Source organism: Pezoporus flaviventris, unplaced genomic scaffold (assembly GCF_033815535.1).
Source record: "Pezoporus flaviventris isolate CSIRO_AGI_PZ_B2104156 unplaced genomic scaffold, CSIRO_AGI_Pfla_v1 ptg000025l, whole genome shotgun sequence".
Taxonomy (NCBI): Eukaryota; Metazoa; Chordata; class Aves; order Psittaciformes; family Psittacidae; genus Pezoporus; species Pezoporus flaviventris.
The window spans coordinates 19,643,833-19,932,190 of NW_026892573.1; the positions used below are offsets into that span (position 1 = coordinate 19,643,833).

A 288,358-nucleotide genomic window follows, 5' to 3' on the forward strand; every position below is an offset into this window, starting at 1 on the left:
CTGGGTGCTCTGAATATCTAATTATTTTTCCTTTGCTTCTGCTGATCTGATGTCCCTGCTAATTTTGGGACCTTAAGTTTTGTTTTATGCTTCAGTAAGCCTCAAAGGATATGCTGATGGTAATGTAAATGACATATGAACTGTCCATCAGACTCTCCTGATTTGCATAGCCAGTTTTTACACAGCAATAATACATGGCATCTCTAGGCAAGGACACCATGCACTGCAGGCTCTGGAAGATGAAAAGCTCTATTCCTTGCTTTGAGGAAGGAACACAACAGGGCCAACCCATTTAGCTTTCAAAATACAAGGCTAGACATCTTAACTTAAAGGGGAGGCTAAAATCACCAATGTCTGAGTGGACTGTACTGTCTCTGCAGCTGCAGAAAAGGTAGCTGGCTCTCAGGTACCTTCAGGAGAGTTGCAGAGTCTCCTTTGGAGACATTCAAAACCCACCTGGATGTGTTCCTGTGTAACCTGCTCCAGGTGGCCCTCCTTTGGTAGGGGTGGTGGACTAGATGATCTCCAGAGGTTCCTTCCAACCCAGACCATTCTGTGATTCTGTGAAATGATGACAGCATTTAAGACTTGTTTTGACCTGTTGTATCCTCTATCAGCTAATTCAAGCAACTGCCTACTCATCCCGTGGCTGGTGTCAATCCTGTTCATGAGAACTCAGGTAGGTTCGTATGCTAAAAATATAGACCTCTGCCATCTGGCCAAATCCAGCCTTCCTAGCTTCCAAAGCTACCTTTGGGGGAAGTCAGTATGATCTGTGGTGTTTAGGGATGCTGTCCCAACAGTAGATATCTGCAATAGCAGATGATTTGCATGTATTAAGTGCCTGGGTTTCCCTCACTAACTCTTTTGAGGGAGCCTATGCTGTCTGGTTCTGTGGGAGGTTCTGTGCTGTAGTCATGCAGCCATTGTGCTAAGAGCTATGGGCCTCACACCTCCCTGGCATGTACAATCCTGGTATGGACAATGTGGCAATATTCAAGCTCCTTTGTACATCTTCAGCTTTTTGTGGAGTGATTGTGCCTGGTTAGGTGATGATGTCTGTTCAGAAGTCCTGTAGATCATCACATTTAAGATCTGTTGAGCAGGCTTAAGTGATGTTTGTCTTCAGTTCCCATGGAGACACACAGTAGTTATGTGTGAAATACATGTTGTGATTACAAGTACAGTATGTTGCTGCAAATTTGTGTTCATACAGATAAGACATCACTGCTTCAAGTGGGTCTTCTAAGAAGATACTTGTGATTACACTAGAGAGCAGGTGCCAACTTAAAAATTAGCCAATTCTTAGCAAATTTGAAAACTACATGTACTGCACTTGCTTAGTGTGAAAGATAATGATGAGAGCAAAAATGAACATAGGCTGCTCCAATTATGTAAGAATGGCTTTGGAGGATTATGTGCTACTTGATTAGTAGGCTGGGAAGAACTTGAGATAGTCACAGCAACTTTAAATATAGACTGGAGCCTTAAGTTTGAGTATGCGAGGCATGAAGAGGGAGATTTGGCACGGGCCACTTGAAAGCTGAGAACATCCAGATCTCTCAGAAAAAGAAGAAAAAATAAAAGTGCCAATGAGAAAAATATTCTGCATGGTATCTGAACCTCTGGGTTAGCATTTCAAGTGGAACCATTGCATTTGTTCTCTTTCTCTTCTTTCTGCTTTCCTAATCAGAATTAAATCATTTGGTTAAATAAACCACCCTTTTAAAGATAAGACCTTTAGTGTCTTTGGGCTCTTTGTTCATAAACAGCAGGAGTATGTGTTTTTGGAGTGGGGCAGAAGTTTCAGCTCCTGGCAACGGCATACTCTAATCTATGGTGTTTTGAGTTCAGAAGTTCGGGCACATTCCACGGCTCAGGCATGCTTGTTGGACCTCTGTTCAGTGCTAAGTCCTTTCTTTCCCCACAAGTCCTTGTGTGTCCATGCAGACATATATATGTCTGTAAAAATATATAGGAGCGTTCTGTTAGATGACATCAAAAGTAAATGTAACATAATTTGGCTCTTCTGAAGTTGCTAAGAACTAGCTTTGTAAATCAAAAAGTGATTTTTAACTAGTTGGTCTCAGTTCCAGCAAATGAGCTGCCTTCAAATTGCTGGTAAGTTGGGGAAAGTTTCTTCTATGCCATATGGAATGTTTGAATTTGGTATTTCATTTTTGCAATGCTGAAGGTATGTAGGATGTTGTGTAGAGAAGCTCAACTATGAACCGGTTGCTTGGTGTAAAGCTATTCACAATATGAGCCATCACAGCTACAGGAGCAGACTCTTGTGTTGAGGGGACACTGACAGTGGGAGCAAGAGGAAGTCATAAACCCAACACTGTTTGTAGTCCCAATCTAGCAGTTCCAGTAGGCTGCATCCCAGAAGTATGAGGATACCCGGGCAAAGATCATACTACATTAACTGTTTCTATATGCTTTCCCCAGATTTCCCTACCAGTCAGTATGCTGGGTTAGACGAATCTTTGTTCTTGTCCCCTAATGAATTCTTGTGAACCCTGTGTGCTCTTCCATGGTCTCCTGTATGATCCTCAGCACAAAAAAATGAAGGAGGCATCTGTGCATGTAGAAAAGAGTTAGGGTGTTTGCCATGTGTGCTGGTTAATGTCATGTCCAGCACTGTTTCCCTTCTTTGAAGAAGGGAAGTTTTCTAACTGTCATGGACAAAGTGCAAGAAGGACGTAAGCTGGGACAGAGAAGGAAGGGGCTCCCCATTAGTGTGGAAGTGCAGATAGAGGCCTGGGGACCAGACCTGTGGGGTTCCCGTTAAAGAAAAACATTTTTTGAGTGTTCTATTGGCAGAGAGTAAAATAAACCTCAAGATCACCAAGATGCATAGACCAGGAGAGTATTTGGGCACTGATGTGCAACATTTAGTAATTAAGATCAATGGCACTCAGATGTTTCCTGGTGGATATTAATGTGATTCAAGGTGAAGTAGATTAGCCATTGCATGAGAAATCCTTAGATTTCTGCTTCAGAATATGCCAGGGAAGGGAATAGCCGAGGTCAGGTTCACGGCAGACATACACCTGTCTTCCCTCTGGCTGAGGGGAGAACTTTGAATCTGGATTTCCCAACCCCCCTTTAAGTGTGGGACAGGTTTGCTCAAGTTTTCCTTGAGAGGACAGGCTTTGGTGGCACAGCCAGCAGAGTATGAATTACAATAAGAGCCTGCAAACCTACTTAGGCATCTGAATGAGGCATGGGTTAAGCCTTCACTCTTTCATTAGTATATTTTAGCACAGGACTCCCACACAGCATGTTGGCTTTTGTGAATGTGCTGCTGATGCCCAGGAGGGCAGTGACAAGGCAGACAAGCCAATGAAAGGGAAGATTTCTCTGGTTCTGGTCCCCCTCCTACCTCCAGTGGTTACACTGGGAGACTATTTAGGGAGATCATCCAGGCAGAACATCCCTTCCCTCCGCCCCCCTAGTTACCCACAGCTATTTGTTTTGTTTTTCATCGGGTTGGTTTCCAGCCCGCCTTCCTCACTGGGGACATCACACTGAGATGAGAGTGCTGGTGCAAAGGGAGAAACGTGGGAGCTGATGGAGGGGAACTGTCACAGCAAGCTAGGATACTCTGAGCTGTGGTACCTCCCAGCATGCCCGAATGTAAATGTACAAAAGGCATCAGAATAAGTAAACAATCTTCATGCTATGCATCATGCAGTGTTTGGCAGGAGAATAAGGCCAGCGTTGTGGATAACCTTACACACTTAAACCTGATCAGGATCCTCATGTTAATCTGGCAGCGCTGCGTTGCAGGAGTGACCCCTCTGACTTCAGTGGAAATACTTGCATCAGGCACCTGAAGCAAAGGCTCTGAGTGGGGGAAACCCACAGCAGCACAAGGCTGGCAGAGTCTGCTCCCGGTTCAGTCCAGCCTGCCCTCCCAGCACTCTCTTTCAGCTGTAGTGATTAAAAGGAAACAAAAAGCCATTTCTTTTTATTCCCATACATAGCAAGTTCTAGCAGTGCCTTGGGCTAAGATAAGGCAATGTGGGGGTTACAGCTATCTAGGCCACAGAGCAGTGAGCTTTCTGTGAAGAAATGCTGCAGGGTGGCAGAAACACTTCTCTGTATGCTCAGACAGATGGAGCATTAACATCAGCTTTGAAAACCGATGGGAGAAGAGCATGCAGGCAAGTCAGTGGCTCTTTAAAGCCATGGACTGTGCTTTTCCTCCTAGTCCCAAACTTTTCTATCCAGCAAATGATCCTGGATTTCAGTAGTCTATATTCAAATGCCAAGAATATTTTGCTCCTATTCACTTTATTTTAAATGCATATGAACTCCGGAAGCTGTGGTATATAGGTATGTAGGATCAAAAGCTGTGCTGTGCTTATGAAGATAAATATATAGACAGATCTCCATACCCCAGCAATGATCTTAAGGATCCTGAATTGTGCGCACAGACTTCTGTAAGTGACTCTTCCCTTTTTTGGCACTGGGGAAAACACCAAGCAAAAAAAATTCTCTGTCAAGTCCCATTGACTCCCAAGCACTGCCCACTGCTCTGCTCTAAGCCCAGCACCACCTCAGAAGAGCTAAGAGAGGTGAATCGGCTCACAGAGCCCCTGCATGAACAGCCCATACCAAATCCCACAGCCCAGCTTAGCCCTTTTAAAATGTTTTGGGGGTGATGTCAGCACCTGGGTTGCCAATGCACTTGTTGGTCTCCTCCCTCAGTCTACTTCAGTTCCCACTCAGGGACTGGGCATCCAGACAGAGTGGGAGATAGGCAGAAGCCTGGAGGGGAATAATACCTGCAGTCACCCAAAGTCCAGAGGCAGAACCACTGGGCTCCATTTACCTCCTCAAGGTAAAGAAAGTTTGGCTTACTTACTAGGTCAGATTTTCTCTTGTCCAGGGACATACAAGGCTGGCAAAACAACCTGGGAATGTAGGAATTTGTTAACTGCATGCACTGAGCTTCTAATATCTAACCTGCAGACTAAGGCATTTTATATTCAAAGTGTCTGTCTTCATGCTGGTACAGTCTCGGGGATTCGCTTGTTTGCACTATAGATATTACAGTCTAATCTGGCTTCTCTGCTGAAATTTTGGTTGTTTGGCTGAAATTCTTTGTCTAGAGTTCATTTTTTTGGAGGTTTCTATTCTATTTGCATGTCATACAGATGGGATTAGTGCATGACAGTCATGATAAAGTGTTCTCATTTCTCTGCATGAACTCCAAAACCATACAAAATTCAAAATGTGCTGCGATAAAGTAAATAAAACCAATAACCACAAGAAAGATTTTTGAACACAACTTGAATGGGATTTCTGAAGTAAGAGACCTATAGCAGCTTGAAAGTGCAGGGAAGTCAGAAGTTTCTTGAGAGAGTTCTGTTTAATTTGTAGGATTAACTTACAAAATTTATGAAGTTCTTCAGAAATGAAAATACCTAACCTGAGGTTCTCCTGGTACTTTCAGTGGTAACATAAATAATTCAGATTCATCAGTCTTTGTAATAGTTTGCACCCATTTTTTTTTTTTTTTAATGTAAACATGCAAAGAAATATAGGAATTTAAAGAGCTCTAAACAGTGCTGCAGGTACAACATGGATCTATTGGAAGTAATAAACGTGGCTTGGGCATAATTTATTTGAAAATGCTTGCACAAAGCAGCACTAATTTCCCCCCCCCCCTTTGGTGTATTTGGGGTGACACTGAGGAATGCTGGAAATCAAAGAAGGTGATAAGCTGCCAGACGTAGCTTTTAGTTTTTACTGTCCCCTGTGCCTCCTAACTCCTTGCTGCTGAAACAAACATTTATTTACAGCAATATAAATAGCTCTGCTGAACCTGCCACCTCCGTGCATCTGTTCTTCACATATTTTTCTTTTTCCCTTAGAAGAGCCTGTGACCAGAAGGTTGAGCTCCAGGACGCTCCTGGGCAATCTACTGAAGTTTTCCCTTTGCTCTACCTGCTGACCTCTTCTCTCTCCCGATTATTCCCAAAAAATGGAACGATCCACACAAGAAATTTTCCTCAACTTCATGATTGTCCTGATTACCGTATTGCTCATGTGGCTCCTCGTGAAGTCTTACCAGGAATAAAAGGCAATCAGAAACTGTGGGAGGTGATTTAAGTGTGTGTCTGCGGAGATAAGTAGCACCCACAACACACCGCTGTGATTAGCTTTCAGTCAGTCAAGGATGTTGTGAATCTCTTTTTTACTCTCTTGTATCTGTTGCCTGTGCTAATGTTTGTGATGGGTCTGTGATGGTGTAAGTATTTTATTCTTCAGTGATCCACTGTGAAATGTAAAATGCAAGATCCTTAGGAGCTGTTTGACTTGGCTGTCTCCTCCAGTAGTTACTGCGACTGCTGTAGCCCCTGCCCACCATGCCAGCTTGTTTGATGTCAGTGTTAGGTACTCAAGGGTATAAAACTGCAGTACGAAATGTAACCGTCTGTATTAACCAATATGAGAGGCACAAACTCGCTTAGCAGAAGGGAATGTGAAACCTCTACTTTCACATGCTCATTTCACTTCAATAAAGAACATGTAAACTCATTTTTTGTATCATTCCTTATCCTTCTCCCATCCTGACTGCTGTTCACTGCAAGACCTGCTGATAAACACGGTATAGTGTGATGTGCGAGTCTGGTGGTTTGCTTGCTCCTCCCACCTGCATTTTTATTTGTATCATTTAAAAATTGCTGTGGAGTGGAAACGCTGCAGCTTAACACCTGCGTACTCACAAGAATGGGCTGTTCAGGTCACTTTTCTGTCCAGAGTGACTTATGCCGTTGGTGCCTGTGGACGTGGGCTTCAAATAGAACCTCTGTCCCAGCGAGACATCGTCAATAATTGCATTTGCTGAAGCTGGATTTCAGGCAGGGATTCCCAGGACCCTATTTTTGGCCAGGTTATGTTTGGAGCAGTGCCTGGAGGGACAAGCCCAAGTCAGCTGGCGCCCCAGCCCTGCTGCGAGCCCTGTGCAGAGCAGCAGTCCCTCGGGGTCTATTGCAGCATGCCAAGTGCCATGGCACAGCCGCTCTCAGCTTTGGTAGAACAAGGCGTGAGTGTGTCAGGGTTGCTGTGATGGTGTTGTCGCCTGCTAAAAAATCTTGAGCCCACAGCCCCTGTGTTTGTGAAATCAGCAGTGTAACTCCTCCCAGGCATTCCACATCTGTTATTTTAATGGCTTCAGAGAATCAGCATCTTCTGCAAAATGCAGCTTTCTGCAGGAAGGCAGTTAGAGATGTGCCGTGCTGCTGATACAGGTCTCCTTCCCCTCCAGGGACCTGCAAGGAGCAGGCAGCAATGCAGGGCTGTGCTGAGGTACCTGAGGCTGGTCTCAATATGCTTAGGTGGAGAGATGCTGGCTGTGACAGCTGGCTCTCATGCCTGAGCTTAGAGGAAAGACAAGCAAACGTTGTAGTAGCACCACTTGCTAAGTGTGTGTGTTGCTTAAAGATTGCTAGTAAGTGATCCATTGCCCTGTATCATCAGCACTGGGTTTTGCAGTCACCCTTGCTGCAGCATGTGTGGTGCACAAGACATGAATGCAACACAATATCTGATCATGGAGAAGATGATTGCCAAGGTGACATAATGCTTACCCTGCTGCTTCTCCCATCCCGCATACTTTGCTAAAGGCACTCTGTGTAGAGTTCACAGGAACTGCCAACAAGTAAAACAGTAGTTGCTCATGACTTTCACCTGACCCCAACAAGGCAATTTTCACTCTAAGTATAGATAGATGAATTAGCCTCACCCAGAACCAGAAGTTCAGTGGTATCCTTTCTGTTTGCTTTCCTGGGCCATGGATCAGACTGTAGCCACCTAATTTTAGATGTTCAGATTTCAAAAGATTGGCTCCCGGACAGGTAATTTGGAATTGCCAAGCACTCAGCACTTCACTCAACACAAACAGGATGTTCAACGTGCTTTTGGAAAAATCAGACCACTAGTTTGCGTGCATGGATACCAACCTCGAAACCAAATTTTAGGCACCAAGGTTTGCAGCTTTGGCTAAACATTAGAAAATTATTCATTGGGGGTTATCAAAATGCTTGTATCAAGCATCAGTGGTTGCAGTTGCAATCAGTTTTTATATATATAGATATATTTGTTTTTCCCCAAGAAAAGTGTTTTTATCAAGGAAAACTGAGATTTATCAAAGACAAACACTATGCTTGAAAACCAACTGTGTCTATTTTGCTTCTGAATGATGTCTGGCTGCTGTAGACTGTATGGCTTGTGCCCCCTTTCTCCTTTCTTGCCCAGGTGCCAGGTCTGGCAGGTTCTCTATCCTGCGTGACGTATCCAAGCATTCCTGTGATGTGTTACCTCCAAGTCACAGGGTAGGAAACTGCTGTGCAGCGAGAGAAAGATGAGAATGGGGAAGTGTGATTGAGACTGAGGAACTGCATGTGCTGCATTTCTAAGTGGGTTGATTACAAACTATTTCCTGCTGACATTTTTCATTTTGCAAAGATTCACTCAAGATTCAGTTTCATGGGGAAAAAATTGCACACTGTGTAAACTGTGTATGTGTGTGTTGTATGTATGTGCTCAGTAGATGACAGAAACAGAAAGAAAAGCAAAAAGTGTGGTTCTCACCCTTATCAAGACAGCATTCCTGTATTTGCATTGAAGTTTTCCCTGGATCAAACCAAGAAAATGCGAAGCACATATAATTTCCTTACTACACAGCAAGTCCAGTGTGGTTCTATTTTTACAACTGCATTTGGAAGTGTCCCAAAGGCAATAGATGCCCTTGCAATTCAAGAAGAACTTTGCACAATACTCATCTATATTTTGTTGGTGCAGTGAGCTAGAAGGGATCAAGAAGACTGACATTTGCTGATGGGGTTGCCATTGCTGGGGCTCCTAAATCATTCTTCACCTACACAGCTGAGCTGGTTCGCCCCCTGTACGTGGGGTTTACCCACAGATTAGTGTCTCGGGTCTGAGCTGGAAAAGCCTCTGGCTTGTTTCCCAGGGCTGTATACAGCTGGTGCTCAAGCCAATCAACTCTGACCTCTTAGCTTAACAGTTCAGCTGTCAGCTTCTAAAGAGAGATGACAGCATTTTCAAGCAGGCTCCATTATGCTTATCATCTAATGCTAATCTCTGCTCACACTGGGCTGATCTGTGAGGAAGTGTAAAGAAGCATAAATTCATGCAAAATGAATGGAGACGGTCAGTTTGTGCTGGTGTGTATGCTGTACTGCACTTGTACTTGCTAGTTCTTTGCTGCAGTAGGTGGATGATGGAGATGAGTAATAATTTGGTTTTGGCAGCAGTTGTTAGCTAAATGTAAGTCTATGCTTCCTTATACTACAGCTTGCACAGCAGGATCCAGAAGGGCATTTATATGGTGCACGGATGTGCCTTGATCCGTTGTCTTTGCCTCTTTGTGTACCCAGAAGAGCAGTCAGAGCTGTGCCTCTCTTCTGAATGGCTGTTGTCTTCTTGCTTCACCTCTTCCATTTTTGGGAGGCAGGCAGTGGCTTTTGCTCTCGACTACATGGCCAGGGCGGTATGCTGTCTACAGCAACAGTGTCGTGTCCTGTTCATGTCTGCTCTGCGCTGCTGTTCCTGCCCATGTATATGAAAGCCTGGAATGACTGCGGCTCAGGTGACCTGAAGATCAAATTGATGGGGTCAGGGTATTCACAGTGACTCAGATATCTAACAGTTTCTTAGGAAGGACTTAATCACTTGTAGAGATATACCTTTCTACATGCACTTTGCATAACTTTGGTCTTGCACATTACTGTGACAGCCTGGCCTAGATGCATTCTCCAAAAGCTCTAGTGTGAGTGACCCAATTCCTAACCAAAATTATCAACACTGAGCAATAAATAATCTAGAATGGATGTTTCATGTACCTCTTTTCCCTGCAGTATTCAACCATTTTCCTGTTCAGTTTCTTGTCCACAGACATCTGTTGGCATATCTGAAAGCAGGAACATGATTTTTTTTGCAACCAGGTTAGGAAGGACCTGTGAAAGCGGTGAGACACTGGCAGAGGCTGCCCAGAGAAGTTGTGGATGATCCAATCCTGGCAGTGATCAAGGCCAGGTTGGACAGGGGTTTTGATCAACCTGGTCTCCTGGAAGGTGTCCCTGCCCATGGCAGGGGGTTGGAACTAGAAGATCTTTAAGGTCTGTACAACTACTCTGTAATTCTGTGACCTGCTGCTGCATACTGCAAGCCATTTCCCCAGTGGACCCAGTGGACCTGGGCCTGGTTACATGAGGCAGTAATCGGCCCTTTTGTGTTTCCCTGGTTCTGATCTAATCCCTACAAAAGTCTGTTTCAGGATCGCATGGAAAAGATATGCCACAAGTAGCTTTAGAGCTTTCACTTAAACCTACTTTTGAACAGAAGAATTTCACTATAAGAAATCTTACATCCTGTATTAAGTTCTATTAACTAACACTTATGAACATATGATCTGGAAACACGAAGTTCCACACATTAAATCCATACCTGTGAATATATGTTAAATCCAAATGTTACTAATTACAAACAAATTTGGGTGGACTGGAACATCTGATTGTTATTCAGAACTGGCCTGTAAGAGAGGTGGTGGCTGGAAGACAACCAGTGGGACACAGGGATAATGCAAACATCAGAAAGACAAGAAGACGATGTCAATAAGGAAGGTGCAGCACACATTAAAGAAAGCTTTAGTAAAAATAAACTAGCAGTTCAATAAAATAATGTAGCAGCCCTCTAGTCTGACATTTCAAAAGCAGGAGAACTGAAACTGGGACTAAAGTGTCCACCAGAATATGACATGCTACAGGACACCAGAGAGGCTGTAAGGCAGAAAGCACAGTGATCACGGAAAGCTTCAGACTGCCTCCACAAAGTGGGAAATGTCAGACTGGGCTCTAATTCATGCTACATTTTTTAACAACATAAATTATTGGTTTACATGCAGTCAGACATCGCAGAAGGAGAAACCATGCAGCCATAAACAGCACACAGGGGCAGGATCAAATGTCACCTTTAAAATGATGGTGTGATAGTGACCACAATGTGCACGAGCAAAACATTCTTTTGGGAGTGGGAAGGTCAGAGGAAGAATATACAAAGCCCAGGAAGTAATCATAAATGAAATACTACCATTCAAAACACAGAAAATACATCCAAATTGGAAAAAACAAAGCCAACTCAGATGTGTTAAGTAAAAAATCATAAGGATGGCAAGGAAAAAATGTTGAGTAACACCAGACCAGATGCATTAATAATAAACCACCTCAGAAACAGCAAACCTGTCATGAAGACTACACAGCATGCAGGCGATAGATGCAGGAATGCTCAGAGAATATAAGCTTGGTACAGTGCTCACTGTGGAGGATTTCCACACTAGAACTTTTATCTGCAGGTGATGAGTTGGAGAAATGGTCTCAACCAAAGGGCCAGAAGTCAATAGAATGAACAGTGATATATCAGAAGGACCAGACAGTGTTCACACAGTGATTTTAAAGCAGCTCAGATATGAAATTGCCTGAGTAGTTACTGTGGAGTGTAACTTACTGCTCATGTCAGACTGGTACCAGAGGAACAGAGGGTGGCAGATGAAGTACCACTTCTTAAGAGGGCTGCAGAGAACAGCTGGGCAGTTATGGATGTGGAAGTTTCATTTCCACATTGGAAAAAAAAAGCCACAAGACAACAAAAAACAACAGAAAAGCAAGCAGAATTCAAAGGCACATAAGTGGGGAAAAAATCAGCAAGGTTTCTGCAAAGGGAAACCCTGCTTTTTTTTATCTATTACAACTCTGAAAGAGCCAGTGAACACATCAGTGAAAGTGAGCTGATGGATACACTTAGGCAACCCTAAACTGTCATGGAATAGAAAGGGATGTTCTCCCTCTAATGGTTGAAAGAGAAAGGAGGTGGCATCAAACAGTGAAATTGCATAATAAAAAGAGGTGCGGAAGAGACTGCATAGCTTAACATGCTTTCAGGAAAAACAGGAGGATTGCAAAATTTTCTGGTGGTACAAATGTCATAGATGAAGAGTTGTAGACTGTCATCTCTGCCAAATGATAAGTGATAAAATGGTAGATGACATTAAAGGTTGACAACTGTGAAGCAGAACACACTGGGAGGAAAATCAGTCCAACACACAAATGATGAGCACAGCAGACACTGGCACACAGGAAAGATCTAGCAGTAACTGCATAGAGTTCCGTGAACACATCAGCAACATGGTCAGTGTTGGACAAATTGCGGAGAGGAGCAATAAAATGATGAAAACCATTGTGACAACTTCAGCTTGAGAAGAAATGAAGCAGTCTAGATCTCTTTGAATTGGAAAAAAAAAAAAACCCAAACAGTGACTGAAGAAAGAATATGAGTAGTGACAAATAAGGGCACATGGACTGGCTATTTACACTTTCTCAGTTCATCAAATAAATAGCAAACGTAATAGTGACATGTGAAATGAAGAAAGGCATTTCACAGAGAAAAATGGAACTGTAAAACTCAGATGTACAAGATGTCCTGAAAGAAAACAGGACAGACAGGTTTAAAAATGTTCAGATAAATCTGTGGAAGGAAAAAAACCCCAGAACATTAAGATCTGTTAAATATGAAGATAGCTTCCTGGCTCCATAGGAAGCTTAACCAAGGACTGCTAATTCAGAAGATATTCTGAGGAGTTATTACTCCTTGTTTTACCTATCATCAGGGCAGTGCAGGAGCTGGGGGCTCCCCATAGTGGCAGGCAGGGCCTGTTCCACCACCCCAGGTCAGACCAGGGGTGACCAGTGGCAGACCCAGCAGCAGACATCAGACACCTCCCTGGGAATGGGAATGGGCCAAGTAAGAGAAAAGATGACTGTCAACAGCTTTCATATATATATAACATGGCAACAAAGAAGAAAGCAAAGAACTGTTTTCCTTGCACACAAAGTAATGGGCTTGAATGTTAGCAAAGGAGATTTCAGAGCATTTTTCTTAATCTAATGACTAGCGGGTAGAGTTGAGTACTATGCTACACTGTTGAGAGGTGAGGGGCTATCAATACTGAGAGATGTTGTCAGCAGTTTTTAAGAATGGGTTCAAACATCCATCAGGAATACTTTGTAACAGCTTGGAGAGGGATACTATCTCCTAGGGAGCTTCCATGAGAGCAAATACCAAAGGTTACCCTTTTTTTTGAGAGGCCTCAGCCTCCGCAGCCTGGCTCAATGAAGATATTTTAAAATGGAGAAAAATGCTAATAGAAAGTTGCTGCAATTTGCTTACAGGAACTAACAATGAGTATGTGAATAGGTCAATCTGCGCTTTTCTTGAAGGAATTTTGAAAATGTTTAGGTGACTTAAAGCCGTGCTTCCAGTGCGGAAAATATTTGCCTCAGGGAAGATGGGTGCTATAGGAATTTTATATTCTCCAGGATGCTGCAGCCTCTTTGGAATCTCTCAGACCTGGAGTTCAGGATCTTTTGACAGTCTTTCTCCAAGGTAAGGGCATTCACAACAGCTGACTCCTATCCAGGCACAGAATATCTCAAGTTGCAAGGGACCCATGAAGATCATTGAGTCTAACTCCCTGTTCATGGCAAGACTGCCTAAAATAAAAAAATACGACTAAGAGCATTGTCCAGATGCTTCCTGAACTCTGTCAGGCAAACTGAGTTAAAACCTCTCACATAGAGTTCCAAACCCCGGGAGGGGCACAGCCTCGAAGTGATTGCCCAGCTCTGAATTCCACCAGAAACTCAAGTATAATTAACTAATTTGATTAACAGTTTTCTTGGAGATAGTTAAGAAGCATCCACAGTACTATTGCTCCAGCAGTCAGCTCAGGGGCAGCTGCAGGAACGAGCAGGAGCCGGCACACAGCGGTGCTTTTCCCGGGGGGCGAGGAGCGCCGGGCTCCCGGAAGGACCTGCCCTACTGGCGCTGTCCAGGGTGCTGCACCGGCACCTCCGGCCTGGCAGCAGGGGAAAGTGGTGGTCCAAACCCTCTGGGGTTTGTTTTGCGCAAGATGAGAAAGCTCTTGCTTTTACCCCCAGATGTTCCTTGGTTATAATTCAGAGCGTCAACCAGAAGGCAGTTAATGTGAGGGTGCTCTTAAAGATATCTGTGCTCATGGCTTTGAAATTGTATTTTGTGTTTTCTCTCTTATGACCTCAAATTCATTGCATAGTCAGAAATCAATGCTGAAGACTAGATTATGGGTGTCTTGCAAGAAGAAAAGTTTTGAAGATTGACTGAGACTTTGGTTGCAGCAGGTAAGAATGCAGGTGAAAGGATTAGGTAAGGAGACCTATTCTCCTTACCTCTCTCTTCCAATTCAAAGGCAATTCTCCCTCTGGGAGGAAGTGAATCCCATCATTCAGATGTCTAGGAGCTATCATCGCTGTGCCTGAAAAATAATGGAATAGAACTGTGGCATAGAAGTTAATTACCATTATGTATGAGATTCGTAGGCAGTGATTGTAAGTATCCATAATAAATTCAGGAGGATCACAAAAAATACTGTTGCTAGACAGTGATGTTAAATTTGCACTTACAGGTGCAAAGTAAGAGTATAGAATAAAATGTTGAAGTGCCAGCATCTCTCTCTATGACTTGCAGTTCAGACAGCTCCAAAATGACTTGAAGAGCTGCAGGTTCCCAAATGCACTTCACAATCTCTTCATAGCTTTTGGATCTCTGTTGGAATTAGATATGAGTTTAATGCTCCAAAACCACTGATATTTCTATATGATAAGAAAGTCACTGTCTGGCTTTTCAAATAGTCTCCAAGGATATGAATGCTTAGTCTAGCTTTTAATACAAGGGCACTCATACCATTCATCAAGGAAGACTTTCTGACCCACTCAGTAGATAGCTGTTGTTCACATCTCTCTCAGACCTGTGTTTTTATGCAGCAAATGAAGGAGAGCACCATGCTGTGGTTATAACTCCTTTCTGGGGCTCAGGGTGCCCTGTTTGCTGTTGCTGTATTCATCTCTTCTGGACAGATTTGGAGCCAGTGTACATTTGCACAGCTTCACAACAGACTAACTGAGGCCTGTCTCAGGCATGGACAAAAAGTAAAATAAATTCTATTCTGCAAGACAGAGTCAGATGATTCTCTCTGGAGAGAGCCTGGTAGGAGTTTGAGAAGGCTTTAGGGGCAGAAGAACCCTATGCACTAAATTAGCAGCTAAGAAGAGCTAGAGAAGCTTTTTATTCCACATGCAGCCACATGCTCATGTCCCTTTCCACTGCCCTCGTGAAAGGTGCAAAGCAGCTGGAGGCAGCAGCCTTGAGATGGCCAAGCTTAGAGAAACCTTCCTAAAGCTGGTGCCACCATGGCCGCCCACAGGCTGGGCCAGGGCAGGATCAGAGGAGAGGGCTCATCAGGTCAGCTGGTGCCTGCTCAGATCCCTGCTCCCACCATTGTTTCTTGGCTCTTTTTTGGACCACAGAGCTATGGAGAGGTGACACCCACATCCTCTGCAAAATGGCTCTGTCAAATGCATGTGACAAAGGGTGAAAGGGAGAGAAGGTGAAGGTGCAGTGAGCGCAGAGACATGAGAATGAGGCAGAGCGTATGTCTGTTGGCTTAAATTCAAATCAACCAACCAATGTGATTGGAAAACTGGGAGAAAGTGAAGAGGCAGATGGAGGAGTGAGGAGGAGATGATGGCTTAGTCACAACAGCTTAAAGCAACACGTGAGAAGATCCAGAGCCAAGTCTTGCTCCCTTCCCTCGTTTCAGACTGTAAGCTCTTTGGGGAGTACACCACCTTCAAATACATGTTTTTACAGCCACAGTACAGTGGAGCCCAGGTCATGGAACACAGCAACACAAGTAACAAACCCTCTGCCCTTCAGCATAGTTCATTTTGATCTAAGCTGCTGTACCCAATACTTGCTTGGAGGTTTTAGAGAGAAATCTCTTTTTCTAATTATAGTTTTATAGAGAGAACAGTTTCCTTTAGTAGAATAAGTAATGACCTGATTTTTATGTGTGCTGCTCAGAGGGGAAAGCACAAAGCCAGTCCTGCTATATTCCTATGTGATCTTGTGGGAAGGCTCCAGCCTAATATTTGGCAAGCCTTACAGAAAACCCGCACTGCCGCAAACTAAGGAAAGCAATGAATAATTAATTTTCTGATCTGTTTCAGGATTGTTTTCTCCAAAATATCTATTTTAATAATTCATGTGATTTTTAGCTGCAACATGCTGCAGACGCAAGGGTACAGAAGAGAGCCGTACTGCTTTTCTGAGTGCAGCCTGGAGGATTCATCAGTACAAAATTCCAGCTCACATTGGACCAATTCAAAGTGAGGAATGAGAGGTAAAGATGGGTGGTTAGCAAGATTCAAAGTAGAACGTTCTCAAAAAATCACAGGTTATGAGAGCCATTCACAAAGGAGTCTTCCTATGATGCCAAAATGGTCATGTTGAAGGTGTCAAGCTTGTCAAGAGCCAACTGGGGACAGAGGAAAGTACATACAGAGTTCCCCTACTTCCCAACAGGACCTCTGGAGTGCCTGAATTTAGCATTTATAGAACTGCCCAGGTTTACTATTTCAGGCTGTAACTGATTCCTACTTCAGTCAGATACATCTATGTGGCATAGCTGTGGATTGGTTTCCTCTAGAGCTCGTGCAGGAATGACTCCAATCTACAAGACCGCACTAGTGGGGAACCCTGCAGTGCTGGCTGCCCCTGTGGAAGGGTCAAAAACCTCAGGGCACATTATGACAAAAATGGACAAGTCAGCAAATGAAATGTTAAAAGCTAACCACAGCCCATGAAGGGCAGGATAAGGGAAATTATGATTCCAACTGCAAAAGGAAACCAATATGTGCATGATGAAACCGGTGATTCTCTAGGTCAGTAGCAGCAGATCTGGGTACATTAACCTGAGCATTGGCGCTCTGTTCACATGCATCCTGCTCCAACTAACGCCACTTACTTCAACTAGCCACATGCTGAAAATCCTCTGCTTGCAGCAAAGTGCTCCAGTCAGCACCGCTAAGCCACTGGCACCCAGCTGTGCCCCACAGGGCACACAGTACAGATGCAGCTGCTGTTAAAGATTGGTCTTCCATTAGCAAGGACAATGGATTAATCCTCTTTACCTTCTACACGACAGGAAATTTTCCAGTCCAGCTTAAGTGCTGCTGCAAGAAACAGCAGGAGTTACAATTCTCCAAGACAAACTGCATAAATAAGATGGACTTTGATTGCCTTTAAAAATAGTACCTAGAAATGCCACGAGCATTTCAAAAAATACCTTCCTAAAGAGCCAGTAAGAACCTCAGAAAAAATAATTCTCCCTTCTCCAAAGGCAAAAAAAGCTACAAGCCAAGAAATGACAGAAAGCTGGAGCAGCACTCACTCTCCTCCCTGCTGTAATCAAAACCCGGGGCACAGATCCTGCCGGTGCTCACCACCCCAGCTTCACAGATGCTGGTGCAGCAGTGAGGTTACTGAAGACAAATCAGGGCCCACCTATGTTGCTGAAGGAGCCCTAGCAACAACTTAAATTCACATTAGCTGGCATAAATAGTGCTGTGCTATGGAAAGCGACACAGAGAATCTGTAATGTAGGGAAATACAGGCCACCCTTGTATAATTTTGCATATAGAACTAAAGAACCACAACACTATGTGGTCCTCTTTTCTGGCTTTAAGCAGACAAAGGTAAACATTTCCACAGTTTAAATCACATGCAAAGGTTTTTATCAACTATATTTTTACCTGTCTGCCCAAAGCAAGACATACTCTGTATAGCATCAGTACACTATCTTGTATTTTATAAACCAAAGAGCATCTTAGACTAACAACTTGGCTGGGCTTTTTTAAAAACACCTGTGTTGAATGCCACTGTCAGCATAAATTATTTGCCTAAGAAAAGTACCTGTTAAAAAACAAAGGGTCTGAAGAGCTCCACAGATTGGGCAGGCAGCACTGGTGGCCATGCAGGGCCAGGGATGATGCTTTCCCAGCAGCAAGCACCTGGGTGGCTTCATAGGAGCCTCCAGGAGAGGAGATATCAGGTGAAGTGCAGCAATCATCACTTTGTGGAAAGCTTTTCAGAAGATCCAACCTAAGTCTCCTCTACTCTTAGACAAACCAATACCTGGACCCTGCAGTGAGTATAAATCTTGATTCTACTTTCTTGAAACACATTTTTCACTTTTTTCTTCCTTCTGTTTCTCTCATTTTCTCCTCCCTAAGGAAACCAGCATCCAGCTCCTCACAGGTCAGCTTGGAGGTTATCTTTTTTTAATGAAAGTTCAGGTTTGCATTGTGGTAAGGGGCCATTATTGAGGACGAGGGGAGTCAGTGCCAGGCAGACATTCTCCCTCGGTAGAGCACAGCCAGTTTGGCAGGTACCAGGGACACTCTGCCCCAGGTTTGACAGGGGTTTTGAGAGCAAGGATGTCACAGGCCACATAGCTGAAGCATGAGTGGGCAGGAGGATAAGATCTGTAGGCACCGGCATGCAGAGGCTCCACAGGAGAGGGAATTTCACACTTAGCTTCATCAAAACCATCTCCCCGCAAGACAGGAAAAACGATCACCCAAAGCAGTGACACTACAGTGACACGATCTGACACTGAGACAGATGACATGTTCTGATTTTATTTCAAGTTGACACCTTGGGACACGGTGTAACAATTGAGAGGATCACAGCAGTAAGGAGGTAGCAGGGACCTTAATGCCTCCCTCCCTGCCAACTCCATGAGCTCCAGTGCAGAGAATCAAAAATAAACCAGCATAGCCTAACAAACTGCAGAAGATATTGAAGTCAGAGTGGGGCAGGCAAAGAAAGTGAGAGTCTAAGATTTGAAACAATGAAAAACTGTTGCTAGAAACTGATTTTAGAAGTTTCAAGAGTGATGCAAAGTCATCCTTGATTCTGCTGATTATCAATAACCAGTTTCCAAAATCAATGGTAGTTAAGTTCAACATGCAGTTTTTATTTCTTGTGTTTAATGCAAAATATGCAATAGTTAAAACTTCCATATTTCCAAATTAGTCAGAAAAGACTAATTATCACAACACCCCGAGAGTTTTGCTCATTAACTCCACGAGTGCAAGTTTCTAGCCCTGCAGAGAAGCCCTTATGCCCATCTTACATTTTAGCAAACAAATGAGAGGGCTTGAATGCAAGGAGCTTCCCAAGAACTTTAACTGTCCCCCATTGATTTACTTTTCACTCATAAAGTGATGGCCCAAGCCACAGCTAGAAATTGTATAAAGAACATGATCTGAGGAAGTTCAGATCACTCTTCGGATCAGGGAAATATCACAAAGCTGTTATAACCCCTTTTATCTCATCCGTTAAAGTAAGCCACTTTTCACCTGTATTAGTGCATATCTCAAAAACAAAACCCACAATGCTTCAGTTTAGAATGACATATAATTTATTAATATAATTCACAAGTAGTTGGGCACTACCCAATCTCCATATGCAAGTGATTTACACAAACATATAATACTAAAATTGATTGCTTAGAAGGTAAAAAATACCATGGGTATGAAATGCCATGGTAGATGCTGTTCAATATACTACACAATCTTCATGTCAGACACTTTTACTCATTTTTTAGAAAAAAAGGCAGTTTGCCATTTTTAATTCTTTTCATAAGTAGTCTGGGAAACTCAAGTGGTTTTTCTCTAAACCTTCTAATCAATTATTTCTCCCAGTTCTTAGGAACTGAATGGACAACCAAAGCAACATTCTCAAAAATCCAAAACCCCCACCCAAGAAAAACAAACCGAAAAAATCCACACCAAAAATAAAACAGATTTTTGCTGAATTCACCAAGCATAAGGTGACCAAATCATGTTGCCTTCCAACATGCAACACAAAATACTAACCCCTGTATGTTCAAAGGAATGTGCAGGAATTTAGACCATGCTTCACCATGGTGGTGTTGGTGACAACAGCCTGATGACAGAATTTTTGGCCCCTGCCAGTATCCAGTGGTTGTGAGTGTGTTTGCAGTTCACTGTGGATGCATTAGCATTGCCAGATCATTTGGTATTCATGCAGATGTGGAGTCTGATTACAATTCTGCATAAACTCTTCTCACTGAAACTTGTGTCTCATAAGCCTCATTAATTCTGCATTAAGCATATAATGGCTGCACAGAGAAAACTGGACTTTAATGTGTTTGCCTGCATCAATTAAGTTACGCACACTATCTTCTAGATGAGGTCCAAACAAATATTTTGCTTGAAATGCCAGTAGTTACCTTAAAACATACCAAGAAGTTAAAAAGCTTTCACAATACAAGATCCAGCTACTTAATCCACATATACAAAAACACAGCTAGAGAAATACAATTCAATTGTCAATGCTGAATTATGAGGAAAGTCTAAAAAAATAGAAAACCTCTGATATCCAGACATCAATTCAGAATGTGACACTGCATAATGTGGTAATATGAGCACCCATTTAAAATGAGAAATCCCCAACGAGAGAAGCAGAAGGGGATCTAGTACGTGTGACAAAAAAAAAAGATGAATATTGCACCAAAAACATGCATACAATTGCCATGTCATTCAGTATGCTAGTGATGGTCCAAGTCGTGATCTAACACAAGAGTGAGACAGTATTTCCAAATGAAATTGAATGAGTAACTACATATTGATTAAACTTTCTGATGCAGCAAAGTGAGGGCACAGAGCCATTTCTGGGTTCTGGAGCTGTTTCAAGATTTGCTTGTGAAATTTCTCTCTGACACGATTGAACTCCATTATATCCAGCGGATCCTCTTCAATCCAGAATTTGTGGAATTCATGCATTAAGTAGCCTACAAAATAATAAAAAAGCAGAGTATGTAAAGATCACACACAAAATTATGAAGATCAAATCCTGGTCACTAAGGTCTGACACATCACAACAGTATGCAGGGACAAGACTAAACCCGTTCTGGACAAACCCCAAATGTGATGAGTATCACACATTGGCAGAACTTCTCACAACAAACACAAGAAGTCACTAGCTGTCTTGACACACAGATACGTGAACTAAAATATTAAACTAATGAGTATAAAAGCAGGGAAAGATGCTGCTGATGCTGCTCCACCAGCCTTTTGTTTATATGTAAGTTCTGCCTCACAGACATTTCCTCACAGGTACATTGCTTACCCTTCACTAAAATAGAGAACATACTCATAGGTAATGTAACTGTCATAGGTAATATAACATCATGTCTTTCTGTATTAACACTTCCTCCTCATGCATAATTTTACCTTGTGTGTGCATGACCTTGCTGGAAATGTTGTTTAACATTTATGTCTATGATCCTGGAAAGATGAGTGATAAGGTGATATACAGAACCACTTTGGTAAGACATTCCTGTTACAGGAAATGTGACACTCCATGGCAGCCTTGGATGCAGCGACCACAAGATGGTTGAATTTGAGATCCTCAGGACAGTAAGAAGAGTGTGCAGCAAGCTCACTGCCCTGGACTTCAAGAGAGCAGACTTTGGCCTCTTCAGGAACCTGCTTAGTAAGGTTCCATGAGATATAGCCCTAGAGGGCAGGGGGGCCCAAGACTCTCGGTTGATATTCAAGGATCACCTGCTACAAGCTCAGGAGTGTTGCATCCCAACTAGAAGTAAGTGCAGCAGGAGGGCCAGGAGACCTCCTTGGATGGATAAGGAGTTGCTGAGGAAAATTCAAATGAAAAAAGAGGCTTATAAAAGGTGGAAGCAAGGACAGGCGGCCTGGGAAGAGTACAGGGATGTTGTCCAGGAAGCTAGGGACCAGGTTAGGACAGCCAAGGCCCAGTTACAATTAAACTTGGCTAGGGATATTAAGGATAACAGGAAGGGATTCTACAGGTACATAGCAAATAAAAAACAGACTAGGGACAATGTAGGCCCCTCTGGAAGCTCTTGGGAGAACTGGCTACACAGGATTTGGAGAAGGCTGAGGTTCTGAATGACTTCTTTGCCTCAGTCTTCACTGGCAAAGGCTCTGACCACACCACCCAAGTCTTGGAAGGCAGATGCAGGGACTGTGAGAATGAAGACCTTGGGCCCACTGTAGGAGAGGATCTGGTTTGAGACCATCTTAAAAATCTGAACATGCACAAGTCCATGGGTCCTGATGAAAGCCATCCGCAGGTCCTGAAGGAGCTGGAAAATGAAGTTGCTAAGCCACTGTGCATCATATTTGAGAAATCATGGCAGTCAGGTGAAGTTCCCGATGACTGGAAAAAGGGAAATATAGCCCCCATTTTCAAGAAGGGGAAATGGATCACCCAGGGAATTACAGACCAGTCAGTCTCACCTCTGTGCCTGGCAAAATGTCAGAGCAGATCCTCCTGGAAGGCATGCTAAGGCACATGAAAAACAACAAGGTGCTTGGTGACAGCCAGCATGGCTTCACTAAGGGGAAATCCTGCCTGACCAATTTGGTGGCCTTCTATGATGGGGCTACAGAACTGATGGACAGGGGTAGAGCAGTTGATGTCATCTACCTGGACTTGTGCAAAGCATTTGACACTGTCCCACATGACATCCTTGTCTCTAAATTGGAGACATCAATTTGACGGATGGACCACTCAGTGGATAAAGAACTGGCTGGATGGCCGCATGCAAAGAGTTGTGGTCAATGGCTCAATGTCCGGCTGGAGACCAGTAACGAGTGGTGTCCCTCAGGGATCAGTGTTGGGACCGGTCTTGTTTAACATCTTGGTTGCTGACATGGACAGTGGGATTGAGTGTGCCCTCAGCAAGCTTGCCGATGACACCAAGCTGTGTGGTTCATTTGATACCCTGGAGGGAAGGAATGCCATCCAGAGGGACCTTGCCACACTTGTGAGGTGGGCTAATGCCAACCTCATGAAGTTTAACCATGACAAGTGCAAGGTCCTACACCTGGGTCAGAGCAATCCCAGGCACAGCTACAGGTTGGGCAGAGAAGAGATTCAGAGCAGCCCTGCCGAGAAGGACTTGGGGGTGCTGGTCGATGAGGAAATAAACATGAGCCGGCTTCAGTGTGTGCTTGCAGTCCAGAAAGCCAACCGTATCCTGGGCTGCATCAAAAGGAGCATGACCAGCAGGTCAAAGGAGGTGATCCTGCTCCTCTACTCTGCTCTTGTGAGAACTCACCTGGAGTATTGTGTGCAGTTCTGGTGTCCTCAACATAAAAAGGACATGGAACTGTTGGAACAAGTCCAGAGAAGGGCCACGAGGATGATCAGGGGACTGGAGCACCTCCTGTATGAAGACAGGCTGAGGAAGTTGGGGCTGTTCAGCCTGGAGAAGAGAAGGCTGCGTGGAGACCTCATAGCAGCCTTCCAGTATCTGAAGGGGGCCTATAGGGCTGCTGGGGAGGGACTCTTCTTTAGGGACTGTAGTGACAGGACAAGGGGTAATGGGTTAAAACTTAAATAGGGGAAGTTTAGATTTCATGTAAGGAGGAAATTCTTTCCTGTTAAAGTGGTGAGGCACTGGAATGGGTTGCCCAGGGAGGCTGTGAATGCTCCACCCCTGGCGGTGTTCAAGACCAGGTTGGACGAAGCCTTGAGTGATATGGTTTAGTGTGAGGTGTCCCTGCCCATGGCAGGCGGGTTGGAACTAGATGATCTTAAGGTCCTTTCCAACCCTAACCGTTCTATGATTCTACCCTTAGTTTCTTGCTATTTAAAAGCACTCTAAGATGACAGGAAGATCACTTGTTCAGGTACTTGGCAGGGGTTTCTTGAGTTATTTGTTGGGATTGTTTTGGGTTTTTTTTTTTTTACCCCTTAGTTTGGTAGTGGAATCAATCACAACCCAGAACTTAATTCAGTCATCCTAAAGACAGAAAAAGACCGGAATGACAGTCCCTGTGCTGTGTCAGGAGATTCTGATAGTATGGGTAGTACAAAAGTGTTACCAGTAGTACAGTTTATGTATTTCCCACACCCCTCCCCAGACACTTACAGAATGTCTGCTGAAAGTGCGTTAGTGTTGGTGCTTCTGGAGCAACATTGTAGAAGTGGGTCTTCAGAGCTCCACTCACAAGCAGGTTGTATGCGAGGTCTGTTATGTTAATGCCCACGATAGCGAAAGAATAGCTGTGAGATAAAAAAGCAGCAACATTTGTTGAACGTTTGTCTTATTTCATTACTCTGTAAGAAACACTGATGACTGAAACTGCAGATCTTGTGTGCTACTGAGGTGTATTAATTTTCTCCTTTGTGAGCTTCCAATGTGAGGCGGCTGGAAAACACCACATATTTATCCTGTCTGCTTTGTACACTCTAATGGCAGTGTTTCCATTGTGAAACCTATGGTCACAGCGAAAAACAGGCGTTTCTTCACTGTGCCAGCATTTTCAGTGGAGCAGCACTGATTCATTCCTATGGAATAAGAACAAGCCCAGGCATCCCTCTGCTCACCTCTGACACAGGACAAGCACTCCACACAGTGTTTATTCTGCAGGGTGACCCATCATTTGCTATTTTAACCCATCTGCCCCGCTGGAATTCATTGCCCACAGTTAGAAACATCTGGCTTCAACAATCAGTCCTACAAAGACATGGCTAGAGAGCCTGTAAAAGAGATCCAGCTGAGTCACCTCCAATGTCTTCCTAAGAGAGAACTAGAAACACAGGCCAGAAAACAGGCAGAAACCTAAATCAGAGCATGCTGGAAACAGAAATAACAAAATCAAACTCATGAAGCAAACTCCTGTCCTGCTAAAAGATATCAACAAGGAAAGTACATTTTAGCAAAATGCAACTCAGAAACTAGACGTTATTTCTTGATTTGTAAGCCTGTTGCATAAAGAGCTTGATGTTCCTGGCAGCGACTATTTCCCAAGAAAATGTACAATGTCCCACGCCGACATTTAGCGATAAAAGCAAACTTGTTTAGTTATTTAATGATTCCTCCCCTCCTCTAAACACAGCTGTCTTCTGCAGACTGTCCTGGGTATTTTTTCCAGTTTTCTCTATCAAGCAAACCAAATATGTTCCTTTTCTTTAACCTTTGATACATTTCAGAAGGAAAAAATAATAAAAGTCCAGAAGTTAACTGCAACATGGGGCCTAATGGCAAGTTTCACAGAGAAAGTAAATATGGGCATTAAAATGTTGTATTACAGATTTTCAGATACGCTCAGAAAGAACAACCAGTTCCATACTCATGAATAATGCAGCTGTACCAAACCTACTGCTTAAGAAGAAAGAAACCTAACTAATATTTCTTCCCTATTATGCCTTCTTGAAAGCAGATCAGAACCTGGCTCTGACAGTAAGAAGTGAGACTTGATCACATTACACTTTAAGAAGAGTTAAACAGGTATTCATCACTGCACTATTCATAGCATACAGAGAAAGCTTCTCCTTTTTGGTTATTTTTCCTAATTCTTACTTTAAACTGCTTTTCCTGTAATCTTTGATGAAGGTCAAGGTGCGGTTAAGACAATACATGTCAGTATATACACCAAAATTTCCTTTAAAATGTAACCAGGAAACACCTTTTTCCCCTCAAATATACAGCAGCATTGTTAACTGTTGGTGTGTGGCAACTTGAAAAGGACTTTTAAACTTACCCAATTGCTTTATCAAACTTTTTCTTCTCCCATTCAGCTTTGCTCAGCTGGCTAAGGGGGGGGGGGGGGGAGGGAGAGAAAAACGATTAAAATCTGGCACTTGCCATGCAACACTGAGTGATAAATATTTTCTTTCAATTTCTTTGATATCATAACATAGACTGAACGTGGTATTCTACCTCCATTGAGATAATCACATTTAACTCTGCTTTTGACGGAATGGACTGGTATGAAAAGACTCAAAATGAGTAACTGTCTTTATGGCATTGCTGATAAACTTGTTTAATCTTTATCAAGTATGCATCTATGGCAATGCTCTCAGCAAAAGCCAGTTATTTTCTATAGTGCCCACAAAGATAATCCATTTAGATTAAGTCTGAGCTATACAGAAGTTGAAAAAATTACATTTCTTTTAACTCAAAAGATTTTTTCAGCCTTTGGTGTTTTCAAAGATATACATGGCTCTCATCATTGGAGGCATGATTCACCTGAAGCAGCAAACATGAAAAATGCTCCTCTGACAGAAAGTATTTGTGTCCACCCAAATCAGAAGCCACTCAAGAGTCAAAAATAAGGATTAGTATTTCTTATTATTTGGCACAATAATGCAGAGCTTTTCAAGGACACAGAGGGTCCCTCCCATAAAATTGGTTAGAAAACAGACTGATTTTAGACTAAATTTCTGCCGTTCAACATTTTCATTTATAGAGTTGTGTGAAGCAACCAGTCAGCTGATATCCCACTAACCAGGTTTTAATCTACTCTCATGGAGCAAGCTTAGCAGAAATCATTGCCTACATTTATCACCAGCTAAAAGCAGGCATGGAACCAACCTTAGACATGCCTGGGGGAGTTTTGCCTTGGTAAAGCAGATCAGATTTTGCAAGCTTTAGATCCGAAATTACAGATACCATTGTGTTCTTGGACTATACTTGAGCTACAATTAGTATATATTACACTAAAAACAATACCCTGACCTTCATGTAAATACAGTATTTTAGAATTCTTGCTATTAAGTACCGAGGTTCATACCCATTCTGACCTGAGTGTCACCAGGTGGCATGAGTGAAGACAAAACATCACCTCCTAAATGGCTTAGCATACAAGAATACATCAGTCTTCACTCATTTCTCTAAAATCTTAACTGCCTTTGTAGGCTGTGCCATAACATCAGTTAAAAAAAACCAAGCAAGCCCTGAATAATAAAGGTGTAATGTAGGATGTGGACAAGCAATACAATTCAACAGACATAGAAATTACATGGATCATGATCTCATCAGAAACTAGCATGGCTGCTAAGCAACCACACCAGGAAGAACACCACAGGCACCACCAGCAGTATCTATCTTCTACTGAATTCCCTTTCAAGGGCTAGAAATTGCACATGCTCACACAGCGCTCTAAGACAGTCCTTGGTAATCAAACATGTAAATGAAGAGCACTTGTGTGTTCCAAATGCTTTTTTTCACAGAATCAGCATTGAGAACTCAACCACAAAATACTGAGGAGATTAAAGGCTTCACAGGATTCAGATGTGGACCTTCTATAGGGAAATCTAACATTACTAGCAGAAGAAAGATGCCTTTTAAGGCAAATGATTACTATGCAACTGGCTAAGAGGCATCTCCACCCCCAGTAATTAGAGAATAAGTCTCCTATTCACAAATCATTCTCAACACAAAATTTATGCCACTTGAAGGTACCGGATTTCTCAACAGTCAGGAGAACAGGCTGGCCAGATTAGACCCACCACTTGTCAGGGTAGACAGAGTATGTGACTATAAATAAAGGGGCTCTTCAGCTGTCCTAATAAATCCTTGGCCTAGACTACTTTTGATTACCAAGTGAGTCACAGTGGCATGGCTTAGACTTTTTTTCCTACATGTAGAAGTCCCCCACATTTGTTCCTTAAGCCTGGTACTAAGTAAGTCTAAACCACAATGCTTTAGCTGCATCAAGCAAGGTTGATTTCATTCTTTATATATATAAGTATTTCCTAAATATAAGCTCAGATGTTGCACCATCAGCTATGTTTGAGTTAACTTTAGAGAAACGAATACGGATCTCTCCATGTTGCAACAAAGACTTTCAGTTTATAACACGCCAAATTTGCTGTATGGTTTCATCTTTATTTGCATGTTGGGTCTCGTAAAAATAAGAGAAAAGAAAAAAAAAATACCTTAGTTCCTTCTTAGTGACTTCCCTTCATTATGAAAAGATAAAAGAATTAAAAGAAAGGTAAATAAAAATACAAAATCACTTGAAATTATAAGTATAAATGAAAACATTTAATACTAAGTTTAACTATTTCTAAAGGTTCAGTATATAAGTTTGCCTCTTGGACTTGATCAGTTATCATGGATGGATCATGATCATGATCAATTCAGTACTTGAAAACAGATAGCGTGTGGCAAGACCCAAGCATATGCCCAACAAAAAACACCTCCCCCCTCCTGCCCCAAATTCCAGCCAGGACAGTGCTCTTTCAAGTTATTTTTTTACTGGTTTCAGACATTACCTGTATTTAGGATGAAGAGAATCAGAGAGAACTTGCTGAGCTATCTCAGTGTCCCATTCAGCAAAATACCTGCAGATATACACGTTTAGGGTGAATCGCGTACGAAATACAATGAAAAAAGCGTCTTAACTTATACTGAGCTGTCCACGGTAGGACACTACATGTGTTGTGCAGTATGAGTAGCATTTAATGTGTTAAATTTATTAAGCTACTACTTAGACCCCAAAATGAAAGTGCAACCCCATGAGTGCTCAGTGAATGTGCATTACCAGAGTCCCCTTTCTATCCATCCTACAAAAAAAAAGAAAATCAGTTGCTTATTACTAGAGCATGCTGGCTTTTGAGCTCAAGAGAAAGCAGTTCAGGCTTCTGGATGTGGCAGATTCATTACGCAAGATAAGAGTCATCACAGGAGACTAAGAACTGAAATACATAGTAGTGATTCATCTCAGTTGGAAGTTCAAAGCCAGAGTCAAGAGTCCAGCTCCTCCACTGAGCTTCCCTAAACAGTGACGTACAGACAGTGGATGATTTATGTCCTTCAATCTGTAAAAGCAGAAAATATTTCTTTTTCCCCTCACAGGGGGAGGTTATTTTCCTAAATGTTTCAAAGTTATGTACAACCTGCAGTAGATAAAAGGGCTGGAGGAAATAACAGTCATTGATTGATTCCCAAATTACCAACCACACATGGTACCAACACCTGGTGTGCATGAGGCAGAAGGGAAAAGTCATGTAAACTCACTGCTTAATTTTGAGTATAGACAGAAACAGAAGCAGCAGTCTAACTACAGAAGTCTGCCATCAAGATCACATTTCAAGTGTTTTGGCCAAGAATTCAGCATGAAATTCACAAACAAGAAAGCTGAGCAGTAACATAACCCTCCCGCCTATTCACATGCAGGGCATTTTGTTTAATGAGATCTAGACATTTGGTGAAAATATACTTTACAGTTTCTTTCTTGTGGGAATAGAATGTTAAATTACTGTGTCACAGAGAAACTAAGATTAAAAAAGGGTTTAGCAAGTGGTGCTCCTGAGTTGAATCAGGAATACCAAACCAAAGGAGACCCCTTCAAGAACAGAAACCCTCCAAAAACTGGGCTAGCAAACAAATTCTGTCAGTTTTTTATCAAGTCCCTAACACTTTTATATGTTATTCCCACAGACTTGCTAAAAACCTGCAAGTAATGCTGCTTTCATGACTTCAGACACACATCGACAGAGGAACATACTTACACCAAGTTATATAAGCCCAGGAGACCCATCCCTCTAAAGTCTGTTTTAGGATCATCACCTTGGAAACCAATTTCACACCACTGCTTTGAAATCCGAGCTTTCAATGGCGAATTGGGCTTCAAGCATTTCCACAACTAGGAAAATTACAGGTAAAATGTAATGAAACTTCCGCACATTAGTAAGGTTTCTTCATTTTAAACCAAGCTATGTTCTTATGCAACATTACTATCCCAGCAACCCAGGCATCAGCTCAAATTAAATTCCTGGAGGTGAGGAAAGTGGGGAGAAATCCCAAACCGCTATTAAGCACTGCAGACATTTCAGCCCTACAAGGCCCTTCTGACCTTATTGGCAGCTGTTGTAATGTCTCTCAGAAGAGCTTGTTTTGTTCACACCTTATGCATCAAACTAGTGTCTGCCTCCATAAGCACAAAGACAGGAATGGGCTGCAATTTGGTTGTAAATCACTGTCAGAGCTGCAGGCAATCAGCCCTCAAGTCCCTGAGGCCCTGCAGTAATCTTTTCTCCAGCATCTTTTGCAAGTCTCCAGAAGGGTTATAAATCAAGAGTGCTGATTTGGCTACCACAGTGCTGAAGAGCAAATCAGAGAACATAAAACAAAAATCCATACAAGAACAGCATGTGCCACCTCCATACTTAACTAAGGGGGGAATCATTCATTGATCTTGCATAAAGAAGAAAAAAGACAAAGTGATTTAACAAGACAGATCCTCATCTGGAATAAATCCACTTAGCTGCACTGGTCCAACAACTTTAGTGCCTAAATAGCATGTTGCTAGGCACCTACAAGCAGCCTAAATTCACATATCTGATAAATACATAACTTTCTGCACATCTCATGTGCCATATCACAAACTCTCCCTTTCCAAAGTGTATTAAGAAATCAGGTGTTCTCCATAAGCTATGAGTAGGTAAGTAGGGCCTCAAGAACTACAAGACAAGGCTTTCCCAAGAGAAGGAACTATATGCATGTTTCCCAGATAAGAAAACCCCAGAAACTGTTGATTTTAGCAATTCTAACTGCACTAAAAATTAAGCGCCTTAGGAAGGTCAATAATTTCACTTTGTAATGACTGCATAAAGCATCATTGTTTAAACCATATTTGCTATCTTTCTCACTCATTCATTGACAATAAATGCAGTATTATTCATTAGTTCAATCACATTAACTTAATCTTTCTCTCATTCAAGTGCCCTCCTGGTAAACATGAATAAATGATAGACATTAGGAACTTGAATTACCCATTGCAGAGATCACTTAGCAGAACACCTAGAAGGAATGAAAAGCAACTGGCCTATTCTTCCCCCGCATGGGACAGAATTAAGCCCTTGGATATATTTCCATTTGACATGAGAATTTGCAAAAGCAAAACTCCTGCTGTAAAAAAGTGCTGACACACAGGTTACACTGAAGGCAGATAGCAAAACTGATACTTTCTTCAAAATGATGAATTTTACAGCATAAACTGTACTGCTTAATCTCCCCTCAGATAAATGCTCGGTTTCTATTCTGCTTTCATTCTCATGCAGTTATGTTGTTAAAGCACTTGAGTGACTACACATTATCAACTGACATGAATCTCAGGAGCATCCAAGAACCAGGACCTTGCCCTCACAGGACAAGGGTGGCCAGGGAGGAGACCACAGCCAGCTCCCCTGCGCTTCTCACCTGTGATTCTGCCCTCAGACCCAAATTCTTGTTCTCTGGGCAGTGTAGATGACCAGTTTATTTAGAGATGCTTTCCTGGAGTCAAAGGCCCTCATTAAACCTGCAGACAGGTACCTGGTATTTTCAGGTACCAATGCTACAGGCTGGCGCCCGGATCTCTCACCCCCAGGACACAGGCTTCCTCACTAGGTAAATCTGTGTGTCCTTATAGTTAAAAGCCTACTCTACCCCCAGAATTTTGTATGTTTGGCTGTACAAGGGCAGGACTTTAACAGGAGGATTCCATCTGACCCATCCTACCTGGTAGCTAGAAGCATTCCTTCAGGGGCAGCTCTGGATTTTCACTCCTAGTCGGTGAGACTCCCACCTCCCAGCAAGGAGCCAACTTTAAAGACAGCTTTCCAGATACCTACAAGAACTCTCTGACCATTTGAGGCATTTGATAGAAATAATTACTTACATCTGTATGTGTTTATATACAAGATGCCTACTGGGATTTCTGGAAGTTACTGGAAGCCCAAGTAATAAGGTAACATTTCTAGAAGCTCCCACTGTAATTTGTGTGAAGCATTATGCTGCAAACCAGAGTGTGGGAAACAGCTTCATCATAATGCCACCAAATAGGTGATATGTTTTATAAGCCCTCTGAAAATTCTGTAAAAAGCCATTTTCCTGCAGATTACTATTCTATGTTTCTTGCCATTTTTCTTTCACTAGCTATGATGAGAAAGAGGATCAGAAGAAATAATGGAACTTACTACTAGACTTCTACCCCTTTTATTCCTTTCTCAATTCTTTTCTAATACAAGAGCTCTCTAGCTCTCCCTCTGCTTATGGCTTCAAGACTGTCTTCCTGAAAAAATACTTTCATCATCTGTTCCAGTGCAAGGCTTTCCTGAAATCATGAAGTAAAACCTAACTGGCATGGTTGTCATCACTCTGCATACATTATCTAAAGAATGGTTTCATTTTGTTTTCATTTGAAAATAGACTTGGTAAATGTAAGTGCACAAGTCATCATCTCTCGCCCTTCCACCCTACGCAATGAAAGCTAGAGGGTTGCCATTGTGATACACAATATCTTCAAAGATGCAAGAAATTGAAGAAAAAAAAAATCCAGTTAAGAGAGAAAAATACCCTTCTCACATTGAAGAAAAGAGTACTGAAGTAGGACATCAGCCTACTTTTACAGGGTTCATAGCACAGAGCTGTTATCTGCAGTAAGAGCTGGGTATCCAGTGCCTTGATATAGTCCAGCCAAAGGACAGGCATTCATCAAGCTGCTTGCTTGGCAGGGTTTACACTTACACCCAAACCAGATTAATATGCTATATAACCTTGAAACAGGTACACGATGGAGAAGGCAACAATGCCTCTTGATGTTTCACAGAGAGGCTGTTTGCAGCTGACACACACAAAAAGGGATGCCCTTTAAGTACCTCTCAAGCACCTACCTTCAGAAGCATTTCCTCATGTTGTGGATTCTCTGAGTCATATGGCTCTCTGCGAAGCTTTTCAACCTCTGCAATCAGATTTCTGTACCCCACAATCTGCAGCAGGCATGCTTGAAGAGATACTCCCAACCTCAGCAGAGGGGGAAAAAAGTAACATAATCCAGCTCAATCATACGAACAGCACTACTAGGTACCTACCAGTTTAATTCATTAATGTACATGAGTAATATTACATCTATTAATTGATAGCCCAAGACTTTAATTACAACGGGAGTATTTCAGAGATCAATATTATATTAAACAAGGTTGTGAAATGCTTAGTGCCTTCCTTAGATGATAAAATTGGGGATTTTTTTTCTAAACATGCTTCCCTTTTTATACCCTACAGGTGTATAAAAAGGCTGCATTTTAAAGAAAGCTGAAAAGCCTGACAAGACTGCATGTGAAATGTTGTAGTGCCTCACTAAACCACAGATGTAATGTTTTTAACTACTCTATAAACTTGGAGTAGTTTAGAACAGAACGTGACAGGTCGTGGCAGAGCAGTTTTATCTTAAAAGAAAAAAAGTTGTATTTTTAAGTTCCAAGTTGCACAACACATACAAAGTAAGCCACATTTGCACTTTATCTAAAGCCAGTCAGATGTTCTATGCAACGTTATTCATGGCAGGGGAAAGTGGGTGGAATTAGTTTCCCCACTCTCCTTTTCGTTAAGGAATGCTGTCCTCCTTGCCAAATAGAGGAGGCAGGTGAGCTGCCGATGCCCCACGCCTCCTCCGTGCCATCCCTGCGCTGGCAGTGTCAGCTCTCAGAGAACAGGAGCAGCCTGCCTGGTCTTGCGTTCAGCTCCAGGTGCTCCACCAGACAGAGGAGAGTCCAAAAACTGGGAGTATTTCAAGGACTGCCTGCACAGTTTGTGTAGGCTGCACATGTCACCTGGTTATTCTACCTACTTCATTCCACCACTAAATATACACACACATCTGCGAGACATTGATAAAGGGAAATTACTGGGGGTCTCCTCTTCAGGTCACAGCGGCCCACAGCCTTCAAGAACAGCTCAGTGCAAACACCCCTAGGATGCTAGTTCAGCTCTGCAAATACGCTACATTAACCAAAAAAAATAAAAAAAAAAAAATCCGTGCATTTAGATTTGCAGAAACACAAACAGCATGACACACCTCCCCGTCTTTACCACAAGAGATTTCAAGTCGCTGCTATGCAAGAGAAGGCCAGAGCTTCTGAACAAGACAGACTGGATGCAGGTTTTCTTATGTTCAAGAGTGGGCAAGTCGATGAATTTTCCTTAATCCTGACTGAAGAAATACTGACCTGCTTTTGCTGAAATTTCTCCAGAGAACTTTAGTGTAAAATAAATGGCTCACAAGCAAAACTGCAGGGCAGATGCTTCAAGTTTAGCAGAATTATGATTAATTTAATATAAAGAACAATTTAGTGGCAAGGTGCGTTTCTGTGTATGTGGCACCACCTTGCATACCCCAGGCCCCCATTCCCCACTGCAGATGCTGCTGACCACTTAAAGAAAAGCAGCAGTCAATGTATGGGTACTCATTTTGGATTATGTATATCAATTTCAAGTTTAGAAAGAAGAGTGAACCTCAGACTTATCACCTGAATAATGTAACACTCTACCACAAATTCCTGACCTACACCATCTTGTGCCATATGCTAAGGGCTGAGAAATAATGCATCACAAAAGTGGTTACGCTTGCAATACACACTTGTAAATTTAATGGTTTGCTGTCAATCTCTTTAATCTCATATCAGCTACGTTGTATCATTAAAACTTGAGCTTGGATAATTAAAGGCAGTTTTAAAATTTAAAAGAGTATACTATTTATATCAGTTACAACAGAGTGATTTCTTCCCTTCTCAAAAGGCCATGTACAGCCTTACTAAGAAGCATCACAGGCACTGCCAGCACTACCTGCCTTGGTGGTATTTTATCCCTGTGGAAGTGGTCCCCATAAATCAATGCATCAACAATACACTAAGACAGCATGATTCAGGAAATCAGATAGAGACTCAGGACTTGCCTGTTACAGTCACCATAAAAGATCATTCATTTTTTCCATCAGCTTTTTGACAAAGCTTAAGATGGAGTTTCATGCTGAGAGATGAAATTCATCTTCAAATTGTGTGCCACAACAGCTACAGAGAACTAGTTCTCCATGGACCTAGGCACTGAAGAAATCAGTAATTGCCATTTGTTTTGTAAGGAAACCATAAACTTACTGTGGATTTATATCTGGATTAATCCTTTTCAGCTCCATGATGTCATCTATCGTTTTTTCAATAGCATCAGGGTGAACACTTACTGAAGTTTGCAGCCGCTAAAAAGATTTTAAACACATGTTAATTCTTACGGAAGCTATTATCCAATAGAAGTTAACAATGGTAAATTTGATACCCAAAAGCTTCTAGATTAAGAGCCCAGAAGACTCAACATAAATACACAAACCTTTCCACCCTATTCAACCTTACTAACTAGTTTCAGGCATTAGCCCTATAAGAACTCAAGTTACTTCCCATGCCCTTGTAGTCAATCGCATTTCTGTGGTGGCTGCTAGTGAAGGTGATCTGCACAGAGGCCTATGATCAAGAAGCAAAGATCATCTCCCTGACTACACTGGAACTGCTAGCCTTCCTTTGACAGCTCTCCCAACACACTACAGTAGGACAGCAAAACATTCTTCCTTTTTCTTGCATGTCACTGCGCTTTGTAGAGATGTCCCTGGAAGTTCAGTATTCAAAAACCAACATTAAAAAATTAAAAGGTTGAACCTTCTGGTGCTTTGTCTCAAAACTACACAATTGCCTAAATGGAAGCTTTTAAATAAGATTCTGCCTTTCTGTTTGTGCTACAAATATATTTGGAAGCATTATGCTGAACTATGAGCTATGCGACAGTGGTTTTGCTAATGCTGAGGTAAACTTTTCAGCATCACTGATTCTCATGCCAATGAGAAAAGAACAGCTGAATGATGCTTTGTGAGAATTTAGGATAACATACCCAATGCTACACTAAAAGGATGAAGCAAAAGAGGCTCCTCTCCATTAACATATTTAAAATGAAAGCAAAGACAGGTGTCTCAGTTATCTAAGAGCTCCTGCCCTCAGCCTCTTTTATCCCTGCTTTCCACACAAAAACCCTGAGGTGTAAAGTGTGTAAGTGGGTGACTGCAGATTACAAAAATTCTAAGACAGGATGAGGAATCAAGCTAAGAAGCCCCAAAGTATAATCACATCATCTCCACCACGGCTTGCTGCCCCCTTGAGTCATCAGTGCCATGGTGTGCCTGTCCCTGGAGCACAGGACACTCTCCCTGAGTTTGCAAGATCACCTGCTGTTGTGGACACAAGACCCTCTTCAGTAGAAGATGGTTTTAACAGAAAATCATATCAAGCCTTAAAGTGGTTTTTTTGGGCAGCAGACTGAACAAACCAAATGCACAGGACACAACAGAGAAAGGTCAATGACGAGATCTTCCACTCACCTTACTTTTTGAACCTTTCAGTGATGCCTCTGTAGGAGAACAATATTTGAAAGCATCATGTCAGACAAGCTAAGTTTATATTTGATTCATTGAACAATTATTTATTTATAAGAACAAAGTCATATTGTTTTTAGAAGAGGCAGAAATGTACAAAGGCATGCAGAAGTATTTTGCAGTTACCTATTTTCATAGTTCTGGCAGCTCCAGGTTTAGTATTGTAGCAAATCCTTTGCAATTCACATTGACCAGTTAGTTTCCTGACCACAAATTTCAGGCAGCGCCACAAGCACTTGCAGTAGAAGTACAGGCATACCTGGACAAACATCCTGGCAAAAGAAGAAGCCTTGATAAGAGTTTTGAGCGGAGTTTGCTTCAACAAGGTCACCACTCAAGCAGAAGGTACTTACTCAGGCCAAATTCCCATTGCCTAAGAACATTTTTAAAGCAAAAGCAGCTTTCACACTGCAAACAGTTATTCTGGCAAGTGTTAAAAATGGTTTTTACTCTTGGCATGCACGAAGTGCCAGAACTGGAAGCACAGAGTAAGTCAGCACCAGAGTTCTCAAAAAGGTGTTTCTGGAAACTCTCTGTTCCCTTAGAATAAAAGGCCAGTTCCAACTAGTTCCTAGGTCCTACTAACACTTTGGAGAAACAGGACTACATGAGAAGGAAGCACAGCTCACCCTGTTACGGCTGCTGAGGATCCAAGCAGCCACTACATCCTGGCTTAGCTTTGGCTCTTCATGCAGCTGCTCCAAGCTGAGCTGTTATCCTGATGAACAGGAATCAACGCTCAGGTGTGCAAAAGTCAAGAGTGACATTAAGGAGACCAAAGCTCCCCTCACCTCCAGGAGAGAAGGTGTTTAAGAGCCTGTCCTGAGGATTGCCAGTTCTCCCCAAGCCAACTGTATCCTGGGCTGCATCAAAAGGAGTGTGACCAGCAGGTCGAAGGAGGTGATCCTGTCCCTTTACTCTGCTCTTGTGAGACCTCACCTGCAGTATTGTGTGCAGTTCTGGGGTCCTCAACATAAAAAGGACATGGAACTGTTGGAACAAGTCCAGAGAAGGGCCACGAGGATGATCAGGGGACTGGAGCACCTCCTGTATGAAGACAGGCTGAGAAAGTTGGGGCTGTTCATCCTGGAGAAGAGAAGGCTGCGTGGAGACCTCACAGCAGCCTTCCAGTATCTGAAGGGGGCCTATAGGGATGCTGGGGAGGGACTCTTCATGAGGGACTGTAGTGACAGGACAAGGGGTAACGGGTTAAAACTTGAACAGGGGAAGTTTAGATTGGATATAAGGAAGTAATTCTTTACTGTTAGGGTGGTGAGGCACTGGAATGGGTTGCCCAGGGAGGTTGTGAATGCTCCATCGCTGGCAGTGTTCAAGGCCAGGTTGGACAGAGCCTTGGGTGAGACGGTTTAGTGTGAGGTGTCCCTGCCCATGGCAGGGGGGTTGGAACTCGATGATCTTAAGGTCCTTCCCAACTCTAACTATTCTATGATTCTATAAGTTCCAAGCATCCCAGTCTGACCTCAGAACTGACCTGCTGTGAGCAGAAGGTTGGACCACAGACCTGCTGATGTCCCTCCTAGACTGAACTGTCCTGTGACCCTACAAAAGCCTCAAAGAGGCTGTGTACATGAGAAATGCTCTAAAGTTTGTTAGCATTGCAGCTGCTACCAAAGCCCACATACTGCTACCACAATTACATAACACACCCCAAAAGCAGATTTCATGGGCTATAACTTATTTAGACACAGTTTTGCTTCCTCATTTCTACAGCTATGAAGGCACAGATCGTGCCACGTTATCCAACACATCAACCCCTATGGGGTGTACCAGGACTTGAGGTGTGTGTGTGGGATCTACCCAGGGTCATTGGATTCAGCACATTTCAGGAAGGCAAGTTGTAAAGGCCTGACAACTTGAACATCACCATCTGGACATGGTCCTGGGCAACTAGCTCTAGGTGGCCCTGCCATAGCAAGGGGAGTGGACTAGATGGCCCCCAGAGCTCCTTTCCAACTTCAAACTCTCTGTGATTATAGTCTACGATTATATTATGGGAAAACATCAATACAGCTTTGATATGTTAGCTTGCCAGTAAACAGTCAAAAATAATTTGGTCTCGAAGCCCGTGTGTATGCATATTCATCATTAGCTCATTATTTTTTCCACATAATGTTGATGTTTTCAAAGGACAGTTATTTGTTAGGAGACTCTGTATTATTCTTTTCAATGGAATGCAGTGGTTACTCTGAAATACTGAATTCCAGATAGCTTTAATAAAGTTTGAAGACTCCATCCCTTCCTAAAAACATCTTGAAGGGCATGGTGTAGAAGCACATTCAGGGAAGGGAAGATAAGTTAACTCTTGTTTATGTCCACATAGGATTTTAATCTGCTTTATGTTCACTTTAGCTTAATTGTCTTTGAAGGAAGATTAAGCTAAGAGAACTAAAGTAATTTTATGTTTAAATAGAGTATCCACACAACTATTCAACATGCTTTAAAAGCATCCACTTTATCTTCACACTTTAAGTTACTTCACTTAACACTCCCAAACGCCTGCATGCAGGCAACCCCCTTGTCTTTATGCATCAGGAAGCTCTACTTTATATACAAAGTGAAACATAAAGAATGTAGAATCACTCCTACACTGGAATCAAGTTTTAGACAAGCAAAAAAGTTTCAGCTCCTGACACTGAAATATTTGGTCTGTCCCTGCAATATGTGCCAGAACACACTACTGAGAGGAGTTTGTATGTGCTTCACAGCAGGTCATGACCTTCAGTATTAAGAACAAGACCAGTTACAGGAGGCAAGTCTGTCATCAGCTGAGCAGCCATTCTTAGTTAAGTTTCCAACAGTCAAAAGTGTAAGTCAGTCTCATATAAGGTCAACTAATGCCTTCAAACTGAAACCTTTAACAGTGGCTTGAAAAAAAACACAGGCTAACATTTGGCATTTTGGTTTTCCAACAGACATTTGCTATTGACCTTCACAGATTTGACTAGTCCACCATCCCTGAATAATCCAAACACAACCTACAGCCATTCCCCAGCCTCCTCAGAGCAACCCAGGTCTGTAGTCAGGCTGAAGGTCCAGAGAAATGAATACAAGAGATTAATGCCAAACTCCACACAAAAGGTAGAGTGTGGCAAAACAAAGTTATGGGTTTTCACCATACATCTGTAATAGAAATTACAGTTGCTTTCTTTTGGCCTGCTTTATTTTCAAAGGTTAGGCCTCTATTAGTGTAACTGTCTGGGTAGAGAGCTCTTTTATACAAAAGAGGGGAGGAAAGACCCATGTCATGTTAACAGCCCATGTAAGAAGATTTCCTTTTAATGAAGAAGTCTGTTCCCATAAAAAACACACAAAGTTCATGACTACAGGACTAAAATATCACAACCCATTTGATTACTCAAAGCTTTGTTTCTTACTGTATTATGTGATGTGTTTAAGTTTTGGAGTGTGTGGGGAGGTATTAGGTGCATTTAAATGATATGTTGCTGCCTTCAGACTCAATGACAGATTCGCAAATCAAAGGAAAAAAACTCTAATGGGACAGACCTGTGACCACATGGTTGCAACCACCTTCCCACTAAAGTTTTGCTTCAGCTGTGGTTTGCACAAAGATTAACTAATAAAAATGCATCTACTAAAAACATGTCACTAAAGCACCCAAACACTACATCTGTGATTCACTAAAATATGCTAATAAAGCAACAAACGCTAGTTTTCTACTAGGTAGCTTATAGAAGAAAGTTAGCCTTTGTCGATACCTCAATTTTCTACTACTCATCCATCTCAAGCTTACAACAGTGGAAATCTTCCATTTGCAACATGAACAGCAGGAAAAATAACACAAGCTGGTTTTCAAAGGGTTGTTCTTTATAAAATGGAATTCTTGCTTGCAGAAGTCCTGTAATAAAAGCACACTAGTGATTATAAAACTTGGCTTACATGCTAGCAGCTATGCACTTCAGTTCATGTAAGCAAAGTGGAGATGCTAGCAGCTATAAAACAAAACATAGTGTACCACGAACATGAACCCACGTGGAAGTGAAGCATGAGCCACATGTCTGACTACTGTACAGTGGCAGGAACTTCTGGTTTGTTTCAGAGTCCAGTTCCAAGCCTCCTCTCCACTTAATCTGTTCTATGTCTTTATTTGTTCTGCTTGACTTTGCTATTTTCCTTAGCACAGGAGAATGTGCTTCATCAGCAGTTTGCATGGTCATATACAGCAATACTTCAGATCCTGAGGTGAGCTTTAAGAACAGAAGTATTATAGAAATGGAAGTGTTCCTGAAACTTGCACTCTATTCTTCCCCATCCCAATACAAGTTCTTCCTCCTGAATTTCTTGCAGCTGCACAGCCCTACAGATTTGTGTTTGTACATGCAAAGTGCATTAAAGGAGTTCATACAAACCTTTATTCAGGTACAACAAAGAAAAAAAACTCATAATAAGCTGCTGATGTGCACATCATTGTTTGCCAATCAACAGGCAGTTCCCTTGACAAGGATGCCGTATGAGTGGATACACATGCAGTCATCCTCCCACAAGAAGTCAGGATTACTCATTCCCAGTTGTTGATGCCAAACACTTGGGCATCAGTGCTACCCATTTGCTCCTTAGCAGTATCAATACAACTCAGTGTACTTCTCCCAGTCTGGCCCACGGAAAGGGTCACTGAGCTCTGAGATCAATACTACAGAAAATTGTACTTCTTACCTGGGTTCCAAGAAAAAAAAATTAATATCAAACAAACACAATGTTCTGAAATGAGTAAGTATTGCCTTATGGACTTGTGGAACACTACCCAGTGCTTAGAGCTACCATCACAGCTACGGAAAGGTAAAGTTTTCTTCCATGTAACTAGCAAACATCAGTTAGGGGCTGGTATATGCATTTATTTCACCTCTCCTTCCCTGCTCCTCTCTGTTTAAGCCTTTTATATCTTCTCTGCTGTATGTCACTATTTCTGAGCTCTGATTTTCTACTAAGAACAGCTTTAACAGAAAAAAAATAGAAAGAACAGTATTAGGCAGTCAGTACCCTGCAAGGACTATCAGGAATGCTGCAAAAGCAAACAAAAACCCCATCTCTATCAGCAATAATGTGGCTCAGCAGAGGTTCTGGCGAGCTTTCTTCCACAAGGGAGGGGGTGAAGAAAAGGGGTTCTACCATTGGTAGGATCCTTTCAAAACACAGAGAAATGTAAAGCCAAAAAGAGCACAGAGTAACATTTCTGTTCCTTATGCCAGGCAGAGGAAGCACACAGCAGCAGTAAAGGTTTCCAATGTGGTCTAACATTTCTGTGAAGCTCTTTCCTGTGTAAGGTGTATTTGCCTAAACAGCAAGATGTATGCACAATGCAACATGCAGTGTTTCACTGACATGAAAGGGAGATTAACTCCTGTGCAATGTTTTGAAACTAATAAATTAGAAGGTGCTTATTCCCTCCCCCAGTAATTTCAGAACCATAGTATTTTCAGAGCTAGCAGCAAAAGGAAGAAGTACTTCGGGTAAAATGAAAACTTCAACTAGATACCCAATGCTAGTTGACTGCATTTAAAACTGAGGGGAAGGGAAGAAGCAAGTAAAACTAAAAAAAAAACAAACTGTAAATCCTCCAAAATCACTAGTTTAAAAATGAAATGAAAGTCACTGAGTCTCCTTATACACCATTTACTCTCCTACGTGTCCTGTTTTAGGTCCTATGGATAGGAAAGATTCTTACACAACTATTTTTCCTGAAGGACATACTGAGCTCAGAGAAGAAAGCATTACACATCAATATTTCCTTTCTGAAAATTCTAATTATGGCTTGAGAAGTCAAGGACACAGAAGATATGGATGACAAGCTGTCCAAATAGGTGAGTAAGCAAGTGACACTACCCTGTTAGGGGCTAATTAATTTGACTACCTCTGTTTATTTGTGCAACTTACAGCATGAACAGAAGGTCAACCAAGAAGCAATGTACTGATGAGTTTTTCTGCTAGACAAACCTGTTATCAGCTCCTTTAAAACACAAGAGATTCTTCTTCATTCTGTGCCTTTGCATGCTTGACAACTGAAATCCACCTTATTTCTCCATTTAGACATGAAAGCAAGTCAGTGTGGCAACTAAGGAAGACATAAGAGTAGTCTTTAACAGCAGCTTTCCACACTTCTCCACTTTTGGTTTTTTGTTAATTGATCTTCATTTTATCTGACGATTTTATCTGACTCCAGTAAGACAGAAATTACACTTCAAATATGATAGTGCTCATGCACTGATTTGCAGTAGATTAAGAGGTGTCAAGTTTTTAGGATTTATTGAAAAAAAAACCTAAGTATCTGCTACAGTTGGTTCTCCAAGTTGTTCTTATTTCAGATAAGTTACAGTAAAAGTGGAAGTATCACTGACAGAGTGTTTTGATTGTCTATGGCTTAATGATGGTAACGATAGGGTTCAGCATTTATGGATAACAGTCAGGAAGAAGGCCAATAAGGCAGATATGGTGGGAGTCTGTTAAAAGATAAAGAGGCAAACGAAATACTTCATAAGCATGTGGAAGAAGTCTCCCAGTCACTAGTCCTTGTTCTTATGGAGGACTTCAATTTTCCAGATGTCTGCTGGAAATTCAGTACAGCATATATGATGGGGGCAAGCTGTGACACCCTCTGTGATCCCAGCTGGGGGCTCTCATCCAACTCCCAGGATAGGAGAGTCCTATTTATGCAGGATTCATGGCCCAGACCCCATATGGTACCAATCTGTGACCATGGGCCAGGCTGCTGAGCAAGTCTACAGGGAGAAAGAAAGGTAAAAATTATAGTGGCAGGGCTGCTGAGATGAAAGTCATTAGCAGGATCTAAGAAGGAAGACTCCAACATGGAATGTTACAAAACTCTAAAGGGGAAAAGCACCACAGCGATGTTACCCAGGCTAGTGGTAAACCATTCAGTCACTGGACCAGTACCAGTGGAGTTTATGGAAGACTTGTGAGTATCCAGTCCCAAGATCTGGGCCTCAGAGCCCAGTCAATCCTTTCCCTCCTGATTGGTGCCTATCAGGGTGGTGAGCACACGAACACTTAGCCTAATGGCTCATTAAATCTTAGCTGTCTTTTGTGGGTGTGGGCAAATAAATATTTGTTGTATACATTTAACCTGTGTATTTACAGAGTCCTTTTTGCAGCTTGCTCAAGATACCTGAGAAAACTGACCCAAACACCCCACAGAAATGCTTAAGCCACAGCTGGCTCTGCAGTAAAGTCATTAGAGATGATCAACCTAGAGGTGATAATGCTGATACACAATTATTTACTATAAACAGCCTAAAGAGAGAGAAAAAATATAGTGACAGATGCTCTATATAGAAGCCTATGTTTCAACTCTCTTGAAAAGGTTTTTCCCATTCAGACAGAAAATTATTTCTTAGGTTTATACACAAATTATGTTCGTTATCTCTGTTAGTTTCTAGGAGTGCTCAACTCTTTGCTGACTATACAACAAAGAAATCATGGGCTTTCTGCACCTACAGCTGGTGCCTGCAAGTCTCTCATAGTACCTTGGTTTATAGAGAAAAAACTGCAAGTCATATAGGAGTAAGTAATAGACATTCCCCTTCAAATTGAGCAGAATTGGCTTCAAAAACATTTGCACATTTTTGTCAGCCATCTCCCCTTCTCTGCTTTCACAAATAACACTCCAAAAATACAGACAGCAGACTGCATTTTTGAATGGGAAGAATGGGAAAGAAAACCCAACCTTTTTCAAGAACTGTTGCAGGTTATGGTTTCTTCTGTTTTCCCCTGACATATCAGGCACTACTGATTTGACACATCACTGCTCCAATCCCACAAGACACCTCCCACATTATTTTCTTCTATAAAAACTGGAAATTTTAAATTAAAATAGCTTTAATTAAATAGCGAAATCTAGGTCAACAGAAAGCAATCTAGTATAAACTAGTTTACACCTTCTGTATTACTGCTAACAGCTAAAACTGTTAACTCACTGCAGCATAGAAGTAATTAGAATAATTTAACACTTGAAAAAATGCAGAACAGTTACCTCAGGAAGTGTTTCATGGTGACAGTTTGGTTTGTGTTGTTGGAGCCGTACTCTATTGATCGCTGATGACCTCTGCCTTGCAGGCGATATTAATGCTGTAAAAATATAATTGAGATGTATTTACTAAGAGAAGAACAAAGTGGTGTTTTAGTTTGCTAAACTGCTCTTGAAACAAACATCTATGGAAATACATGGGACGGATGCTAAGAAATCTCATGTCAATCAGAACAAAGTGAAAAATCCTGGTTTGTTCACACTGTTCAGCCTGAGCACATACTTCGACCACACTATACTACCCATGTCTTTTTTTTTCAGACAAGCAAAAAGTTTGAGTAGGCGTACAGAAATAAGCAAGAACGCTTGAAGAAAAATCTACAGTTTCAAACACTTTTTGTGTTCTTCAAAAACCTGCCTGGTTCACAGCAGCTTCCAGGTGGCAGTTTCAAGAGATGTTCATTTCACTCTGCTGTTAAAAGCCCTCTGTTCTCAGAATTTACAACACCATTTGGTCTAAAAGTAGCATGTAAGCAAAGAGCTACTGAGTCCTGATCTAGCTCACTATAGGAGATGTCAGGTAATCAATTTTTCTGGTGACCTGCTTTATTAAGTGAGGTCTCACAATAGACACGGTTGATCAGGTTGTCCATCTGTTCCGAAATCTGGGGTCCTACAATTAATTTTCACTGTGATTAACATTTAGTTCCAGTAGAGGAGGAGGAACAGGCATAATTCAGGAAAAAACATCATAAATATAGCCTTGCTCATGTACTACAGACACCAGTCACCACCTCTTTACTTCGGATTTCTAAAAGGGGGTATTCACATCCAAGTGGCATTTGAATAAGGGATGCAGACTTCTCAGATTGCTGTACTTCATATCCTGTAAAAGGCAATAAAACATCTTTATTTGCTGCCAGAAAATAGGCTACTGCTACACAACTTCTACTGGGACAGCTTAATCCAAGACTTGAAGAGAATAAGACCACACTTTCAAAGTGAACAGAAGGCCTGAAAAGCCTGAAAGCTGCATAGTTAAGAAATCATTTAAGAGACCAGTTTTTATTAGCAGTACATGCAGCATGCTCAACAGTACTTAAGGGCCTTAAAAAAAAAAAAAAAATCTGGCCTCTTTTGTCACAAGTTTGTAAGAACCTCAAATCTATTTTTCTTTTGCGGGACTTATCAGCACTGATGGGATAAAAATCATCTTACCCTACCTTCTTCTTATAGTCTTTCCCTTTTGTAACTTGCAAGTTTTATGTTATGCTGTTGCCTGCTGTCAGCAACAGAACAAGCATTTAAGTTCAGAAAAATGCAGCTATCTTGTTGGATTACATCACATATAGCTTGCTAAAAATACATAATCCCTGAACTGTGAAAGCTTCATTCATTCATATTGTTTTTGACTGGCTGAATCATGTTGCTGTCCCCTGAATACAGCTGTAATTGCTGCTGGCTGCAGTTACACCTGCTTGCAAGGGCATAGAGATACTAACATCAAACTCTTGTTCATTAATTAACACAGTAGGCAGGCTCCTAGCACTTCCTGCTACAGCTTTTGATAGGTCTTTGATGACAGCAAGCACAGGAAGCACAGGAGATGATAGGCAAAAACTGGAGGGGATGTAACTTGCTCCCCTTCTCCAGTCTAATAATTTGCTGTTTAAAACATACAGTTTGTGAAAGATTCTTGCAGCTGAGTCTCAGCTTTTTAACATCAATTCAAACAAAGCTTCACCACAGTATTTGACCTGTAAGGGCAGCAGTGTAAGGAACACACCAGAAGTGCCAGGAGCTGTCAAATCAACCCCTCTAAAAATGTGTGCTGGCCTCAACCTCTGAGGTCAGCTCCTTCTCGATTCTGATCAAGGTCCTTGCTGAAAGTGATGCTGCTTCTTTACTACTGCTATAAAGGGAAGAGAAGTTCCACTTGCCTGAACTCCAGAATTGGCTCATTCAAATGTGGCATGGTAAGAGCTTTGAATGCTCCCCCTTCAAGAACAGGTACCAGCTAGAGACAATTATAAATTTGTTTTGAATGCTTATTAAAAGTTAGGCTGTTTCAAAAACTGTATTTTTAAGAAGTCAACATTGCTGTTCATAAACTCCTGCTTTCTTACCAGAAAGCTAAACCCAAAGGTAGGTTGTTGGCTTTGGTTGCAAAGAAAAAGCATAACTGACAAAACAAGCATGACAAATGGTTAAAAGTGCCAATTTTGGATCTCTTTAAAACCCACCCTTGAAATTACAGGAATAATTCTCCTTGCTCTCTTTATTTTAATTAAAAGAGGGCAGGAGTGAAAGTCACCAGAAAAACTTTACAGCAGAAGTCCTGAAGAGACAGAAGTCAACATCAAAGCTGCCCAGCTTAGAGAGGAATAGTTCCTCCTGCAGGCTTCAACAGCTAGTGCCCTACAGCACAAGCACAGCCAATAACGAGATCCATAGAAAGGCTGCAGTCTCAAAAGCAGTTTCCTCCACTCAAGCACAAAGCAATCAAATTCCACCTGACTTTACCAAGAAGGTTTCAAGACCTAGGGGCAAGACTTCCAGCACAAATGAAAGCACAGACTACACTGCTGTCTTGGTTCATAAAATAAAGAAACTTTGCTTTAATGTCTGGCAGGCAGGCTTTGTAAATGCTGCCATCTGCTATGTACAGGGATAGAAATGAATGCCATGCTCTGCAATTCTTGCAAGAATCCACTTCTGTGGATTCACACACACACACAGCAGTAAGCTATTGACATCCAAGTTAGACTGGGAAGCCAAATCAGAAGGTCAGAATCTACAGTCATCTTCAAGCAAATAGGACTGGAGGTCAGCATTCCCCATTTCCATACATCTCCATAAGTGATCGTCTGGGGGAGCTTGGTAAAGATTCCCTGTGATGAAAAGTGTTAAAAGTCTTTAAAAATATTGTTACCACAATTCACAGCTAAGTTCAACTATTCATAAACCTGTAGAGCCACAAGACCTAATTTCTGCTAACCTTTTTTCCTCTCAAAGTATAACAGATTTCTTCTGAGGAGAGAAAAAACAACAACAAAAAAGAACAAAAAGAAAAAGAAAAAAGAAAAGAGAAAATTCCATACAAAATAAAGCGCCACTCTTACTCTTGGAAAAGCTGTTACAGCATCTCAGTGAACAAGAGCAGCTGTAGCTTTGGACAACACTTCAGTTTGTCAAAAACTTTCAGTCAGTTGTCATTAAGTGTGCTCAGAAAAAACAAACTAACAAACAAACCCCAAAACCAAACCAACCAACAAAAACCAACCAAACCAACCAACCAACCAAAAAAACCCACAATAAAAAAAACCAAGCTTTTTGGCCAGAGAGAGGGACTTGGTTTCCAGACTCCTGTTTTCTTAAGGAAAGAGTTTCCTCATTAAGTTGGATGTCTGCAGATCAGGAAGGCCTCCCAAGTCCACTTGTGGGAAAGGAAGACACGTGAGAAAATGGTTTCTACAAGTGACAGATAATCAGGGTACTGCACGTTTGTGGGCTTCCTGACAGAAAAAGTACAACAGTTACACGATCTAGTTGAGAATCTGGCAGCAGTTTCGGATTTGGGGAGACTCAAATACAAGTTTCTGAAGACTCCCGGCACTTAGGAAATACCACTTTGCCAGAAAGTGCCAGACTTGCAGCCGGACGGCCAGAGCCAGTGGGTACCGGATGGGGAGCAGCCCATTGGCCACAGCACTCACCCACCACCCTGAGGGCCTGAGTCTGCACTCCTACATGCTTTCATTCATGTGAACTTGCAGCTGGTTTTCTGCAGCCTAAAAAGAGTGTTCCAGCTTAAAGCTATACACACTCACATTGCCTCACTGAGGAACCTGCAAGGTACTCTTCCTGTTCTCCTTTTGTAGGTAACTTTTCAGCCTTTTTTTGATTAAGCCATGAAGCTGGGATAAGCCTAAAGACAAACACGTTTGCCTTCATTCACCAGCTTTCATTAATCCCCTAGAAGAACACAGATCCACCACTGAAAACCTCTCATCCCAATGTTTAAGGTTAGCTCTTTGGCATGAAAATACTCGTATTTTAAGGCTTCACATTGAGAATGATTGAGCAAGAATGCAGTTTGGATCTCCCATACACTCAAGTTTTTCAGCTTGCAGGATTTTATCCCATATCACACCACTTAGACAAGTCAACCGCCTTCAACACACCCACATACCCATTCACTGCCAATTGTTTCATCCAGTTTATCTTAAACCAGACAGGAACTTCCCCTCCTAAAACTAGCTGCAGCTTTTCTTGAAAGAGCAGCTGTACTACTATAGTCACATAGAACAGCAAAACCATTGCAAGATCTGTCTCAAAATACAAATTAAGCTTTCCTTAAACATTAACTGTTCTAATCCTTGTGACTATGCTCTTTTAAGTTGTATAGCAAAACATGCACCAATCTGAAAGGTTAACAGTTGCTGAAGGCTGAAAATAGTCAAGAGTAAGCCTTAAAAGTCACCTCTACTGAAGCAGAGGGTTTGCTTTATTGTCTTCAAGAAAGCTGCAGATACAGCTGAGCAAAAAAATTGTATTATCAAATATAAATCACCGTATTTGCAGAGTAAAATATAAAAACAAGGTATTTGACCCCCCCCCCCCCCAATGTTTGTCTTGCAAACTAATGATTCACCTGGCATACTGCAAACATTTTTAGAAGGTTTATATTCTAATTATGGTGAAAGAATAGCCCTGCTGAAGAGACAAACCATCAACCATTAAGATAAGCAGAATATAGGACTTTGTTTATGTGGATCACTAGATTACAGTTCATCCAAACTTTCCTCCTCGCAAAAAAACCGACATACATTTGAAATAGAAAGCAGTAATTACATCAATCATCTTGAGTGTAGAGGAGGAAAAAAATCATTTATTTTTTAGGTTTAGTTGTTAAGAGTTCCAAAGTAGGTTCTTCTAAACTACCTTGATGCTGACTTCAGGTTGCAACCTTTCTTAGTAGCATCCTGGCTTGTAATCTATCCCTTATTCACCTCAAAAGTCCATGTGCATGTATTTGTGAGGGTTAACAATATTTAGCCTTACATCACCAAAAGTGCTTTGCTACTACACATTCCTTTTTTGTTGTTGTTGATGGGACAGTTAATGCTTCTCTAGCCTGAATACCAACCTGCAGTAACTAGAATTAGAAAGGGAAAGAACAGCTATACACATTGCGAATTGTCCCCTGAGGTCCTGGTGGATAGCATGCTGGCCACAGGCCAGCAGTATGCACAGACAGCAGCATGCTAGGCTGCATAAATACAAGCAAAGCCAGTAAGCAGATTGAAGGAAAGGACTATCTTCCTCTGCTCAGCACTTTGGATCGCATTTATACACTGTCTACTTTTGGGCCCAGGAATACCCAAAGGATACCAATAAACTGGACAGTGGTAAGCAGAGGCTACTGAGATGGTGGGGGAGAGGCTGGGGGAGATAGGCTTGTTCAGCCCAGGGCAGAGACAGCTTTGGGGGGACCTAACAGCACCTCCAGTGACTTTGGGAAGGCCATCAAGAAGTCTTAGATGGACTCTTCACAGCAGTGCAGGAAGGTGAAAACCAGCAAACATAAACTTAAATATGAAAGGTTCAGCCTGGATACAAGGTGAAAATGTTTCCCTAAGAGAACAGCCAGGCAGTGGCACAGGCTGCCCAGACAGGCTGTGCAGTCTCTATGCTTTGAGGTTTCAAGCCCCAGCTTGAAAAGTCCCAAGAAGCCTGAACTCAGAGCTGATGCTGCTGTGAGCAGGAGGTTGGGCTTGAGACCCTTTGAGGTCCCTTCCCACCTTTGATTCCCTGCTTCCCCCCGGTCACTCTTATGAGATCTCAGATACCTTGAGTTATACCCAAGTACTCTATGCAACACACAGCGTGCCCAAGTCCTTGCTATTTTACTAGTATAAGAGCTACCAACATCTCACTAAAATCCCATATAATTTGCAGTGTTTGCCATGAAAAAAAGCTTAGCTTGAAGATGGACTAAGATTACTCTCTTAACCTCATCTCTCCCCACCTCTCCCACCTGAAAGCCTCCTCAATTTGACCATACAATTTAAGAACAGGAGTTTCTAAGAGTCCTGCCAGTATCGGTGTAACACACAAAACCCCCAGATACAAATAACTCCCCAACAGCTTTAGGACCCCAATTTGGTCAGGCGTATTCTCAACAAGTACTGTTTATCATAGAATCATAGAATAGTTCAGGTTGGACCTTAAGATCATCAAGTTCCAACCCCCCTGCCATGGGCAGGGACACCTCACACTAAACCATGTCACCCAAGGCTCTGCCCAACCTGGCCTTGAACACTGCCAGGGATGGAACATTTACAGTTTTCTTGGGCAACCCATTCCAGTGCCTCACCACTCTTACAGTAAAGAACTTCCTCCTTATATCTAAACTTACCCTGCTTAAGTTTGAACCTGTCACCCCTTGTCCTACAAGGATTACAGCCCTAAGCAGGCTGTTCCATGGAACAGACACATACCTACTTGCATCTTCCAACTTGTATTCAAGTCCAAAGGTGGCATAAAAGTCACTAAAGGATATATTTAGAACCCAGCATAGTAATTTAAAGGTCTTCAAATCTTATTGCAAGAGCAGTACTTAGACCTCTCCAACTCAGAAAACATTGTGGGAGACACCTCACTCTATTGACAGAAGGCTATCAGGAACAGGTTGCCTCGAAATGGTTTATGTGCACTTAGAAGTGGCTTCACCTAACACCAAAAGCTGCAGCCACTGGCAGGACCTACTTCAAGGAAAGATCATCAGCGGATGCCTGTTTTGTGTGAGCTCGGCTCCTCATCTCACTACAGAAGGGTATTTTCATTTCCATGTGCTTAAGACGAAGCTATATTCAACTTCAAGCATTCTATAGAAGAAAGTCTTGGAACAAAATGTCACACTTGATTGATGCAGCTAATAAGCAAGACTTGACTTCAGTCACACTGTCACAGGTAATAAGATTTTTTCCCTTCCTAATCTCCATCACACATTGACATTTTATGTTTCTGTATTTCACTAGGAGAGTGATGGAAAGACTAGGCATGAAAGCAAACTCTCTGAATTTTAGTTCTGTGTAAAAGAGCCTGTGAGCATGAGCATACACAGCACAATTAAGTAACACAAAGACAAAGCTCCGAATAAAAGCTTAAAATCACAGCAGAGTTGGAGGGTGAGAAAGCATAAATCCCCACACTTCTCCCAAGCCACAGAACAGTGTTCTAGGAGCCCCTAATTCTACAGTCCTAATTTAGCACTTCAGTCCATTACTGCCTCTTTAAAGTGGCAAATACTTCACAGATACAAGACAAACACAGAAGCATCAAGAGGGTCATAGACAGTCACACAGGACTGCATGTGGGTTCAAGAAAACTTACTTGTCAAACCTCACATGGCAGGTTACTTCTAATACCATCCAGTTAAGACTATGCACTGCAATTTCTCAGTAGACTTTTGTTCAGTGACAACCCAAAGGCTGATGAAGATAACATCAGCCCAAAACTCAGCATTTGTAGAAGCATATCCACAGTTCCTTGTTGATCTCTGCCCTTTAAAAGAAAACGGCTATGGTTCTGTGTCTGATTGTTTAAAGCAAACTAAATTCTAGATATGCAATAAAGGAGATGTACATGCATACAGGTATATTTTGACTTCAGAACTGGGCAATAATCTACTTTGACCAATTTCTATTAGCTCTGCTCCATTATAATGTCGAAAGATATTGAGGATAAAATTATATGAAGTCAATTCAGGTCACCAGTGAAGACTTCACTGGGTACATTCTATTTCTAATACTAAATGTGAAATTAAAAAGCAGAGGAAGCTTTCCACACCCCAAAGTATTGTAAGCCTCTAGAAATGTAATTAGATGCTTAACTTCAAAAGGAATTAGAGCATACAAGTGTTGTCTCAGTCTATAATGTTTCCATCCTTAACAAGTTTACTCTGCTTATTGAAGAAAGTGTATTTTATCCAGAAGAGGCCCAAATAGATGATATATCAGCTAAAACCAAAGACTTGTGCTTGCAAAGAGCCTTCAACCCATAGCAACTTCTCCCCCCACCCCTGCATGCATTATGAAGAGGCATAATTTTTAGCCACTTCTCAAGAGCCACTTCTCACTTGACCACTGAATAGTTCACCCAGGAGAACAGCAGCATCATCTGGGTGGTTCATGTGTGCCTACATGGTTTTCAATGCAATGTTTCTGGCCTACTTGCTCTGTTTTCAGACACACCATACAATAGCTTGCACTGCAAGAAAATCTGTTCTAAATAAAACATCACACTTTGTAGCAACATTCCTTCAAGCTTAGAATAAATCCTACAAAACTGGATGCGTAAAATCCAAAGAGGCTGCCTGATTAGCTCCCAGAATAATTACTGCAGAAGCTTCCTGGAGAAAAAACAAAGTGACTATTTCTAAAAGTGAATGACTCATGCTCTTTTCCATTCTCTTCGTAGTTTCCACCTCATTGCCTAGGTGAGAGGAGTTTAGAAGGTAAAAGGCAAAGATGAAGTAGTCGCCACCAAAATTAACCTAAGTCTAGATTTGCTTTAGAGCCCTACCAATTCCTAACACGTAGTAATTTGTGAGGAAGAAACATCATTCTATGAGTGGGTCACATGCAGATCTGCAGTGTCAATAAAATGACATCAGAGATGCTTGCTCTGTCCTTTGCTTTACCTTTCTAACAGCCGTTATGTTTGCTTGGACCATGCAGTTAATTCAGCCATCAAACCAATACAACCACACACCAGGCATCAGCCAGAAAGCATGTAGAAATAAGGACTTTCATATTTATTTTGTTAACTGTCAAACAAAAAGACAAGGACAGTAGACATGTCAGGAGAAAGGCCAGACAAAGCTTGCAGGCTAGAGAAGCATAAAGCAATTTATTTACCCAGAAACTTGGTGAAGATCAGACAAAATTCATACTCATCTAACAGAAAACTGCTGTGGTGCCCAGTTTCCCCCTCACTGCATCCAGATTACTTTGGCATGCAAGCATCAACTTTATCTCCAAGACAGACATGCAAGAGTAGGGTACATGAGAGTTTCTTCATGTCCTACTGTAATTTTACAGACACACTGTTCCCTAAGCCAGGAGTCAATAATAATGATCTCTGATGATGCTGGATGATGTTAGATGAAGCATCACATCTGTGAAACTGTGAGCATCCTATAACAAGTGTTATGCACCAGCTCTCTGCTACCTGCAGTCCTGCAACCTACAGAGGGACCACAATAAATGAAACTTTTTATTTAATCTGCAGACAAGAGGACTAAAAATCCCATGGCAGGTTTTTCGCAAGCTTTGTGGCCTAGTATTTAATCTTCAATTTGCTGCTCAGTGAGATGTTCTGCAACCCAAGAGGCAGCAAATCAGGACAGCTCCAAGTACATGACCTTGATGGAAGTTCTGGTTATGCGCTTGCTGCCCAGAACAACATGCTCAGAGTAGATTGCTCGAATTTTACCAATGTCTGGGGTGAGAAGAAGTGGAAGAAACAGTCTGTTTTCCTGTGGAAAACAAAAAGTTTTCTTAAGTTTCTGCAGGAAATACTGGAAACTCCATGTTTTGGTTACACCTTCTTCAGTGTAAAATTTTGAATGGTAACACAGTCAAAAATAAAAATCACTTTAGGGGTATCTTCCCAAATCTGTTGCTCAGACAGGCCTATGTACCAGCAGCTTTCAGTCTTCAACTTGGAAGAGTCACAAGTATCTTACCAAATTTTAGTTTCCATTAACATGGGTTATGAACAACTGTAAAACTGCATCAAGACTCACTTCACCGTTCTTAGATTAAATTAGCTTAAGCTAACTACAGGCAACACTGTGTACAGAGCACTGCTCCATAAATAGTGGAGAAAGCAAGCTAGGATGGAGTTTAAGCCAGGGACATTCATAGCAAGGAGCAACACAAACACCCCTCTAACATGACAGAGCAAAAGGAAAACATGATGAAAAGCTGAAAAACAAAGATTAAAAGAATGGTTTGAAGGTCAATAAAGTTACACCAGGTGGCGAGCAAGACTTATGAAACACGCTTTCAGACATTGCCCAGGAACCATCCTTATGTGGTTATTGCACAAACTGGCTTTTTTTGACCAAATAGGAAAAAAGCCAGTGGCAAGAGAAACGTGAAGTGCCATGGTGCTCTCCTCCCCTCTGCCACTTCTTGCTCAATCCTACTGGGCATTTGCTTTCTTTTCATTACCTAGTCTCAGACAGAAAAGGATGCTGGCAAAGAATTGATAGCAGAAAAGTGGAGAGAGAGGAGAAGACAATGTGGGAAGAGAAGAGAAAGAGACATGAAGACCATGGGAAGCTGTTCCTATAACACCATTTCCAAGAGGGAAGAAGAGCAAAGCAGAGCAAGAATAATAAACTAGGACAGAATGACTGACAGCATTGTTGTAACACACTTATTCTTAACACAATGCAACAGTGAAAGTCTCCTTCCTTCAGCATCTCTTTCTACTTAGAATAGTGGGGCATTCATTTTTTAATGAGATAAAGGGTAGGACTATAAGTGTAAGAGTTAGAAAAACTTTTAAAAGAAACTAAATAAGACAAGTTGGCAGAATGCTTGCAGCAGATACAACCATAATTCATTAGCATGACCTGATCTCATCCTTGAGATAGTGCCGTATCATACAGGTTACCATGTGCACACTGAGATTTTCTCCAGATTCAGTGGGTTTGTTTTTTTCAGTAGGGTTTTTCTCTTGCTGTTTGTGGTTGGTTTTTATACTGAATGGTGACCATAACCATATCTTTCAAGCTTTAGATCTAGTCCCGAATTGTTTGGTTTGCTTATGATGTTAACTAGACGTTCAAGATGCACAGAAGCAAGAGGACTCCCTTGCTCATGCTGCATCACTCAACTTCCCCTCTGGAAGAATATGCCCCCAAGTTTCAAATAATCCCTACAACATGATAAATAAGGATGATGTGGGGGTAGCAAGAAAAGCCACTCTAGCTAAAACAGCCTATGGTATAAAAAAAAACACCAAAACACTTTTCCTTTTCACAGTGAAACCTCAATCTTGTTTGCACATAGGTGCCTAAAGACAGCAAAGATGCTGTATGAAAACAAGCCCTGAGCCAAAACATTTGTACTGTAGGTGGTCAGGACAAACAATGTTCAAAGAACATGATTATCTTAGATTCTTGGAGATGTTGTCCCCCACCAAATAGCTGGAGCAGACTGCATGGCCTTTTCTTAATCTGTGCCCAGGGTATGCCCCTTCTTCAGTATCTTCTGGGAGCATCATCACTCCTCTCCATCACTCCTCTCCCTTCCTCAAATGGTTCAGCCAGAACTCCTCTTTTCCTCCTTCAATCCATCTGTTCTCCACAGGCTGCCTTAACACTGACAGTGTGAAGGCCTAGCAAGCCCAAATTTAACAAACCCCACATTGATCTTACTGTTTCAGAGGCACAACCTGTTTGATGGCACGCATCCAAGCCAATGTTGATATGGATGTGGCTTTGTGAAAGCAGAGTGGGAGAGAGAATAAGAGATTTGCTCTTATAACTGCCTACCAGAGCGATGGAAGAAGACTACAGTTTCAATGACCACAGGACTGCTTTGTACCAAGGTGCCCAATTCTTACCATCTGCATGCCCACTGATTGTGCAAGTATTATCACTGCAGTAACAAATGGTTGCCACACCATGGGAAAAGTCTCAATACCCAAAGCATTTTGGAGGACAATGAAAGGTAGGGATGTTTGGTTTTAAATATATAAGGGGGGGGGGGGGGAGGGAGGGGAAATACCACATAGATAGTGGAAAAGAAAGTCTGTTTGTTTTTAAACAAAATACGCAATATAGATGCTGCAGTAACTGCAGCATTAGCAATATCAGGTTGCAGTTAATGTGCCCCCAGAACAGTTCCTCCCATTTATTCTCAGGTGCTCCAAGACAAAGTGAGGTAAAGAACAAAAAGGCAGGGACAACTGTGACATTTGCTTCAAAAACACACTCTGCCTCAGCTAAAACTTAGTGTAGACATCTGTACTAAGACTAAAAATGCTGTGAAGTAATTCTAGGTACAGTAGCACCAGAGAGGGAGCTCACAAGTATACACGGTTTCCTATTGACAGTCATGAAGACTACTGTATCCTGTACCTCCTAAATCTGCTCTAACAAGTTGTAATTTCACCTGCTCAGTCTGCTGATTGTTTTCAAATCCAGTCGTTGCACCTCCTGTATTTCTCCTATTCTCCAGGCTCCCTTGTCCATCTGTGACTGTAGCTGGCTGAACCAAAATGGAGTGCTCAGCCTGAGGATCTGCAAACAGATTAGGACATGTTAAAAACGCCATGCCCAACCACTTGGTTCCACTCAGGTACTAATCCTCCTATAAGTGCTAGAAAATATCTTCTTGAAGGATCTCTCAGCTGTAACAGATAGATTGAGAAATCTGGGGCTGTTCAGCCTGAAGAAGAGAAGGCTGTGTGGAGACCTCATAGCTGCCTTCCAGTATTGAAAGAGGGCCTACAAGGATGCTGGAGAGGGACTCATCATTAGGGACTGTAGTGATAGGACAAGGGGTAATGGGTTAAAACTTAAACAGGGGAAATTTAGGTTGGATATAAGGAAGAAGCTCTTTACTGTAAGGGTGGTGAGGCACTGGAATGGGTTGCTCAAGGAAGTTGTAAATGCTCCATCGTTGGCAGTGTCAAGGCCAGGCAGGACAGTCTTGGGTGACATGGTTTAGTGTGAGGTATTCCTCCCCATGGCAGGGGGGTTGGGACTAGATGATCTTAAGGTCCTTTCCAACCCTAACTATTCTATGATTTTTCAGGGGAGTGGGATGTAGCACTCCAGAATGAACTGCCAGAAGTGTTTGAAGATAACAAACTTGATGTGGGACTTTTCATTGGTTTCATGCTTAAGTGGATGAGAACTGCTCACTCGATTACAGCTGAGAGGTACTTTTAAGAAATCGGTCTCTTTCATGCAAGACTCAGTAATTGACTGGGAGTGCTCCCACAGCAGGACTCCTAGCTTAGTTTCATTGGGAGAGTTCAGGTGTCTTGCAGCGATGCTGCTCTGAGACCTGAACCAGCACAAGGCACTGGAGAAGGTCTCCAGAACATGTGGCTGATACTCAGACTGGACACTAGCCAAATTGCAAGTGTAAACATACCCATAATTTGTTTCAAGGCAGTCAGACAAGTCAGCTCACCACTAATATGCTTGCTCTGCTCTGAAAAGGAGTGCTCAGCAGTGCCATGTACCACTGAAAAGAGACTTGAGAAGCTGCTCTGCAGCCTCTGCTGTTAGATTACTCTCTCCACCACCTGGTATGAACAAGCACAAGCAGCGTTTCCACCCCAGACTCAGGCTTGGCAAGTCCTGTGGTGCAGCACGGCTCAGCAGGCAAGCTCAGTTACTGGCTGAGCTTAGATCACGTTATGTTGATGCTGAGGATGCTAAGCCTGAACCTCTGCCCTGCACTACCACAATCATTCTCCATGTCCCTCTATATCAGTCTCATTTTTTCATTTTATTTTGTCTTACTTTATCCTTGCTTCTTGACTGGAATCTCACCACCCGGCTTCCTTCCTAATATTACAGCAAACCCTACCCTGGGGTTTACTCTTTTTGCTTCCTTCCCAAAGCTTTCATTCAAGGAGGCTAACATTTGGACTACATCACCAAGCAAAAGAGTTCAGAAGAATGTCAAATAAAACAAGCTTTTCAACCAAGAAGACTGAGCAGATGCTCATAAAAAAAAAATTAAAAAATAGAGTCTCATGAGCCAGAGGGCATTTAATCCAACAAGATTTGATCTCCAGGCAGCCCAGGCTTGTTCTTATTGCAATTTTCTGCTAACACTTCAAATGACCCCTTGGGAAAAAGAAAGCTTGCCTGGCTCTGAATAGCACTTGCGCCCTGTCTGTATAGCTAACCAGAATTTTTGTTAACATTGGTTACAGCTGATCACAGCTTAGCTGTAAGTACAAGCTCTCCAGACAGCTTTAAAATACAGGAACACTTAAATACTAGCAGCAGTCTTGACAAACTAGCATTTATACACCAGCGTTTTCTCTGCTTCCATCACTGCAAGCAGCAGCAAAACTCTGTTGGTGCAGGGGAGATGACAGATGACAAAATAACCCCCTAATACAACATAGCCCTGAAGTTTCCCTGCTTAAGTATAGCTTAGCTCAAGGGGCTGCAATTCCTCGGCAAGAATGACAGATCTGTTTGATCAGAGGAAATTCTTGGATCCACAAGCATCAGAGCAGCTAATGTGATGCTGTCCCATGGCTAATAAAGCCCTGTCTCAAGAGCTGAGCAGGCAAGATTTGTAGACACCTTGTTTACATGCTTATCCCCAGTAGGTTTTTACACTAACAGAACATGTTCAGTGAAGCAGCAGGAACAGTGAACAGACACATTCTGTTAGATAATTTTCTATTGCTTAGTCCTTTCCTGGAAGTATTTTCTGCCGAGTTTCTTTGATTGATACATTCAGCATCTGATGCTGTCACATGATTTCACTCCTGAAAATCATAGGCTTCCTGCCTCTGAGCATCTACTCAGCTTGGTGATAAGTCAATTGCTACAGCAGTGTGGCTTTGCTTTGTTTCAGTGGAAATACTGCATAAAATGATATGAGTATTAAACAAGTCAAAAGATATTTCTAGATGTAACTCCACCTGTTTGGTTTGGAAATGCAGCAATCCATATCTTCTAAGATAGTCAGAGAAAAGCAGGCTCTCCTATCAGCAAGTCTGCTCTGACCTGCACTTTGCTAAATAAACATCAGTATGCAACACCTACCAAATTACTTCACATGACAGGTCTTTTGTTATTCTCATCTTAGGGAGACGAGATGTTCTTTCTTATACAAGCACATTCAACTGCTTCAACTATTCACATATCTACCAGTACAAAATAAGGTTCTTTTAAAATGCACAATGAAATGTTTGAAACAGAAGGCAACCAATACGTTTGCTGTAGTGCATGCGAATGATGCAGGATTTATGAGATGCCATTTCTTCTATTTACTTCATTTTAGGATTCATTAGGATGGGGGGAGTGGAGGGTGTCGACACGCACAACAGAGAAGAGTAAAAGCCTGAATTTACTAAAGCATGCAAGCTAAAAATTAATATTTTCAGTTTCTAAAATGGCTCCTTTGTTTCAAACGCCTTTGTCACAAAAAAAAAACCCAGCTTGTTGTGATTTGACTGTTGACTGAATTGGGACAAAGGTGTTGTCATCCCCATCGCCAATCCGTCCAGTCTCCTCCCCTCCCCTCTCCCCTCTCCCCCCCGCCTCCAACAATTTAGTTACTCTCTTTTTAGCCATCTTCATAGAAATGGTAAGAAAAGCAGAAACGGTGAGGACAAAGAGAAATATAGAGACCACAGACATCAATCCCAGAGTTAACTCAGGAGCAAGTGCAACTTCAACACACAATGACCGTGCAGGGGGATGAAGGGGAGGCAGAGAAGAGGAGACTGCCATGGAAAAAAAAACCAACCAAACCCAAACTCAAAACATCGCTATCATGCCCACACGCCGGTGTAACCGAGGTGCTCAGCCCTCAGGACAGCTCCCAGAGGCGGCGGGGAGAGACCAGCAGAGCCGGCGGCCCCCGGGGTAGAGCGGGCTGCCGGCGCAGGGCGTAGAGCCCGCTGCGGAGCCGCAGAGCCCAGCGCCCGCTCGCCGGCCCTGCCCGGTTACAGAGGATGGGGCGTTAAGCCCACAAACCAGCAAACTCCCTAACGGCACAAACCACCCAGCGCCCCCCAGTCTCCTCATGCCGCAAGGTCCAACCAGGCACAGCCCCGCGTTCAGAGGGGCAAAACTTCGCTCTCACCGCCGGGAGGAGGGGTGGAGGGGCTGCGCCGCGGTGCCCGCAGCCGCCTTCCGTCGCTCGGCGACCTGCGGGGCCGCGGGCAGGGCCCAACGCTGCTGCCGCCGCCGCGCACTCACCGCTCCCCGCCGTTACATCCTCGCGGTGCGGTGCGGTACGGCACAGCGCAGCCCCGCCGCCGTCCCGGGCCACCCCTTCTAGCCGGGCGGGTGCGGCGCTGCCGCCGCGATCTGGGTCACCCAGCGCCCGGCGAAGGTGAGGAGGAGGAGAGGAGGAGGAAGGCGGTGGCGGTGGCGGTGCCGCCTACCGGCGAGCGCGGGGGGAGGCTGCAGCGGGGCCCAAACCCGCCCCGCGGAGAGGGGAGGGGAAGGGGACGCGGCCGGCTCCCGCGGGCGCGTTGGCTCCTTGTCTCCGTGAGGGTCCCCTGCGCAGGATGCACCTTTCTGACCTTCCCCTGCCCCAAATGAAGCCGGACTTCCGAGGCCTTCCCTCAGGTCCTCCCCACGCCTGCAGGGGAAAGGCGATACCTGTGCGCTGGAGGGCAGTCCAGCCACAGTTCAGGTCCTGCGGGAGAGCAGGGAACGTCTCTTAGGGGTTAAGGTCCCGGCTAGCCAGGGTGATGTCCAGGCAGGGAGTCAGCATCCTGCCTTCTTGTCCCATCCCACCCTCCTGTCAAGGAGATCTGCATCCTTTCTTTCCCAGCAGTATACACTAAAGGCTTTTGATCTTCAAAGTTTAAAATCTGCTAATCAGGATCACAGGCAATGCCAATTTATCTATATGGTGCTGCTCTCCAAGATAATAACCAATGTTGTCTGAAGCATCCACAGAATAATTTAAAGTTGTTCGGTGCTGTAACTTCCACCAGTAGGCAAACAGTCTGTGTTGCTGTTCATCAGTACCATCTGTCCAGAGGTGCCTTTGAAGCTGTAAGCAGGCTGTCAGGCCACACTGGCAGCCCTGCATTGCCCAATAGTCTTGGGTTTTCAGATGTCCTTTGAAAATGCTAATTAACCTCGATTTCAAAGTGTTTTCTCTGCCTAACCTAAAAATAGTTTTCTGCGTGCTTGTTAAAGACACATGGTTTCATTTCTTCTGAACTCCTTTTTCAGTTATTCTGATCCTATAATCAGCGGTCACACTCAAGAAGTACGGTGAAAACACCAGGGTCACAAAGTTAAACATTTAATGACTAGACTGTTCATGTCTTACTCAAGGGAAAGCAGACTGGTACTTAATCCTCCTCCCAGCTAGAGCTATGTAGTCCTTCTTCCACTTCCTGACAGCAGCATGCCTGATGCACCTAGCTGGCAGATGCTGTCACCTGCGGAGCTGGTTGAATAGCAGGTATGGGTGGACAAGTCTCAGCAGCCTCCAGCATGGCCACACCATCTATCAGCAAACAAGGTCCAATGCTCAAAGAAACCCACCAAATGATGGGTATTGGACCACTGCTTTGCTACCTCATCTCTTATTTGTGTCATGCTTTGTACATTGAAGTAAGCTTTCAAGCTTAATTCCATGTACTGATGCAACTAGAAAAGCAGTCCTTCCTCCTGTCTCCAGCATTAGAGCAGTGTTTCCTATTACTATATCCCAATGATATCCACTCCCAAGACATAGATTCTTGCTTTCAGTTCCTGTTCCTGTCAGGAACTGCTCTAGCACAAGGAGCAGTCACCACGGGTTGCTACACTTCTGAACAGCCTAAATCCAGCATTTGGGAACTTCTCAGGTGTTTCAGGAGCATAATTCAGTTATGCTTCCCAAAATAAATTTGGGAACAGAGTTTTGTGAGACAATGCATTCTTAATGATGCAAGATGCAACCTCAGCATGAAAAGCCAGATCCATGTCATGGAGGTAGCCTTACCTTCCCAGATGTCATACTCCTCATAGAATCGTGGAATGGTTTGAGTTGGGACTGTAAAGTTCATTTAGTTCCAACCTCCCTGCTATGGGCAGGAATACCTCTTACTGTACCAGGTTGCTCAAACCTCCATCCAACCTGGCCTTGAACACTTACAGGAATGAGGCCATCCACAGCTTCTCTGGTAAACCTGTTCCACAGCCTCACTACCCTCACAGTAAAGATTTTTCCCTAATAAATAATTTCTCTTGCCCACAGACATGGAGGAATTTAAACTGTAAATTAGAAAGGCTCACTGACTCTACGTATGGCAAATTTAGGGGATCAGATCAAGGAGTCTGGAGTTTCCAAATGACCTCCTGCCCATTCTCCAGAATCATGCAGTTGTACATAGCTATCCTGGAGTCATGCAGTGCCATTTCAGACTTGACTGGATTTTTACAGTATCCTTATTATCAAATTGCAGTTTGATGTACGCATTCACTCAATGTCTGTGATGGCAGTTACCCAGATTACTATGCCTCTTATGCTCAGCATCATAGTTCTCATGGAAAGTTGAGGCAAACCAGCATTTGAAAGCTAACAGAGGCATGGATGAAAAAGCCCCCAGCTCTTTTGATTATAAGCAGTTACAGAACACTTTACTATGCTGTACTTTCCTTCTAACAGCATAATTATTTTTAATTTATAGTCAGCAGAAGAAACTGTGCATGACAGCAGATATATAGCCTGTACTTAGAAGTGGCAGTAAAAAACGCATTAGAAGAAATAGATACAGGACCCCACTAGTTGAGCAATGTCACACTTTTCCAGCAATAGCTCATACATCCTGCTATGCCTAATAAAAACCAGCAAGGTCACCTGCATGATTAATCTAGCACTGCAGAGAAGGTGACAGAAGCAGCAAAAAATCCCAGATAGCAGCCAACATACCTAGCTCAGATATTGGTTAAAACCCAACAGTTCAAGTCCCTTGTTATTTTGGATAGAAGCTCTTGTTGCACAATTTACTGATAGAGGCAAGATTGATAAAAAGTACATGTGCATTCTTTCCCTTGGGAAGAACCTGATGTGTTTTGACACCATTCAGCACATCTCTGAGAAGACATGCCATCCAAGCATTATTAAATACACCATAAGGGCTTACACTTTAGTTAAAGGTTTTATAGTATGTTATTTCTTTGTTTTAACAAATAGCATTTTTCTTGTTACAATGGCAGAAGCACTTCAGATATACTTGTATTTTTTTTTACTTAAAACAGACAAGAGAAAGAATATATTTCACTTAACAATCCTAGTACTGCCAAAATAGTCTTAAAATTTGCAATAAGCATAAAGAACTTCCTTACTTTTGTTCTGCAAAATCTCTTGTACATCCAGATTACCAACCTGTTTAGGTTTTACTCAAGATGAGATCAACTATGCTCAACATAGAAGAAAACCTTCTGCTTTCAACTTCCCTCACTCTCCTTGGGCATCAGGGCACCCTTTTGTCACCTGGGTGACAAAAGTAGGGTGTGATAAACCACTCCCTTGCCTTTAGTCTGCTAGCAATTTTCCTGATACCCATGGATGAGCTAAAAATTTTTATGTTTTATTTCTTAATGTTTGATCTTCCAGCTCTGTTAGCCCGAGTGTGATTTAGGAGACCATAATACATTAGGCAACTGGTGACAGTGCTGTGCATTTTAAAGAAAATTGCTGTAATGGCATCATACTGCTAAGTATAACGATACTTGTGATATCAAAGGAACAATAGTGGATTAAGTACTGCTAGACCAGCTGCTGTGTTTCTTTATTACTTTGATTGAACTGATCGAATGTTTTTGCTTATGGGGAAAAGCTTTGCATTAAAAAGGTTATGCCTTTCTCTTAGTTATCTATTGGAGCAAATGAAGTCTGATTTCGGTTTAAATAGCTATTTGCCCTAACTCCATAGGAGAAGGCATCTCGCCTCTTGTCATTCGGAAACCCATATGTTTATATGAAACTGTATAGGATCTTGGTGTTAGACCTCTGTAAGACACTGGTCATGTGGTGAAATGTATGTGGTGAAATGGAGACTTTCCAAAGCCAGTAGCAAGCAGATGACCAAAACAACGCTGCAATTAGTGAGTGTGATGGTAACTACAGCTTTTGTTCACAGAAGGATAAAGCTCAGATTACCTTAGGTGTAGAATGTCATCAAGCAAACCTCCAGCTATGTTTTCTGGAATGTGTTATATCAACCAGGTGAATGGGATGCTCACGTAAAGTTGCAGATGGGAAGACAACATTTATCTGAGCAAAGCTTGCGACTGTTCTGCACGTATGGAGTACCTTCTATATGAGAACAAGCTGAGAGAGTTGGCACCCTGGAGAAGGCTCAGGGGAGATCCTATAATAGTTTTCCAATACCTAAAGATGGTCTACAAGGAATCAGGAGATGGACGTTTTACAAGGGCATGTGGTGACAGGACAAGAGGGGATGTCTTTAAAATGAAAGAAGGAAAATATAGATGAGATATAAGGAAGAAGTTCTTCCCTGTGAGGCCTTGGCACAGGTGCCCAGAGGAACTGTGGCTGCCCTATACCTGGCAGTGTTCCAGGCCAGGTTGCATGCGGCTTTGAGAAACCTACTCTAGTGGAAGGTGTCCCTGCCCATGGCAGGGGATTTGAAACTACATGATTTTAAGGTCCCTTACAACCCAAACAATTCTGTGATTCTATTCATTTGTGGTGTAAGTTAGTTGCTGGAAAAAAACCCAACCCTTCATTGCCAGGGGAGGAATCTGGAGTCTTGAAGGCTGCCAGTGGGAGCAGGAATCATGAGAGGTATACTAACTATAGCAAGCTTTCTAGTGAAAGGTGTCTAAAGTAAATAAATTTCCAGCTGCTGGACTTGTCCAGCAGGTCCAGCAGAACCCAATACAGTTCTTACTCCTACATCAGCATGGCCAGAAACTTACATATATCTGCCTGGAGCTTTATAGTTTAATAAATAATTAAAAGAGTTAGAAGATTTGGAAACAGGCTGTCTGGGGGATCCATCAGAATCTAGACATGGGGTACTAAACATCTGATTTGCTTATATGTAAGAACTATCACACTTTTGAAGCCTTTCGTCTGAGGATACTCAAGTGCTAGCATGAATTAGCATCTCTGTTTGATATAGCACAACGTATGTAGGAGCCATATGTTTTTATCCTATATAATCATATCTATCCATAGTGAGAATGATCCTGAATGATGTGATTCAGTCATGGATTCCTCTCTTTAGTCTCCACACATGTTCAAGTGAGTCCTGTGCAATTGAGAGGTGAATGGGGACTTTCCTGCAGATATCCCCTCATAAAATGCATTTCTACAGTTGAGCTTCAGAATGCTGTAGAAGTGTGTCATTAAGAACCATCTTGCTGTGATAAAGAGAAGGATAGGGTGACAAAATATATTTCCAATCTCTAACTCTGTAATTTTGTTTGTTTAAGCAAACTTGTCCCCCAAAATTGATACTATTTGCCTGCTGTGTCTGAGTATCTGAAGTACCACAATGATTTCACAATCATTGTGATCTTTGAAATGGTTTCATAATCATTGTGATGCTTCAAATCTGTGTCCACACTCTACTTCAAAATATCAAACCACTGGTAATTCTTTGTTCCTAGATCAGGACAAGTATTAAATACAGAATTGTCCTAAGATAGGTATTACATGCTCTCCTGCACTGATATTATAGCAACTAAAGCAGTCTACACACAGGCTTTATGGTAATTTCTGAAACCTTTCTCCTAGTTATTTTGTTAATTTACAGTGCCACATTTTGTTTCACTTATATTCCTTTGACTGAAGATGCTGTAAAGTTTAGCAAGGGAGACAATAACAAAAGTATTTAGATGATGAGAACATGAGAGATGAAGTGTGTCAGGCTTACTCATATAGCCTTTAGAGAGTTGACAGCTAAGTGAAGCAGCCAGTATGCTCATTTAGCTTACCCATCTCTTGAAGCAAATAATTTTGCCAGAAAGGACTTTGTCTATGTATGAATTAAGAGTATTTAATGTTATAATGGTTTTCTTTAAATCCTTCTGTTTGATATTTCTATATAGAAGGAGTAAAATAAAGTGATGTAGACATGAATTTCAAGTACTATATCCTAACACCGCCTGCTTTTTTATCTTAATAAAAATGAAGAATATGAATATGCTGATTAACATCAGACTGTGTCCTAATCTTCTTCACTAAGATGTGTACCAACCATATTATGCCCATGTGAAAAGAGAAGATTTGCATTTGTAATAGAGTTTTGTTTTTTTTTTCCAAACCAGTTTTGAACAAGGGGGTGGGGGGGAAAGCAATGTTGTTAAGTTTTTAATCCATTTTTATTTTCATTTATCCTCTGCCATTAATCAGATCCATACTCTGAATGCATATGCTACGTTTCATTGAAAGATTACAAACTGTTACACAAACAATGATGCATAAAGATTCACAACCCTTGTGAGATGGATAAATATTTACGTAAATGTCATACAGATTGGCAAACTGAGTGATGGAGAAGTGCTTACAAAAAAAATCCACTAAGTTTTGATGCTTTACATTTTTTGCCTATTCAGTTGAAAAATATGCAACTCCTATTTTTCAGATGTGTTGAGTGTGCATGCAGAGCCAGGGAAGTCAATGAAAACTGGGTCTCAAGAGAGCAAGTGGGGTGACCCAGGTAAATGATCGTAGTTTTGTGTAGAAAATTTTAACTTACGGTTTCACAGCTCTTCTTCCAAAGAAGGTGAATCTATTGCATGGGCAACAGGTAATGAGGTCTCCTGAGATAATGCCTGAAAGGGAGGGAAAGGGTAAGGTCCCAGTCTAAGGAGTACTTTATAATATTCTCTTCAGTCTTACTGGAGGAATTGAGGATCTCATGATGGAAATGTAACATTTAGTTTTCTGTAAACAATACCATGCTCTTAAAAATTAACTTTGCAGATTGTGTCTGAACTGCAAGCACTTTATCCTTAAAAATGTATTGATTGATAGAGCAGACAAATTCACTGCCTGATATTCCATGATTGTCCTTATGACACACTTATACCTGAAGTTATAACTGTGAGAAATGATGGTTTCCGAGGATATGCAGGAAAGCAGACTGCCTGCCTAGTGTTGAGACCAGGGAGAATCCTTGGGTAGGGTTGCATTGCTTTCTGAATGCCTACCAAATCCTAACTGTCTGTGACAGAACTAAAGTTTTGCCAGGTTAGTGGAAGATTTTGACTGTAAGGCCAGAAAAGCGTAATATAGTTCAATCAGTAACTAAAAGAAAAATAAAATTCCTATCTTGGTGTGGAAAACAGGCATAAAGAGCAAGAAGAGAATGTAAAGTATGCGCAGGCTTTGAAGAGAATATGATAATTTTCAGCTTTTGTGCAGGGAAAACAGAAATATTTTCTTTGAATTTTTCTAACAAGATTGCCTTCAAGGCTAAACTAAACCTTGTGTTGATGGGTTCACTCTTTGGGAGGGAAATCAATATTTTGTACAGTTCAGTACTTGGTATTACTTTTCTGACACCCTGAGAAGTGTACTTGACTGGCACAAGAAGATTTCCCTAGACTTTGCCTGACTTGCAGAGAAAGAGTCATCTGGGTAGTGAAAGCAGAAGTTCCTGTTCAGGACAGAATTACCATGTGCTCTTCAAAGCGTGCATAGCTTTGGAAAGATTTAAAGGCCCAAGTCTTCAACATTGCTTATGGCCGGAGAAAATTTATAAAATTAAAACTGAGGGCAAAATAATTTTCTGCAATGTATGATTTGCTTAGTATTGGCGCATGTGGGACTTTGAAGGCTGGGGACCATTCACTGAGATATATGTGAGCAGAAAAAGCTGACAGGAGCTGCTTGGGGAGCTTTTAGTTGATCTTCATGGATATTACACTTTCCAGTAATTGTGCCCTGGGAATTTACACCTCTTAGATTCTTCCTTCATCAAATGAGGAAATTCTCTGTTGACATCTATGTGCATGTGTTGCAGGAACCTCACAAGTGTTGGTGGTACTAAAAGGTCTAAGTAATGAAAGGTCTTCAGACTTGCATCATAATTACAGTAATTTCTGTCTTGTGCCTGAGAGTTTACAGGAATATTCTGAGGAATCTCCAGGAAGGGATCAAAGATTTTGTGTTTATTGAAGCCTACAGAATTGTGCTCCTAGTTCTAGGCCAATATGGTGACCCAGCACTGCACACCCTTGCAGTGTGTCTGACGACAGACATTAAAGCTGTTCCTCCCTGCCTTTGATAACACAGGTTTGTGTTTTCATTAATAAAATCTCATGTCATAGCAGGAGTGCTCAATTTAACTAAGCTCTGCCTGATACTAAACATTCACTGACTGGATAACAAGACCTGTAGCTGTTCCAAACCCAGAACTGAAATCTGCCCTTTTTCCTTTCAGAAAGTTGTGTCATCATGCTAAAGAAACTTGTTTCACAAAAGAGTCTTACCTTGTAATGATGGACAGGAACCTGGCAATAATTCTGCATTTGTGCCACAGAAACAGTGTTGCCAGATCTTAGAATTTTATCATGATATCTATGCTATTTCATGTATTCCTTAAAGTTCCAGTACCCTGAGTCTAGAGATTTCAGGAAAACTTCTGCTTTTATTAAAGGAAAGGGGGGGGGGGGGAATGTATTCTGAAGTCTTATGTTCATGAAAAGAAAGAAGCACGGCAGTATGAACAGAGCCTAAAGTTTAGAAATCAGAAAACATACTGATACTACTTGATGCTTTACGACTCTTGAGAATAAGATTTTTGTTTGTTAGTATTTGAAAATCCCATTGATTTTACCAGGGTCTAGATTTCTCACATCTTTTTTTTTTTTTTCTCTTAAGCAATGGCTAAAAAAATCTTAAAGTTGCTTTTTGGCTGTTTTTCTTTTTTTTTTAGAAAGAAATATGAAATCTAACATTGAACAGCACAAATGCAGAATCAAAGTCACATGTAGCACAGAGCCAGTTCTGCTATCCTTTTGAAGAATATAAGCCTTTGGCATTGCAGAGGTTTGTTCGGGAGAATTTTACTATCACAAGCAACAGCAGCAGCACATTTTGAATTTAGGTCAACAGATATTTGAAAAGGTCCTTAACTATTACATGAATGCTATCCTAAAGCAGTCCATCTTGTGTCTCATCAGCTAAGAGGTTTCTTCTTATTTCTGTAACAAATTGCTATCCTGAAACATACCCTATTTGTCATGATTCTTAAACTGCAGTTTCTTAAATCAAGAGATTTGATACAGAAAATCCTACTATCTTCTTGTGATTTTCTTTTAACTGGGTTTGAAAGTGATGGAAATCCAGTGTGATTACAGTAGGCTAAAGCATGGCTTGGCTTGCTTTGGTATAAATAGGAGTAAGATTGTTTTTCCATGTATGGACCAGTAACCTCTAGTTTGTTGAAGAAAACTTATGAAGTTGATTCCCAGGGACTGATAAATACCTTGACTCTCCCTGGGAATAAAATAGCTATCAGGATAGTGGGTATTGTAATTTGCTCCTGGGAAAAGTCAGCAATCAGCAATATTTTATTTCTCACCCTTGAGTAAAGGGGAGGATGAGACTCTGCTTTAGATGACATTTTCTGGTTATCTATTTGAAAAAAACTCCCGAAACAATAGAAACAGAGCAAAAATTTTCTGATATAAACATTTTTTCCTGAAGAAAACTATAAAACCTTAATTTCATAGAATCATAGAATTGTTAGGGTTGGAAAGGACCTTAAGATCATCTAGTTCCAACCCCCCTGCCATGGGCAGGGACACCTCACACTAAACCATCTAGCGAAAGGCTTCATCCAGTCTGGTCTTGAACACTGCCAGGGACAGAGCATTCACAACCTCCCTGGGCAACCTATTCCAGGGCCTCACCACCCTAACAAGAAAGAACTTCTTCCTTATATCCAATCTAAACTTCCCCTGTTCAAGTTTTAACCTGTTACCCCTTGTCCTGTCACTACAGTCCTAATGAAGAGTCCCTCACCAGCATCCCTATAGGCCCCCTTCAGATACTGGAAGGCTGCTATGAGGTCTCCATGCAGCCTGCTCTTCTCCAGGCTGAACAGCCCCAACTTCCTCAGCTTGTCTTCATACAGGAGGTGCTCCAGTCCCCTGATCATCCTTGTGGCCCTCCTCTGGACTTGTTCCAACAGTTCCATGTCCTTTTTATGTTGAGGACACCAGAACTGCACACAATACTCCAGGTGAGGTCTCACAAGAGCAGAGTAGAGGGGCAGGATCACCTCCTTCGACCTGCTGGTCACGCTGCTTTTGATGCAGCCCAGGATATGGTTGGCTTTCTGAGCTGCGAGTGCACATTGAAGCTGGCTCATGTTCATTTTCTCATCAACCAACACCCCCAAGTCCTTCTCCGCAGGGCTGCTCTGAATCTCTTCTCTGCCCAACCTGTAGCTGTGCCTGGGATTGCTCCCACCCAGGTGTAGGACCTTGCACGTGGCATGGTTATACTTCATGAGGTTGGCATCAGCCCACCTCACAGGCGTGTCAAGTTCCCTCTGGATGGCATTCCTTCCCCCCAGCGTATCAACCGAACCACACAGCTTGGTGTCATCGGCAAACTTGCTGAGGGCGCACTCAATCCCACTGCCCATGTCAGCAACCAAGATGTTAAACAAGACCGGTCCCAACACTGATCCCTGAGGGACACCACTCGTTACTGGTCTCCAGCTGGACATTGAGCCACTGACCACAACTCTTTGTGTGCGGCCATCCAGCCAGTTCTTTATCCACTGAGTGGTCCATCCATCAAATTGATGTCTCTCCAATTTAGAGACAAGGATGTCATGTGGGACAGTGTCAAACGCTTTACACAAGTCCAGGTAGATGACATCAACTGCTCTACCCCTGTCCACCAGTTCTGTAGCCCCATCATAGAAGGCCACCAAATTGGTCAGGCAGGATTTCCCGTTAGCGAAGCCATGCTGGCTGTCACCAAGCACCTTGTTGTTTTTCATGTGCCTTAGCATGCCTTCCAGGAGGATCTGCTCTGACATTTTGCCAGGCACAGAGGTGAGACTGACTGGTCTGTAATTCCCCGGGTCATCCATTTTCCCCTTCTTGAAAATGGGGGTTATATTTCCCTTTTTCCAGTTGTCAGGAACTTCACCTGACTGCCATGATTTCTCAAATATAACGGGTAGTGGCTTAGCAACTTCATTTGCCAGCTCCTTCAGGACCCACAGATGGCTTTCATCGGGACCCATGGACTTGTGCACGTTCAGATTTTTAAGATGGTTTCGAACCAGATCCTCTCCTACAGTGGGTGCAAGGTCTTCATTCTCACAGTCCCTGCGTCTGCCTTCCAAGACTTGGGAATTTTAAAAACAAAATATTATCATTATAAAAATTGCATTTTTTTTTTTTCAGAAATATTGAGATTTCTGCCAAAGCACATTTAAGGAGAGATTATATTAGTATAAAATGTATATGAATCTCCACTTCTGTGAACTATTTAGCATGTTAGTCAGTGACAATTTTCTTAACCATAGGGTGATGTATTTTTACTTGTGGTCAATAAGCACTGTGGTGTCTCTGGAAGGAGTCTGTACCCATGCTATCTAGTATGAGAAGGGACTGCACAGTGCTTCAGGGCTTAAGTTATAAAGAGAATAACAGTTCTGGTTTGACCAAATAAGCTTGTGTTTAAAACCAATAACCAGCCTTTAACTGTTTTCTTTTTAATTGGTGGAATTTTCCTATATGAGAATGTTGTTTATAGAAGTAAAATCTTGCTTCATTTACAGAGGAAATGTTATTGCAATATGTATCACACATTCTTGACCATTGCTAATCCTACAGAGATATTTCAAGAAAAAAAATCCACATCTGTTCTCCCCCCTCCAAAAGCAGTTTTCAAAAAAACCCCCACAGAATAAACCCAAAAGTTGACTGGTGAGCACAGGGTCAGGCAGCTGCCAGAACATCGTGGTTTGTCCTCTGAGGTGTAATGTTCCGCTAAGCCTATGTTCTACTTCTCACCTACCAACAATGCATCCTAGTGGAATAAACCATACATGGACACCCAAGAAGAAGAAGAATGGAGAGCCCACACAATCAGGGCTTTGAACCAGAACATGGGCGCTTAACAGGAACAACCTTTGGGCAGGTATTCTCCCCTTGTCAGAACAAACTGGTAATGAATCACAAACTTATTTCATTAGGATCATCCTTTCAGTAGTTTTCAGGTTTGCTGGTTTCCAAGGCTGAGGGCCTCAGAGAATCTTTCAATAAAGAGAGCAACTGTGTACGTTGCATGGCTATTCCTTACATCCATTCTATTCTAACAAAAAGATGATGCTTAGTGTTTGCAAGGTTAACAAGATCCATGCTATACTCTGACTAGGTAGGCAGCTAACAGTCACACTTTACATATGAAAAAACTTAAGCAAAAGATCTGTGCTATCATAATACCTTGTCATCCCCCACATCGGTTAAACATGGAGAGTGATACAATGCCACAGGCTGTGGTAGACAGAAGCATGACCACCTTTCTGACCAAATACTACCTTCACAGACTGGTGGATGTGCCCCATCAGCCTCATATCCTTAGTGTGCTTGTACCTCCCACACCTGGGATATCTGTGACCCTGGCATAGGACATAGTATGTGCTCCAAGGGAAAGAGCAAGATACTTTTTCTTCTTGGTAAGCACAGCCTTACCTAACAGCACAGATAGACTTCTCCAGAATGTGGATTTGGGATGAATTTGAGGAGCTGGCTTCTGACTACAGGTTTAAAAGCTCATCAATCACCTCACATACCACCCACCTGAGAATCCCACATCTAATTGATCTGTAGGAAAGTTAAACACCCACAGGATGTTGGGGGATGGGGGTGTCATTTAAATAGAGGAGAAAAAAAAAAGATTAAGCTACAGTGAGAAACAGAATACTTGTCAGGTAAAGACAGAAGAAGTAGATAAACCTGAACTTCAGTGTTTTGGATAAAGGAGAAAAGGGGCATCATATATAGCTCAATTAGTCTATGATGGCAGAGAAAAATGAAGACTTATGTGCTCTGTCTCTGATTTAAGGGATCCCTCTCTCATGCAGGGAGCCAGTGAGTTGTGGAGATGCTGCCTTTCAGTAAGGAAGGTTGCTCAGTAGCATGGGTTTACTAAGCAGAGTTAGCAGGGTTGCTAGCAAGTTGAAGAGTGGCATGGGGAAATATATATGCACAACCAGAGAGCAGGTCTTTGTGTGGTCCTGGCCGAGTTGACATTGTTTTGTCTTCCTCTGTCCCTAGTGTGGGGCGTACCAAAGGTTATATATGGTCAGTGCTGGCTGTGAAGGTGGCATGTCTCAGTGATGGTGCTTGGGGTGAGCACCTCAGTCTGAAGCTGTCCTTAAACCACTGCATGGATGTGATTCCCTCTGATTGTTTTTGGATCTCCTGTGCTGGAGGAGGCTCTGCCCAAATTGCTCTCAGTGAACAAGTAGAACCTGTCGGGTGGGGTTGAAACATCGCTTTTCTTCTGTTGCAGGCTCAGAGGAAGGCTTTATTGGTGATAAGGAGGATGACAGGAGCTGGCTCTGCCTGGAGAGAAAAGGTGGCCGCGGAGGGCAGAGCAGCTGGGCAGCACAGAGCGAGCAGAGGTAAGGAGCTGGAGCACTTGCACTAAGTGTGTCCGAGGCAGAAAAGGCCGCTTTCACGCCTGGTCACCAGGAAACCGTGGCGCCGAGCACCGGTCGGTATCGGAGGCCTTTGTCTCCCTCCACCGTGAGACAACTGAGCAGACACATACAGACCCACCGGACCCACTGCTCGCCGGGGGTGCGGCGCCGCCATGACGGAGGGGCGGAGGCGAGCGGTGTGCCCGCCCCAACATGGCTGCCGCCAGTCAGGTAACGTGCAGCGGTGGCCGGGACTGGGGCTGCAGCGCCCGCCTAGACCGGCGCTCGGCTGGGGAGGGAGAGCAGGAGCAGGCGAGGGCGGAGGGAGCAAGGGCTTCTGTCCTCCCTGCCGCGCCGCCTCTGGGGGGAAGCTGAGTCCGCTGCGGCCTGGCCCCGGCCTTGTCTCTTGCCCTGTCGGGGCGACGTGGTGTGAAAGGGGAGAGGGCCAAGTCAGCCCCTGCGTCTTCCTCGCAGCTTTTGCAGCCTTCCTTCCCCCCCCCCCCCCCCCCCCCATTTACTCAGGGCAGAGCGTCACGCGCACATTCCTGTTGTTATTCCTATTACCGTGCGAACGCCCAGAGCCCGTGAGTTTGAGGAGTGTCGCTGGGAGGTTTCAGTGCTGGCTGAGCGGGGGTAGGGATGGCCGCAGGGGAGTACTGGAGCCTTGACCAGTGTTGGAACTCCTACATCTCCGTCAGGGCTTCTGGATTTCGTTTTCTCCCCTGAGTTTTGATGTCCGTGTGTATGCAGCGGCTGTGTACACTACTACTTACGTGCCTGCGGCACAACAGCAAGCCCAAACTGAGTTTTAAGCTGCCAAGCTTCATAGCTGGGCGCGGCGCTCCCTCTGCTGACAGCTGCCGGTTAGCTCCGATGCAGTTTCGTTTCGTGAGTGGCTTTTGCTGCAAATAAGGTTCTTATTGCATTAAAACTTTACATTAACAGTGGTTGTTTCAGGCCAGTTGTGTGACCTCCTGTACCCTGAGCTGCCATTGCAAGGGGAAATTCTTTCAGTGCGTTTTGAAGAGCTGTTTTGTTTGCAGTACTTGTGAAAGGGGACGATAGCAGTAGTGACTAATGTGCTCCTTCGTGCTCTTTCTTCTACAGGCATGTTGGCCTTTGTAATGGGGATGCGCGATGCTGCCACACAGTTTTGCACTTCTGTGCATCTGATTGTGATTCCTTAACTTGGAAATCAAGGTTTCTGTGCCTGCAGAATTGAGCCTCGTGTAATGGTGCAACAGACAAGGCAGAGAGTTTAGGCCTTGTTTAGATGGAAACTAAGGGAAGGTTCTGGTGTCTCAGCAATGCAAATAATGCTGTTTGAAATCCATTCAAGGGCTGAAGGCATCTGGGTAATGCTGGTAAGCATGACAGAGCATGTAGGGAAGATCTTGAGCTTCTTGAGCAGCAACTGAAAGGCCAGGCGCTGTGGGACAGGGCATCTCTGCCAGGTTTAAAGGCTGTTTAGGCAGCTGTTACACCTCATCTGTTGCTTGTTCTGTTTAGTTCAGAGGTTATGAAAAGATGGAAAGAAGTCTTTTCAGCTTCAGTTTCTGTGCTAATTTGCCAAATGCTTGGACATGACTTGTTTTTTTGATTTTGGTTTGGTTTTTTTTGGCTGCAGAATGTGAGATGTTGCAAGGATGTGACTAAAGGCCTGACTAAACTCAGAGCTCCTCCCCTGAGGTCAGATGTTATGGGAGTGGTCTGAGACTCAGTTCAATATCCTTTTTTCTGGCTGGGTCTGTTCTGTGGAGGCTGCCTGACCATGGTCTGACCAGTATGGGTGGTGTACATATACATAGCCTTCATGCTTTTCTATATGAACCAGATTTGTATGAGGAGTCTTTGGCAGCTCTTTTGGGAGGATTAGAATCTGTTATTTCCACAGGTGCTTTTCATATTCTGATTCCCTTTAAAGATTTTTCTCTTTTGGTGCAATTAATAGTTGTGCATGTTGGTGATGGTAATGCTGCAGCAGTCACAGGGAATATGTACTTACAGCTCCTGTGCAGCTCTTCAATATTTTTATAACAGTTTTACTAGCTTAATTACATTTGGCTAAAGGAAAACATTTGCTAAGTTGTTCAATACAAAGTTGCATCAAATAGTAACTTTTTTTTATACCTTTGCAATTTTCCAGTGGTACATTGTTATATTATTATGATGGTGTCTATAGGGTGGTTATTGGGAAGCAGCTGCATGGTCTTTCAAGCCAGAAGGTATGCAAGTGGGCAGCAAGTGGGCAGTCAGAGCAGTTGACACCTTTAAATAAATACACACAGTGGTGACTGGTGTAGGGTTTGTGTAGTGTTTGTTTTTTTTTTGTTCTTTGAAAAAAAACCAAAAATATTTATTTGGGAGAAGAGAAGGTGGAAGGATTGTTGTCAGATCAATGATTATAAAAGAATTGAAAAGGACAGACAACCACAGTTGGATTGTCTAGCTGTATTATTAGGAGGATTTTTTTGGGAAAGACAAGAAGAACCCCCTAAAATATGGGTAAGGGATTATGTTATAGTGAGACAAAAAGGGAAAGTCAGAGCTTAATCATGTTAGTGTCTGGGAGCTTTGTCAGTGTTACGTGAGGTCTGGACTCTTCCCTTGCATCTGAAGGAAGTTGGAAGGGAGGAAAAGAAAGGCTCAAAGAGGTGTAGGAAGGTGTTATATGATCTTAGTATAGTGGTAGACCAGAAGTGACAAAAGATGCAACAAAACCTGGAGAAGGCCAGTGACTTTTGAGTAACTCACTGGCAGGTAAATGCTGTGTTGCTACTAAATTTAGTAGTTAATATATGTGCAAAGTTTTCTGTTCCTCCTAATGACAGGAAGGTGATTTGCATTTGGCCTTTGGAGGTATGCTAAATGAGGTGGGGAGCATTCCTGGCTGCTAGTTCTTGAACATCTAATTATTGAACACATTTTTCTACTATCAAAAAAAGCAGTTTTTGCCAAATGTCATATTCACTTGAAAGTGGCAATTAGGAAAAAGGAGGCAAATGAGAACAATTAATTTTCAATTCAAGCATTTGGTGAGGCATGAATAACTTGGAAGATAAGATGGTACAAAGCTCATGGCAGTTCCATGTGTATTTTTTTCTCTCATTCTGCTCTGGAGAGACTGTAGAAAGAAGGAAATGAACTGCAACTACAATGTGAAAACAGGAGAGGCAGACAGGTTAAAACCTGCAAATGGATATAGTGATATTGTGAAGAAGAGAAAAACTAGAAAATGAAATCTAGCATCCTGCCAGTCTTTATAAAGCTTTATTTCTGGGAGGGATACTCTTAATAAGACAGTTTAATAATGCAGCCTCCGAGATGGGGAAAACTGCTGTTGACTGAGGAAGAACATATTTTGCAGACTTGGTTTTGTCAGCCCCAAGTAAGTCATAAAGTCTGTAATTTATCCAAAGTACTATTACTGTTCTAGAGGTGACATACAGGATGGGAAGACTGTTTTTCTAGAGCAGACTGAAATACTTGATTTTTCAAGCAGGACACTTACTATATGTTGTTACTTCTGCTTCCTAGATCACCAGCATGGAACTTATAACAAGCAAAGAGCATTTGAAAGTCCAGAAAATGAAGAAGAAGGTATTGAGGAAGCAGCTCAGAGCTCAGCACACATTGCTGAGACATGAGGGCATTGAGTGCTCCTCCCATGCCACACAGGTGACTGATACTTCTGATTTTGATGGTAGTATGAAAATACTGCTGATCTGTGTTCTATTCTCATGTATGCTTTGTCTAAAATGCAAGTTCCCATCTAAAATATGTTTCCTGATACTGAGGGTTTTCTGTGCCTCTGATTTCAAAGCAGAGCTGTACTTCAGCAGTTTAACATCTGTGGAGAGACTTTGTTGAAATTTTGGATAAGTTTTTTGATCTGAACCGGTAATTCCTTGAGTTGGGGAGTAGGAGGAAATGTGACAAATATTACCTTGTTGATGTAGATAAACTTCTATTCTCTTTCCCTGATTTCTTTGGCTTTTAGCTTTTGTATTTTTCTTTCCTCTGTATTCTCTATCAAGTGTAATTTGCCTCATCTAAACTCCCTGTTAAAAACATGTCTATCTTAGAAATCTTCTGTCCACATTGTTTTCTTCACCTAAATTGATTTAGGCTGTGGTTCTGTGGGAGTTGAACTGATTGACTGACTTGCAGCTGTTGAAAAGGGGCCAACATTCTCTTCCCTTGCACAAAAAGGGACAAGATGGAAAGAATTCTGCTTTCTTATGATGCTCAGTGAACTTTGACATAAGCCACTTTATTTGTTAATTAACAGAAAACTACTCAGCTTTTTGATTTGTTGTATTTGCTACAGTAAAGAGTTGCAGCAGATCAGAGGGTGACCTTGAGATACTGGTGTAGCAAAAAATGACAAACTTGCAGGCAGGAAGGGAAGAAGTCAGAGTATCATTTTCCTCCATGTGTGGGGAGATGTTACTGCTCTACAGTGTTTCAAGCCATTATCACTTCCTCTAGCCTTATTCACCTTCATCCTGTAAATTATCCTGCAAATTCTTCCCATTCAGATACAGAAACATCCATTAGATCTTTATACTTTTTTTTGTAACAAAATTAGGCATAGTGTTCACTCAGATTTCACACCACATAGACATACGCTAAAATAACACAGTAGTCTTGCTCCTCTTTGGAGCAGGGACCGTAATCCAGGACTTGTTCCCCTTGACAATGCCATAGATACCAAATTATCCATTTAATCTATCCAAAGAGTAATTTTGAGATATAGCAAGTTCCTCATCAATGATGGAACATTTGAATAAGCGATAAATGAAACAAAAATCGTAGTTCTAGTGATAAGCATGTGTCAAGAATACAGAAAATGCTTTCAGGCTTTGTGTAAGAGTGATTATGTTGAAATTATTCAGCTGGGAGAAGATGATCAGTTATTGTGGATGCTGCTGCTGTGTAGTTACAGTATTTGTAGGTGAAGTACCTACAGCCAGTGAAAGCACTAGTTTGGCTCTCTGCATTTCCTCTGCACACATGGGCCTCTCCATTAATAACAGTTTGGAAAATAACTAATTAATAATGTGGTCACCTTTGAAAAATGTGATCAGTAACAGCCAGCCTGATGCGGTACGAAGAACAAGGGTTAAAGGAGCCATTGCAATAGGTGTAGTCGTAGCAGTATTGTATTTTTTAAAATAATCCTTATCTTCAGTTTTAAACCTAATTTGCTGTATTTTAGAGAAGTGAAATTCTGTTATTTGAAACAATTGAACACTTTCCTAGCTGCCTTCAGAAAAGGTCATAGAACATTTTGAGGCTTTAAGGAAAAGATTACCTGAAAGCTTTATGGAAAGGTGTTACATGGGATCAGAGTAAATTGTTGCTGGTTGTTTGCAGTCCCCGGAGCTCATTCCAAGCTTTGACTGCATCCTTATTTGGCCTTAAACAGGGACTTAAACTTTTTTCAACCACCGTGATTAGATTGAACAGCCAATATAGCTTGAGTAGCCAATGTTGAATAGCCAATAGCATATAGCTATTTATATGTCAAAAGAACTCGCACCTTTATTTTGAAAAGGTCTGTGTATTAATCTAATGATATTTCTTGAATAATAGCCCTTAGAAACAATAAAACAGAACTTTTCAAATGTGACAAACCAGCAACAGTCCTCGCAAACTGCAGACTCCTTGATAATTTTGGACATAAATCACTATGATAGCATAGAATTAAGCAGTTGGGCCTTGTTCATGAAGTAATCTCTGTTAACCAAGGATGGGACATAAATTCATTTTTTTTTTAATAAAAATGAGAGAGCATTTTTGGTTGAGAGTCCTGGAGCAGAACTAGGTGCACTTTTTCTAGAGGCTTCTGCTTTTTTGTGGTGAGCCTGATGTATGGTGGACATGAGGTGGAACTGGGAATATCAGTCTCTGTGCTTGAAAAAGGTCAGAAAGTCTTTCTTAAAAAAAAAAATTAATCGGTCTTCAAAGGTTTTTTTGTTTGGTTTTGTTAGTGGTAACGGGTCTCCAGAAAAAATTCCATTGTAGAAACCTCAAAAATTGTATGTGCCAGTGTCACTGTTTGTCTGCAGTACACTTGAAGCACGTGTTCTGATTCGAAGCTGAAGTGCTTTTGTAATAATAACCACATGCATTAATTGAGGAGGTACCTCTAACAGAGGTTGCAAGCCTTTCTGCTAGAATATGTGCTGGGCTAACAAAGGTTGCCTTAGCCTCATATACCAAGCTCATGGAACTGTAAGTATGTTGTGTGGAATAAGAGTACTCATCAGCTTAAATTTTCTTTATAATGCTGCTCTCTTGGTGTAAAGTATTAGTTTTAAATAAACTGATATTCATCACTAATTCGCCATGTATTTTCTTTTTAAATTCCTCTTCAATTAGAGCCTGGTTATTGCCAATGCTGGTCTTGGTAATGGGATGAGTAGACACCAACTGCTTAGGATAGTAGAAGAATATGGATTGGTGGAAACAGTCTTAATGCCACCGAGTAAGCCATATTCATTTGTGAAATATGGGACAACAGAAGAAGCAAAGAAAGCCTTTGATGCCCTTAATGGAAAAGAAGTAACACTGGAAGGCTGTGGCCAAAATATTGTTCTATATATTAATTTTGTGGAAAAAGGTATACTTTTTTTTGCTGTCCTATATATCCAACTTCCTGTGTACTGTTTCCCTTTGATTTTATTTCTTAGGCTAGTAAATGTAGCTAAAAGTACACTTCGTAAGTAGACACAGAATGAAAAACAGAATTTAAGATTCAAGACATAAAATAATCTTTGCTCTTTGTATTTCTTGATAGGATACTCTAAACTGCTTTGCTTGGAGGCAAAAGGAAAAAGGATTTAGATAGTTTCCAGACCATTTGAAACTGCACATGAGGGTTTTGTTATTAAGGAGCTAAAATGGGGCCTGGGAGATATCTGGGCAGTTCATTGGATTTCTTGTGTGACCCTGATTTTGCAATCTCTATCTTGAATCCAAGAAGGAAAGTAGGTACAATAAGATTTCTGTCCTGGTTTATTTAGGCTTTCTTTAAGGCTGACTGTAAGCAATTTAGTACAAGAATCTTTGCCCTTTCTATGAGCTCTTATAATGTCTGCTGAAAAGGGTTTCCGATGTTGTCTGTACATTCTGCCAGTGAATAGCTTTTTTAAGCTATTATGATAGTAAACTGTCCCTAAATCACCAGCATTCTGTGTTCACCTAGGCATTGCAATATACTCCTCTGTATATGATTACAGATTACACTTCAGAGAAACAATCTGGTGATTTGGTAAATCAGTGAAGTTTTAGAAAACTAAAATGCAGGTAGAATCCTGAAGTGACTGGGAAATTCTTATTACTGTTATTTTGATAGGAAAATCACAAGTGGTTTTGTGTTTGAATGGCATGGACTCTTACTGGTCTCATGCAGTAAAATTTTTGAAGTCCCACATGACATACTTGTCTCTAAATTGGAGAGACATCAATTTGATGGATGGACCACTCGGTGGATAAAGAACTGGCTGGATGGCCGCACGCAAAGAGTTATGGTCAATGGCTCAATGTCTGGCTGGAGACCAGTAACGAGTGGTGTCCCTCAGGGATCGGTGTTGGGACCGGTCTTGTTTAACATCTTTGTCGCTGACATGGGCAGTGGGATTGAGTGCGCCCTCAGCAAGTTTGCCGATGACACCAAGCTGTGTGGTTCGGTTGATACGCTGGAGGGAAGGAATGCCATCCAAAGTGACCTTGACATGCTTATGAGGTGGGCTGATGCCAACCTCATGAAGTATAACCATGCCAAGTGCAAGGCCCTACACCTGGGTCAGAGCAATCCCAGGAACAGCTACAGGTTGGGCAGAGAAGAGATTCAGAGCAGCCCTGCGGAGAAGGACTTGGGGGTGTTGGTTGATGAGAAAATGAACTGAGCAGGCAGTGCCCGCTTGCAGCCCAGAAAGCCAACCGTATCCTGGGCTGCATCAAAAGGAGAGTGACCAGCAGGTCGAAGGAGGTGATCCTGTCCCTCTACTCTGCTCTTGTGAGACCTCACCTGCAGTATTGTGTGCAGTTCTGGTGTCCTCAACATAAAAAGACCATGGAACTGTTGGAACAAGTCCAGAGGAGGGCCACAAGGATGATCAGGGGACTGGAGCACCTCCCGTATGAAGACAGGCTGAGAAAGTTGGGGCTGTTCATCCTGGAGAAGAGAAGGCTGCGTGGAGACCTCATAGCAGCCTTCCAGTATCTGAAAGGGGCCTATAGGGATGCTGGTGAGGGACTCTTCATTAGGACTGTAGTGACAGGACAAGGGGTAACGGGTTAAAACTTCAACAGGGGAAGTTTAGATTGGATATAAGGAGGAAATTCTTTCCTGTTAGGGTGATGAGGCCCTGGAATAGGTTGCCTAGGGAGGTTGTGAATGCTCCATCCCTGGCAGGGTTCAAGACCAGATTGGATGAAGCCTTGCACTAGATGGTTTAGTGTGTGGTGTCCCTGCCCATGGCAGGGGTGTTGGAACTCGATGATCTTAAGGTCCTTTCCAACCCTAACTATTCTATGATTCTATGAAGTGGTTTGCATGGTGCAAAACTTGGGCCTTATCCTGTTTTGCCTTGCCCAAAAGGATCATTTATTTACCAAATAAGACCCTCATAAGGGTTCCATTGCATCATTAAAGTAAATACTTTTACAGCTATACTGCAGGAAACACATGGTTTTACTTTCTCAAACAGTAACAATATTTTATTTTTCTATACATCCTAGTTTTCTGGAATAATGCTGTTCCTACAAGCTTGCCTCCAGGCTTAATGGTCATTGAAAAGATTATTTCTCCAGAGGAAGAAAGGAGAATATTGGAAAGTATTGACTGGACAGGAGGTGAAGATACTCAAAATGGTGGGTAAAACCATAGGAATCCAGGATTTCCATACTTTCATGCTGTTTTTTCTTACAGTTTGATTTATAAGAAATCAATGTATTGGCAAATGTATTGCTTCAAATCATTGTGTATTTGTTCTTAGTATTTTAGAAATTAGGTCTTTATATTGGAATTGATTAAACTCCTGGGGCAAGTGGTCCAGACTGATACTCTGGTATGGATTTACTTGAATAATGTTCCTGCATCTAAAATCAACTAAAATACTGTTTTGGTGTCTTATGCCAAGTACAATGATGTTTTGTGAAGGTTATCCGTGTAATTTATGTTCAACTGAGCAGCTTTGTCTTTTCTTAAATCAAAAAATGTCAGGCACAAGCACATTCTGGATGCTTCTGTCCTTTCACTTTAACTTTGTGGAGTTAAATCTCCTTTAACTCTGTGGAGTTAAATCTCTCAAGTAATTTAAAAGAACAATTAATCAATAAAAAGTTTTGTTCCTTGGAACACCACAAAGAGTTATATTGGCCTTAGCTAACATGTAACTTGGTGATTAGTGAAAGTGAAGGATCCTGCTGTATCTGTAGTGTGATAATCAAGTGAAAGTTCAGAGATCAAGGCAAGAATAAAGATGGATTAAACATGGCTCAAGAAAATTGATTCCCTCTACTTCTTGCATATAGAAAAACACCATCAGTTTGACTTCAAACAGCAGTGAATGTGATGCCTGATGAAATATAAAAGGTAATAAGGCTTAAGAAGCATGTGCTGTGAAGGACAGTGGTCAGATAGAATAGGGAAGCTTAGCAAATTGCCTATACTGTTTTATGTAGTTTAAATTAAGCTTGTGTTTTTACAGCCCAGAAGACTTTAAAGCATAGAAGAGTAAAACATTTTGGCTATGAGTTTCGCTACGATAACAACAATGTCAATAAAGACAAACCTTTACCTGGAGGTGAGAATTTTCCTGTTAAACTCATTTTGCACTGATGTTTGAACCATTATATAAAGCCTTTAAGCCTTGCTGAGATGTCAGCTTCTCATTAAAGAAGAGGTGAAATTCTAATAAAAGGAGATCCTTCACTGTATTTTAAGCACACCCTGAACAGTGCTTTTGAATGAGAGGTATTTCAAATTACCTGAAGTGCTTGAAGCTTGTTTTCCAATCAGTTGCAGCGGGGGTTGCTGACCTTTGTTGAGGTCCAGTGTAATGAGGCTTTTGGGATTGTGTCATTCATTTTTATCTTTTGTTCCATAAAACAATTGTGTTACAAATTACGTACTCATTTGTTTGGGAGTTATGACGTATATTGCTCTGTATATTTATCTTGACTAACTTGAAGCTTGCTGGATGCACACCAAAAAAAAAATTTCCTTTTGGACTAAAAGCAATTTGAAGAAGTTTGAATAGCTCTTGTTTAGAGTTGAGAGCTGTGAGTCAGAGAAAAGCAACTGAGTCATTTTATAGTCTTAGATTTAAAATTAGTGAAATAGGGTAGTTAAATGCCTATAAAACTTGAAGGTGGTTAAGGTGTTGCATGTGTAATGGCATGGATGTAGCTTCCGAGAGGAGGATTCTGGTTACATTGTGGTTTTAACAGTAAAGCTATATAATCGTAAAACATTGATACTTAAGCTGTTTTCTAGTCTTACAGCTGGGCTATTTTATATGTGAGAAGTATAAACACTTGGGGACAAAAACCTGAAAATCAATAGCTTTATCTAAGGGCTTTGACTAACATGCTTGTGGGTGTTATCTCCAACAGAATTTTACAATGAAGTCCTCAGGTAAAATAGCAAACCAAAGATTCAGTGAAGGACTGCAGCTTTTATTCCTGTTTCAAGACCAGTTTAACCTCAGCAGATTTTCTTTTGTTGTGATATATGATCTAATTCAGTAACAGATTTTTAGGGGTAAGTTTTTAGAAAGCTCTCTGCACAGCTTCTTATTTCTGCATAATAATTTTGCTTCTTGCCTGCAACTTTTTAACTGTAGTTTATGGAAACTTTGATTTAATATGGCTTTATTTGCATAGGGATAGTGCAGTTTGCATTTGTAAGGAGTAATCTGCTTCTGAATGTGGAGGCCTTGGGGGAATAGCCTTTCTAATTGTGAGGTGTTACTAATATATGGGACTTGCAGATCAGGCCCCCAGTTCTGATGTGTGTGCATTACAGCAAATGCAAAATGATCATTATCAAAGATGGATTTATGTATCTATAGAGCTGTTTGTATGTATCTTGTCCAGTTAGTATTTATTGTAAAAAGAAAGGATAAATGTAAAAAAGCTATCCTGTCTTGCTTATAGTTTTGTTTCTGTAATTAGGTCTTCCTGAAATTTGTGACCCATTCTTGGAGAACTGCTTGAAGCAGGGATATATCAAACATAAACCTGATCAACTGACTGTAAATCAGTATGAACCTGGACAAGGTAAGTTAATTTGCCCTTCTAAAGTTTTGAGATCTTGACCTTACATTGTAATTTAACCCTGGTAGGCTGCTAAGCACCACACAGCCACTTGCTTGCTCCCCCTCATTGAGATAGGGGAGAAAATCGGAACGATAAAAGTGAGAAAACTCCTGAATTTTGATAAGCCCCCGGTTTTATTGCTGAGCATGCGATTACATGGTATGGAATACCCCTTTGGTTAGGTATCCAACCTGTGTCACCTCCTAACTTGGGCACTCCGGCTAACTGCTGGCAAGGATGCATGAGAACCAGAAAGGACCTTGATGGTCTGTAAGCACTGCTCAGCAACAACTAAAATATATCTGTATTATCAACACTGTTTTCATAATAAATCCAAAACATAGCCCATAAGCTATGTGAAGAAAATGAACTATCCCAGCCAAACCAGTACAACTTAGCTGAAGATGAGAAGAGCGTTACTAAATGTGACATGGCACAGGGACAGGATTTAAGCACGTGGTTAGTGTATTTCCTCTGTAATGAGAAATGCATTGAATAAAACCTGAAGTCTTCATACTGTTTTCTGAACCTGGGAACTTGTTTAGAAGTTTTTGATACCACTGTTATGGAAATCGATGGTGTTTCAGACTCCAAGGCCATAACATGGAAATTAACCATAAAAAGATATGGGAATAAATAGTCATATTTGGTTTTCTATTCAAGTGCATTTTTTCACTCTCAACTGTTCTTGTTCCTTGTACTGTGCATACAATCTCCAGAAAACATCTCTTGCTGTTAGTACATGTGATGTAATGTTAGTATATATGATATATGGGCTCTTAAAGCATGATGCAAGCAGTGTTCTGTATCTGAGGAATAAGGAATTAGTCTATTTCTGTAGACATCTGAAGAGAAACGTGCTTCTGATCACACCTCTGGGGAATGAATGATGTGCTGTTCTTTTTGTTTAGGTCAATCATCAAGGGTAAGTATCTGTCTGGCTTTTTAGAGTGGCTATCTCATTTGTTCTTAGGAAGAAGAGACAAGAGCTTTTCTTTCAGAGTTAATGCCTGACAGCTAATACAGTGTCTGCCAAAGAAGGATCTGAAAAGCTTATCCTATTTGTTTATCTATGACAGTCTCTTGATACAGTCATGTACTTCTGGCTGGGACACTAGAGATTTGTTAGAATTGTAGTTTTTCATCAAGAATAGAAGCAGGGTTGGTTTCCTTGTTTTTAAAACAAAAGCCCTGTAAAACCAAAGCAAAATGTTCTTCATTAAGTGCAAATTGTTACAATATGAACGAGCACAAAGTGCAGTCAGATTAATTCCTCTAATATCGGTGTTCTGAGCCAGATTGTCATTGGAAATTATACTTGAGATTTTAAAGATGTGACTGGGTAGTTAAGCTGTAGGGACCACAATTAAGACATATTAAATTAATTCCTATTTGAGGGTACTTGTTTTCTTTCAGGGTCAGCAATGTTTAAAGTTGTAGATTATACTTGAAAGTTACCTTCTGAATGCATAGGTGGTGTGTCTGTCTGCTTCATATATGGAATATAAACTGCAGATAGGTAGGTCAGTGGGATCTTGGTTGAATTCTCTTGGTAATGCTGAAGAGAGCAATCAGTGTTGCACAGTGAATTGCACTGACATGCGTGTGCATCTGAAGGCAGAGTTTGCTTTATTCTGAGGCAGAGATATGAGCAAACACAAACAGATAATGGCTTTGGTTTTCAAGTCTCACTGATTTTCTGTCAAATTAAATATTGACCTCATAAAATGCTTGTATTGCTCTCACTGAAACTAACGGAATAGTGAATATTTATATAGAGAGGTAAAATCTGGTGTACAATAAAGATACTTTATAGGGCTGATACTGTTAGGAAAAATTTTTTCAGCTCAGAAATTCGATAGTGTCCAAAATGAATGTGGCTAGGATTTTAATAAGCAAGTATGACTGTGCTGTTTTGGATCGCATAGAAGTTACTCGATCTGTCTGGGCCTGCTCTGGTGTCAAAGGAAGGTGTAGCTGCAGCTCTCCCAAGGCTCACGGCTGACTCCAGTTCCCCACCATGCGGTGAGATCTCGCTGCAGCATGCTCCCTCTTCAGCACCTAGTGTTGAGATGCGTGGCACGAGCTGCAGGGAATGGCATTTTCTTTCCAATGAGCAAATCTGAAAGAAAAATGAAAATAAAAAATTGCTGTCATTCTGGCAGTTCTCAGCTATGTGTTTACTCACACACCCAAACTGATGGGGTACCCAGGGGTTAGCTGAGCAATGGGGTGTAAAGTTCTGGGAGCTCCAAAGCAGCGACAGGGTTTAACCCTGGCAGTACCTGTGTTTGCAGTGGTGGTCCTGATTTTGAAGTCGAGAACCTTATGTCAATTATTTGCTTAGTAATAGAAGGAATATTTAGGATGACTTCTCTGTGGAGAGAATGAGGAGGAATAAATGATCATAAATAAACTAGGGCTCAAAATTACCTAACATAGCATAACATAGTGCTAAGTGCTATATTGCCTGCGAGGAGAACATCATGATTTGTAGCTGCTCTCTGCAGCAAGAAGAGCATTTTGAGTCTTTAGAGGGTGAGGCAGGCCTTTGGGTGCCCCAAACTATCGTCTAGATATTTCCACTGATGATACAGGACATTTGCGTTAACTGTGTACATCTGATCTGTAGCATGTACTTCAGTTAGTTGGCTTGATTTCTCTTGGAAGGCAACTCCCTTGTTCATGGTAGTTTTGTTTGTTCAGCCATTTGTTCATCCCAGTCTCCTATATGGACATCCATGAAAGCTAAGCTTGTCAGCAGAGATTGCACTCTATATCTATTATACTGACTTATTTTTTTCCTTATGCAGGAATTCCTCCTCATATTGATACACATTCCGCTTTTGAGGATGAAATAATCGCTCTCAGTTTAGGAGCTGAGGTAAGCTTAGTGTCTGTATGTGTTTTGATGATGCTTTGCTGAGAATTTTAATTTTTACATTGTTTAATCGTTGTGGTTTAAACCCAGCTGCCACGCAGTCTCGCTTGCTCCACTCCCCCCCTTCCTCCCCCCCTTCCCAGCTCCAGAGGGATGGGGAGGAGAATCGAAAGAATGTAACTCCCATGGGTTGAGATAAGAGCAGTCCAGTAACTAAGGTATAACACAAACCACTACTGCTGATACCACCAATAATAATAATGGAAATAACAAGGGAAGAGAATACAACTGGTCATCACCCACCAACCGATACACAGCCCGACCAAGCAGTGATCAAGCCCTTCCAGGTAACTGCCGCCAGTTTTACATCCTGGGCATGACATGCTGTGGTATGGAATACTTCTTTGGTTAGTTTGGGTCAGGTGTCCTGTCTCTGCTTCCTCCCGGCTTCCCCTCCTCCCTGGCAGAGCATGAGTTTCAGAAAGTCCTTGGTCAGAGTAAACATGACTTAGTAACAACTGAAAACATTGGTGTTATCAGTGCTGTTCCCAGGCTGAAAGTCAAAAACACAGCACTGCACCAGCTACTAAGAAGAAAAAAAAATGACTGCTACCGCTGAACCCAGGACATTAATACAAGTCAGTTTAATTTTTCCATGGTGTCTGTTCACACTCATCCGAATTTAATATAAAAGCATGTATGGTAATGTGATATGCTGATTAAATAAGTAACTGCAATGAGGTGTTGTCACTGAAAGATTTGCCAGTGGTATCGGTGATACCCTCTTTTTAACCAGTTCTCCACTGACCTTCTTTAATTTTGTATTTCTCTTGAAGTGCATCACTCCTGTTTATGTTTCTACTTAGATTTTACCTTGTGTCATCCCTTGTTCCCTCTGGTCTACAAAAGTTTCCTATTGTATATCCAATATACATATTACCTGTAGAAAGTCCAGTCAAAGTCTGAGCCTGCTGAGCTAGTTGTGGTGCAGGCAAAGGTAGGCTTCTATCTCATGAGCTTCTAACAAGCACAGATGATGTAGACAAAGTGTGAGAAAGGAAATGGAAGAACAGTGGACTAGCACAGAGTTTTGCACATGCTAACAGCAGGGCTGAGAACAGTCTATATATTGGTTCTTAGTGCGCTAAGTAGCATCTAATTAGGTGCGACCCATGGTGAGGCTCGCTGTGCCCCTGCAGCACATGAAGGTCCATGGTGGAACAAATATCCACCTGCAGTCAGGGGGATGCCCAAAGGAGGCTGTGACCATGAGGGAAGCCTGTGCTGGAGCAGGCTCCTGGCAGGACCTGTAACCCTGTGGGGGACCCACGCTGGAGCTGTCTGTTCCTGAAGGACTGCACCCCATGGGAGGGACCCACAGTGCAACAGTTTGTGAAGAAGAAACTGGGAAGGGAAGGATCCACTTTTTTCTGTGGAAGAGACAGCATGCTGGAGCTGGGAAACAGTGTGAGGAGTCCTCCCCTCAGGAAGGAGTAGCAGAAACAATGTGTAATGAACTGGACACAACTCACATTCTGTATCCCCTGTGTTGCTGGTAGGGAGGAGGTGGAGAATTTGGGAGTGAAGTTTTTTCTTCCCAAGAAGAAGGGAGGGGTGGGGGGGGGGGAGAGGAGGTGTTTCAGGATTTGTTTTTATTTCTCATTATGCTACTCTGATTTGATTGGCAATAAATCAAACTAATTTCTTCAAGTTAAGCCTGTTTTGCCTGTGATGGTAATTGCTGAGTGACCTCTCCCTGTCCTTATCTCAACCCATGAGCCTTTGGTTGTGTTTTCTCCCCTTTGTCCAGCTGGGGAGGGCAGTAACAGAGCAACACTGTCACTAGCACCTGGTGTCCAGCCAGAGTCAACCCACCACAGCTTCCTGTCTTCCTATCCATTTCTTGGCAGTGTTATGTACACATCTGCAGGGCTTGCTTTCATTGCTGTCTTGGGATTTTGTGATGGGGGTTACAGGTATTGCTGTGTATTCCCATGGAACTGAATAACTAGAAGCTTAACAAGGCTGACAACAAGTTACTGCAGTGGGCAATAAAGGTTTGACTTCTGAATCTTTCAGTAAAAAGCTATGAATTCTGTAAGAGAATGATCTAATCTGCTACTTGTTTTTTTCTGGCAGTGGTGTGTAGATGACAGACGTGTGTGTTCATGGAATTGCACCTGTATTACCAATATCATTCTTCTGCTACAAAACAACTTGATTATTGCTCTTGGTTTGTTTCACTCTTCAGGCAGAGAGAACAACATGGCTGGATATTCTGAGCATTGACAATTTTTGAATATTGAGTCTGGGGTTTGGCATCAGCTTCCTCTTTTTTGCAAGTTGTGTGGTGTATGTGGAGCTCCTGGGATTAGGGGTGAGCCTAAGAAAGAATAGCTTTTTCATTAACTTGTGGCAGTGGCACGTCTGTGTTCGTGGTCACTTGCAAATCAGGTGTCCGTGTTGCCAGTCTTTCAGCCTGACCGTGGACAAAAGCATCTATTCTAGAGTAGGAACATCTGGGATTAATTGTGGTGTACTCAGTGGCAGTAGAGTTCTTGCTACTTTTGTTTTGGAATCTCCTAACCTAGGGGCTACTTCCTCATGCGGCTTCTGTGCTTAACCTTGTCTCAGAGACAGTGTATTGTCCTCTGTTCAACTGCAGTGTTGTCTTTTAACAGTGCCAGCACCTCCATGCTAGGGAGCAGTTTCTCTATGAGAAAGTAATTGATCTTCTGTGGAACTTGCCCATCTTAACTTTATTTTTTCTAATACATGCTGAGCATTCAGAGCAGCACAGCAACAGTAGATGACCCCAACTTACAACTCTTCTATGCTGATCCTCTAAATAGTAAAAAAAGTTACTTTAATTTGTAAAAACTGTTGGTGCTGTGATTTCACATACTCTGCCTCAGTCTGCAGCCCAAAGCTTTCTCAGCCTTTCCATTTCAATTAAAGGGCTGAGTTTGGCCCAGATTCTCTAGTACCTCAGTGATAAGGCACTACAGGCAGTGCGTTTCTGGATGATTATATTACAGCACACCTTTGTGATAGTCTCAGAAATGGCCAAAAGCCAAGTGATTTTAATCACTTGAGAAATACAAACCTTTCTTGGAAGTGGAGTGCCTGGAGCATTATGAAACTGTTAAAAATTGGAATGTGTACATTTCAATCAGGAAAATAGCCAGAGTTGGGTAATTTCTGAATATTTTGGGCATAGGCATTGGGCACAGTCTGTTAGATAGCTCCCAAGTTTCAGTGCCTTTTCTGGTGGGCCATTAATACACTTTTCAGCTGCACAGAATTAATTCACAGATGTAGTAAAACAAGCCAGTGGCCCATGAAATACTGTATTAATGGATTTTCTTTCTGGTACATTTACAACTCTTTGATTTCTTTTAATATGTTTTGTGCACTTAGCGCTTCATCTGATTTTTAGAATATAAAACCATTTGCAGTAATATGCAAGTTAGCTGTTTTAGGAGTGAAGCCCTCAGTAAAGCTTACCATGTGCAAAATTTACACACTGGTAATAAATAATTTGAGATGCATATACATCAACAGACTCTGATATCTGTTTCTTCTCTCTGTACTGTGCCTTTTTTTATTTACCTGAATAAATTGGGCTGCAGTGTAGTGGAAAGCACAGATAAACAAAGTTATCCTATTTTTATTCTCCTCAACAGTAAATGCATGCACTGAAATAAGAAGTGCCATAAAGAAATAACCTTGCAACCCAACTGGTTCTGCACCCTATTTGGAACTTGGCTAACTGGACACTTCAGAGGATGAAAAGAAAGCACAATGCCTCATTAAGTTTATTTTTACACTAAGTTATAAAAAGAGCTTTTCTTTCAACTATTTGTATGTTTGTACTACCAGAATCTACAGACTCTGCTAACTAAAATGTTGCTCATCGTTTCTTGTCCTGTCGGTGGGCACTACTAGCAAGAGTCTGGTTCCCTGTTCCCTCCCATTAGGTGTTTATGCACATTGATAAGAGCCATCTTATTTGATGGCTTTTTTTGTTTTTTGTTTTTTGTTTTTTTGTTTTTTGTTTTTGTTTTGTTTTTTTTTTTCTCCTGCATTAGTACTTTGGTGGCTCATATACATCTTCTTGTTCACCAGGGCCCCCAAGGTCCTGGTAGGCAAAGCTGCTGTTTAGCTGATCAGTCCTCAGCATGCAGTGATGCCTGGGACTTTTCACGTCCATCTGTTGATCATCATGAGGTTCCTGTCCCATTTCTGTATTGCTGAGGGTGTGCTCTGCCCCATCATACAGGTAATTTAATGAAGATGTTAAAAAGCATTAGCCCCTGTATCAACTCCTATGGTACTCCACTGGTGGCATGTCTCCAGCTGCGGTTTGTGCCACTGTCATCTTCAACGATACCTTGCAAGCTAAATAACGTTATTAACAATCAGTCTTTTCCTCAGTGGTGAATGAGTTTATCCAGTAACAAAGCACTTTGTACTACTTTGCCAGAGGAATAAATCTAATTTGTTTCTCCAAACTTGATTTAATTTCAAAAGGAATAGTTATTATTATGTGGCATATGTGTTCATTTTAAATATGAACAAACAAGCTTGAGAAGAAAATAAGTGCCTGATTCTTCACAACACTGCATTTATCTTGCCATCAGAAAACCTACAGCAATCTGAATTCTTACACTTGTATAAAATGAGGTGGAAATGTAGGTGTGAGATTCTGAGATTCTCCTTATTTCAGACACATGGAACAGCTTTGTCAAGAGGCACAGGGAATCCAAGTGTCTCAATTTTATCCTAGTTGATGCAGTGCATTGTTTTTTGAGGTGTTTACGAGACAGATTAAACTTGATTTGAAGGAGAAAAATCTCACTATTACTTTGTACTTCTTCCTAGCTTATAAAACCCCCTAAATGGTTAGAGGGCAAAGCAGTGAGATGTCTTGCTAAGTGATGTCTTATCCCATAATACTTCAGGAAAAGTGAGGGTCTTGGGCTAATCTGTTCTTTGTTTTTTTTGACCCATTTCTTTGGCATCTCCTGGGAAACTGCAAAACAAAGTGAGACTTCCAGAGTGTCCTCTGAGCATGTAATGGCATTTTATAAATCTCCACATTTGCCCTTTATAGGCGCTGATACACTGAAAAATATTAAGGAATATCAGTTTCAGTGTTGTGCTATTGAATATGACTTTAATTCATAAGTTGTCATAATAGGATAAGAAAGACAATGGGATAAACTTAGTTCAGAGTGATTTTTATTAAGCTTAATGATAAACCCTATGTCCTCCATCCATAAATTTGAATAAAGTACTGCAAAACAGTGAACAGTTTGTTCTGTTGAGAACTTTCTCTGTTTTAGTTAGGTGTTATTTTCAGTGCTTCCATTTGGTGTCTCTAAAGATATATAGTTTTACAGAATTTCATTTTAGGAGCCTGGCCAAGCTTGCAGTTGTCTCCAAAAAGCCTGTGTCAAATTTTCTTTTGCAGCTTTGCAGCAGGAGCTTGATCAATATTGAGATTTCTGCTTTTCACTTTTCCTAATTTGCCATTTTACATGCTGTCATGTAAGCCTTGATTCATTAGTGGTTTAGAAATACAGAGGCAGCATTTCTCTAATGAGCTAAGTAGTGCTATGAGTGTGTCCAACCCATAAAACAATTTTCCCTTTCTGGATATAGACTTTACCCCCACTAAACAGCTAGTGACACACTGCAGTCTCTCCTTATCAGCTCTGCCCAGTTCCACAGCCCCATCGTAGAGGGTAAAGTGCAGTCATATTTTTCTTGAAGAGTGTGTTGTGTTGGCACCATAGTATGATTTATGTTGTTCTGTCCTATTTTCCTAATATCCAGCCCTGATCTGGAAGCTCCAAGCTTGTAATTCTCTCCTCTACAGCTTCTGCTTCTCCTCTTTGAGTGCCTCACTCTGGTTCCTACCCCTGTGCCTTGGCCTGGCAGAAGGCGGGTGTGAACGCTGAGAACTGCCGTGATGCTCAGACAAGGCCCCTGACTGAATGTCTGTGAAAGGGAAGCTGCAGGGTTTTGAGTCAGGTTTGTGGCTCAGGGTTAAACAGTGGGGCCATGTGTGGATTATCCTTGACTTCTGCCTAATTTCTGTTCCTCTGAACACATATTCATCATCCCTTAGCCTGCAGATATCAAGTGCCTTTATCTATAAAGGAAAGCTGTTACCCTCAAGCCTTGAAAGCCGAGTAGTGTTAAAATAAAAATCCACCAGACCTTTTGAAACGTGTCTGACTAGTGGTTGTCCTAGAACTGATAGAATGAGGTACGCTGCTATTGCTTGTCTCTCAGGCTGATAATTGACCGTTTTTTCTGGCACTTTTACTTCTTTTCTATTTTCAATCTTAGTTAGCAAACAAAAAGCTGTAGCTGCTATAGCAGCAGCTATTTCTGCAGTAGCTGCTTGAGAGATGTTTAAAAGTCTTTAGAAAGTCTAAATTGTACCCAGCCTTTTACATTAGCACTTCTTTCATGTCTTGTGTTAGCTCTAACAAGATAGGCAGGCACTGGATATAGTTTTGTTAACTTTGTCATTGCACTCTTATTTTGCTTACCTTAGTTGCTGATTCAGTTTAATTTACTTTCTACATTTACGGTGCTTTATTGTTCTTTTAAGGGAGGGCAGAAAGCATCTTATCTGTTTAAGGAATTACTCTGGCAGTGGCTATACCAAACTTTTTTCTGTGTCTATGCTAGAAGCATGATTGTAGTAGATGAAAAAGTAGTAACAACAATCAGTACTTAAAGAGATTGGGTTGGAAGAACCAGTAGAGCCAAACAGAAGACATTAATTTTAATGACTACAACCTAATGCTGAACTCGGAACTTTGTTCAAGTGAGTCTAGTGGGATTCTTGTAGCTCAATAGCGTTCCTTTCAGATATGTAAGACACATTTCCTGAGCTGTACCTTTCTGAAAGTCATGGATTTTGAGTTCTTGAAGAACAGTGATTGGCATGGTTTCTGTATCATTTAGTATGTGTATGCCGAATTTGGTTTGTGCCATTAAAAGTGGTATTTGTTTTTTGAGAACTACTGAAGAGCTTTCCCATGTGAAAGGTATCCCGAGTACCAAAATTTAAATGCATCAGGCTTCATAAATCTGTCCCTCCTGTTTGCATTTACTCTGTATAAATGTCCTGTGTGTTTCTTTCTCTGTCATACCTGTCATTGAGCTTGGATCGATACAAGACCCTGTTGATGTAATTGAGCATTGAATTGTGCCCTCGGAGATAAGCAGCGAAGCCCACAGGTCTTCATGGGGATATTTATAATAGTCTGTTTTTTTTTGGGGAAAGGTTAATATACTGTTCTGGGCTTTTATTTCTGTGCTGGATGTCTCTTCCCTCTTTGTGTGCAGGATTCTGTTCACATGTCAATGTGTCATATTGGTGTTTCCATGTGATCACTTATTTTAACCTTTGTAAGGATCTTGGGAGCTAGCTTGTCATGTAAATGTTCAGATGGAACCTGTCCTGCAGTACCTATTCACCTCCTTCCACAGTCTTGGTTGCTTATAGGGTAACTCCTATTTTAGCTGAAGATAACAGCAAGGCACCCACTGGGTGCAACAAATGCAGGTAAACATGTGTTTCTCAAGTGCTGTAGGAATCTGCTAAATAATCTTGATTTGCACTGAAATGCTACAAGAGCATTTGGATAGAACTACCCCAGAAGAATGATACATTATTTCTCTATGAGCTGTGTAGCAGTAACTTACTGAGAAACAAGCCAGCAACAAGGAGATCCTGCCTTCTCCACTACCTTCTCAGATATTTTTGAGGAACAAAATCAAAGCTAAGCTGTGACAGAGCCTCTATCTAATTTTTGTATGTAAATAATATTTTCTTCACACCTTTCGTATTAGTGAGACATTACATTTCACAGGTGCCTCTTTTGTGTGATTTGTACCTGTGGTGAGTCTCTGAAGCCTGGCATTTACTACTGGTGGGTCAACACTGGGCAAATAGCTCTGCAAAGCTTTGTCTCCTGCCCCCATTTTGTTGGATTCATACCAGCCTTTCTTCTTCACAGAAGAAAGAAACTTGTCGTCTCCTATACCTTTCCATAAAGCTATTACCCACTATGCAAGGCCTAGTAAGTCCTAAACAGGCTGGAATCCTACTTCAGTGCTGAGGAAGGAAGGTCAGCCTCTAGTTTGAGTGCTGAGGATCTCTGATTTGCAGAACATGCAGTGACTTCCTGAGGTATTTCTCCTGGGTCTGCTAGAGTGGGAAGTTGCCTCACTCCTTTCTGCACAGCAGATTTATGTTTCTTGCATGTGGTCCATTATTTTGGCTGTTGAGGTGGAAGGCGGAGCTGCAGCTCCTCGTGCTTTGTACCACTCTTCCCAGTCAGTTGGTTGCTCTTTAGCATTCTGTGTTTTCTTTGAGTTGTTGCTGTTGAGAAAGGAGTGTGGGAAGAATGTTCTCATTGTCTTCTCAACCTCCCTGGGCAGTTGCAGCAGCAGCACATCTGAGGTGAATATGGAAAGAGAGACAAAAGAAATTTCAATTAGGAGGAATTTGAAAGTGAAGTCTACTCAGTATCACATGGAAAAATACATAGGGTTGTTATGAAAAATGTCCTATAGGTCCAGTTAGTTTTCTCACGATCACACAGAAGTCCTGCAGTGAGTGATACATTCTAATGTGTTTAAAGCCTGCAGTAGGGCTTACAATTTTCTGGCTGTGGTCATAGCTGCTAAATAATGAAGGAAAACTCCTGCATAATTCCTTTACCAACTTGATTCTCTTTTAACAAAACTTACTGTCTCCAGCCTATGAGCTGTTTCTGTGGTGTGCTTACCTTGTATGCTGAGGCAGTGTCATTTCATTTCCAGTTCTCAGGCGTCTGGCTGTTATGGCTTTACTGTGACACACAAATACAGATACTGAATTTTTCAGTGGAAGCAAATGTATTCTCTGAAAAGGATCTTGCTATTGCTGGAGATTTCTAATTGGTTTTCATGTGGTAGGAAATACATGGATAAATAAAAATCTTAGAAAACGTTAGATCATAATGTACAGTATTGCTGTTTTTAAATGAAAACCTTTTTTTTCTCTTGTTCCATTTCACTTGCCCCATGTACCCTCTCACTATGGGTAATTAATTAAAATTAACAGTTTAAAGATGAAGTTGCTATTTATTCGTGTGTAAAACATAATCATTATAATAATAGAAAACTAACAGAGCATTTAAATTTTCATCTCAGTTAATTTTTCTTTTTTCTTTTTTCAGTAGAAAGCTCTGCATTATTGAGTAGCTACTAATTTTCTTTACTAATTTTTAAAAGAATTTTTGATTTCCACAACATGTTTATCAGTGGAAGTTATTTTTATTCCCCGTGTTATTTTTAGAAGATCAGTATTTGATGCATGAATCCTGGCGTTAACAGAAGCAGGCTGAACTCTGGGGCATTAAAAACTTGTTATCTTTAGCTGTTGCATTTCAGCTGAACTTCAGTTCTGGAATTCAATAAAGAAATCTGATTTCATTAGCTGGTGATGTCATCTCTGTTGTCTTAGGAGCCTATTTTAAGACTGTGGCAAATTTCATGTAGAAATGACAAGTCGTCATTCAATAATTATAATCACAAGTAATCTGTAAGCAAAGGAACAAGCTTAACTTGTTAAGCTCCTGCTGTCGTGTATTTTCTCTTAGCTTTCATCTGGATTTTATAATACCAGTAAGTGTAGCAAATGGGGTTTGAAATCTGTCTGCATTTGTATTATCTTTACAAATCTGAACGTTTTGCATACGGCTGTGTTTTATTTTTCTTTCCAGGTGTGTTGAGTTTTTCAAGGGGGGTTTCTGCACAGAGTTCCTGTTTCAGAAGAGTTGACTCTGGAAATTTTTATTGGGGAACTGGCAATTTAGAGCAGTTAAAAGCATGCTGGAGCCAGAGCTGTCAAATCTGCAATGCTGATGCACTTGACAGAAAGATTCTGATTCCAGGCAGGGGAAGAGGTATGCTCTCAGTGGAGAAGAAAGTAGGCAAGCAGCCTCTTGGTGTACTGCAGGGGCAATGCATGTGAAGCTCCAGTCTGCTGGGCAACAGAAGAATGGTTGGAAGGAACCAAGGGTAATGGTGCAGCTGAAAGCAGTGGAAATTAGACACTTCAGAGTTCCTTGTGAGTTCCTCCTCTGTTGCTGTGTGCATCTCTCTGCAGTTCATGCAAGCCATTGTAAATTTAGGGCCACATGCCAAGGCCCTGGTGGAGCCCTTTTGTATAACTTTTGGCTGCCTTATGTGAAGACACTCATTGTGCTAATGGAGCAGATGGAGGGAATGAGGGAATAAAGAGATGGTATTGCCTGTGATAAAAATCAGCAGTGTTGGAATACTGCCTAGCCAAACTTCAGAATGCGGTTTTCCTTTTTTGATTTTATTTTTCTTTATCTGCTTTAAAATAATACCTAGATGTCAGATACGTGGTACTTCTGTGGGGTGAAACATGGCAGTTGTGGGAATTGATAAAAGTTTTCTTCAAATGATTTTAAAGAAGTCTTTCTGTGTCATGCTCTTTTGAGTTGTACTTTATGACCCTAGGAGACATCATTAGCCGAGAAGATAACTTTTGTTCATTCTTTGTTACTCAATTGTGGTTTCTTTTTTTCCCTTCCTTTTTAATTTTTGAGAGAGTTATATGCTTTTGTCTGTTAAGGAATGATTTTTCTTTACGTATTTATGCTGTTTCTGCAAACTTGTGCCCAGATCTTTGTTCCTCAGCAGATTTCCTTTTTACAGTGAAAATGTAGAGGATTAAGAAACAGGCCATATGGTAGTTTCTATAGCAATAGATTAAAACCCGTGTTTTGTCAACTCTTGTGAGTTATGATGCAAGAATTAGTCTGGGAAGGCACAGTTTGCGTATCTTGTATTCTGGCAGTTCTCTGTCATAGCAATGGTTTCTGAGACAGTTGTTAGATGGAGTGGTGAGAAGGGCTTGTTGACCTTTTGTTTCAAACTCAGGCTGAGTAAACATGTAATTTCATTCTTTTGAATTACAGATATTCAACACTGGATTGTTTACATACTACTTTCTCAGTATGTTTAGGGCAAGATTATAGTGAAAATAGTGCAGGAAGAAGTTTTCATTAAGGCAGGACTGTTTCAAACAGAGTTGCAGCATCTGCTGAATCCATACTTGGGTGCCTTATTTCATAAATTACTGTCAGTGGTACTCTTCCAGGATTAAGACCCTGAAATTTTAGTGTTTACAAGTAGGTGTCTACATATGCACTGCATGCCTGAGCCCCTCTGTAATGAACGGGGATTGAGTCAGTGCAGCCAAAGGGGTGTTTCAGCTAGTGCTAAACTAGACTCTAGTGTCTGGTTTCACAGGTTTCAGTTCTCTAACAGGATTTTAAAAAATATGTGCCCAAATGTAGATGTCTTAATCTTGAACTGAATTGGCTATTCCCACCCTATGACTTATAGTTGGCTTGGATTCCTGTACTACAGCATTACAAGCAGAAAGCTGAGTCCTCCAGAGGAAAGTCTGATGAACAACCCTAATGCTTGTAAAGAGCGAGAGAAGACTGTTTTCCATTGTACAGGATAATGAGCATGCAGCATGTTTTACCCTTGCCTTGAAATACCCTCAACCTGTAAGGACTTGGGCTGTCATTCAACAGCTGCTGGGTCTGTGCCACCCAGAATCTTAAATGTTTCAGGTTCTCTTATGTTTCTTGTCTTCCTTTAAATGCCTGTCTCGTTGCCATATGTGTTTTATTCCATGTTTGTCAGTATTACTCAGCCAAGGCCTAGTTTGTCCTGTAACAGTTATTGTTTATGTTATGGAGGCCCTATTCAGTCCCTTACACTGTTTCTGTTATAGAAAAGTTGTAATTAAAGGTTATAACGGTTGATGACAGGATAAATAATGTTGAGGTAGGGTGTCATGGAAATATAATTATGGCTGAAGAGAGTCCTGCTACATGTACTTGCAACCTTGGTAACATGAAAATGGCTGATTATGGTGTGTGTTTCCACAGATATTTGTAAATGATCAGTGATTAAAAAAGGTGATATGCTCTTTTTGAACCCCAGAGTATTTATTGACAATAACTTGAGAACTTGCAAGTTTTTAATGTGCGAAAGAATTGCAGATATGCCACAGCACTAGACACCCAGATGTGCATACCAGAATCCTGTAAATGTCATCATGCTTACATAGAAAGTTGCACAACAGCTGTGTTTCTGTTGTAAGGGCTTGTTCAGTGGTTTCTTGGTAGACATTTGACACAGCATTAATTGTGTAAATAAGGATTATTTGCTTTCAAGACATAGAGTAATACAGTAAGTCCAAGTCCTAGGAGACGTATTTGAGGATGCAGAACTGCTTTCTTGTGACATCTGAGCATTATATGTTGAACAGATTAAGCCGTCTGGAGGCCGTTAAGATCAGGGTGTCTGAGCCTTCTTATGCTCTTCTACTGAACTGTACTCCATTAGACAGTAAGTGATACAAAATTTTGGCAATTTCCTTTTCTTTAGAGAGGAGAATGAGGTCTTTTGTACATTTGAGGTGTGTTGTGGCCCGGTGTGGGTGGATGCAATTGCCTTTATGTCAGTGTGGTAGCACCCATGGATGTAAGGGAAGACATGACTTGAAGAGTGGAAAGTACTGCAGAGGAGGCTAAGTTAATAAAATAAATGAAATAAAGACTAACAGCATTAGCCTTTCACTTTCTGTGTCCTAGAGGAGTTTGAGCTAAGAGCTAGGGAGGTAGTTTATTAAAGGATGAAAGTGGGATGTTAGTGAAATTGAATAAACTGGATGTTGTTAAGAACTACACTGAGTCTTTGGATTCACAAAAGGAGATCAAGGTCATATGCTGGGGTTGGATAGCATTTTATGGAAAGGAGAAATTTATACCTGTTTTGGCAGAGAGAGGGAAGCAGTGGTAATGCAACTATTGCCTTTCACTGTAGGAATTGGAAGTCATCTGTATAGGAATCTAATATTCAGCACTGAGTTTTAACACAGGTAATGATCTGGGAAGGTGCAAAGGCCTCAGGTAATGGCCTGACATACAAAAGAAATTCATTACTTTTTGAGTTAGTAAGATCTGCCATATTTGATGGGTAGTCTTTAATGAATTGGGTTTGTTGTGTACTTTTAGTCTGCTGTTCAATCAGCAAGATTAAACAAAGAGGCTTTTAAATCAAAGAGTCAGCTTGAGAAGATGTATGAGTGAAGCATAAAAATTTGTAGCAGCATGGAGAGACCTTGGAATAGAAACAGCAGCAGTCAGAAGTTGGTGTGATGCTGCCAGAGGTACCACCAGCATCCCAACCTCTGCCAAGGCTGGGCAGAGCAGCCACCACACTGGACACCATAAGGAGCCAGCATCCAAGGGGTGAGGTAACTAATAACTTCTAATACCTTGGTGAACCTCAAGAATTGCACCCCAGGGTACAGGAGAGTGGTGTATATTCCATCTAGCTGGCATGCAGAGGACTGGAAGCTCCTTCATCCAATAGGAGTTAGCTTGGAAACTGCAGTAGTTTTCCTCTTTTTGTTCAGTACCTGAATCTTGTAAGCAGCATACAGACAAGAGAATTTGTATCATCAAGTCCGTGGCATATATAATAGCTAGGAGAGATACTGGTATGCTGTTCAGTGGATACACTCTCCTCCCTGGGGTTATCAAGAAAATCTAACAAGGTGAGGCCTCAGAGAGAAAAGTGAAATGCTCTCTGTATGTTGTAATGTTTTTTACGCATTCTTATGCTAGACTTCAGTTAAAAGGAAGAAGTATAGATACTTCAAATGACACAGAAGATTTAGGAAGATAGTAATGCATTGCATGGATGGAAAATTTAGTATAACTTTTGAAGAAAGAAAACCTAGGAGTATATTAAACATCTCACAAGCATCACCATAGAGCCTACATAGATAAGCAGGCTTAGCAGGGCGTGGTATGTTTCTAATTCTGATATGGGGGAGGCTTGTGCATGCATTGAGAGTTGAGGTAGGCAGCACTGAAATATTTCATCATCAAGATTGTTAACTTTGCACTCGTCTTCTGAAGTATGGCTAAAGACCATGATATAGGATGTAAATATCAGCTAAGTTACGTAAGATAAATTTCCTTATTACATGGGTTATTTAGAAAAGACATTTCCATTCTCCTTTCCTGTAAAATTCAGCATTTTCTGAATTCTAAATGTTGGGATTTAGCATGGGGTTTTGTAGTGTCCTGTGTAAGCCAGCAGGCTCTTGTCTCCATGTAGAGCCCCACTGTGTTGGTCAAGCTCCATGTGTGGGCTGTAAACCTCTCAGCTATCTTTGAAGTAGACATTCTTTTTCATCTGTTTTACATGTGGGAAACTGCTGTGTAGGCTGATTATGTCTTTGCTCTCTGAAAATACAGTAAATAATGTCAGGAATACTTAATAAGCATTCCACATTGTTCTTTTTTTTTTTTTTTTCTTAGCGTTAGAGTATGTTTCGTCCAAGTCGGTCTATTAACAGCAAGCGAAAATTGCATCAGAGACAAAGTCTGATGAAACAATGCTGTCATTGCACGCTGTGGCAGCAAAATCGTTACTGACACTGTCCTGCCAGCCCCACTGCATTACTGCCATTTTGTCTTTGGATCGTTGCTTATTTGATAGACGAGTTCTTCATCTCCATCCTCCTGCTCTTTCATGAAGTGTAGTGCCATTGCACTGAAAGGTGATGCAGACTTCTCATTTCCTGAGGGAAAGCATACTTTCTTTCCTTTTCCTTTTAAACTGGATTCTTCCCTAGCTCTTGTGCTTCGCTGTATTTTATGCCAGTGTTCGGCATGTGGGTGTCCCTTTGCTTTGATGTTTAGCCATCCTTGAAAGCTGTTTACTGCTTCATGTGCTCCCTTGTCATGAACACTCTCTCTTAAATAACCTGGCATCATGACAAGTAATTTAAAACCACAAGTAGGTATTAGCTGTTTGTTTCTTTTATGGTTTTTTTTGGTATGTTTAGAGACACTCTTTTTCCACAGTACTGAGAAAGAAGGTAAAAGTTGTATAAGATAAAAGCATCCTCTATTTTTGTTTTTTGAATGCAATCCCTGGTGATGTGCCATGGGCTAGCTGGAGATTTGATCTTTATTGACTCTGCTATCTGAGAGGAAAAAGAAAATGGGTAAAACTGAAAATAGTAATTGGAAATATCTCCTATGGAGCAAAACTGTCATGAAGAGATTGATTCAGCAGTGGCAGAGTTGCTTTATTGATTGTGAGTCCTTAGTAAATTAAAAAGAGGACCAAATACGTTAAACTTTTTTTGTGTGTGTGTGACAATGACAATTTAGAATGTTCTGCCTCAAGCTGTGCCATGGGAGGATTAGATTGGATATTAGGAAAAATTTCTTCACAGAGGGTGCTCAGGAGTTGGAGCAGGCTGCCCAGGGCAGTGATGGAATCACTGTCCATAGAAGTGTTCACAAACTGCGTAGACGAGGCCTTTAGTGACATTGTTTAGTGGTGGACTTGGCAGTCCTGGAATAATGGTTGAACTTGATGATCTTAAAAGTCTTTTCCAACCTGGTTGATTCTTCTATGATTCTGTGATAAACACACATACAGGAGTGTGGGAACATTATCTGCTTCATTCAGTAATAGGCTTGTCAGAGATACGAACCGAGTTCTTCCAAACCCCTTCTGAGTTAAATGTTCTTTACTGTAAGCAAAGCATAGGAGAAGTACTCTTGCTTGGGTTTTTTTTAATCATTCAAGTGCACTTGATTTAGTCATTCAAGTTCCTAGGAAAAGGAACGAAGCACAGGAATTGCACTAATTGTCTTCAGATGTTCACAGTGGGTTTCTAAAATTTGATTCTCTGTCTGAATTGCAATATCAAATTTATTGCTAATACAAAAACTGTGAAATTTAGAATGATAGAATAGTTAGGGTTGGAAACGACCTTAAGATCATCTTATTCCAACCCCCTTGTCATGGCAGGGACACCTCACACTAAACCATGTCACCCAAGGCTCTGTCCAACCTGGCCTTGAACACTGGCAGGGATGGAGCATTCACAGCCTCCCTGGGCAACCCATTCCAGTGCCTCACCACCCTTACAGTAAAGAACTTTTTCCTCATATCCAATCTAAACTTCCCCTGTTTAAGTTTTAACCCATTACCCCTTGTCCTGTCACTTCAGATCCTAATGAAGAGTCCCTCGCCAGCACTCTTATAGACCCCTTTCAGATACTGGAAGGCTGCTATGAGGTCTCCATGCAACCTTCTCTTCTCCAGGCTGAACAGCCCCAACTTCCTCAGCCTGTCTTCCTACGGGAGGTGCTCCAGTCCCCTGATCATCCTTGTGGCCCTCCTCTGGACTTGTTCCAACAGTTCCATGTCCTTTTTATGTTGAGGACACCAGAACTGCACACAATACTCCAAATGAGGTCTCACAAGAGCAGAGTAAAGGGGCAGGATCACCTCCTTTGACCTGCTGGTCACGCTCCTTTTGATGCAGCCCAGGATACGGTTGGCTTTCTGGGCTGTGAGTGCACATCGAAGCTGGCTCATGTTCATTTTCTCATCAACCAACACCCCCAAGTCCTTCTCCGCAGGGCTGCTCTGAATCTCTTCTCTGCCCAACCTGTAGCTGTGCCTGGGATTGCTCTGACCCAGGTGTAGGACCTTGCACGTGGCATGGTTAAACTTCATAAGGTTGGCATCAGCCCACCTCACAAGCATGTCAAGGTCCCTCTGGATGGCATTCCTTCCCCCCAGCGTATCAACTGAACCACACAGCTTGGTGTCATCGGCAAACTTGCTGAGGGCGCACTCAATCCCACTGTCCATGTCAGCGACAAAGATGTTGAACAAGACCGGTCCCAACACTGATCACTGAGGAGCACCACGCATTACTGGTCTCTGATGTGCGGATAGACTCTGCAACTCGTTAAAGTTGTAAAGTAGGTATGCTTTATTCAGCACTGAGGCGCATGGGGAATAGCTCCTCCAAAGGCTTGTGCACCTCAGCGTTGTTTCTCCTTTACATTTATCCTCTAAAGTTATGCATATGCATGAGGTTGCACAACACGCCTATACATATTCATGTCCTATTCCTGCTTTGCATTATAATGAGCTAAGTCCTTTGTGCCTGTGCAGTGCCTCCTAGTGGTCATGAGTGAAGTTCTCAAGATGAAGTAAATGAGTCGTCCTCGAGCCTGAACTTTTCACCTCTGGTTATTACACATGCTCCCTGGAGGCTTGGTCTTTGTCCAAAGTGCAGAGCCAATTTCAGCTGGCCTAGGCATCCAAAAGACTGGAAACAAGTCACGGTCCCCACTTCTTAACAATAGCTATGTCTTTATATCTAGTTCTAGCATACACGAAGGCGTTCAAAGGATGGGAATCAAGACATGGTCCCTACTTCTTGACAATAGCTATGTCCTTATGTCTTGTCCTAGCATAATCATGAGTGAGCAATGATATTATTAAGCAAGTGTCCTGATCCGTTGTACGTTGCATGATAAGCATGAGCAAGCAGTAACATTGTTAAGTAAGCGGTTTGACCTATCCCCTTGTACATTGCAAATACCATGTACATAAGCATGAGCAAGCAGTAACACTGTAAAACAAGTGGCTCAACCCTAACCCCCCTGTACATTTGTTAACCTTTTGCATCAGTCTCCAGCCGGACATTGAGCCATTGACAACAGCTCTTTGCGTGCGGCCATCCAGCCAGTTCTTTATCCACTGAGTGGTCAGCCTATCAAATTGATGTCTCTGCAATTTAGAGACAAGGATGTCATGTTGGACAGTGTTGAATCCTTTCGATTTTTGACTGGTCTAATAACTGCTCATTACTTAATGTCATTGCCCATCTGCAAGTACATGAATCCTTTATTTATATTTTCCTCCCCAAAACATCAGTATTTGTCATAAGGATGAAGTTCATTTCGAGGGGGAGCAGCCACAATGTGAGATAATAGTGCAGAAGCTTTACCTCCACAGAAAAGCAGGGAGGAGCGACAGTGCTGGGATCCTGTGCTGGTGTGGATGAGACTTGCCAGATGTTACTTAAATAAAATTTATTATGGTGCAGAATTTGAGGTTGAAAAGCAGGAGATTATTTAGTGTATTTCTTGTTGGCTTAGTGCAGCTGAAATTCAGCCAGGAGGACATTTTTTTTTTTACTGTCTATTTTCCTGCCACTTTTGCCTGAAAATCCAACTACCAAGGATAGTTTTGTGGCCTCTCATTCCCAACATGCTACTTGTTACAGTGCACTCTGAACTTCTGCTGGTTTGGATACATGGTGTTAACAGGACAGGATTTGAGGAGCATCTTCTGTAAAGAGACTCTGAGGCCGTGCAGTTGATGGAGGAAAAGGAATTGGAGATGTGTGAGGTAAAGCTGCAGAGAAGGCAGGGGAGCTGGAGGAACTGTTTCCCACTGCTTCATGTAGCGTCCCCAGCCTGGCGTGCAGAAATGAAAGGGAGCAAGGTCCTCATGTGGGCACTGTGGGAAGGTGGGGACTGGAAGTGTAGGGAACCTCACAGAAGTCTCCTCAATGACTCTTTGAGAAAGTGCGGTTCCTGAGCAACATCTGCAAGAACAGAGCTTTGTAGCTACTACTGACCCAGAAAGAGGGACAGTAGGGTGACTGAGCTTCCAGGAAGGAATTGTTCAGTCTCATGTTCAGGTTATTCTGAAGAACCCAGTCTATATTGTCCCCTCACACTTGTCCCCTCACACTTGTCCCCCAACAGCAGTGAGCCGGGAAGGCAAAAGACAGGCTGAGATATCATCTCACCCATTTCATCCAACCTCTTCACTCCCCGCTTCTTTCCTTTTCATGCTTTTTCTTTCATTATGTTCTGGTGTTGATTGGTTACCTTCTAGTTTCTTTGCGTTGCCAGATAGCTACATCTTTTTACAGAGGCTTGCACTTAGTCGTGCCTTATGGGACAGCCTCTTCATCAGATCTGTGGAGCCACTGTATTTTCTCCTCCTTCACCCCATGCTTCTTGGAGAATACCTTGAAGAAATTATGAAGTGCAAGGGGAAGAGTATATTAGCAAGTGGCTGCCATTCATCTATTTATGTAACTATTGAAGTGTTTCATAATCATTAATCAGAGCTTATAGGTAGGCTTTATTCCTGTTTTCCCATCTCTCTTCCCCTTTCAGCCCCACTGTTTATCACCCTCGTCATTTCTTGCCTTAAATTTAGATAGCTCAACAGGAGAAGCTGTGTCACTCTGTGTGGGTGGTATTACAGGCGTAAATAGGGTTTGGTTTTTGTTGTTTTTTTTTCCCTAAAAATGTAAATGCCATTGTAGTTTGCTTCGGTGTGTACAGCATTAAATAGTGAATGTTGGAAGTGGTAATTTTTAGTGTTTAAAAGTCTTGCTTATTCAGTCTCTGTCTTGCTGGGTTTTTGTGCTGAATCATTACACCAATGCTTTGTCTTTGTTAAAAGCATCTGTATGCAGGAGCAGAGCTGCTTAATTTATTTCAGTCTGGCATAGTATAGTAAGTCTGTTTTTAAATTGTAAACTTAGTAGGTTACAAGTCAGGTGGCAGCACTTTCATGGTGTTGATTCTCCAGTGTAGCTGGAACTGCTGACTTGAATAGGTTTTGACTAGTTTTCTTTTATGGTAAGTCTTCTGTAACTTGCTTGGTGTGTTTATTATTTTCCACAGCAAGAGTTTCTCTCATTTGGGAAATGTGAAAGGATAACATTCCTAGCCCAAGCAGAAGCAAAATGTAGCACTGCCATCTGGGCTGTGAAATTGGAATAAAGCTGAAAGTGTTACCTTGGTATATTGCCATCACTAGAAGCTGGGTGGCAAATAATAAAAGGATGGTCTGGTAGTTGGCATCTTAGGATCTTGGGAGACTGCATGTGCTTGCTGTGCTGTAAACCTCCAAGAATGTAGGCAGGTTGGAAATTACTTCTCACACCCATTCCTGGTAATCTGAATGTTAAGCATCCACACTGGGTTAGTTGTCTGAGCTCAATCTGCTGTGAATGGATAGGCATTTCCAGAGGGCATAAGGGTCACTCCACTTCATTTAGCTCTACATTTTAGACTAGGATGAGTCACTGGGGAGATGCTTGTCTCTCTGCATAGACTTAACAAAAAGCAGCTGACTGCCTTAGCCCAGGTACCTACCTTTCAGGTGTCTGAGTTACAGCAAATGAACCCTTTTTTCCTTTGATGCAGTTGCCTTTAGCTGAGGGGTAGTAATCCTTTCCTCCCTCACAGGTATATGGTACACACAGAGGTTAAACGATGCTACTGTGTACTCACAAGGAAACTTATTACTGTAAAAAAAAAATTGAGAATTTTAATTACCTGTAGACATGTATTTGTGACTGTCTCAGATTTTTTAACACAGTGCTGAAAAGGAGAGATCTTATGCATAGAAACCTAGAGATTTTTGCATCCTTAGGAAATATGTATCTGTTTCACAGCAATATTCTGATGAACATGTTAAAGAGACAAAGCTAGGATTTGTGAATGCCTGGCATGTATATGAAGCTCTGTAGGTCATGCTTGTTCATGGTGGCTGGTTTTGTTTCTTTTTAGATTGTGATGGATTTCAAACACCCTGATGGCCATACAGTGGCAATTATGCTTCCCCGATGCAGCTTATTGGTGATGGCTGGAGAATCCCGATACCTGTGGACACATGGGTATGTGTAAGAGTCCTTGCATTGCTGATAGTAGAATAGTACATGTCCTTTGCTTTGTTAATGACACTGGTTTTTAAATTGCTCTGAAAGAAATCAAGTAAAATTTTATAATAAATGTACAAATTCATTCCTCTGCTCAGGTTAAACTGAGAAAATTGTGGATTTTAGGAAGTTAATTGTCAGTCCCTGAGATGCAGTTTTCTGCTGCTGTCACAAGTAAAGTTTTGCTCAGAAATTGCTCTCACATCTGCATTGTGAAAGTACTCAATGAGTCTGAGCTGGCAAAGAATTGATTGCAGTGCAATTAACTTTACCATTTCCTTTCTTTCTTTTCAGCCCACAGCTTTTGCTGTTGGATCAGGTATGCCAAAGGCTTTAGAGAAAGGCTGCTTTAGGGACGCTTTTAATTACTGATAAGGCTGTATTGTACTGAGCATGTTTGGGTTTTTTAAAATATGTCTTGAGGCTTTGCTTATTGTAGAGTTTAAATACATGCTTTTTAAATCATGCAGCACTGGGAGCTACCTACAGTAGGAGTGCTGACATTGGCAAAAAGGCTAAAACCTTGGCAAGCTCTGTGAGTGACAGCAGTGTACTTCAGGAGAGTATAGAAACCATCATGTTGGACACAAATGCCCATGGTAAATGTTTCTTCCTTTGTTTGACCCAAGCTGTCACTGAATGCAGCAGTCAATTGGAGACACTAATTACATTCTGTGTAAATGAAACACCAAATCCTTTTATTGGCAGAAGATTTTCTGCCTTTTAATTTTGCTGGTTAATTTGTATTGTGAAGAAGGGTGAATATGAAGGCTTATACCACCTGTATATTCCCTCATTAAATGAAATACCTGTAAAAAGCAAGTGGTCCTTGTGATGTGCGTTGTTATAGATGCACAAGGCAGTGAAGTCCTTTGTTTTTTGGTATACAAGACTGAACACTGATATCAGTGTTATAAGCTACTTATTTTGTCCTGTCAAATACTTTCAGTTGCCTTTTGGAAAGGTCATTTGCAACTCTGAGAACTTGGTGCAGTTTCCACCTCATTGCTGTTGCCAGGGAAGCTGGGGGCCAGTCCCCAGCCCTGGGCATCAGGCAGCTCTCTGGGGCCAGGCTGGGATGTCAGCCTGGAGGTGAGTGAGGCAGTGGCTGCGCACAGACAGAGCTGTGGTTGGGGGTGGCCCAGCAAGACAGCCTCTGTTTAAAAGCAGCTCAAGGGAAAGGAGGGGTGGCCGTTGCTTAAGGCCCCTGGCTGTCCTCACAAGAGCTTTCTCCAAGGCCACCAGGTCCGCTATTCCTAAGCTGGCCCTGGACAGCCAAACTTCCAGGAGAAGGAAAGATTCATGCAGAGCACTTGCAATACTTGCCAGCAGTTTTTCAAGTTGTGGTAGTATAACCTGCCTTCTAACAAATGGAATGAGATCATTACTTGTGCCTTCAAGTGGTAGTTGTCTTTTGAGAACCAGTGACATAAACTAGAGTTAAAATGATGATCCCAGATCTTTCTACTCGTGTAAGTTCCTGTCCCAGTGCTAATCAACCTTTCCTAAAAGTAGCTTTTCTGTATGTTTTTAAAAGCAATAATGTGTCAATATACTCAGCTGAAGTAAGCTTTCCATCATGCCGTGAGGCATCCTATTGTAATCCACAAGATTAATCATCCAGCGAGTACAATGAATTCACTTGCACACATAATGTCAGGATGTATTTAAGATCACTTGTGATGCCTTTTATCTGCTCCTCAGGAGTCCAGTTGGAGAACAAAAGATTCAGTTTTGGAATTATTCTGGAGAATAGGGAACCTGCAAACTCAGTATTTGAAGTTCTGTAGAGGGAGTTTTGGGCATCCTCAGCTGATTATTTCATCATAGCTTCATTATCTGCCATGAACAAGGCAATTCTTTATTAGATCCCATCCTTTCCATGGCTGACTTTGGGAGATTTCCATTCTTGGGGCTGCTCCATGTCTCCCTTTTGCACCATCTAGATGGAGCATCAATATGCTGCTCCCTGATTTCCAGACAGAAAAGACCTGCACACTTTCTCCCTGTGGCTGGGCTAGAGATCAGTTTCCCTGCAGTAGGAAAGACGGCTTACAGCAGAGTACAGGCATGCTGATCAGGCTGCAGGCTGCCTTTCAGCATTTGGATCTTTCTTTTTGGTTAAGTACAGCCACTGGAGAGCAGCTTCATGTGACCTGCAGAAAGGTTCCAGGAGAAATAAGAGAAATAAGTGCTCTGCTTTATTAAAAGATATAAAGACACTTTCACCATGCCCCAACTTCCCTTTTGGCTCAACCTATAAGGGTTAAACTTGGCTAACCAATGTGGAAGTCAGTTTTATAGTGAGAGCTTGTCCTGTTGGGGGTCAGGTACTTTGTACCACTGAGAGGCCGGTTCCTTTGAGATGTTTTTTCTTGAGGAAACTTCAGCATTAGTCTCCTTGATGACTTAAGTTCAAGAAGTGCTTCAGTGTGACAGTAACAGCTTTGAGGTGCTGTTTCCCTGATGAGTTTTCGTTTTGTTCCGACAGTATCTACTTTTTCCCATGTGCAAGTGATGAGAAGCTACATGTGGGTGCAGCTGTTTCTCTTCTCTCATGTTCTGTTTCACACTGTACTTTGTCTTTTCCGTTTTCTCAATTTTGAGATTCATTTGTAGAGCTATTAAAAATTCCTGGGTTTGGTACTTTTATGTAAAATTTTTAATAAAATTATTTGAAACTTTTGTCACCCCAGGAAAGTTCCAAATCACTTTTGTCCCGTGAATTTTGGCCCGCAAACTGCTTTTCTGTTCCATTAAGATCCATGCCACATCCCAAAGTAGCTTAAGCACCTCTGTTCCCAGTTTGCTTGATAGATTTTGGTCAAGAAATCACTACAGCAGAGTTTGTCTCTTTAGGCATTTCAGCAAATCTCCCAGAGTGCTGCATTCTTTGCATATTCTGTTGTCAGTAAATGGAAAAGGCATTCTGTTGCAAAGCAGAATTCACTGGAGAGGCCTATTTGCAACAAGGAACCTCAGTCTGCTAATGTAGAGCTCGGTCAGTTCTATGCTTCTATACCCACAGCCACCGTTTCTAGTAGTGTGTTTTATCTTTAGCAAGTACATATTTTTGTAGAAAACAAATATTAAAAAAAATAAGTTCTAGGAAAATAAACAGTCAAACTTTTATGGAAGGAAAGGAAGGGAGGGAGGGAAATGTAATTACTTGCAATCAAATAACACTTTAATTAACATCATTAGTTTCTGTCAGCTCCTCTTTTTTTTCATCTGAAATTGAAGAAGTTGAAAATTGAAAATCAGCCATACATTAAATAGTGTTATAATCACACATGTCACAGTGTGTAAGAATTGCTGCCTTATAATGATGGATTGGATTTTTTTTTTCCGGATGCAAATTGAATTATTCTTTTATTTTGTGTTACTTTGTTTTAGGATTACACCCCGAAAATATGATGTCATTCAAGCATCTGAGCTTGGGCAGAAAATTGGAACAATCACTGCTGATGCTGCAGATTTAACGCTGAATCGAAGGGAAACAAGGACATCATTTACATTCAGGAAAGTGAGGAGAAGCCCTTGCAATTGCAGTAAGTGTCTTGAGGTGATCTTCAAGTCAAAATTGTTATTTATTGCCAATATGTAAGCATTTTATTAGCCAACCGGTTTATCCCTTTGGGTAGCTTTGGCAGTCATGGTAGCCATTCCTGAACGGCTCGAGGTTAGGCATACTATATCATTGGAGTTGTTTGCATCTGTGTGATTGCTCTATACAGGAAGGCATTTGGCTTGCTCCAGAGCTGGGCAAGTAACCTGGTATCTTGCATTTCTGTGGGGACCTCAAGTTCTGCAATAATGCAACAGAATAGAAATAGCTACTATTCTTCATGTTCCAGTCAGTTTCAGTTGGTTTTATGTGAAGAGGACTTCAATTTTGGGAAATTAAGTACATTAAAGAAGGAGAAGCAGTCAGATCTGCAGTGATAGAGCCATGTAAGTGCTTTAGGGCAGGACAGAATGTAGGAGATAGGTCTCTCAATGATTACATGGAATTGAAGTCCATTTGTGCCCTCAGAAGAGAATTTCAGAGGCTGAATTGCAGCAATGTCATGATCTTTGTTATTACAGGCACCATACATAAACCTTGTTAATGTAGCGGGATGATTGATCACTGCAAATAGCCTGTGGTATATGTGGGCAGGCTGCTTGTTCTAAAGGAATCAAACACTTCTGCAGTTCAACCTGCATTTAAATTTTTAAAAGGTAAAGGAGGAATGAAGCATTTTTTGCATTTTAATGTTTCACTTTTAATTTTATTTTGCTAAATAAGTTTAATCAACAAGGAATCACTTTAACCAAGTATTTTTTTGTGTATCTGTTGCTATATCTAGTTTACCCATCTGTTTGTGACAGCCAGAAAGGACTGCAAAGCCAGGTACAACCTTCGTTTCCTCACAGTGAGATGGAGGCCTCTAAGCTGGAGCAAGAATATGTACACAAGGTGTATGAAGAGATAGCCACACACTTCAGCAGTACTAGGCATAGCCCGTGGCCCCAAATTGTAGAGTTTCTCAGGTCCCTACCAAAAGGCTCAATAGTGGCTGATGTTGGTTGTGGCAATGGGAAGTATCTAGGCATCAATGAGGACTTATACGTGGTAAGTAGTAGCTACTGTCCTTTGTTTACATTGGTACTAGTGTTTATTCCATCATGCATTTGTAGGATGTTGGAGCTTGTGGGAAGAGTGCCAGAACAGAAAGCTGTTTCCTAACCCAAGTCCAATTACCAGTTGTGTTAGGTTTTCGCATCCATTCACTATGTGCATTACCCTTCTTTTTTCAAAACCACTTTTGCTTTGCAGATCAAAGTATGTTAATTTAAAAAAAAAAAAAAGTAATGTGTGTTCTGGATTGAAAATTTGTAATGGATGCTTTAGCCTTTTATGTTGTTGTTATTTAAACTTATTACAAGGGAAAATGGATGAACAGTTTGAATGCTTCCAACTAGTTTTTCACTTGACTGGTGGGTGAGAAATGCAATGTACATGTCCCTGAAATCTCCAGAAGCACTACTTTTCATATATCCTCTTCAGTTGCCTTCTGTCTGGTGGTGAGGCATCTGTGAATGATGTTGTGTTTGGCTGTCCCACCTCTGACTCTGTGTGTAGGCCCAGTAAATACAACAACATAAAATTCATGGAGGATTCTCAACTTCAGCGTGGATTTGCGGCCTTTCTCTCACTTTCTTCACTTTTAGACAGTTCTAATGTCATTCTTGCTGATGTTGCTATCACATTCACTGCCTCAGTTTGTACTTAGAGCAGTTTTACTTCTTTCCTATCAGAGAGGTAGGAAGCACATGCAAATATGAACCAAGAGATAGTTTTTATTGCAAATATTTCAAAGAATTTTTTGCAAGGATCAAACTTCCCAATTTTTTTATTTTTTTATTTTTTTTTAATTTTTTTTTTTACCCAGAATACATCTGAGAGGTTTGCGTTATGGTATCTGCTCTCCCCAGTCTTTCACATTCTTGTACTGTGAAACACTTTGAAATCCACCAGGCTTGAAAACTTCTGTGTAAGGCAAAACTCATTATTAATAATAAAAGTCAGACTTGTTTGTCTGTCTCAGGAATTTCTGTCCTGCTGTTTATATTCCACTATAAACCATAAGTTTTATATGGCTAATACAGCCTTGTCTGTATTGGTAATGGATTTATTTCCATTACTCTTATAAGCTAGAACAAAATCAACTGATATTATAAGTAGGCATGCTGATGCCTGGCTGCTGTAGCCTGAGTATAATTATTAATGTTCAGTACATTCTTTCACTCATTTCTTCTGTAAGAAAAATCAGCAAACCTAACTAGAGAGGAGAAATGTTTATCACGGTACCATGAAGGTTACCAGGTCCTAGAATGAATTTAGTAAAATGCTGTTGTGTAGGTTTGTGGTGGGTTTTTAAGGTGAAATCTGCAAGATGTTGTGTTCAGAAATCACCAGCACCAGTCTGTTTTGGGAGCCCACTGTTAACCAGCTAAAGGAAAGAAAGACCTACTGGCAGTCAGAGGAAAAGCAGCTCCTCTCCTCTGTTACTTTAGGAGTTTACCTCATTTCATAGGTACCTGCAGGAGAAATCCAAAACGTGAAAAGTAACAGTGAAAGGGAGTAAACTTGAAGAAGCAGTTGAGGCAGTTTTAAAAACAGGATCTGGGAATAGCTTCATTCAGTTGGCCTTCCTTGATGTTTTATTTCCTGCTGGTGACAGTGAGTTGTTCTTAGTTGGAGCTAGAGTCTAGACGTTGCATTTGCTTGTTTTCATCTGCAAGCCAGCACCGAGTCTCAGGAGGATGGATGTGACTCCTTCTTTTTACTATATTTATTTTTATGTGTCAGCCAAAGCGTGGTTAAAGAAGAGTGCATCTGTATTGTTGTTACAGATATTTTAAGCTTTTGACAAGGTATCTCAAGAAGGGGACTGTGTTATTTCCATTTACTGTGGGCTGTGCATAGACCTGAGGGTGAGGGGTTACAGAACAAGCTTTGTATATTAGGTAAACTGATGGGATAAGAGTAGTTCTCCCTAGAAGCAGAGCGTTGGTTTCCTCCCTCATTTACTCCTCTTTACTTGGGGGCATAAAATCCAGGGAGAAATTTAAGTACTGCAGCCTTTCCCTCACAGCAGTTGCTGTGGCTCTTGGTAAGTTTTTATGCACAGTGCACTGGAGCTCTTAGCCTGGGCCCCGCTGGGAAAGAAGCAATAAAGCAGGGCTGTGAAATTAGGAGTTATTTAGGGGTGGGAAGAGCACTGTTGGTATAGCTATGTAGCTCTGTGTGTTTTGACTCAGAAATACTGAAAACTTGAGGCACGTACTTCCTGGAGGCAAGCAATGTGCTCTAAAGGCTACTATACTTTTTTAGATAGGATACTTTAAGCAGCAGCACTAATGATAGTAGATCAAAGCTAAGGTAGCTCGTTTGATGGTTTTCATCTTCAGGCAGTGTCTGAAAATGTCTCCACTGTGGCCTATACTATTGTATTTGCTTCAGTTTCTTTGGATGATTACACATAGCCTGATCTACTCGAGTATTGTTGTGTGACAATGAAATGCACGTTAAGTCCATCTATGCTCAATGAAAATGACAGCACTGTAATGGCTGCATTTATCTGACACAGTGAAAGAGCAGCAATTTCATGACAAATTCAGATTGAGTGAGGATGGTATCAAAGTCTGATGTAATTAGGACAAAGACTGGAGAAAGATTGAATTTAATAAAGTTTCAGATTACTTTTTCTTTTTTCTGTCATATCCAGCTGTTTTATTATTTGAGTGAATGCAAAAGAGAAAAATGGTTTTGTGGTTGCTTTTATACAATCCCATTCCCATCCAACCACATTTAGGAAATTGTTTTAACACTTTATTTAAGTTATTTTATACTTAAGTGAATTTAAGTGATTAATATTCATATCTATAAGCAAGGCTTTTACAGAATGCTAAGGTTCAGCCTTATCGATCCCCTCATCACCACAAGGGTTTCATTCCCAAGGCAGTTGATGTCATTGCAATATATCTCATCAATTTTTATGAGCTTTAGGTCTGTCTCCCAGTTTCCAGCCTTCAGGTAGGTGTGGTGATGTGTAAATCCCCACAGGAACATTCAGCACCCTTACAGAGCCAGGGTGTGAGTGAAGGACATTGAAGCTTTCCAGTTTTGTGGTTTACGTTTTTAATTGAACTTGTAGACTGGTGGGAAATCCAGTTACAACTTAAAATGCCATTGGGTAGGTATTTTTTCTTTATCTATATAAAGAAATTACTCTTTGTTGTCAGAGTACTGATGCTAGGAATAAAAGTGATGGCGTTGCAGGAACCAAAATGGTTTGCTTTAATACAGACATTTCTGTCTGTAATGTGTGTCATTTGATGGTAATCAGTAATGTAGCTTGTATTTCACATGACCTTGTAAGACACCCTTTTGCTGTGAGATATGCATCTTTGTTTTCTGCATTATTGTACTAAACTGGGATCCACTGGAACTGTGTGCAGGTTTGATTGTGTCAGGCTGTGGGGAAGAGGGAAGGTGAATATTTGCTATAGTATGGTTGCGCAGTGTTGGGGGTTTTAGTGTCACTGGGTCCCTGTTGACTGAGAGCAGATTCCTATCCAAACGAGTTAGTAGTAGTGAGTAAAAAGCAGGAAGGACAAAACTATTTGGTAAAGGTACACCTGGAGCAAGTTCACTTGCTCTTAGGGATCAGAGGGCAAAGCAGAACCTTTCCTGCCCTTTTCTCTCAATAAATTGGAGCTGTTAAAATGATGGAAGATGTGGAAAAATTGCTCAGAAGGAACTGGGCAACAGCAGCACAAAACCAGAATGAACACTGAATTGCTCAGCTTTGTTCTGATGCTTTATTATTGAGAAATGAACTTCAGGTTTTAGCCATAGCAGTTCCACAGGCGCCCTGACTGTATGCAATTGCAAAGCAAAACACTACGTGAAAGGAATGCTAAAGGCCTGACTCAGACCAACTGGAGCAAGCAGATTCGTTTGTCTTGCTGTGGCTGTGCTGGTGTCTCTTTTTCTACGTATATCTGTGTTTGCTGGAATGTAATTTGATTCCTTAAGGCTCTCATGCTATTAGTTATAGCTGAGGTGTTTCTCCAGGGAGCCACAGAATTCCATTTGGTGGCTGGATTTCAGAATTAAATGTCATTTTCTTCATCAGTTTCTAATGTGCTGAATCAATCAAGTTTCCAGATACTTAAATGAACTAATTCTACAAGGTAGAGTTAGTTATAATGAGATAATGTAGGGAAAAAAATATATCATGGTGGGCAGCACTGACCTTTTTAAGGTCTTTTATTTAATCTTGCAAAAGGATTTAGCTCTTGCAGATCTGCAGCACCATTACAAAGCAAACTATTTGGTGCCTTTTGCCCCCTAATGATCTATTCCAAACCACTGCATGAGAGAGATTATATGAAACTTAGTTTAGCTACTCCTGGATGAAATGGTGGAGGTGAAAGTGCCTGGGAATGCAAAGGAGCAGGATGGGGTATCTGCTTGCGTTATCCCATTCTCAGGAAGTCAGTATAGAGCTGCTACAAACTCAAACCACAGGTGCTATGTTTGTTTCTCCCTTCCCTTATCCTCTTTGTATCTTGGTCTTTTTTGATGCTTGTTAATCTAAAGGTTTGTGTTACCCACCACCCTAAGGAGGGAGTGCTGTATGCCAGGATGACGACATGCTTTTGCCTTTTCTATAAGTTTTGTGTTTGATGGGGTTATAGATGCAGAGTGACAGGCCTCCATACTAGTACAGATTTCCTGACTTAAAAGTTGATACAAGAGTTGGGTGTAGTAAGTGTTTACCCAGGTACATTTTTAACAGGGGTTTCAGGCACTGACTTTCATTGTAAGTGGATTTTGAGCCCCAGTACCAGTGGCCACTCTGGAGCTCCTGTAAGCCATTATCCACATCACAAAAAAGCAGCGAAGAGAGGGATGGAGGTACTCCCCAAAAAGGCAGGGATGTGGGAATGGCTGCCTGGAGTAAATGACAAGAAACATGGGAAGCCACCCCCCTTTGGGGAAATACTAAAAGGTATAGAGCAAGTTAATGGGGAGGTGGACCCGCTAAAAAAGTAGATTCAGCTGAATAGTAAACAGTGCTATTTGAGATACACGTAAGAAATCAGGGGGGTTGAACAAGGAATTTGATTTGGAAAACTGAGATAAGGAAAACAGGTATAATTATATATAATTTGGAAAATAGGTATAAGGAATGATTGAGAGGACTCACAGATAGTAAGAAACAGGGAACCTTAAAATGTATGGCTGACCAGGAGATGGTACTTGATTCTGTTGGTTTTGGACAATGAACTAACAAAAATTGTCTACCTTCCTCCACTCTTCAACACTATCCTGTGCTGAGCATCAACATCAGAGTTACAAACTGGCAAAAATTAAAGCATTTCAGTTGTATTTTGAGATTAAAAAAATAAAGTTTTGATTACATGTTTAATTAGATAAAAATAAGTCTGTTCTAAATTAAAAAAGTCCCTTGAACTGTTTTCTGTAAATGAAGCTTCATCACATCAGAGCTTCTGTGAGCTTCAGAATGCAGAAATCAGTAGCAGTTGTAAAAAGCTGAGTTTAGGGTCTATGCCCCAGTTTTGTGTACTCGTAAGAATCACAGGCTCATTTTCCAGCTGTAAGTTGGCACTGCACCACCAAAGTTAGCTGCTTTGTGCTAGTTTGTTTTCTAAGTGACTGAAACCAATGTATTTTGTGTTTTAATAAATGCATGTTTCTTGTAAACTAGAAAATACAGGAATGTGGTGATAATTCTTTTAAAATATTCAGAGATAATTCTAGTGAGGATGTTACATTTGCTTAGCTTCAGCACCAGGCAGATCTGCAGTGACTCCTTGTGTTTAGCACTTATGCATATATGCATAGCACCTATTATGATGTTTACATTAAAACTATGCTAAGTTTTAGCCTAATATGCCTATTTTAGAGCAGCTGAGTGTTCAAAGTAATCCATTTTAAGATCACCATTTTCATCATGAAACAGAATCTTTTTGCTTTGGATGCAGCATCACTTTAATAAGTCTGACAATACAAGTAAGCCTGACTTTGTAATTATTTGATATAATTCAGATGCAAATGAGGAGCTCACGTTCTGGCAGTCATGCCTTTGTTCTCATTCTCAGTTCACTGGATTTCATCAACATACAGTGTAGTCCTTTTCAAGGTCATTTTGGGAGGGGATAATTGAGTTCCCTTATCCAGCCTGCTTTTACTATAGATGCACAGGGCCAAAGCAATTCTTTGTGGGAAAGCTTGTTGTTAGCGGAAGTTGCAGGTATTCCTCTGCCTTGTGCCAGCAGTGATTTCGGTCCTTTGAGTTTTATTAAATACTGAATGCTAATGTCTTAATTGCTGAAGTAGTTGAAGGCACTGGTAATGAGGTGTGGAATCTCTACATGCAAGTTGTCACCTAAATCCCATTCCATGATGAGAGTAATTAAAAGATGCCTCAGTTGGCTTCCAGTGTGAAATGACATGGATTTATGTTTTCTTCCAAGTAAACAAGAGTATCCTTTTTTTAATTCATAAATGACACTACTTGCTCAGTGCTTCAGTAAACACAGAGAAGCCAAGGAATAAATGGGAAGAAGGCAATGCTAGGATTGATCTTACCAGGTGTGTTTAATGCTAATTGGCAGGACAATATGTGCATATTCATAGTACTGCTTTTGTGGAGGATTATCTTGGATTGTCAGGTTGGCATTTTCACAACTGTTTCATTTACTTTGGACCAGAAGTCAGGGACCTGACTAGAAAGCAGCTCACCTGGAAGGTTTCAGGAGATATGACTGGAACAGAATCCTGGTTCTCTTCAAAACTGTGATGGAAGACTAAAAGCTAAAATGATTTGGACTGGTAACATGAAAAGTTATAATGGAAAATAAACATATTTTCATTAATCATTGCAAACCAGAATTTTTATTTTAGTAGTACTGTTGTCCCTCCTGGCTTGATTTACCAGAGCAAGTTGGAATCATAGAACCATAGAATAGTTAGGGTTGGAAAGGACCTTGAGATCATCTAGTTCCAACCCCCCCTGCCATGGGCAGGGACACCTCACGCTAAACCATGTCACCCAAGGCTCTGTCCAACCTGGCCTTGAACACCGCCAGGGATGGAGCATTCACAACTTCCCTGAGCAAGCCATTCCAGTGCCTCACCACCCTTACAGTAAAGAATTTCTTCCTCATATCCAGTCTAAACTTCCCCCATTTTAAGTTTTAACCCATTACCCCTTGTCCTATCACTACAGTCCCTAATGAAGAGTCCCTCACAGCATCCTTGTAGGCCCCCTTCAGATACTGGAAGGATGTTATGAAGTTGTTTGCTATTCTTCTTGCATCAAGTATTCTTTCTGTGTCAAATGCAGTAAACATTGTCATCAGTAAATATTTAGGATTCTGAATCTGTTTTCTGCTGTCTGCCTGTTGCTGATCATTGAAAACAAAAATAAATTTAATATTCTCATGCAAGCTGAGTTCAGTATACATCTCGTTAGCAGGGCTTTCGTTTGAGTATTCATTGTGTATGACGGGAATGAAAATGAGGGTGGTATGTACCCCACTCTTTGTTCAGTTTGGATGTAGTGGATTTATGCAAACATGTAAAAAAACTTTCTCACCATCTTTGAACTGGACACTGTCCAGGTTCAAGGGGGGGGGGGGGGGGGGGGGGATGTTTTATGAGTTGTTCTGGAGAGGTTTCTAGGGGTCACTTGTCTGCGGCTGTACAGAACCTCAGAAAATGATACTGTGCTTATGTCTTTGTGGGTTGTGATATTGAGGCAAACAGGGCTGTACCTGAGCACTTCTTTACTTATACTGAAATGGTGAAACTGTGCCACATACTGCAGTGATGCCACCAAAGTCACCAGATTGTCCTCTGAAGTTGCACATACAGCTTTTGTGAATTCAGTATTTGGCTGTTTCAGATGTTGTCAGGTTACAAAGGGCAACTGGAAGGAAAAGAAAATGCTGAGTTTAGGTCACCTCTTGTTTTGCTGGTTTCAGGATACCTTAGGAGACAGCTTTGAGAAGTTGGGTTGAAACCTGTTTTGTCTTAAGCTGGTTCAAAATCAGGGTGCTACAATGAGCTAATACCCAGTCTGCCACCTTTGTTTTAAAGCATCAATGTTTAATTGCCCATACCTGGGAATTATATATGCCTCTTAAAGCCATTTTCTCACACTTGCTCTTGTTTTTATTTTAAACTGTGTTACCTCAGTAGGAGACTGTGATGACTCTATTACTGTAAGCATCAAGTGAAAATCATTTTCCAGTCTTGTAATTATCCTCTTACGAAAAGCCTAATGAAACGGTTTGTTATAGGTTGGCTGTGACCGCAGCAAAAACCTGGTGGATATTTGTGGAGAGAAAAATCTGGAGGCTTTTGTCTGTGATGCACTGTCGGTGCCAATGCGCAGTGGTTCTTGTGACGCCTGCATCTCGATTGCTGTAATCCACCATTTCTCAACAGCGGTAAGTCACTCCTCTCTGTGCTCTGTTGTACTGCTGTATGGCTGTACGCAGCTACTAATTCTACTAAAAACTGCTGGTTTGCGCTCATGAAAGCAAAAGGGAAGAACAAAATGAGGAGAAATCAAAGGTTTGCATTTGGTATAAGCAGTTGTCAGAGCAGAGTTACGCTGCTGTGCTGTGCTGCTGCTTCTTAAGACTTCACATTCTTCTTTTGCTTGGCAGATGCCCTTTGATCTAGGTGTTTGTGTTTTATTTTCATCTGTTCACAATTAATGTCACTAGAGAAGGGGGCTCTGCTTTGACAATCAGAGGTATGTTCTTCCCAGCTCAGATATTAAGCAGATCTCGTATGTGGTTTTTTTTTTTCTCTGCCTTCATTGCCCATCTTCAAACAAATGGGACAGTACTCACTAGTCTGCTATATCTCTGGGCTGTGTAAGCTTCTCCTGGCAGGAGCTGTTCCATTGTAACAAGCTTCTAGACTATGGAGTTCTAGTCTTGTGCTTAGGAAAATGGCCTGGCTTGCTCCTCATGATGGATTATGCTATGAATTAAAATCTACAGTGGAAAAAAGTTCCTCTAATTCTTATTATATCTTGGGGAGGACAGTAAGGAGAATTTGCTGTCATTCTGTTCTCCTGTCTTTTACATACTAGCTTCATACTTATGCTTTTCCTTTGTAGGAGAGGAGACTGGCTACTATCCGTGAACTAGCCCGGCTTCTGAGACCTGGTGGAACAGCACTGATTTATGTCTGGGCAATGGAACAAGAATACAAAAACCAGAAGTCTAAATACCTTAAGGAAAAGAATGGTAGTAAAGACAAAGAAGATGAAATTAACACTGGCAGGGCCCAGAGACCACTCAGTGATCAGCTCCCTGATAGCAGCAGTCAAGACTCAGTGTGTTCTGACCGACTCCTTAGTGACCTGAAGGACAAAGGCCATGATGCAAAGCCCATAGCAGACTCCACACTGCCCATTCACACTAATCGAACCTCCTTTCACTCTCAGGATTTGCTGGTTCCCTGGCACCTGAAAGGTGGCTCAAAAAAGAAAGGGGAAAGCGTGGATACAGGGTTGTTTCCAGTTGGCTCCAAGAAATCACAAGAACTCAGCCCTGTTTTCCACCGCTATTACCATGTGTTCTGTGAAGGAGAACTGGAAGCAGTGTGCAGATCCCTGGATTGTGTGAGGGTTCAAAGGAGTTACTATGATCAGGGAAACTGGTGTGTGGTTCTAGAAAAGTTGTAACCTAGAAAAGTGGTGTTTCTTCCACTCTATGTGGTGTTTTGTTTGGTTTTTACCACGCGAAAGGTATTTTTAATGCAGGCTGCAGCTATTACCTCTTTTAAAATAGCAGAATAAAGATTGTTTATTGACTTAATTACAGTAACTGGTACTATGTGCATGTTAAATAATGGCCGAACTCAGGTACCTCCTCTGCAGAGTATTTATTTTACTTACGTGAATTACAGTGAAGAGGATTAAGTGGGAAAATACCTGCAGTGGAAATCAATAGGGCCAGGGTTGAGCTTCTGAAAGACAGAGGGCCTGCCTTTCCCTTCTTTTGCTCCAGTTGAATGAATGAATGGCATGTGAAGCAGTTCAGCTGAAGAGTCAAAACGCTGCCTGAAGTTATATCCTGCCTGTTTTGGTGGGGGTCACAGCTCTCTTTCAGTTTGGAATTTACTCTTTTGGTTGTGGTAGTAGTGATTTCCACAAGGGGAACAGGAAAGTTGCTGGGGACACCAGAGCCCTTTTTCTCTTCTTTGACCTTGAAGCGCCCACAACTCATGCTGTCACTCCCCAGATTTCTCTAGCTCTTCACTGTAGTGTTGATACCTCCTTTGAGGTGTGAGGCTGCCCAGCTGAAACACCCTGACCAGCTCTGCTGAACACCTGCTCTCCTGTGAGTACAGGGCTCTCTGTGCCTGTAGCACCAGAGCTCATGGGATGCCAGGGGTGTCAGCACAGATGTCCCTGGAGAAAAACGGAAAAGATTAAAGTGAAGGCAATATTGATGCAAATTTTCTGCAGGGTAGTGTCAACCCTGGAATGTCGGCAGTGGAGCAAGTGGTATTTATTGTACTTCAGAAGAACAAAGAGCTGGAGTAGAGGGGAACTGATGCTGGGCTGGTTGACTCACAGTGGCCATTTTTGCCACTGCCTGCAATGACCAGCACAATTTAACACAGCTCCTGTGCTATCAAAGGAGTGTGCCCCCTTCAATGGATTTCCAGAATCAAAGTATAATGGACTGGCTTTGGTGCCTCTGGAACCCAGCACTGCTGGGCTATGCCCTCATTGCCTTTTTCATTGATAATTGCCCATAGTTACAGAAATATCTGTGGTATAGGCAGGTCACTGCTGCTGTAACTTATGGCATCTAAACAAGTCCCCATCCTGAATCATGTGAGGACTTGGAGGACAGCTGAATGCACTTGGCCTTCTGCCTGCCTCAGACTTGCAGGTTGGAGGCAGCTGTGCTGGCACATGGCTCCCAGTCACCATTCCTATTTCACCCTGTCCCAGGCAGCCCAGATGGATTTCAGCAGGTCCTGGTTCTGGAAGGAGGTTCTGGTATGGAGAACACCGTCTTTGGGCAATGTTGATGTGTGGGTTGAATTTGCGGTATGTAACTGAACCAAAAGGGGTTTTCCTTGCATTCCTAAGAGCTGTGAGCAAGGGACTGGTCCAGGAGTGTGTCAGCTCTGCAGAGACATTAGGAGAGTTTGAAAGAACTCTGACATTCTCCAAGGCCTGGAAATGTTATGAACTATTTCTTTGATTGAAGTCAAAGGATGCTCAGAGAGGAATCAAGTGGTGAAGCAGAAAATTACAAGGGAGGACAGAAGGTAGACGTTAACAAAATCTATTGCAGAGGTTTATTGAGGACCTCATTACAACACTGAATTACCTGCCACCACAGCTGCCCTCTGCAGTACTCATCCCTTTTACCTCCTGGAAGTGTAATGAGCTGAAACTCTTTAAGGTCAACAATTGGATTTAAATGTTACAGGTTTCACAGTGTGGTGGTTTTCGTCATAATTATGTTCCTTTTTGGCCTTACTTAAATAACAAATGTGCTTAAATGGTTATTCACTTGCAATATAGAAGATAAAGGGAAAGCAGAGTTCTGTGTGCCATTTCCTGTGCTATGAATGCCAGTGCCTCTCCTGTGCCAGTTTTCCTTGTGTCCCCATCATCCCCAAAGTGCCTTAGTGCACCCAGGATGGGGAGGTGGGAATTTTTGCTCTGGCCCAAATATGACCCATGGTTTAGTGCTGGACACATGCAGGCAAACATCTGATGGCGTGCCAGAGGTGGCTCTTTGGAGGTCACTGCCTCTAGATCCCAGCCTCCTATTCCAGGGACCACTACGCCACCCTACTTGACCCTCCATCAGACAGATGCATTGAATTGTCCTGCCCTGACAAAACAAGTGCTTCAGGGCATTTGTGGGCTTAAAGCCAGGTATAAACCAATGTGATTTGTTGTCCTGGGGGCAGGCAAAAAAATTAAACCTACAAAGCACCGAGGGCTTAACTTCATAGAGGTCCTTCAGGCTGACACTGGTGCAGCGTTGCCAGTGACAAAACTCCTGAGACCTCAGAGGGGTTGGATTTCCCTGAAAGTGCTCAAGTTCAGCTTAGCAGGGAGAGGCTTAGGACAGCAGATGGCGAGGGACAAAACAATGTGTTGCTTTGTTGAGTGAGAGCCTCGAAAAGCTGTGTGGAGACCACAGGCTCTCTTCAGAAAGCTTGGAGGACTGGTCTTGGAAGAGTGAGCAAAGATGAACTCTTGTACTGCTCCCCAAGGCTGTATGAAGTCACCATAGAGGAGAACGCAGTAGGAAAGGCAATATTCCCTGTTCTGGGAAGTCTGCAACAGTTTTAATATGATGGAAGAATTCTTGATAGATTTATATGTCAGTCCTAGATCAAAGCATCAGAATCTACTTAAGAACCTATTCCTGGTGAAGCTTCCAAGTGATCATTCCAAGTCTTTACCAAGCAACAGAAGTCTCAAGTTTGATCCTTGCCTAGTTTGTTTTTTTTTTCCTATTTAGTGTTTGTTTCTTTTTTTTTTTTTTTTTCCCAGAACTGTTTCTCTATTTTTAGTGGTTTTTTTTGAGATCTTTATGTGCACAACAACATCTGTGATGAAACATTTGTGTGTGTTTTTAGTGAAGTTCTGCATATGGAAAAAAGAAGTAATATCCATGTGCAAAAAACAATACAAAAAGCTTTAAACTTTCATTTTAAGTAAATTCTTTGTTTCATAGAATAGTTAAGGTTGGAAAGGACCTTAAGATCATCTAGTTCCAACCCCCCTGCCGTGGGCAGGGACACCTCACACTAAACCATGTCGCCAAAGGCTCTGTCCAACCTGGCTGTGAACACCACCAGGGATGGAGCATTCCCAGCTTCCTTGGGTAACCCATTCCAGTGCCTCAACAACCTCACAGTAAAGAACTTCTTCCTTGTATCCAACCTGAACTTCCCGTTTTAGTTTGATCCCATTACCCCTTGTCCTTGTCCTATATCTATAGGTTATCAAACATAAAAATAAAAAGGCAGTACAGAAAGATCCCATCCCAAGTACTGTCCCTTAAGGCAAGCCAAGCTTCATCCTCTGGACTGGCTGGTTAGTTTGGTTTTTCCCATTTTATGTGAATCTGGGAGGGGTCTCAATGTGCAGCCTGCAATTTTCCCATGTTACTGGGGTCCGTATTTCTGCAAATTCCAAAATGGATTAGGTTAACTCACCTGCCTTATATTCTGTATGCTTTAATAGTACATACTGTCTTGCCTCCTTACTTCTGCCCTTTGCAGTGATGCAATGAGTAGCTACTGCCTATCCCACAGCTGGATGACTCCTTGCTCCCCTCATATGTACCCATTTCCTTCTGCCTTATTTTGTACGTTTTCTGTGGCATGTGCTCTTCGTGTTTGTGTAGTGTGAGTGCAGCTGGCTGCTCCTCTCTGCTTGCATTTCACACACGGTTTGGTTCCTCAGGCGTGTTCCTCACTGGCGAAGGCAGACTGAGATGTGTCTTCTCTTAAGCCACAGATCTCTCTCTCAGCTATGCTGAAAACTCCATTTGAGATGTCTGCATGGGGAAAAATTCCATGAGACAGGTGGTTTGTAGGAGGAATGAGGTCTGAGAGAGATGAGACTGCCCAAGCTCAAGGTTCTTCCATGGATCCATGCAGATATGTACTGAGAGTCCACATAGCAGGAGGTGGTATCTGACCCCCTCCCAAGCTTTGCTTTGCCTAATCTCGCCATATTTTCTACAAGTATATTGGCATGTTTATAAGTTTTTTAAGAAGTGACAGCTGAATTATAAACCATCAAGATAGAGAATTCACACATTGCTGCATTAGCAAACAGCATTCCAGTTTCTTTCTTCTGGAAAAGCTATTGCATGGTGGGATGCAGGATGGTATGTATAGCAGGATGAAGACGTAGCAAGATGTGCAGTTCAGAAGAATCTTCCAGGTATTCAGCCTTTAATTCTGCAGACCATCAGCCTGCTTTTAGCAGAGAAAGCAATTAATCTGTTCAGGAGAAGCAGAATTTAGGTCAAGGTCTTTTATCCCTATTTATGGTCTCAGTGGTTTGAGAAGTACAGGAACAAACTGTCTAGAGCTGAGCAATTCATCCTCATCTCGGAGACATTGCATACCTATTTAGAGGGGCAGTATTTTAGTGAGGGTTTGACAAACAGATAGGTAGACTGATGCCAGTGCACAGAGAAGCCAGTGGTACTTCATGTTGAAAGTAATGGATCTCTTGGGAAGAGTGACACTATTTATACTGCACCTGCATAATGTGTCCAAATCGGGCCTGGCTACTGGTACAGGGTGCTCATCTGCAGCCTGAACAGAGCAAGGTATCTCACATCTGTTCGTGCTATGACTGGTTCATGATTTGATCAAGGTATCTCTGAGCCTCCAGGAGCTGAAAAAGCAGAGAGATTGTAAGAATATGTTATACAGAAGAACTTGGTGAATAGAAACTATGGCATGCTATCAGTAGAGCATGATGGCAGAGGGTGGAGACTAACAGTGATTGGTTAAATGGCATGATCCCAGTGGTAACAATTAAAGTAAATGTCTGTCAGAAATACTGAATATAGGTAAGAAAAACAGCATTTAGTCTGAGTGATAGGAAGCTGCTGGTGTGCGTACAGGATGAAGAGAACCTCTGAAAGTCAGCTATATAGGTAAATCTTTCCTTAGCAGAGCTCAGACATACGCTAGATAAATGGCAATAAGCATGTTTGGGGAGCTATGTGCCAGAAATTAATGTCATGCAGCTGTCACTGCATACAGAAAATGTTCTGATTTGTACAAAGTGTTCCCCTGATGGACGTGGAGCTGTTGGAGCAAGTCCAGAGGAAGCCACAAAGATGATCAGAGATTGGAGCATCTCTGCTATGAAGACAGGTTGAGAGAGATGGGCTTGTTTGGCCTGGAGAAGAGGTGGCTTCTGTACTTAAAGGGGCAGACAAGATCTGGAGAGGGACTTTTTACAAAGGCATGTAGTGACAGGACAAGGGGGATGGATTTAAACTGACAGAGGGAAGATTTACATTAGATATGAGGAAGAAATTCTTCCCTGTGAGGGTGGTGAGACACTAGCACAAGATGCCCAGAGAAGCTGTGGCTGCCCCATCCCTGGCAGTGTTCAAGGCCAGGTTGGACGGGGCTTGGAGCAACCTGGTCTAGTGAAAGGTGTCCCTGCCCATGGCAGGGGGCTAGAACTAGATGAGCTTTAGAGTTCCTTCCAACCCAAACCATTCTCTGATGGTAATCCATCCCAAGCATTATGAGAGATTTAAAGTAATATTTCCGTATGTTACAAGATTCTCAGATTTAACAGAATCTGGATGAGTTTCAGTCTCAGAATTCCAGTTCAGATATGTTATGCCTGTAAATATCACAGAAACAATTTCCATTTGCAAAGAAAAGAGTAAAGATTTGTCTAGAAATACTAAAGAAGATTAATAGTTACTGTCTCCAGTGTGCTTTGTTTTGTGCATACTTTTTGCTGCTGCAGTTGAGGATTTCTTGTCACTATCACTTTCTATGTGTCACTATAGTTTTCTATAATTTATTGGGGAGAAAAGAGGGAAAGACATTTCATTCATCATTGCAAATCTCTTTCATGTGTGCTAATGTGCTTTATATGAAGTGATTACACTGATGACAGCAGCATTTGGACCCTAATGTATTATGCAAATAACTTGCCCTGCATTAACTGATGTGTGTCCTCCTGGGGCAGAACTGGAATTGAATGGCTTTGTCCAAACTGTTCTGAAAGTGCACACCTGACATCTCACGTGTCCACAAATGAATGATGTTCCTTCTCTCGCTTGCTTCCTCACCAGATACTTGCTACAGAGATGCCTGTTGAATGCAGACAGCTTCTTCCAGTGCCTAATACTGCTCTCATTGACAAACTAGATACAGATTTCTAGACTAAGACATATCATCTAACTTGAAAAGTTATTGATGTTGAAGCCCACGTCTCAGGTCAGCAGCAAAATATTCAGTACATCTCCTATCAGACAGTTGCAAAATTAAGACTTATTCTTAGCCAAGGTTTTGAAGCCTCGTCTCCACTGACTTTCATTTTACCTTTGAGAATGTAATCTGTTCTTGTTTTGAAATCTTGTCCTCCCCTTGCTCCTGTGAAGCTTTTCCTCCCTGAGCTTCCTGCATTTCTAATCACTTTGTGTATGTCCTTGAGTGAGCCTGCCTTTCTGCTTGGCCTGCTCCCCTCCTTTTCCATCCCCTTCCCCACCTTTTTATCCCTCTTTCCCTTTTTGTCTCCTTTTTCCCTTCCCTCCTCCCAATATACTCCATAAGGTCTTCCATTGTTTCTCTCTTCTTAACTTGATGTAGTCTCATCCACAAATGCAAAACTAATTTCATTGGTATGCAGACAAGCTGCAGTCTTCTAACACAACAATCAATGATATCAATGTATTTATTCTTAGTTATGTCTTTGTCTGACATTCCTACTGAAATCTCAATTGAAAGGGGAACTACCGAACCAAAGCGTAAGACAGTAGAATAATTTAGTGTGAAATATATATTTTTGTAAATGATTTTGTGCTCTTCATGTGATGTCTTGTTCAGAATTTGGAACAAAATTGACATTGTGATTCTGAAGCCTAGACAGAGTTTAGAAATTATTAACATTAAAAACAGCTCATAGTCTGTTGCTGAGCCATCCTTTCTCCTCAGCTCATTCATCTTTGATGCCTTGTGCACAGCAGAAAATGGAGAGGTACGTTTCTCACCACACTGAACTGCTTACACATCAGATCTTAATGTTAGACTTCTCATACTCTTAGATGAGTTCAAAGTATAAACTTTCAGCCAAGGAACTGCTACAGCATTCATCTCAGGGAGACACAGTACTTTACAGTATGCTGCAGTTCTGGTCAGTGATCATTCAAGTTGCAATCTGACAACAACTAAAGCTTTGTTAGAACAATTACAGTGAATCCTGCACTCCTGCTATTGGAAGGCAAATCTTGCCTTCAGTTTTCCATTTTCTAAGCTCCTCAGCTTTTCACACTGCCTTATTCTTCTAGTTAAAGATGGCAATTATGAGAAATAGAGGTTGTTCATTCTTTTTTTTTTTTTGTCCTTGTCTCTTGCTTAGTTTCCAGAAGTGATTTGCACAGTGCATAGTCTTGGTGTGTTCTTTTGGTCTCTCTAAGCCTAGCAACGCAGAACTGCTATTTTTCTTTCTCTTTTTTTCCAAATCAATCTTCTGTGCACAACATCCTTTTCTGAGGCCTTGTTTGTGTGTGCTGTCCATCTTTGCACCTTCACGATTGCTTCCTCTCTCTGGCCTCATGCCCTCTAAACTCACCTGCATCGTATTTCCTGACATACCAACACTGAAATAATCCCTTGATTCACAAGTAATGCCATGCCTAAGTTCCTTGAAAATCCTAGCACTTTGTATTCCCCATTCAAATAGCCTCTTCAGATTATTTGCTCCTCCCTGCAGGACATGATATCTGTGCAGTCTTTTGCATACCTGCATCTTTTTACTTCTAACTATCTCCTTTTATAGAACTTCTTTAATCAAGCACTGGCTTTTAAAAGGATATTGGCCATCCTGGGAAGGGCTCTGTGTGAAGGAATTATGTGAGATGTGAACCCTGGGTCCTTGAAGGACAGGCCATCTTATCACCAGGTCTGCACTCCTCTGGGCAGTGGATTACTCACAAGCCTCAATACTGTCCAAATACTGCTCACTTTTTGGATGAGCCTTTGAACCCTCTCTCTGTCTTAAGTATCCACAGAGGAGCAAGCATGACCAAAGACCTGACTTCCACAGAACATAAAGGAATTACTCTATGAATTTAACAACTGAGCTTTAAGTCTACACAGATTTTCTGAGATCAATTCTTGGTTCCTGAAAAATAAGCTCTTTTTATGTATCTCAGGCTGGGAAATTTTGACATAAAGCCCTTTAGTAAATAGCCTGACTGGTAACTAACCTTATGCTGTTTTTAATTTACCAGAAAAGCTTGTTTCTAGCATGACCCTTTTCTTGAAGGGGTCTTGCCCTTCAAGAAAGTATAATTTATTTGAGGAATGCTCCCTATCTCATCTTTTTATTGCTACTCTGATGATTTTTGCTCAGGAAATTCACTTCACATCTCACTTTCCTTATTCTGCATCCCATATTCTGAGGAAGGATCAGAAGGTATTTTATTTGCAGCTCATCTCACCACACCACCAGAATGAGAGGATATATGTCACCTGAGCCAAATGTCTGGTTCCCTGTCTTCCTTCATATTGCTGCCTCTCAAATCTTGAAGTTAAATTACTGCAAAGACAGTGGAAACTAGTATCCATATTCAGAACACAGGAAGTATTTTTGAGTCCTCCAACCAGTCTGGTATTGTTTTTAATCAACAAGAAATGAATTAGACTCTCCTCCAGAATCAGCATTCTCTGCCCTGGCCTTTGTGAACTGGGATTTGCAGAGAGCTGCACACAGAGCAGTAAAAGGCATCTGGTTCTGGTAGGTGGTTTGGTTTAAGACCTCTGGCACTGGCAAGAGAGAGCTGTCACCTGCGAGAATCCTGCCCCTGGGCTAGACTTGGTGTCACATGTACCAGAGGAAAACTGTTACAGTATTTCGTGTTCTGCTTACTCACAAAGTAACATGATCTCCTTCTGGTCTAGATTAATTTAAGCCTCAGACAAAGAAACAACGTTTCTAAGGGAGTCAGAGCATCACATTGTCTGTATTTAATTAAAATTAAATGGAAAAAGACTGAAATGCATACTAAGATATTCCTAGCCCATATCACCTTATTCTGCATTGCAAACATGTTCAGTGAAAGCAGTGATTTAGCACGCCATTCATTAAAAGCGAAACTGGCCTCGCATGAATGGTTCTTATGTCAGTGAATAGGAGGCATATTTTTTGAGCATGGGCTTGAGTTTTGTTTCTTGGTCTTACAGAAAATATCTCTAACTCTTCTTTCTGAGGCAGTGCTGTTAACAATGCACTTAAAAAAAGCATGTTTATTTATTGTGCACATTTCTTGGGTCTCAGGCTGTATGTGGCAAGGATGTAAATTAGAAGCTGATCTGCAATGAAACACATTTGCACCAATCCCTTTTAATGAATCAGTGTTGATTATGAAAATTTATCTTATTTGTATGTTTTGAGTTAGAGGAATTACTGTGATTAGTCTCTTTCTGTTGCTATCTTGCAGGTTAAATAAACATAATTCTGCAGTCTATGGCACTGCTCCTGTTTGCTTGCATTTTGTGTTGCAAAACCTGAAAGACGTGGAGTCAAGCTTGCAGGCCACAGCTACGCTATTATACCTCACCTGTGGAGTCAAACGGGGACTGTTGCAGCAGCTTCCTTTAGTTTGCTGGATGCTGCCTATGTGAGTGTGCATTGGACTGAGCAACAGCAGGAGAAAAGGGCAAAAGACAGCCCCAAGGTCTCTGGAGCAGCCAAAGGCTGTGGTTTCTCTGTACAGAGTGTCTGTAATTTCATCTTAAGGTATTGCTGCTCTTGTAAATAATGGACTGATACAACCACCTGTGGGACTAGGCTACAACGTGGCTTCTGGAAGTGACCTACCTTTAAAAAGCAAAACTATGCTTTAATCTCACCAAAAGCAAACACTGCAAACATTAAAACCAAACGCAACATACTGCACTACATTGAAGCTCTGCGCAAGACTGTTTATTACTGCATTCATCTGATGCATAAGGACTGACAAACTAAAGCCCCAGAGTTTTAATTTTTGTTCCAGTCAGGATCTGAGTCAGTATTTATGTTTCATTTTGAAAGCAGCTGATTTGAAACTCCCTGACATGTGCACCTCTGGACCTCCCAGGGTGAGCAGGAACACATTTCCCTCAAAGAAATGATTTCTAAAATGGTGTGTTACCAGAACCATAGAATAGTTAGAGTTGGAAAGGACCTTAAGATCATCAAGTTCCAATCCCCCTGCCATGGACAGGGACACCTCGCACTAGACCATGTCACCCAAGACTCCATCCAGCCTGCCCCTGAACACTGCCAGAGATGGAGCATTCACAACTTCCTTGGGCAACCCATTCCAGAGCCTCACCAACCTCACAGTAAAGAACTTCTTCCTTATATCTATCGGGAAAATCAAGGACAGGATGGGTGTTATCCCTGCTGTCAGCTTCCTATCTGATGAAAGTCTTTGGTTTTGACTTCTCAAAGGAAACACAAAGCATGTAAAAGCCCCACAAGAAATGAACTGAATGAGTTGTCATTTCACATGTGGAACAGCCTCCTCACAAAACATTTATTAGTAGTATTTGTCACTGAAGAATGAGAGAGTCTCTTTAGTACAGTTCTGAAGCTGAGGTGGGGAGAAGGAAAATGGATGTTTCTAACCCCCATACCCCTGGCCTGCTGAACTACAGCTGAGGAGAGCACTCACTTTTAGAGTAGCTGAGCAAGTTAACAAAATAACCCTCTTAGGGGCAGACAACACATGACTTGCTATTGAACACGGAATAATGGGTGAATCATTCTTCGATCCAGCACTCTCATAATTTGTTTTCATTGCAAGCTGAACTCTCTCTTCCAAGGCAGGCTGTCAGGGTCCTCAATGTCATGGGGGCTTTTTATTGCTGCCAGGGCACTCTTTATGACAGACAGCAGAAAGTTGTTTTTTCAGCTCAGGTACTCACTGCACAATTCAGGCATGACCAACTAATAACCCAGATACTGTCATTGCATTGATTTTTGAGTAAGGTGTTCTACCATTTTATGGCACTAACTTCAGACACAGTGTTTTTTACTAAGGCTGCCGCAAGTGGGGTCCCTGGTGATCAATACTGGGCCCCATGCTGCTCAACATCTTTGTAAGTGATCTGGATGATGAGACTGAAATCAGCCTCACCAAGTCTGCTGATGACACCAAACTGGGTGGTAAGGTGGACATGTCAGAAGGGTGAGACATCTTATAAAGACATTGATAGAGGCTGGTCAAGTGTATTTGGTTACAGAATGCTGAAGGCAAGCAGTGAAGGTTAGCAGCAGGTTTGTAACACAGGTCAGCTGGAGAGTCACCAGCTTCTTTCAGAGGAAGTGTAAAATCTGCCATTAAATAGGAAACCATAACTGACTCTGCAAGGTCAGTGCCTCCCTGCTGGAGTTCAGCACAGATCAGTATCTCTGAAGCATGGCTGTTTTATTAGTATGTTTAATGTTGGCACTGACAATGAGATAACTGAACAGAGCTGCCCAGCTGACCATTAAAATTGGTATACCAAGGACTTGTTCTCTAGGCTCACTGGAGATTTCTAAGCATGTGAGGAACTCTCATACATAGTAAGATTTTGAACGGAATAAGACTAAACTTTCAGATCTGCCTGCTTCATCTGAGAAAATCCTCCTCTTGGAGGAGAGGAAATAGTATTAAATTCTGTCACCCTTTCCCTACTTACTGGCTTCAAAATCAAAGTCAGCTCTCAAAATCCCCAACAGCAGATGATCATGTTTATAAAATAGCATTCTGGGTTTTACTGTTCTTCATTTTTTGAGATTCTACAGTGTACCTGCATTATGGTTTATGTCCTAAAACCAGGAGTACTGGAAATGTGCTTTTAAATGAAAATTTACAGTACTGCCTTATTAGAGATGTGGAAGGTTACAAATATTAAGAATAACACCAAATGCTGCATATAGCTAAGGACAGCATAGCATTAGTCAGTCCTACTGGAATGTCTTTTATATCTGTTTGCTTTGTAAATGGCTCCCCAAAGGGGCTTCACGTGCTGCTTCTCCAACTGGTGCCTACAAAGCTCCACCAGTTATCATGCTCTACCTAGTGGTGATCTACAGAAGGTTTTTCTTGAGATGATAACTGTCATAGCATAAATTGATCAAAAATGCAAATGCAATTTACATATTTAATACCGCCATGGAAATGATGATCAAATTACCATTATCCCTTTGCAAACACATTGTCGTTGTTTGCATACTGTCCATGCAAACAGCTAACAAATTACCCAAGCACTTGCTAGACCTTTACGGGAATAATTTCTTGCCAACTGTGAACACATTTGGTGTCAGACAGATTAATAATGCTCTGATCTAATCCCAAAGAAACCATGTCTCAGATAAACATTCGCTTCACCCGAGATACAGCAGGTTTGTCAAAAACACTTGGCCAACTGCAACTTACAAGTGCTTAAAGGTGACTTTGAATTCCCCTCCTCCCCGCCCCGGGCACATCCCTGCAGATGCGTAGGGTACTAGGGTACACGGTACCTGCTGTGACCTTAACCTGCGAGGCCGTGATACCCTCCACAAGCTACCTTTGGTACTGAAGCTGTGAAGGAAGTTGGGGAAACTGTGCCATGGGACCGACAGCGCTGCCGAAGCCTGAGCGGCTGAGCGACGCGGCCTGCACGAGCAACGGCTCCGCCGCCTCAGCCGCTGCCGCCCCGCCGTTGTCCGGAACGCCGTTTACGACAGTTTTGCGGCTTCGCTGTACGGCGGGGTTGCTGCACGGCGGTTGGTTTCCGGTGTGGAGCAGCGATGGCGTCCGGGTGCGAGAGCGAGCAGAGCCCGGCGGCGCACAGGGAGCAGCGGGCAAAGGTGGGGGCACGGCACGACCCTTCCCCGGGTGCCACCTCCCCCAGGCCGGGGATGGGGCGGTCTCGGCTTGCGCAGGCCGCTGCCTTCCGCCCGCATCGGCAGCTGGCGGAGGGGACGCCCTGGGCAGAACCCCTTCTGCCCCACCGGAGCTGGGCTGCGATACCGCGGGCGGCAGAGAGCAACGGGAATTTAGTTTTGAGTTAACCCGAGTTAATGTGTTTTGCCACTTGTAGTGGTACTGATCCGCGTGGTGTTTTACTTACTGTGTGTTTCTGTGCTTACACCTTTGGAAAGAGCCAGGGTCGATCTTCCTTACACCCTCTCTTCAGATATTTGTATATATATTGAGGACACCATCCCCACTGCCCAGCCTTCTCTGCTGTAGGCTGAACAGCCCCAGCTCTCAGCCTTTCCTTAAACGAGGCATAAAAGGTAAATTGTCCTCCTTGTCGTCCAGGTCTGTCTTTTCTAAGGAGTCTGCATCCCTCCATTACAGCTCTTCAGTCATGGAGTAGTAGTAACTTGGAACAGAATTTGGACAGCTGGGTTTTGTGGAGCGGAATGTTGCTTGGTTATATGTTGCTGTAGAGTTAGACAAGAATTGGGAGGCCCTCTCTGAGAGGTGCTTTGTTGGTAGAGTTGTGGTGACTTGGAGACTTGTGTTAACCCTGGTGCATTGTATTTAAAATCTGACTATATGCCATGTTTGGTACTCATAGGTAAAATGAATGATAATATAGGAAATGGCACATCAGTTAGATGACGTGACTTGTTTTGAAGTTTAAGGAGTGGAACTATATGGTAAGAAAGTGTAAGAGAAGGACAGACTATGGAAAAAGTATGAGGTTTTGCTGATGGTGTTTTGAGTGAAGAAGGCCAAAGTAAGCAGCAACCAGATTTTACTGGGCAAAGATATTTTCAGAAAAAAAGCAATGGCAAAATGGCCTGAACAATCTGAGGCTTGCGTGGTAGTGGTGGCTTTTCTCAAGGCAACGCAGGAAGACAGAGAGAGGATTGCACAGTTGTAGAACCATTTCCTGACAATAGAACTTCCCTTCAGTGACTTCAGAAGTGTGGGGTGATCCTGCTGTACTGTGCTTCCCCCTTTTTGACAAGCAGATGAAGGGAAATTTCTCTAACTTAATGAATAATACTATCCTGCAGAAGTTTGTTGTTGTTGTTAAGATGTCTTTTGCTGTATGTGAACTGCTGTATGATACATTTAAGAGTGCTCCTTTGCTCAGTTCAATCTCTTGGATGTTCAGAGAATACTCTTAACTGGAAGCAAAAAGTATGTAGAATGCCATTGTCCTACTTAACCTTTTCTTCTCAGTTGGTGCCACTTGTACAGCAAGCTGTCTGGGGCATTGCAACTCTCTTAGAATCATAGAACAGCCCTGGTTGGAAGGACCTCTGAGGATCACTGGGTCCGACATGTTGTGGAAAGGGGACCCTTGATGAGATTATCTAGTGCTCTGTTCAGTTGCATCTTGAAAATCTCCAGTGATGGGATTTTAATCCTTCTGATCTTCATGTGTTTTCCTCCTTGTGAAGAGAGCCTCCTTCCTCCTTATAACTGCCTTTACGTACTGGAATACTGTGATGAGGTCCCCCTCTTAGATGCCTCTTCTCCAGGGAGAGAAGACCTACCTCTTTCAGCCTTTCCTCATAGGGCAGGTTCTCCAGCCCCTTGATGATCTTCATGGCTCTCCTTTGGACTCAAACCAGCCTGCCCAAGTCTTTCTTCAGTAGTGGGGACCAGCGCTGGACACAGTACTCCAGGCATGGCCTGACAAGTACTGACCAGAGTGGGAAGTTCACATCTCTTATCTCTGTTAGTGATGCCTCTGCAGATGCAGCTCAGGATTGGATTTTCCTTTATTGCTGCAATAGCATGCTGCTGACCCCTGTGCAGCTTGTAGTTCTCCTGGACCCCAAGCTACTTTCAGCAAGGCTGCTTCTCAGCCACACAGATCTGAACCTGGACTGTGCTCTTTGGTTATGTCATTCATGATGCAGGACCTTGCACTTGTCTTCGTTAAACTTTGTACTGTTCTTGATAGCCCATTCTTCAGCCTCTATCTATATGCCTATAAGATGTCTCGCCCTTTTGATGTGTCCACCTTGCCACCCAGTTCAGTGTCATTAGCAAACTTGGTGAGGCTGCTTTCAGTCCCATCATCCAGATCATTTATGAAGATGTTGAGCAGTGTGGGGCCCAGTATTGATCCTTTGGGATCCTACTTGTGACAGCCTGATTAAAAAACATTGATAAATGGTTGCTTTTTTAAAACCTTTTCACAGTGTCAGAAGTTGAGTAGTTTATTAAATAACCATTTTCCTCTTTTTTTGTTTGCTTCTATTTGCATGAACAGCTTAACATAAAACAAAAATGTTCATTGAGGATATTATTTAAAAATTTTGGTCTAACTTCCTCTTTACAAATATCTGTGGATTTTTTTTTCTTACTATCTCTAAAGTACTTTAATTTGCAATAAAAGATGTAGCATTAAACACTTTTGTGATGGTTTAATAGTAACTGGATTGTGGTATAAAATATGCTGCAATCTATGGAAAAGGCAATCAATTTGCATTTAACCTCTCATCGTGTTTAGGTAGGTCTCAATTTGGGGAGACAATAAACCTGAGAAAGGAGGTTTGGTGACAGTATGTTGGAGAAACACTGCAACAATGAGCCAGAGCTACTGTCATAGAGAAAAGGTTAAAGTTGGGGTTGAGAGCACTTATTCATGCAGAGGCTGTGCCAGGAAAAGGGTGAAGGTTGGTGTTGGCAGAGTTGAGTTGCTACTAGAAAGCATGGTATCTTGAGTGTGGGGGCTACACTTCTTCCTGTTAGGTTATGTTTCAAGAGCTCTTTGATGGTAATATGGCTTCATAGGTCCTAACTCTCAGTGTTAATACGTTTTTGCAGGTTTAGATGCTGCTTATCAGCCTTGTTAAAGAATATTTAAAAACTGGTTTGGAGGTGTTAGGATAAAACTAAGTCTGGTGTGGTGTGGTTTGTTTGCTTGTTTTTTTATCAATAGGATTTGCTTTATTACAATATATATATATGGGAGCTGTGTTGAATTTTGTGATTTTCTTTGAACAAGAAACAGACCATCATTGTATTGTTCGGCATATTTTTAAAATGCCGTGAATACAAATTACTCCCAGATGGAAATCTTAAAACCACATCTGCAACTTTTGTATGATACTAAATAAAACCAAATGCAGAAGCTTAATTTTCTGGAAGAAGGCAGCCCTAATTTTCTGTATATAGCAGTAGGCTCAGAGTTGACTTCTACCCCTCAAGGCTAAGACCTGGGGAGTAAATAGCTGCATAAGTGTGCTACGTCATTGCTCAGACAAAAGCTAATCAAGTGTTAGAAGTTACTGGGAAAGAAACAAAGAACAAAGGAAATGGTTACACAGATATATTACTGATTTTTGCATAATATCAAATAGCATATGCAGTCCATGTACCAGCATTGCAAGGAGAACACAGCAATCTTGAGAAGGTGGGAAGAAAGGTGCCAGAAATGATCTTGGTACAGACTGTCCTGGAAACTAAAGTTTTTAGGCTGGGGGAAAAATAGGCTGAAAAAAGTTAATATGAGTTGTGTAAAATCATAAGTATTACGGAGAAGGAATAGGGAGTTGCTCTCCGCTGTCTCTTTCAACACAAGAACTAGATCATAGTAAGGAATTTGCAGGTAGCCAGCTTGGAGCAGATGAAATAAGTGCACTTTCAGGTGATGCACAGTGAACTTGTCCGGCGTGTTGCAAATACTGACACTTCAGGTTTATACAAACAAGAATGAGCTAAAAGTTAAAAAATATATGTTAAAACTTACTGTTTGAAAAGCTGCTGAGCATCAAATTGCTGGAGGATACAGGCATATTTTGGAGATATCTCACTTCGGGTTTAACCCTGTATCCACTTTCATAAGCTTCTCTGAATATTACTAAACATTTTTGAGTTGGGATACTAATGTGTGAAGTTCTGAGAATGACAGAGCACTGAGAAATGCAATACAAGGAAGTGTGATGGAGTAAAATTTGTGAAATATCAGGTACTGTGGTTTTACAGGTGTGGTTTTTTTTTTTTTTTGTACAGTGTTGGAAAGGATCTTGAGGCAGTGACATGGTTTTCTATGGGATTTAATCATTAGAGGTGCTTTGTCCCTGTATCCTTATATCATATAATGGTTTGTGTTGGAAGGGACCTTAAAGCTCATCCAGTTCCAACCGCTTGCCATGTGCAGGGCCACCTTCCACTAGACCAAGTTGCTTAAAGCCCTATCTGACCTGGCCTTGAACACTACCAGGGATGGGTCAGCCACAGCTTCTCTGGGAAACTTGTGCCAGTGTCTCAGCACCCTCACAGAAAATAACTTAATTCTAGTATCTAATTTAATCTTCCCTCTGTCAGTTTAAATCCATTCCCCCTCATCCTATCTCTACTTGCTTTTATAAAAAGTTCCTCTCCAGCTTTCTTGTAAGTCTGCTTTAGTTACTGGAAGGCTGATCTGAGGTCTCCTTGGAGCCTTCTCCAGGCTGTACCACTCCAGCTCTCTCAGCCTGTCAGTGAGAAACTTACTCAGTATTACTTTTTAGCCTCTTACTGAAAGTGTGCACTCTATGAGTCTCTGTTACTTTTCCATAGTATTATCTTTCTACTTCTAAGCAACCTAAAGCTAAGTCAGACTCCATGACTTCCAGGGATTCTCTTGGGTGCATTGAGTAGCACTGAAAAGTGCTGTAAGGATCAGGGTTTTTTTTGTTGCTATTGCTCATGGAACTGTTGTCTTTATCATCATAGAATCATAGAATAGTTAAGGATGGAAAGGACCTTAAGATCATCAAGTTCCAACCCTGCCTGCCGTGGGCAGGGACACCTCACACCAAGCCATGTCACCCAAGGCTCTGTCCAACCTGGCCTTGAACACCACCAGGGATGAAGCATTCACAACTTCCCTGGGCAGCCCATTCCAGTGCCTCACCACCCTCACAGTAAAGAACTTCTTCCTTATATCCAATCTAAACTTCCCCTGTTTAAGTTCTAACCCATTACGCCTTGTCCTATCACTACAATCCCTAATGAAGAATCCCTCCCCAGCATCCCCTTTCAGATACTGGAAGGCTGCTATGAGGTTTTCACGCAGCCTTCTCCAGGCTGAACAGCCCCAACTTTCTCAGCCTGTCTTCATATGGGAGGTGCTCCAGTCCCCTGATCATCCTTGTGACCTCCTCTGGACTTCTTCCATCAGCTCCTTGTCCTTTTTATGTTGAGGACAGCAGAACTGCACACAATACTCCAAATGAGGTCTCACAAGAGCAGAGTAAAGGGGCAAGATCACCTCCTTCGACCTGCTGGTCACGCTCCTTTTGATGCAGCCCAGGATACGGTTGGCTTTCTGGGCTGTGAGTGCACATCGAAGCTGGCTCATGTTCATTTTCTCATCAACCAACACCCCCAAGTCCTTCTCGGCAGGGCTGCTCTGAATCTCTTCTCTGCCCAACCTGTAGCTGTGCCTGGGATTGCTCTGACCCAGGTGTAGGACCTTGCACTTGGCATGGTTAAACTTTATGAGGTTGGCATCAGCCCACCTCACAAGTGTGTCAAGGTCCCTCTGGATGGCATTCCTTCCCTCCAGGGTATCAACTGAACCACACAGCTTGGTGTCATAGGCAAACTTGCTGAGGGCACACTCAATCCCACTGTCCATGTCAGCAACAAAGATATTGAACAAGACCGGTCCCAACACTGATCCCTGAGGGACACCACTCGTTACTGGTCTCCAGCTGGACATTGAGCCATTGACCACAACTCTTTGCGTGCGGCCATCCAGCCAGTTCTTTATCCACCGAGTGGTCCATCCATCAAATTGATGTTTCTCCAATTTAGAGACAAGGATGTCGTGTGAGACAGTGTTGAACACTTTGCCCAAGTCCAGGTAGATGACATCAACCCCTGTCCATCAGTTCTGTAACCCCCTCATAGAAGGCCACCAAACTGGTCAGGCAGGATTTCCCCTTAGTGAAGCCATGCTGCTGTCACCAAGCACCTTGTTGTTTTTCATATGCCTTAGCATGCCTTCCAGAAGAATCTGCTCTGACATTTTGCCAGGCACAGAGGTGAGACTGACTGGTCTGTAATTCCCTGGGTCATCCATTTCTCAATCATATATGTGTTCTTCAACTGTTTCTTTTTCTTGCAGTAGGAACTGAAATTTGAAGTAAGGAAAGGACATGTTGAAGGTTGGTAGTTTCCCTCCTGCCCCCATTTCTGCACCGGAGTTTTAGAATGTGTTAGCAAAAGAGTGTATTAAGCACTACACGGACTATTTCAGTCCATGGGGGATAAAGGTGGCTATAGTGTTTCCTTTATCCCTATTTTGGCTGATAGAGAAATTTAGGTACAAAACTGTAAAATAAAAACATTTCCAAGGCTTCTTGTGTAGTTACTCTGTTATTTCTGTCAAAATCAGTTTAGAATTTTGTAGCATGGAAGCATAAGGATGTTGTAGTTGCCACATCTCTGCACTACAATACTCTGCTGTCAGCTCTTCAGAACTGGAGCTAACTTGCTGCCACCTTTTTGCTGATGGAATAACATTTCTGTCTTCCTTGAAGTTGAAAGACACTGTAACTTGCAAGGCCTAGAGATGAATATATATTTTTAGTATGTATAAATATATCGGGTATAGATATATATGTAATATGTACTAATAGTTCAGACATAGTACCATTTAAACCAGCTTTGATAAAGTGGTTAAATCTTCTGTATTTAGCTTAAGTAATTGATATCCCGGTTAAGTATCACGCAGTTAGCAATAGTCAGTACTTAGCTAAGTTTGAACTCCATTTTTGCTTTTTATGTTCTGAACACGAGCAGGCATGAAAATCTGTCTTTTCCTCTCTGCATTCAGAAAAAGAAGAAAGCAGTAAACAAATGCAAACAACCTCCCCTTGAGGGTACTCTGCTTGAACTGTTATGCAGGAGAAAACTTGCAAATGTATTGGTAGGGGGTTTTTCTTTCCTACTTCTTCCTGAAGAAGGAAAACCAGTCCTCATTTGAAGAAAATAGACTATTTCTAAAGTTTATGAACTCCTAAAGATGTTAATTTGTTCATTAAAATATGTATATTATTGATAACATCAGTAAGTGAGAATGGGTTAATGTCTTAAGTGTACTGTTTTTCTCTGCTTTGCTTAGGTTACTTTGATTATGATTAGACTGCCTGCTGCTATAGTGGTTAACAGAACTGGGAGAAAACTACTGCAAGGCTTTATCTCTGTGCCTTTTGATCGTCTTGCTTGCAAAGGCAAAAAAAGAGATGTGCAGGGACTTTTCATATGTGGCTAATGTCGCCAAGACACTTATTTGGGGCTTACAGTCTTGGAAGCTCCTGCTTTTTGCTTTGGGGGAGACGCTTGGGAAGCTGCATAGGTCTTTGCTTCTGATGATCCAAGAAGTTTGCAGAAATTACTGACTTTCGCACTTGTGTTTCTGGAAAGATCAAACAAAACAAAATCGCCTTAAGGGACCTTTTTATTATAAAATATTGGAAATTATTAGTCTGTCTTCTGTTCTATAGAGTGTATATTTGGGCATAAGATAAAAGGAAGCACTTTAACTCTGTCCTTGATACGTAGGACAGTGAGGAGTCTGAGAGAACCTTCACTATCTCTTCAGAAGTAATTCTTCCCCAGTCACCAACAGAAGAATTGGATTAGATCCCGCTTGCAGATTCCATACCCACAATAATCAAGAGATTAAATATATAGTAGATTTTGAAACAGTTATAGAAATAGATTTATTTAGCATCTTTTACCTTTAAAACAAGCTGAACGGAGTTGCTTCTTTTTGTTTTATTTACTAGTCATGTTTTTTACCAGTTATGATCTTCCACTTTTGAAGAACTAAAATACCCCCCAACTCATTTATTGAGATTTCTCTTTTACATTTTGGGAACATATTCTTTTATTTATATCCTCTGCCCTCCCAACTGCACTTGTAGAACCCAGCAGCTGGTAATGTTTATGATAATGATTAGTAATCAAATAATTAGGTGTTGATATGTAAATTGCCATTAAGCTCTAGAAATAGAGTCTTGTTTTGATGAGTGCAGTAGCTCATGACACTACTGTTTTAGTTTGCAAGTTTAGAACAAGAAAATAATTTGCTGGGTGTTTTGGGAAATGCACAGATGTGTGCTTTTCCTAGACATGAATGCTTTTAATTAAAAATAACCCCTTATAATTCAATTTTGAATTATTCTTGCATCTGTGCTATGATGTGGTACTTTTCTCCTTTGGTGTTGCTCTTCTGTTACTTGTTGGTTTTCTCATCGCTTTCACTCAAGTGTTTTCCACTTGAGATTTTTCACTCTTTGGCCTCTGAGGGTGATGTGATTTGACCATTGCTTGTGCAGCAGATCCAACCTTTATTTGTTAGGGATTACTGATAGATTACAAGTTTCTCCTGATTTAAAGAAGTACTTACTGATTTAAAGAAGAAAAAGCTGAGTGTAGGTAGATAAGACCTCACTCAGTATTTCAAATGAATAAAATATATTCTTGAAACAATGTAAATGAAATGTATCTTGGAACAGGATCACTGCACAAATAAGAAACTGTGTGTTTAGTTTTACTTATTTAGGTTTCTGAAAAAAATTGATTAGAGATCTGCAAGCCCATTATTTTTTGAAACATCTTGTTTGATGCCTTTGACTTAGACCTTTTCCTTTATTGTTGGTTTACATGTTTTGATTTATTTTCTTTGAAAATACAACATAAAATAAAAAAAACCCAAACAACAAAGTGTATCAATATCACTGAGTTCACTGTATTTGAACTCTAAACAAGCTGTGAAGTCAGCAAGTTTTCCTGGTGAAGTACTTGTCAGGTATTTCCTTGTAAAAGCCTAACCATTGGGTTGATGCAGTGATCAGTTTTGCCTAGGTGATGGAATGCTTTGTCAGTATTTTACACTTCAGTTTTCAGTGGAAAATACAGAAATTAATAGCAAAATATATCACTGGTAAAGGTTATAGAGCTGGTGTTTGTGGAAATTGCTTCTGTGCTGTAATACTAAGCACCTTCCTTTTTGTTCTTTCCCTTTTAAATCCTTTATGAAGTGTTACATCCTTGACTCTCTCTGTCAAAGGGAATAAGCATGTTAGTATTACTATACTCATATCTTTGAGTGATGTTAGGAGAGTAACAGCCCTGAGAAGTGAATGCTGCAGGTTTTCAGACTTCTGACAGAACGCCTCTGTATGCATTTTTGTAAGCAACACCTTTGGTTTAACAGATAGGTAATTTTAGAAGGTGAGTGATGAAGACATGTCTTCACTGTTATCTTCTGTGAGTCCTTCCACTACAGTTTCCGCTGCCACAGGAGTGGAGACATCCTACATTAATGTGAAGTGTCTGTCTACAGTTTCCTAGCAGTAGTAGCTATCATAGTGTATCTATTTATCTGTTGTGTCTGCAGGTGTACCAGCAGAAACAGTTACTGACTTCCCGATGTTTCTGACTGAAGGCTGGCATCTCCTACAGTCTACTCTTGTCTGACTGTTCTTTAATGATTATTCGTCACAAGAAGCTTAAGTAATTTAAGCGGTGATCTTTTCAGTGACCTGTGTTCTGTGCCTTTTGGCAGGTGAAAATGACAGCGGTGGCACAGCTGTGTCTGGAGGAGGTGCAGGTACAGTCAGGACTCTATTGTGATTCAGGTGGAAGCTAAACCTTTACTTGTATTGCCACTCCTATCCTCCTCCATGGATGTAACAATAATGGGAATATTGAGCGTAGAGAAACAGTCTAAGCATTCACAAAAATAAGTGTGTTACTGAGAGAATTGGTATAAGAGCATCAAAACTGCAAGGAAGAGTATGCTTATCCTGAAGATAAGCACTCATGTAACCAGAGCTTCTGGCCCTAAGCTTTGGGGTGATGGAAGCTGGGAGGGTAATGCAGGCCACAGCAACCTTTCTGGTAGCTGAACTGGTAAATGAGTAGAATGGATTGTATGATAGGATGGGAATTGATCCTGAAATTAGAAAGAAAAGCTAATCGTTTAAATTTTGTGTGCCTTCTGTCGATGTCTGACTGCCATCAGGTGTTAGATCTTTTGAACTTGTCTAACAGTAAGCTGTTGCTAAAATGAGTTTTTTCCCTGTGCTTCTTCCACCCTGAAGTTCACATTTTCTCCCTTGATCCTTGTGTTTAAACTGGCAGCCTTGAGGACCTTGCCAGAGGGGTAGCTTAAACGCTTGATCTGCAGGAGGCTGCACCCTATTTTTGGGGGATTCACTGTGTCGGGGTGGTCCTTGAAGTGGCTTCCCCTGAGGCTGGAGTACAGTGACAGGCTGGTGCAGGCAAGGTGGTGGGAACACACAGGAGGGGGAGTGTGGAGAGGAGAGCTATGGGAACGGAGCCCTGGCCTTCAGTGGCAGGTAGCCATTGAGCAGTTTGTTGGATATTTTTGTGGTATCATAAAGTGTTAATGAGCCTTAATGTGAATTAAATTCTTAAGCTCCTGTGGGTTGAGAGATGTGAAACTATGAGAGTTGGCCATCATAGCATAAACCAGTAAATCTGACAGGGGACTTAACTAGTTTTTCTTCCTTTTCAGCGTAAGATGCTAGCAAGCCCTGTGTCATAAAAGACAAATAGAATAGAAAGGTAAGGTTTGAAGCTAGTAATGTGTACAGATTTTCCTCCCTCCCCCCCTTGAAATAACTGTGTGTGTGTGTGAGGGAAAAGTATTCACTACAATAACAAATGGATATTGCAATTTGATGGTAGAGGGAGCTAGATAGGTTTTAGAGATAGAAAGGATCAGTATCGCTGATAACTTTCTAGTCTCATGTATAAGTGATAATTTAGATGAAAATACAGCTTCTTTCACCTTTTAAAATATCTAGGCAGCTTTTTTTTAAAAAAAAAAATATTGCATACAGATATTGTTAGGAGTCTTTTATACTTTGTATTTTTGTCTAAGAAGAAACAAATTTTAACCTAATGCTTTTGTGTCTGTCTTTAACAATCTGGTGGTATTGCCACTACAGATTCATCTTGCCCAGTCCTGTTTCATTTGCTATTCAGGAGACAATAGGCTGCAGTTTGATGATGATTTCTGATCATTCTGTGTTCTGAATATGTGTTTGTATACTTCAGCCAAACTGATGATACACCTCTTTTATTAGGATCATGTATCTCAATTACCTAAATACTTGCCTATTTTGTGTATTCTTAGATCTAATAAAAGGTATAACATCTTCTTTTCTACCTTATTTATAATGTTAATTCCATTTTATGCAATATATATTTGTAACTTTAGTAACAGGAAGGAAATAGTAATTAAAAAAAAAAATTCCTGTTGTTGTAGAGAAGGATAAAAGCCTAGATCTTCCTAGGCAGGCAAAGAGCAGATCAGTTGTAGCCATATTGAGAAGCTGAGTTTGGCCTTTATTTAAAGTGTAAATAGATATGTATACCCGAGAACTGCTAAAGGGGTGGAAGGGAACTGTTTGATCCATCTGCAAGTCTTTCTCAACCAGAAGTGAAATGGAGTATTGCAGTATGCAATGAAAGCCTGCCCTTTACCCAGTGTAACTCCTGGCAATGTGCTTTGCATTTACTTGCGAAGCAAACGTTTTTAGAGTTTGTTGCGTTTTCCCATCTAGAGCTATATTCAAGATCCCTTTATCTCCACTGTTTCATCTCTGTGCAGTTATAAGCTTAGGTTTTGTGTATGTGTGACTAGTAGGCATTTTGTGAGGGTTACGACCTTTCACTTGCACATGAATGTATCATGCTCAGTTACCTAATTTTAGTCACAAGAATGTATTTTTTAAGATAGAAGGGCCATTGTCAACTGTATGGACTAGAACAGAGAATATCAGTCAGTGATTTCCACATGAACTTTGAACGGTGTTGTCCCAGATGGACAGATGTGTTAGGGTGGCCAGAGTCAGCCAGTGAGCTCTCTGGATCATGGGGAGGTAGCAGGAAATACCTGTATTTTTTGGAGTCCTATGTGGTTTTGGTGACCCTACGTTATGCTCAACTACTATTTCACTCACTGAATTAAGGTCCTGCTTATTCTTTTGTTGTTTTCTTTATTTATAAACTGGAAAACTGTTCTGATATTGGAATAAATTTCCCAGTGTGCTCTTAACTTATTCTTTCTTAATCCCTGCCTTTTGAATGTTAAACTTTAGTATTCACCCTTGTAGATTCTCAGCTTCATTCTAGAGGTGGAAGTCTGTGTCTTGGCCTCTTTTTTTGAGCTAAAACTTTTGGGTGTTTTTTTTTTGGAGTGTATTTTTTCCCCTTTCTTCAAAGTCCCTTCTTTTAAAATGAAGACATTTGGGTAGCAGCCTTGCTTGCATTTCAGTGCATTATCTTATCACCTGGAGCTTCTAAGAAAGTAGATGATGAGGGTTTAAAATGGTGCTTCGTTTGGGCATAGATGTTTTGTTTGATTTTTTTTTTTTTTTTTCTTTTTTAACTTACTTTTTAGCATGCATTGCTGTTCATTGAACCCTTACAGTGTACTGGTCATCTTCCTGCAAGCCTTGTTTTCTATGGATATAAAAGCTGCAGATTTCCTTCTTGGCTGTGTCAAAAAGAGAAGACCGGCCTGTGGCAGGGAGGCAACTGTCTTGTGTAGTGCACAGGCTTGCATCTATAGTCTGTTGCAGACAGCTAATAGCTGACCTGGAGGAAGGACTTCAACTGGTTGTCTAATCTCCTCAGATGTTGTTTGTTTGTTTTAAATATTGGTCTTTTTAAAATTGCATGTGATTTTTTGGCTTATGATTGAACACACTTTTTGGTAAAACTTGGACTTTGGGGGTGAAAAACAAACTGTGTCTTTAGTTTTTGCTCTGACTTTAGTTATTACCCCCCCCCCCCCCCCCCCCCCGCAAACAAACAGCACCACAAGCAAACAAAAATCAAAAGCAAGCTCAATCTTGCAAGACTTCTCACACAAAATTAGGGTTGTAGTAATAAAAAGTAGCTTTTCTCCTGTTTAATCAGATGTGATTATTGGGATAAAGAGTTTTCTAATGGCAAGTTATATTCAGTATTAAAGTTGCTTGGGAAAGTCATGTTTCTGCTGAAAGTAATTGAGGGGGCTTCTGAGGCTGTAAAGTTTGTTATTTATGTGGTTTATAAAAATCCTTTTCAGGAGCTGAAACTCTCTGCAGCGACTATTATTTTGTTTCAGAAGCAGTGCAAAAGTATTTCTGGTCATTAGCTCCATAATGTTCTTTTCAGAAAGGAAAGAACATTCTGCAGCCCCAAATGCTAATTCTTTTATACTCGCATAGTCCTTGAGAGTATTTATATGGAAGTTCCAAGTTTTGCACTGGCTGAGATACTTTCAAAGGTGAATGTGCACTAAGGCAGGTTTGCTAACTTCTCGAATTAACAGGTAGTGAACTGTGCTTTGCAATGGAGTAGTTGCCTGGAGAATTTTTTTCAAAGAGAAAATCAGAAGTTTACTCTGTCGTATCATATGCAGTTCACAGGGTTGTAAGAACAGAAGACTTCTCAGAATGAAGAACAGAAGTTTACTGTCCTCATGTCACTCGTGTTTAGGATGAATGGTTTGGGCTGGAAGGGATCTTAAAGATCATCTAGTTCCAACCCCCTGCAATGGGCAGGGACACTTTACTCAAAGCTACATCCAACCTGGCCTTGAACACTTCCAGGGATGGGTCAGCTTCTCTGGGCAAGCTGATTTTCTTTCATCTGGGTGGCTTACTTATTTACAAATATTTACTTGTAGGAACATTCTGTGCAGAAAAAGAAGAAAAAGGATAAGCATTCAAAAAAAACTAAGAAAGAAAAGAAAAAAAATAAGAAACAAAAATCTGAAAAGAAGGATGACTTACTCGATAGTTCTTCGGTAAGTAAGACACTTTAAAATGCTTCAAACAACATTTTTAAAACCTGTGGCATTCTAGCCTCTGTGGGCACACATGGTTAGTAAAATTACTCCTTATTCTTACCATTTTCTTTTGGGAAAAATTGTGTAAAGTTTGTCTTTTTAATGTACTCTTTAATCAATTTAAAAATTGCTGTTATAAGTGCTGTGAATCTTATAATACTGAATTCATTCATTAGGATCTAAGGAATTTATAGTTTTTCAGCAGAGAGAAATTGAAGAAAATCTTCATTCTAAGATAAGAGTGGAAAAATTCGTGGGTTTCTTGTAGTCAGTGGTACATGGCAGAATGAGGTGTCTAAAACTGCAAACGCTTGCCTTCAGTTTTAAGCATGAGTTACTGCTGCACTTTTCCATGGAAACACTCAGCAACATGGGAGTTGTATGTGGATCTGAAGGAAGGCTCAAACTTGTGCATTTGTATCTGTAAGCAGATGCCTTCATATGGAGAGGCATTCTGTCAACACACTATAGTGACTGTTAGAAATCTGGATGTTGCTTTCTGGCAGCATTGTGTCAAGCACCCTCCCAGTATTTCTGTGCAAGTCAGTGCTGTGATATTTATTTTATTTTATTTTATTTTACTTTATTTTATTTATTTTCTCTTTGCAGACAGTCTCTCTTATTGAGTGAAGGAACACGCTGTATGAAATCTGTTTTCTAGGGACTGGTATCAGAGGTTAACTATGCTTTTCTGTGTGGGAAGTAACCTAAGGCACAAATGTCCCACATTTCCCATTGGAGTCATCAAAATCCTTCAGATCACATCAGTGAGTTCCAGGCTGTCACTGGCTGATACCTTCAATCCAAAGTCTGCTATTCCCATGACAGGTTCATGTGAATAGCAAAGAAACTGTTCAATACAGTCCTATTTGCTTCAAGTGTAAAATATCAGTGCAGTTTGCAAGTGTAGGAAGTTGGATATGAAAATAGGAGGAGATAGCATGTACAGTGCTTTATATTGTACTGCTACTGATTTTACATTTTAATGTAAAATATACTTTGTAATGAATTTAGATTTTTAAAATTTTGGTTTTTTTTGTAATGTCATAAAAACAATTAGTTTGGGTTTTATTTTTATTCTGACAGTTTTAACAGTGTTATGCTAATAAAAGGTCAGTATAAGCTAGTGTTACATACTGTGATATATGGTGGAATGTTTTGATCATGAAGGAGCAATCTCCTATGGGAATATCAATATTCTATTTTTATTATCATAGAATGGCTTTTGTTGGAAGGAACATTAGAGATCATGTAGTTTCACCCCACCTGCCATGGACAACGGCACCTTCCACTAGACCAGATTGTACCAAGCCCTGTCCCACCAGGTCTTGAACATTTCCAGGGATGGGGAAGCCACAACTTCTTGGGGCACCCTGTTCCAGTCTCACCACCCTCATAGTGAAGAATTCCTTATGTCTAATCTGAATCTACCCTCTTTCAGCCATTTCCCCTTGTCCTTATGAAAAACCTCTCTCCAGCTTGCTTTAGGTACTTTCTCCAGGCCCCTTTAGGTACTTTCTCCAGGCCCCTTTAGGTACTGGAAGCTGCTTTTAAGGTCTCCCTGGAGCCTTCTCTTCTCCAGGCTGAACAAACCCAACTCTCTCAGCCTGTCTCCACAGCACAGGTGTTCCAGCCCTCTCATCATCTTTGTGGCCCTCCTCTGGTCTCGCTTCAACAAGTCCATGTCCTTCTTATGTTGGGATCCCCAGTTTGTCAGTATTTCTAAATAATAAGCAGTATTATATTAGTAATGCTAATCAGAACCAATATTGATTATCGGTATACTTGGTAAAGTATTGCACTTTATCAACATATAATAATATGTTAAGGTGTTATTATTATTCTTTCCATTTGACTCTTAATTTTAGGATTCTTCAGTTGAATGGGTTGAGTCAAATGTGTCACAGTCATGCAACACAGAAAAGGCTTGGAAGGTCAACAAACAATCAGATGCTGTAAATGAACCCTCCTTGCAGGTGAGCAGTATGATAAGTACTCCAGAAATGAATTCAGCATGACCGAATGTGAAATGTGCTTAGGTTTCTTGACAGCTGTTTTGCAGTCTGTTGAGCAAAACGTATTTTATAGACAAATGTCTTTGCTTAGCTAGGTAATGTTACATTTCATTTATTGGATGACTTCTCTACCTAATAGTTGCTTAGTATTTAACTACACTTAAAGTTGCCTTGCACCGATGCCTTTCATCATGTTTTGAGGCTCTAGCAACTGAGCTTGATTTTCTTGAAGAGGTCCACTTAAAGACCTTGACTAGCATGTTGTTTTTTCTACAAAATTTCAGTGGCTGTTCTACAGTTGAACAAATTTTTGCTTCTGTGATGCTTAAACAGATACAAGGAAGAGAGGTCTAGAACTTTCAGCAACAATATTGATGGAATCAGTGCTTCTTTTGATTATCCTAGGTAAATCCTGTGCCCAGTAAGCAGTGTTTATTCTGGAAAATGGAGTCATTCTAAAGTGAAATGCTGTGATTTTAGTAACATAAATATAGTCACATATCATGACATTCTCAGTTGTGTGGAAATTATGATTTTTAATTTAGTGTCCAGTTCCACTCCTGAAAAAAGTCCGCTTTTCTCATTCTGAATTTGTGCAACTTGTTGAAAGAAATAAAAAGGATCTCAGAATCATATCTATCTTCTTGGAAAAGTATAAAGTAATGCAGTACAGATCCTTCTGTATGTCATGATAATTTATACTGCAAAAACAATTTTATCCAAACGTTTCATGTATAAAGTGTGCCTTGTGCTTTTCTATTTTTGGATAAAGAGTTTGCTTTTGAAAGGAATATCCTGGTCATTCCTCCTTTTTGTATTTTGGCTCACATTATGAAGAAGTCTTGCTGCATATATATCCATTTTCTGTTGGATTAAACTAAATTAGAAGATACGGTCTCAAAGTGCACCCAAGATGCTCCACAGGACCAGTCTCAGACTAGTCCAGAATGATTACTTAAAAAAACAACTAGAGAGAGAGACACACAGACACCCCACTCCCCATCCTCCCAACTGCAGATCCGAGGCCTATATAGGAGTCACAGCCAGACTCTTTTCATTGGTGCTTGACAGGCCCAGAGGCAATAGGCAGAAACTCAGGAGTTTCTTCCTGAACATCAGGAAACAGTTTTTTACTGTGAGGGTGACTAGGCACTGGCACAGATTGCCAGGAGAGCTTGTAGAATCTTCAGCCCTGGATATTTTTACAGGCTGTCTGGTCATGGTGCTGGGCAACTGTCTCTAGGTGGCCCTGTTTGAGCTGGGGAGTTTGGCCAGATGACCTCAAGAGGTCCATGCACATCCACTTCTGTTGATCCACGTTGCTTACTCGTGTGGGCATAGACACTATTGAATCACTTGAAGATAGATTATTTTTCAGTTCCTTCTCAGAGGACATCTGAGAAGTGGAATGTTGTGTTTCACGTCTGAAAATCTCTGGTGTTTGCCTAATACAATTTTTAAATAACAGAGAATGCGACATATAGCATCTCTTTGGATTGACAACTCAGATTTGAACGCTACTGAAGATACGAAGAGTCTTCTGCAAGGACATATTTCAAAATAGATGAAATCTTGCCATTTTGATTGCTTTACTATCCACTGAATTGTTCCAAATACTTATTTTTGTAGAGTAGTTGTTTATAATGTGTATGTCACTGCTTTCTTTTGAGGCTTCAGGTTTTGTGTGCATAAAGGTAGTAGGAATATCTAGGCTTTTTATATGTTGCTTTTCTTCAGAGAGTGGTCCTCATTTTTAAACTATCATTGGTTTTGTAAATGCAGTTTTGTACCTGTTATTATGGGTAGAGTTCACAGAATTTAGATGTGTAATTGTTTGAGGGTGCAGTTAAGGCATAGATGCTTGAGGTATGAACTATGCTCAATTACTGATTGTAGATTTTGCATATGCTAGAAGGGTGGAAGAGGTCATGAACTCAGAATTAGCGAGATGAAAGGGAATTGATCTAGATGTACACTGTTTAAGCAAATAGTTTATGGTTTATATGGTTTGCTTGTTTACTGGTGTCTTAAATTCATTGTGAAGATGTATTTCAAATTACAGAAAGACATTTATGAAATTTGTGTAAGTGAATATTAAAAAAATTAAACATTTGGCTTCCTAAAATCATGTTTGCTTTTCATTGAAGTATTTAATATATGTTTGTAAAACCTATGCTGTTTACTTTAAGTAATGTTTGTGAGTAGTTGCACTGGTTTGATTTGTACCGAAGCCATGTTTTTGTTAGAAGTATGAACACTGATTCTTTGTGTTTATTTTAAAGAGAGAAGAATGGATGAATTTAGACTTCATGTTGTTGAAAACCACTTCATCAGCAGCTGTCAGAAGTGAACGGCACAAAGAAAAGATCTTGGAACGGCAGAAAACTCAAGAGCTTGAGCAGGTAGGAGGAATTAGTAGAGCAACTTTTTTCTGCATCTTTCTAAATTTTGTGTGATGAATGAACCAATGAGTTGATTCAAATATGTAAGTCTTTGTATAGTTTCTGAACAAATGCCTGATGCATTGTGTGATAGTGATTTTTAATTGAATTTGTCAGTTATTTGTTCTGTTTGGGATAGGAGGGGTTCATAAAGCAGGCTTATCTTGTGGAGAAAAGCCTTTGAGCTGTCTTCTGGGTCAGGAGAAAGATGATTTTGTTACTACTAAGTTCTGTGATGTTAGAAGGGCTTTTAGGATGTTTTTACTTAATAACAGTGACAGACTGCTGGTCTGGCCTTATCTCCGTGTTGTGTGTGGAAGGAGCACCATTCTTCTGTGTCGTAAAGCTTACCTCATAGAATCGTTAGGGTTGGAAAGGACCTTATGATCATCTAGTTCCAGCCCCCCTGCCGTGGGCAGGGACACCTTACGCTAAATCATATCACCCAAGGCCTCGTCCAACCTGGTCTTGAACACTGCCAGGGATGGAGCATTCACAACCTCCCTGGGCAACCCATTCCAGTGCCTCACCACCCTAACAGGAAACAATTTCCTCCTTATATCCAACCTAAACTTCCCCAGTTTAAGTTTTAACCCATTACCCCTTGTCCTGTCACTACAGTCTCTAATGAAGAGTCCATCCCCAGCATCCCTATAGGCCCCCTTCAGATACTGGAAGGCTGCTATGAGGTCTCCACGCAGCCTTCTCTTCTCCAGGCTGAACAGCCCCAAGCTGTCTTCATACGGGAGATGCTCCAGTCCCCTGATCATCCTTGTGGCCCTTCTCTGGACTTGTTCCAACAGTTCCATGTCCTTTTTATGTTGAGGACACCAGAACTGCACACAATACTCTAGATGAGGTCTCACAAGAGCAGAGTAGAGGGGCAGGATCACCTCCTTTGACCTGCTGGTCACGCTCCTTTTGATGCAGCCCAGGATACAGTTGGCTTTCTGGGCTGCAAGCGCACACTGCAGCTGGCTCATGTTCATTTTCTCATCAACCAACACCCCCAAGTCCTTCTCTGCAGGGCTGCTCTGAATCTCTTCTCTGCCCAACCTGTAGCTGTGCCTGGGATTGCTCCCACCCAGGTGTAGGACCTTGTACTTGTCATGGTTAATCCAAATGCTGAAAGGCAGCCTGATCAGCATGCCTGTACTCTGCTGTAAGCCATCTTTCCTACTGCAGGGAAACCTAATTTACTGTGTTAAAGTGTAGGGTGCTGCAGCTTGTTTTTTCCTGAAAAAAGAATTCAGAGCAGTTGCTTACCTTTCATGCTGCAGTTGTGAACACATGGGGAGATCAGGGTCTGGATGGGGAAGTGGTTGCTGTCACTAAATTAGTTCTGTTTACATACAGTTGCTGGCTGCTTCATTTGCTCATTCAGCTCCTTAAATGCAATGCAGTCTGATAGGAAAACATAGTTGCTGATCACTAATAGTTACTTGTCCTCACATCTTATAGTAGGCCATTTGTTGCTCTTAGGTTTTCCAGTTAGTTTTGTTGTGGCTAGGAACCAGACTGACTTAGTGTGTATAGTATGCAGCACTATTGTCTCTTGAGAATGGATTAATCTATTTGGGTTTATTTCCTCACATAAGTTTTTGCTGAGCACTTTTTCTGAATTGTTGAAAGATGAAGGAATGTGGAGATATTAAATCACAAAAATGTCAGCATGTATTATATGGTTAATGACAATTTATATGTATTCTTCATCCTGGAAGAATATGATTTTTGTAGACTCTCCCACCCAACTACTTGTTCTCCATGCAGGTTTATACTTTTGTGCTTTCTTCACCAGAATGTCTGTCTTTTTTTTTTTTTTAATACCCAAAACAATGTGGAGAACAAATGCATGCAGCATGCCAGCAGTGGTGGTGAATTGAAGATAGACCATAGACAAATACAGAATTTAGTGCTGGAATGCCTAATCCTAATCCACTGCCTTTTCTTCAGTGGACTTCCTTGCCTGGTTCCAGAGAAATCAGTTGACCGAATCACAATAAGCAAACTTGTTTGAGGGTGAAAAGCAGGAACTGAGATAAAACTAAGAGCCCCCAAACTGGTCCTTCAGATAAAAGTGCTACACTGGCAGTGCCGTCAAACAGTAAAACTACTTCTGTGTATCTTAATAGGTACCAACTAAGCACATGTTTGAGAACTTTGACTCAGGATGGAGAATTAGGTTTATTTCCACTGACTTCAGATAGCAGAAGATATGAGTAAGCTGTACTGTTCCCACACTGTCTCTTACAAATATTTATCAAATATTCTAGAAAATACAAACCACATGCTATGCACACATTAAAATGATTTCTGTTTAGGCCATGCTGTCTGAGAGAGAACTCAATCCCTATTGGAAAGATGGTGGTACAGGTTTGCCACCAGCGAAGGATGAGGCAACTTCAGTTAAGAAAGGTAAACAGCAACTTTTATTATGAATATTAAATTTTTATCTCCAATCTCTGTGTTGCTAACAGGTTACTACTAATCTTAATGTAAAGGAATTATAATAATGTGTAATAAAATAAAATCTGGGTGAAAATTCCATAGTGAATATTGGGGTTAATATCACAGTATGCTGTTTTGCAGAATTACTTTTCACTGCATTTTAGTCTTGAGTGGTTTGACCTTCAACATCTTTACAGAAATTCTCCATTTTGAACTAATTAAAGGAAAGTATGATTTAACCAAGACAAGATAAATTGTTGTCATCTCATTTGGTTCCTTTCATTCCATTACACAAATTATAATTTTAAGATATTCATCCACAGAAGTCTGAGTCACATTAAAATGAAGTATATTACAGATTCAGTTTGTGAAAAATGTAATTTCTGTGACCTTTTCAGTTTTTTTCTTACCCTGGGGCTATTCTGCCTATTGCCAGCAAGAGCAGTTAGAAAAATATTTTCTATAATGTCATGAAGTGTTTAGTATGCGATAAGAAGGGTGCTTGTATTCTGTCAACAGGGAACAGTGGGGTCCCTGGATTTTCTCTCTTTGGGAGCCTTTTCTTGCGGATAGGCTGTCCTGCAAACTATTAACCTCATGCCCACTTCTAGGAGTCAGAGAGATCAGCGATCTGTAAGAGGTGACAGGTATCAGTGAATATGTGTTCCAATGTTAAGATCTTTGCTAGCTTCTCAAATGGAAAGCAATGTGTTACTCAATTTTTTTGAGAAGGGGAATGCACATGTTTGTAAGTAAGGGATAAGCCAAAGAACGGATGGAAGAAAGCCCCCAGAACTTCTCATATGCCACTCCTGTCTTGGAAACTGCTTGTTGTATTCTGTGATAAAATGGAGAAGCTTAAATTAAATCAGTGTACTACTAATGTCTATCCAGCATTGGCTTAAATTAAATCAGTGTATTGCTGAAGTAAATCCAGCATTAACTTATATAAACATGTAATTGTATTACTATATTCTTCTTATTTTTCTTTTGCATCCCTTCAATTTTTACATTAAGTTAAGGCTTAATGTTTTGTACAGAGAAAGGTTAAATAGAAGTAACTATGGAGATATAAAGCTACAACCTCTCATTGTTTTCTACTTTAGTTACTGTGGTAGAAGATGCTGGATTAAGTTGGTTACAAAAATCATACCAAAGGATGAAGGAGCAGGCTGAGAGAGAGAAACGAAATGTTGAGGAAATTGTAGCTGAGAGATACGGGGTAAGAATCTTCAGCTAAATCTTTTTCATACTGTTAAATGCTTGGAAAGGTTGCTTTCATCTAAAGGCACAAATACTTAACATGTAGTACAACACATATGGAAAGGAGCAGGAAAAAGGAGCCTCTGAAGCTTCTCTGGAGTGATGAAGAGTTTAAAGCTACCCAGCCTTTTTTATCTTTTTTGTTAAATATTTTTTAATGTATGGGATCCTACACCAAATTTAAAACGCGTGTCTTCTGTATTAGGAGGTTCAAATGATCCCAGTTACAAAGTACCCGAGTGCTTCCAAAATTATTATATATGCTAGAAAACATACTTTGTTCTTGTGCACCTACCAGATAATAATGCACATTGAGAATAACAATAATGCCAGGATAATTTGGAGAGCTGTGTCAAATTTTACTGAATATGATTCTTCTGGCCACTTGTGTTCTGCTCAGTCCAGATATACAGAAAAAGCTGCTTGCTTCTGAAGGGCTTAAAAGTCTTCAAAATTTATTTTTAATAAAGCAGTCTGCAATAACAATATTAAGTCTTCAAACTTGCCCCTCCTACATATTATATTATTGTTTTTTAAAGCATTCATTGAAGGTGTGAGGTGTTGAATTTTGGCCATGGTGTTACATCTGAGTTTTCTGTGGGCTTTTTGGTAAGGCTAGGTTGGTTGTGGAAATGCTGGGTAAGACGCTATGACTCCATACTACTGTCTTCAAACTGAATTGTAGTCACTCCTGAGTGATGAACCTAACATAGTCAGTGCTGGTAGAAATTATTCAATACCAGTGCTTGAAAAGAATTTTAATGTTAAGAATCTTTCTCAAGAAGCTAGAGTTCAAACAGTGTGAACTACTCTGGCTGCTGAAGTGCAGGACAGTGATCAAAAGAGATCCCTGTCTGACTTGCTTTGGTTTGTAATGTTTTGAGGGAAAAAAAAATAATTGGTGGATTTTCAGCTCAAAAGAGGGAAGAGGAACAGTCCGTATTTTGTATAATTGCCTAATGGATAGAATATTTATCCAGAAAGCCAGAGACAGTTGTTCAAAGACTGAAGCTAAAGATTTTGCACCGACTCTCCTGTGTTTTTAACAGTTAAACTAGATTGTAAAGTGGTTTAGTGGGAATAACCATTGCTTCTGTAGAATCTGAGCATCTGGTGAGCATAAGTGCAAAGTTTATGAGTAAGAAAGAGGAGGCCTTTCTCCCTGCTCAAGCCTCAGGTTTCCAGCTTGCCAGGAGGAGACAGTTCTGGGGCCCTGGTCCCTGTTCTCAGGAGGGCTTTAGCACTTTAGAGCCATGGGATGGAAGTTAGAAATCGTCCAATCAGAAAGCCTTCCCAGCAGAGTATCTTAGACATGAGGTTCTAAACTCCCTTTTTCATGCTGGTCTTCCTTTCCACTCCATGCCTTGCCCATTGCACTGTGATTCATTTTTACAGAATGGTGCCTTGCTTGTAATACTTTGTAGGAAGCTTCACAACACCCCATGACCTGAAAAGCAGTATGACTGTTCTTCTATTCTTTGTTGCAGTCAATGGAGATATTTCAGTCACGATTAGATGAAGCTGAAAAGATTGCATCGAGAAAGGAAAATTACTCTGGAAGTGGAAGGTGGAAGAAACCTTACTATTCAGAAAGTGAGAAAGAGAAGAAAGAATGGTATATGAAAAAGGAGACACGAGATGAAGATGGTAGGAACAGGAACACTTTTGGCAGCTATACTAGGGAGAAGTATGGCAAGGGATGGGCGCAAGAAGACAAAGATCACAAAAGAGATACGCCAAGAGAAGACCAAGAACGTGGACACAGTAGCACAGACTCAGTATTGAGAGGCTCCAAAGCAGAACAATATTCCCATGAAAAACGAAGTCAGGGAAAGAGTTCATCTCTAAGCAACATGAAACACAGATTTCTGAAACCCTCTGAAGATGATTTATCATCTTCACATAGAGTCCACGAGTCACAGCAGTCCTCTTCCAAACTGACAGTTCATAGCTCTTTGAGTAGCCGTTTCCAAAAACCTAGTGAGGATACTGCACTGTGGAATAAAACACACAGAGAAGATAACAATGAGAAATTAATGTCTGATCAAAAATCATCAGGTACTAAGGAACAAGTTCATGACAATAATAGGGAAAGAACTCCAAGTAATGTAAAAGAGAAGTTGCATCAGGAGTACCCAAGCAATATCTCTGGGAAGAAACAAACATTATCTGACAGTAAAGCATCCGGTTCTAGGTATTTGACAAACATCTTTACTTGTCTTTGCTGTATTTTTCATGGCAAAGTGTACCAGAAACTCTGTCTTCTTTATGACAGTATTAGATCTGATTAAATGAGCTCTTTTTAGTTAGGAAGAGGCTAGCCTTCCAGCTGAGACAGCTAAAATGGACCACTGTAGAAGTGATGGACCCCTACTTAACTTGTCTCAGCATATTTGAGAATTGCTAATGATTGGTTATTTTCTGCTTCCTTCAGTTCACACTGCAGTAAATTAATCTCTTAGGTAAAAAAGCCTACAAACTGATGTCTTAACTGTTGTTGAATTTCTAAAATTGAACTTGAAATGTTAGAAAATACTGACTATAACCTGAAATAATTAATGCAGCAGGGATAGGTTTGCCACCTGTGATATGAACTCATATACTAAAGTAGTAGCATTTGAAAAATAGTAGAAGGTATTGACTACAAAAGTGCATTTCTGTGGAAAAGAGGGAAGATTAATAGGAGTGGAAAGGGAAATGCAAACTAGTAAGTGGTAGGAAATACAACCAAGAGTAGTAAGGAGGGGTTGTCAAGAAAGTAAGTGGTAGAGAACTGAGCTTTTGTCTACTCAAGGACTCATGTTTTCCAGTATTACCAGTTGCTGGTTCTTCCAGTGATATGAACAGTGGGATTATTACTGTGAATGTTTTCCTTCAGATCTTCCCAACAATAGGTAGGCATGTGCAAAAGTATTTTATAGTTAGGATGGTGTTATTTAGTTGCTTGGGAAAGCTGGATAAGTAAATATTCTTGGTTGGAGTATGTAAGGAGGATGGTATCTGGAAGTGTTCAAGGCTAGGTTGGATGGGGCTTTGAGCCATGGGCAAGGACACCTTCACTAGACCAGGTTGCTCAAAGCCCCATCCAACCTGGACTTGCAGAGATGGGGCATATATATCAGTACAGTAGGCATATAATATTTGATTACACAGGTAAATATGACTGTTTTTCTATGGGTTTAGTGCTGCTGGTGTTTTACAGAAACACATCAAATGATGAGCCACCTCGGATCCTTACTGAAGAGGAGATGAACAAACTGGGAGCAAGGATTGTGAAAGCAGAACTCATGGGAGACATGGTAATGCCTATGAAAAATTTTCATGATTTACTGCAATTTTTCTTGAAAGCTGATAGTGATTTAGTTGTTTAAATAAAAAAAAATATTCAGGCAAATAAAGTCCTGCAAACTTTATCAGTTAGGACTTGAAGATACTGCTTTTACTGTAACTTCTGTTTTAAATGCAGTGGTTCTTGGACTAGAGTAGAGGTTCAGGTTGCCAGGTTTTGTAAGCTAGGCAGCATAACCAAACCCAGTTGTTCTGTGCTTTTGTTACAGTATTTAATGTATTAAGCAGGTAGCAGGTGAAGACTACAAAGCTCCCAGTCTGTGTCACAACATAGACAGTGTCTGGAGCTTTTATTGTTTCATCAGCTTTGTCACAAGTAGATGTTTGTGGTCCGTAGATCTGCTGTATATTTACTAATTATGATATGGAAATGCAAAAACTGAAAGTAACCACAAAGGCCATTACATCCAGCTCTGCAATGAGAATGACGGTTAATAATACTGTTAATTTTATATATGCAGTTTTTCAAAATATGCACTCTGAATTAGCCTATGTAAAAAAAAAATAAAAGCAAACAAAACCCCAAACAAAACCTCACAAACGCCAATCATAGCATACATAATAAATTAACTAATCTGTGCCTTGTTGCTCTTTAAATAAGTTTTTCATGGCCTTTCTTTGACCAAATTGAAAATGCAGCTTGTTTAAACAAGTTCATCCACACACACTAGAATAGATGGTGATGTAACAGCATGTCCTGGTGGCCAGAGATTATGGTTGACCATGTAGGACAAATTAATTCTGAATCTACTTTTGTTACTGACTTACTGCTTGGTGTTGATCAAATGATTTAATTTTGGGGCAGCAAGTATTGGCTTGATTGTTGGAGTCCAATCAATGAAACGGCAAAGTGGTCAGAGAATAAATGGTTGTATTTTGTATAGGCTGATAAGTTGTGACTTAGCAATTCTTAGCAAACCAGCGTATTCTAAAATGATTTTATTTACTTGATAAACAGATGAATGAAAAACAATTTACACAAGACTGTAAACAGTTCTTGTTTTCTACCTCTTGTCCATTTTAGTGCCAAAAGTAAGGTTTTAAGTGCCAAAGTTGAGCATGTGGGGTCAAGAGATAGGAAGCTGTATAGCAAAAATGTCTGAGGGATATTTCCTTAGTCTCATTACAAAGGAATATGTAGCATAACCTGGAAAGGTATTGACTTGATGTGTTCAGGCTTCCTTGTTCTGCTTCCTATACACCTAAGCTTAGCTGTACAAAGCATTTGTTAGTATAACTGAATAATGTTGAAGCATAATTTTGGTGGGTATTTTTATGACAGTGTATGTTTCTGTACTTTAAATGCTTCCATTATGAACATTATTTTTTATTGTATGTCCAGTAAAGAATTGTGTGAAATATATTGAGATGCTTTCTTTAGTCTTTTGTGTCATTACAGTTTAAAAAATATAACCAAACCATGAAGAAATGGAATGAGTAGTTAATTCAGATACAAGGTTTCTATAAGTTTTAAATGGTTAAACTAATGGAGTACTACCACTTCTTTGAAGGAGTTAGCTTCAGAACTTCAAGAAGAACTTCAGAACGCTCGCAAATTGAGAGAAACTCAAGGGCAGATTCCAGCAAATTCTGGCAGAGAGGTAAGGGGAAAATATTCTTCTTTTCTTTGTGCTACACAGCGGTATAGTACAGGTAGCAGCCAAATTACAGAGAACACTAAATGTACTTAGGAAAATTACAAGGTGTGATTTTAGGTGAGTTACTTTTCAAATTGAATTGTACTTTTTGGTGGTAAACAAAACCTTCTCCATTGTTCTTTAGCAACTTCCATAGGAATTTTTTTACTGGTAGTATTTTGTAAGTAATGATATATCTTCCATTAAAAATAAACCTTGTATGTGCCATGTTGACAGTGCTGGCTGTTACATAAATCTGATGTTTCTGAAGAAGTTGGTGCTTCAAGTATTGTTCTTTTTGAAGAGTGGTATTCAAGGAATGTGATCTTCTTCCATACCAACTTTGATATAGCTACAAGGAAACAGGGTTAATATCTTCATTTATGAACTCTGTCCTCAAGATGGAGAAGAGGCTTTAAGGCAAAACCTAAAGTTTTAACAATCTTTAGTTTGTGAGAACCAGGACTGTTGCCAGTCCTGCTGTTTTGGACTTTCCATGGTTTGCCAATTCACATAGTCCAGTGGAAGGTGCCCCTGACTGTGGCAGAGGGGTTGGAACCTTTAAGGCCCCTTCCAACCTGAACCATTTTATGATTCTATGATTCCCTTACAGATACAGTGGTGTGGTTTATGTTTGTAATTCTGTGAAGGTTGGGCCCTTGAACTGCATCATGCAGAACAGTATCAACCTCTTCACAACTTGCTGTGAAGTTGCTCTAACTTCCTAGGCTTTCACCAAACCATGGTGGAATCCTTGAATTCTATTTGAAGTCATTTGGGTTTTAATTACTGCTAGGGCTTGCTTTCCAGAGGGTGCGGGTCTTCCTGTATATTTTTGAGGCTTGCTGGCTTTATGAATATGCTTTGTCTGTGCCTGTTTCATGGCTACTTCTAACCTGTATTATGTGATATCCTATCCTGTGATAGTTGCCAGGGCAGTCCTACTGGTTTTACAGCATCAAATTGAGTTTGCAGTACTGGGACACAAGCAGAATGTGTATTAAGGGTCAATTATATAACACCGTGTATCTGAACAACGTAGATGTTCCGAAACCATCTTGTAACACCAGGGGCTGATTTATGCAGATGTAGTTGATACTATACGATTGAGTCTTTCTATAACATTGACACCCCCCCCAAGTGATAGCCTCAGTCAGTTCAGCCAGATGTGTTGCCAGTAAGATACTTGGAACAGTTCCCACGGAAGTGGTTTTCCAAATGGATGTCTCACTGATCCCGAAGTTTGATAGCTTTACCTCTGCTACGAATAACAAATAGGAAGCATTTTGTCTCAGGCAGGTCTATCTCTAGTACCTTGTAGCAGCATGGCCAGTGTTGTGTTGTGAAAGGTCCTGAAATGTGGCTTTGCTTTATTTTCACTTCTGTTGGGAGAACTGGGGAGATAAATCAGGAAGCATGGAGACAATTCTGAATACATCTCCCTAGGAAGGTTTTTTTCCTTCTTGACTAATTGAGCATGGATCAATTTCCCAATTCAGTTCATGTTGTGACTGAATGAAGACTCATGCTAGTATAAGGGGGCGTGCATGTATGGCTGGGGCTTGTACAGAGGAGACAGGATCAATTCTTTTGACATCAGTGCTGGTTTATTTTGTGTTAAAGTGATGAAGAAACTACAGATGAAGGGACTGTCAAGTGGTAGCTTAAATCCTGGTTTTATTTATTTGTTTGTTTGTAAATGAGAACAGAGGCAAATCTAGCTTTTATAGTTAGTTTGATTTAGGCAAGAATTCTAAAACAACGAAGCTGAAAAATGTTGTTTTTAAGTACAGGTTTTCAGATACTGATGTTTGATTTTTAAAAACCTCACATTGATCAGATGATGTATTTCACCAGTTACAGATCCTGGTAAGATCTGTAAGAGCACTTTGTTACTGGTTTACATTTTGGCTAAAGTTATCTGTAGTTTGAAGACCTGCGGTTTGTGATGCATTTAGATGTTGCAAGCAGGTATTTTGAGATGAAAGAAGCCAAAAAGCATGATGTATGCATCTTTCTGAACCTAGAATACAAGAAAATTGTAAAAGACACTGAAGAAGAAGTCCATAGCTGTGTTGTGAGTAAGCCCCACTGGGTAATTTTATAGCAAAAATTTTCCTTGAAGAAAAGTTGTTTTCTTTTTTTATTTTGATTTTTTTCTTTGTTCTTAGTAGTTAGGCTCATATTTCTATTAAATGAAGTGAACATCTATGACTAATAGTGTTACAGGTTTTCTGTGTATGAAGGTATCCCGGATTAAAATTTCGTGCAGGCTAAAGGATGTTTGGATTCTCTTGATACTGAAAGAAAATAGTAACTTTTTAGCCTCGAACCATTTTCAGTGGTATTGAAGTGTTTATTTTATGCATTACAAACCATTTTGCCTGTCTAACATTTGATTTGCTGGCCTTCTGTGTGTCCAAAGTGCAGAAAAGATGAAAATTTATTAGCTGTGCTTAACTTGTTTGCAGCTTTTGAGTAGCTTCATAAATGGAACTCTTGCATGGATTGAGAGATGAATTTTTTAGTAAATTTTGGGTGGGATTTTTTGAAGAGGTTAGTTTTAAATCTTTTTGAAGAGAGTTTTTATATAAATTCCTCTTGAAGGTATCTTGGTTTTTTGGTATTTCACAAGAAGTACTGTGGAATATTGTTTGGGGATACTAGCTCACTGAAGTTTTTCCACATTCTTTCCCTCCCCCAATTTCCAGATCATCTAAAATATTTAAATTCCCAATTGTACTTTTTCCTACTTATTTACAGTAGCTATTTTTTAAATATAGTATCTATAAATAAATACAGGTGTGTGTATATATGTATATGTATATGTGTATATATATATGCACATATACATGAAACCTAAATAGAAGATAAGTGATTTTTAATAGCCTCTGAACTGGTGTGCTATTGTAAGTATTTTCTTAGTTAATTGTGCTAGGAAAGCTAAGAAGCATTGCTGTTATCAGGCATAATGCCTAAGAAGATAGAAATTTTCTGCTCTACAGTAAGCAGAGGGACTGTGAGAGGACACCGGTATGTATCAGGCTACCCTAAGTTTTTCCCTATTGAGGGAAAGGCCCTCAACAACAAGGCTTTGTGAAACAGAGCACAAGACTAAACAAGAAGATAACTGGGGCCATGAGTTAGTTATTAATATTTCTTCACAGCTCTAAATGTTTCAATATCTGATGTCCTTAAGCACGTCATAAATTATTTTCTGTATTATTAAGTAAACATTTTGATTCTAATATCTCTAGATTGAAACATGAAATTAGATTGGAACAACAGTTTAAGTGCTCTAGACACTGAACAAGCCTGACTTACGGCACATTGGATTGTTAGAGGCCATCTTTGTGTTGTAAATGGAAAGTCTGTGACTAAAGGCACTAATGCACATGCACGGGTGTCTCAGCTGGTTTTGTGTGCTCAGCTCTAGTGAAAGACATCAGCTTGTCTGAATGTACCATCCTGACAAAGTCCACAGACAGAAGTTAACCGACACGGTGTGCCTGCTGCACGCTGCCTGGATGTCTCAGCTTGGGTAGACCTCCTTGTTGTTCACTGCAGGTTACCTTAAGCATGTAGTCCTATGAATTTTAATATGATTATGGTTATATTGTCTGATAAGTGAAATTTGGGGCCCTAATGGCTACTCTACCTACACACTTGAGTTGTATGTTGTCACAAGGGTGAATTAATATTTAGATTGTGCTTGTTTTGCCTTTACGCTTGGGCAGGAGACAACCTTCAGAGTCTACTGAAATGAAAAAAAATGGGTGAATATGCAAAAGAGGCATCTGGGCTGTATGAAAGGCCCAAACCGGAATTAAATATTTTTATAGATAGGAGTACGTGATCTTCAGATGTTTATGTCATGGGCATTTTGAGAAAAGTGAAGTTACACTTTGAGCCCTAGTGAAGCTGTGTAAGAGTTGGCTGCTGTACCATAGGGTTTCTGATTTAGGATAGGTGATGAAAATGAGTATTTAATGAATTTAAGGAGACAGAAAATTGTGGAGATTTCAGCGTTTAAAAAAACTTCCATGTGTTCATGGCTTACCTCTAAGTACAGTTTGTGTTTCTCTTATCTGAAAGTGTTACACAACTCTGGATATGAGTGCATTGGTTATGAGGATGTCACATCTACCATTGTCAGTACCAGTCATAACTGATGTAATTTATGTTTTTATTGTGTATTATTACTTAACTGAATATATATTGAACATTAATAGTCTTTTGAGGCCCATCATTTGCAGTGGTTTTTAGAGGTACAAAAGATGGGAGGTACAATTTAAATGAGTAAGAGGCAGAATATATAATATTTAAGTTAGAAAGGACCTTTAATGATCATCTAGTCCGACAGCCATTTAGTCCAAATTGAAAAGGCAGATTGAAAACAAGTGGAAGAAAAGGTGATTCTTCACAGAATCGTTGCTCCAGGAAGTTATGGATGATGAGAGCCTAAATAGGTTCAAAGAGAGATTGGACAGTGTTCATGAAAAACAAATTCCTTGAGAATTGCACAGAAATGATGTCTGGCTTTTAATTGCTGAGTTACAAATGCTTGGAGGCATCCTTTCTTTTTGTACTCTTCATTAGGCATTCACCTTTGGCTGCTGCTGGAAAAGACATGTTGGATTTTGGTCTGATCCAGTATAACTGCTTTTATGTTTTAATCTGCATGTAGAAAGTGTTCTTTATGTCAGTTCTAAATAATTTATGATGTGCATTATTTGTGTGCTTTGCTTTTTCTTTTTTTTTCCCCAGAATTTCGTTCGTCTTGTGCTTCATTTAGTACGGTCCTTGCATAAGAATTAGAGTCAAATCTGCTAAATGAAAAAGAGTTTGCTTTTGTGTTGCTACAAACTGACTTAATTGTGTTTATTTTTTTAATCAGGAAGTATATTGACATGATGCAAAATTAGGTAAATCTACGCTCAGTCAATAGTGGTGGATGAATGAAGTGTATGCATCTTTTAAAACTGTTTTCAATTTCAAATTAAGTATGACCTATAAGAAAAAAACTTAACACTAAGCTTGTTACCGTTTTCCATAGCAATTAATCTGTCTGCAGGAAACAGAAAGTAGTCTCTGCCAAGAAATTGATAGAGACAGTTCTTAATAATGATGAATTGTGTTTAAAATAAAAAGTCAATACCAAATTGAATGAAAGGTAGAAGGTAGTACTTTAAACAAAATAACATGGTAGAGGATATATTGTCATAGGGTATTTAAAAGAAGAGAGCAAAGTTCTGAAAAAGTAAAAAGAAACAAAGACAAGCTTTTCTGTCCCGCATTTGAGAAATTGCAAGGCACACAAGAATGATTTCAGCATAGCAAATCTTCATATGAATAACTGAATTCTCTATAAAAGTTCATCAGCATTCAGTCTAGTATGATTAATTTAATAAATGTGTTTAAAACATAAGGAATAAAACAGTGGTTGTGATACATATATATATATGTATATATACAAAAAATAAAAAGAAAAATAATATATATTCTACAGGATCTATACATTCCTCAGTGTAGAGCAAAAAAATCAGAACAAAATCACCTGAAGGGTATGTAGTGCTTCTGTGAAGCCTCTTGGTCATGAAAGATACCTGTAGTGCAATAGTATTCAATTTTGGCAGGCATTGTATTTCACTTTATAGTAGGCATCTGACTGACGTGGTGCTGCTTCAAAGGAGAAAACTTTTTCTAGATTACTTGTTCCATCTGTAAGAGTAATACTCTTCAATCCATTGCTTGTGAATCATGGGTGGAGAAGATTTCTAATGCAAAGAAAACACAATTTAGCTAGTTTTATGGTATAAGTAGGGCTCATCTTTTAGTGAAAACCTTGATAATATCAAGTGTTTCATGTACTTCAAATGCTTCTGTTTTATTTAGTTATTCTTCCTGAGTATAAATAATAATGATGATTAGGTTTCCAACACCTCCTGTTACAAACTACATCTGAACACAAATTTTAATGTATTGAAGGTTGGATATTTAATTTGGATCTCTAAGATGCATTACAGTCCAGACTGAGAGAGAATTCTTAGAGAACAAGCTCAGTATAAATTGTTTTTTCTTTTTTGAAGAAGTAATGCTAACCGTTTTTCAGAAAGGAACTGAATCCAGTGGCTTGGCTTATGCCTCATATCCTATTTATTATGAAATATCATTCATTGCATTCCATTGTATATAGTTCTGCATTAAGAGAGGTAGGATGGAACATGCTGCATCTTTATCTAGAGAAAGTATTTGCAGCACAGTTATTACCTGAGACAAGTACACCACATGACATGAAGAGTAGCTGAGAGGAATCTACTGTGGAACAAACCTGAAATAATGTTCTATTGGTTCTAATAATGATAGTAGGGAAAAATGAGGATATTTATCATGTTTTCATGATTTGCCTTTTCAAAAACAGCTTAAAAATGACAGTGATTTCTTGGAGAAAGAGCCAGTTACCTGAAGGTAAAGTGGTGTGTATGTGTGTGCATATGTGGTGATGTATGTGTGCATGTAAAATTTAGAATCATAGAATCATAGAATCGTTAGGGTTGGAAAGGACCTTAAGATCATCGAGTTCCAACCCCCCCTGCCATGGGCAGGGACACCTTACGCTAAAATTTAGATAGTGATTAACACTTTGGATTAGGAAGTGAAAGAAAGGAGAAAAATAATCAGTGCTTCTGATATATATATATATATATATATGTTTGTTTTTATTTACAAAACCCATACCCAACACCACAGAATACCAAATGACCCTGAAAATTAACATTCAAAATTGCAGGTGTTCTAACATGTTCAGTTTTAGGTTTGGGAACTGAGATTATAAACACAGATATTCTTCTGCAATAAAAATATTTGGCTTTTGAAATTTACGTGTAATATATATTAATAACACATGGTTGGGTTGCCTTTCACAGACATACCCACTGCAGTTGTAGTAATGTTTTTAGACCTTTAGACCTGATATATAAAGAATAATAAAGATTATTTAAAACCGCTTCTCAGGAAAATACAGCTGAGACATTTGTATGAAAAATAGAATGCTGAGGATTAATGATCCTCGCTAAATGCACAATAAAAATCTGTGCTTTCATTTGGAACTTCAGATGGTGGGGAGATATAGCAACAGATGGCCTGTTTACTCTCAGCTGTTTTCAGCTCATCATAATTTCTTAATTCCGGCTGTTCCATCACACTTGAATCTTGTCTGAGGAATGGTTGCACCATTCTTTCTTCTGCAAAGCATGTTTTCCATACAAAGAGTTGACTAGCTGTGACAGGAACAGGGAATAATAAAGTGGGTATACTTTTGCAGAACAGCTTTAATATCATCAGTGCGAACTTTTGTTGCTGTCAGTAAGAGAACAGTAAGAATTATTTATAAGACAAACACATATTAAGACAAAGTGGCTTAACTTCCTTAATGTAATTTATAAGAAATTGGTTTTCACAATTTAAAAAGTACTGGAGAAATTGTATCAGTAACTAGATGCCGTTAAGTATCTTCCTGGTTTCAGTATATATAACAGTATAAAAGGACAGAGTGGATAAAGCTTCTTGGAGTTCAAACTGATAAAAGCTTTGGACTATGCTTTGACAGTAGAAGCAAAAGCCATATCAAAGTGCCATGCAGCACTTGTAGCTGGTGGTGCCATTTTCTCTAGCTCTATTTTTCTCCTAATACTTTGTTGAATTTCTGTGTATTTTTACTGCTGTATCTACCCTTTCACTGTGTTTCCTCAGAGTAAATTTTGGTTTTCCTAACAAATTTGACACCTCCCCAAACCCAAGAAAAACAAAAGCAAAAACCTTTCTGGAAAGCCTTTCTGGTGCAGTGGAATCTTCCAATCTGAAACGGAAGGTTAGAACCTCACTGATTCTTCTCCTGATCTTGGCTCAGCCTTGGTAAATAAACGGTATTAAACATTTATGGACTTAAAATAGTTTACATGTAAAGCCATTTATAAAAGTGTGAACACTAAATTAACAATTTTTTTTGTATGTGTAAGCAATGAAACACAATTATTGTGTTCAAAATTAGGTTTTGAAAGGAGAATTTGATCAACCAATGACTATTGGGACCATCTGGTCTTTAGTGTAATTACATGTTAGGTCTCATTAGCTGTTGCTACCAATGTAAAGCAGAAGTATTTTATAGAAATAGGCTGTTTAAGAGGAGCACTTAAACTATGCACCCATCCTTCAAAAGGAATGAAGTATTTGGGTTTGGGCCAGCACATCTGGATAATGAGATATGGTTTGTGAGGTTGCACGTATGGGATTTTTAGAGGTTCTTCATTGGTTCTGCAGTGACAGCTGTGGAGAGTAGGGGCTCTCCACTGGTGTGTGAAATGAAAGTGCCACTGCTAACATCAGTATTAAATTTGTCATTCTGTTCTGCCTGTCTAGGTAGGAAGATGTTATAGGCTTCCTGCTTTTTTAAGTCTTTCACTTTCTTCTGATGTCTCACAAAATACATAGGAATGATAATGGCTTGAGGGTGTGGATATATGTGAGTAGAAGCTCAAAAGGATGCAACATCTAATTGTACTCATTCTTCCTCTGCTTTTTTTTTTCTTTAACCCTTTTTTACATATGCTCCTTTAACAATATTTTTTTCAGGCTGGACTGCTTCTCTTTCTGATAAAAGTACAGCTCCCTCATGTGTCTGAATTATTATTTTTATTTGGGTTAATCTGTTGCTTTCAGTTTTTCTGATACTACAGTCTCTGAAAACACTTTATATACCAGAGCTGCTTCTTACTACCCTCTCGGTTTTATGTTACATTTCTGTCTTGGATAAGATGAAATAGGAATTTGTGGACTTAAGAACCAGCATGCTGCAATCTTTTCTTTTTTTTTGTGGTCTGAGTATATATGTTGTGTATCAGACGTTCTTGCTAGATAAACAAACTGTTTGGTCATCTCATTTAACAGATTTTCTTACACCCCATGCCTACATGGCTCATTGGTGATCTGGTTAAGTGACTATCCATTTTGAAGTGTAGCTGACAACTTAAAATATCAAACTGCATGTTTAGACCTTTTTTTAAAGTAGTAATTGCAAAGTTATGTGGCTTCTTGACATCCAATATTATTATTGTTAGACTTTTCCCATTACTAGGCAGATCACTGGACACATTGCAAGCTCCTGTAAGTTACACATTACCAGTTCCAGTCTTAATTCCACGTGCTGGCAATACAACTCTTAGTGAATTTGATCTCAGGTTTTTGTGTGTGGCCGTTCTACTCTCAGGATGCTATTCTGATCACCCTGTCTCAAAGATGCTCTAAGAAGGATTTTTGAGTGCAGGATGATTGAAGGTATCCAGTATAAAGAGGAGATGAATAAGAAAGCCAGGTATTCTGAATAATAAGCAGTTTAGCTAAATAACCTTTTTTTGTAATACAAGGAAAAAAAAATGTTGAATTTAAAGGGCAACCAGTTTTATAACGATAAGACAAAATTATTTACATAACACGTTACTAACCTATGTCACTCACTGACCTGGGGAAAGAAAGGATAGAACCTAAATGACGAGTGGTTGTCTAAGTAACTAATGTGGGGGTTTTTTTGGTGTCTTTTTTTTTTCTTTAGTCTCATGCTTTATAGATAAACCTAGCACTACCTGATGAAGATACTCTTATGTAAACTAGTTAAATTCTGTGTTACAGCCTGCATTAGATTTTCTAATGCTTCTCCTCACTTTTAAGCACAAGGTCATGATTATGGCAGACCAACCTTCTGATCCTGTAAAACCTTTTTTTTAATCCCATTTTTATGTTATTTTAATATGTTTTGTTGTTGTAATAGTGATGCTTATTACTATGTTTACTGAGTCTGGAAATACTCAAATTTTAACCTAGACAGAAGTTTACTCTTGCTTCCCTTCCACATGCTTCTATTTCTCTTAATTTTCATTGGAAATCAAAGAATGCGAGTTTTATACAACGGATTGCTGTTACAGACTTGAGACCATTTTAACTTCATCTTGCTGTGAGAGCTAAACCTTGGTCTTCTTATAGAGAATGGTCTACCCACTGATTTTATAAGCATTACCTCAAGGTTGACAGTTCCATTATTCACAACAAAGGGCAGAACCTGAAGTATATCTTAGATGCTTTGAAGATGATTTTACATGGGGAATCCAGATACTGACTACACTGATTCCTCAATCGTGAGACATGCCCTTATATCAGCACTGAAGGAGGCAGACTGCTCTTTCTAGATGAAATTGACTCATCCTTTTGATAATGGTGGTGATCATGTGTAAATGCAACCTGAGAACCTACCAGAAGGGTAACTAAAATGGGAGAAGAAAGAATAATGGAAGAGAACAGGAGATAGTGAATGTAGGAAATAGCAATGTGGGACACTCTGAGAAGTGCTAGATGTCTTCTAGGCACATACTTGATGTTATAAGGGTGGACTTCTCCAGTAGAGGATAAGACAATATTCCAAGCATTTCCATTTGCCATAGACTGTAAGAGAAAGTAAGCAGGCAGTATGCCTGGTCCAGCGTCTTAATTTGTCCATAGCTGGTATTTGGTTGTAGAAGTTTGTTCCTTGCTGAAGACAGTTGCAGAGCTTTGTTACTCCTTCATTAGCTTATACCACTTTGGTGAAGCTGTCATTAAACGTTTGCAGACAGCTCTCAACTCGCGCGGCCTGCAGCTTTCTGTTGGCTCAGTAATTAAAAAAGACATGTTTGTTTTTATTAGCTCTAGTTGCTGTCCCACAATATACTGACTCTTAAAAATATTTTATTCTCTTTAGCTATTAACACTAAAACCCAGTTCCAATTGAGTAGATCCTACCTCAGATGTTTGGCCTGCTTACTCCCTGTGTTCAGCTACTCCAGTGTCTGTTCCTCAAATTAAGCTGTGCACCTGGTGGCAGAGCTTTTCCATTTCCTCCTGCTGGATTATGGAACAGGCATCATCTCTGGAGAGTTCAAAAATCTTTTTCAGAACTGCATTTTATTTATTTATGTATTTAATTTAAAACATTTATCTTTTAAAACCAGACTTGTCTGCTTTCTTTTGTTCAGTTGGGTGTTAATTGCTGTATAGTGGTTTGTATGTTTGGTGAGAACAACTGTGTACTTTGCATATCTAATTGGCCTGAAGTAAAAATTCGTGTTACTTAAGTAATGGCAACAAACAATTCCCCTGTCATTCTGTAAATACACACCATCTTTGTTTGTTTCAGACTGTAAATTATAGTTTGTGTAGCAGTCATCACAAGATTATTGAACCTTTTCTCCAGTTTCAATATTTAATAATATATATCATATTTAAAGTACATTTTGATACCTATGTTGCACTTACAGAAGCAGAGATAATATTTATCTGATTATATTTATTAATGAATAATTAGATGACTGTCACCAATATTTCTGTTTATAAGATAGCTTAGTATGTTTAATATTTAATAATATTTATACGATGTCATTAATTCAGAAACTTGTTTAAAGTGAGCTATGTAATGCCATGCTACTGCATGAAGAAATACTGCATTCTCCAGTTATTAAAACCAAGCTAAAACAGAAGAAAAAAGCCAGGTTCAAGTGAATCTCTACATAAACAGAAAAAGATTATTATTGCCTCTTTTATGAAAGATTATAACAGTTCCTGGAATATTTGTAAAGCTTCCCTGGGCAATTACACAGTTTGGTAGTAGTAAATAAAGTAGTTACTCCATTCTTGTGTAAAGAAAATATCAACAGATAAAACATGACTTTTAAGTACACTCTTTCAGTTAGATTGGTATCCATGATCCTCTAAATCATAGAATCATAGAATGGTTAGGGTTGGAAAGGACCTTAAGATCATCTAGTTCCAACCCCCCTGCCATGGGCAGGGATACCTCACACTAAACTGTGCCACCCAAGGCTCTGTCCAACCTGGCCTTGAACACTGCCAGGGATGGAGCATTCACAACTTCCTTGGGCAACCCATTCCAGTGCCTCACCACCCTCACAGTAAAGAACTTCTTCCTTATATTTAACCTGAACTTCCTCTGTTTCAGTTTAAACCCATTACCCCTTGTCCTATCACTGCAGTCCCTAATGAAGAGTCCCTCCCCAGCATCCTTACAGGCCCCCTTCAGATACTGGAAGGCTGCTATGAGGTCTCCACACAGCCTTCTCCTCTCCAGGCTGAACAGCCCCAACTTTCCCAACCTGTCTTCATACGGGAGGTGCTCCAGTCCCCAGATCATCCTTGTGGCCCTTCTCTGGACTTGTTCTAACAGTTCCATGTCCTTTTTATGTTGAGGACACCAGAACTGCACACAATACTCCAGGTGAGGTCTCACAAGAGCAGAGTAGAGGGGCAGGATCACCTCCTTTGACCTGCTGGTCACGCTCCTTTTGATGCAGCCCAGGATACGGTTGGCTTTCTGGGCTGCGAGCACACACTGAAGCCAGCTCATGTTCATTTTCTCATCAACCAACACCCCCAGGTCCTTCTCCACAGGGCTGCTCTGAATCTCTTCTCTGCCCAACCTGTAGCTGTGCCTGGGATTGCTCTGACCCAGCTGTAGGACCTTGCACTTGTCATGGTTAAACTTCATGAGGTTGGCATCAGCCCACCTCACAAGCATGTCAAGGTCCCTCTGGATGGCATTCCTTCCCTCCAGCGTATCAACCGAACCACACAGCTTGGTGTCATCGGCAAACTTGCTGAGGGCGCACTCAATCCCACTGTCCATGTCAGCAACAAAGATGTTGAACAAGACCGGTCCCAACACTGATCCCTGAAAATCCTTCAGAAAAGTCTAATGTTTCTGTCAGTCGTGGCTTTTCCCTGCAAAGGCTCTTGCCCAGTGTGCCACATTTGTTCAGTTATGGAAGAATGCTGGTCTTTATTACACTTGTGTGAGCTTGTTCATTACAAATTTTAGATGCTCCATTGCACTGTAATTCCCAGAATCAGCCTTTGGCATATGTTAAAGGTTTCTGTTGTAATTGCAACCCTCCCATTATTTTTGTAATGAGACCTATTTAAATGATACATTGCATGCTGAAGGATTTGGACATGATGTATTGGAATTCTTTTTTGGGAGCTCTAGTGAAGATCATCTCTCATGGCAGTTTGCTTGAAAACTCTTTTTACTGATGTTTCAATTTAAAGAAGATTCCTAAAGTTTATTATTTTTTTAAAGAAGGGAGGGGGAAGTTGTTGAATGGGAAAAGCTTATATTTAGAATGAAAATAATTTATTATTCAAATGTCATCTTCTGATACTGTTGTAACCATTTGAGCATGGGTTGTTTTGTTTTGTTTTTTCTACTAGAAAGCTCTCTGTGTCTGATGTGTTTAGAAATAGCTTCAGTAATTATTGTTAGTAAGATCCTCCTCAAAATCAACTTTTGTCTTGCCCTTTTATGTGAATACATTTAACTTTCTATATTTATGCTGTGTTGCATTCATTTATATTTAGTCAGGGTTTTTACTTCTGAAAGATGCCATTACCTCTAATAACACCTTTAATCTGAATAATCATGCCTGAATCGTTTGGTCCATTGGATTCATTTTGGTTTGCAGTATTCATTTACTTTTAGTCTCTAGTATGCCTTCAACATTAGTCTTCATGCTGTCCGTAATCCATTATTTTATCCTTTTATCTGCCCTTTTTACTTTCGCTTTGATAGACCACTTCCTTTTTTGCACTTTGTCTTCTAAAGCTAAATATTACTATGATTTTTTTTTTTTCCTTTTCTCTGGAATATTAAATCTAAATATGTTATGGTCACTCTCATATGCCTCATGCCAGGACTTTGGACGCTTTGAAATTAGGAAAAAACCCCAAACCCTCACAAAACTCATAAAACCCTTGTAGGGTTCTGACTCAAAGAGTTTAATATGTATTGTATCCAGATGTTTTATTCTGTGTGATTCCATGTTGAGTAACTGAGAGCCTGCTGAAATCCCTCATTAGAACTTTCTAATGCATTACTATTTTCCTCTATAGTTCCATTGTACACATCCGTGGTTCTTTTACTCCATCTTGGCTAGGAAAAAAAACCCCAACCCAAAACCCAACAAAACCAAAAACCGAACCTCAATCCCCCCATGATGATGATTCCATATTCTTCTTAGGCAACTGTACTGTTGTTCAACAGTCGTTAATGTTCAGGAGCCTTCCTAAAATGCAACTTGCATTTCTTTTGCAATTTAACCCTTTTTGTTTTCCTCTTATTCATCACATACTATATTTTGACAAAACCTCTTCATTTTTTTCAGCCTACCAGCGTGTGTTCCCTAATTTTGTCTTCATTCTCTTCTAACTTTTTATGTGACCTCTAGTAATTCTTGCTTTTTTCCAGTTTCTCTTCTGTTACGTTACATCTTTCTTGAAGTGTAATGCCCCAAATAGGATGTAAGGCCAACTGAAGTCTTGCATGTGGAGAAATGGAAGCACTTTGCAGCTTCTTTGGCTTTCCTCTTCCCCATCTCCTTCAACCTTTAAAATTGTTTCTACTGTCTGTCACAGTACTGAGCCTTGCTAAGTCACAGGTTGTTTAAGCATAACAGTTTCACAAAAGTCTACCTATTCTGGTTGGTTGTTTTTTTTTCATATGCCAAAATAAATAACGAATTCCTTAGCAACTTGCATTGGTTACCTCTTTGTTAATATATCCAGAATACTCCATTTGCATTTATATCCCATTTAAAAACATGCTGTACAGTCTTTTTTGCTCCTATTAAATTTTTTTTCTGCAACCTGTTATCCTCTTTTTCATCTAATGCTGATTTTTTTTTGTTGTTATGTTTTCAGATTAATAGTGCTTTTAATGCTGTAATGATAGCTAGGTCTCACACCTGTCTGAGCAGCACAGTGATATCACGAAAACCCAGTCGTGCCCCCCTCTGGCAGTCTGCATCTCTAGCCAGGGTTGACCTTTAGCACGTAGCAAGAGTGGGGCAGAAGCATACAGCTTTTTTCTCATGTTGCAATGAATTACCTCTGCACCCGCTCTCAGTAGAGAGAAAACACCTTATCTTGTACAAAACTAACATCTGAGTCACATATCAGGTGGCTGCAGAAAAAGTAAGTAGTGTTGTATGTGAATTCTCTGAAAATACCATTATTGTTATTGGAGCCAGACCAGTGTTGAACATCTTGGTTTCCTTTGTAAAAAGAGAGTTGCCTTTGGTGATACAGAAGAGTGAAGTTTGGCTTACCTAGACAGCTTTTTGGTCCATAACTACTGCCTTCATGTGATGACTTTTCATGGAAAAATATAGTTAAGCTGTTGAAGCTAGCATATTTCAATATCTACAGAATTCTCAGACTTCACTGGGTTTTTTGGGACAAGCTTTCATTAGGCAAGGGTAACAGATGTAAAGCAGACATCAGTTGTTTGTTGGAAAATAGCTTCAAATTGAGGTTAATAAAGTTGTTTATAAGATCTGACAAATCTGATAGTGCAATCAAGAAGCTCTCAGGCTTTTTAAAGGTTTTTCTTTTTTTTTTAATAGATATGCTTTTAAAAAGTTAAATACTTTTTTTTTCTGGTGAAGAATTTCTGCCTTTTTAAAGTATTATTTTGGGGGGGTCAGGGCATATGCATATATCCTTATTTAAGTCTGAGAATAAGTGGGAATGTACTGTTGTCCCTGTTTTGGAAGGAGCTGAGCTGACCTGGCTCTTGACAGGACATCCATCATCTGAATGGATGTCTGTCAGCTTGAAAGCTGAAAGGTAGTAAATTCCATTCCAAATGAGAAGGTTGTTGGTGGGATGGTATGCCCTGAAGCATACCTTCATCTGCTGATGAATGAGGGCTGGGCACATAAAAGGGAGTGATATGGAACAGCACGTGGGACATGAGTACTTCACTGGTAACAATTTTGTAAGGTGCAACTGTGAGTTTTAAACTGTTGTGGTTTAAACCCAGACACATAGCTCCTTCACTCCCCCCCCCCTTTCTTTCTTTCTTTTCTCCCTTCCCTGCTCCCGAAAGAATGGGGAGGAGAATCGAAAGAATGTAACTCCCATGGGTTGAGATAAGAACAGTCCAGTAACTAAGGTGTAACACAGATCACTGCTGCTACCACCAATGATAATAATGATAAGAGAAAATAACAAGGGAAGAGAATACAATACCACCCACTGAAACGAGTCCGACCCCAAAAGAGAGTCCGTGCCCTTCCGGGTAACTCTCAGTTACATACTGGGCATGACGTGCTGTGGTATGGAAAACCTCTTTGGCTAGTTTGGGTCAGTGTCCTGTCTCTCCTTCCTCCTGGCTTTCCCGCCTCCCTGGCAGAGCATGAGGCTCAGAAAGTCCTTGGGCAGACCAAATATTTGAGCAGTAACTAAAAACATCGGTGCTATTAGCACCGTTCCCAGACCAAAAGTGAAAAACACAGCACTGCACCAGCTACCAAGAAGGGGAAAAAATGACTGCTACTGCTGAACCCAGGACAACCTAGAAATGGAGTTTGCAATAGTTGAGATGTAAGGTTTAATGAAGTATTCAAGGAGTCATTTGGGAGATGGATATATTAATTCTACTCCCTCGTGTTTTGTCTGAAGGATTGGAATCCATGAGAGTGCCTTCATCACTGAGCTATATGATAATGCTCTGTTTTCATACATGCTGATAAATTCTGTCTGGCTTAATGAGTCCTCCATGTCTATTCTTCACTTCTGCTGTACAGCTGTTCCAGGCTGTTCCTGCTTTCTCTGCTTGATGGCTAGAGAAGTCACGGGAGATAGTCTTGTAATCTTCCTGAGCTGCAGTGAAGTTAAATGAGTGGATGATATTCCTCCAGATTATTTTTACAAAAGGGTATATTTTTCTGAAATGGATCTCTGATTGCAGCCCTTTTTAACAAATTCAAGAGTGTTAATGAGCCCTGGATATGAATGAAGTCAACCAGGGATGAAATGAAGGGATAAGGGTACTTAGCCCAGCATGCCATTGTACAAGGAAATTGAGGGATCTTCTCTGTGCTCAGATGAGTGATGATGATTTTACTATCCATTCATATGTCACTGGCTGACAGATTGATCTGAAGCCAAGCAATTGGCAGCTTGCTTCTTGGGTTCTGATAAAGAAAAATCAGCATTACCAGGAGTTTTCATATTGACCTTTTGTATCTCTGTCTACTGGTAAGGACCATACTGTGAACTTCTTTCTTTCTGATATCCAACTTTTAATATGTTCACAGCTGCTCTGTTTTTCATCTTTGTAATATCATCTCAGAGGAACTGTCAGTCATAGCCATCAGGGGGTTTTTGTGCATGTGTTTTTCTTCCTCACCCTTCAACTGAAGTAGAGATTAGGAGCGTAATGCAGAATGGACATGCACTTTTTTATATAAGTTGTGACATGGATCTTGCGATACCTCTTCAGTTAACAATCTGCTTGAAATCAAGTTTGAAATGAAAGTTTAAAAAACTCAAAGCAGAAGACTAGTTCTGGGTCCTGTCTTCTGTGTAGTTTGGGTGCTGGAATGTGGTGCTTTGTGAACTCCAGTATTGCAAAAAAATCCCCCAAAATTATGTTCAAAATGCTGACAGGGATAATGAAAGGAAAATAAGGAAAATAACACCATTTATCATTAATTTCCTCTTAGGCTTTATTCAGTTTAAATAAAAGATGTATCTCAGACAAAGGATTCCATTGACTGATTGCACTATTTCTAGATCAGGTGGCTCCTACTTAGAGTTTTTGAACTCTTACACCAGTTGTAAGATGGTAAAATGTACATTTAGTGCTGTTTGTCTCATTAAAGTGCTTCTGTGGTCCTCCTGGGTGACTTGTCTCAGGTTCCACCTTCTGGAAGCTTCCATTTTGGTTTTGAGCTTCATTATTATTTGTCCTTGAAGATCAGCCAGCTCTCTTGGGCACCTTTGTCATTCATGACCATCCCTCATGAGATCAGGCCAAGCAGATCCGTGAATAAAATGAAGAGCATTTTCCTATAATCCAGGGGGTTTTCTTTGCCCTGTTACTTGCCTTTCTCACTTCCCTTAGAATCTTAAGCTCCACTATCTCTTGGTTGCTGCAGCCAAGGCAGCTGCTGACTTCCGTGAGCCTGATTAGGCTGGTTTTTAAAATTTCTGAGTGGAAGATCTGGTAGAGCAACACTCCTAGCCAAGTTTGTCAGCATTTGTATCAGTACTTGCCCTCAATACATGCAAAATCTGGGTTGCTTGTGCCCTACTGTGCTGCTCTTCTGGCAGATGAACTGGTGGTTCTATTCTACCGTAAGGACCAAAGATTGGTGTGTGAAAGGTTTCCTTGTTGCCATGTCCTGAGGATGCCTCTTACATCTCCAGAACTTCAAGAGTTTGGTTTAGTCAGGGTTAGAAGATAATTCCTCATAATTCCAAAATTTCTTTTTGGTATGTAGAAGCAGTAACTATGTATGAAGGAAATTTATGTGAGACTGAATATGTTTGCCATCCAGAGGCATTTAAATGACTTATTTGACATATATGTGAGGTGTCCCTGCCCATGGCAGGGGGGTTGGAACTAGATGATCTTAAGGTCCTTTCCAACCCTAACTATTCTATGATTCTATATCAGGTAAACACTTGTTTTTCTTTCTGTATATTTTGGCACATGAACAGATGATTTAAATGTTCTTACTTCTGCCTCAGTCTATAATTTAATCCGACCTAAATAACCAGTGTACATCTACTCATCTCTCTTCACCATAGAGAGAGGTACTTGTTGAGCTGTTTGTATTTCCTATTCTGCATACCCTATAATCAAGATTAAAATATTATCATTATTACACTCTGATGAAAGCAATCTGTATCAGTGGTAGGTGCAGTATAGGAAAAGTCAGATCTAGTGGAATCTGTTGAAAATCTATAGCTAATGTTTTTTTGTTAGCCGAGTTTTGAAAAGAAAAAAATACACCAAACCACACAAAACACAACACAACACCCACAGACCACAAAAAGCCCAGAAGTGGTAACTTGCTGAAATTTCCAATGATTTTTGGGAATATCCTGTTATAATAGTGGCAGTGTATATTAATTCAATATTATCTATTTGAGTCTTCAGAAGCATTGTATTTCTTCCGGGGATAAGGCTTTATGGGAAAGTACCAAGAATACAAACTTGGTTCTTTTAGGAAAAGATTTGTTAACTCTGCACTTAACTAGCTGAATATATGTTTAATATTCTGTTCTTTTTGAAAGTGGAAAAGGAACCTTGTGTGAGGTAATAGTGTCTGCTTAGAATTATAATGAACACACAAAATTTAAGAATGCTATTTACTCTTTAGAATTCGAAATATTTAATTTAGTGTGGATTAGGTGTTTCTTTTGGTTTTGTCTGTGTCAACTCTTTTAAAATATGTTTTAAAACCTGACACAGCCTTCAAGACATCAAGAAGCAGAACAAGTGGTCCTTGTCAGAACAGATCAAAGTGGAAGGGCATGGCCTGTGACCGCACCAGATGAACCACAGGAGTCCAAAGGAGGAAGGAGAAAGCGACAGATGGTAAGTTTTACAAATGTATTAAAGTGTAATTCTAAAATGATTTTATAGTTTTATGATGAGTAATATGAGTGTCTTACCAGAATGTCAATAGGTAGTTAAAACGTTCCTGTCAGAAGATGATTGTAATTAAGTGTTAGAGTATGTATTTATTAAGCATAGATTAAGTTTATTTTCAGGCTGTGTTTCCCTAGGGATGACTTTAGGATGTATTTAAATACACATTCAAGAAAAAGTAAGTTTTTCAAGTTCTCACAGTCTCTTCTCCAAGGAGTTTCTATTACGTAAAGTTATGTAAATAATGAAGATTAGCAGAGGTGAACATTTCCAAAATATGATTTTATTGACATATTCAAGTCTCAGGGGCTAATTTTCTTTTGCTTTTATTTGATTCTGATCAAAAATACTGCTACTGCTGATAATAAAAATTTTTACCTAATCTTTGCAACAGTGGTTTTGAGGAGGAACAGTGAGAAGTTTGGAAACTGGAACAGTGTTTGCTTGCAACAGTGAATAACCTAATATTTTGATCTTTTTGCTGTAAGAGGAGATAACAATACTTATATTTCTAGCAAGCATGTTCTTGATTAGTAGGACAGATCCATTTGTAACACTGCTATGGAGGAGTGAAAGGCACAAGAGGGTGAGGAGTAGCTTGCCATCCTCCTATTGTTTTCTACTTTGGAAAATATGATCTTGTTTTATGTTAATGAGCATTCCCTATACTCCTTCAGGATTTAATTTAGTCCTGCTCTAAAGGACAAACTCTGTTCTTTTGTACACTCTAAGATGACAACATTTCCCAGCAGAGGTACCACATTTATCAAGTTTTCAGTACTGTGATTGCTGTGTTTCAGTAGTGTCTGTGACTTGACAGTTCAAAAGCTTCTGTAAATAATGAAGATTACTTTTTGGAATAGTCTGTTTTTTGTGAGCTGATCTACTGTTTCACTTTTCTTTCTTTGTTTTCATCTTTCCTGAATGGTAATATTGTAGCTCTGGTAGCTTAAGGATATGATAGATACAGCAATTGTAGGAAGAGGCTATATTTTTATTTCAGTGTACTGATGCAACTGAAGAAAGTGGGGAATGCTCTTTTCCTTAAGTGAAATGAAGCAGCAAGCCCAGTTGTTTCAGATGTGCTTAGCTTGATTCATGATTCTTTAAACTTCCTGAAATTAGTAAGATCTGAATTTTATAGTTGATCATTCTCACTAGTTTAATATTTATTTTCAATATGTTTGCTTCTAGATCCCTACTCATGTAGATAAAGAAAGAGTAAGGTATTTTCAGGATGATGATAGTATGGACCTGAAGGATTTGGTCAAAAATGAGAAGATGAGGACAGCAGAGGATCAAAACTCACTGTTCATGCGTATGGCATCAAAGGTAAGGTGTTGTGTGTTTGGCTTTTTAATTAAATATTTTATTATTTGAAATGTCAGGGAGGACCTGAGGCCTCAGTGCTCTAGGTATGTTGCTTTTGGTTGAGAACTCTGTCTTGAGTAATAATCAAGTCTATTGTAAGATGGTCCTGGTAAATGTTATCAGTGGTGGCAACTTGCATGCACCTTCATAGAGGTGATTATGTTGTTCTGCCTGTAAAATTCGACACTTTTGAGGTGACTACTCTTAGAGTGTTGTATATCAATAGGTTACTTGTGCCCAACAAAGCAGGTTTTCCCCTAATTAGTTACAAATACAAGAAGCATTTTCTTAGTGTGTAGCATAACTCTTCCATCTAGGAGTTACAAGAATCAATGAGATTTGAAGAAAACTAAAATTCCATCAGGACATCCTGGTTAATGAGATAATTTACACTCACAGGCCACACAGATTTATACACCATGGTTCCATGAGTGACTCTACTTGAAAGAGGGTCCAACTCACAGATAGTGCAATGCAAATGGAACTGTTAATTTCTGTCATCCAAAGTGAGTAATAAAAATACGCTTTCTGTGCTTGGTATTGAAGTGTTTGACAGAGATGATTTCCAGTAGCTACGACACACTTTCTCTAGCATGCTTCAGATTTTACTGGGTTTGCTGCTCCAGTATTTTGTGCACTGTTGAGCAGGTTTAGAAAAAGCTTATTAGCATGGAATGAGTATCATCACAGACAGAATTAGCTTCTTCCATTTATTTAGAAGGCAGACAGGGTCTTAGAAAGTAGATTTTGGTTGGTTTGTTTGTTTTCCTTTTAAAAATCTCCTCCCTTAGCCAATACTTAGAACAATCGGGAAGACCACGACAGTGCCCAGTAAAAAATATTTAATCTGATGCTATAAACCATGTGGCAGGAAATCCTTCTGTAGAGATTATCAGAATTTAGTGTGGTTTATGCATTTCAATTCAGCTGCTTCTGGGAGATGTTCTTATTCACTGGCATACTCAAAAAAATGATGCCCTTGGGGATCCAATTAAATAAACACATCTTCTTGGCAGTATTTGATTTCCTGATTTACCTTCCCTTCAAAAAAAAATGTCCAAGCACATAAAACTTTGCTTCAAGCTGTGTAATAGTGCAAACTATTAACTAGAATTAACTAGCATATCTGCCATGGAAACATTTACAAGTAAATGAAAATATAAGGACACGATATTAATGTGTCTTTCTGAAATCGATATTAATGTGCTTAATCTGTCCTGTGTTTGGTCTGATGTTTTCATGTGACTACTTCCAATGAGCAGTTTACGGATTGCTTTTTGTGCTCCGATTCTTTTCAGAGACGTGAAAATAAAACCAGGCTTATTTGAGGCTCATGAATTTGGCAATAGTAAATGTTTGCTGTGCCCCTATGAATACACAGTGGAGAGTGCTCTCAAAAAGAGAAATATTTTTTTACTTGGATTTTTCAAACTGAAATGAAAGGCCATTGGTGCTTTTCTGTGAAATGTATGTGCATTTATGTGCTTGGCTTGCCCCTGAAATTTCTAAACTTTGTGAAAAAGTATTATTTGTGTATTCATGTATTTGCTGATTCCAAGCTTCAAACCGGAAATAATGTTTGACTTTCTGAGCATGTTCAGTGCTCAGTGCTAATTGCACATGTATGACTCTGGGGAAAACATTCTAAGGGGGTGGACACCCTCCCAAAGCAGGCTAAAATTGTATTTAATTAATTAAAATTAAATTGAAGGGTGAGTGAACAGAAGAATAAAGAATTTCTGGAGGTTAAAAGAAAAATCAAGTCCAGAACCCAGACATTATTTAAAAAGTACTTGTCTTATCCAAGTAAGGAGAATGGAAAAGAGTTTGAGCTTTGCAGGCCTAGAAGTAAGCTTTCATAAGAAAAATGATCTGGAGAGAATCGCTTTAAGTAATTATTTTGACTTTGCTAAAAGCATAGAACTAGGAGCTAAACTCATTGGAAGCAAAAAGCCTCCAGGAATGTAGTGTTGAAAAAACCTGATCAAGGCATAATTAGAGCGTTGAGGAAAAACAAGTACATACAAGAAGAACTAATGAACTGTTTGTATTAATGTCCTCTATAAATGAGGTCAGAGAGATTCTTTTTCATGAGCAATTATTTACAGGGAATAAGTAAAAAACTATCTCAAGTTAACAGTGTCAGTAAAATGAATTTTAGCCCAGACTTACAGAAATCCATTAGCTTAAAAAGAAACTTGAATTTGGGATGAACAATAGCAGATGTCTAAAACTGAATGGTCCTCCTCCTTAAGTTGTCTGAAAGAAGTCAGGTGTGACATGAACTGCTGAATATAATCTTTATTCATCCTGAGGAACAGAAGATGGCAAGTGTAATGGCAATCTTTAAGAAGAAAACAGAGGGCAGAAGTAAATAGTTATTTTTTATTTTAAAAAGAGGGTTGCCAGTGGGTTAATAACATAATTATTCAGGGCTGTCAGACACAGAGGTCATTCTAAATTGTAGAATTTCAGAATAGAAAGCTGGGATTTTTCTAACACTATGAAACTTTTATCTGAATTGATTCTTAAGGCGTACTTTAGAGGGTTGCTGGACACACGTACGTATTTTAGTGGTATGAGTCATCTGTCCTATTTTGAATGCCGTCTGAAAGACATTATAGGTATAAAAGTTATTAAGCTGTCTAGCTCAGACACAGGAGATTATGCTATAGACCTTTCAGATAAGGAGAAAGAAATCCCACCATAGGTATCGAGGCAATAAATTCAGATGAAAGACAGGGTCAAATAAATGCAGAATGATGGTAATCATGAAGCCGAGTGAAGCCATAGCTGTGTATCTGCCACAAGAGGCTGTTACTGCTTGTTTTGAGAGTCATTGCAAGTCTGCAAACGGTATCTCAGTGCTGGTGTAATTAAAAGGAGAAACAGAATTTTGGAGATTGTGGCAAAAGAAAATTTAGGACCTGCCTGAAACATATGGTACCCATAGCCTCAGTGCTAGCCAAGCCTGTAAAGCATACCCTGTCATAGAATGGTGGCAATTTGAAGTAAACCTAACTAAGCAACATTTCTTCATCCTGGGAGGGGGGAATGACTGCTGGTACACTAGAACACAATTATCATAATAAGTTTAATAGAAACAAGCTATTTTTGTTTCTCATATGTGAAGTGTTCCAGGGCAGAGTTTAACATGAAGGGTTTGGGGTGTTTTTCACTGAAGGAGGAAATTGTAGAACTTGCACTGTAGCTAAAGCATGAGATGCTGAGGAGGCCTGAATTGTGAGGTGGAAAGAAAAAAAGATACACTGACTGTGAAGTACAGTTTCATTGGTAAATATTAAATAAGGAGATCTAGACAGGCTTTTGGTGCAGGATTTCCACAGTGAAGTGCTGAGAGCTGCAAGTATATAACAGAAGTGTCAGTTCTATGTGCTTTGTTTATGCTTTCCCCCATACGTTTTAGCCATTGCTGGAGATTGATTTTGTAACATAAAATGATCACAGTGGTTGGAGTGAGCAGCTGAATTTAGTTATGTTGTATTCTAGAGGCTTTCCTTTGTTTGGTTTTGGTATTGTTTTATTTAAGGATAAAATTTCTTATTAATGTTACAAGAGTGTATTGTGTTTCCTGGCTTATGCAACTGCTTTATATTGTAGTTTGGGAAGGCTCTGAAGGTTCCTACTGACTTCAGTAAACTTTGGGTCAGATACTGTGTACCATATGTACTGTTTTTCTTTTTGTGTTCTTTTTTTTGTGTTCCATTACATTATTTTATTAGAACCAAAACTCTTTTGTCAGTTTTAGTGGGATAACAGTACACAGATTTGACACAGATGAATTACTTTCTCTTTGTATATTCATTTGAGAAGTGGAAAAAATATCCACAAAAAATGAATCTGCCATCTTTCAGAAGAGCTTTGGGAGAAAACTGCTGGACGTCTGTAAATGATATCCTACCCAGGATAGGAGAAGGGAGACCCTATCCCTTAAATTCTGTTGAATAATTTAATTTATTTTATCAGTCTGAACTGCTTTTGTTGAGTGCTTGTTATGATTTCCTGGGAGTGGCTACTGGGATAGAAGTTATCTACTGCAGATGAGGGAGTTGCTTTTGATGAATAAAATTTAGGGTATATTTTTTACCACAGTCTTCCTGTAAGGATCTCTACTGCACTAATACTTTTCGTTACAGTGGTGGTTTTGCTTCCCTGAATTCTAATGTCAAATCTGGTGGCAACATAATTTGTGGGAAAACAGATATTCAATGGGTGGCTCATCCTTAGGTTCAGTTGGATGCCTCTTTTCAGCTTAACGGAAACCAAAATAAAATTTGTTTGAATTGCTGAAAATAGTATTCTTTTTTTAAATCCATTGTATTTGTTATTTTTCTTAAAATTGCTGACTGCTCAGTCAAGTAAAAAGAAGAGTTAGACTAAAAACTTAAGGAGCTTCTGCTGTCATAATATAGTCAAATATGTCTGTGTTTTTGTCTTAGAGCATCTATCTTATGATCAGATGATATTTTTCCATACTGGGTGTATCTTGTTCAGTCCAGTGAGTGTTCAGCATTTGTCAGCAAGGTGGCTCTCCAGTACTTACAGCTCTTTGGTTGTGCAGTGTCATCACCCTTTCTTGCCACGTTTAATCCAATATGAATCCATCAATTTGAACAGAGGATCCTAAATCCTCTCTGCCTTCATCACCTCGGTCTTGTGTGATGAGGTTGCTTCTTCTGTGCCAGCCAGCAGTGTAATTCCCCATGCAGTTGTGGCTGTGGTTGCCACTAAGCATATAGACTACAGCACTGTTATTTCCTTCATGGATTTACCCAGGGCTTTATCACTTTCCCATCTATGCCAAAAAGAAAATTCCAGAAACTTAGCTGTTGAGGATGGAGGAAATTACACTGCTCTCCCAAATGGGAATGGAAGGAGAAAGATGGACCAACAGGTTTTCTGGCTTTTATGCAGCCAAATGCTGAGCTACATGTGAATGATACTTTCCCAATATTTTGCATTTTAATGCTATTTTAAATTATATAAAGGCTAGTTGTCATGAATCTCTGAAGAATTTTACAAAGTTGCAGTTTTGTAAAGGGACATCATAGAATGGTTTGGGTTGGAAAGGACTTAAGATCATCTAGTTCCAACCCTGCTGCCGTGGGGCAGGGGCACCTCGCACTAGACCGGGTTGCCCTAAACCCTGTGCAGCCTGGCCTTGAACATTGCCAGGGATGGGGCAACAACAACAATGGGGCAACCTGTGCCAGTGCCTCAGCACCCTCATGAAGAATTTCTTCCTTATATCTAACCAAAATCTCCTGTTTAAGTTTGAACCCATTGTCTCTTATCCTGTCACCACAGTCCCTTATGAATACTGTCTCTCTGGCGTCCTTGTAGGCCCCCTTCAGATACTGGGAGGCTGCTATGAGGTCTCCCCTAAGCCTTCTCTACTACAGACTCAACAGACCCGACTCTCTCAGTCTCTGTTAGGAGAGGTACTCCAGCCCTCTGATCATCTTTGTGGCCTCCTCTGGACTCGCTACAAGGGGTCCACATCCTTATTTTGGGGGCCCCAGAGCTGAATACAGTACACAAGGTGGGGTCTCATGAGGGCGAAGTAGAGGGGAAAATCAGCTCCCTTGACCTGCTGGTCACGCTCCTTTTGATGCGGCCCAGGATACGGTTGGCTTTCTGGGCTGCGAGTGCACAGTGCAGGCTCATGTTGAGCTTCTTGTCAATCAACACCCCCAAGTCCTTCTCTGCAGGGCTGCTCTCAATCCATTCTTTGCCTAAACTGTAGCTGTGCATGGGATTGCCCCGACCCAGGTGCGGGACCTTACGTTTGGCTTTGTTGAACTTCATGAAGTTGGCATCGGCCCATCTGTCCAGAGTGTCAAGGTCCCTCTGGATGACATCTCTTCCCTCCAGCGTATCAACCAGGCTACGCAGCTTGGTGTCATTGGCATGTCAGCTGCACCACAGGATCAGTCCCAACACTGATCTCTGAGAAACACCACTGATCACTGGTCTCAACATGGACATTGAACCTTTGACTACAGCTCTCTGTGTGTTGCCCTCCAGCCAATTCCTTATCCAGCAGGTAGTTCATCCATCACATTCATGTCTCTTCAACTTAGAGACAAGGATGTTGTGCAGGACAGTATCAAGTTGGGGATATTGAAATAGGAAGATAGAATTCAGAAAAAAAATTATTTTCTTAAACGGGACTTGGAGGAAATGTCAGTACGTAGACCCAAAATCTCTATCCATGAAACCTCTGTCGAATTGTATTGGCCAATGAAGGTCTGTATAATGTTACCTCATGCCTGACTCCCTTTCTGTTTCACAGACTAAACTTCTGTTGTGGTCAAGCCATTCTTATCCTTAGAAGTCTTTTTCCAGTTTGTAAAATTTCCTTTTCTCAAGAGCTCCAGGAGATCAGATGGAGGCACTGTGCCACCTCCTAGCTATTTGTTTACCTTTTGAGCCAATGTTTTAAATTTATATGAAATGCAAGTTCAGATTTACCATTCCCCTGTTGCTCATTGTTCTTTTTCTAGTTGTGGTTCTAACACAACCTTGTGGTACTTGACGCTCTTGAGTCCTGTTACTTTTGGCTTCTGTTCAAAGCATGTTGATGTGGATGTCAGTTTTCTTGGACAGTCTGAAATACAGCCTCTCCAACAGGCATCCTATGCATGCTATTATGTCAAATTCATGACTCATGAAAAAGCACCAAATCTTTCATTTTCACTGGTGAAAAAGATTTCTTTTTTCCTTGTTTAAAGAAAATATTAAAAGCCCAACACTAATCTTTTTAACGGATGGGGAATAAAACCCAGGCCTTAAATCTGATTCTTTCACTTCACTGTTACGCTTAAAGAAAAAAAAAATCCACCTTTTTGAAGTAACTGCATTTTACTTTTTACTTTCTTCAGCTTGAAATCAGTGCTGCAGAAGCATGACTATAGGATACAAGAAAAGTCAACAAAATATTTGAAAACTGGTATTTTTTTTCCTGACAGTTTTAGAGTACAGAATGAGTGTGAAATCTTAGGTTTTCACTACTGATAGCTTTAAGTACCCTGTCTGTAATTCCTTCTGCCCTTGACTGTTGTAAGTAGTTCAATTTTCCCAAATTCGTGCTGTTAAGACTTACGTAATCCTTTTACTTATGTCAATAGATGCTTGTGGGTGTACAAATGCTGATTTCTAGAACATTACTTCAATAGAAATTACCTTCTATTTGTACGGATAAATTTTACTAAGGCTTTTTTTCTTCTTGTTGAGTACATTTCACTAAAAGAAAGCAAGAAAGATTAATTGGTGTTGTTCATCAGGCCATTTAAATTTTGTACATAAACTGCTTTTATTTAAGAATCTCTGAAGTCATCCATAACATGAATTTAAGCATTGAAAAAATACAGAACTATGCTAGTAATGCTGACCTTCATTTATGGATTTAGTAAAGAGATACGCTGGTATAAGTTTGCAAAAAGCAAATTTGCATGTTGCCTTTCTTTGATTTTGAAGGCTGTAAAATGGAAGGTTGTTTTAAGCCTTAATCATTTTTATTTGCTGTGCAAACCTGCCTGTTACATCATAGAAAGTTAGGATTGGAAAGGACCGTAAGATCATCTAGTTACTACTCCGCTGTCGTGGTCAAGGGTGCTTCACCCTAAAGCATATCTCCCAGTGTTCTGTCCAACCTGGCCTTGAACACTGCCAGGGATAGAGCATTTACCACTTCTTTGGATAACCTGTTCCAGCGCTTCACCATCCTTACAATAAAGAACTTCTTCCGTATATCCAACATGGACCTCCCCTGTTTAAGTTTAAACCCATTACCCATTGTCCTATCACTACAATCCCTGATGAAGAGGCCCTCTCCATCTTTGGATTTCCATCACCATAACCCAAAATAATAGTCTAGAAACATTTAGAAACTAAAGTGAAAAATGCAGCATGTTGCAGCTGCTCCTATTATGTAATAAACCTTTTTTATTTTTTCACATGGTGAAGCTGTTCTAGCACAGTATGTAATAAATGTGATAAAACTCTAACAAAGCTCTAGTGCTCTGTTGCTGTGAAAGAATATGAAAACCCAAGATAAAAATAATTCTGAAGTCCTTGTTCTGCCTTCTGCTACATTTCAGTTCAGTGCACAAAACACCTTTCTGTGTATATTGTGTGGACACAAAGTTAAAGCTCTTCCTGCATGTAGAAATAAATCAACAGCAGTGACAGCTGGATTAGGAAAGAAAACCTTGGAACAGGAGAAACTGTATAGATGCAGCCCGTAACAAATGACTGCATGAGCATTTGGCATTCTTCCTGAATTGTGTTAAAATTACAAGAGAAGTTACAAATTAATATTTGTGCTGGACAGGCTTTTCTAAGCATTAAAGTTATGGCCAGGAATAACTTTAAAGTTAAATGCTAATGAGAGCTTTAATAGCAGAACTCTGTGACTGAAGGTGTTTTGTTTGGCTTACGTTTCATTGACCTACAGGTAAAGTTTTGTCTGTCCTAATAACTAAATATAGCAAAATCTACAGCCTTCATTTCAAATAACTGAAACAAAAAGGAGATTGGTCCCTAACCATTGAGCAGTACTCTGCTCTAAATTTGTTGCTTGACTTCGGCTGCTCAAAGGTAGTCCTGAACTACCTTGCTCGTCAGCATGATTCATCATGTTTACCTCTCAGTGCCATAGGCCTTAAAGCATTTTGTGGATTCGTACTATATGTTCAAAATATTATTTATTTCACTGTGATGGTAGGCTTGGGAAATGCCTATATGCTGAATGTTATGGAATGAAACCTACAAATTCAGATGTCTGTGCTCATACAGAGGTTGGAGTTACCATAAAGGTAGCATGATAAAATTCTACCTTGTTTTGGCTTAAGCAAATAATATTTGAGATCAGAAAGACTCTTTTCTGAGGTGATTTTTGTTGTAAACTCTAGGTGCTAAATGCTAAATAAATTTAAATGTGATGAGATGTATTCATGTCGCCCAGGTTCATATTCTAAAATAATAGTTTATTCTTCTTTATTGCAGCTTCCCAAAATATATTATGAGTACAACATTCCACAAATATTAACAGTGTCATTTCAAGTTGAAGACGTCAGTGTTGCCATGACAATTTAAAACCAAACTGATACGTTTTATAAAATCTATAGACTTTTTGTTTTCACAAATTTGCCAAGCAGATGCACTTTTATTAGCTTATGTGGAAGTAACTTCAGCTATGATTGCGTTAGCGAGAAAACAGGAAAAGCAGAAGTTCAATAGTTGCATACAAAATGGAATAAGAAATTAAACAGAAAAGTAAACGTACAAAAAAGCTGAAAATAACCCACGCTAGAAAGATGCAGGTATGTTTTGCTACTGGGCTAATTGTGCATAATGGAATTTCCTGTTTCATCCCCAAATTTCAGAGAAAATTTGAAGAGAGGGGAAAAGTATACTCAGGGTATTATTACATTGTACTAATCCCTGATGATTAGGAGTTCTGTTTCTTGAGGTTTCCTTTAAGTATTACAATGATATTAAATTCTTTAGTAGGGCTTTCTTTCCAAAGGGCACACCAAAAGAGCAAGTAATAGCAGCTGAGGGAGAGAGAAGAGATACAACACACAGCACACTTCAGATGGAGTGTGTAGGCATCCAGTGATATATAAGACTCCAGGGATTTTACTTTGGAATAAGAAAACCAGAATTGGTTTAAAATTCAGCCATGAGACACAGTTCCAGTGATCTGCACACGTGTTGACAGAAGAATGAGGCTGACCCTGAAGTGTGCCTTGCACAGATCTACAAGGTTCACTTAGGAGGTAGCCCTGTGCCAAGGTGCCTGATGGCTTCAGTAATGGAAAAAAAAAAAATTACACCCCCCCCTTATTATTTGAATAAAATGTTATATCATTAAATTATTTATGTAATATATTCATGTTATTCATGGTAATTATCATGTTAAGGATTTAATTGGCAAATACAACATTGTAATTTTTCCCTCTCTCAAATCATTCTCATTTATGCATAGTCAGATGCTCATCTCTTTCTGGGTTCCTGTGCTGAATGGTTAGAGATCGCTCTCCTTTCCTGGGGTTTTGCCACAATCGCACTGTATTTGATCTGTCCACATGAGAGCCCAAAGGCTGATTTTTATCTGCTCTTGAGAGAAGCTTGGATGCCTTCCCTGACTGCTCTTTAAATGCTTGTGTATTTCAGGCCTGTCTTGGCCAGAGCAAGCAAAATTGTGATGCTGTCTCTATTAGTTAAACCACAACTGCATCCTGGTTGTGGAAAATATGGTCCCTGTCAGATGGATGGTGGAAATTTCACAGTTGCACAATTACACTGAGGTGTAGGAGGCTATGTAATTTTTAATTTTGCCTGGCGCTTTGAGTCCTGAAGCCACCTGCGTGTTCTCTGGTGAATTGGTGCTTGCCAGAAGAAAAGGGAAAGTTAGAAAATAGAGGGTGCATACAAAGGAAGAATGTGGCAGATGAGCCCAGAACAAAAAAGTTAAGAAGACAAGGGGACTGTGGAGATGATCTGTCTTAGTAGTACACCAGCTTAGGTCAGCTCTTCATTTTGGCCAGTGTCTGGTAGAAACAAGGACTCGAGGTCCATTGCCTTTATAGATGTCTGAATTTCCTGTGTTAGGAAAATTCAGTGATGTTTTGTAGGCTATAGCAACTTAAAACTGATTTATCAAAGTGACTTCTTGCTTCTTTCTGATCTCTGCAGCACTTGCAATACAGTGAGGGCAATACTGGGCAATATCAAGCATGATAAGGGAACTAAATACACAACTTCCAGAATGCATTGGCTTCCACATATAACAGCTGTGAGGCTTCAGCTGATGTAGAACAGCAGCTTTCCAGCAACTCTAATAGATTAATATAGTTCCATCTTTGGTTTTGTACTAGCTCTGTCTTTTGTATAGAGAATGATATGTGTGAAACAAATCAGTTTTGAAGTGATTATTTGCTTTCCTTCTGGCTTTTTGGCTAATGCTTTCTTCTTGTTCTTTCAATTCCCCTTTAACTTTTTTTTGAGAAATTTCATTATAGCCAAATAATGCAATTGGCAGAATATGCTGGGCACCTTACTGTAAAAGAATATAATTTTTTGAAAGGGAATTCTTCCCAAATAACTTTTCAAAAAGGTCAATGTTTAGAGTAGCACTTGATGAGTGTTCTCTAGTCTGCCATTGTAGCCGCTACATTGTGTTTTATTTCAGTTCTGACACACTGATGTTTGGCATTTGTAGGATTCAAGGGATAATCTTAATCAAGGAATTATGGCCTTAAAAAAACCTCCAACTTTTTTGCATTGCTACTGACAAGGAACGTATTAGTGATATTCATTGCTACTATTCCAGTATTGCATATTAAATGTCATTAGTGGTTTTTTTGTTGTTTTTTTTTTAAGACAGAAGACATTGGTAAGTGGATTTTCCCACTTAGTTACATTCGTATCATATCTTATTTCAGTAGGAACACTCAATTCTTGCTGGGTGATATTTTTGTCTGTTCTTAGGTTTCTGTATTCCTGAACTGTCTTGAGGTATGTTGGAAGGACCCTGTGGTAATAGGAGAGTTGCAATGAAATTCTTACTCCTTTCATAGCTGTTGTTAATAGAGCTGAATTTAACACTCCTGTTTTAACACTTTTTTAATATCATCTAAAAGATGTGATAAAACATGGCATGAAATGAAGATTCAGGGATGGGGTGACCATCTGTAACTTGATCTCTTTGTCTCAGAACTGCAGTATAATGGCCCTGTGCACTGATGCGTTAGACTCTACAACTTGAATAAAAGTCTCGTAAACTTCTCCTTAAAGGTATAAAAAGGGGGGAAGGAATAACCCCTCATTTTTCTTCAGCAGAGGAAAGATATGGAACTTGAAGAACATCCAACTGGGCATGGATTATAAATGACTAGGCTTTTTTATTGCACAAGCAGGTTGAAATGCTTAAAATAATTACTTTTTTGTTTTTTTTTATTTATTGTTTTTCTTAGACCCTGCTTATTTCAAGAACTTATTTAATGTTTTTGAACCCGGGGTGTTGTTTTCTTGAACGGTCTTGCATTCCCTATTAACTTCTGGGTTTTGTTGGTATTGCAATAGGATCTATAATTTTTGTGCTTGTAGAGACTCTATGGTAGAGGTAACCTAAACCTCATCTGTGAATACTCCTTCTCTAAATGTCCCTTTACTATGGCTTCTCTCCCCCAAATGCTGCACTGCTGCCTACCTTTTTCTTCTTTCTTTACTTCTGCCAATAATCTTACGTTTATTTTACTTCCTTCCCCAATGTGCTTCATCTGATTCTGTTGACCAACATATATCTTAAACCAGAAGTGCAGTGTTGTCTGACTGCCATGAACTATAGCTGTATGAAGAAATCTTGTACACATCTTCGAATTTCTAGGAAAAATAATTTCCACTGAGTTCTGTAGCCTGATGCACATACCTTAGGTGGGATCCAGGCTGAGTTAAGAGTTTAAATTGGAAGGGCAGTTTATGCAGATGATTACACTCATGTATATAGCCTGTTTAGTAATATTAGAAGTAAATGTGTTATTTATTTTTTTTCCACTGTTTTCCTTTGCTTTTGAGAACTTTTAATTTTGAATTCTGAAATACTACCATTGGATTTCCAAGAAGCACTAGGAAAATACTGGTGCATCTGGGGAATCTTTTTCACCATTCTTTTGGGTGACTCCAGCTTTTGCCAGTAGCTGGTTGTTTTTCTTTCCTTTTCCTTTTTTTTGTTGCATTTGTAGATTGGTTTTTTAAGCCTCACTCTTAGAGGACTCAAATCATGTATTGGATCTTCTGACCTATTCTTAAATTCGAGTCAATGAATTATGAGTATCTTTTCACATTGTGTCAAATACGATGCAGAACAGTATGACTCCTGAAGAGCAGCAACATAATTTCTTTTTGGTCTTACTGAATTACCATTTGAAATGTAGTGATCTTCTGTTGGTCATGACTGTACCATGAGAAACCAAATCTGGTCTTTAGACAGCACTTCCTTTATTAAAGTTTACTGCTTTTGTGATGAGCATTCTGAGTTTTGTCCCAAATGTCTAATAGTATACAGCATTTTACCCAGTGTTGAAGAAAGGCATAATCCAGCCTGTTTAATAAGATAAATACTTATTTCATCACAGTAAGAGAAACTTTAGAGTGTTTTGAAAAGTACTATTATTTAAAAGAGGCCATGGGTAACAAACCAGGAATTTCCCTGACTAGTTCTAAGTGCCAGTGGAGCAAAATAGTAATGACATTCTGTGCTGCACATGATAGTCCTGTTAACCAAGGTGTTTTGAATTTCACTCCTTCGTTTGTTTGTAGTCTGCCAGCTGTCTTCTTTCATGTGTATTTGCAGACTTTTTATTAAAAAAAAAAACCAAAAGCAAACCCAAAGCAAATAGTAAACCTTTGCTTCTGGTAATAACAAAGTGGTGCCATTCTCTAGGTAGTCTTATATGTGTTTCTTCTACCAAAGCTCTAATTTTACCTTTCTTATGTTTATATGGCAAGAGAGCAGAGACTTTATTTTTGGCACCCAAACCACTAAATATTTTTTCTAAAGCTCAGGAATCCTGTTTGTTTTAAATATAGAATTACAGTATTACAATAAAACAGAACAAGAATGGAGTTGAACTATTGAACTGTTGATTTTAGTCTGCAGTGGCTTCCAGTAGGAAATGCATAAGCAGTTAAGTGTATTATAGCTACATAAAGTAATATTAAGGAGGCTGCTTCTCAGTTGTTTGTTAATGAAAGTACCAAGGATATTCAAAATAAACTGTTGGTCTGTGTTAGAAGATTGCAGTATCCAGGAAAAGCAAGAGCTGTTTGTGGTTTTGGAGAGGCGAAGTTACTTATCTGTCCTACAAAATAAGGTGTTGCTTAAAAAAAAAAAATGAGATTTTCTACACAAACTGTGCCTGGGATATTGGGAAGGTTTTATTTTACTTTGAGACTGTGCTTCAATTATGCTAGTATGTCTTCCAGATGCCTTCAGCTAACATTAGTCCTTTGCTAGAGCTACCCCGGTCAGTATTCTAAAATACATTAGGATTTGCTGTGAAGGCTCCTCTGCCATTTCCTTAACAGTTCTTGGACCAAAACTACTCGCACATGAATCTGCCAAGACTCTAAAGGACCAGCACCTCTAATATCAAGAAATCTGTATAGCACTAGCTTCCCCCCCCCCCATCATTTTAGTAAAGAGATTACTGAAACTATTCAAGGGAAATTACAGTCAAATATATCATAAAAGTATTGCAGCAGTGGGATTTCATTTCAGGATAAAAACCTGAAAAAAGCCCTTCTGAATGCTTTTTGCGTTTGCTTTAGCTGTATGTATTGAATGTTTAGGGTATTAGTGACATAATTTTAAAGTCATGTAGAGCAACCAAAGCAGGAAATGGAGAAATGCTTTCTTAAGTCCTTTAAAAAGTTAATCTTTGCAACCATGACTTGTGAAGTCTTTATTTAGACAAAATGTCATGGGGTTTGTTTCTCATAAAGCTGAAAGAAAAGATTGATAAAGCCTAATGCAATATATATATATATACTCATATATATGTTTTCTATGAGTTAATGAAGCTTAGTGAAATCTACTGATATTTGTGTGTGTCCTGTGACCCCCATACTTTTCTTGCTTTCTATTCAATATCTCTTGCTGCTATTGCTGTAAGCCTTCTTACAATGTCCTCTGTCACCTTCAGTTCCTCCAGTTCCTGTCTACTGACTTCATCCTTCCTAAATATTGTCCAGGTGAGACTTAGACAGTTCGTGTAGGTTTCCACTGTTAAGATCCTGTAAGATACCACTGACTCTCAAGCTTGTCATCATAAGAAATCTGGTATTTTCATCGTTTAAATGTGGCACAATTAATTAAAATGTAGCAATTAACAAAAAAAACCTTTGGATCATTCAGCCTTGTGTCTGGTAATGTGCTAATTGTGTTCATTACCCATATGTAGCAACAGGTGCATTGAAGAAAGACTAAATACTGGAGACAAAGAATGTTTTCTTCACAAAATGGCTTAGTTTTGTTCACTTGGTAAGAGTAGCTGTTGGCCTGTTTTCACAGAATATGAATGAGGTGCAGAGTCAGGGTCTAGTTCTTTCACAAGAGATGATTTAATGGATAGTGATAATCGTAATAGGAGAGAAGGAGGAGGGGGAAGACTGAAAATATATGATAATCTCTGATTTAAAAAATGGTGCATCTGTTTAAAGCTGAAGTTATGCCAAGATAATATTGAAATGTCTGGCCCTTAACTTGATATGGAACATAGTAATTACTTTTCTCACTGCTGTCAGACATCTATATTTTAATACGTATGCTGTCTGAGATTGTGTATGACTGCTCTCAGGAGAGATACCTGATGACTGCATATGCTACAGATGCCATATGGAAGGAAGCAATCCTGCTTACGTATTTCATGCTTGTCTTAGTAAAGGATACTGCAAAGAGCTAATTATTTTTTCTTGCTTATTTTCATATCCACGTAATTTTTCTGTGTATCTTTTCAGCTCGTGGATAAAACTGACAGGGAGTACTACACTCTGGATGACATGTTTGTTTCCAAAGCAGCCAAAAGAGTGCGCAGTGGGGAAGAGGAAGAAATACAAAGAAGAAAAGCAATACGTGAGCACCAGCAGCTTGCTGCACGCATGGAAAAGTGCCCATACTGCTACGATAGTAATGAACTTTCTAAACATCTTATTGTTGCAATTGGCACAAAGGTAAGAAAATAGCAATTTAGCACAAATGTAAAAATAAAAAAGAAATAAAGGAAGGTAATGTTGGTGCTGGCGTGCCTAAGGTTAAGAATGAAATGATTTATTTTTCCTCACCTTCTTTTCCTTGCCCTTCCAGTTGATTTCACAAATTCCTTAAGGGTGAGGGAGAAAAAGATATAAATCTGTCATGAATTCTAAAGGTAATCTTTGATATCAGAACTTCACACTTGTGGATCTGTGGAAGACAGGAGCAATAATGAAAGATCTGAGTTCAGAGATTAAACTGTAGGTGGATTTGTGGGAGACTAAATCACACTGCACTGGAGGAAATTTGAGCTGGTGAAGAACTGTATCTTAATGATATCAGAGAAAATTAAGTGGAGAATTCAATTTTTAAGCCTAAAATCCATTGAAACAGAAGTTTGCTTTGGGGAACCTTCCTGTTTCTGTGAATGCTTTTAAAAGTTCCATAAGAATTTGGATTTACAACATCTGAAATGCTTCAGTGTAGGTTTTTTTGTCTTTGTTTCTCCAAAATTTTCCTTTATCATTGATGTTTTTCATTTGACTTTTTATAGGCCAAGAAATTGAATGCATAAATACATATTATAATGCACTGCATTTGTATTTCTATATAGATAGATGATATGTATAATGTGTATAGATGTATATCTGTCTCTATGTATGTGTGTATGTATAATTATAGAACCAACTAGGTTGGAAAAGACCTTTAAGATCATCAAGTCCAACCTTTACCCCAGGACTGCCAATTCTACCACTAATTTGTGTATTTATATGTATTTATATATCTAATATCTATATCTATATATACAGAGTGTCCTGATTTTGGCTGTGATAGAGTTAATTTTCTTCTTAGTAGCTGGTTCAGTGCTGTGGTTTGGATTTAGGCTGAGAATTATGTTGATAACACACCAGTGGTTGCTAAGCAGTGCTCAGGGACTCTTCAGCTTCTCACACTGCCCTGCCAGGCAGGCTGGAGGAGCACGAGAACTTGGGAGGGAGCACAGGTAGGACAGCTGACCTCCAGTGCCCAAAGGGCTATCACATATCATATGACATCATGCTCAGTATAAAATCTGGGGGGGAGAACTGGCCAAGGGCTGGGAGTTGGCTGTGCATCGGTCAGCAGGTGGTGAGCAGTTGCATTGTGCATCACTTGTTTTGTGTATTCTAATACTATTATTATCATCATCACATTAATTTGTATTCCCTTTCTTTTCTGTACCATCAAACTGACTTTATTTCATCCCAAAACTTCTACTTTTTTCTAGGTTTTATCCCCTATCCCTCTGGTTGCGGGGGAGAGTGAGTAAATGGTAGCTGTGTGGTGTTCAGCTGCCTGCCAGGTTAAACCACAACACAGCTATATCTGTGTGTATGTATTTCATTAAAAATACATCAGATGTTCATCTAAATTCAGAAATTATTGTAGTGGATTAAACAGTATGATTTCATAATAGTTAGGATACCAGTTGGTCTGTGGGGCTGATATTACTGCCTTGGTGTTGCCTCTGGATACTACTAGTTCACTGGAGCTACTGAAGGATGATTGGATCTTTTTAAAAACACTGAAATTACTAATACCATGTTATAATTAGAAGGTAATAACTTCTATTGGTTTGAATTTAGCAAATGATGTACCTCAGCAATGGGAAGGTTTTTATGCTAGAGAAATGAACACTTCAGTTTTTGTTCACTTTTCATAGGTATACTTGTCTCTGCCAAGCAACCAGTCCCTTACTGAAGGTCACTGCCTGATAGCCCCTCTACAGCACCATACTGCAGCCACTCTTTTGGATGAAGACATCTGGGATGAAATCCAGGTGAGCTCAGAAACTGTCTCATGTTCTAACAGTTTTGTAAAATAATGTTATTTTAAATAATAATAGACTTGTCATCAGCATCTATTTTAACAAATTCCAGCCTGGCAGCTCCTCTTGAATTCCACTCTTCTTGAATTCCATTCTTGCATTATGGATGGAAATTAGTGGACAGATACTGAAAAGGGAAGACACAGGGTAAACACAGAAGTTCCCATTTATAAACACTATAAAAAGTTCCCTGGCATGCTGCAGAACCTCTGTCACTGGAGGCCTTTGAAACCAGGTTAGAGGAATATCTACCAGAGATGATGTAGATAGAGCTGTTCCCTTACAGAAAGTGGAATAACTGGCTTCACAGTTAATATTTCCTTGGGAAAAGGATTATCAGGACAGAAAGATCACTTATAATGTAACACAAGTTGGAGGTCTTTTGTTTATGAAGCTTCAGGCTTTTTAAGCTAATCTTGGGTTTGGCTGGATGTCAGTTGAGAAAAAACTCTAATTCTTCTTCAAATCAGTGAGATTGTCCTAACTTTTTTGAAAAGAAATCTTAGAATGAAGTGCCAAGAATGATGGGTCATGCTTTCAAACTCTCTTATGAAGGCAGTTTGAAATTATTGAGGAAAATCAAGGGAGGCATGTAACAAACTTCTGCCTAGGAGATTGTGATTGTCAATCTTCTTTTCCCCCAATCAGAATTATTGCAAGGGGAAAACAACTTGCAACCTTTTATATCAAAATGTTGGAGACTACTTCAGACTACAGAAAGATGTTGTTGGTTGCAGTTGCTTAGATTAAAAAACAGAGTAATTCTTGAGTTTGAAATTATTTAAGTAATGTTGGTCTTGCCTCAGGACTGGCAGATGGATTCTCTGACTTTCCAGGTTTGTTCCCCACATTAATTCTCATGGCAGATGTAATTTTTATCCATTGTTTCCTAGTAAATTATGCTTCACCCAAGCAGGAGGGGAGAGGAATACTTTTGTATATGACAGAAATGTCTAAGAAAGTTGGATAAGAAGCAAGTTAAGTCCAACAAGTGGGATCAAGAGGAGCAACAGAGCATGGGAAAAAGTGATGAATATGTTTTATCTACAGCTTCTATTTATCCCAACTTCTTTTAAGTAAATAAATGATAGTTTTTATAAATCTGTATGAGAAAGAAAATAGCATAAAGAAAAGATAAGCAAATGCAGTTTCTGTATTCAGCACTAGTCTTTTCCTTGCTAAAAAATGCAGCTAGTTGGTACAACCAGTATCCATTGATGCTGTGACAGTTTAAGCATTTCTTTGCAACAGAATAATTTGGAAGCTGATGGACACAAATTTCTTTTTTTTCTTTTTTTTTTTTTGCTTATATTTATTTCAGTAGGAGGAGTCTGGAAGGCTTTAGCATTCAGGCAGACTATAAGCATACAGTTATTCAGTGACGAATTAACATTCTGATGCCAGAGCCATATTTGATATTGCTGTTGAGGGGAAAAAATTATCACACTTCAAATATAAAATGTTGTATTGAGCAGATCTTTTAGCTAACTATTTTTGCTGGGATTTTTTTTAAGATAGGTTGGAATAAAGCAAGAAGGGTTCCTATATATTGTGTGCCTTCAAGCGCTTGAATGTAACATTTGTGTGGTTTAGACTTGTGCTCACTTGCCAAAGTAAATATGCATGTAAATTTTTAATATGAAAAGATAAATCTTTACATATTCTGTATTGACTGAACTGTTACATGTATCAGTGTGTGCATCTGAGCATGATCCAAACACTCATATTTGCTCCTATGAATGATTTTGTTGTTTCCATTTGGCCCACTCAGAATTTGGAGGAAAGTGCGATTTTTTTTAAAAACAGCAAAATGCAATCTGGGAAACGTTAGCTAACATCTGCAGATATTCTAGGCATTTCAATGGCTTTGAATTTCAGTTGATATTACAGGGTAGCAACTGTCTTTCCCAGCATTTGGTTTATTATTTCTCTTATCTCACCACAGGTGTTCGCTTCCTTGTATTTCAGACGTAGAGTTCTGGGGGCCAGGTTTGAGGGGCCCCAGAGATATTAATTCAGAGTTGTCTGTCACTTTGTGCAGTTAAGTCTTATGTTAGTTGTGGTACAGTGATATATGAACTAGGCAGTATCTTCCAGCTGTGTTTCATCAGTTGTGTTAGGTGGATGGTGGTAGTGTTTTCTTATCACAGCATAGAGCACCTTATTTGTGAGGAAAAATTCACGGCACAAGGGCTTTGGAGAGCTTAAATGACCTCTCTGCTGTGAAGAGAGGTTGAGAGGGGTTGTTCAGCCTGGAGAAGGCTTCAGAGAGATCTTAGGATAGCCTTGCAGTACCTAAGGGGAGCTTTTACAAAGGCATGTAGTGATAGGACAATGGGTGTCATGGTTTAAACCCAGTCAGCCACACAGTTTCTACTCCTCCTACTCTTTCTTTCCTCCCCCCTGCCCCAGTTCCTGGAGGGATGGGGAGGAGAATGGAAAGAATGTAACTCCCACGGGTTGAGATAAGAACCGTCCAGTAACTAAGGTATAACACAAACCACTGCTGCTGCCACCAATGATAATAATGATAAGGGAAATAACAAGGGAAGAGAATAAGATACCACCTGCCAAAACGAACCCGACCGAGAAGAGAGTGCCCTTCCGGGTAACTCCCAGTTTCCTCCCCGGGCATGATGTGCTGTGGTATGGAAAACCTCTTTGGCTAGCTTGGGTCAGGTGTCCTGTCTCTGCTTCCTCCTGGCTTCCCCTCCTCCCTGGCAGAGCATGAGCCTCACAAAGTCCTATGCCCAGTCTAAACATTTGAGCAGTAACTAAAAACATCGGTGTTATCAGCTCTGTTCCCAGGCCGAAAGTCAAAACCACAGCGCTGCACCAGCTACTAAGAAGAAGAAAAAATGACTGGTACTGCTGAACCCAGATCAGGGGGAATGGCTTAAAACTAGCAGAGGGTATATTTAGATATTACCAATTTTTTTACTGTGAGGTTTCCCAGAGAAGCTGTGGCTGCCCTGTCCCTGGCAGTGTTCATGGCCAGGTTGGACGGGGCTTTGAACAACCTGCTCTAATGGAAGGTGTCCCTGCCCATGGCAGGAGGGATAGAACTAGGTGATCTTTAAGGCCACTCCCAACCCAAACCATTCTATGAGTCTATGAATTAATATAAAATATTATACCTGAAAGCTTTGAAAAGTTAATTCAAATGATTTTTTTTTCTTCTTTAAACAGATGTTCCGAAATGCATTGGTGAAGATGTTTGAAGCTAAAGACTTGGACTGTGTGTTCCTAGAAACAAACCTGAGTCTGAAGAAACGGTATCACATGGTATATGAATGCATTCCTCTTCCAAAAGAAGTAGGAGATATGGCTCCAATCTACTTCAAGGTATGTGCAAACATTTTTTCTTAGGTCATCTGAATGTATGTATCATAATTCATCTATTTCTGGAAAACTTTTTGATATTCAAATACTTTTTTTGAAAAGATAGATTCTTTCTATCTGAAAAGATAGATCCCATTTCTTGATCTTAAAACAAGCCCTGTGAGGTGATTCTGTTTCCCAAGTTTTTCACTTAGTCAGTGGAAGAGCTGTATGTTTCTGTGCAGTTGTCTCCAGTCTGACTGCACAGACAAATAGGTGAGGAAGATGAGAGGATAGTAGTTTCTTGAGGTGTTGTAAGCATTGCAGTACTTCTCACTCAAGTCCTGTAATATAAACTAAAACCACCATACATGTGCCTAGGCAAGCATAAAATGAGAAAATGATGACGACTGTTTTAAGAAATACCAATATATAATGTTCCACCCTCATTTGATTTCAGTAAGCCCACGTGTTACATGTGTCTTAGGTCTCCAGTGACCATTAAACAGCATGGTAGATATCTTTTCTAAAGTTTTTCTGGTCTCTTGCCCCTGACTCTGTAGGGAAAGGTTACATGAAAGCTTTTGCTGGAACTGAGGCCTATTGGCTTTCAGCAGCTGGATCCTGATTAGCCTTTTATAAGTAAATTATTTTACTGGTTCTTTGAAATATTATTTTTGTTTTCTGGAAATGATGTGATTTTTGATGAAGTGGAGCGGTCAGTATGAACAGCAGTGTAGTAACTTTTACCATATTTGAAACCCTCCAGCTGGTAGATGTCATTGCTATGCTTCAAGCACTGGTAAAACTCTTGTTTTCCTAAAGGAAGGACAAAGTACAAGACTTAATCCAATTCCATTTGTGTAAAATTTTATTTCAGAAGTGTCCACCATTAAAATACAGAGAAAATGAAATTTAAAAGATAGCTACACTAAACCCACTTCCCATACTATGGAGAATACAGAGGCAGACTTTGAAGGTTTTTAAGTGCAGGCTTCTAAGCTGGATTCTCCTTTTGGTATTTAAAAAAGGAAAATAAAAAAGGCTAATATTGTGTAATGAATTCACAGGAGGATTTGTATGAGCTTAGAAAAAAGAGAATGTGACCTTTTAGTTGGAACTTTTTGGAAATAATTTATGTCAGGCAAGAGTTAATTTTCAGGAAAAAAAAAGGAGCAGAATTAAGTGAGTTTGAAGATACTATATGATGCCTTTTTAAGTTGTGGAAATTAGAAAGGTTTCCAGAAATAAAGTTACTTTGTTAAGAGATAATTGGTACTTGCAGTGCAAAGGACTTGACTACATCAAGAAGTTAGTTCTTTGCTTGCTGTATAAAGGACTATTTTCACATTTAGATAAAATGATTTTACAGAAAGCTATAATGGAATCTGATGAGGAGTGGTCCATGAACAAGAAGTTAATTGATCTTTCTTCAAAAGACATTCGGAAATCTGTAAGTAAAGAAATGTATTGAACACTGAATTTCTCAGCAAATTCTTTTAATCTTTTTTCATTGTTAACTGTTTCAAAGAGAGAAGAAAGGGAACACAATTAAATTAGTGCATCAGGAGATAGCATAGGTATGATGAGAATTAAGAGTCTGACTGAACTCCTAACTGACATTAGGGAAAATAATCCCATTCATTTCAACAGTTGATGGACCGAGCTGCAAGCATTGGTTAGGAACAAAGCTGGCACTTTGAGGACTTGTACCAGCATAATTTTCTTGATTAAGAATTAAGGTAGATCAAAGATCTGCAAATTACTTTCCTGAAAAAAAAGCACCCCATTGATGTATCTTTTTCATTGACCTAAAACAGCCTTTTGTGTTGCTAAGTCTAAGAAGCAAAAGTATAAATAGCATTATGAGTCTTTTTTTTCTAAAACAAGAGAACAGAGCTCTGTCTCCGGGATACTAAACTGAAACATCTATGTATATGCAAATGTTAAAGGTCTAGTGCTGAAACTGTTCCGTATTTTTAACACTAAAGTGAAAGATGTGTGGTATGTAGGCTTTACCACAAATAGTTTACTACTATGTAGCAATAATACTTAATTTTTGAAAGAGTCTTTTAGTAAATACAGCACCTTTGCACTAAGAAATCCTAGCTTAGAAGAAAGAGGAGATGGGTTTAGCTATGAGACGTGAAGCTTAGTATGACAAAGAGGGAGACTAGATGCTAAAGGGTAAGGGATTGGGTGGCTGTATAGTATTACTACATAGTGACTGTATAACAGGAGGGGTTTTGCATACTGTGGTGAGTCCTGAACTAAACTGACAGTGGTAGCAAATGCAGCAAAAAGACAATTTCTTCTGCCACATCAGCTGAATGTCATAGAAATGTAATGGGAGTCAGTTATGGGTCACCTTGTTCAAAGTGGTGAGGCTTCAGCTGGAAAATTCAGGTGTGGTTTTGGGCTCAGTATTTTAAGACGGTTAAAGAAGGAGAGTAGAGGTTATAAACTGAAGAAGCTGGTTTAGGGGTTAGTGCAGACTAGGAAAGAAAAGACTGAAATGGGATGTGATAGTAGCTTTCTGTATATAGGAGGTTGTTTTAAAGAAGATAGTACTTAATTGTTCTCTAGCTCTATTGGGTGCAGACAACAAGGAATTCAGTTAATATGTAGCAAGGACTTAGGGAACACTTTAAACTTAAGGTGGATGTAAACATAAAATAGTAAGGTTTGAGTATCTTTTTCTCATTGGTGTTTCAAAACAGGGAAAGCCAACATCTGTCACAAAATAAGGTATAATTTTTTGGCACATAGTAGGGCATCAAAACGTTTGATTTCTAGAAGTTTCTTAGCTATACATAATGTGACTACTGCATTGCCATTTGGTGGTAAACCACATGAAGATTAAGATGCGACAGTTTCTTTAAATTGCATCTTTAAATGCATCTGAGTGTAAATTGTTATACATTTGTGTGATTTTAACATTTTTTTAGGGTAAAAGAAATCCCTGTAGCCTTCAGGAAGATATGAGTATAGCTTAAGTGACGGAGATAAGGTTTGGGAAGTTTGGATAGTTGTATTAGGATATGGGGGTGCATAGAAGAAGGGTCAGACAAGGCTGAGATGTCATCTAATGGGTGGATTGTGTGCAGAAATTGAGACTGTGGTGTCCAGAAGCAGAGTCTAAGCATTGGACCCTTGCACAGCATCAAGTCCCTCTGCTTCTCCCTCTCCTCCCTGCAGTAAGGGAACTGGGCAATGGGCTGGGAGAGGGGACACAGCCAGGAGAGCTGACCTGGCAGCAAGCATTGTTCAGTGACAGCCACAACACTGGCAAGTTATCAACACTGGTTTAGTCACCAGTCCAAATCTCAGCGCCATATGGGCTGCTATGACGAAAATGAACTATCCCAGCCAGACCTGACACTGCTAGACACAGATAAAGCTGACATATTTCTTAAGGTGTCAGCTGCTGACCCATTTTTCCTTATTTATGATTCTTTTTTAGTTCATTTAAAGTGTTTTATGTTTCTTGCCTTGCTACATCGCCCCTCTGTGTTAAATCTGAATTATTTTTAGAGTGAATTTTCAAGCAGTATATCGAACATGTCTTTTGAAAATTGGACTGTAGCAGAGGAATTGGTTATGAACTTGTGACTTTGTAAATCTTATTGGGAACATCCTTAACAAGTAAAAGAGTGGAAAATAATGTTGCAGTGAAAAGCAGGAATTACTTAAAATATGTAGCAATAAACGAATCCACTTCTCACTCTGTCAGACTGAAGGGTCTTTTGTTGTGGCAGGATAACCAGCATCTCCTCTGTAGACCTACTGAATTATTGAATTATCTTATTTGGCCAGTTAATGATAACTTCCAGTCATGTAGTGGTGTTTTCCCTTCCCTGAGTGTCAGTGCTTCCCCTGGGTAAATATTTCCTGTTATCACAGAACACTTTAATAAATGCAACTTGCTGGTGGTTGTCTTAAAATTTCTATTCAACCCATTCATTATAGGAGTGTGAAGTCAGGAAGGCATTTACTCAGTGTGCATGCTGCTATCTGGTCCTTCCCTGTCTCTTACCTGGTGCCGCAGTGGTGGCCTCTGGAGGTTTTGCCACCTTGTAATCATCTTCTCAGTTTAGTGCCTTTTCACCTAGTTTCTGTGTGTTCTTTCCCCTTACCTGCTTGGTTTTTGTTTCTCTCTTGCAATTTTATATTACATGTCCTTTGTTTGAAAGATGTTTTAAAAGAAAATGTGATACTGTAAAACCACTTTCAAATTCATTGAGCTGTGGGGGTTAACTAAATATTTACAATCTTCAAGTGTCTAAAAATGTGGTTTTGCATGTATAGGTTCCTAAAGGTTTACCATACTTCTCTGTGGACTTTGGTCTTCAAGGAGGATTTGCTCATGTCATTGAAGATCAACATAGTTTCCCTCATTACTTTGGAAAGGTATTGTCATGTAGAAGATCAATTTACCAATTATACTCTGTTTTGTTAACTTTAGTTAAAGCAGATGCTGCCAGAACAGTCACTTTGACATATCTTATCCTAGTTCATTAGCTGGCTTTTCTTGTTAAGTCGTTATAACTTTGCTCATTGATGAGTAAAGGAGTAATCTGATAAATGGAAAATACTCGCATCTGTTTAAGAGTTTTTGTGGCCATAGTGTTCTCATGAGCTGGTTCCTGCTTGTCTGAATTAGGGTGCCTACACACATAGACTCATGGACAGCTCCTAGTAAAATATTTGTGTGGTTAAATTACTCCACGTGGTATAGAGAGTATAGTATATACAAGAAGAGTTGCAATAAATTCTTCCTTTATTATGTCACAGCAGTAATTTATTGACAGAATTAATATTGCAAAAACATGAAGAGTAATTGGGGGGAAATATAACTTCAAGAGTTAAGAGCAAAGTGGGCAGCTTTTTTCTGAACTTTTCTTACAACTGTACTAATACATTAGCAGTCTTGCAATGTTAGGATATTTATTCAGTGCATTGCTCTGCTCTACTTACAAGAGTTTTGCTGAGACAACTGTCTAACAACTACAGTCCTAATATTTTAATAGGTATTTTTTTCAGAATTTCGATTTATAATAACCAGCACATGAAGAAAACAATGAAAAATAATCTCACATTTTGAAAACTCATATTTCTTTACTCAATGGTAAAATAGCATTAAGTAATATGCTAATTTTGTATTTATCATTCTCTTTCTTCTACTTGTGAAGGAAATTATTGGTGGCATGTTGGACTTGGAGCCACGGCTCTGGAGAAAAGGAGTCAGACAGAACTTTGAGGATCAGAGCAAGAAGGTGTTGCAGTTTGCACAGTGGTGGAAACCATATGACTTTACCAAGAAGAAAGAATGAATGCATCCCTGCAGTCAAGGACTGTATATAAGCCATAAATGTTACGAATTATATGTTAAGAATAACATATGTTAACATATGTTAAGAATAACACCAGTGTGTTATGTATTGCTAATATATTTTAAAACAGGATATTGTTTAACTGCTGATTACCTGTTCCTGATTTGGACACTGGACACTGTGGGTCTCATGAACCTGCAAGCCTGACAAACCAGAATTGTACAGTGGTTTTAGTTTTTCATTTTTTAGCTGAGCCAAAAGAATAAAATCCATGTGGCCAGAAGGAAGATTCTGGTTTTGGAGTTTTACAATCTTTGAGGCGACGTTTTTCTTTTCTATATTGTATTCAGCATAGAGCCAGTGCTCAATTATCAATGTCCTTTTGTAGAAAATGGTGTATATTTTACAAATATTTTGATTCATACAAATACATTGTTGCAGAATGAAGCTGAACAGAAACACTTTTTTTGATTTTGAGTCCTTGTATTCTTTAAGTTGAGGTCATTGGAGTAATACATTCACATAGGATGCGGTTGATATACCTGCTGCTGCCCCCTGGACAAGAATGAATGCAGTATTTTGTACTTTCAATATGAAGTAGTATTTTTCAAGCTTGTCTGTTGCTCAGAGGATGATAAGACAGTCCCTAATTGTGGCAAATGACAGCTTTAATGGTAACATTTATTTTTGATGACAATAAAAAATAAAAAAAAGAGAGTGGAAGAACATTAATGGAAAACTCTCCGATGTCCTGCAAAGAAAATAATCCCAGGGATTTCCCCAGGTGACTCTTCTCCCCCAGGCTTCCCCTCCAGTGTGGCAGGTGGTCCACCATAATACTTTTCCAATAACTATATTGTTTTCATCAGGACCTGCTCAAACTCTCTGCTGACTGTTCCTGTTTGTGATGCTCTTAGCACTGATTGGAGCAGTCTTTCATCAAAGGCAAGAGTTGCCTGTTAATTGATTGTTAAGCTTTCTGCATGGATATCACTGGGAAATGCCTGTCCATTGTTAAGGGACTACTGTCTACCGTGTTATTCACTAGGCTTTTCTTTTTCTTCTGTCTAAAAGTTAGCAAATGGGGGTAGAGAAGCATGAGGGTAAGAAGGATGATTTCTTGCATCAGTGTTAATCACTTCCTTGGGAAACCAGACATAGCAGCTTCAGGCTTTGCAGGTGCAGAGCTGGGAGAAAAGGACAAGGACAGAAGGACACAGATGAAAACATTGCCACAGTGTCCTCCCAGTGCATAAGGGAAAGGGTGCAGACTTGAGAACAAAGCACTGCAGTGCTACAGGGAGAGCCTCCAGATGGCAAGTGGCAGGCCTGTAGCATAGGAGAAGTTAAGAAATTGTGTAAGTGTCTCAATGTGCATCCTGATGAACCATTGCTCTGTACAGCTGTTAACTACTGCAAACTGCTCAGATTAAGAAGTGGAACACTAAATATTACGTGGTTCAATAAGTGTTCATTTCTAGTCCCTTTTACAACTTTCCTGAAGAGACAGTACTTTCTTTTTTCTTCTTTTTTTCTCTCCATTTTTGGCAAATAAGTCTGGTAGAGATAGAAATCTACCATGCTGTGAATTGTTTTCTGTAGCATCTTTTGTAAGATGCTTTGTAAACTTGTGTCAGTGCAAGAGAAATAACTCAAAAATAAGCTATCATGATAATATCAGTGATTTAATATCTGATTTATACTATTTTTTACCAACAAGCCGTGGATAAAAGGGCCAGTTCTACTGTTCTCCAGTAAGTTTTGATCTTCCTTAGGCTACTGGGGAAACTACAGAGCAAATAGGACGTGAAATAGTAGCTGCTGAGTCTGGCACCGGTTTCAGGGAGGGTGTGCTACTGCACCAGCGTAGCACCATTACTGCTGGTCCATCAAGGCCTGGGTGAGGTCTGAGTAGGAACTTAGACTCCAGAGCATTTTAGTCAATTATGTTTGCCATCAGGTTCTCTAGAGAGAACCAGGATGGATGCTATAGTCAAGTGGGTCATCTGCCTCAGGCCCTGATAACTTGAAGATTCCCAGCCTGGGTTTTTCTTGGGGAAAATGAGCTAAACAGGCTCCTGTGAGATGTTCACTTTCTTGTTTGCTTTTTCTCAGGCTGTACTGTTCAATCTCATATTCCCAAGGCTCATGTGATTGCTGTAAAAAACTGCTTGAAGCATGAGGCAGTTGTTTTCATATTAAGGACCCACATTTTGAAGTTGTTATTTTTGCTTAAATTAAAGGAAACACCACTACATTAGCTAAAAAATTAAGTAAGTGCAAAAGCTGCCACCGTATCTTTATTATATTCTTAAAGTAAGACGTTCTGCTAGTTGCTGGTGTTCTTCAGACAGGTAGCTCTCATTTATAGTAGAGTCATAGAATGGTTTGGGTTGGAAGGGACCTTAGAGCCCAACCAGTTCCAGCCCTGCTGCCACAGGCAGGGACACCTCCCACTAGGCCAGGTTACTCAAAGACCTGTCCAGCCTAGCCTTGAACACTGCCAGGGATGGGGCAGCCACAGCTTCTCTGGGCAACTTGTGCCAGTGTCTCACCACCCTCACAGTAAAGAACTTCCTAATATCTAATCTAAATCTACCCTCTTATAGTTTAAAGCTCTTACCCTTTGTACATAACTCCACCTGCTTTTGTCTTCTTTTGTGTTTTCCTTTGACATAAGACTCTGAGGTGCTGCATTTAGTGCAGTTTTGGTGTAACAATGTTGGATTGTTGCTTTGTACTTGTTAAAATACCTGGCAGAGAACAATGTGGATTTTTGTTCCTTTGCTATAAAATGGAAATAGCAACATTCAATCTTAGGTTTATTTCGGCTGGTTATTCTCAGATTGGTCATGAATCTAAACAATGCATTATTCCCGGAGTCGTAATCAAATGTGATTTAGTGGGATTTTACATATTGAGTTAAAGTAACTTGGTTTAAATTTCATACAAGTTTTGATTGGAAAATAAGTTAAAATAAACAGAAACTCTAATGGCAAGAGATCACAAATCTCTTGCAATCTATGAAAGAAGAAATATTTTAATGGGTCCCTTAAAGGGTTCTGTCTTCAGCTGAAATTTCTTCAGCATTTCCTATTTTCTACATCTGTATTTTTATCATTGAGTTGTGTTTTCTCTTTCTGGATTGCTGGATGAAAAGATACTGCTGTTTGGAAGCAAGATTGTTAGTATCCTAGCTAAAAGTGCCATTTTTAACCCTCACAAATCAAGACGGTCTAATCCAGTATGAAGGAACATCCAAGCTTGCTGACGTCGCAATTCTCAAGTGCATATTGATGTAGCTGTGTGATAACATTAGTTTTTTAGATGTTGCATTTGTTTATGTTGTTAGAAGTGCGAAGGAAGGGTAATATGCTTCCTTCAGGAAAGTCATGCTGCTACACCCCTTTACCGAGAAGTTGGTTCTAAAAGAACATTTAAGCTTTTCTTGTGTCCCAGATTGCAAAGCCAATAATACAATCCCAGGACTGCCCAAGGGAAATCTTTGGAAAAGAGTTGTCTGTCATTGTAGAAGCTGATGAATTTGTAGTTTTGAACACTGTGTCCTGCTTGGTGAGCAGTCCTGCACAATGTCCCTGCTACCTCTGGTTGTTCTGAGACTTATGATAAAGTGTCTGTGAAGTACTAAAGCTATAATTTAAAAGTACTTTGTGGTTGCAGGATATCTTCAACTACAAACATCATCACCTTCCTTGGTGTCCTGCCTCTTGGGTGTGACCTAAGCGCTGTACACGGAGAGCTCAGAGGCACATCATGCAGCACGGAATGAGTATGTTGGTTACGTTAGAGAAAGCACAGTCTGAGCTCTTGATGCGTGGGTAGATGTAAATCATTCGTTCCCCAGTGCTCAGGCTGTATGTGCCTTTGTACGTGTGGTCTGTGTGCAGCCGGTGGCCTGAAATGGCTCTGGTGCATAACATTCACATAATATTCTGTGTTGGCCTAGTCAATAGAGTAAATGGAGCTTTAGGTAGTGATTCCTCTTATGCTACAGTAGATGACCTGATAGGTTAACTGAGTAATTCACTAGGGTCTTGTGACTCTGTTGGTTAGAGACCAATACCTACTATTATTAATTTGAGTATGTAAAAGCAGTCTAAATTTGGCTGAGGGAAGTGCTTGATGGAGGTTTAGCCATCAACATGGCTATCCCTATATTGTATTTGTCTTTGTTCCATGTGGATGCAAGGAATCTTTCAAATGTTGAGAGGTACCTTTGTGTTGAATGGTGATTTTACAATCAGAAATCAGAGGTTTCTTTTGCTTGGGTTTTCATTTCTAATTGGAAGGGATCAGAGCACTGAACTTAGTCAGCCAGCAAAGAAAACTTGGTCAAAATCAATGTATTTCAGTGAAATAGCTCAGCTTTATTGAAACAACTTACTGAACTAATTTTTGTGGCCGACGTTCTTAACAGTTCTTTGCTTATTGTGTGTTGAAAATTAGTGTGGTATTCCCCTATTTAATATTTTTAGCCAGTTGCATTTAGAGTGAGTGCTAAACAGCTGCCCATGTAAAGCAGATCTGGAATGCTTGAGGTTAGGTCCTAGCTTGGCCCATGCTGGTCTTGGAGCAAGTTACCTACTTTCTCTGCCCCTTGCTCTTGGCAAACAGTGAGAGGACCACCGCAAGCAGCAGCAGTTTTGGGAGACTTGGTTGAAATTATGCACAGTGAATACTTGCAATGATTTCCAGTCAGGTTGGTTGAATTTAAAGCTATATACTGCTGGCAGTTCCTGAGAACTCGGGGTGGGGGAATGTTATCTGTAATTACATCATAGATTCAGGATTTTAAAAGCCGTAAATAAGTTACTACACTTGTGAAAGCAGAGAGTAGAGAATTTGGCTGTTCTCTTTTACAAACAGCACATGCTTCTTGAGAGATTTCTTTGAACCGGCTCTCCACTTTTCCTGGTGTGCAGTCTCTTGTGGGAAGCGTTTGGGTTATTTTCCTTTTAGAGCAACCCAGAAACAGATGATACAGAATTCACCTCACATCTGTGTGAATTGTTCTTGTCTCTCTATGTGGCTGTCTGGAAGACTGTGGATAAATGGCATTTTACATTTCCTACTGAATGCAAAACCTTTTAAGGCTTTTGGTTAAAACTGAAAAAGAGCGAAGCCCTCCAAGGAAATCTTAATCCTCAGGACTTTCATCTTCACAGCTCTTTGCAAACATTAATTTCTTATATCTGAAGGCTTTGACCAACACAGCTCCCTCTGACAGCTGCAAAACTGCCTTTGCTTTGAACCAAGTGAATTTGTCTTCAGACCTGGGCACATCCCCTGCCCCAACCCAGTGCTTGGGCTTTGGGTTGCCGAGAGTGCCCAGAAGGTCCTCTGGGATCCCAGCTCCATGACCACCACTGAGATCCCATTCACTTTAGCTGATCACATCCACTTTGAAGTGCTCCTTGTCGACGAACACTGTTTTAAATGATTTATGACTGCGAAGTCTTTTTATTTTTAGCTTCCAAATCAAATGTTGGTGTGAGCTGCGGTCTGTGATAATTTTGTTGTCTTCCTCTCCACTAATGAAAAACAAGTTCAGTCTTGTAGTTAAACTGCAGTTGTCTTCGTTGGAACATTTCTGTACAAATCAAACAGGAATACAGGTAGATGAGAACAGTAATATGATTCTGCTGTCTTAAATAATTAACCTTTAAAAGGTCAGTGAGTCCCTACCTAACAAAACAGCAGTGCTGGAAAGCCTGGACTCTCTGGGCTCCACAGCTCCAGGATCTGGAGGCTTTCAGAATAGGCTGAGGAACACTGTTTGGGAATGGCATGAGTGGGATGACTGTTTTGGAACAGTGGAGTGCACATTACTGAGTCCCCCATGGCCCATGTTTTTTAGGGAATTTGTGCACCTCTTTTGCTTGACAGTTCAGTTACTTTGTCAGGAGCACAGGATTAGGAAAGGGGTATTTTTGTCACCAATTCCAGGGGGCATATTGCCTGCAGTAAATTTTCTAATTTGAGGATGCCACTAAGAATGTTTGTGCTTGGTACAATGGTTTGCATCTCTATATGTGAATTCCACTTAGTGAAGTAGACTGGCACTGCCTGTTCCTGGGGTATCGTTGGAGACCTTGTCCTGTTCCCTTTCCTTAATAGGTGGGAGTCTTAGGGACAGGGCCGGCTTATTGGAGACTGGATTTGTGGTTATTGATCATCTTCCTCTTCTCAGAGAAGAGCATTATGAAAGAGAACAGGTCTTGCAAATTATCTAAACACGATTACTCACCTTCTTAGGGAGCGTGCTCCACATCTGGATCAGCTTATTAAGGATATTTACTAACGAAGACCTAGTGTGGTTACACAGCAGCCAATTATTTTTTGCACCAAGTTCCTGCTTGTTTAGTGACAGCAGGACCTTTTAAAACTTCAGGCCTGACAACTTCGTGTTAAATCTGTTATTTCAGTTCAGCCTTTAACAGCACGTCTAAACCCCAACCTGAATCCCCAAATATAATCACATTACAGACCAATTATTTTGCTTGCTGAGTCACTTTGTCAGTTTGACAGCATGCCTGGCAGAAAATTTCAATTCCTTTCAATTCTTTGATTGAAGAAATTAATTCAGAGTTTTGTTTTGTTTGGAGATAATCAAAGTCTGACTCTCCCACTGACTCATACTCCCCACTGATAGTCACTGGTGTGGAGATACCTCTTTTGTGGTGAAGGTAATGAGCAGTCATGCAAACTCCTTCCTATTGCCATGCTGGGGTGCAGATCCCTGATCTCCCTGTATTTGAAGACCTGCTTCCACCTTATTGCTTGTACTAGCCAAAGTTGACTGTATTTCTCTCTAGCAGCCATGAATGGCCAATGACACAATTTGTCATAATGAAGGGGTTGATCCTTATGAAGGATGTCTTCCTGGTGGCTTGTTACTTAAAACAGGGAATGCAAAGATGTGTGATGGAGCTTGGGAAAGAATCTTTTAGATTTGATCAAGGTGGTCTTGAATTTTGAAGTTGGCAAATACTCAGCGTTTGAACTTCAGAATTTTTGGTTGCTTAGAAGAGTTGGATATCGGCAGCTTGTAGTGAAGACTGAAAACTGTTAACAGAAAAATACTGTCACAGGTCTCTGATATGGTTTTCTACTCATTGTAATGGGAAATTAATAGTATTGGCATTGGCATTCTGAAACTGTTTCTCAAATGCAACAAATATATTATGGTTTAGAATTTACGATATTGTATTGCTATCAGCACAGTGCAGACCGGACTGGCTGTTGTGCTGGCTATTGCCCAGTCACATAACTGGGCCACCCATGTCATAAAGAGTTCAAGCTCTAGCCAAAAAAACCCAACAACAACACAGAGCAGAGGAAAATTCATACAAAAATACGTCCAGATGGAGCTTTACTGCCAGAAAAGGGGTGTAATTTTCACTGACCTCCATGTGATTTGGGCAGGAGAAAGGTTGTTCTGACATGCACAAAACCTGCGCTTTGTGCTAGGTAATTTTGCACCTTCTTGTGGCCATGAGGCTCCTTTTTTAGTCCTAAATTCCCTGGAGTAGATCAATCACTTATCTGCAGAAGCAAAACACTCAGATCCTGAAAGTCATCTGTGTGCCCTCTCCCTGTAATCAAGTAATCCAGGTTTCCAAAAGGATATATTCAAATAAATTTGTGCTTTTATGATTTTCTTCTCTTTCCTTCCGCAGTGCTCCCACATCAATCTCACCTGTGACAGTTTATGCTGAACAGCTCCCGCAGGCAGACAGGAGTCCTACAGGGCTGCCTTGTCACCTTTGACAAGCTTTGGAGTATCACAGAAAAATGGTCCTTGGGAATTCACAAAAACCTGAGCTGTGGTTCTGTGTCTGCATCTTGAAGCATGTTCCTTCTGCTGGGACAAGCCCTCTGAGAGGAGAAGTTGCTTCAGTACTGAAATAACGTATGTATTCTTTCCAAGGCAGGAATCAGTGACAGATAGTGCAGGCCTGGATAACTCAGTAGGTGTGTATGTTTGTTCCCCACTAAATGACAGAGCTGCTTGAAACTTTGTACATGCACTGTCCATACGTGGAAGGAAACGTCTTTCAAATGCCCATCAGCATCCTCTGGAAGAGAACCTGGTGTGCATTTGTGGATGGTAGGTGCATTTCAGACAAGACACCTCTTGAGCCTAGTTTTTATGACAAACAATTTACCTTTCCTTCTCTGCAAGGCTGCTGAAGACAACGTTACCTGTGCTGGTAAGTAACCCTCAGCCTTTGTTTCTTCTATAACTTCCAGAATTTTTTTTTAAATGAATTCTGCAGTTTCCCTAAGAAATGCAGCAAAAAGTCTAGGGTTTTCACTGCTCAGTGGTGACATGTCACCTTAAATTTAGGGGGGTGACTTAGCACTAGTATAGAGAAGGTGTCTGCCTGTTACAATCGGTACAGTGAGCAGAGTCAAGAGAGTGATTCAGCCCACTGAGTGCACGTGGTATTTTTGGGATGAGTCAGTGGACTCTAAGCTGTGTCCTGCCTGGCTCTCCATGGGCTGTAATGAGAGCTTGGAAACCTTCCTTACATGTAGACATCTGCATTGTAGAAATTCAAATCCACAAAGGCTGGATTGTAACCTGTATTTCCATGCAGAAAAATATAATAATGATTTTGTTCTGCTATAGAGGAGCTATATCCTGTAGAATAGAACTTTACCACCATGAGCCTTGTAACAGGCATCTGAATAGGACTGAATTTCTTGTTCTAAGATACTGGCCAAATTGTGTTTTCTTAAAGATGGGGAAGTTTAATATGTTTTATGTATTGAATGTTTAATGTTTATTGATATGGTTTAATGTTCTAATGAGGGATGGGGACTGCGGGGAGAACCAAGGGCTCCTCTTTCTGAAGGTGCAGGATCTTAAATGAGGCCAGCCCCTACTAACTTGAGGGTAAGTGTTCATATAAAGCAGTGGTTATATTTCAGAAGTCAAAGGCATTGGGCAACATCCCAAGGACTTGAAGAAGAAAATGTTTCAAAAAGCAGACTGAAGAGAAACCAGGGACCTACAGTCTTCTAACCTGTACCTTGGAACTGGAAAGAAAGCAAGTAAGCATTTAAGGGTGATATACGTGGGTAAGGAAAAACACCCAAAGGATTTTTGAAGTTTCTCAAGACCATTTTTTTTCTTTGAATGGCCTGCAGAGAAAGCAATAGATATGTGTGGAATTTTAATGATTCTGTAACTTCCATATATATATCCACCTATGAGGATAATGAAAACCTGAAAAAGTTGGTTCATTCCATTATTCAATCCATCTCTTTGGTCTTATATAGTAGTGGAATCCAGATTCCTATGATGCTATTAAATGTCACATGGTTGTTAGGTTTAGGATACATGATATGTAAAGCCTTAACACAACCCTGAAAAAGTGAAGAACAGCAAGGAGGTAACTTTGGCAGAAAGGAAGTTGTTTTCAACTTGTGTTCAAATCCTCAGTCAAGACAAAGGACCTCAAAGGACCGTTTTGCTCAAGATGGGATGAGGTGCTGTGGGTAGCAACATATGATGCTACTGGAAGGTAGTTCTGCCTTCTTTCACATAAAACCATGGTGACATATTAGAAGTGATAGAAAATAATGAAGGATTGGCCAGAAACAGTCACATCCTTCTTCTCCTTGTCCCCCTGCCGTTAATGAAAAACAGCATGGGAAAAGCAGCATACCCTTTTGTGGCTTTTTTTTCCCCAATTACAGGCTGGGCTGAGCCCTGTCCCTGACCACTACATCTATCCTATATTCGTGTTAAATCCTTTCCTGAACCACCTCATCATGCTGTGTGTCAGAGCTGCAAGGTCCAAGCACCAGCAGCTGGAGAAGGGACTGTGGGTCCCAGGTCCTAGGGGTTTAGCTGTCATCAACTGGAAAGACCTTGTGTATGAGAAAACAACTTGACAGCAACTGGAAAAGCCTGAGTGTGTTAATATTACCATAGTGAATTTAATCCCGTGTCCATACATGCTTATATTTGTCACCAAACTTTGAACTGGACTAGCTGGAGGAGACTCGAGGTCTGAGCTGGGGACTGGGTAAGGGTCATGGGGTCTGTGCTTGAGTGTCAAGTAGACTGAGAGTCTGTGCTGATTCTTCAGGGGTCAGTGGGTGTAGGATATCTGTGAGATGTGTGAGTGTGTGTGTCTGTTTCGCTAATAGCAGCAGCCTGGGTGAGCTGATGGGTAGGAAGAGTCCTGTGTATGGTAGGGGGGCCAGGCTCAGGCATGGACATTAGGTGGACTCAGGAGCTGTGCTGACATCTGAGGGATCTGTGAATGGCAGTGAAAGCATGTGTGTTCTCATTAGCAGGCTTCAATCCTTATGAGTCAGAGAGGATGGATGGGATTGAGCAATCCGTGCATGTGTGCGACCACTGTTGGTGGTTGTGGTGATGCTGGCAAAGGCCATGTTGTCTGTGGCATTCTGCATGACAGCCTGTGTCAGCGTCCTCTATGTGTGCCTGGGATACACTTTCAGCCCTGCTACTGGCCAAACCTTCAAGCATCTGAGATATTTGAAGACTACTTTGTAGCTGACTGACATTCCAGAAGGCTCCAAGTATAGGGTATCAAAGGCATGGACTTAATTAAATGACTCTCTTAAAACAGTGGCCATATGGTATCCTGCTTCCCTTGACTGCAGTGACATCTGCTAACAATAAAACAAAAAAACAAAGTCATGTCAAAGTTCGTGTGTTATTTCCCTGAGTTTCAGAAAACACGCTTTCCTAGAGCTCCCACAGCACCACATGCAATGACTCATTGCCTCTGTTTATTCCTTAATTACAAAGCTCCTATGTGGGGGTCTCGGTTTTATGAAAACAGATCTCATTGCCATCACTTTCATAATGACTCTGCTCCATGGCACGGGATTAGGCTCAGGGCAAAATGTACCATGGGGTTTCCAATGACTGAAACTTCTGCCATCCACAGCTTCAGCACCACCTGACTCACAGTTGAGGATAAATGAGTGGAAAGTTCTGGGGATACTGCTGTAGATGCCAAGCAGGAGAAGCAATCAACCTGTAAGGTTTAAGGCAGAGCTGAGTGATGCATGGTGATACAGCCAGAACCACATAAAGGGAAAGGCCACCATTTTCAGGTGTGTTCCATTATCATGCCCTTCCCACAGTGCTGCTGGACCAGACAATGCTGGTTTACAACGTGCAATTTGAAAGCAATGAAGAATTGTGGTAATTATGCAGTCGAGTGATGCCCAGCCTTTAGCTGAAACCTGCTTAGTAAAATAACCTTGTTTTTCTGACTGCCTCTAGTTACAGCCTAAGGTGTGCTCCTACCTGTGGCAGAGCAAAGATGAATAGTTTTGGTGGTGATATTGCTTCTGTGATAGGAGGTCCTGCCAACCCGAAGGGAAGTTAATCTCAAAAGAGAGGCATGGCAAAAAGATGCAGCTGGTCTCAGAGTGCTGGGAAAGCTAATCAGAGGGGACAAAGGAGCACCTCTGAGGGCCCTGAAAACATGCAGGGTGAGCTTGTACAGAGAAAGTACAAAAATGGTGTGTGGAAATGAGAAGGAAAAGGGAAAACTGGAAGAGCAATTCAGAGATGGAGCTGAGGGTGAATGCTTTCCCTTTTAGTTTCACTCCTAATCTTTATGAAAATTAGAAGAGACAGAAGAGTTTTGAACAGGCCTGTCATTTCTTCTAATTTGAGGTGAAACATTCTTCTGCAGAGTCCTCTCTCCTCTTGGGGGTTTGCTTCTGGGAATCAGTGTGCCTAACTGAGGTGGCTTTAGGCCTTGCAGAGAAAACTGCAATTGCATTGTTTGCTGCCTTACTACAAGCAGAAGGACATGCGTTTGTGGTGGTTGCTGAGCTTGTGAACTCCCATTTTTGATGCTTTTGGTTTCAAAGGTGGCATGTATTAGCATTGAATAAAGTGTTATCTTAATTAATCTGGACCTACAGATCATAGTGCCTCTGAAATGCTCTTTCTCCACCAATTAGTGATTTTAACAGTGGGGCTGGGTACAGCAAAGGCTGCCTTTCCCTGGCAGGGAATACTCTCTAGCTTCTTCAATGTGATTTTCTGCAAGAAAATCAAATCTCATTTTCTTTTTGAAAATCTCATTTGGACAGCCTTTCTTTGTGGAACTGAACCACAAGGAGTTTCTTTAGACCCTTAACTGAAGACTGCTTAAAGAAATAACGACACGTTCAGCCCAAGGAGCTGGAGGTGACTGTTTTCTACCAGTCTTTTAACCAAGCTGCTGTGGGTTGCCCAATACAGAGGCTGCAGCCCAGCAATAAAGGTTTCCTGGCAAGTCCATAGACAATACTAGCTATCAATTTACTTCTTCCATGCTGTTCAGGACTACATCACCTAACAAGGACTTACAGTAATCTATCAATTATGTTTTTATATTAAGAAGCTTCAGCACATCTTGATCTGTGCAAAGGATTAACTCAGGTTTTTGTAGCTATTGTGGCAGCTTAAAATAAATTACTGCATGAAAATTAATGCTGGAGGCCCATGACTCCTAATGGCTGCTCTGTGGCTATTTTTGTGGTCACTGGTTCACTGCTATTATCAATCTCGTATTTTGGAGGTATTTCCAACTAGCTTGTTGAAAATTGCATCAACCTGATGTTCAACCTTCAGGATGTTGGTTAGAAAAATTATCCAGGAGTCAAAAAAGATGCAGATGCTTTAGTCAAAAGTAAGCTCTCATGAGACATAACATTTCTTCTCATAGCTATTGGAGTTCACATGAAAAGCCCTGGGGAGGGAGACAAGAGCAGAAGCCCCACAGCTGCTTGATGTAGTTCGAGGCTCTAGGTAACTTCCTACACTAGATGCATAATGAGACTGTGCCTTGCCTGGACATCTTACAGCCCAAAGAAAGAGAGGCATAAACTAAAGAAAAAAAGGCATAAAATAAAGAAAGAGCTAGGGGAAAACTGAGTTTTGTGGGTACCAGGTCAAACCCTCTTTGCTCAACTGTAGAATTGTTCTTGATAACCTGGAGCAATTCCAGGTGCTTGTATCTTTTTTGCTATCGTTCTGTTGGTCTACAAATAGTGAAGTAATGGTCTTTAATCCCCATTACAAGAAAGGCTTGATATAAGTGGTCCTAACAGGTATAAGCAAAACTAGCACAGTTTGAGGTAAGTGAATAGTGAAGAGTTTTGATTCATTTTTGTTTTAAACTGAGTTTCTCAATAAGAAATGTGTAAACTGACTGGGGGTTTCATGCTTACTGGACAGCGAAATCAGTCTGCATTCCGGATCTTTCAGGATGTATATAAAACTGACGTAAGTCAACATCTGTTTGCACAAAAACCAGACAGGCAGTACACTTATAAGGTGGGACAAATGAGCACACTAGGATTAGAAACTGACAGTTTGCTGGGAGGTTGCTCTAGATAAGGAAAAGGGCATGTCTCCAGGGATATCATATTCAAATGCATATGAGCAGAGGAGGAAGAGAGTGGGAGAGGCATGCCAGCACTGGGCAGCTGTGAGAGGGCCCTGGCTGGCCCCACCGGAGGAGCACAGGGACCTTGTTGTCTTGTTCAGGGCAATGGATTACCTCAGTGACACATATTCTGGTAATTTGTCCTGCTTTTCTCTCCTGTCAGGCCATGGTTTTATTGCTTTTTTTTTCTCTTAGCTTCAGCACACTAACTACAGCAATTAATGAATGTGTCATGCCAGCCGGGCTGCTTCATTATCTGGGCTCCAGGCAATCCAGCCTGGACACCAGCTCCTACCAGACTGCATAGTGTGGAATTCTATGGGCTGTTTAATTAGTACAGGAAATACAAATGACAGATTAGGTGGAGATATTGACCCTGAACTTTGCATTGGGATTTTTCAGCCCAAGACAATGACACTAGCATCAGAAGGGGTTTATGGTCTTTCTCCCTGTTGCAGTCACTGGGAGATGGTATCTGAAAGTGCTACAAGGAGCAAAAAGAGGTGTAATAAAGGCATCGGTTTAGGTTTAAAACATCTTCTGTACCTAAGTGGAAGATGCAAGATGACACTTATTTAGGCCTGTTACCTTATTAGACATGACAGAAGTGCATATAGACAAATCTGTATGAGCAGACAAAAAATATTTAGAGAAGGGGAATTGAGTGATCAGACAGTAGTTGTTTTTTGACAGGCCTTTGCAGTGAGCTGGGAAAAAAAATAGCTGCATAATGAGACTTTGGGATATGTACTACAACTGCAGTCGAGACACAGATTTTAGCAAGAGGATGAAATTGTAGCACTTTCTTGGCGTCCTGTTCTTGTAAAACCAGATGTTACTTCCATGAATGTGAGGCTTGGAAGCACAGTGAGAACAGCAAATGGTGCTGTCTGCTTTCTTGATACAATCAATTTTCTATTTCTTTTAATATACTTAAAAATCATGCCAAAGAGAAGAATGAGCCTTGTGATGCTTTGTTCTTCCATTAAGACTCTCCTGCAACAATACTACTACTGCAGTTGGTACTGGGAAGCTTACTAAAGGTATCCTTATCCCCTGAAATGGCAAAAGGAAACCCCATCCTCCCCCAGCGCCACCAGATGCATACACATCACAGCTTAGATAGAAAAACTGCTTGGCTAAAATATTCTGGTTAAAATGTGTTATTGAATGGCTGTAAAGAGCAGCAGTGCTGGAGTGTGTCCCTCCACAAGCCAGTGAGCAGGTAGCCTCCCTAGAAGCATGTCCTTTCATCTCCTTCAATAAGGCCACCTCCAGACCTTGGCAGGGATCAGCTCCTTCACACACATACAAAACAACCTGCTCCAGGCGTTGGCAGAGTGGCATGGATGGTGTGATGTCCCTCCACTTTTCTTTCCTAAGGACACAGTGTTTGAAAGCTACATAAGAGTCTGAGTATCCCTAACTGCTGCACTCCATGGAAATATCCCTGCAAACCCTGTGGTTGGTGAAGAAGGGCAAAAGAAGGAAACCTCCAATACATCAATGAGTGCTAGAGAGCATGGATCTGAAGTCCCAGCTGAGGCTGACCTCTACTTTTGCTAGAAAACCTAAGGTAAGGTATGAAAGGAACAGAAAAGGTAAAGAATAGAAAAGAAGAACCGAGAAAATATTTAGGCCAGAAGAAATGAGAGACAACGCTGGTTTGCATCAGTAGAGATTACAGCCCTGTTTTAACTAATGAACTTCCCTGAGGTAAATTACTTGTCTTGAATAAGAATTATGTGTCTTGAAATGACACTTGACAAGGGGAAAAGTGTCTATTATAATCTCATTTAATAAACTGTTCAGCCCACTTAAATATGCTTTCTATCTGCTTGTCCACTGGAAATGTGCGTTAGCAATTCATTAGCCTCCCTTCTAATTACGCGGATATAGACAACACTGCGATGACCCCATAGAGCCACAAGACAAGAAATTTTGTTCTATTGCTCAAAGTACACGTTTGTTTCTGCAAAGGGGCACAGACAGGTCAGAGACATGTAGCTGTTTGTACCCTCCCTTGGATTTACTGGAATAATTACTTGCTTGTTCAGATTAGCCATTACTTCAGTACAGATTTTATTACAGGTCAAAGACACAATGGTGGAAGCAAAAACAAATCTCCTACCAAAATAAAAAATAACAGATAACATCAGACACAGTATTTCTACTTCAAGGAAAATGTAAGTAAATACTTCATTAAAGCTGTCTCAGAGGAAATGAGCAGACTTGGAAGAACTCTGAACTTCAGGGACATTCACTCAATGTGAAGCCAAGTTCAAACTTTTGCCGCTGGACACGCATTATAGTTTTTCTGAAGGGAATGTAGTGGGCTCAGAGGATGAGAATGCTGATAAGCACAAGAGAGCTTCCAGGCTGCAGTGTCTCCCAGTGAGGCTTATTTTCCAGTTTAATCTGAAATCCAACACTTGCTACTTTTAAGGAGGAAACAAGAAGGCAGTTTTGGGGCTGACTGCTGTCACGGATATCGTTTGAAATGCCCAGTGCCTAGAGATGAGTTCATGCTATCTGACATGCATATTTTGCAAAGCTTTGAAGACTGCTGTTTTCCAGATTAGTATTAATTATTTCATCTTATATGATCTATAGGCAGATTTAAAGCCACTGATTTCAGAGTCTGCAATATGGCTCTTACCACATGTATTATGTGGCAGCGATGTCCAAGGCTGCTAATGCACAGGGGGAGCCAAACCTTGGAATGAAAATGGGGAAGATCGAAATGATCTGTGTCTTCTTTCAGTACTCTCTGGAGAAGCACTAGGAAAATTTGCAAGATATTTTCTGTCCTGCTTGGTTTTATGACTTGTATTTATTCTCTCACTCCAGGAAGGGTGTCGCAGGTGTTGTTACACCCAGCTGGGAGACAGACCTATGACTTCTAAGTGCACTGTCACTTCACTTAGCATGTGAAAACGATGCTTGCAAATGTGTGTGCTTGAATTGCAACAGATTAGAGCATGGAATGTCCTTCTGCTCCTTGGTTGCAGTGTCAAGTGCCACAAGGGTCCTGGTCCGTTACTGGGTTTCTGTCACCAGAATAGACAGTTAAAAGGAGACAGAGCTCCCTTAATAGTACATGTGCTATCAGACTGAAATAATGAAGTATAAATGCTGCTCTAAGCAGCTGTCATAGCCATACTCTTGTTCTCCATGTGGCCCTGCACTTTGTGAATGAGAAGAGAGGTTTGAGAGACAGCAGGCATTATACTGCATCTAGCACAGAAAGAGGATCAAAGTAGAAAGTTCTGCACAAAAATCTAGTGTAGAAATGTGGGAACAGTGGCAAAGCAGTGCTGAGAGTAGAGAGTGAGGGTTGAGGGCAAAAGTAGGTCTATGTCTTTGTAGACTTGCTCTGGACAAGTATGAAAATAGTGCTGCCTCTGCTCTGGACTGGGTACTGGGCAGCTGTGATGAATGTGGTGCTGGCTGGTGACACTGCTGGGAGGTAATGGCTGTGGATTCAGGCTCAATGCCCTGTTAACCACAACAGCAGAGCTAGCTCATGGCTGGATATCCATGGAAAATGTGCCATTGCACTCAAGGAAATGTTTCCAGTTGGTGCATGTCTAAGCTCTGTGGAGACCTTCATGGGTTGTACTTCACTGACTGGAGTGTAAATGGCGCCATTGAATTGCCTTTACTACCTGTTCCCCCAGCAAAGATTTTAGCTTGAGGATATTCCCTGTTGCACTTCTTCACTACAGTGTAACTCCATTGGCACTTCTCTGACTGAATCAGGTGCAGGTGAGGGAGGAAGTGTTGCTTTCATCTGGAATGATGTTACCCCTTGGGTAAATGATCGAGATTCCCAATTACTCACAGCACCCAACAGGAGATAATTAGAATAAAGCTGTTGTTGTATCTCATAGGCAGCAGGAACCTGGTAGAAAGAAGTCAACAGGCATGAGGGGCTGTGTGGTCTCCTAGTCTGGAGAGTGGATAGTTCATGGATAATTGGCCAGTCTTGGTAAGACAGGACCTTCTAAGCTTGAGGTGTCAACTGGATTTCCTCATAAGAGTGGCAGCAATCATAGAAGTGAAGAGGGTGTAGTGGGGGGAGGAGGTATGAAACTGGCTGATGCTTTACAGTACGTAGGTATATCCACAGAGCTGAATCTTGGGTATGTTTTCTGTCTTGAACATTCACAGCTTCTCCTGTTTCCTCTCTGTCCATCAGTCTGAGCTCTAGCCCCAGATATCCTGACACTGCAGGTAAGAGAAGGTGGATCCTGGCTGCAAAAAAACACCGTTCAGCTGATGTTTTTGTTGCTTCCTTTTGGCTGCCTGAGAATGCAGCAGCAGAGGCAGTGGCACCAGGTCAGTGGTCCGGTGATATTCCAGCAGGAAGCAGTGAAAACAATTCACACTCGTAATTAACTCTGCCTGGGGGAGGAAGCAGAAGCCTTCTGTGTTTCTCTAACTTCAGACTGGGGAGCTAGAAAACAAACAAGGAACTAATCTCAGCTTTATGTTTCCCTCTCCTGCCTCTTATTAACTTTTAACCCTTACGGAGTGATGAACCTATTTCTTGAGTCAAAGAAAACCTTCCCAGCATTAGGACTAAGGCATGGACTGGAATGAAAATGTTGGGATCAGTACCAGCAGTTAAATTTGTATTGCTGGGGTGCAAGGCCAATGAGTACTTTTGCATAAATGCACTCATACACTGAACTTCCCTGAGTATCCAGTGATGTCTCCAGCATCCTTGTTAATGATCATTTTCTCATCTCTGAAAGCTCTTTCTCTTCACCCCCTGCTTCTTTTTCTCTTCTGTTAACATGCAGTCCTCCAGTCAGCCAGGGAAGGTACCAGCTTGCAAACCCAGAATGAGTTTTTCATAATGTTAGATTGGAAAGTTGGAGTTTGAACTTCTCGGCGAGTCTGGCAGCTTCTTAGCTGGTTGGCTTTGACAGCCAGTTATAGGGTCATGTTATGTGGCATATCTTTTATTGGAAAGCAGGATAGCCTTAGACTCGGCAGAAGTGAAGCCATGATGGCCAGTGTAGAACAAAGACCAGTTCTGTATTTTTGCAAACATATAAACAAAAAAGAATTATCTGTTAATTTTTTGACAACTGAATCCTCCTCACTATGATAAAAAAGAACTGCAAGTGACAATGATAAAAAAGTCTTTGAAAACAATACAGGTGCTAAAGATAATCAGAAATATGGTCTTCCAGTAAATTTAAATGGCATGTTATCCATCACTGCTATGACCTCAGCACTTCCAGTTTACAGACATTGTTTAGACCTCTTGAATACTTATTATCAGTTCTAGTTATTTACTGCTAATACACTCCGATTTCTTTTTCATATCTCTTCTAAAGTAATCTTGACTTTTACCTAACCTTTCCTAAGATTCCCAACCCCCAAGAGTGGTTGGAACCATCTGAGCACAGATTTTATTCCACTATGAGCACTGATGTAAATAAATAATTTTAAAATGGCCACATCTGCTACGATATTCTTTTGTACAGTCAGATGGCCCTGCAGATTTTCTGACAGGCTTCTGAATCTTTGATGTGAAGAAACATTATTAGTGGTAATTCTCTTTGCCATTTGTTCCTCAAAGTGCTTTTTATCCTGCTGTGTTTTTACATGCAATCTGCCACCAGATATGTTATTTCTATTTTTTTCCATTTGGCCACGACTTCAGCTTTCAGTGTGTTCTGCAGTCTCCTGTTACCTTATGGTTTAACACTGCATATTTCCTTTTACCCTTCCTCAAGTTCTTGTTCATAAGCTGTATGGTCATGTACTCTAGTGTTTCCTTTGCAGACTGCCTTTTGTCAGGAAGAATGGAGAAGGACCCTCTGCAGGGTCTGTGTCCGTGGTTTGTTTGTGGGCAAGGGACAGAGAGAGCCAGTAGGTCTTCTGAGCACTCCTGAGGACTTGGTGACTGAGACCTGCAGCATCACCTCAGCCCTGAGATGGCAGAGACAGATGTGCATCCAGTAGCTGTGAGCCTGCCTTGGGCCAACAAAAGTCTCTACTACTTTCTAATAGATTACTCAGAATATCTTTAAGAAAAAACATGCCACTGAGGAATGTCACAACACAGTTTCAGTTGCTACCTGGGGAAGAAGGAAGACAGGTCAACAGCTTTCCTGTGGACTTCTCTGCCTCTTACCCAGCTGTTCCCAACTGATCCATGAGCAGAAATCCTGGCTGCAGCTGGGCAGGGAGAGATGCCCCTGCAGAGAACCGAAGATCTGAAGAGAGGGGAGGGTGCCAAAGTGAATTGAAATTAACTGGGAATTAAGGGCTTCTCTTTGTGTATGAAATCTGCTCAGAAATGCCTTGCAGGTGGTGAGCCCTGGGGACTTCATGACTAGCTGAGTTTTGCTGGTATTTCATACCAAGCAAAGCCATAGCTATCCTGGCGCTATGTATTGCTGCCAGCTCTTGCTCACTTTGAAGAGTGAAAACACACAAATTTGATGAAAGAATTTTTCCTGGGGAAAAAATCCTTAAAACCTTTCCTGGATATGACCATGGGAAACTTGATCTTTCTTTGAAGTTGGCTCTCCTTTGAGCAGGGTGCTCAGGTTCTGCGAAAAAGCTGCCTGCTGAGGTGTTGTCTGGGACTGAACTGGTATAAAACCAGATATATTACAGCGTTACTGACCTAACTGCAATGGCAAAACTCTTCTCTTGACTTGTCCTCTAAGTTAATTCTGAACACATTTCTCTCCTGATTTATGCTCTTCCTTCCAGTTTACCCAGTGACTTCTCTTCTTGCATCAGTTTCCAGACACTATCTCATCCCTTCCCTTCCTTACACTACACAGATTTATCCTTTTGAGCTCTTCATTTGCACCTCCTTCTGATATTTGACTTTGGACATTTGAAGAACTAACCCCCCGTAAGTGTTGTCTGCAGTCTCTAAATTCTTCTTTAATAGCATTCCTCCAGTCTCAAATCTGAGTTTTAGGTATTCTTTAAGCTAATTTACAACAAGGGCCTGTTTGCTGATTGCAAACAAGCAGAAGAAAAGAAAACCAACAATGAAAATACATCAAGCACAAAGGAATTCTTCTTGTGAGACTGGATATTGAAAGTACAAGGGCAAAAGGGAGATCATGGAAAAGGAGAGCTTTTTTACTGTGACTGTGAATCCCTTGGTATAGCAACAGAAGGAACAATGCATAATCCCTCTTGCAGGGGGTATTGTTCCCCAGGAACCTCCATGGGCACAGCAGGGACAGAGCTGTGCTGTTGAGCCCTTTGTCCTGACAAGGACAGAAGGAGAGCAGGCAGAGGCAGCTGCAGGAGGGTTGCATGATGGCTGTTCATCTTGAGCCTACTGAAGGGGTAGTTGCTGGGTAGCTCCCAGCAATTCATACTCCAGCAACATAGGGTGATACAATCTTTATAACCATCGCTGCTTTCTGCTTCTGTGCCATCTGACAGCAGCTGTCAGGGTGACGGGAGCCACTGCTCAGTATAACAGCCAGACAGGAAAACTGGCCATGTTTGCTGCGAATGAACTGGGACAGTTGGGCACCTTCTTGAAGTTCACTGATAGGAGAACTGGACATAGACTGAGTGTAAAGTAGGTCCTTGCTTGGCCAAGCAAAGGTGTGGCCAGAGAGCTTTTCTCTTTTCTGGACTGATGGCTCTTTCCTCCTGACCCCTGATGTCAGCAGTATCCCCTTTTGTGTGGGCTCCACCAGCCACTGCATACACCAGCCTCTTCCATCTTTCAGCATCTGTCTGGAACACACCGGTACATGAAAGGTGACCTTTATTTGGTGGGTATGGGAAATGCCTGTGGTATAAGGGCACTAATTTCTGACTTGCAGCTGGCTAGGACCACTAAGATGAAGCAGATGACATGTATTACGTGTCACTGATTTTTTTTGTCTTCACGTGGGAAACAAGTAATAACCCCGGTTTGGCTTTGTTTCTTTGTATCTCTTGCTTTGTCTCATTTATTGTTCTGTTCTTATCATGAATTCTCTTGCCCTGACCAAGTCTAATTCCTACAGAAAAGCTTGATGAACAATGACCAAGGTAACTTCTGGAGAGAAAGTCAGTTGCAGGGAGATGCCAGGCCAGGTCATTATTAATGACTGGCTATGAAATAAATAACAAGCTTATTAACTTTGCAGACCACAGCAAGCTAGAATAGGCTGCAAGTACTTTGGAGGACACAGCCTGAGCTTGACAAATGGTCTTGTCAAATTGGAGAAGCAATTTGAGAAGAATAGGATGCAGTTCTGCAGGGACACGTGTGAGCTCCCACCTTATGCAGAAATAAGCGGTGCATGAGGATAACGTGCATTAACGTTGCTCTGCAGAGCGGGGCCTGGGGGTCACAATGGATCAAAGGCAAAGCATGAGTCAGCGGCGTCAGATCGTCTCCGTGCCAAGATATATGGACTGAATTACAGCCTGCAAGACAAATGGAGTGAATTTTGTTCTCAGCATGTGCGAGCCCCGGCAGCGATGCTCTGCTCAGCTGAGGGCACTGAACTTCCAAGAAGGATGTGGCCCAGCTGGACAGAGTCCAACGGAAAGCAACAGAAATGGTCAGCAGTGTGGAATACGTGACCTGTGAGGGATGAGCATGAGAGCTGGGAGCATATAAGTGAGAGATGGGAGGACTGAGGAAAGGGAATCATGGGAAAAGCAGTCAGTTAAGGGTCTGCAGCCAGTGTTACTATGGGAGAATGTGTGAAGGGCAGAGCAGGGAGCAATGGGAGAAAAATCTATCCCAGGTTTTCCTGTCTCCTTCTTTACTGGGCTGCCTTCCTGCCATGTAGAGCCAGACTGGGTGCCGAGGGGGGGCCTGAGGAGGGTCAGTATAGGGAGGGAGGGCTCTCGTGGCTGTATGGGAACCCCTGTTCAAGAGGTGTAAGGCGTATGTTGGGGAGGTAGGCATTGCTTCAGGGACTGAAGTACGAGTGCTGTCACCTGGGGTCTGCAGAGCATGAGAAGAGCAGCAAGTCCCTGTGCCAGTTGTTACAAACAGCTCTTGGTCACTATGCGGGGGAAGCAGGATAAGAACCTGCAACAGTACAAAATATTGATGCACAGAGGAAGTGAATGACCCTGTCTCTGTCTGGCCAAGACACAGATCAATGGATGAACATTGCAGCAGGTGGAGATTGGACACTGGGGTGCACTTGATAATAACTGTTATACCTAGGTAGGTTGTAAGATCTCCATCACTGGAGGATTTCTGGTGATGCTTGAGGAAATGTGCATCAGGGGTGATTAGAGTGCAATGACTTCTTTGGGGTAGGAATGCACTACAAGACCTCCTGAGCATCTTTCCAAACCCCTTTGCTCTGACTGATTTTTGTGCAAGTCAAGTGGCTCAGAACAGGGAACGCATCCTGACTTTCAGCTGGTGAGCAGGAGCAGTGCCCCAGGAGCTCCTTGCTTCTCTGCAGGCTGCATGTGGGACCCAGAAGAGAACAGCATGAGAGAAGAGCCTCGTGGGGAGCAGAGCAGCTATCCTAGATATGGCTCTGCTCCCTGACCCGATGTGCTGTCCATGCTCATCACAGGGACTCTGCAGTGAGAGGCTCTTTGCTGAAGCATTAGTTGCTGAAGGTGTGAGCGAATGGACTGGGGTGGGAGGGATATGCCAGTTCTCCCCTCCAGCCATGCATGATCAAGGCGTATTTGTCTGCAAGCCTGCTGAGGACAGCTTTCTCTGGGGCCTTGCCTGGCTGCCTGCCTCGCTCCCTGCGCTGCTGTGCTCCCAGGCAGCACAGCCTCCATCAGTGCCACAAAGAGGAGTGTGAAATGGCAAGTGATATGCATTTGTGGTAGCTTCACACCAGCAAATGGGTGAAGGCTGTTGCCAAAAGCATCGCTATAATGTGTTTATTTTCTTTGTAGTTGCAGGGTAAAATTGGGGGAAAAAAAGAATATGAGCAAAGGCTGTTGGACAGCTGGGATCTAACTGTTTACACAAACTGTTGATGGGGAATGTAAGTAACCAGGGTCATATATGCACTACGGCATTTGTTAGATTAAGGATATGAAAACATTGATTAGATCATGTATTATTACATGCCTTATGTTTTACTGTTACTGTAAGCCTGTACTGAATCAAATTTCCCAGCTCCTCTGCAACTCGCCAGCAGAATGGAAGTACTAAATAATCTTGAACCTTTATTAATACAAGCTGGATGAGAGTTGCAGATAAGAAACTGTTGGACATCAAATTCCTGCTGCCTGGGGAGTCCTTTCCCTGACCAATAATGTGAGCCTAGCAAAGGGTAAATATTCCCCAAGCAGCAGTGAAGAAAACAAACAAGGAAATAAATCCTGCATAGCACTGACATGCAAGAAGTACCGCAGAGCCAGTTTTCTAGGGAAACTTGGCACTTCTCTCCAGCTACTGCATTGCTCATGGAGTTGGGTTAGCCCACATGTGCCTGCTTGAGCTCTGGCACAGGTCTGGTCTGGGTTGTGATTAGGAAACACCCTCTCGAACTGGCATCAACTCTTCTCTATGGTAGGGATGGGAAGTGAAAGGACATTCAGGGACAACAGGAAAAGAGTAGAAATGGTGGTTTACTTGGGCTGAGTGTCTCTGCCATTGCCAGATCTGGAGTAATTAAATGAAGGCACAGGGCTTGCACTGTTTGTGTGAACTGGAGAATGTTCACTTTTGTGTGGCTGTTCTGCGGGACTGGAAGGCCTCCCCGCTCTGTGCCTGGTGGTGCAGCAGCGGTGAAAACCAGCATGGGAGCAGGGGCAGCAAACCTGCAAAGCAGCAGTAGCAGCCAGTGTCATGGCAGCTCATCTCCACTGCTCTCCTCTAATGAGGTGGTGGATTTTCCAGTTTGGACCATGTAAGTGCCAAGTAATACTGAGCCTCCAGGGAAATCCTTGTGCTGCCACCAACTGCAAGGACTTGCGCGTCTTATTTGGTGAGGCTGCTCTAAACCGAGACAGCTAATGCGGAAAAGCTTCTTCAGACCTTGTAGGCAAGAACAAGGAGTCTGCTAGTACTTTGAACACGGGATAGTTTGCCACCCACAGCTATCTGCACAGGAACTTGTTGCTGGACATGCTAGGTAAAAGTAGAATAAGTCATCATCAAGAGCCATGATGGGCAAGATGGTTGTGGCCCCAGCCTGGGATCACAGTGGTTGTTGCAGAGGGAAGAGTAGGATGGCTGGATGGTGGCTGCTGCTGGGGAAAGATCTTTCTGTTGTTACTACCTCCATCTTTCCCATCCTCTCTGGCAACAAGCGCAGAACTGTGTTGCCCCATGCCTGTCCCATCCTGTCATGTTTTGCCAGCAGCAAGGTACAGGAAAGTGACAATTAGTGTGGGGAAAAGTGTGGCCCCTGTCAATGTTCCCAAGTGTCCATTTGCCCTTTGCACCAGCAAGAATAACAAACCTTCATCTATTCCTCTCTCTCCCAGCTCTGCCTCTTCCTGCTAGTCTTCTTTTCCCATTGTAAACATCAAAGCATGCTATATCCTCCTCCTTGGGGTCTCAGAGTTGAACTTTGCTGTGTTGCTGAGGAGACTTGAGTCATCTCTGATACGTCTTATCACTGCATGTTGATTTCCTGAAAAGGGGTAAAACCCAAGGATGATTTATTATTATAGTTTATTATCACAACTTGTCTAGGAAAGATGTTTTCAGCACCTGGTGAAAGATTTCTGAAGCCAAGCTCTTTAATGTATCAGACCAAGCATCACAGCATCGCATCTGAAGTGTGTCTGTGACTATGCTTGTTCTTTCTTTCTTGCTGCCTTCTCTCATTTTTCATTGTTCTGATATATCTGAAGAAGGCATTTTCAGGGACTAACATTTGAGTTCTGTGTTAGCTCCAGGTGAAACTGAATGCCTTGAAATACCCTGCATAAGGTATACTGTGGTTGATGCTGAAGCCTCAGATTTTCCTCCTACACCTTCCTGTCCCCACCCCTTTTCTCCTCAGCCATCCCATGGGATGGTCTCAGATGAGACCTTGCTGACACGGTCTCAGCCAGCCATTACTCACCTGCTGGGAAAGATGTTCTGCGGAGCCTCTGCAGACATCATTTTCCCTGAGGCCCATCCAATGCCAGGTGCATTGATAGCTCTGCATTGGCAGCTGTGTTCTGCTTGTTGAGACAACAAACCTCCTCAGTGAATAAATCCTGATAGTATGAGCAAGATCTCTCTGGCTGGAGGTGAAAACAAGAGAGCAGAGGCAGCACTGCCTTGCAAACATCACTTAGCCCAGGGACACAGAACTACAGTAGGTACATTTTCACATTTTCCTCTCTTGCACTCCTATGGCCCCATCCCCAAGTGCTTTTCTTGTCCTCCAGGTAACCCAGCCTGCTTCTTTGCTGGTGCAAACTCTCCTCCTGCTTTTCCTCCCACCGCTTTCCTGAAGAACTCAACCTCTGTTTCTCCCCTGGAGAGATGAGGGTTGTCCACCCTTGCAGAGAAGCTGCACCACTCACATGTACAAGGCCATGACTGTACTTGAGCTGCTGCATGGCAGGAGGGAAGAAAACAAACTGTGGCCCACAGCAATGGCTCAATGACTTTGATACGTGCACAGTAAAGAAGGGTGCTTTTCAGGGCTGTGTCACCTCCTCTACTTTTGGCAGACTCCACCTGGGAGGAAGCAAAGATGTAGTGACAGGAGACTGAGGAAAAGGAAAATGTCACCTCAGTGTTATCCAGGGGTTCAGTAAAATTCTGTATGTTTTGATTGCGTGTTTCTCTAAAAAAATCCATTAAAACTGATGCTGACACACCGCATGGTTTTAACACCCATCCACAAAGCCAACTCTTTCCTGAGCATTTCCTTCTCATCCAGGCTGCAAAGCTGAGGTCCTGGACCTCATCTGATAAAAATGAGGGTGGTGCCTTGCCCTTGTCTCCGCTTTCATCAGCTTGTCCCTGGATGCCAGCAGTACATTCATTTCTTGCAGCAACAGACAGAACGTAACAGCTCCAAGCAGCATGTGAGGGGAGAGCCCAGGCTTGATTTGCATTGATTTATGCACTAAGCTTTCCCTTTGTCTGAGGAGCTTTTAGCTAATAGGTCCCTCATTGGCAGGAGCCAAGGTCTAATTACATGATAAAATTGTGCAGATGTGCCCTTAGAAGAGGCACACGCTGTTAATAGAGTATTTTACCACGGTGGCTTGTCCCAGTTTGGAGGGGAAAGAAGGTCTCCTTTTAATCCTTTTATTTATTTTTCTTTTAATATCTTTTGGGCTTGTATAACTGTATCTCATGTAGGCACACATTTAAAATGAAGAAGACCTCAGCCCCACTGCTAAAGCTATTATGGCCTATATGTTTGGGCCTGTATTTCAAGAAACAGGGGCTTTGCCTTTCCATACATGGCCATGGGTGAGGAAGTGACGAAAGGATCAAAACACTGAGGAAATTCCCCAAAGCAAGTGTTACTCAAGTGACGTGTAGTTACCATTTGTCGTGTTCAAAGCACTTCAAAGACCAAGTGCAATCCTACTTTGAGGGGTGGGTAAAGATGACAGGAACAGAGCATTTGAGAAGCTGACAGCTAGGGTATTTGTATAGGAAGTTCAGAGGGTTCATGCCTTCATGGACAGGATTATTTTTGTGAAAGATTTTCTGGAGGAATATCTATGGATAAAACCCATATTTCAGCTGCCCAAAATTACAGGACCTGCAGAGAGAAATCTAGATATGAAAATTATGTTCTGGGAGGTGGCCCCATTTAGTGCTACCCTTTTAATGATGTGGTTGTTCCTCTTTTCCTTTTATTTCTAAGTCTTTGGGCAAGGGGAAAAGCAGAAAATATTGCAAGGGGGGCTGGATCTTGGCACATGCAGGGAGCAAGGGTCTAGATACGGTTGGTCTGGGATAACTGAGCAGCAAAACAGGGCCTGGGGACTGAAGCCTGAGCTCTGGCTGAATGTGAATGCTGGCTAGGGCACCTCTGTCCTGTCTCTGGTCGTTCAAGGAAGGTCACTTCAGTCATTCATAGATGGTTTCCTAATTACTGGTTATTTTCTGAGTTGTTTGTTCTGAGGCATGAGTGTCTCAGCTGTGGAATGGAGTTTTTCTGCAAGCAGTTGTAGCTCTGCCTTGGATTTATTTTGCATATATATATATTACATATATATATTTACATATATATATTACATATGTAATACCTGAAACCTTGAAATCTATTCAAGGTAATGTGTCACTCAGAGTGAATGGATTCTTTTGTCTGCAGTCCACTCACTTTGGTGCTTAGACTAATACATGGAGAAATGTCATTCCACCTTTTCACAAGAACAGCTAATGTTTGTGGAGCCCTTCTCAGTGAAGAACACTATGGAGACTCCCAAAGCAAATAACTGGACCTTTCCAGATTAGGGTTTTAACAGGGTGTAAATAATAAGCAGATCATGCCCCAAACAGCTACCATTGTTTGCAGGTTGTGACCAATTCTTGCTCTTGATGTCTATGACAGTGGTGAGGCAAGTGATGGAGTTTTGGACCAATGCATTTGCAGAAGTTGAAGCCAACCAGATAGGTTTAAGACCATGGAAGAAATGCCTATTATTAACTAGGAAGGAATACCTTCATGTTTTTTATTCAAACTACACCCAGGTATAGGATATCTGGGGTTAATCTGGGCCTGACCAGCATTTCCCCTGTTATCTGCTCCTGGCAGAGACTCCAGAGCAACTCCTCAGGGAAGTTGCTGATCATGTATAATTTATCTTCCAGTTAGTCCAGAGCTTCCCACATGGTGTGAGTCCAGATCCCAAGCAAAGCTTTTGGGTCCAGCCCATTGTGGTTCACACCTTTTCATGACAAAAGAGAACTGAAACACTGTCAAGATCAGGGCTGCCTCCCATCTCAGTTGTCCACTGGTGTGCAGTGAGGGCTTTGGGACCTTGATTTGAAGGCTGATACCTGAAGGTATGAGCTTCTAAGGTGCCACAGGCTCAAGTACAGCAAAGCCCTTTAGCACTTGCTGAACTTTAAGAATATAAATGAAGTCCAGGAGATTAATGCTGTGCTTAAAGGCTTTGCTGGATCAATATATCTTGTAGCATCAATTCCAGAGGTGGATGGCTGTCAATGACAGGGTCTGTTTCACAGTAAATTCGCTGGATCACCATGACTGCCTGTGAAAAGCTCTTGAGAGAGAGGTCTTTTGTTTGAGTTGTCCCATCAGTGCTAACGTTCAGAGTGCAGTGGCCAGCAGTAACTGCCCATGGTAATTCCTAATGACCATGAAGTATTTTTGCCCCATTCCAGAATGGAAGGGGATTGTAATTCCACATGTGGATTTCCTGTAAAAACATGAACTCTCTCCCATGAGTCTTCATGTTAGGATCATAGAATCATTAGGGTTGGAAAGGACCTTAAGATCATCTAGTTCCAACCCCCCTGCTGTGGGCAGGGACACCTTACGCTGATCACAGAATCACTGCATCATTAGGGTTGCAAGGGACCTCTGGAGATCATCTAGTCCAACCCCCCTGCCAAGGCAGGGCCACCTAGAGCAGGTTACACAGGAACATGTCCAGGAAAGTGCTGGATGTCTCCAGAGAGGGAGCCTCCACAACCTCCCTGGGCAGCCTGTTCCAGTGCTCTGCCACCCTCAGTGTAAAGTTGTTCTTCCTCATGTTGAGGTGAAACTTCCTGTGCTTTAGTTTATGGCCATTGCGTCTCCTCTTGTCGCTGAGCACCACTGAAAAAAGTCTGGCAGCATCCTCCTGGCACCTGCCTTTGAGGTAAGGCTTTGAGGTTAAAGCTAATCCTGAGAACTTTTCCTGATGTATTTTCAGAATTAGTTGCTAGAGTTTTTGTATGTGAAGTGATCTTTAGTTGAAGATACAGTCATGGATTTGCAGTAGGTGTAAATTGACATCTGGTCTCTGGCTGTCAGTAAATCTTCACTACAGGAGGGTCTGTCTGTTCCTTTCTTTCTTTATTTTTTATAATTAGCAATTTGAATCAATGGTAAAAAATCTCCAAAGCTGGACCCAGTTGTAGCAACATTTATTGAGCTGTGTTCCACAGGAGACCGTTCTGGGTCTGGAATTACTCGATATTTTTATTAATGACTTCACAGCAGAAGGGAGTTTGCTTATTAAATTTATAGAAAGTTTGCTTATTAAATTTATAGATGGCATCAGCGTGGGAGATGCTGAAGACACTAGGAGATGGGGATAGAATTCAAAATAAGAAAAGTGTTACACTGATGTGAGAATAGCCACCTTCAAAGAGTAGAGAGAGAGGCAGCAGCTCTACAGGAAGAGAGGTGTTGATCCCTTCCTTCTACCTAGTGGGGCATTTTAACTAAGCAAGTAGAAACTTCCACCTTTCAAGTGTTGTGCTGCCATGGTAAGGTCTCTGTTGAAATGCTGTTCCAAACAGGTGTGAGCAGATGAGATCAGCAAAAATGATGAGAGGTCTAGAAAACACTGTATGCAAGATTAAGCCTTCAGAGTCAAGTGTCAGTGCCGAAGGAGACAATGCCTTGGTTTCTCTGTCACCCAGTGGTGTCCTGTACCCTGGGTAGAAATGGACTGAGCTGCCTGCTGTGGCTTTATCTACAAGACTCAGCTGTTCTATTTGCAGCTTCCCCCCATCCCCTTTGAGCATACCTGCCAGACAGCACCCCTCTCCATCCCTGGCTCCCATTGTACAATCCTGCTGGAGCAGATATTCCTACTTTTTTAGCTACTATTCTCTGATCCTGATTTGTGAACCTCCTTTCCTGCCGATTATGGCCCTTAATGGAAAAGAAATGAATGTCTCAATTCACAGAGTATAAACAGCCATGAGACAAGAGCAAAACAATTTCTTCATTACTGGCAGTGGTTTCTGACTCTCTTTCTACTTGACAGGTTTCTTAATGATATTTGAGCTACTTGCTGACCATCCTATGCAGGTGGAAATCACAATGAGCTCTTAATGACAAGTGGCCTCTTTATGTGTTTTCTATTCTTCTGTGGGCGTGATGGACAGCAAGTAATTCTGACATTAATTTAGTATGAAGGAAAAGGGTATGGATCCTCTGTAACAACTCTGAGTGTAGCAGATCATGACCTGAGTGTAACACAACCATGTCTCGCTATTGTGAAAATGATGTAAGCTGTATTGGAATGCCTAAACAGAAATGTCCAACCATGCCGAATAATCCTTTTTCAGACCTTGGCATTTTTGATTTATCTTAGCTAGAATGCTGGGTACAGTTCTGGACAATGAAATTCAAGGAAGCTGCATATAGAGAAGAGCAAAATAATATTCCCAAACCACCCCCAGAAACACCATACCTACAAAATGATGTAAGCAGTAGGACTGAAAGAACTGGGATTATTTAGTAGTAGACAAGACTGAAGAGGGATGTCTTCATGTGTGTAAATGGCTGTGAAAGGAAGACATGAAAAAACTATTATTATGAGCAAGATAAAAGAGTAGTCTTACATTTCAGCAGATGTTAGGAGAGCCAGTCCAATAGTAAGGACAGCTGAGCACTAGACTATCTTGCTTCATGATCTGTGATGTGTTCATCCCTGAAAGTTTTTAAGCACAGGTTGGACAATCATCTTCCATCCTTCAGGAATGCTTAGGTGTAGACTGATCCTGCCTTAGGGCTGCACGCATAGATGAGCTGTCTTGTTACGTTTCTTCAGGTTCTCTGTCTTTGCTTCATTTATAGACAGGATTGGTTTGTGGCATTGCCTGGCAAAAATAAAGAGTTTTGGCATGCTGACTCCCATTCAGGAATTGGGGACCAAAAGAAACTGAAAACTCCCACTGCAGGGCAATTAGGTTTTCACAAGACTGTGTTAAAACAGTATTAGTCATTGTAAACAAGAATTACATTGAGCCAGTAAAGAATAAAGCTATAGAAAGAAGACATGCATAATTCCTAAATAAAGTAAGTTAGTTCTATTGTTAATACAGAAACAAAAATATGAGAAACTGTAAAGATTGTGATTTATGTGTTGAAAAGCAATAATGATGCTAAGCCTAGTAGGTAACTAAGTTGTCTTATGTTTCCGAGGAAAAGTTTTATGTGAAAGATGGAGGTCATGGACAAGCAGGAAACTGCCTGAAAACAAGTAAAACAAGTTCACAGCAAGAAGAACACCACCTCAGAGTGGGGTCTTCTTTATACGCCATCACTAATGCGAAACTGTCTCCTCCTACATCTGAGAAATAGCTATACTTAGTCTGTTGTCTGCTATAAAGCTTCTTTCTCTGCTCATGCATCTAGAAAATCCTGGGTCTTGTCTCACTTCTGACGTCTCTCACTTACATTTTTCCTCCTGTTCTATTTTCTATTAATCTGAGTCAATTTTGCAAATGAGAAAATGAGGACCAGACAGCACATAACTGAATTACTCATGTTCTCTTAAACATTTGCCCATATTACTGAACACTAATTCTAATTCAGCACTATTGTTTTTAGCCTACTAAAGTCTAAAAAGAGACTGAGGTTATAAGACTAGTCCAGATGGGATCATGCCTCCTTGTAGTCAGCAGAGATGAATGGGTATTTTTAGGGAAAGGTTCATGTGAAGGTATCTGTTTCTCTCTATTGTCGTCATATTGTCTCTCTCAGCAGCTATAAAGGGAGCCCATGGTGATTATTTGAGATGAAGTTATCTTCGTGGTAGATGTCTACATTCATTAAGAATCACACCTCTAGTTTCTAAATAATACAACCCTCTGCTTAGAATAGATTATTTCATGCACTTTCATGTTTCTTTGGCAATAGGTGTGATTTCTGGGGTTGTTACACTGTTTTCACGAGAAAAACTTTTGCAGGAAGCAGTTACCTGTGAGTGTCCCATCTTCATCCTAACCTGCAGATGAGGGAGGTTTAACAGAGGCAGATTGTGTGCTTTGCACCTAATTGTAATGGCCAGTTTTGACATTAGATATGCTGAGGAGCATGGCTATTGAGAGCTGATTAGTGGCAACCAGTCTCTTGGTAACAAAGAGGGAGGAGTATAAAACGGCTTGGAGCAGACAGAAACACATAGTCATTCAGCCCAAACTGTCCTTCTGTACTTTTCAACTTCTTTGGTAGATGCCATCTACCTCCACACCTCTACTTAATTCCTGGGCACTTGATGCCTTCAACTTTTCTATGAGTCACTCAAAACACATCACTGAGAATATCATGAGCATTTATTCTGCCATATTGTTTCTGTCGACTTCTCTCTTCCAGTTAACAGAATCAAAGGGTCAGAGAATATCTGAGGTTGAAGAGAGATTGTCTGGTCCAACCCTGCTTAAGCAGGGTCCTAGAGCTGATTGTCCAGCACCATGGCCGAATGGCTTTTGAATATCTCCAAGGATGGAGACTTCGTAGTGTCTCTGGGAACCTGTGCCACTGCTCAGTCATCCTCATTGCAAAAAAGTGTTTCCTGATGTTTAGATGGAAGCTCCTGTGTGTCAGTTGGTGCCCATTGCCTCTGGCCCTGTCACTGGGCACCACTGAAAAACACCTGGCTCCATGCTCTTTGCAAACTCACTTCAGGTATTTACAGATTTTGATAACCCCTCTGACCCTTCTCTTTTCCAGGATAAACAGTCCCAGCTCTCGGGCTCTTCTCATAGAAGAGTTGTTCCAGTCTCTTAATCATCTTCGTCACCCTTTATTGGACTTTCTTCAGAGTGTCCCTTGTACTGAGTTGCCCGTGTCCCTTGTACCGAGAAGCCCTGACTGGACACAACACTCCAGGTGTGGCCTCACCAGTGCTGAGTACTGGGGAATGATCACCTCTCCTGACCTGCTGCAATGCGTTGTCTGGTGCAACCCAGGATTCCATTTGCCTTCTTTGCTGCAAGGGCACATTGCTGGTTCATGATCAAGCTGGTGTCCACCAACAGCGCCAGGTCCTTTCATGCAAAGCTGCTTTCAGCTGGGTTTCTCACAGCATATGTTGGTGCCTGGAGTTGCTCCTCTGCAGCGCAGGGCTTTACACTGCTCCTTGTTGAACTTCAGCTCAAGTTCCTGTCAGCCCATTTCTCCAGTCAGTTGAGGTCCCTCTGTATGGCAGCACACTCCTCTGCACTCCTCCCAGTTTTGTGTTGTCAGCAAACTTGCTGAAGGCGCACTCTGACACATCACCTAGGTCATTAATGACAATATTGAGCAGGACTGCACCCAGTACTGACCCTTTGGGTACACTGCAAGTTGTATGCTTCCAGCTAAGCTTTATCTCTGGGCCCAGAGATGCATCACCACTCTGTGGGCTCAAATGTTCATCCAGTTTTCAATCCACCTGAGTTTCCTTCAGGTTTTATTCACTTGTAGAGAAAATTAATTTACCAGAAGTTGCTTTCACCTCTTTAGCCCAGAGGACCTGCTGGCAGCTTAACAGATGGTCTATGAGCAGGTGTAGTCCCTGGACTTCAATCTAAGATGCAAATTCTCTCTTTTTAGCTCAGAAAGAAGATTTCATATTATAAGAAACATCCCCATGGCCAAGTGACTGCACAGGTAACCATATTAAGCCTCTGCCATAAGCACAGCTTGGAACACGTAGGTCTTGCTGTAGCCCTTCAGCAATGGTGCATATGCCTGCAGCTACAGCATGTGCTTCATGTCAGCTGTTGAACTCCCAAGGTAGCTCCTCTTGGGCATGTGAGTGGGTCAGCAAGTGCTCTGTCACTGCCTGGGTGGAAATTACTGTTCCTATGGTGTTTGTCAATGGACTGTTGAGAAAGGCAAGCTGCCTTAGCAGAGTATAAATTCCCCTGTCTATATACCAGTTCTCTTTCAGCAGATGCAGAGTGCAAGAGATGAAGCTCCTCATGCCAGCTACCCTCATCCTGTTCCTCTCTGCACCCCAGGCACAGGGGAACAGGAGCACACCTCTGTCCTCACTGTGCAAAATTGGAGGCCACTGGGGCAAACTGGGGGAGTCAGCAATTTTGCCACTATGGCTATGCCAATGGATCTGAAGGTAAAATTCTCCCTATTTCCCAGAATTTCTTGTCCCTGTGCCCTGGTCCACAGCTCTCCACCTCCCAGGATGGTCTTGTCCAGAGTCTGAGGGCTTTCTGCAGCGGTTTTCCTCTTCCTGACTATGGCACTCTGTACACAAAAATATGAGTCTTCTGGAAAACTTAGCCTAGAAAATGGAGCAAAATCTGCAATATATGTGGTTTGCAGACCAAGGTAGAGCCCTCACAAGGTGGCAGAATGACACAGAACTCAAGAATGTGAAGTTTTTCTGCTGTAAATGAGCACTAGCTTCATCTTCATCACTGCCTACACATCCCATATCCCACAGCTAAGGAAACATGAGTAAAGCTTGGCTCTAGTTTTACACTGGGACATACCTGTGACGTTTGATTTCTTGCATCTTGCTGAGCCGGCAAATGCCTCAGATGATGATGTCTTTAACACCTACCAGTACGTTAGCATAACTTCTCATAGTTATTGAAGTGTATTATGTTCACAAGAATCATCATGCCACCTAACTGCTGGCAGATAACCGAAAATTCCTGATTTCTGACAGCTGCTCAGAGCTGAGGAACAGATTTCTCAACTTCTTTTTTCTTTCACTGGTGAGTTTCTTTCAGGTTTGCTCTGCCCGTGTTTCTCTTGATATTTAACCTGTTGACATGACAGACAAGGAAGAATGAGTGTTAATCTCAGTCTACCTGCGATTTCTGACCAAAAAGAAAACCATCAATGAGAACTAAATGGGATGAAAAGGAAATTTGGATGGACTCACAAGAAGCATCAAAGGTTTGGTATCATCACCCACTCCTAATTTTAATTGCTTCAAGTCTTGTACATGTTTTTTACAAGCAATCTTTTATCTCATACCTGTGCTCCTGCCTTAGGAAACATGGCTGGAATGTATGCTCACACTGAGCATTCACCTAAGTGTGGCTATGGTGCCATCTGTCTGGGCTGTAGCACCCTAAATCTCCCTTGTTCCTTCTTTGTACTGTGCTCCACTGGCCCTCCTAGCTGTTAATGCAAAACTCATTTTCGCCGGCCTTGTTTTTTGTTTGTTGCTTCTGGTCTTTATGTCCTAAATAGAATGGGGAGAATCCAAACTAAAAATAAAGTTCATGTCATTCATCCATTTTTTTATGATCCGATTTTCTGGATACGCTTAAAGTTATTATCTTGTCCTAATGGGCTAGATGTAAAGAATGTACTCTTGATTTAGGGAAATATTGTGCCTGGAGATCATTATTGTACCTTGATGTCTGAGCCACAGGGCCTCTGTGGCAAGAGTTCAAGAAAAGTCATTGCCTCTCTGAGCAGCTCTTAGGAAGTGTAGCTGTTGCCTTTCCCTCAAAGCAAAGAATTCTTCATGTACTTGAATCAAGGTAGGGGCATGGTGTTGTCATTCTCTAGGTCACCGTCTGGCCTGTGGGGGTGTCATGTCCAGGGCGACAGCCATATGGAGCAGCACAGAGCTGATGAATGGAGGTTCCTTCTGCCAGTTCGCATCCCCTGCTTTCCCCATTACCACTGGCTTTTCATCCATGTGAAAATGTCTTCCTGTCACTTACCTTGAATAATACTTGAATAATATCAGTATTATCTTCTAACAGAAATAGAATATAGCAGGCAAAAGAATAGAACAAACATGGTATGTATTTTAGATAAAAGGGTTTATGATCAGTGTCACCATAAAATGCAGCAATATGACATTGCGTGTGCTTTTTTTCTCAGCATGTGAGTAAGCTGTGTGAATCTAAGTTGTGAATGCAACCATCTATGCATGGGGAAAGAGGTTTGGTGGTTTCTCTGTTCTCCAGGCAGAGCTGGTTTCTAAGCGAGTTAATTCTTGAAATGGCCATTATTGCTGAGGTGAAGTGCCTAAAAGAAGGAATTTAATTCCTTTTGAGTGACTTAGTCAAGAAGCAGTTCTTGTTTTCTTATATGTATGTGTGTGTGTACTTAGACAACTGAAAAACTTGAACTTCATATCGCACATTTCTTCTCCAGAGGGTAGGCCAGGCTGGAAGACTCTGAACATCTGCTGCTTCTCTGCAAATGAATGATTCAGTTAAATTTTGAGGCTGCACTGAGGAAGAATTATTCGCATCATCAGAAAAACTGACCTTTTATGCTTCCCTCTTGTGCCACGTGTAACATAGCTTCATATTGGTGTGTGAATAGAAACATTCAAGAGCTGTTCCAAGTAACGTTCAGAAAACAGAATACTGCCTCCTCATCACATACACTCTCGTGTATTTCACCAACTTAATAATCAAATAGGGATGTTTTCTGCTATCTGAATACTGATGGAATACCTCCATCTGGGCTTCCTTTGGTGGTCCACTTGCAAAAGATGGCTCATATACAGAAAAGGTGGGTCTACCATTTAGAACCTTGACCTGAACAGGTCTCAGGCATTTATTGCACTCGGGGTGGAGGAATCAAAACATTCAACTGAAGCAAAAATGTAAAAGCTCCACTGATGTATGCTGGAACTGATGTGGCTGAAACTGCACACAGCTGGAAAGTGTGAGTAGCTACATCTGCATGACTTCAAGAAAGTCACTGTGTGTCCCTGGAACATCTAGGAGTCAGTAACACACTGCCAAAGAACTGACAGACACTTCTTTGGGATGACAATGGGACCAGTGGCAAGACCAAGCAAGAATTATCCCTGCATCTATTGATAACGTGGCAATTTTGGGGCTGGAGTACGAGTAGGCTTGGGAAAGGCAAAGAGGAGTTTTCCACCCATCCATGCACATGTGGCACAGCTACCAGGGAGGCCAACACAAGCAGCAGGTCTGTAACTTTTCAGAAGTGATATTTAAAAGCCGATTCTATTGAATAAGGCTGAATCAGATTCAGAGCAAACCTGCTGTTATTGGTGCCCCAGTGAACCAAGCTTTGAGACTGCTTCTAGAAAGCTGACCTTTGAAATCTTAGCCTTTATAGCTGCATTGCTCCTGCTGCATGAGGAAAATAAAGATTCCATTCATCACAGGTGTTCTGAAGCTTAAGTTACTAGATTTTGTGAGGCACAGAGGACGTTTTAGCTACGCCCTCTATGATTATTAATGCTTTACATGATGGAGATGTGCACCATGCAGCTCGTGCTCAATCTGGCAGTTATCTTTGCTAGTCCTTAAAACCAACCCTAATTAACTAGCACGTTTGCCAGTGATGAAACCACTCAAAACATCTATTTTAGAATTTTCTGAGTATAATTATTTGGAAATGTTGTAATAGAATGTAAGCAGCAGAAAATATTAACCTATGGGTCATGGAAATTAAAACAGCAGGGCTTTGGAGAGGTAATTCACGAAGGACTGAATTCTGGCTTGCATCCTCCTCCACAACACTGAGCTTGTGGGCAAGCCCCTATCCCACTGGACTACATATCTACAGTATTGTGATAAAATCCTAACTTTTTTCTGAGAAGTTGTTGCATGGCTTGTACCTGCCTGCTTTGTCTCTGTCTCTGCAGAAATGGAGCTCACCCAAGGTAGTCTGGGCTCTAGCAAGTGGTGTTAGAAACTTGCCCTGGCAGGAAGTGGGGGTAGAAAGTACCTCTCTGGCTCAGTGGAACCTGGGGAGAATGAGTGAGCTGTCTGGCACTTCTGACCAGATGTTTTAAGACCCATGCTTCTGAGCAGATAATGTGTAACCTTTCTTAGAGATTTTTGCTTGTGGTGCATATTTCCTGTGCTTTCTATATCCTGGCAGAACAAAAGTCGGTAAACCTCAGTCACTGCACAGCACATTACAACACAGACTGACTCTGTGCAGCTTTGCTAAGGTGGCTTCTGCAACAGTTCAGCTAACTGGATGACATTAGGCTGCACTAACAACTGGGCCTCTCCAGCACAAAATAACCATTTCTGTTTGATCCCTCAAAATCAGTTCAATGGCAGCAATGGAGCAGTGGCAGTTTGGCGCTTTACTTGAAGAATGTAAACTACCACAATGGACATCAGTGGCCCCGTTAATGGCTGTGTAGCTGGGAAAACAAGTGAAAGTGCTGCAAGAAAACTTGCATGATCTCATTAACTTCATCTGTGGAAAAGAATGTTTCTGAAGGTACATGACAGCATGAGAAGTTCGGTCACTGCAGGAGTCTTTTCAGGATCAGACCCTGGCCTGAGATATCTCCTTTGTATTCCTGCTGTTCTCTTTTCTCGGGGGAGAAAGCAGCTGTTTTGTGAATAACTTAGTGCATTGACAAAAATATATGTGACGGGCTTTGTTGAAATCCAGAAAGAGTCACTCATGCCCTAAAGGACAATGTCTCTCAATGCTACCAAAAGTATTTTAAGCCATTGCACTTTTTCAAATAGCAGTAGATTGAAAAATTAATCCCGCAATCTGATGCTGTATCTGGAATGCCTTTCAATCCTTGCTCCAGCTCCGTTTTCATATCAGTGAACTTTTTGTGGTGAGATAACCAAAAGTAATTTAGAAAGCAACTTTCCTTCTCAGCTTTTGCCAATATTGTGGTTATCAAATAAGACCCGCTCTGCTATTTCTAGTTTACTGCTGTAGGATCCGCAGCATCACCGGGAGTGCTGTCAATGGGAAAACATGAAATAAATTCTAAAAGTTGATTTGAACTTTTTTTTTTCTGAAGAGAAAAGACAAAAATAAATTATGACTGCTGCCTGCTACAGAGTTTGTGCTTCACTGCAACAGCAGCTTCTGTGTGCTTCCTGGGAAGAGCAGTGTTGAGGGGACAAAGCGCGTCTTGATTTCAAAGGACACTTTCATCTCAGGGATAGCAGTAACTAAGTGAAGAAAATACCACTTCTATTTCTAGGTGTTTGCAAACAAACAGCTGGGAACACCTTAGTGTTTATGAAAAAAACCATAACTGTGTATCATCTTCTCCGGGTGTCACACTGCAGTCAGTGAAGTTACACTTGTATAAAATAGGGAGTAAGTGAGAAAGACATAAACTTATGAAATCATTACTATATGATCTATCTGATGAAAAACTTCCTTTCAAGTCTAGCCAAATGACTGCAACTTTTCCAAGTGGGATTGTCACACCTATGCTATGGTGTTAAGTAGTTACCCAGCAGCACCTGCTGAGTCTCACTCCTATTAATTAGAGGTGTAAGAAATCCAGTGGTGTCCTCCCAGACTTTAAAACCCAGTTGGAAGTTTATCAATGAGTTATCTTGGAGGGGGCTCACCTTGAATGAGATACAGTGTCACACTCTGGCTTGTTAAACAGGCTTTTATATAAGTGTTATGGTTTCCATAGAAACTTAAGTAAATCTTTCCTCCAGCATAATCCCAAAGGCTTTCACAGACCTGGAAAATATGTGGTGCATAATCAAATCATTTTTTATGCTGACAAAAAGAATGCCACAGTTGTCACCCAGACAAGTTTCTCATGTGGGGCAAAATAAGTTTGAATCCGACATCACAGAATTGCCTTGCAGCATTCAAACATTTTCTGGAATCCTATTTCCCTGTGGGCTGGTTTTGGTTGGGATAGAGTTAATTTTCTGTATTTTGAATCTTATGTAGCAAGGCAGTTTGACTGAACCTTGAGATCCTGAACCATTTGTCATAAAGTCTTTCCGTCCTCCTTATACTTCTGTATGTTTTCCATTGAGTCCCTGCATACTAGTTAACTAATCTATCACGAGAAGGCTTCAGCTGCAGAATTCATACCCAACAGAGTTTTCACAGATCATCTGCAAATATGTAAGGCCAATAAATGTTGAAGCTGGTGTTGTCTGCAGAAGCATGTAGTAACCGTGTCATTGCTAGTCTGGGGGTTTATGGTATTTCCAATTTTGAGCAGGAACACTGCTTTGGCTGGGTGCTCAGGCCTGCTAGAAGTCAATGACAAGAACACATGAGCATCTTTTTATTTGGAAAACAGACTTCTTTTATTAAGTGCAGTGAGAAGAGCATTTAACTGAGACAGGATTAGCCTGTACTTTTTAGAATGTCCATGAGGAGCCTAGCTATGAGACTGTTCCCATTACTGCTATCTCCCTAGAGCAGTGCCTAGGGAACACTAATTGCTTGCTATAGAATAATAGAATCAACTAGGTTGTAAAAGACTTTTCAGATCATTAGGTCCAACCATTACCCCAGGACTGTCAAGACCACCACCAAACCATGTCCCTGAGGGCTTCATCATGTTGGCAATTCTTGATATAAGTACAATTAGTTTTGTGTAAGGTATAATGGAAGCCACATGAGGTAGTTGCTGTTTCACAGAAGCTGCAGTGCAGGTGGACACCAGAGGGTCCACTGCTGGCTGGGTGGGCCATGGAAGGAGGATGTGGGGTCTTTCAGGAGAGGGAACTTTGGACTCCAATGAGAAACAGAGTGTGAACATGGCACTTACCTAAATAAAACCTACTCTCCTCAGTCAATGGAAAGATCATAGAATCATAGAATAGTTAGGATTGGAAAGGACCTTAAGATCGTCTAGTTCCAACCCCACTGCCATGGGCAGGGACACCTCACACTAAACCATGTCACCCAAGGCTCTGTCCAACCTGGCCTTGAACACTGCCAGGGATGGAGCATTCACAACTTCCTTGGGCAACCCATTCCAGTACCTCACCACCCTCACAGTAAAGAACTTCTTCCTTATATCCAATCTAAACTTTCCCTGTTTTAAGTTTTAACCCATTACCCCTTGTCCTATCACTACAGTCCCTAATGAAGAGTCCCTCCTCAGCATCCCTATAGGCCCCCTTCAGATACTGGAAGGCTGCTATGAGGTCTCCATGCAGCCTTCTCTTCTCCAGGCTGAACAGCCCCAACTTCCTCAGCCTGTCTTCATACGGGAGGTGCTCCAGTCCCCTGATCATCCTCATGGCCCTTCTCTGGACTTGTTCCAACAGTTCCATGTCCTTTTTATGTTGAGGACACCAGAACTGCACACAATACTCCAGGTAAGGTCTCACAAGAGCAGAGTAGAGGGGCAGGATCACCTCCTTCGACCTGCTGGTCATGCTCCTTTTGATGCAGCCCAGGATACAGTTGGTTTTCAGGGCTGCAAGTGCACACTGAAGCCAGCTCATGTTCATTTTCTCATCAACCAACACCCCCAAGTCCTTCTCGGCAGGGCTGCTCTGAATCTCTTCTCTGTCCAACCTGTAGCTGTGCCTGGGATTGCTCCCACCCAGGTGTAGGACCTTGCACTTGGCATGGTTAAACTTCATGAGGTTGGCATCAGCCCACCTCACAAGTGTGTCAAGGTCCCTCTGGATGGCATTCCTTCCCTCCAGCGTATCAACCGAACCACACAGCTTGGTGTCATCAGCAAACTTGCTGAGGGCGCACTCAATCCCACTGTCCATGTCAGTGACAGAGATGTTAAACAAGACCGGTCCCAACACCAATCCCTGAGGGACACCACTCGTTACTGGTCTCCAGCTGGACATTGAGCCACTGACCATAATTCTGTGCATGCGGCCATCCAGCCAGTTCTTTATCCACTGAGTGGTTCACCTATCAAACTGATGTCTCTGCAATTTAGAGACAAAAGATGACTTGTCTATTTATAGTGAGACCTCACAATGGATTTCAAGTGCCATGAAAATCTTAGAGTGCAAATAACCCTTTATCATGATGACTGAACTCTTACCTGCTGTCAGAAAACTTGCTCTTCTGCTTATTTGTTCTTATGAAAAGCAAACCCCCTTGTATTTTACCTCAACTTTACCTTGTTTAGCTTTCTTCTACTACTTGTCTTGAGGCTCTGGCTAACTCTTGCTTCTATGTATGTGTATCCTTTGTACGTATATGCTTGCTATATGTATATCCTTTTCTATGTGTATTGTTACCTTGTAGGTATACACAGCCTGTTATTATTGTTCCTTTTATTGCCAATAGAAATTTACCTCCTTCAAGTAGCTCTGTGATTTACTATTCTGGATATAAAGCCATAAGAGCTATGTGGAACTGATTTCTCTTGACTTTGAGTTGTAAAAATAGTTTCAATATTTTAAACATTATTTTAAGCAACCCTAAAGCACACAAGCTAACCTCAGTTCAGTGGATTCAAAAATTCTGTAATATCAGTTCTGTAATATCAGTTGCCAATACCTATCAATACCAATCTAGAGGAGCTGGAATTATGATCTTGTGAATTCAGAATATTTTCCCAATCTGAATGAACTGGCTCATAAAAGTTGAGCCTGGAAGTAAACATTTCCTCCTGGAAAGATGGAGAGGGTCCTTTTGAGCAGCCAGCCCAGTGGTTCTTAGAAAATACAGGGAAGGGAAGGAGCTAAGACTAATAAGTAGTTTTACCCTGAAATCCTAAAATACCTTTCCCTTCAGTCTTATTTCTCAAAATGCACATTTCTTATTCTGAATGAGGAACGATACAATCATAGAATGGTTTGGGTTGGAAAGGACCTTAAGATCATCTAGTTCCAACCCCCTTGCTATAGACAGGGCTGCCTCACACTAGACCATGTCACCCAAGGCTCTGTCGAACATGGCCTTGAGCACTGCCAGGAATAAAGCATTTATCGCTTGTTTTGGCAACCTGTTCCAGTGCCTCACCACCCTCATAGTAAAGAATTTCTTCCTTATATCTATCCTGAACTTCCCCTGTTTAAGTTTGAATAATCTATAGTTAATAATTACAAAGCTTCTGGATTACTTGTAAGGCTAAAGGAGAAAACATTTGGATGTCACTGCAACTGATATGTTCTGGCAAAAGTAAAGTGATGCAGCAGACAGTAACTCACTGTGAGATGTCACCCCCATGTCAGCAGTCATCACCTCAGGAAAACACATCCCAGACAATCAACAGCTCAAGAACTTCACTATTTTAATCCCCATTACCCAACCCAGAATTCACATGCAGATCCAAAGGAGTTTGTGTTTTCTGTGAATATCTTGTTGAGGCAGAAGGAAGGAGATGGTCGTGCATGCAGACTACAAGTTGTAAATCTATCTGATTGGTATAATCTCTTTATGTGTCACACATGACATTCAGGTGCAATAAAATCATAGATTTCTGTTAAAGAGAGAAAAAGAGACAAATGTCTATTGTGGTTGTAAAGACATAGAAAGTGTTACCTAACTCCCAGGCCACCTATCAAAATCATCTAACAACTCTGAGGGGTATGGCTGACCCATCTCATTGGTTTCATATTCATTACATGGAAGTGTTGTTTTAAAGGTCAGCCTGAGAATTCAACACCAGCAACGAACTACCTTAATGCCAGTCATGCTACTGGATGGGGAAGAAAGGGAGCAGGAGTGAAGAACAAAGGGAATTAGGTCTGGGCAATAATACAAAGTTTTGCCATTACAGCTGTCTCTTGACGGCAGACAATAGGCATTTTTGACTACCAGTGCCAGAAGTTGAAAACTGCCATTAATGAATTTAAGCAAATTAGCTTAGTGATGCTAGCCCTCTGTCAGACAGACTCCCTTCCCTGTCCCCACCCCATGCCTGCCTGGATGCAGAAATCACTCTCTGTGAAAGACAGCTATTAGGTGCTGTCTTCCAAGCATGTGATAGTCAGAAGCTCTGCAAACTGACACGTGGGCATGCCTGGAGCATCCACACATTTCTTCCTCCATTGTATTTCTGTTGGCAAAAGGTAGGCATCTGAATGTTTCCAATGGCCTGAGTCAAAGTCATTAGCCCTTGATCACATAACAAGTCAAAGCAGAAACTGATGTACTCCAAGGTCCATGGTGGTATTATTACATCAAAGTATTCCATTACCTTGCAACCTATTGCAGCTTTCCGAGATATTTCTTTATGTAAAATTCCCATTGATGTCTTGGCAAAGAACAAAAAGGATCTGCTTCCTTTTCTTTGTGGTCAACAGAGTGAAGAGTTAGGCTTTTTAAAACCCAAGTCATTCATTAACTAATTGCAGAGGAAACAGTGGAAAAAAAATACAGCCACATAAATCTCCATAGCAAGAAGAGAGAAAAGTGTTTTCCATATTTAATACAGCTGTAGGTGAGCTGTCAATCTCTCTTCCTTGATATAATAAATATGAATATATTACCTGCCTCCAGTTGAAGGAATAACCATGAAAGGAAAATAGGCAAACATCAACAGACACCATCAAGTATCTGGCCTGGGTTTAAAATTCTCCTTATATAAAAATAAAATGCAGTTGTAAAATAATAATTAAAATTGCCTCAGTTCTACTGACAGGACAAAGAAGTTCACAGGGGTGAAGTACACATAGAAAAACATTGTCCCATAATGTGTGTGATGAGTCAACCTCCACTGCACAACGGCAGCTTGACGCCTGTTGAGATCATGTTCAGAGCATTTAATTTATGTGATTATTCAAAATGTCAACGACAATTAGAGATCCTGACATTAGATCAGAGTTTGACAAATATCTCACCCAGACAAAGCAGTATTTTGTCATGGACACTGAACTGGCATGCATATGCCAAAGCTGCTGCTTTGTGCTAGAAGTGGAGCAGATCCTAGTTGAGCTTGGGTCTGCTTTAGCCCAACCAGCTGTAGACGTATCGAAATATCCCAGCAGTCAATTTTCCTTCTTGGCAAAGTCTGGAGAGCCAAGTGTTTGCCCAGCTTTGGAGGTAGGCTGAGGGGAAACATGTCTGAGGTGTCGTGAGATTCTGAAGTGATTTTTGCCACTTCTGGTGAGCTTCCTGCTGCTGTGGCTTTGCTCCTAGTAGCACTGGACTTCCCTAATATGAAGCTAACCTGGCTCCAACTTCGTAAGTTACAGGTGTCTTGAAGGAACCATTGTAGATGCTCCCACTGTGGGAAACCATCATGATCTCTAATAGCCTAGAGTCAATACAGGAAACCATGGACCAGTGATGGGAGTGAGGTAATTTGTTTGATGGTATCCAGCAAATTGGTGGAAGAAATTATGGCATAAAAGCTGGATCCTCCTGAAGGCAAACCAGGCAACTATAATTTAAACTCCCTGATTACCCATGTTTTTCCCAAGGACAGCCTAAGTTCTTTTCACATCAGTATTTATAACATGCAATCTGCATTGTAATTGTCCTTTGAGGAACTAGGCTTCAAGAGATGAATAAAGAACAGTAGTACAATGATGTAATTTATATAGTATATTACATAATAATATGTAGTACATCATGTAGTATGATGCACAATACATATATATTTCACATAGAAACATAACAAGTATCCTGTTTCCATTAGCCCTGAAATCTGTGTCCTTGATTTCAACACTGGGAGAGATTCTGCAGGAGCAGCAGCAAACTGGTATTGATAAAGACAGTCAGGCTCTCTGCTGCTCCTAGAGACATGCAACAGACTGGTGAGACTGCACTGCCTGCCAGCATCCTCTCTGAATACAGCTAAGTGCAGGCCACAGCCAGGGACTGTGACTGCTTTGTGAGATGTCCGATAAAAAGTATGTCTCAGGGACACGGCCTTATGAGCCTTTACCTCAATTTCTGCTACACAGCATTAAATAAGAGGAGCCACTGTCATGTGGAATAGGTATCCAAATTAAACAAGGAACAGAAAGCTCAGCAGAAATAAAGTGCTTCTCTAGCATCACTGCAAGAACATGCCACCTCCTGGGATGTGAAAGAAAGGAAAAAACATCAACAAACTCCATATGCAGCACTTAAATCCTTGCTGAAGACCAGAGGCATGCAGGCTGAAACGCAAATGCCACTGACTCTCTCCTGAGTTTTTGAGCTACCTCCTGAGAAAAAGCTATTAATCAGAGTAAGCTGTAGTTTAGATCTCATCCTTCAGCTGATCCAAATGGCCAAAGCTGGCTGACACTTCATCTCATCTGGAGGTGAGGCACTGCCACCAGCTCTCCTATCACAGGACTTTCAAGATCTGGTGAGAGGTGCTGGTCAGACCTTCAGAAGTGAAAAGGGAAATTCTTGATCCACCTTAGAAAGGAAAATTACTGTCCCAACTGCTGAGATCAAAACAGACCTGTCACTGCCTGCAGTACTTTCCAGCTCCCTTAAAACCCCCTAGACACTGGGGCATACATATCAAGTACTTCCAGAGTGCTAAGGATATATGCTTTCCTTCTCTTTAGCAATGACAAGCACAAAGAACCCCAGTCTCTATTTATCTTAAAGGAAAAGGCCTCTAGAAGTTAAACATCTTGTGAAAGACATGTTCAGAGCTATATCCAGGCAGCCTAGATGACTATTTACCATGTTGTGGCTTGAAGTGAATATTGCTTTTATGACCAACTTTTGATTTGGTACCAAGGTTCTTTCTCTAACTGCCTGTGAGACAAGAACTAGCTTTAGATTAAAGCTTAGTTTGGGGAAGATTTGAAGCTTGGATACTTTCTCTGGACATCTATTCAGCAGATTCCTTGAGCTCTTTCTGTTAATCACCATCAGGGCACTAAGTCCTGTGCCAAATTCAGCAAAGCTTTTCTATAACATTTTTCTACTGTAGATCCTGAAAATCACTTCCAGGTGATCTACAAAAGAAACTCTGCTAACTGTATTCCCAGTCCTTTTAAGCACTCACTCACAGAAAAAGAATCATTTGCCCATAGCTGGAGTTTGAGATATACTATCCATTGGCTCACTCACCCTGTACCCTCTTTACTCTCCCTCAGAGCCCTGAATTATCAAGACAATTGCTGTGTGCCATTAGTCACCATATAGAGCACAGGGGCTGTAAGATACATGTATACTCACCCAGGTACTGCAAAGGCAAAAAGTCTCCCAACTTTCTGCATGCAATTGCTGGGAAGAAGAATGTGTTGCTGGGAAAGAGGAAAAACCCTCCTGAAAATCAACCTTATCTGCAGGAGCATCTGTGTGATGTGATAATTCTGCCAGGTTGTTGCCTCCACCCCACGCACTGGCATTTTGAAAACAGGAGCACTGGATCACTTATACCGGCAGCTGTGATTCATTTGTCAGCAGTGACTCTGACTGCCGGAGCACAGTTGTGACCTATGAGCTGCCTTGTCAATGTGTGAACACTGGCTATTTAAATTGACAGGAGAGAAGCAGCAAGTATCTTCTAGCAACTTCCCAGCCCACAGTGAGACTCTTCTCTATTTTCCTTCCAGCTGGGGATAGGGGATCCTGAAAGAGGATGTACAAACACTGTGAACAAACAGAGCATGGTTCAAAATCCCTGCCTTGTCTTGAATCAGTTTGCTTTGGTTTATCTGAGAGCATGAAGCACAAAACAGGCACTGACGATTTACATAGCACATAACCCCTGCAAGCAGCGATCCTGCCAGGCTCACTGGTTCAACAATACCAAAGAAGTATTGAAACAAATTCTCCTGAATATTGGCTACAAACATGATTTATACGACTGGCAGCTGCAGGGTCATTTCATGTGTCTATATTTAGAGGATTGCTGAATTCTGTCCCATCCAAAAGCCAGTCTTAGTATGTGCTAGCATCTCTTCTCAAGAAATATGCTCCCTTAGGTACTATTTCTTTTGTATTTTGGTTTATCATATTAGGTAAAGACAAACAACAGCTTTTTATTTCTCTTTGTGTATCCACATGCCCTTTACATGGTGTTTGAGTGATGCAGCAGTCTGGGCTGTGTTGTCCCCACCCTGCTAAGAATCTCCAGTGCTACTAATGTACAGTCACAACAAGAACACGTAATACAATGGAACATATGCAGGACGGAGCTGTGTGCCCAGGGTGGAAAGTGAAGCAAACAGGGCATTAACTGATGAAACCATCAGTTCAATTCAGCAGCTATTCTGATCAGTGGTGACACGCTGCAGATCATTATCACTGCCTGGCTACCAATACAGAGCTCCTTTGCAGAAGGCTGATGATGTGAAATAGGCCTGTAAGATATGACTGGAGCAGAAAAGTTGAAGGAATGGAAATTGTATGGCAATGCCTGATTCGGACATGATCAGGCCTGATTGGCACTAAGAAAGGATTTTATAGACTATGGTCTTTGCCTAGCTCTTCAAAATGCACTGTGGCTTACCTCTCATTTGTATGCAGAGTGCTCTGCTCTGTGCTGCACCTCACAGCCCTTTCTCCCTTTAATGAAGATCAAGTTTCCCTTCTGGTCATTCTAGCTGAAAACACTAGCAAGGGAGAGCTGCGTTGACACTCAGTATGTGTTGTCAGTCTCCACTGAATGTACAACCATGTCCGTGCCCCTCTCTTGCTCTTCCAGCAAGCTCTGACTGCTTCACCTTGCTGCTGCTCCGCGAGGAGACTCCTCTCTTGCCCCACTGCCATGTCACTCACCTGCATGGCTGTCACTCTTCACCTTTGCTCTTTTGTGCAACCTACGCTACTCAGACCTCCCTGTACACTGAGGCAAACAGGAAAAGCCCTGCTGTCAATCGGACATCAAGGACTCATATCAGAGATGAGTATGTGGAGCAATCAAAATATTCTATGATGCTCTGCCTGTATTTTACATCTCTGCTTCTCAGTCATGGGTTATTTTATCAGCCATTACCCTGTCCACAGATTGAAATAGCACGTACTTACATGTGGACTTTAACAGCTCAGTGTTTAATTTCTCCTGTTAAGCAAATGTCATCATCTTGTTTTAAACTAAGTTTGGCTCAAAAAAAATGTTAACTGCATGTATATAGAAAACTCTTATATAGTGTTTCAGGGATCTGTGATATTCTGTCTGCAGCATGAAGGTTAAACAGTGCTCATGAAGAATGTGTGCATTAAATGGATGAAGTACCAACTTACTGGCAGGCTGCAAGGAGCAGCAGGGAATGGGACGTGGTCACAGTGTGGGCTGTGTCTGGTGGGATGCTCCATGGATCCGTGCGGCACCCAGCATGCCACAACGTTTTTGCCAGTGTTCTCAAAGTGAGTCTAAAACCGCTCATAATAGAAAAGTTGCAAATGATGCTGGTGCAATATCAGGCAGAGCTAAGAGCTGTGCAGCCATTCAGAAAAATCTAGACAGTGATTTACCTTGTCCTGTGCAGGACTGGCCTTTTGAGGCTGGCCAAAAGTACAGCCAGCCCACATGGCTGAGGTAGCTGTGGGTGCTTGGAGTGCCATGGGAAGGACTGGGGAGCATATGCTGAGTGGGGAGTCCTGTCTGCCTCCTGAATGGTGAAGTGTGCATAAAGGCAATGTCATGTAGATGCTGCTGAGCAGGTGGATGACTTGGGGCTCTTCACACAAGAAAAAACCTTTGCTGAGGTGCTGCAGGAGCAGAGAGGATCTGCAGGCAACCAGCATTTAACTGCTATTAGGGCTGTCTATGAAGAAAAGAAGGGAGATGAGTGGTGCATTTGAGTACTGATCAGCTGAGTGGGGCCAAGGTTTTCACACCAAACCTGCAGGATGGGGGGCTGTGCCCTAGAAATAAGGAACTTGAGAAGAGGTTATGGTGAGCATGGGTGCAGGGTCAGCCCTCTCTGACACTGAGAAAAAAGGCATTTTCTGTGAGCCTGAAGAAGGGGGTTAACAAGTGAGACTGGGCCGATGATTTTCTCTGTGTATGCATGGCATTGGGAGACCACATTGAGGACCTGGGAATGGCTCAGGGAAAGGATTCAGCTGATTAGAAGCATCTGAGCTAGGCTCTCCTTCTTTCCTTTGAGTCACTGGAGGTGCTTTTGGGGAGTGACACGTTGCATCCTAACATGGCCTTTATAAAAGTAGAAAGGCTGCTTAAGACACAGAAAAGACCCACAAAAAGGGCATAATATTTAGAGAGCACTGAAATTGGTGAGCTTCAAAGATTTTGGTATGTTCATACTACTGGAAATAAAAATGAAACATCATAGAATCATAGAATAGTTAGGATTGGAAAGGACCTTAAGATCATCTAGTTCCAACCCCCCTTCCATGGGCAGAGACAACTCCCATGATATGAGATTGCTTAAGGCCCTCTCCAAACTGGCATTCATCATCTGATAGTGACCTGGAGGAAGAAAATATCCTGGAAAGACAGGAAGAAAATGTCAGTTAGCAAATGGCTCATTAAGCTCAGGGCAGAGGAAGGCATAATGAGACCCAATGGCTGGATGCTGAAGATGGACAATGAGTGAATTAAAATGAATTGCTAATATGAACTTGGCATGGGTAGCTATTGGAGTAGGCAGTCAGGGAAGAGGTGGGCTCCCAGCAACAGGAGGACACTTCTGTCTGGTCAAGCACAGATTGTTAGGCTTAAGGATGAATACAAGAATATCATGTAGTAGCTGTGACACCTGTGGAGAGGTGAAGGAGCCTGCTGTTCCCTAACGGGCTTAAACTCTCTGGATCAGTGACCAAAAGGATTAGGATCTCATTTCGTCTTGTGGCAGTGATTGATTGTTTTTTGAAACTCTCTAATTTAGACATATGAATCAAGAGAGGGACATGCAAAAAGGCTGGTAAGATACACTGCCTGTCACTGCACTGAGCTGGACCCCTACAGGAGTTACAGAAATGCAAAATCTAGTCATTAAGTTAAATGAGCCCTACTGAAGTGTCAATAGACAGACGGGTCCAGCTTTTCAGGAGGGAAACTTGCTGTCAGAGCTGCCATTTTCCAGTAAAAATCACCATCATGTGCCTTTTACAAACACTCACCCACCAAATACCTGCTCGTATCAAGAAATGGTTTGAGTGGCAGTGAAGAAAATAGGGCAGACTGATCAGAGGTAAACAGCTGTTCTCTGGGACATGAATACAACATGTTTTTAGCATGCAGCTGATGCAAATGATGCTGGCATTCTGTGGAGTAAAGCTAAGTTTTCTGCTTGTTTTATAGAGAAAATCAACCAAGGATTTTGGGTGACCCAAGCCACAAGGTCAGAAAATAAACTGCCAGTGTTGTGCTTAACTGGCTTATTGGTATGGATGCCAAGAAGCACTCTGCTCATCAGTTACACAGAGAGTGAATGATTTCACATGATAATGCCCTCTCTCCATCAGTGTCCTACAAACAGAGTCACAACAGCATCTCGCAGTCTTGCTTGGATGCTTTCCATTGTGTAAGAATCACAGGAGAAATCTGCACTAAATCCTCACTCTTGGCATGTGGGAGGACAGTGGTTTTTAACCAAGACCCCAAACTACCTCTTAGTACAGCAGCCAGTGCTGATGCAGGATTTTGGTATTGAATCTTATTTCCAAGTGGGTTTGTGTCAGTTTGAAAGAATAAGACAGAACAGTTCTGCAGTAATTACAGCTACAGCAGCTTAATTTACAAACTCCTGTAATATCGGTTAACACATGCTAATAGTGGTATTTAATCATGGTTCTGATATAAGATTTCTACTGCTTTGGTACACTTGGTGCCTTTCATTGCTAATTTTATCCTAACCACCCTCTGTTTTTCAGAGTCAATGGAATAGTTTATCTGATCCTTGACTGTCTGGAAATGCACCATCATTCTCCTGGGAGAGTGAAATGTTCATCTCAAAAGCTTTGTATTTTCCAACAACTTTGTGCTTTGGGAAATGCTGAATAAATGTATTGTAGGAAATGCTTTGGGAAGGGAAGGGAAGCTGAAGGGAAGTCCCTTGAATTGACAACTGCTCAGGAACTTAGACTGCTCATGAAATATTGAGCCATGGCTATGCAAAGTCCCTGTCCACATTGATCCAGAAGGGAATTGGTCATTCCTAGACATCCTTGAGAATCCAGGCCTGAAAGTCTAATTTGGGAAACAAAAAAATTAGAACTCAGACTTCCTTTTGCATCAGAGTTTTCCCAGGGGAGAACCATCAGATGCACTTTTGAAAGTAACAGAGGGCAGGCAGATCTCTGTAAGTTAACCACATCTGTTATTGATGCTGTAGTTATCCAGCACATTCTTCAAATTACTATCAATTCCCCCCTAAATAGATCAAATTAAAATCTCTACAACTTAAACCCGAATATGTTGATTTTAATAAACCAATTACCGTCATCACTTACAGCTGCTGTCCCTCCTGCAAGCAACAATCCTTTTACCAAGAGGAGTAATTAGGCAAAGTATACATGTCCTCGCTGCCTGTGATGAAAATATTAGCTAGCCCAGAGCATGCACAGAGCAGTGCTGTGTCCATGGGTGATGCTGGGGCTCACACTGGTGAGCCTGATGTTCAGGTGGATTTGGCTCCCCAGGATGCACAGGGAGCCCCAGGCCCAGGAGGGAGGCAGGAGCAGGGGTGAGTGATTGGATGTGCAGCACAGCCCTGAGGCTCCTGCTGCTTCCTGGGCCTGCTCCAGGCAAACCTGGCCCTGGTGCAGTGTTGAGGGGGAGCCTGGTGTAGATCTAAGTCCATACAGCTCCTGCTCCTGCACACATTGCCAGCTGCAGGAGTCAGGTCCCTACCCACACACTTGGGCTGGAGCAGGGGTAGTGAAACCTTGCTGAGACTAATAGAGCAATAAAGAAGAAATCGTGTACCTCAGAAATTAACTGTATGGTCTGAAATAATTTGAATACAATTAAATTGCACTTGGAGCTTTCCTTCATATCCCTCACAAGCCAGCTATTAAAAACTTTTTATGGGAACCTTTGGAAGATTCGATGGTATAAACCACTAAATCCAAATATTATAATGCATTTCCCCCCATGCCCAGTATGAGCACCTTATTAATAATGCTGCACCCACTGTAAGCCATTTCTACCTTACTGTTTTTGTCCAGTCCTCTAAATTATTGCAATCCATCTATTGCTTAAATTTCCTGTAATGGCTTGTAAGAAGCCCTCTGTGCAGCATGCTGAGTGAGTGATCAGAAGAATTGGAGTTTTTCCTGCCTTTTCAACATTTTCATGCATTATCTTTCGTGACTCATGTGCTTCATTTTTTTTCCAGGTGTGCTTCAGGGGAAAATGAAAATAACCCACCTCCAGCATATGCTCAGCCTCTCAGGAGAAACTGCAAGTTTTTGTTATTACTCTAAACAAGATTTTCTGCTGTGGAAGATCCACTTAGATCTGTTCTTGTTCCCTGTATCCTCTGGGCAGGAAATCTCTTCTCAGAGTATTAATGGCTTGCTATTTTTTTCCCTATGGAAAAACAACAAACAAACAAACAAGGAACCATCATCAACAATGATGTTCATAATCTAAGTTCAATTACCAGAGGAAATACATAGATTCTCATGTGAAAATTTCTCTATATATTGATATATAAATATACTGAATTCCATTCCTGTCAGCATAGCCATTTGCAGAGCTACATTAAACAATGAATTTCAATGCCAGTGCTGTAAAAGTGTCAGTCAGCATCTCTGTTGCTTCTGGGTCTGATGGTAATAGATTGGCTAAGAAATCTGGACACGTTCATTTTGCCAAGGGATTGTGTGCCGCTGGAGGTAATGCACATCGGATGACATGTCACACTCTCAGAAGAAATGCAGAGGCGTTAAGCCAAATTCTGGGCTGTTTATAGTCTCCTTTACCAATCAGGATGTCAGGATGGGGACTGAATACATAAATACTGGAATAGGATTTGTTGCATGACAGAAGCTCTTGGAGAAACGAAATAGGTTAGACGTTTTGCCTTATTATGTCCCAAAGAAAACTGATTTTCTGTGTTCACAGATTAAATGAAATAACTATGTTTCGATGTGGAATGATAGAGAGATTTTAGGGAAAATGTGCTTCAAACATCACATGCTGAGGGTTGTAAGGAGGAAAGCACTAAACAGCAGCCTGCTGTGTTTTGTGCTGCACAGGTTTCTGAATGCTCTTAACAGCCCTGTGAAACTCTGCAAGTGTTTTAGAAACAACTGTCTCCAATTAGCTCTAGCTCTGGGCTCACATTTGAAAGCTGGTTTCAGGTCAGTGGTAACTTGCCTGAACAAGGAGTGAGGAGAAAAAAAATCTCTGCTGGTGAACAGGTGAGAGCCAAAGACATCACTGTGATTTCATTGCAGCTGTGGAGGCACTAATGGAGCAGGGAGGGAGGACTGTGGTGGGATGTGGTTTTGAGTTTAGCTGTGGACAGCATGAGTAGCAGTGAGAAGATACACCAGCTTTACCTTTCAATCTTTTTGCCCATCATGATTTGACTAATACTTTAAGTATATTTTGCATTCATTTCTCAAATAACCAGAAGACATATGGTGCTAATGAGAACTAGGGAAGGTTTGTTTTTTTTTAATGAACAAGAACAGCTGGTAAGCAGAACGCAAAATTAAAAATGGAGGGAAAAAACTGAGCCCAGGGGATAGATGCAGTTATTAATCACAGCAGAATTCCTCAGCTCTCTCCTCTGATGAGAAGAATCAGGTGGAGTGGGACGCCGGTGACCTTGAACCGAGTACGTGATAGCATGACGTGAAAAATAAACGACTGTCTGATACACTCGACCATGTAAATGCTGTCCACGGCAGAAGAGATGCTTTGCCCTGTCCCCATGCAGGCAGCCTCGTCAGCCGCCACTCCAGCTGCCCAGACGTCCCCCACCTCATGATCCTTCAGTCAGGAGGGAAGCCTGAGACACCAGCGTGGGTACAATCTGCAGTGGGGCAGGTGAGCCTGGACCAGCAGCAACACCTTGAAAACGAATGCATTCAGAAAGGGGAGACAGTTGCTCCAGTTCCTCCAGGAGTAAACTTGCCATTTCCGAGTGGTGCTGCATTGCTGGGAGGGTTTGTGGCAGATGCTCACAGCTTTCTTTGAATGAAAACACTCTATTTTCTGCTATTTAAGCGTGTCATCCTAACCAACACAGAATTCTAAGGGAGCAATCCTAGGGTGCACTGACTGAGGGGCTGGAAAGGCAGTCATTTTCTTAACACAAGCTCTCATTCTGCCCAGTAGCACAAAGGTTTTGCTGAACTACAATGCTATTTTTTAAATCAAGCCTATTTTGCCTAATGACTTGAGGCAAGACAGAGCCCAGCTAACAATGTAAGTGCTAACTTCACCATGAAATACATACTTTTCAAAACTGCCATGAAGCAATCTGCCCCTTCCAGTCATCAGAACTTCTTTGCAATGCATTAAAGCCTGTTCCTGCTAGTAACCTCCTGCTCATAGTTACTGTCAGCCTGCAGCTGGAGTACCCCATACACCTTCTTAGACAACATCTGAGTCAGGACTGAGGTTGCTATGGGCATTACCCATCTTGTGATTCAGGGACCCCCAGGTTTTCAGGGGTCCTGAGCACCTTCAGCTGCATTGGCTCCATGGCTGTAGTTGTCCCTGTGCTCTCTGCCAGGAAAACATTTTATTCATAGATGCTGCTAAATATTAAGGCAAGTCAGTTTTTCTTCTGGTCTCTGCACGTCTGACCATAAAAGATAGAAATTATCTGGCCTACTTTTAGATATTCATATGTGAGTCAGTCCATAGGTTTCTCCTATAGTCCAAGGGCAGAAAAAGAATGTGTAACTTGTTTCTTCCTGATACAGACATGGTACTTGTTAGTAGCTTTAGAAACCTTTCCCTACTGTGGCCTATGACAAAGGACAATCCCACCCTCTGTGTGCTTATTGGAGTACCCTTTAATTCCAGTTACTGTGGGAGGGAAATACAATTGCAGTCCCACTTCTCTGCTCCCATTAGCAGGCTAAGGACACTTAGGGACTCTGGTGGTGCTCTCAGAAGACAGTGTTGGTCCTTTAGGCACTGGGAATGGTGGAAAGAAGAGGCACGGACTTGTGATCCTTTATTTGGCTCCAGTTCACATCCACTGAGACCCACTTTGTGATGTAAACCAAAGTGCAGGAAAAGGGGCAACTGCAGTGTGTGTTCTTGGTTGGAAACAAAGCACTGGTGTGGACACACCTTAAGAGCATTTAATGAGCTTCAGCATGAGCACTACCCATTGCTGGTTTCTATGGCACTATTGATCTCACAGTTATTATGCTGAGAGATAATGATGATTTACACAACACAGAAGCAGCCTCTTTTCCTAAAAGCCTCTTTTTTTGGCAAATTCCCAATCCCTCTAACTTCATCCATTTCATCCCTTACCTTCCAGAGTCAAACAGATGCTGCAGTAACGTGACCTCTCTGAGAAGGAGGCTGTGCCATGTCTTTTCCTCCTCCAACAGTGAAGGCATCTTTCACTCCTCTGAGTTTTACTGAAGGTTGCTTTTTGTTATTAATGAGTAAAATGCACATTGTTATAGCTACCAGGGCAGCAGACCAGTCATTGTAACAAAGGATTATGATTTCTTTACAAGGTGAGATCATAAGAATCTGGCCGTATGTGAGAAAGCCCTTGTTTGAACATATTATTTGCACTGGCATCAGAGAGAATCCTCGCAGCTGAATGACAGTAATTGGCTTTTTATTTTTAGTAGAATATAAAAAAGTCTTCCTATATGAGCTGGATGAATAATGGGAGTGCTCAAGCCCTCTAAGGACACTCTTTGCTGCCTTGCAGGATTGGGTTCCTTTTGCATCTGGAAAAAATGAAAAGATTACAGTGGGAGATGATTGCTGCTGCTAACAGTGGCAAAGAATGAGTGCAGCAGTGTTGGGTTTTGCCCCCTGCATGGTAACAACCTTTCTAGGAACAAAGAGATGCTGTGTTCCATGGGATTTAATGGAAAAGGCAGGGGATGTGAAACTTCCAGGCATAGCTGAAGATACTGGGTTCACAGAGAGAAGGAAACTATTCCAAATCTATTTGCTTCTTATGTCAACCTGGGAAGGCTTTGATGGACGTAAGCATCAAGCATACTGCGGCAGCCCAGCTTTGTGCCTAGAAAGTGCTCTCCTGCTGTGTGCTCAGCACCAGCAGTCTGCTCAGGAAAACACTGCTTGTGCTGTGAGATTCCCACTAGCCCATTGTGGGGGATGCAGATTTTGAAGATCTGACTAAGGCAGCTCTATCTTATTCACTTCCCAATGATGATTATAGTGGTGTTTTTTGCTACATACTGTGCCAAGAGAAAAAGGTCTCTTGGTGTGCCTGAATGTTGCACAGTGTACCACAACATGGTGCTCCCCCTGCCTCTCCCAAAACCCCCATCTATCTCTCAACAGAGACAAAGAAGCTCAAGTAAAAGGGGTGTTTACACTGATGTTATTCAAATGAGCAATATACAAATAAAATGATATTTAGGCATTGCCTTTGCTTCTCAGTAAATTTCTCCAGGCAAAATTACCCACAATGGTACTTAAGCCTCCTTTGGGGGTCCATAGCTGCTGGCAGTATTTTCTTTCCTGCTTGCTGCATTTCAAGGAGAAAAAGTGTTCCTTACTGTACTAGCATAGCCCACAAACCTGCCAAGGCTCAGATGTGAAACACTTGTCTTAAGAAAAACCAGGAGGAGGAAGAAACCTGAAAAATGGCAAAAAAAACCCAAACCCACTTAAAGGGAGATATTTGCAATAATATAAGGTCCATCCCTCTGATTTAAATGTTTCCAAAATTTGTTACAAAATTCAGCATTTGAATCAAGAATGAAAGTTCACTGTACTGAACAGTTGCTGGATAACATGTTTGTGAGGAACAGAAATATTCTAGGACCAAAACTCAATACTCAAAGAGGACTGAATAGCTCAAGCTATGGGTGAGCATATGGAGGCTGCTATGAAGAACGCAGCACTTTGAAATTCACCCAGATCAGTAGAAATGGAAACTAATTTCCAACTAACACCTTTTCTGAGGCCATTATTTAGAACCTGTTAAGTTAGTATGACCTCTCTTTCCCATTTCAAGAGGACGAATGTTTCTATTTCCTATTTACAGGGTGTTTGTCACTGGGGCAAAAAGCAGTCTTAGTTATTAGACTGGAAAAAAAAACTCTAGCCACAGAAATAGAAACAGCTCCTCCAAGGTAGGCCAATTGCTCAGCCATGATCATGCATTGGAGAACAGCATCAAGTGTAGTCAAACTTACATGAGCTTATGTGAGTACAGGGTTTGGTCTGCTTTGTGTGCGGGTCAAAGACATGAATGAGAGGCGTCACAAAGCACCATCAGGAGAGAGTTTGTCTGGTTTGCTTTCGTATCAGCTTCATTGTGTGGATGCAGAAAAGGTTTTCAGTCTCACTACCTGGGCAAAGGACAGCACAGGCATCAAATACAGGTGACCAATTTGATTTATTATAGGATAGAAAGGCAGGAGAATAATATTGACAAAAGAGGTTTTAAGGAAATGAAATGATTCCAGAAAAGCTTTGCTTTTCCTAATTAAAAACCCAAGGGATGCTGAGCAGGGACTTACTTCAGTCACACTCTTTGCTCCAGAGCAGTCAGTGGTTGAACTCTGCAAAGACAAAAAACCCATCACCAAACGCAGACTGTAGATCTGATGACAATTGTGGCCTATCAGCCACTGATAGTTTCAGCTTATGCTGGAGCTGGGGGATTTTAACTAACTCCAGCTGGGAGCTAACAAGTAGTGAGCAGGTCTGTCTTTGCGTTCTTTTTGTCCTGCTGCGGTATGATTAATTTACCCCCTAAATGACACATTCTGCTCAGAAGATCAGATGGAAAGTGTTGGTTGGGAGCAAATCCTTAGACCTGCAGCTCACCTGTGCTATTGCCTGGGCAAGTCAGAAGTGCCAGAAACAGCAGAATTCCATCTGTGACTCAGGTGGTGATGCTTTGGAAGGAAGCCCACTGCAGGAGGGCTGGCCAGCTGTCAGCCCCCATGATCTGCAGGACACTGGGAATGGGAAGAGTGAAAGATCCCCCCCTGAGCTGTTCAGCTCCAATGGGAAGATGCTCATGCCAGGTACAGCTGAGCTCACAGGCAGTGGGTAAGGTCACTGGTGCATCCTGGTCTGACATGAGTGACCATGCCATTAGCAGTTGTGAGGCACATCTACTGCAGAGCACATAAAACACATAAGATTGTACAAGACCTCACTAGTGTGTTTTCCTTTTCTGTGGAGGCTCAAGCTGGTACTTTCATATCCAATGAGAGATTTTTGCATATTGGGTCACTTGGTTTCTCTCTGTGTAGATGAATACAAACATAGTAAACTCTCTTTGCATGCCCCATTCAGGAGAATACCATAACCAGACATTTCCAGGGTCTGTAAAGATTTAGAGATAGTGGTTGCTATTTCTTTTTGCTTGCTGAGAAGCTGCTTACATTTCCATAGGGCTCTCATTGCCTCGATCTGGACCCAACCGTGACAGCAGGCATTCTATTCTGTAGCTGTTGGTTGAGCCTTTTCCTAAGTCTTTCTCATTTACTTTTGCACAGAGGAGCTTCAAATCTCTTTAAGCTCAGTTTACCTGCAACAGATGAGAAGTGGCCCATACCCCTTGTGCTTCACTGGCTGAGATGAAGTCCTGCACAAACAATGAAGTCCAATGGTCTGTGATGCCTGAGAGACCTCCCCAGCTGACTGATAGCTCTCTCACCCTCCCTGGGTGCTCCCAGCTGGAGGTTACACTGCAGCCACCACAGCAGAATCCTCTAGCACAGTACAACCTGCACAAGAGGAGGCTAATAACAGCTGGCTGCATTAGTTCCTTCCCTGAGCACACAGGAAAAATACCTTCCTTTCTTTGCAAGCTGACTGTATGTGCCATAGATTTTATCCATCATATTCTTGTCTGTATTATCTGCATTAATCTAGTACAGCGTGGGATGAAAATGTGCCCCTGAGACTAAGCATGTACGTAACTTTAACTACCAGCTGCCAACAAGGATGCAAAGTTATCTTTTCAAACTACGTATAAAACCCTGTGGATAGTGACATTAAGTAGCTATCTTGTATGCAATGCAGGCATTACAGTTGTGTTAGTGTGTTGACACAGCATTATATTTCTCAACGAGGCAAATTAGAGTAATGATATGAAGTTTTGTCTTGAGAGCCTGAGGATTTTTTATAGTTCTAGAAACCAGCATAAAGACAGACTGTAAAATGGGGTGTAAATATTATAATGACGAGTTATTTCTTCCTGCTTACTGAGAAGCAACAGACATCACTGGTAGAAGCCAGCATATCCCATGTGGATTGCTTGAATTATATTTTAGCAACTGCTGCATGTACTGATTGTTTTTAGTTTATAAGAGCCAAAGAAAATGTTACAAACACTCAACGGAAAACATATATTTCTTACACGGCAGCCATGGCTAGCCATTCCCCTCCAAAGTGGGCTCCTTTGTGCTGCTTTTCCTGTGAAGACACCCATGTGGGATATTCCTTTGCTATCTTTTGCTTTCTTTTTTCTGCCACCAGTTTTGATGTCACTGTTCACACGTGCAATAATAAATCTTGGAACACTTGTTTCAGGGTCTAGCTGCTGCATAGTACCCTGTGCCTGTAAGGATGGATTCCCGTGTCCTTCAGATTGCTCTGGCAGTGTGCTGTTGCCACAGTCACTGTGGTACAACATTGGGCCTGAACCTCAACCTGCTCCTGCTCCTCAGCCCCAAGAGGCAGCGGTATCATTTTCTCTGTGGTACCACAGCCTTTATCAAAAAGGTGGCTAGGATTGATGAGGACTGCAGCTGCCACACTGTTACCCTTTTCAGGCACCACTTCTCCCTGCTAGTGCTGTTTTCAGCACATCTTTTCTGATTAGCCAGCAGGTATCCTGACTGACCATAACACACCCCACAGAAAGAACATTTCCACATGAAAGCTGAACAAGCAAATGTAGAGCTTAATATTCCACAGGAGCCCTCATTCCCTGTGTAAACGCCTGCTTGGTTTTCCTCCTTGTTTTCAAAGAGGTATATTCAAACACAAAAATAATCAGGGCTGGGCCTCCTGAGCTCTCCTCATTCACTGTGTCATGAACATTCGTAGTTTCAGTGTTTATGTTTAAGCTTCCAGACACTGGCCTCTGCTTGGACTGCACCTCACATCCCAGTCAAGGGAAGGGCACCCCTGCACTCTGATTTTTCATACCGAGAAAGCCTGACTTCAACAGCAGGGCACAATGCTGTGCGCTGTTTGCTCACAAAGGAAGCCAGTGGGGGTTATCTTCTTAGGTACATTTAATAACATATGGACTTAACAGTAGCTGCTGTTCAATAAATGCTACTGATACCAAGTATGACCTTCCGCATACTGCAGGACATATCACTCTGCTTTGCACCCAGCAGTTTGCGTTTGATCACAGTAGGACTTAACATTTTGCCACAAATAATGTTAAAAAAAGCCATCTTCATGTGACACTACAAAGCGGGAGAGAACCATTTTCCTGGGTCATTTGTTCTGTTGGTTAACCACCTTTGTTCTGATAATTGTATGCCTTATTTCTAATTTAAATGCATCTGAAATCAGTATCTAGCTGCTGCAACACATTCTTTTCTGTGCAAGATGAAGATACGAGGTACTGAAGATCCCTGCAGTTAGGTAGTTAGGTCACCCTCAAGCGTCCTCTTTGATACAGGAACCACAATGAGTGCTCTAAGCTTTGTGAAGTATTCTCCCTAGCCCTGAAGTTAATTTAATTAATATTTTTTTTAAAAATCTCTGATTATTTGTCAGATCCTTGAGTTGAGCAAATAATTCCAGTAGCAATTTCTGCAAACAGGAGTGATCTGAGCTGCCAGCTGCTGCCTGCTTCTCTGTGCTGCTGCTGCCTGCTTCCCTGTGCTGCTGCTGCCTGCTTCTCTGTGCTGCTGCTGCCTGCTTCCCTGTGCTGCTGCTGCCTGCTTCTCTGTGCTGCTGCTGCCTGCTTCTCTGTGCTGCTGCTGCCTGCTTCTCTGTGCTGCTGCTGCCACCCCCAGCAAGACCACCCTGCTCTCCAGCTTGTGCTCTTTGACTCCTCATTCGTTGTGTTTCAGAAACTGTGAAGCTGTATCTCTTGCTGCTAGATACAGAGCTTGACGCTTGACTGTTCCCAACATTAAATTTTGTATTTCACTTGCTGATAGTTTAAGGTGAAACCAGGTAAACATCTCAAGAATAAGGTCTTGACATCCAGGTTTCTCTCTGTATCCGCTTCCCTCTTTAATGGACTGCAAGGGCTCCTCTTTGTTAATTTACTTTTAGAGTCTTCAAATCTGCCCAGGCAATCAATAGGACAGAGGTCATCAAGAGGAGTGAAAAAGTGATGTGGCAGCCCTGATGTCATCCCAGGGTTTGGGTACTCTGTTGGCAAAAGAGCTCGGATTTGTGTCTCCCACTCCCTTGGTAATTGCTCTGACCACCAGCCTTTTCTATCACCTTCAGCTTAAAAGCAGGGAATGAGGCAGTCATGTACCCAGCAGAAAGGTGACAACTGGGAAGCAGAAGTCTGTTTTGAGGGTGCATCTCAGGCTCCCTTAGGCACCCCAGTAGAGAGGCAACAGAGGGAGTTAAATTTGTTTCAGACTAGACCATAACATTTGCAAAGGAGACAAGGAGTATCTGAATTCCAGTTGTAGGTGCTTTCCTCTCTTCCTCATTCCCTGCAGAGGAGTCTCAAGAGGCCAGTCCAGGTTTGCATACGTGGGCCAGGTGAATGAACAAAATTTGTCCCATAGTTATTTAATCTTGGGTTTGAAACGTCTTTTTTGATCTTTTATTAGGTCACTTCTTTGAGAGACAGGCAACTGCTCCAGAGATGAAAATAGAAGAACACAAGTGAACAAATGGCCAATGGCACTCAGGATTCAACCTTTCTTGCATGAAAGTATTGTGTTTGTTGTGCACACTGGCATGTCTCATAAACACCTTTGGATAGAACTGCTAAGGCAGATCACAGCAAACCATGACAGCTGAAGCATTTGTATTGTGTGCTTTTTGCTTAAAAAAGTTGGAATTGTAGAATTTGATTGCATAACGCAACAGAGCTCTGAAGTTTAAGGATGCTGGACTGTGTTTTAGCAAAAATGAAACAGAGAATGCAGACCAGATTTTTAGATTATACAACATAAATGCAGCAGGTTTCAGCTGTGGATGTCAATTTTTTCTCCTAATGACCAGCTACTAAAAGACTTTCAAGGAAGAGCTTTCCTTTGAGTGCCAGCCCACATTTGATTTGCTTGCCCTTATAGTTCTATGAAAATTACTTTTTAATCTAGACAGTTAAGATCAATACATGAAACACTCATTCCCTGTCTCTTTGAAAAGTGTTTTCTAGTACTGTTCACATTTCTGACTTACCCAAGGTCTTCTCAATGAAAAGCTAAAAGGAGTCTGTATTGAATTAATTAATTAGAAGCAGCCTGTGATGTGTACCCTAGAACTGTGGTGCACACTGGGATTAGTTATCAAAACCGGGCGAATGTGGCAGGTGAGTGTGTGTCTGTTGTAAACGAGATCACTTGTAAGGATTTGACGGGCCTGAATTAAGAAGTTATTTTATTTCAGGCACTGCAGGTTTTGTACAAGAAAACTTTCAGGTTCTTTCCATCACAGTTAAATGAAGTGCTTTGTCTGTACAGCTGTATTATCCTCTTTGGAAACTGCAAAAAACCAAATATTAGTGAGCACTTCCTTTACCTTTCAAGCAGTAAAATTGGACATTTAATGACCTGTAGAAAATAGCCCATGACAAGAAAACAGCCACTGACACCTGAAAATTTCTATGAACTCTTCTACAGTAAAGCAGAACAGAAAGGTACCAGGTTTTATTTTCATGTCTTGTAATTCCAGAATATTTATCTCACCATTTATGGGCTGTCTGGCTCTTCAGAACTAAATAAAAGTCAAAGTTATTCCAAGCAAAAAGATATTTGCCTTAAGCATCCCTTTTCTTTCTCCAGTAAAAACTTTTAGTGAAAAATTCTCATTAGCAGTAAAAGACAATACTTTTGTTTACTACTTGTCATCCAGAAGAGAAATACTCCAGCCTGCTCCTGCAGAAAGCCAGAAGAGGATATAAGGGTCACTGGATGGATATCAATATTTTTGCCATGTTAGTTAGACCTGCCTTGGAGGAACTTTGACCTGACCTACTGTGGAAGTTCTTGTATTTTTATTTAATATAAAGCTGCATTGAACAGAACAATAACTGTGGGGGGTTTTATTGTAGTTCTGCAGATTATGTCCAAGCTGTTATGTCTTTATACCCTTCCATGAAATAGAAATAAGAAGTTGCTGTAGCATACTTTGAAAGAACATATCTGCATATGTCCTTTGTATATTGTATGAAAATAAGAAAATCTATTTTTGAACAAGAATATTTACTTTTTGTATCCATTAGTCATTATTCACTGCTCTCCTCCCCTTGTGTCATGCAGAGAGCACAGCTGGCATCACCTGCCCTATACGGTCAACCAGAGTCCAAAAATCTATTGGCACGCATTACAGATGATCAGCCAGTTAAAAATTACTCAGGAGTAATGGATTATATGGATTGCTTTGCAAAACTGCTAACTGAGATAAGGGCCAGATTCCTTAGGAACATTTACTTATTGGTGTTGAAAAATCAGCTGGGGTTTTTTGCATTTTAAAATCATTGTGCCTGGGGAAATCTTCCTCAGCTGCTGCATTTGGGTCACAGCAGACTGGATCCATATTTTTAGTTTTTCCTCATTTTATTGGACTGTGGCTCACCTGCTCATTTTGGCTTCTCTGCTCAGAATAGGCTTTTTGCCTTTCTCCTTCTCATGAGATGAGGGTTTGCAGCCCAGCAGCCTCAGACACCTGTATTGAAGCCATCTCTTCAGATTGCCAGAAGTTTAAATGAAATTTTTTTCCAAGAGATTGCACCATGAGCAGTCTGAATTTACAATTTTCTCCCCAGGGACAGCTGCATAAGAGCAAACTATGCCCAAGCTTTGTCAGCTCTTTCAAACAAACAGCCCCACTTTTAACTCAAAGTTGTGCAGATCAGACTGAGCTGTGAAACACCTGTACACAACTCAGTGCCTCATTTCCCTCCTCGTTCACGAGTCCTCTGGGAAAGACAATGCATTTCTGCACATCGTTTATTCTTCAAGTCACACATGTGTCTTTTGTAGCCCATCTCCTCCCTCCTGAGCTGCTTCCACAGTGAAAATGACCTAATTTCTTCAAAAGTGAATCCCTCAGCTCTTCTCTCCTGCTGGAGCTTCCTTGATGACTTGAAGCTCCTCTCAGTTACCATTTGCTGGGGACTCCTTTAATTTGGCTGTCAAGTGACCAGCTCCCTAACAGAAAGTCAGTGAGTACTCAGTGAGAAGCCAACCCTTAGCAAATTGTACCCTGAACTGTAGCCTGTTTATTTGTCTAAGGAAATGCCCCTTAAATGGACACTCTCCAAAGTTCACTGGCCTTTCTCTGCTGGTCCTAGCTAGATACCAGCACTTCTCTGGGGTTTGCCTCTGTGTGAAGTGCCCCATGGAGAACATACACCATCCCCTGAAAATGCAACAATGTAAAATGACAAGAATTAAGAAAATTCTTCAGTTTTGGTACCTTAGTGCTGTGTGTGTAGACTCTTAATGTGTGTCTTCTTAATGTGTTTTAAGCAGCTGATTGAGACAGAGTCCTTTGAGAATGGTTGGAGCATCGGTTTCTTTAATGCTTGGTCTTTCTAAGCAGAACGGCAGCAGTTTTCAATTTTCAGTCTCTGTGACAGTTCTCAGTCAAATCAGTGTGAATATGTTTTGACTTCTAAATCTGCCTTCACTTCTCTAGTAGACACATGCCAAACGCAGCTCAGGCTGTGTTTGATACGACATCTTTTTCTGTTTATTTACCTGTAACAGGACCAACTGCTCTAACATCCTTGATTTGCACATGACTGCCAACCATTACTCTGCAAAAGGAAATGTGTGGCCAAATGACACTCTTGCACCTTCCCACTGGAAAGCTTGGTTATAAAATATCTGCTTGTTTAGTATATACCAGGTTAATGTGTCTGAATTTGCTTCAAAATCCTGACGAAATAGCAGTTTCTTTTATTAAACAGGCATAATTCTTCCATGGTTCAGCCTCATTCTTAGGCAAGCAGATAAATAAATAAATAAATATATTAGAAGAATACGTGGAAAAGCAAGCAGCGTGGGAATAGGTGACATTCCCCAGCAATCTTAGCTTTTTCATACCACGCAGACTTTCTTGCCTTTTTTTTCCAAAGTCAACTGCCAGAACTATTTCAGACAGACACCCCAGTAACCTTTGGTATTCCCTATAGATCTTTCCTGTCACAGAGAAACCAAAAGCAGTACTCAAAGAAATCAGAAAACTTCTCTGCAAAAGCTTGTTTCGTGATCTTCTCCAAGGGAACAGAGTGTAAGTATCTATTCCAGATACAGCAAAGAGCAGCCACTGTGACTTGAAGATGCCAGAAAAAAGAAACTTACTTTCTGTACCACTTAATTTTTTTTTCCATATCTGTTTATTTATAAATCTTCTTTTGTTAGTATCTGCACAATGTAGAAAGTGAATGAAAGGGGTATAATCCGTATCTTGTTCTTGTCATATTCAGCTCTGAGAAAAATGTGAGAGATTAAGGTTCACCCAATAAAAAATGAACAAGAGGCTTGGACTCCCTTGGATGTCTGCCAGTGGATGCCAGCTGATTCACTTTGGAAAATTCACTCGTATAAACAACTCCCTTCTTGCAGGAAGTGCTTTGAGACTACTGATACCCACAAAGTTGTCAGGACCTCATCCATGTGCCTCTTCTGAAGGATGGTCTCTTGTGTGGCACTGTAGCCAATGCTGTGTGGAAGCATTTGTTCATAGTGTCACCTACAGAATCAACACTTCTACTTGATGGTAATTAAAAGACAACATAAGAATTGCCTCTCTTTCCTTTCTCTTTTAGGACCTGAAACTTCATTTAACATTACCAAGAAATCGTAAACCAAGAGCCTCAAACTTTAAGTGTTAAGTTTACAAGGATTACAAGGATTTTCAAGAGAGCAATGATCTAATCCACCTGTGTATTTTTAAGAATCTTCCTTTAATCCTTTAAACTTCCTAGGCTGTGATGAGGACATTCCTACTCTGAAAGGAAAAAAAACCTGAACATAAATTGAAGGTGGAAGGAAGAAAGATCTGGGACATTAATAAAAGGATTCCTTAAGAGTGATGTGCAGGCATTGAATGACATAGGAAAACATATGTAATTTATTAGCCATAAAAATATGGAAATTATGTCCATAGTGAAAAGAATCTTTTTTTTTTAATTAAAAAATTGGTTAATACACTACGTTTCTTTCAAAAATGAAAGTGCACCTTCTATGAATGGAATCCTATCTGTACCATTTGTTGTACAATAATGTGTAAAGAGATAGTATGTACTCTTGGAGAACTGCAGTCGTGAGTTAGAATCTAGAGGATACGCATGATAAAAAATTCAGGAACCAGACTAGTCCTTGGAGCATCATGAATTGACATTGGCATTGGCACGTATAACAATGAAAGCTGTAGCAAGAAAGCTATCCAAGCAACATACTGGTATGAAGAGATCCTTTTACACAGCTTACTTTCTATAAGCCTAATCTCTCTCTCTCTACATATACACACACATATAAAATTAAGAAGTAGAGGAAACAGGGAAGTTTGGGCTTCAGACATGTCTCTGGATTCCTCTTTTGTTAATTTATGCTTACAAAACTAAAGACTTTCAGGCCCCTGCTAGAAATACTAAGGTCCACCAGCTGAGCTTAAGAGACTCTCTGGCATCACCAACATGAGTCATACTTACCCCTTACTTGACCACTTATTATTGTGTCAAGTGGAAAAGAGATGTGGCTTTTTACAAAGATAAGCTGATGCACATTAGAGAATAAGTTCAGTTTTGGGCATGTTCTGACAATGACTTTGTTTTCATTGAAAACTTACACACAGGTAATTACACAGCAAGAACCACATAGAAATTATGCACAGTGAGGCAACATAAACTTTGTTCAGGTCAGGTCAGGTGCTGGAAAAGGGGTGGGTTCAAGTTTAGCTTTATTTGCTCTTTACTTCCACACTGCACACCACATCCTGGAGTTAGTCCTCATTGTGTGTTGGAGAAGTACCAGGTACCTGTCTCAAGGACATTTGCCAACTTCTAGCGTCAAGAATTTACAAAGCCCTAGGAAAACTAATTGACTGTCAAAAAGATGATTAAAACCAAATATGGGTGGAGTCCTGGCATGCAAGCATTTGAGAGTCCCTGTTCCATCAAATGTTAGATTTGAGGAACATTTTAAGGTGATTGTGGAAGCTCTAGCAGTGAATGAATCGGTGTATGATTTTTTCCCCCATAGAGAGTAGTATTGAGTGGGAAATTATTTAAAACAGGCAAAATAGAGTAGATGTTATCAGTCTGACTGTCAGTCTGTTCAGTTTGGGGAATCTTACTGGTCCCTAAGGAAAGAGAAATCACAGTCCTTGACTCACGCTGTGCTGGTAAAGGGTGGTGTGTTTGAATTACTGGGAGCATGTGTTGCATTGGGTACATAGCAGTGAGAAGGAAGAGCTCTCTTAATTAGCATCCCACTTTCTGAAGTAGGTATTGGTACAAGCTGGGTTGAAAATTTCTGAAATAGAAAACAAAGAACAGGGAGATATAACTTTCTTTCCCCCTCTGCGAGTAGCTGCAAGCTACATTTCTACTGGATTAACAATTCTAGCACCTTTTACATGTGGTCTTTGTAATAATAAAGGCCGAGATCAGTTCCTTTGGGTTGAACTGCTTGGCTTAGTATATGACAAAGTGTAAAATCAGAACAGAGTAGGAAAGGTTAAATTAAAAATACCCTCTTATTGCTATAAAACATGGTGAAGTTGTATATCTTCTCTCATGTTTGGCCTTTTACTTTTTGATGTTCTTTAGATTTATAGTAGAGTGCTGACAGAAGATGATAAATGGGATATAGATATTGAAAAATTGAAATGTTGCTTGTCAGGCTGCATAATATGAGCAGACATTCAGACAGTGGAAGTGATTCCACAATTATATGTACTTTCTGACACTTCTTCTACCTCTACACTTTTTCTTTCATGCCTCTTTCTGAGATACTAACCATGAGATACTTCCTATACATTTATGTCTATTTCTATTGAAGGAAAAAATCTGACTTCCTGGTCGTAAGGTCAGTGGAATTTGCTTTTGACTCAGCATGAAAACATGATCTTTCATCGAGTAGAGTGACACCTTTCTTTTAATGCAGCTTTCTTAAAAGCACTGCAAAAAGAGTTTCAAAAGAGCCTTTTCATATTAAAAGTGTGTTCTAAAGTACATAAATGGTCTCAGTTTTGTCTTGACTAACAGTGTGGCATTATACTGTCTGAAACGTCACCCAAATACTTTATATGTTTGAAACTTATCAGTCATCTTGTTCTCCTTACTACAGGCAAACACAAGCACTCTTAAGCAGTGTATTTTCTTCCTGATGGTATATGGGATAGATCAGAGAGAAGCTGCTTAAGTATCCTGTTTTGATTTTGGATTGAAACTTTCTCTTGACTTCTTAGCATGTAATCTGACAATTGTAAAGAGAGAGAGATCTAAATGTTGTATTTTTCTTGGCAACCCATATATTGGATGGAATTCATCTATCAGAGGTTCACTTCTACAGGACAGGAGTCCGCAACTAAGTCTGAAGTATAGATTGACCTTACTGTCAAGGGAGAAGAATGGCCACCAGTCTCCTACAGTTTGAGTGTAACTGAGCACAATAGATGTCTAGCACCATTGGAAGTACCCTAATAAATCTTCTTGGCCTCCATGTGACACTTCAGCAGGATGTGTGTTCCACAGGACCTACAATACACATGCCAGCCTATCCTGAGACATCTGCAATGGTAGTAGGCATCTATGTTCAGGCCTTTATCTTATTTGATTATAGGGAGAGCATGATGTTTAGAAACAGACGTCTTGTGTGAGGGCAGTCTTTAGTGTGCTCATCTTGACTTCCGTAAGAAGTCCAAACACATGGACCTTCTCTCTTGTCATTTCAGTGACTGTTTAAAATGCCAGTCCTTTCTCCTGATTACCTCTATTTGCTAGACTTGGTAAGCCTTGATACTGAAATCTCCCAGTCACCTCATTGAGTTGGAGCCTGTTGTATAAAGTGTGCTGAGGGGGAAATATGAGCTGCGTTGAGTTGTAGGCAGGTAGCAAAGTGGAACAACTTATCAAAGTGATGTGGAAAGGTAGTTGGAAGAGCTGCAGAAGCCACCTTTATTCCTATCAAAAAGTGGTAGAGACTCAACTGCTACGGGCTAGAGGAGAGTAAGTCAAGCCAAGTGTCTAAGTAAACCTGAATCTTAACATGAGTGCAGCAATGGCACAGGCATAGAAGTGATACGGGAAATCCTTTGCTTGACTTCCCTAAGACTCTTGGTTTATCAAGATTTTCAGGCCATGTTGTTACAGATCATAGATCATAGAATAGTTAGGGTTGGAAAGGACCTTAAGATCATCTAGTTCCAACCCCCCTGCCATGGCAGTTACACCTCACCTAAACCATGTCACCCAAGGATCTGTCCAGCTTGGCCTTGAACACCACCAGGGATGGAGCATTCACAACTTCCCTGGGCAACCCATTCCAGTGCCTCACCACTCTCACAGTAAAGAATTTCCTCCTTATATCCAATCTAAACTTCCTCTGTTTTAAGTTTTAACCCGTTACCCCTTGTCCTATCACTACAGTCCCTAATGAAGAGTATCATGTCTATGAAGATCATCAGAATTGCATCCTATATAAAATTCAGCAGCAGTCACTATTTCTTTCTGGATCTATAAATAGCTTTCACTTAAGCCATTGCTTTCTACATAGGTCTATTGCTCATGGTGGGGGAGGCAGAAAGGATATGCCTGAGAGGGATCCAATCTGCCTTTCCCTTTCACAGGCAATTGCTCCAACTACCAGACTACAAGCTCAGTTACGAAAATCACTTTCCATTGCTCCCTGCAGATGTGTACCTCTCTATAGGAGAGCGTTGAAGCTTAATTGGATCAAAATCTTAGAGTATGAAAATAAGGACGATTTTATTGCTAAATAGCTGCATCATTAACATAGAGAGAAGTCTTGAGTTGTTTTTTTTTTTATTGCACTAAGGCATGTTTGTGCAATTTACCAGTAACTGGGTATTGGTTACTATTTATGCATAACTGGGTAAATGCATAATTACGTAATATAAACTAAGAATTCCCTGGTGCAAAGATCTACACTCACATCCGTCCAGTCTTAGATTAAATACTATGAAGTCTTGGGGTCATGGAAATAACATTTAGAAATGAAATTTAAACATACATCATGTAAGAACAGAGTGCCCTGATATGACAAGGATGGCCATGGCTTTGAGTGAGGAAACCTGAGCTCAAGGCTCCTTTGTGTTTGAGCCAGAACACAGGTGCAGTGTAGGTCACCCACATCCTTAAGAAATGTTTTCGATGTCAGAATTGGGGGTGGATTTTTCTCATATGTCCTGGTGAAGCTGTTCCAATTCACGTCAGTGCTTTAATGTTTCTGGGGCCAGAGAACAAACCAGAATATCCAACTCACTAAACTTCATAGATAGTGCACTCAGATAGTGGGAAAGGGAATAATAACTTGTGTTCACCCTGTATTCTAAGGCATCTATCTATATACAATTTAGAACATCCCATAACATCTGTGGTTGAAGATCCCATAACATCTGTCTTCAGAACGCTGATTCTCACTGCAGCTGTTTCTTATAATTCATGAAGGAAGAATTCTGGTGTTAATCTCAGCCAACAAAAAAGAATTGGATCAGTTATGTGTGGAATTTACATAATTATATTCCAAACTTCCCATGTATTCTAAATTCCAAAGGTCCTGAAATGTGAGGGTGTTTGTGAAAGGGATTATAAAAGGAATTTTGTCCCCCACCTCCAACCTTCTCCCCCCACTCCCCCCCCCCCCCCTAAAAAAAGGTATTAAATCTCAAATAGTGTTCAGTTACTTACACACTCCTGGAAATTAATTTTAGAAATGCCATTTCCAAAATATAGACATTTTCAAAACATTTTTCCTCTTTTGCAGCAAAAGAATGCATGCAGAGGGAAGGGAATGTGAAGAAGATTCCACCCAACCCTCAGTTTGCATATAATTCTATGTTGATGAAACCACAAAACTGCAATTTTGCTAAGTAGTCTACTTATAGCCCTCCTCCTTCCCACCCCTCCCCCCAAAGATAAAGAATAGCACAAGCTTATAATGTTAGAAGATTATAATCAGGAATGCCAAACTAGACCTAAAAATAATGCCATGACTTGCATTTAGTGCTGAATAGGTTACTCTTACTTGTCTTCAAGCTTTCTTTTGTGAGTTTCTTTACTAAGAACTTGTCTTTACCGAGACAGAGTTGACCAATGGTTCTTCAGATCCCATAAGAGCAGCCCCAGCACTTAAGCTAATGGAGAATTTTCATTATCTTGCTTTCAAAATGCCTTTGTGAGGAGCACTGGGGAAATGACTATTAATCATATGTCAGTAGCAGCAGCAATAGATTTTTTTGTTCCCAGGCATTTAACCATATGAGGACAAGAACACCAAAATACAAAACATCACCTGGATAGACTGCTCAGTCTATCTTTTTCTCACACAAATGTGTTTTATGTTACTGCTCTGACAGAGTGGAATTTGCTTTGTGCACTCACTGGTTGTAGTTGTGCCTATGAGGAAGGTGGGTTAGAAGTGAGGAGTGTCAATGCTGGAATGAGGATGGTGCATGGGGAACACGAGTCTTACCAGCAGAAGGGGTGGCATGACCTCTGCTTTACAGGGGAAGGCAGGAGGAGACAAGAAAGATGTCTGGAGGACAATACAATTTAATTGTTTGGGACACCTTTGGCCTAGGCAGAGGAACAAGTACCCTTCAAAGAAAAGGACAAAAAAGAGACAACTTTGATATCAGAGGAACCCAGTGATAAAGCCTGATATTAACATGTTAACTCTTAGTAAATGCAACAGAAGCCGGGTGGGAAGCAATCATTCCTCACTATCCCTCATAGTAAGGAATTTCTTCCTAACATCTAATCTAAATCTACCCTCTTTCAGTTTAAAGCCATTCCCTCTTGCCCTATCACCACATGCCCTTGTAAAAGATTCCTCTCCAGATTTCTTGTAGGCCCCCTTTAGGTATTGGAGAAAGCTCTTTATTGTGAGGGTGGTGAGGCTGTGGGACAGGCTGCCCAGAGAAGCTGTGGCTGCCCCATCCCTTGCAGTGTTCAAGGCCAGGTTGGATGGGGCTTGAAGCAACGTGCTCTAGTGGAAGGTGTCCCTGTCCATGGCAGGGAGGGGTGGAATTTTATGATCTTTAAGGTCCTTTCCAACCCAAACCATTCTATGATTCTGTGGTTTTCTACAGGTAGAGTAGCAACTGATTTTATTAGCAGTCCTTTCTGTTATTTCACAGGGATGCTCTTCTGCTCATGTTCCCTCGAGGGCCTGCAGAGCTCTAGACATCTGTGTAGGATATTTCTGAGTGGGATGCAACACCGATCATGTTTCCTGAGCAGCAGCACTGTGACACAGTTAGAAAAAATATTGCTCTAAGGATAGCTAAGAGGTCATCTTCTCCAGCCTCCTTCCCCAGTGCATGTCTAGCTGTTCCTAAACCCTGACTGGCTCCTGGACTTCCAACCTACCCTTAAAAATCTTTCCTGATGGGAGACCCTGGAATCTCTGTAGACAGCCTATTCCATTGCACAACATTGAGTTAGGTATTTCTTGCCTTGCTTGAGCAATAGGGTCTATCCATCTGCCCCATGTATAGTGGAACAGCCCCTGATGCAGCCGCCCAGCCCTGGATCTCCAGCCATAGCTCCCTGACAAGCCATTGCTTCGTGACACAGGAATGTAAATAAGTCTTTTAAAATGACACTTAAAAGTGTTCTAATCTTCCTTTCTGAACAAATGGGTACTCCGAATGAATTGCTTGGCTGTCATGATCACTGTCACCTCATTCAAGCACAGGCGAAAGGATAACTGTAAGGCAAGAATTTATGCAGGTTAGAACATATTTTTACCCTAATGTAGTCATGAACTACATTGGACCGGGAGCGCGGCGAACAGAGCGGGTCGAGGCAGTTTGCGCGGCAGTTCGCGCGGGCAGGCGAGCGGGATGGTGAGCACTCGTCGTATGAGCAGGGCCCGGTCCGGGAACTCTGCTCTGGCTGCCCCGGCCGTGGCAGCGTCGGCACCAGACAGAGCCGATGAGAGGGGAGGCTGCAGCGCAGAGCTCGGGGTGTAGAGAGTGCCTGCACTGGTCTGGTGAGGGGAGGGTGCGCAATGGGCAGGGCTGCACTCGGTGCTCCCTGGTGGAGGTCCTGCTGCAGCAGGGGCTGAGCTGCGGGACGCTGTCAATAGGCTGAAAGGTGTCAGGGAAGCTGAGAGGAAGCAGCACTGCTTGCTCCAGGCCCGAACTGTGCAGGGGCCTCAAGAGTCCATCGTAGCTCATGGAGGAAAGAAGGAGGCCGTTAACCCGGGAAGCTGGGACCTAGTGACAAAAAAAAAAAAAAAGAAAAAAGAAAAAAAAAAAAAGGAGGAAAAGGACAATCAAAAGCAAGGGGCTTCCTCCTAAATCTGTTGTCCCCACCCAGAACCGCTTTGCTGTCCTCCAGGGGGCTGATGAGGAAACGCACTTGCAAGAGAACCAGCCGGCTGATGCACTGGTAAAGATCTCTACCGGTGCTACCAGGAAAAAGCGGCGGGTCGTAGTAGTAGGGGACTCTACATTGAAAGGGACAGAAACACCCGTCTGTCGGCCTGACCTAGTCTCAAGGGAGGTGTGTTGCCTGCCAGGGGCTCAGATCAGGGATGTTGCAGAGAGGCTGCCTGCTCTAGTAAGTCCCATGGACTATTACCCACTTCTGGTGATACATGTGGGTGCTAGGGATATTGATAGTAGTAGCCTGGGGAACATAAAGAAGGACTACAGAGCCCTGGGGGAGGTGGTTAGGGGTGCTGGAGCTCAGGTAGTCTTTTCGTCAATTCTCTAGGGTACAGGGGAGGACCTAAATAAAGCTAGGAGGATCAGCCAGGTTAATAAATGGTTAAAAGGGTGGTGTCATAGTCAGGGGTTTGGGTGCCTTGAACACGGGACCCAAGTTTGTAGGCCAGGTCTAGTGGGGGCTGGTGGAGCTGGTCTGATAAAGAAGGGAAAGAGCAGTTTTGGTAGGAGGCTTGCCAGACTGGCCAAGGAAGCTTTAAACTAGATGTGTTGTGGGAGGGGGTCATCATTCCATCCCAACACACCCAGTCAGTTGCCAGCACCTATAATAAATGCTCACAGCAATGCAGAGATATCCCAGTCGCTCCAGCCAATGAGCTGGCTTCATTTGGAGCTCAGCTCAGATGCCCCTATACAAATGCCCATAGCATGGGGAACAAACAAGAGGAATTAGAGATGTGTGCACGTCTACGGGGGTATGATATAATAGGCATCACAGAAACATGGTGGGATGGCACCCATGACTGGAGTGTTGGAATGGAAGGTTACAGGCTTTTTAGAAAAGACAGGCCCGGAATGCAGGGAGGGGGAGTTGCTATTTATGTTAGGGATAGGCTGGAGAGTATGGCACTCTGTCTGGGGACAGGTGAGCAGTCAATAGAGAGTTTGTGGGTCACGGTTAAAGGGAAAATAGCTATAGGAGACATTACTGTGGGGATCTGTTACAGATCACCTGATCAAGGAGAACCTGCGGATGAAGCACTCCATAGACAGATAGGAAAAGCCTCACGCTCACAGGCCGTTACTCTCATGGGTGACTTCAACCACCCTGACATCTGTTGGAAGGACGGTACAGCCCGGCACAAGCAATCCAGGAGGTTCCTCCATTGTGTGGAAGACAACTTCCTTCTGCAAGTCATAGAGGAGCCGACAAGGAGAGGTGCCATGCTTGACTTCCTGCTCACCAACAGGGAAGGGCTTATTGGGAATGTGACGCTTCAGGACAATCTTGGATGCAGCGATTACGAGATGGTTGAATTTGAGATCCTCAGGACAGTGAGAAGAGCATGCAGCAAGCTCACTGTCCTGGACTTCAAAAGAGCAGATTTTGGCTTCTTCAGGAACCTGCTTAGTAAGGTTCCATGGGATATAGCCCTAGAGGGCAGAGGGGGCCAAGACTCTTGGCTGATATTCAAGGATCACCTGCTACAAGCTCAGGAATGTTGCATCCGAACTACAAGAAAGTGCAGCAGGAGGGCCAGGAGACCTCCTTTGATGGATAAGGGGCTGGTGAGGAAAATTCAAACGAAAAAACAGGCTTATAAGAGGTGGAAGCAAGGACAGGCGGCCTGGGAAGAGTACAGGGATGTTGTCCGGGAAGCTAGGGACCAGGTTAGGAAAGCCAAGGCCCAGTTAGAATTAAACTTGGCTAGGGATATTAAGGATAACAGGAAGGGATTCTACAGGTACATAGCAAATAAAAGACTAGGGAGAACGTAGGCCCCCTCAGGAAGCTCTTAGGAGAACTGGCTACACAGGATTTGGAGAAGGCTGAGGTTTTGAATGACTTCTTTGCCTCGATCTTCACTGGCAAAGGCTCTGACCACACCACCTAAGTCTTGAAAGGCAGACGCAGGGACTGTGAGAATGAAGACCTTGGGCCCACTGTAGGAGAGGAACTGGTTTGAGACCATCTTGAATATCTGAACGTGCACAAGTCCATGGGTCCTGATGAAATCCATCCACGGGTCCTGAAGGAGCTGACAAATGACGCCACTGGTCATCATATTTGAGAAATCATGGCAGTCAGGTGAAGTTCCTAACGACTGGAAAAAGGGAAATATAACCCCCATTTTCAAGAAGGGGAAAATGGATGACCCAGGGAATTACAGACCAGTCAGTCTCACCTCTATGCCTGGCAAAATCTTGGAGCAGATTCTCCTGGAAGGCATGCTAAGGCACATGAAAATCAACAAGGTGCTTAGTGACAGGCAGCATGGCTTCATCGAGGGGAAATCCTGCCTGACCAACTTGGTGCCCTTCTATGATGGGGCTACAGAACTGGTGGACAGGGGTAGAGCAGTTGATGTCATCTACCTGGACTTGTGTAGAGCATTCGACACTGTCCCACATGACATCCTTGTCTCTAAATTGGAGAGACATCAATTTGATGGATGGACCACACAGTGGATAAAGAACTGGCTGGATGGCCGCATGCAAAGAGTTGTGGTCAATGGCTCAATGTCCAGCTGGAGACCAGTAACGAGTGGTGTCCCTCAGGGATCGGTGGTGGGATTGGTCTTGTTTAAGATCTTCATCACTGACATGGACAGTGGGATTGAGTGTGCCCTCAGCAAGTTTGCCGATGACACCAAGTGTGGTTCGGTTGATACCCTGGAGGGAAGGAATGCCATCCAGAGGGACCTTGACATGCTTGTGAGGTGGGCTGATGCCAACCTCATGAAGTTTAACCATGCCATGTGCAAGGTCCTACACCTGGGTCAGAGCAATCCCAGGCATAGCTACAGGTTGGGCAGAGAAGAGATTCAGAGCAGCCCTGCGGAGAAGGACTTGGGGGTGTTGGCTGATGAGAAAATGAACATGAGTCGGCTTCAGTGTGCGCTTGCAGTCCAGAAAGCCCACCGTATCCTGGGCTGCATCAAAAGGAGTGTGACCAGCAGGTCGAAGGAGGTGATCCTGCCCCTCTACTCTGCTTTTGTGAGACCTCACCTGGAGTATTGTGTGCAGTTCTGGTGTCCTCAACATAAAAAGGACATGGAACTGTTGGAACAAGTCCAGAGAAGGGCCACGAGGATGATCAGGGGACTGGAGCACCTCCTGTATGAAGACAGGCTGAGAAAGTTGGGGCTGTTCAGCCTGGAGAAGAGAAGGCTGCGTGGAGACCTCATAGCAGCCTTCCAGTATCTGAAGGGGGCCTATAGGGATGCTGGGGAGGGACTCTTCATTAGGGACTGTAGTGATAGGACAAGGGGTAACGGGTTAAAACTTAAACAGGGGAAGTTTAGATTGGATATAAGGAGGAAATTTTTTCCTGTTAGGGTGGTGAGGCACTGGAATGGGTTGCCCAGGGAGGTTGTGAATGCTCCATCCCTGGCAGTGTTCAAGGCCAGTTTGGACGAGGCCTTGGGTGATATGGTGTAGTGTGAGGTGTCCCTGCCCATGGCAGGGGTGTTGGAACTAGATGATCTTAAGGTCCTTTCCAACCCTAACTATTCTATGATTCTTTGAACTCGATGTGATTTCCAGCCTGTGAGTAGCTGCTCACATTGGGTCACACTGACACTGTTATTAACCGTGGTGCTGTTGTTTCCTCATTTGCATGGGAACAATCTGCAGGTACAAGAACACTCCCATGGGCTGAACTACCCTTGTTGCAGACCTGACTAATGCAGGGCTTGTTAGTGATTGCAGAGTATTAACCTTTTCCCTTTTCTCAGCTGCTTATTGTTCTTAAACTTGATTCTT

General features: G+C 41.2%; 4 protein-coding genes and 1 long non-coding RNA gene across 13 annotated transcripts; 3 read left to right on the plus strand and 2 right to left on the minus strand.

Moving 5' to 3' along the window:
* Positions 1-4,690: 4,690 nt before the first annotated feature.
* SLN (sarcolipin) lies at positions 4,691-6,555 on the plus strand. The gene is made up of 2 exons (XM_061457801.1): positions 4,691-4,852; positions 5,891-6,555. Exon 2 carries the CDS (start codon positions 5,999-6,001, stop codon positions 6,092-6,094), a length of 96 nt encoding a protein of 31 aa, XP_061313785.1. The 5' UTR covers positions 4,691-4,852; positions 5,891-5,998; the 3' UTR covers positions 6,095-6,555.
* Positions 6,556-19,373: 12,818 nt separating this feature from the next.
* Positions 19,374-60,162, minus strand: ELMOD1 (ELMO domain containing 1). Of its 4 annotated transcripts, XM_061457796.1 has the most exons (13): positions 60,017-60,148; positions 56,264-56,350; positions 44,032-44,126; positions 36,135-36,280; positions 35,955-35,983; positions 34,693-34,790; positions 32,437-32,566; positions 29,293-29,426; positions 28,054-28,122; positions 27,715-27,738; positions 25,536-25,586; positions 23,921-24,054; positions 19,374-20,791 (listed from the first exon to the last, which is right to left on the minus strand). In XM_061457796.1, exons 3-13 carry the CDS (start codon positions 44,046-44,048, stop codon positions 20,619-20,621), a joined length of 1,005 nt encoding a protein of 334 aa, XP_061313780.1. In that variant the 5' UTR covers positions 44,049-44,126; positions 56,264-56,350; positions 60,017-60,148; the 3' UTR covers positions 19,374-20,618. The 4 variants fall into 4 exon arrangements, with proteins under 4 accessions (XP_061313780.1, XP_061313778.1, XP_061313779.1 ...); XM_061457794.1 differs by lacking the exon at positions 56,264-56,350 and having other exon boundaries at positions 60,017-60,162; XM_061457795.1 differs by lacking the exons at positions 56,264-56,350; positions 60,017-60,148 and adding an exon at positions 56,223-56,244.
* On the plus strand, positions 60,049-122,782 carry ALKBH8 (alkB homolog 8, tRNA methyltransferase). Of its 3 annotated transcripts, XM_061457788.1 has the most exons (13): positions 60,049-60,152; positions 73,296-73,407; positions 76,963-77,103; positions 79,813-80,053; positions 82,177-82,308; positions 83,148-83,243; positions 84,616-84,720; positions 87,573-87,643; positions 108,205-108,311; positions 111,750-111,904; positions 112,706-112,971; positions 121,242-121,391; positions 122,075-122,782. In XM_061457788.1, exons 3-13 carry the CDS (start codon positions 76,972-76,974, stop codon positions 122,642-122,644), a joined length of 2,025 nt encoding a protein of 674 aa, XP_061313772.1. In that variant the 5' UTR covers positions 60,049-60,152; positions 73,296-73,407; positions 76,963-76,971; the 3' UTR covers positions 122,645-122,782. The 3 variants fall into 3 exon arrangements, with proteins under 3 accessions (XP_061313772.1, XP_061313771.1, XP_061313773.1); XM_061457787.1 differs by lacking the exons at positions 60,049-60,152; positions 73,296-73,407 and adding an exon at positions 73,552-73,656; XM_061457789.1 differs by lacking the exons at positions 60,049-60,152; positions 73,296-73,407 and adding an exon at positions 73,933-74,009.
* Positions 122,783-122,829: 47 nt separating this feature from the next.
* LOC133271579 (uncharacterized) lies at positions 122,830-135,323 on the minus strand. Its single transcript, XR_009744192.1, has 2 exons — positions 135,218-135,323; positions 122,830-123,373 (listed from the first exon to the last, which is right to left on the minus strand). It is a non-coding gene; the product is annotated as an uncharacterized LOC133271579 (long non-coding RNA).
* A 77-nt stretch (positions 135,324-135,400) lies between these two features.
* CWF19L2 (CWF19 like cell cycle control factor 2) lies at positions 135,401-210,363 on the plus strand. Of its 4 annotated transcripts, none has more exons than XM_061457781.1 (17): positions 135,401-135,547; positions 149,365-149,484; positions 151,395-151,502; positions 153,824-153,943; positions 156,304-156,397; positions 157,537-157,652; positions 159,181-159,887; positions 160,896-160,992; positions 162,553-162,642; positions 182,039-182,164; positions 183,413-183,550; positions 199,139-199,351; positions 201,076-201,192; positions 204,430-204,585; positions 205,934-206,014; positions 208,870-208,971; positions 209,754-210,363. In XM_061457781.1, the coding sequence occupies exons 1-17, from the start codon at positions 135,488-135,490 to the stop codon at positions 209,892-209,894; spliced, it is 2,586 nt and encodes an 861-aa protein (XP_061313765.1). In that variant the 5' UTR covers positions 135,401-135,487; the 3' UTR covers positions 209,895-210,363. The 4 variants fall into 4 exon arrangements, with proteins under 4 accessions (XP_061313765.1, XP_061313768.1, XP_061313766.1 ...); XM_061457784.1 differs by lacking the exon at positions 135,401-135,547 and adding an exon at positions 146,222-146,246; XM_061457782.1 differs by lacking the exons at positions 135,401-135,547; positions 149,365-149,484 and adding an exon at positions 150,137-150,293.
* Positions 210,364-288,358: the final 77,995 nt, after the last annotated feature.

Excerpts from the sequence above, each read along its gene's own strand:
- SLN (XM_061457801.1), top strand. The coding sequence starts at position 5,999 with ATGGAACGATCCACACAAGAAATTTTCCTCAACTTCATGATTGTCCTG.
- ELMOD1 (XM_061457794.1), bottom strand. Across the intron at positions 28,123-29,292 it reads CTGGGCTTATATAACTTGGT|GTATTTTGCTGAATGGGACA; the intron begins GTAAGTATGTTC and ends GTATATCTGCAG. Across the intron at positions 20,792-23,920 it reads GCACTTTCAGCAGACATTCT|GCTACTTAATGCATGAATTC; the intron begins GTAAGTGTCTGG and ends ATTATTTTGTAG.
- ALKBH8 (XM_061457787.1), top strand. Across the intron at positions 83,244-84,615 it reads AGACAAACCTTTACCTGGAG|GTCTTCCTGAAATTTGTGAC; the intron begins GTGAGAATTTTC and ends TTCTGTAATTAG. Across the intron at positions 121,392-122,074 it reads TCCACCATTTCTCAACAGCG|GAGAGGAGACTGGCTACTAT; the intron begins GTAAGTCACTCC and ends TTTCCTTTGTAG.
- CWF19L2 (XM_061457781.1), top strand. The coding sequence starts at position 135,488 with ATGGCGTCCGGGTGCGAGAGCGAGCAGAGCCCGGCGGCGCACAGGGAG. Across the intron at positions 182,165-183,412 it reads GAAGGAGAAAGCGACAGATG|ATCCCTACTCATGTAGATAA; the intron begins GTAAGTTTTACA and ends GTTTGCTTCTAG. Across the intron at positions 183,551-199,138 it reads TCATGCGTATGGCATCAAAG|CTCGTGGATAAAACTGACAG; the intron begins GTAAGGTGTTGT and ends GTATCTTTTCAG.